This window comes from Aethalodelphis obliquidens, unplaced genomic scaffold, assembly GCF_003676395.1.
Source record: "Aethalodelphis obliquidens isolate GAN/ISIS:26980383/991018 unplaced genomic scaffold, ASM367639v1 scaffold37, whole genome shotgun sequence".
NCBI lineage: Eukaryota > Metazoa > Chordata > Mammalia > Artiodactyla > Delphinidae > Aethalodelphis > Aethalodelphis obliquidens.
The window spans coordinates 15,689,917-15,931,815 of NW_020837981.1; the positions used below are offsets into that span (position 1 = coordinate 15,689,917).

General features: G+C 39.4%; 6 protein-coding genes, 1 non-coding gene and 2 pseudogenes across 31 annotated transcripts; 7 read left to right on the forward strand and 2 right to left on the reverse strand.

The window, feature by feature from the left end:
• The first annotated feature begins 12,414 nt into the window (after window positions 1-12,414).
• Window positions 12,415-47,848, forward strand: SLC25A16 (solute carrier family 25 member 16). 5 transcript variants are annotated; one of them, XM_027130119.1, is made up of 9 exons: window positions 12,415-12,674; window positions 17,619-17,711; window positions 22,464-22,597; window positions 23,314-23,377; window positions 33,246-33,367; window positions 33,615-33,681; window positions 37,921-38,083; window positions 42,501-42,569; window positions 45,925-47,848. In XM_027130119.1, the coding sequence occupies exons 1-9, from the start codon at window positions 12,554-12,556 to the stop codon at window positions 46,025-46,027; spliced, it is 936 nt and encodes a 311-aa protein (XP_026985920.1). In that variant the 5' UTR covers window positions 12,415-12,553; the 3' UTR covers window positions 46,028-47,848. The 5 variants fall into 5 exon arrangements, with proteins under 5 accessions (XP_026985920.1, XP_026985921.1, XP_026985924.1 ...); XM_027130120.1 differs by lacking the exon at window positions 45,925-47,848 and adding an exon at window positions 45,677-45,917; XM_027130123.1 differs by lacking the exon at window positions 45,925-47,848 and adding an exon at window positions 43,903-45,576.
• Window positions 30,210-31,510, forward strand: LOC113632672 (60S ribosomal protein L31 pseudogene; annotated as a pseudogene).
• Window positions 47,849-56,253: 8,405 nt separating the features above from the next.
• DNA2 (DNA replication helicase/nuclease 2) lies at window positions 56,254-105,971 on the forward strand. The gene is made up of 21 exons (XM_027130083.1): window positions 56,254-56,501; window positions 57,947-58,132; window positions 59,297-59,480; window positions 62,015-62,160; window positions 70,632-70,763; window positions 77,748-77,967; window positions 81,783-81,900; window positions 83,411-83,576; window positions 85,018-85,212; window positions 86,748-86,978; window positions 89,985-90,101; window positions 90,185-90,294; window positions 90,952-91,061; window positions 91,701-91,925; window positions 98,264-98,457; window positions 98,550-98,639; window positions 98,722-98,926; window positions 100,420-100,509; window positions 101,112-101,294; window positions 103,948-104,094; window positions 104,822-105,971. The coding sequence occupies exons 1-21, from the start codon at window positions 56,326-56,328 to the stop codon at window positions 104,888-104,890; spliced, it is 3,294 nt and encodes a 1,097-aa protein (XP_026985884.1). The 5' UTR covers window positions 56,254-56,325; the 3' UTR covers window positions 104,891-105,971.
• On the forward strand, window positions 73,244-73,350 carry LOC113632688 (U6 spliceosomal RNA). The gene has a single exon (XR_003437926.1). It is a non-coding gene; the product is annotated as a U6 spliceosomal RNA (small nuclear RNA).
• RUFY2 (RUN and FYVE domain containing 2) lies at window positions 104,896-187,785 on the forward strand. 10 transcript variants are annotated; one of them, XM_027130102.1, is made up of 18 exons: window positions 104,896-105,013; window positions 114,715-114,888; window positions 118,734-118,851; window positions 123,958-124,059; window positions 125,756-125,879; window positions 126,073-126,134; window positions 127,195-127,260; window positions 130,166-130,235; window positions 132,230-132,331; window positions 132,435-132,551; window positions 133,392-133,559; window positions 135,531-135,628; window positions 138,055-138,174; window positions 146,355-146,484; window positions 146,792-146,886; window positions 151,277-151,325; window positions 157,361-157,438; window positions 187,641-187,785. In XM_027130102.1, the coding sequence occupies exons 1-18, from the start codon at window positions 104,923-104,925 to the stop codon at window positions 187,650-187,652; spliced, it is 1,776 nt and encodes a 591-aa protein (XP_026985903.1). In that variant the 5' UTR covers window positions 104,896-104,922; the 3' UTR covers window positions 187,653-187,785. The 10 variants fall into 10 exon arrangements, 9 of the variants coding, with proteins under 9 accessions (XP_026985903.1, XP_026985898.1, XP_026985897.1 ...); XM_027130097.1 differs by lacking the exon at window positions 187,641-187,785 and adding an exon at window positions 157,528-159,620; XM_027130100.1 differs by lacking the exons at window positions 104,896-105,013; window positions 187,641-187,785 and adding exons at window positions 112,661-112,816; window positions 157,528-159,620.
• Window positions 120,617-123,550, reverse strand: LOC113632464 (60S ribosomal protein L35a pseudogene; annotated as a pseudogene).
• Window positions 159,920-171,729, reverse strand: HNRNPH3 (heterogeneous nuclear ribonucleoprotein H3). 10 transcript variants are annotated; one of them, XM_027130115.1, is made up of 10 exons: window positions 171,615-171,637; window positions 166,019-166,153; window positions 165,352-165,490; window positions 164,660-164,844; window positions 164,116-164,202; window positions 163,713-163,828; window positions 162,548-162,683; window positions 161,717-161,812; window positions 161,550-161,642; window positions 159,920-161,171 (listed from the first exon to the last, which is right to left on the reverse strand). In XM_027130115.1, the coding sequence occupies exons 2-10, from the start codon at window positions 166,128-166,130 to the stop codon at window positions 161,095-161,097; spliced, it is 1,041 nt and encodes a 346-aa protein (XP_026985916.1). In that variant the 5' UTR covers window positions 166,131-166,153; window positions 171,615-171,637; the 3' UTR covers window positions 159,920-161,094. The 10 variants fall into 10 exon arrangements, with proteins under 10 accessions (XP_026985916.1, XP_026985908.1, XP_026985910.1 ...); XM_027130107.1 differs by lacking the exon at window positions 171,615-171,637 and adding an exon at window positions 171,574-171,593; XM_027130109.1 differs by lacking the exon at window positions 171,615-171,637 and adding an exon at window positions 171,184-171,303 and having other exon boundaries at window positions 164,705-164,844.
• Window positions 187,677-239,842, forward strand: PBLD (phenazine biosynthesis like protein domain containing). 3 transcript variants are annotated; one of them, XR_003437914.1, is made up of 11 exons: window positions 187,677-187,785; window positions 195,326-195,425; window positions 195,789-195,887; window positions 197,571-197,680; window positions 197,894-197,923; window positions 200,561-200,649; window positions 200,887-201,065; window positions 203,629-203,691; window positions 205,120-205,289; window positions 207,466-207,545; window positions 239,750-239,842. XR_003437914.1 is itself a non-coding variant. In XM_027130117.1 (9 exons), exons 1-9 carry the CDS (start codon window positions 187,702-187,704, stop codon window positions 205,230-205,232), a joined length of 867 nt encoding a protein of 288 aa, XP_026985918.1. In that variant the 5' UTR covers window positions 187,677-187,701; the 3' UTR covers window positions 205,233-205,933. The 3 variants fall into 3 exon arrangements, 1 of the variants encoding a protein (XP_026985918.1); XR_003437913.1 differs by lacking the exon at window positions 239,750-239,842 and having other exon boundaries at window positions 207,466-209,305; XM_027130117.1 differs by lacking the exons at window positions 207,466-207,545; window positions 239,750-239,842 and having other exon boundaries at window positions 205,120-205,933.
• Window positions 229,126-231,914, forward strand: ATOH7 (atonal bHLH transcription factor 7). Its single transcript, XM_027130124.1, has one exon. It carries the CDS (start codon window positions 230,248-230,250, stop codon window positions 230,704-230,706), a length of 459 nt encoding a protein of 152 aa, XP_026985925.1. The 5' UTR covers window positions 229,126-230,247; the 3' UTR covers window positions 230,707-231,914.
• Window positions 239,843-241,899: the final 2,057 nt, after the last annotated feature.

Consider the following 241,899-nt stretch of genomic DNA (forward strand, 5'->3'; position numbering starts at 1 on the left):
CCCGGGCTCAGTAGTTGTGGCATGCAGGTTTAGTTGCGGTAGGTAGGATCTTGATTCCCCAACAAGGGATCAAACCCGGGCCCCTTGCATTGAGAGTGCAGAGTTTTAACCACTGGACTACCAGGGAGGTCTCTGCATGCTACTTTATTTAAGCAGTTTTTACTACATTAATGAGCCCTTCCTTCTAGCATCTTCAGTCTCTTCTTCATTAGCGCCTTCTTCTCTGCTGTCTAGGGGTTGTCCATGTTTATCATGCCCAGGTCATGCCTTTGCTTGACCTTGCTCTCCCATCTACCTTTAGCCCTATTTCTCTCCATGACAAATTCTGTTTCTTGCTGTTTCTTGTTCCTATAACATCTGTTTATTTCTGAGTCCACTGACCTACTCTCCTGAAGTTACATTCACAACACAGCTTCATTCTCTTTTTTTTCCCCCTACATTTTGAAATTCCTCAGTCCTGGAATTCTGCGACACCTATAGGCCATCCTGGTTCTCCTCCTATAAGTCCAACCAAAATGCCTTCACCATCTTCTTTCTCTGGATGCTTCCTTCTTCAGACCCCTCTTGGCACTGCAAGCACTTCGAGACTCCTGGTCCAGCCAGAGACTTCCAAAGCTGACTCTCCACCATGAGTGAATAGGGTATTTTTTGGCTTTGTTTTGTTTTAACTTTTTGGCCTCACCCCGTGGCATGTGGGATCTTAGTGTCCCGACCAGGGATCAAACTTGTGCCCCCTGCATTGGAAGCACGGAGTCTTAACCACTGGACCACCAGGGAAGTCCCCGGCCCTGAAGGTTTTGCTCTGTAACTGCAGCCCATTATCTCTAACCCCTGAAGAACTGTGCTGTGTTCCTGACCTCTTTCATTGCATTTTTCACCTGAGACATTCTGGGACCTGCTCCGTTCTAATTCTTCCTTCTCGTTGCCTCACACATCATGACCTCTACATAGTAAGCACATTGAAAACAACTGACTGAATTATTTCTGAATGTTTTCTTCCTCCCCTCTGAGAATTCATTTAAAGCTGTCTTGATTATTTGGTGAGTCTGTTCTAACAAACATACTTTCTCCAGATCTGTGAATAGAGGGGACGAAAAAGTTGGGACAGATACAGGTCTGCCTGGAATGTCCTTCTCCTTCTGGTTCCGTCCTCTCCTTCCTCTACATTATTCTCATTCCTGCCAACCTGGCAAACTTATCTTCATCCCTAAAAACCCAGCTCACAAAACTCCTTGTCTGTGAAGCCTCATGTAATAACCCAGGCAGAATTAGGAGCTTCATAACTCTCTCCACACTGCTTCTGCAGCAGCCCCAGATCTCTGTCATAGCACTTCTCACACACTCCACTCCAGTTACCAAACTGTATGTCTCTCAAAGGACTTATCTTCCTTTTTTATATTCCCAGTGCTAGCTCAGGACTAAGCACAAAGCAGATACCCAATAGCTCAAGAAACTTTGTTAAACACCTCTCAGAGGACTTCCCTGGTGGCACAGTTGTTGAGAATCCACCTGTCAATGCAGGGGACACGGGTTCGAGCCCTGGTTCTGGAAGATCCCACATGTCGCGGAGCAACGAAGCCTGTGCACCACAACTACTGAGCCTGAGCGCCACAATGAAGAATAGCTTCCGCTCGCCACAACTAGAGAAAGCCCACGCGCAGCAACGAAGACCGAACGCAGCCAAAAATTTAAAAAATAAATAAATAAACGCCTCTCAGAGGTCCTTTTTAAACTGTGACTGCGATTATGTAATTCTATATATTTGCACAAATGAGGCTAATTTCTTTTTTTTTTTTTTTTTGCGGTACGCGGGCCTCTCACTGTCGTGGCCTCTCCTGTTACAGAGCACAGGCTCCGGACGCGCAGGCTCAGAGGCCATGGCTCACGGGCCTATCCGCTCCGCGGCATGTGGGATCTTCCCGGACCGGGGCACAAACCCATGTCCCCTGCATCGGCCGGCGGACTCTCAATCACTGCGCCACCAGGGAAGCCCGAACTTTATTAATTTGTATCACTGATTATGTAATTTTGACTCTGTTCATTAGTATTGCATGTGTCAACTTTTTTTTTTTTTGCGGTACACGGGCCTCTCACTGTTGTGGCCCCTCCCGTTGCGGAGCACAGGCTCCGGACGCGCAGGCTCCGCGGCATGTGGGATCTTCCCGGACTGGGGCACGAACCCGTATACCCTGCATCGGCATGCGGACTCTCAACCACTGCGCCACCAGGGAAGCCCGCATATGTCAACATTTTGTTCCCCCAACTACGTGAAAGCTTAAGGGTAAGGCTCATATCTTCTATTTCTTTTGTGTCTTATCTTTTACTATAATACCCTCAATAAATATTGCTGACAGGTCAAATACCGAATGACAGAAGCAATTGGATAATATCTCCAAAGTGTTTTTATCTTCTCAAAGAAAAACACTAAGTAAATCCATCAGTGTTATTATTGCTCAAGTGTGTGAATAACAATTGCTACCGTTGATTGAGTAATGTCTTTACACATTATACTATGCTTTCTAAATAAACATGGCTTTAAGTTGTAATGTAAATGCCCCAAACTTCCAAATTTATCTCTCTAGACTGAATCCCATTGCTCCAGACTTTCCTTTTTTTTGGACACGCCTGTGGGATTTTAGTTCCCTGACCAGGGACTGAACCCGTGCCCCTTGCAATGGAAGTGCGGAGTCCTAACCACTGGACAGCCAGGGAATTCCCAGAATATTTCAGCTTCGATCCTTCATAGACATCTTAAACTCAACGTTTCCAATACTACATTATTCTTAAAACACTCCATTCCATTGGCTTCTATCCTACACCCTCGCCCCCTCACCCACACACATCTCTAGCTACTCCTCTATCTCCTTTACCGCCTCATCATTCTCCAACTGGCCATTAGGTGTTGCAGTTACTCAAGGCTGAGTTCTAGGTTCTCACTCTCTCTTTAGGCTTGACTTACTAATATTATATCTTCAGCCCGGGCTGCTCCTTATATATTCTACTCTTTAATATCTCCTCTTAGATGTCTCTGAGGCCTCCGCATACTCAGTGTGTCCCAACCATGCAACTCATCTTCTCCCCTGTCCTTCCACTTTGCCCTAAAGCAACAACAAACTGACCCTCTTCCAGTGATTCCTGCCTCAGTGAGTCCATCCAGTCATGTTTTTTGTGGGTTTCTTTTTGGCCGTGCCACGTGGCTTGTGGGATCTTAGTTTCCTGACCAGGGATCGAACCCATGCCCCTTGCAGTGGAAGCACAGAGTCCTAACCACTGGACTGCCAGGGAATTCCCCATCCAGTCATGTAAACCAGGAACCTAGGAATTATCTTTATCTCCCCTTCCTCACACCCTAATTGAATCGATCACCAAGTTCTGTCCATTTCATCACTTCAGTGTGTCTCGAATCCACCTACTTCCCTCCACTCCCATGGCCTTTACTCTAGACCAATTGCCACGTCTTGCAATAGTGTACTCACGTCCACTTTTGTCCTTATTCCATTGTCCAAGCCATGAGCAGAATGATCATTTTGAAATACACACCTCACCATGTCAGCCACAGCTTAATACTGGCTTCATATTGCTTTAGGATAATGTCAAGACTCTTACACGGGCTATAAGTCTGCTAGTGGCTGTAAGACTTGACCTATTTCTCTATCTCATCTTATATCACAAACATCCTAGTTCTTCTCACTCCAGCCTCAGTGGCTTTCTTCTGTAATTACAAACCAATAATTCCACTCTTGTAAACCAGTAAGTTTCATTTGCAGAAAAGTTTCATTTTAGGCAAAGCAAGCACTTTACAGTTCTTCAGTCTAGCAGCTCCCTCTATTGTCTTACACATTTGTCAATGTGAGTGACCTGCCTGAAGCCTGGAAGGACATAGCATGGTAATGCATTCGAAGTTGTGATCGGACCCTTGAAGACACCAAACTCTTCCACCATAAGCTCTGTTTCTTTTTTCTGCTTTTTCTTTTTCCTTTCCTCAGTTAAGCCCTAGGCATTCTTCACCTTTGGGTTCAAGCATCATTTCCTTAAGGAAGGTTTCTCTAAACTGGTTTAGGTCAATCCCTGTTTTATGGTCTTTTTTTGGCCGCGCTGTGCAGCATGTGGGAACTTAGTTCCCCAAAGTACTTATTCTAGTTTAAATTTTACATAAATTTCTGTGGTTACTTGATTAAGATCTCTTTCCCACTAGAATATAAGCTCCCTGAAGTGCAGGGACCAAGTTTTTATTTACTATTGTATCTTTGATGCCTAGCACCTGTACAAGAAATACGTGATGAACAACAACAAAAATAAATTAGATCAGTTCTCTAAATAATTTCCAGTTCATTGCTATACATAATTGTAACTACACTGAGATGATGTAGTTCCTCTTCTGAAATATTCAGAAAACTCTTACTCATTTTTCAAGGCTCAGTTCAACTCTCTAGGTTTTCTTAATTCCATCCCCCAACCCCACCCCAATAGAATTGGTCTCTTCCCTCTTTGTTCCTTATAGTACTCTATGCATACCCCTAATACTAGACAAATACTGGCAAATTATACTTACTTTTTTGTAACTGCTTGCTCTCTTACAAAAGTCTTTGTAGGAATTTTATCTTATTTTCATAGCTTGACCATCTAACATAACACCTGGTGCACAGCAGGTGGATAGTAAATATGTATGGATTGGATGAATAATGATCTGTTCTGCAGGTCTAGGGGTGCACATACTGAGGAAGTGAAAGGAATATAGCACATATTATGTGTTGTGCACTGTGGTAGGTCCTTTGTCTAAATGATTTTATTTGCCTTACGAGGACCTCTCACTGTTGTGGCCTCTCTCATTGCGGAGCACAGGCTCTGGACGCGCAGGCCCAGCGGCCATGGCTCACGGGCCCAGCCACTCCGCAGCATGTGGGATCTTCCAGGACCGGGGCACGAACCCGTATCCCCTGCATCGGCAGGTGGACTCTCAACCACTGCGCCACCAGGGAAGCCCTAAATGATTTTATTTGATATCCATATCATATCTGGGGGATCAGCCATATTTTACAGGTTAGAAACTGTATATCAGGTATGTATTGTCTTTAAGATCACTTACGGGACTTCCCTGGTGGAGCAGTGGTTAAGAATCCGCCTGCCAATGCAGGGGACACGGGTTCGAGCCCTGGTCCGGGAAGATCCCACATACTGCGGAGCAACTAAGTCTGTGCTGCGCCACAACGGCTGAGCTCGCGCTCTAGAGCCCACGAGCCACAACTACTGAGCCTGTGTGCTGCAACCACTGAAGCCCGTGCACCTAGAGCCTGTGCTCCACAACAAGAGAAGCCACCACAATGAGAAGCCGGTGCACCGCAATGAAGAGTAGCCCCTGCTCACTGCAACTAGAGAAAGCCCATGTGCAGCAACGCAGGTCCAAGGCAGCCAAAAAATAAATAAAATTTAGAAAAAAAGATCACTTACCTACTAAGTAGAGAAACAGACATTCCATGTTTCTGTTCTTTTCCGCTATACTCTGTTAGAAATTTAATGTACAGCTTTGGAGGACTGTAGCAAAAGATTTGATTTAAAAATGTCACTTTTCATTTTTTGAATACCAGATTACTAATGCTGTAGTAAAAAAGAAACCTGAAGCTGTTTCCTAAAATCCCTGCTTTCCTGATTAAACTTTACCTCATGTTCACAAACTTTTTCAACTGTACACTAGTCATGGAAAGCTGACGTCACAACTTAAGCATATCTAATATTATTTCTAGAGTCAAAAATAATAAGAATCATCTTTATCTTATGCAATTTCTTAAGATCTAATTACCTAAGGTCAAAATATAACCAAAGTGTGCTTTAAAAAAAAAAATCAGGGGGCTTCCCTGGTGGCACAGTGGTTAACAATCCGCCTGCCAATGCAGGGGACACGGGTTTGAGCCCTGGTCCGGGAAGATCCCATATGCCATGGAGCAACTAAGCCCGTGCGCCACAACTACTGATCCTGCATTCTAGAGCCTGCGAGCCACAACTATGGAAAACCGCGCACCTAGAGCCAGTGCTCTGCAACAAGAGAAGCCACCGCAATGAGAAGCTCGCGCACGCAATGAAGAGTAGCCCCCGCTCGCTGCATCTAGAGAAGGCCCACGCACAGCAATGAAGACCCAATGCAGCCAAAAAATAAATAAATAAGTAAATTAAAAAAAAAAAAAGAGTAGTTAAAAAAAAAAAATCAGGGAATTTCCTGGTGGCCTACGGGTTAGGATTCCAGGCTTTCACTGCCGTGGCCCAGGTTCAATCCCTGGTTGGGAAACTGAGATCCCGCAAGATGTGCAGCTCCGCCAAAAAAAAAAAAAAAAAATCTAACCATATAAAAGAGCATACAAATGCTACTAAAGGAGCAAAGATCGTGTGTTATATATCAGATAAATTACATATGACTCCAAAATTATTTAAATTATAAGGCATCTGTGATATATGATGCTTATTCCTGGTAAATATAAGTAAATAAACATTAATGATCTGTGGTCTAAAAGAGACTACCTAGCCTAACTTAAAGATAGCTAAGGAAATTCCCTGATGGTCCAGCGGTTAGGACTCTGGGCTTCCATTACAGGGGGCACGGGCTAGATCCCTGGTCAGGAAACTAAGATCCTGCAAGCCTCACCGTGTGGCCAAAAATAAATAAATAAGTAAGTAAAATAAAGATAGCTAAGGTCCATGACAATGTTTATTAAAATGGGGCCTCCCCTGGATTTTGGGAGGCCCAGGTCAGAGTGGGGGGGTGGGGGGGAAGGTGTAAAGCCCCCCAGGCAGGGACAGCCCCTTGTCCCCGGCTGGCCTAGCCTACTCAACTCTGCGGTGATTCCAGAGTTGGGGGTCAGTGTGGCCACATTTGCCATCACCACTCTGTGGCTTGGGCCTTGTGATAATGTCTACCTGTGGTCATGTCTTAACTGCTTTGGCCTCACCTTTGAGCTCTGGGTACAGGAACTGTCAGAGTGGGGGTCCCTAGCGCAAATTGAGGCCTCTGTGTGGGAGCAGATGTCCCGCAGGGTCTCAGCCATCTTTGGGGCCATGAACTTCTGGGCCATCATCATGTACAACCTTGTAAGCCTGAGCAGCCTTGAGTTCACAGAGCTGGTCGCCCAGTGCCTGCTACTCACAGGGTTCCCCCAGACCACACTGGCCATCCTGTTTCTCATCTACTGTGGTGTCCAGCTGGTGAAAGAGTGAGAACGAACCCTGGTGCTGGAGGAGGAGAAAAAGCAGGACAAAGAGAAGCTTGAGTAGTAGGGAGGGGGACGGGCTCTTCTCAGCTATTCCTGGGCCCAGGTCTAGGCCCGGCCAGATGGGGCCTGACTAATATAATAAAAGACTTTTCTACCGCGAAAACCAATAATAATAATAATAAAAAAAGGCACATTGATTTATCCCTGTTTCATGAAACGTCGGGGTATGTGTGGGGTTGGGTGAAGCTTTCAAAGAAGGCTTTTTACATTTATTTATTTATTTAAGCTGCGCCCTACGGCATATGGAATCTTAGTTCCCCTACCAGGGATAGAACCTGTGCCCTCTGCATCAGGAGTGTGGAGTCTTAACCACTGGATTGCCAGGGAAGACCCCAAAGAAGGCTTTTTAGGTAGTTATTGCTATATCCAGTCTATATGGTATTCACGTATTGCCCATATTTAAAGAAAAACTGCCTGGGACATCCCTGGTGGTCCAGTGGTTAAGACTTCGCCTTCCACTGCAGGGGGTGCGGGTTCAATCCCTGGTCAGAGAGCTAAGATCCCACATGCCTCATGGCCAAAAAGCCAAAACATAAAACAGAAGCAGGGGCTTCCCTGGTGGCGCAGTGGTTAAGAATCCGCTTGCCAATGCAGGAGACATGGGTTCGAGCCCTGGTCTGGCAAGATCCCACATGCCACGGAGCAACTAAGGCGTGTGCCACAACTACTGAACCTGAGCTCTAGAGCCTGTGAACCTGTGTCCCCTGCACTGGCAGGTGGATTTTTAACCACTGTGCCACCAGGGAAGTCCCTTCAATACGGACTTTAAAAATGGTCCACAAAAAACAAAAACAAAAACCTTTGCCAAACCTTTGTCCTTTGGTATTCTGTATATTTTCATCTTTACAGTTTGTGCCAACATTTCCATCCCCTTTCTATGCCTTAAACCAGTCTCTCTTTCTAAATCTATCTATCTATCTACCTATCTATCTATCTATCTATTTATTTATTTATGGCTGTGTTGGGTCTTCGTTACTGCGCGCAGGCTTTCTCTGGTTGCGGTGAGCAGGGGCTACTCTTCGTTGTGGTGCGTGGGCTTCTCTTGTTGCAGAGCTCAGGCTCTAGATGCACAGGCTTCAGGAATTGTGGCGCACGGGCTTAGTTGCTCCATGGCATGTGGGATCGTCCTGGACCAGGGCTCGAACCCGTGTCCCCTGCATTTGCAGGCGGATTCTCAACCACTGTGCTACCAGGGAAGTCCCAAACCAGTCCCTCTTTCTGTTTTCCCTCTTCTGTTAATGGTCCATCAAGTCTTTTAACCACCCTAGCAAAAAACTTTGCATCAGTTTTGACTTATCCTATTCCTTGCCTTCCATATTTAATTCCTTAGCAAGCCCAGAGGTGCTATCTCCTCCATCCATTTTCTTTCTGATTATATTTTCATGCTCCCATCAACTCTCTTGCCTAGATTATTGCAAAAGCTTCCTAACTGGCTTCTTTACTGTCAGATCTGTCAGTGACTGTCTTCCCAATTATTGTATTCATCTCTCCCAGATTAATTCTTCTAAAACATAGCTGTCACCAGTTTCTTATTAGCCACTAAATTAAGTCTAAACTCTTTAGCCCAAGATTGAAACTGTTCATGATATAACCTTGACCTATTTCTCTAATGTTATTGGTCAGTGGTCTGCCATACAAGTGTTGGGGAGTCAAGGAGAGGGTGTCAAGAATCTTAAGACAGGCAAACTGGACAATTCTTTGTTCTTTGACCAAGCTGAGTTTCCTTATGTGTGTGTGTGTGTGTGTGTGTGTGTGTGTGTGTGTGTATGTGCACATGTGCATGCATGTGTATACATGTATGTGTGTTTGCCCTGGCCCATGCTTGGCTGTGTCAAAAGCCTGTTCAATTACCTCCTTCCCTGATGATCTCTGACAAACATGGTCTGTTTTCTGCATCCCTACTTTTTATTTGTGTATGTTATTTATTTAACTATTAGGTTCACATTCATTCCATGAAATAGTACATTCATTGAGGAAAGGGATTCATTTTTCTCCATTTCTTTAGCCTCTGGCCACTAGTTGCTAGATATTCTAGCAGTGAAAGACACACATAGAAAGACTTGGTCTTTAAGTAGAGGCACCATTGTATATCATCTATTCAGTGTCAAATCAAATGAACAAAACAGATAATTCCTACCTTCATGGAGCTTACATTCTAGTGGGGGAAAACTAATAATAAAAACATTTTATATATATTATAAGCACTGGTAAATTCTGTGGAAAAAATTAAAGGAGAGAAAAGAGATAGAGTTTTGGTAGGGGTGAGGGTGGAGTGGGTAGTAATTTTAAATATTACAGCCAGAAAAGGCCTCCTTGAGAAGCTTACATTTGTGTAAAACCTGAAGAAGGATATAGAAAGAGGAAGTTACATGGAATATCTAGGGGAAAAGTAGTACAGGTGGAAAGAAGAGCATGTGCAGAGGCCCTGAGGGAATCATGCCAGGTATTTATGAGGAACAAAGAAGCCAGTGTGACTGAAGGAAGTTCTAGGAGTTGAGGCCAGAGATATAACAGGAAACCAGTAGACCATTTTAAGAATTCCCCCAAGTGATATGGGAAGCCATTGAAGGGTTTGGGGATAAGGTGTGACAAGATTTGTTTTAGGTTTTAAAGAATTGCTTTGGCTGCCATATTAGGAACAGAAAGTAGGAAGCAAGAGAAAGCAGGGAGATTAATTAGGAAATTACTCAATGTTTATGGCCTGAGGTTGGAGTTGTGATTTAATGAAATGACGAAAGGTTGCAGGAGTAGCATGTTTGGGAAAGAAGATGAGGAATTTAGTTTTGGATATGATAAATAGATGCCAGTTAGGTATACAGGTGGAGATGTGGGAAATATGGATCAATAGATTTGGAGAGTGGGTGGGAAGGGCTGGAGATTAGCAGTCATCCCAATGACTACATATAAATGTATTTAAAACTCTGAGGTTGGGTAAGATCTCTGAGAGTGAGTGTAATAACATCTGTAGGTTGAGTAGCTTAGTTGTAACCAGCTGAGTAGAGAAGAAATAATTGGATGTTTAAGTCACTAGACTTGTCGGTTATCATGTATATAAACTTTCCATCCTAGGTCTGGATTGAGTTTTGGAGTTGAGGGCCATTACGTGATAAATTAAATCTGTAAGGTGCATCTCATTTGAAACGGAAATGGATTAGAAGAGATACTAGTACAGCTTACAGGACAGGGAAAAAATACCAGCTTACAGGACGGGGAAAAATACACATTAGCACTAGGAGCTGGGACAGCTTTGCTAGTTATGTAATATGAAAGCATAGACCTTTGTTTTTTTTTGTTACATTAAAAAAAACCTGGGGACTTCACTGGTGGCACAGTGGTTAAGAATCCGCCTGCCAATGCAGGGGACACAGGTTCGAGCCCTGGTCTGGTAAGATCCCACATGCCGCGGAGCAACTAAGCCCGTGTGCCACAATTATGAGCCTGTGCTCTAGAGCCTGCGAGCAACAACTACTGAGCCCACGAGCCACTACTACTGAAGCCCGTGTGCCTAGAGCCTGAGCTCTGCAACAAGAGAAGCCACCGCAACAAGAAGTCCGTGCACCACAGCAAAGAGTAGCCCCTGCTCGCCACAACTAGATAAAGCCCGTGGGCAGCAATGAAGACCCAACTCAGTCCAAAATAAACAAACAAACAAACAAACAAAAACCTTAGGGAGGGGGCTTCCCTGGTGGCGCAGTGGTTCAGAGTCCGCCTGCCGATGCAGGGGACACGGGTTCGTGCCCCGGTCCGGGAGGATCCCACGTGCCGCGGAGCAGCTGGGCCCGTGAGCCATGGCCGCTGAGCCTGCGCGTCCGGAGCCTGTGCTCCGCGGCCGGAGAGGCCACAGCAGTGAGAGGCCCGCGTATCGCAAAAAAAAGAAAAAAAAAAAAAAACCTTAGGGAGGTTTTTCTTGTACTTTTTTATTGTAATAAAACATACTTCAGGGATTCCCTGGCGGTCCAGTGGTTAGGACTCTGCACTTCCACTGCAGGGGGCACGGGTTCAATCCCTGGTCACTCCGTAAGCCGCACGGCCAAAAACAAAAAAAAATATTACTCTTTTAACCATTTTAAAGTGTACAGTTCAGTAGTATTAATTACATTCACAATGTTGTGCAACCATCCCCACTTTTGGGAGCTTTCAATTCTTCACATTAGACATGCAAATTATAAATAATGATATTATTATATGGGTCTGTATTTTCTGGTAGAAATTGAATATTGGGAGCATGGGAAAAAATAAATTTGAAATCTGGACTCACCATTAATGATAAATGTTGGCTAGAAACACCTTGCAGAGGCATATCCATAGAAAGAGAAAGTGGGGACCAGTGTCAATAATAGGGAAGATTGGAGTAAGTATTAATGAAAATTATAATAGGTAATTTCTGAAAAAGAGGATAAAAGTTCAGAACAACTTTGGTCACAAAGAATAGGTATGAATTTTGCTCCAGTTGGAGGTGATGAGGGACGCAGAGTAAGAGAATAGTGCTGGGTAAGGGGTGGTTTGAAAAAAATAGTCTTGTAATACAGCGGGGTCAGGGAGAAGAAACTGGGAGGTTCCTGAGAGTTTAGGAGTTGGTGGGGAGTAGAGCGCTGGAATTTCAGAGCTAAGCACAAAGCACAGATTCAGAAAGTCCTGGCAAGGCAGAAGTATTTGTGTAATTCGTAGCACCCCAAAGAAAGAAGAACTTGCTTTAGCAATTATTTCTTTGGCAGAGGGGTTGGGGGTGGAATAGAAGCTTAGTTGGTGGGGGGTTAGGGAGGCAGAATGTGAGGTTCAGCGAGAAGATCTGAGAAGGTATAGCTGATCAGGTGGGAGAGAGTGCAATTTCAGAAGTTCCTGGAAATAGTGAGGAACCAAAGGTTGGTTCTGGAAAGGGTTCATTTTGGGAAGGTCAGAAGGCAGCCCGATGGACGGTTACATGTCGAACAATGATCAATATGGGTTGATGGGCGGGGGAGTGCTTTCTGAGGTGGTGGGTTTTGGAAGGACCTTCTCGCTGGCCATTCTTCCCTTCTTCCGCGTGTAACAGAAGACGCCTGCACAGCGAGGCCAGAAGTAGAGATGTGGTGCGAGGCTGGTGAGAGTGGGAGGTGTCCAGCCCCGGCGACTCCCGCTTCGGGCCTTGACCCAGGCCCCGCCCCTGGCCTACGCCATCAGCCAGCGCCGCGCCGCCCGTGGTGTTCCGTCCCGCCGTGCGGCGGTCGGTGCCCTGTCACTGCCTGCTCTGGCCATGGCTAGGGCGCTTGGGTTATAAATTAGCGACCAAAGCTCCCGACGCGGCCCTGGTCCTGATGGCGGCGGCGGCGGCCCTGGCAGCAGCCGAGCCACCTCCCGCGATGCCGCAGGCGGCAGGAGCCGGAGGGCCAGCCGCCCGCAGAGATTTCTACTGGCTGCGCTCCTTCCTGGCCGGAGGTGGGTTTCCGCCGGGAGGACCTGGCCGCGCACTGAGTGGCCGGGGCGGGATCCGGGGCAGGTCGGGTGTATGCGGCCGCGATAACATTCTTGGACTCTGGCTGCTCCAATGCCCTGGCAGGTGTTTGCCCGGACCCGCTGTAACCTCTAAGAATCCCTTGACTAATGACAGCAGGATCCTGGGGAGGAAGGGTCTCGAGCTGTCGAGGAGCGGCTGGAGCCGTGGAAGGGCTGAACCAGGCACCAGTTCTTCAGGGTTGGATAGTAGGAAAAAGAGGGGAGTCCCTTAAAGGACGTCAGGGTTTCAGTACAACATGCTGGGCACTCCTTTCTTTTATAAAGACTGCACGACGGACAGTAGAATTGGATTTTGATGTTTGCTTAAAAGAAAATAAACATGGGAGGTCAGCTTTTTAAGGATGACTGGGAAATTGTGCAAAACTGTCTACAAGCAAAGCTGGTTCCGGTGATTCTAGAAAACTGTGCCACAGGTACTTGACAGGTAGCTGGTACAAAGCTACTATTTTTTTTTTTGCGGGCCTCTCACTGTTGTGGCCTCTCCTGTTGCAGAGCACAGGCTCCGGACGCGTAGGCTCAGCGGCCATGGCTCACGGGCCCAGCCGCTCCGCGGCATGTGGGATCTTCCCGGACCGGGGCACGAACCCGTGTCCCCTGCATCGGCAGGCGGACTCTCAACCACTGCGCCACCAGGGAAGCCCCAGCCCTACTATTGGTGTGACTGTCGGGCCAGAAGTTTCATATTGTCTCTCAGAAATTTCTTCTGCTTTCCCATAAAGAGGTGTTTCAGTCTCTACCCTCTCTTAGTTGACTGTCTGGGTTGTCATCATTTAATTATTTGTAAAGACTGGGAATTTTTAAAATTCCACATTATGAGGACTTGTAGAAAGATATCTGTATGCTGCAATAGTATTAAGAATTATTTTGTTCTGCTGATAAAAAGGTCATTCATTTATTTATACAAGGAATATTTCAGTGTCTGCTACATGCTCAGTGTATATAAGGGAATAAAACAAAGATCCTAGAGTTTACATTGGTTGGGGACTTGTTGTGAGAAAGGCGATAAGCAAAATGAAAAAATAAGTTATATAGTATATTAGAACATGACGAATGGAATGGGAAGAAGTAAAAAGGAGAATGGGGCAAGGAAATGTAGAGGCTACGTGGGTACAGTATTAAATAGGATAATTCGTGATGTCTCATTGGGAGGATGACACTTGAGCAAACTTGAAAACGTGAGGGAGTTTAGCAAGTTGATGTCTAAGAAGGAGCCTTCCAGGTGGGAAGAAAAGCTAAAGCAAAGTCTTCAAAGTCAGGGAGGAGCTTATCGGTTCAAAGAACAGCAGTGAGACCTACGTGGCTGGAGCCAGGTGGTGCTGATGGGGGAAGGAGGTTAGAAAGTTAAAGGGGACAGGAAATGAAGGGTCTTGTAAACCACTGTAAAGATTCTAACTTTTACTTGGAGTGAAGTAGGGAGCCATTGCAGGTCTTTAGTAGAGAAGTGACATGATATGACATGTTTCCAAAGGATTACTTGGGCTGCTCTGTGGAGAATAACTGCAGGGATGTAAATATGGAAGCAGGGAGACCCGTTTGGTGGTTATTGCAGTAATTCAGATGATAGATGATGGTGGCTTGGATGAGGTTAGTAACAGGGGAGGTGGTGAAAAATTGTGATAATCTGGATATAGATAGAATAAATGATTTTCTGACAGATTAGAGATGGGTAAAGAAGAGAAGTCAAGGGGGACTTATTTTGGTTTGAGCAGCTGAAAGGATGAAGTTGTCATTGAAATGGGAAGGAAAAAAAAAAAGTTGCTCACAGATTTTTATAACCATTATAGGCGCTCCTGGTCCAAGTGATATGAGAAAATACCATTGGGCAAGTTACTTAACCTCCCTTTGCCTCAGTTTCCCCATCCTTTAAATGGGAAAATAGAGTACCTACCTCAGAATGTAATTGTAATGATTAAATGAGAAAGGACCTGTAAAAGCCTTGGCATAGTGCCTGCAGTTGAATCTCTTAGCCTAGTACCGGGTACAAAGGAAACCATACGTGTTTTTTTTGTTGTTTTTTTTATTAATTAATTAATTTATTTTTGCTGTGTTGGGTCTTCGTTTCTGTGCGAGGGCTTTCTCTAGTGGCAAGCGGGGGCCACTCTTCATCGCAGTGCACGGGCCTCTCACTATCACGGCCTCTCTTGTTGCGGAGCAGAGGCTCCAGACGCGCAGGCTCAGTAGTTGTGGCGCACGGGCTTAGTCGCTCCGCGGCATGTGGGATCCTCCCAGACCAGGGCTCGAACCCGTGTCCCCTGCATTAGCAGGCAGACCACTGCGCCACCAGGGAAGCCCCACCATATGTGTTTTTAACCTGATTCTTTTTTTTTTTTCCCCCGGTACGTGGGCCTCTCACTGCGACGGCCTCTACCGTTGCGGAGCACAGGCTCCGGACGCGCAGGCTCAGCGGCCATGGCTCACGGGCCCCGCCGCTCCACAGCATGTGGGATCTTCCCGGACCGGGGCACGAACCCGTGCCCCCTGCATCGGCAGGCGGACTTTCAACCACTGCGCCACCAGGGAAGACCCATACATGTTTTTTATTGGTGATTAGCAGTGGTCTTTGGCAAATCTTTTTTTTTTTAAATAAATTAATTTATTTTTGGCTGTACTGGGTCTTCATTGCCGCACGCAGGCTTTCTCTAGTTGCCGTGAGCGGGGGGCTACTCTTCGTTGTGGTGCGCAGTCTTCTCATTGCCATGGCTTCTCTTGTTGAGGAGCACTGGCTCTAGGCGTACGGGCTTCAGTAGTTGCGGCATGCAGGTTCAGTAGTTGTGGCTTGTGGGCTCCAGAGCGCAGGCTCAGTAGTTGTGGCGCAGGGTCTTAGCTGCTCCGCAGCATGCAGGATATTCCCGGACCAGGGCTTGAACCCGTGTCTCGTGCATTGGCAGGCGGATTCTTAACCACTGTGCCGCCAGGGAAGTCGTCTTTGGCAAATATCTTAAGTTCAGCTGTTCAAAATGAAGATAAAGGCTACTTGACCTTACTCAGTGGACTTTTGTGATGATTAATTGAGCTATAAAGTGGTGTGATAAGCAAGTAAAGATATTGTTAAAAGAAACTACTTATTCAACAGTTTCTAAATAATTTTTATGTGGTTATTTCATAATGAATGGGAAGATAATTATATAAAAAACTATTCTGAAACCAAATATACCGAATGAAAATTATTTTTAGCTTATTCTCAATTTTGAGTAGCCATAACTGTTATTTCCATTAGTTCAGATAAGAGAAGCTTGATATAGAAACTTATATGTGGATTTAATATTTGAGTACAAATAGGCATTTTATTTTTGGGTATTTCAGAATATGCATTTTAGCATCAGTTACATGCTGAGCTATTAAGTAAATGTGTGTGGATTTTGAGTGATTTTGTCTTATATTTTTAAAAGTTTGTAAAGTAAGACTCTTCATTCATTCAGTAAACAGGTATTGAGTACCTGTTAGGTGCCAGGCCCTGAACTGGTCTCTGGGGATGCAGTAGTAAAGAGACTCACAGTATCCCAGTCCTCTTGTACCTTCCTTAACAAATATGCAATGATGAAGAGCTTAACATAACCATAAAAAAGACACCAAGGGGGCTTCCCTGGTGGCGCAGTGGTTGAGAGTCTGCCTGCCGATGCAGAGGACACGGGTTCGTGACCCAGTCCGGGAGGATCCCACATGCCGCAGAGCGGCTGGGCCCGTGAGCCATGGCCGCTGAGCCTGCGCGTCCGGAGCCTATGCTCCGCAACAGGAGAGGCCGCAACAGTGAGAGGCCCGTGTACCGCAAAAAAAAAAAAAAAAAAGACACCAAGGACATTTTTGTCCACCTTGTTATAATAGTAACAACTCATTTGGTTGAGTGCTTACTACATGTAAGGTACCTTACAGAAGTGTCTTAGATGGTTCAGGCTACTATAACAAAAATACTGTAATCTGGGTGACTTATAAACAACAAACTTCTTTCTCATAGTTCTGGAAACTGGGAAGTCCAAGGTCATGGTGCCAGCAAATATCTGGGGAGGACCTGCTTCCTCATAGCTGGTGTTTCTGCATGGTGGAAGGGGCCAGGGATCTCTCTGGGGCCTCTTTTTTTTCTTGGCCGTACAGCCTGCAGAATCCTAGTTCCCCGACCAGGGATTGAACCTGTGCCCCCCTGCAGTGGAAGCACAGAGCCTTAACCACTGGACCTCCAGGGAAGTCCCTCTGGGGCCTCTTTTATAAGGGCATTAATTCCGTTCATGAGGGTCCTAATCACCTCCTCTAATACCACCTCCACCTCTAAATACCATCACTAGGAATTAGTTTTCAACGTATGAATTTTGGGGGGACACAAACAGTCTGTAGCAAAAAATCTTTATATACTGTCACCTTAGAAGCATGCCAAGCTATTAGGGCTCACCTGGATTCTGATTTATGCTAAAGCCCATGTATGCACTTTACCGTCATCCACATGTCTGCACAGTGGCATGTGGTAGGGACCAAATACATAATTGCTGAGTGGATAAATGAATGACTGAATTTTACGGGTGAAATTTGATTATTTCAATGAGAAGTCATCCAGAAGAAGAAGATGTTATTTCAAACAGAGGCTTATAGGTGGGTAAGTCCCTCCAAGTGTCTGTCTCCATAACCACATTTAGCAAGATTCCAATGTTCATCAGGAATTAGGGGGCAGATTTACACTCTTCAAACTTATTAAGTCTGACATGCTCAATAATTAAATTGTAGAGAATGGGGGCCCATCATCTACATATCCCTGCTACTGGGCAGTTCTACCCATGGAGATCAAATTAGAGATTAGAGGGTATGCTAGCCTCTAAATAATGATTTCCATCTGGAAAGAAATGATATGGAATTTCTTCCTGATCTTTTCAAATTTTTTAGGTATTGCTGGATGCTGTGCCAAAACAACAGTTGCTCCTTTGGATCGAGTGAAGGTTTTATTACAAGCTCACAATCACCATTACAAACACTTGGGTGAGTTAATTGATGCTAAAGAGAAAAATGAAAATGTTATCCATCTGCTGTCTTCGTTTCTAGTTGTGAATTATAGTGGAAAGAGGACACAAAAGGGAGTTCAAGTTTGGGGGCAGATTTTACAAGGGATGTATCTCTTAGCTATTTTAATCATTTCATTTGCAATAATGGTTATATATGTTTATCATTTTAGGGTACTAATGTACTCTAAAATCTTTGAATCATTGAAGTAAGTACTACATATTTATTTATTGAGATTAACAAATCACATCCTTAATGGACACACATAATAGCTCAGCTTGATTTAAAAAAAAAATCCAACTAGTGATAGAGATAAGGTTTATTCCTTTAAACACTTAAGCATGTGTTATAGATATCTTAGGGCAAGCAGAATCCAATGCAATTAGTATAAACTTGCATTGTTAAAAAAATATCGAGCCCTTAGTTGTTCCTTGTAAACATAAAAACCAGCTATTATAATTAACATGGACACTCTGATATATCATTGGTGGGAGTAAGGATTTTTTATAGCCTTTTTGGAGGGCATTTTGGTGATATGCATCAAAAGTCTTGAAAAGATACATATTCTTTGGCCTTGCAATTCTAGTTCTAGGAGGTTGTTTCAAGCAAGTAATCAGAAATGTGCTCAAATATGTATATACAAGAATGAAAGCATTATTTATGTTGGTTAAAAAAAAGAAAGAGCCAACCAAAATGTTTAATAGGGAATTGGCTAAGTTAAATAAAAGTATTACTTAAATAGATAAGTCCATATTATAGACTATTTTGCAATCATAAAAAATTGTAAAAGAATATTAATTGACTAGGAAGAATGTTCATAATATATTAGTTAAATGAAAAAATGTTGCAAATGGTTTAATCATATTGCATTTTATCTAAGTAAATGTGTTTAGACAAAAGGCTAGAAGGAGAAATATGAACATTAAGTGGTTAATTTTCAGTGGTGAGATTATAGGTAATTTTTTTCCTCTAAGCTAATTTATAATACATGTTAAACATATATTAAATTTTCAATTAGAGGGAAGAAGATTTAAAAGAATAAATTTAATGTGAATAGAGACCAAGAAAGAAGTTAGGTCAAGGCAACTAACTCATACTACTCCATTGCTTTACAGTTTCATGCTTCAGTAATGGGAATGATGTGTGCTCTGCATGATCTATGCATCATTTTTAAGAAAGATAGTTAACAGAGTGAATAAGAATCAATTATTTTAACAATTGGGTTTTTAAAATGTGATTTTATATTTATCGTGTCTCATTTTCCTGTCAATATTTTTAATACAAAGTCTGTTCTTTAAATTGAAAGAAAAATTTTGCTAATATCTTTGTATCTAGAAATGAATTCTATATCTTCTCAGTGTACTGCTCATGTATAGAAAGAATAAGACCTTTGAACTTATTGAGAGATTATATAAAACTGGAAAGGAAGGAAATGATTTTCTTTTGTAGTCTAAATTGAGGGTGAAAAGGAGATGAATTATATTACCCAATATCTCGTGGTGTTTGACAGTGACCCAGCATATGAATGTCTGAGCAGTATTGTTTTATTCTTTTAAACTTCTCCCCATGCTGATGTATGTTGTTTTGTTTCCTGATTTGTAATCGTTAGTTTACATATTCACATTAGATTTCACGCTCTACAGGGCTGCATGCCACGGGTTACAGTGTACCTTACAAGGCATGCAGAATTTGAAACAGAATTCCTGTAGTGCAGCAATGAACTATTGGTGTAGTGGATGGAGTTTCATGTATCTTTAAAATATACAAGCCAAAAGAAAAGTATTAATGGCTTATTAATTTATTTTAAAAATATTGTTGGGCATTTTATTCTAGGTGCCTCCCTTTTTACATGCATAAGATAGTTTTTCAGTTTTGCTTAAATTTAAAAACATGATTTTTCACAGTCAAATTAAAGATGATAAAGGTATGCTATTGAATAAAATTTGTACTTTAGCTTCTTTTAAAAAGTGTATGGCGTTATTTCCAAGGCATCAAAAACTACTTTTTATTTTGAATCAAAATTATTGTGGCCAAATGAAAAGGAAGGGGTATAATTAGAATTTCTTCTTCCGCAATTTGCACCGAATGTAAAGAATTTTTTCCTGTGGTATATTAAAAATCTTTGACCTCCATTTAACTTTTTACAGTCAATGTGATATAAAAATAGGTAGCTGAATCATAATAGGATTCTTTAAAAATCCTTTAAATTTTGTTATTTTTACATTTTATTTATTTTTTGAATGTATAATATTTTCACAAGTTCATAATTCAAAAAGTGCAAAAGCAAACGTCTTTCTCCTTGTCCCCTCGTTAGAATCAAGCATTTACAGTTTTCTTACCTTTTCCTTCAGAGCTTATGTATATATACACAAGCATATGCTTATATTTTACCAACTGTTAATTCCTTGTAATCCTATCTTGACGAAATAAAGATACAGAAAAGGATCTAAATAACACACAAGCTTGATATAACATAGACAAGAGGACTTTGCACCCTGCAGAGAATACATATTCTTTCCAAATATGCTTGTAACACATGCAAAACTTGGTTCAGTGTTATGCCATAAAGAAAATCTCAATTTCCCAAAGTAAAAATAGTAGACTATAGGTTGAAGGAGAAAAATAACGTGATTATCTCAATGGATATTTAAATGCCATTTGAAAACATTCAACATTCAGTCTTACTCTGTCTTTCTGTGTTATTGTTTTAGGTGAGATTTTTGTGAAAAGCATTTGGTTAGGCATTGCCTTTTAACAGAATTTGAGAGTTTGGCTTTTAATAGAAGGATTTATATCTTTTTTTAAAAAATATTTTTAAGTTTTATTTATTTACTTTTCGCTGTGTCAGGTCTTAGTTGCGACATGCGGGATCTTCGTTGTGGGTTCTTTTGTTGTAGCACACGGGCATAGTTGCCCCACAGCATATGGGATCTTAGTTCCCCAACCAGGTATCAAACCCGTGTCCCCTCACTGGAAGGCAGATTCTTTACCACTGGACCACCAAGGAAGTCCCGGATTTATATCTTTTAGATTTTCTTTTCAATCATAGATTTATGTTTTCTGTTCATTGTGCTTTTCTTGTATCCTCCCCAGCCACCCTCCCCTGCTCCTTGTTTCCTGGATTTCCTTTTTTTAAAAAAAAAATTTTATTTATTTATTGGCCCCACGGCATGTGGGATCCTAGTTCCCGCCCCCCCGCCCAGGGATTGAACCTGTGCTCCCCTGCACTGGAAGCGCAGGCTTAACCACTGGACCACCACGGAAGTCCCTGGATTTCCTTTTTTTGAAATAACTTTATTTCACTTCTACTAATGATTTCTCTTTAAATATTTGTAACAATCAAAGAGTTTTAGAGAATAATATAATAAACATATGGGGAGCTGCACAGAACTTCAGAAATAAACATCATCAGTACAGTTGAAACCTCCTCTGTACTCTCTCTCATCGTTAGCCTTCCTGTTCCTGCTAGGTGGCCACTGTTCTAAGTTTGATTACCCTTAAATTATTACAAACACATTTAAATAAAATTAAACTGAGCTTATCATTACTCTTCTCTTCCAGCAAGAGGATGTCTTTGATAGAATTTTTTTTAGGGAGGGGTGAATATATTTAGTTGTATTATTCATGTATTTTGGAAGAACTTTATATTATACATATAGCTGTACGTGTGTGTGTATATATATATATATATATATATATATATATATATATTAGAATTCTATTTTTTTTCCCCCTGGCCGCGCTACGTGGCTTGCGACATCTCAGTTCCCCGACCAGGGATTGACCCCGGACCACAGCAGTGAAAGCCTGGAATCCTAACTACTAGGCCAGCAGGGAACAACCCAAATAAAATTCTTTTTAATACATTATTAGTCCACTTAGATATCTGCTTATTAAAAATGCTTTTAGAGTATATCTTTTCTTGGATGTTAGTAAGTACCTACAGTTTTGATTTCTGCGAAGGGATCAAAAGGTTACTTGAATTCTAAAATTCGAAATGAGCCCAGTGATTTACCTTCATATTTGATCTGATTTTTGTTTGAAAAATTTGGAAAGGAACCTGAATTTAAATAGTTTAATATTGGAATTTAAATAGTTTAATAATGGAATGTAGAAGTCTGTACTGCAAATAGGATTAGTGATTGACATTATTAGAATAATAAACATATCAGTATATCGGATCAGAACTCAGGCCTTTGTTTATCTCTATTCCTAATTAAAGTGTACTACTAATGAAAATTTGCCCCCCAATTTAAATAGTTTTTTAATTGGTAGGTTTTTTATTTGTTTCTTCTATTTAGCAGTTTCTTTCGTAAACAAACCACACAGGTGTCTGGGTCAGCCTGGGAAACCTTCCTTCGTCCTTCCAAATAGTCATCCACAGTGTATTATCTGGATGTTGAATATATTTCTATTAATATTCTTTTAGGTTGCTAGAGATTAATTAATTTACAATAATTATAAATATAATTTACTATAATTTGTAACTGTTCTTGCTATAGTATGTTTTATATTTTTACATGAGGAATATTTACATAATTTGGACATATGATGTATTTTACGTAGCTTTAACTGTTATACAGAAATTACTATTCATGTAATTCCTCAAGCAAAATTATATCATGAATGATGGCATAGTAATCTTTATCTGTGATTGTCATGAAAATTTGAATTTAGGTAGTTTTCTCTGTTTTAATAGTATTTTTCTTCTAAAAATCTTTCTAAAAATAGGAGTATTTTCTACATTGCGTGCTGTTCCCCAAAAGGAGGGATACCTTGGATTGTATAAAGGGAATGGTGCAATGATGATTCGAATTTTTCCTTATGGTGCAATCCAGTTTATGGCATTTGAGCATTATAAAACGGTACTTGAAACTTTATCTTGTTTTCCTCTTTTGTGTCTTTGAATATCATACTTAATTGACAAGGCATTTGCTTTGACCTTTAAAGTTACTTTGGATGAATGGATAAAGTAATGCCTTCTTGAAAGACTAAGGCTTGTGATAGTTTAAGTTTTTAAATATAACTTGGTTTTGGAGTTATCTGTTCCAGGATTGTTAGTCATTTTTTAGTAAATTGTTTATGTTTATACTTACGAAGAAGAGCCAAAGTATCCTTCAAGTAGCTAATAATAAATCCATAAAATATTAATAGCTTTTTGATATGCTTTTTGTTTCTCAGTTGTAGGAGAGGAACACTGGATTTTCTTATTAAATAAACTAGTGAGACCATATTGTGAAAGTCTGTTTTTGAGTAATGCTGTAAGTTAACAGCTTTTCCCATCATACTAAGTTTCTCTTTTCTGGCTGACTGAAAGTTTATTCTCTCAAACATCTTAACACAGAAAGGAGTTTAATGAATTAAATTTCATAGGGTATTCTAAGAATAATTTTTAAAAAATTATCATAGGGTATCTTAAAATGAAAAGTAAGCAGTATCAAGACTTCACTGTCTATAGTAGCATTTTATTCCTACTACTCCCATTCACACTTTGCGTATTTGTGGTCATCAATGTGTAATATAGTACATTTGGCAAGATTGCTTCTGTAAAAGTGCATAATTTGATGTTTTTGGTTTCTAGTTAATAACTACAAAACTGGGAGTTTCTGGTCATGTACACAGATTAATGGCTGGGTCCATGGCAGGTAAGAGGAGTGGGTAATTTTTTGTTTTTAACTGAAGTAGAGTTGATTCACAATGTTGTGCCATCTCTGTTGTACAGCAAAGTGCCTCAGTTATACACATAGAGACATTCTTTTTTTTAATATTCTTTTCCATTATGGTTTATCACAGGATATTGAATATAGTTCCCTGTGCTATACAGGAGTGGGTATATTTTATTTCTGCAAATTAATTTTCTATTAAAATACTTAATTTGCTTTAGGTAATATGTGTGACATTGATTAAGTAGCACACATTTGTTATCTTCCTATGCTCAATTATGCAAGAAATCATTAATATCCCAACTCAGAGTGTTTTACAGTAGGAGATATAAGGAGTAGTCTAAACTTACAGCTATGTGAAAATCATACATTCCCTTTGACAGTTCTCCTTCTGGAAATGTTTATTTTTTTCTTTCAAAAAATTAAAAAAATTATAATGACTACAGTAATACATATTCCTATACAATGAAAATAGTTCTGCTCCCTAGAAGCAATCACTATTAGCAGTTTCTTATGTGTGCTTTTTTCCAATACTATTCTATAGGATTAGAACTTTTATAGTTATCTTAGGACTCTCTTCTGTATCAGTACATAGATCTTTCTTAATTTTGTGAAGAACTGTGTTATATTCTACGGTAAAAATGGCCCATTATTTATTTACTCAGTCCCCTATTGATTGACGTTTGGGATAGTTAAAATTTTTGTTTTGCAAATAACACATTGTACTTGTGTGAATATATCTGTAGAATAATTTTCAGAAGGGAAATTACTTTATCAGAGGATATGTGTATTTAATTTTTTTTTTTTTGCGGTACGCAGGCCTCTCACTGTTGTGGCCTCTCCCGTTGCGGAGCACAGGCTCCGGACGCGCAAGCTCAGCGGCCATGGCTCACAGGCCCAGCCGCTCCGCGGCATGTGGGATCTTCCTGGACCGGGGCACGAACCCGTGTCCCCTGCATCAGCAGGCGGACTCTCAACCACTGCACCACCAGGGAAGCCCTGTATTTAATTTTTGATAGACCTTTGCAAACAACTGATCTCCTTAATGCTTTCAGTAGCCCTTTCCCCTACATACCATATCAACACTGGGCCTTATTAAGTTTTTAGTATTTGGCAATTAATTATGAGTAAGCTTGGTCAGCTTTTCAAATGTTTATTGACCATTTGTATTTCTTACTTTCAGCCTTGAATTGTTTCTATTCTTTGAATATTCATTTTTATGAGTTTGGGAATTAAGACATTTTTTTTTCTGTCAAATATTGCTATTATTTTATTTCCCAGTTCTAGATTTGTCTTTTAACCTTATTTGTGATTTTTTTGGAAAAATCATCCAAAAGTTCCCCCCCATATAGAAATATTACATAGCCAAATGGGTTAGTCTTTTCCTCTGTGGCTTCAAAATTTTTTGAATTGTGTTGAGAAATGCCTTCCCCATTCTAAGTTAAAAACATTTATTCATGTTTTCCACTAAAACTTTTTTTTATATTGATTTTTTTTTAAATGTTAGATTTTCATTGTTTTTTTGTTTCTCACACCAAAAGGTAATTTAAGTATGTAGCAATAGAAGAGTGGTAAAAAAAAAAAATCCATGTCAGAATTCTATACTTCCAGTACTAGATTTTTTTTGTACATTTGTAGAATTGTATTTATTGACAGAGAAGGATGTTTACATCATATGTAGAAAGGAAGTTACAAAAGAGAATGTTTAATATGCTATATCATATTTTGGTTTTTAAAAAGTAAATACATATGTAAATATTCATTAAAGAAACATCTACAAGGTTATAAACCAACACGTTAACAGTTTTTATTTCTGCTAATGGAAATAAGACCATTGGAAGGTGGTATATCAAAATCTTAACTATGTGGTTATCACAAGGTTTGTAGGATTTCAGTTGATTTTTTTGGACCTAGATTTATAATGTCCAACCTGACCTACCTTATCCAGGGTTTTGCCTTACGCAATGTTTATTTAACTCTTTTTGACTTCTGGCAGACTGACCCAAGATCAATAAGTATTAAAAGTAACCAGGAATATTATCTAAAATATTTAGCAAACCAACCGTAGAGGTACTAACAAATAGGACAGGCTCTGAAAGCCTCCAACTAACTTTTTCATGGCTGGATCAGGACACAGTATGTGGTGGTGGTGGGAGCTCTGGTTGGGGAAGAGACTACCAGAGTCATGATGTGGGAGATCTTGGAAGCTGGAGCAACAGCTATTTGTCAACTGCTATAGAAATATTTTAGTATTTTACCCTGGCATGGCAGTGCTGGTGAGTAACATTAGCTAGCATGTATTGTTCACTTGCTTTGTACCCTTCACAGACCTGAGCACTTGCCATGTAATCTTTGAGTACTTGACATGTAGTTCACAGAAAGATACTGTGAGGAAAGTGCTATGATTATCTCTCATTTTGCAGAAGGAAAATTTTAGTAAAGTTTCCAAATCTTAAAATTTATGATTTCTTACATCACTTAAAAATTTTTTTGTCTCTTAAATTTGATTTTATAAGTGACAGGTCAAATTCTTTCTTTTAGGGTTGTAGGAAAGATGAAGTAGGATTATGAATATGAGTAAAATCCTAAAGACTTTGTATTATTTCCTTTTCATGGCACTTGATTATTTCTTGACTAGCGTGTTCATATTTCTGAAATGAAAGACGTGTTAACATCAAGGTTTCAATATACACTAGAAAATAATAATAAACCAAAGGAACTTCAAGTATAAATTTTAATTTTTAAAGAAAAGAGGTTAAAAAAATTCTAGCTATTATAGATAAGACTAGTGCTTCCATTAACCAATATTTCTCTTTTTATTACCATGTTTAAGTAATTATAATTTACATTTTGCTTTTATGATTTTAAACAGTTGAAATAAATGTTCTGGTTAATTTTATTTATATCTGGTATCTTTGCTTCTGTACTTTTGGTGGTCTTTGAACATAAGTTTGGAAATTTTATATTTGCCAAAATTAAAAATGGTATGTTTTTCATGATCATTTCAACAGAGCTTATTTTAAAGCTTTTTTGAACTTCAACATTTTCCCTCATCCTACAACTACAATCCAGTACATATTGAATCTCAGTCATTCAAAAAGGAAAAACTAGAGACTGAGAATCAAGGTTTGTATATTTAAGGAAGGCCTTCTCCTTTCTTTCTGTATGTTTCACTTGTTTGAAATAAATCTTGATCTGCCAGTTCCTATGAAACTAAGAGTGACAGGATAGAGAAGAGGAAAAAGAAGGAAGTTGTCAGAAACCAGAAGCAACGAGCTGAGTTCTGCTTGTGGCCATTTCTGGTCTGCTCTAGTTTAGTGCTTGGCGTAAGGCTGGGAGGTCAGATGGACAGAACACTTACTGCCTGGGATCGTGGCTGGCCTCCATTACATACATGTCCTTTGACTATGGGCAGGTCATCTGAGCCTGCCATAATTCATTTATCCATTTGTTAAAGTAGAACTTATGATTGTTCAACTCCCTTTCTTTCTTAGTTGTTCTAAGGGTCAGAGTAAAGAATTCTGTGAAAACATTCTGAAAGATCTGAGGTCCTCCATAAGTATGGGGGAATGTTATTAAACTTTCCATGCCAGCGGCTTGTTACATTTCTTGAGCCAGCCACTTGAATTCCTTATTCCTCAGAAAATGAACGGCCCAGTCAAAAAATGGGCAGAAGACCTAAATAGACATTTCTCCAAAGAAGACATCCAGATGGCCAACAGGCAAATGAAAAGATGCTGAACATCGCTAATTATTAGAGAAGCGCAAATCAAAACCACAATGAGGTATCACCTCACACCAGTCAGAATGGCTATTATCAAAAAGTCTATAAATAATAAATTCTGGAGAGAGTGTGGAGAAAAAGGAACTTAATGGTGTGGTATTTTTAAAAAGCATTGACATAAAAAAAAAAAAAAGCATTGACATAGTCATCATGAAGTGAATCAGAACTTAGCTGGAGGGACTTTCCTGGTGGTCCAGTGGCTAAGACTCTGCACTCCCAATGCAGGGGGCCCAGGTTTGATTCCTGGTCAGAGAACTAGATCCCACATGCTGCAACTAAAGAACCCTCATGCCGCAACTAAAAGATCCCGCGTGCTGCAACTAAGACCCAGCGCAGCCAAATAAATAAATAAATAAATGTTTAAAAAAAAGAACTTAGTTGGATATGATCAAACTTACTTTACAGTGCATTATTGTTTCTCCTTTGAACAATATAAGATGTCATAATCTTTTCTGTATTTAGGGCTTTTAGACTTTTACAGCTTTTGAAAGTCTAAATCCAGCCTGTAGAGGGCTTCATAATTTTATACTTAGAGTGAAGGGTAAAATATGACTATCAGAAGAATAGTTCTCACATCCCACTTATTCCAAGGATAAATAAACATTTAAAATCTTTTTTTTAAAAGAAAACATTTAAAATCTTAAAGAGTTTTCAAGATTTATCGGAGTACAAAATTATTAAAAATCTTCTTGCTAAATTCTAAATTTTAAAATTACATTTAAATCACTGAGTTGTTTTTAGAAATAGTGAACAACAGCAACAACAAAAAACTTTGTAAGCTGGTTTTTTTTTTTTTTTTTTTTTTTTGGGTCCGGGGGCCTCCCCCTTTTGGGGCCTCCCCCGTTGGGGAGCACAGGCTCCGGATGTGCAGGCCCAGCGGCCATGGCTCACGGGCCCAGCCGCTCCGTGGCATGTGGGATCCTCCCAGACCGGGGCACGAACCCGCGTCTCCTGCATCGGCAGGCGGACTCTCAACCACTGCACCACCAGGGAAGCCCAAACTTTGAAAGTTTTAAACATCCTGGTTAAAAGGTTTTGTTTTTCTTTAGGAAGATTTGATTGCTCAAATTCAAAAGAAATATACCATATAAAAACATAGTGAAGTAAACTGGCCGAAAAATTGTAAAACTAGATCATCAGTTTAGCATTATAGTAATCATTGGCATTATTTTTACCATTCTCTGATGTACAATTAGGTTATGCCAGTTCCTCAGCCTGACTCATGGTCTTACAGCTTTTAAACTAATGCCTCCTTTACCTTTAGAAATTTCTGGATGTCCAGAAATTTCCATTTTCCATTTCCATTTTCTACCAATTTACCGTTTTGATCACTTTGTTAATTCAGTTATTTCATGTTAAGCCACTTGAAACCAGTAAGAAGACAATGAGAAGGCTTGGAGCATGTGAGAAGGAAAGAAGAAATAAATGGAGTGGGGAGAACAAATAGGAGAGGCAAGATGAAAGTGATCCAGATAGGGAGTAGAAAAAAAATATGGGAGTTGTAAAAATGTACAGAAGCATAAAAAAAAAAAATGAATAGTGATGATCTGGGCAAATCCTAGCAAAATCTGATGTTCAAATTGTGTCAGGATGATCAAGCCTTAAAATGGTCAGCCTTTTGATTCTTTTCTATATTTGTTAAACTCCTTAATATGAACCATTTTCAATAAACATGGAACTAGTTTATAGATAATCTCTCCTCATTTTATTTTGTAAAATTTTCCCTTGCAAAATATTTAGCACAAGCTGCAAAAAATTAAACCAAGCTGCGAAATATGTAGTTTTATAAATATCTGGATAATAAGGTATTTGCTCTGACTTAAATGTGATATTATTGCCAAACCTTGTCTTAGGAACATCACATTTGTACTGTATTAGTTTAGATTCAGCTTCAAAGAGGCCATTTAGAAGAGTCACTGCCTTGGCTGCCAGACATGGCTGGTTTGAATACCAATAGATAAAAAACAAGTTAAATAAAAAACAAGTTTGAAAATGAATAGCTTGAAAACAAATGGCTCAGATGTACAGCTCAAAATCAAATTGGCTGAAATGAGGGACTGACATTTCTAATCACTGAACTGATGGAATTTCTGAACTAAAAATTTAAGTTTAGAAAGTACTAACTAAATGTTTGAGAAAAGAAAATTACAGGGAAGGCAATATATGTTGTGATATGAGTCAGAAAATTTAGTCTCAAATTCTACTCTGTGATACAGAAACTGAATTTGGTCAACTCACTTAACTACTTTGAGCCTCAATTTTCTACCTTGTAGGATTGTTGGTGGTACTTGGTATTTGAGGATTAGAGGTGGTATTTGTAAGCCTGGTGGTATTTGCACGCCTGGTATGGTGTGCTTGGCACATAGTAGACAGTCTTTATTGTTATGTGCAAACTAAAAAAAGGAAGGTTTAAAATATCATTTACAGCTAAATCACAGATAAGTGAATCATAAATCAGCCTTTCTTCTATGAGTCTAACCTGTTCGGAGTACCATTAGGCTAATCTTGATACAAAGTATTCCTTGCTTTTAAAATTAAACATATTCAAACTGACTTTCGGCTCATTGTCTAAAGTAATTGAGGTCATTCTCAAGAGAGAACTAAGCGGGGGGGAAAAGAGAATGAAGGGTTGCATTTGTTTGCATTAAAGTATTAACAGTATATTAGCTGTGTAGATTTTTAGCTCAGAGATAATGTTATAATCACCCAGGTAGAGATGCCATGAGAGATACCTAGATAATAACATAAAGAACATTGTTTTCTAATCCATGTATAAGGAGTGGTGAACTGATTTAGATTTTTGGGAGAGTGGCAGAAGCTCTGAAAATTAGTATAGATTTAAGTTTGGGCTAAAAAAAATGGATGCAAGTTACAGCAGCATTTGCTAAGTAAGTGGGGTAAGGTATCTCAGGTCTATTTAAATAATATTAAACAAATATTAAAAATTTAACACTGGGACTTCCTTGGCAGTCCAGTGGTTAGGACTCAGTGCTTCCACTGCAGGGGGCACAGGTTCGATCCCTGGAGAGGGAACTAAGATCCCGCAAGCCATGTGGTACAGCCAAAATAATAATAATAATAATGATAGTAATAATAATAAAATGCCAAAAAAATTAAAACTAAAAAGTTAAATTAGGTTAAGAATACAGAAATCACTTAAATTACCACTTTTATGCCTAGTATGCTATTGTAGGCCGAAGTTGTGGCAAAAAAATTATATTTTCATTTGGTAAGACTAATAAAAAGATGAAATTATCATGTTAAAAGCCTACAGAGAAAAAGAAAGTCTTGACAATACCTCAAGCTCTTCCTTTCCAACCTGGGCCTGGCAGGATGGTTCCTGCAAAGAAGGGTGGTGAGACGAAGCGTCGATCTGCTCACCAACCAGGTCGTGACCAGGGAGTACACCACTAACATTCACAAGCACATCCCTGGAGTGGACTTCAAGTGTGTGCCCCTCAGGTACTCAAAGAGATCCAGAAATTGGCCAGCAAGGAGATGGGAACTCCCGATGTGCTCATTGACACTATGCTTAACAAAGCTGTCTGGGCCAAAGATAGGAGGAATATCCCCTACCATATCTGTGTGCAGTTGTCCAGAAAACATAATGATGATGAAGATTCACCAAACAAGCTCTATATGTTGGTTACCTATGTACCAAGGAGGTAACCACTTTCAAAAATCTGTCACCACTCTCAGAAATCTACACAGGTGATGTGGAAGGGAACTGACCACTGATTGTCAAAGAAAGTTATAAAACTGCCTGCGCCCCCCCCCCAAAAAAGAAAAAGAATGTCATATGAGAAACAAACCAAAATAACAGAGTGTTTTTTTGCCCATCCAATGTTGGAAAAATTATCTAATAATTGAATATTCTGCTTGTCTAATAATTATCTAATACTTCTGATAAGTTAGAGAAATAGGACTTATATTCTAACGGATGACATTATAAATCAGCACAATCATTCTGGAAGGCAGTTTCTGTTAAAAGCCTTATGCATTGTCCTAATAATTTTATTTTAGGAATTTAATCCATAATGAAATATTTAGTTATAAGGACATTCATCAAAGCACTGTTTACTATTACAGTATCATGTAGCAAATAATGGAGACAACCTAAATGTCTAAGAGGATTGTTTAAATAAATTATAGTACATCCAGGTAATGTTTTTCTCATGTGGAAAGATGTTCACAATATAATGTGAAGTAGGAAAAATTTACTACAAAATAGAATTACACCATTATCTTGTACTTTTTTAAAATAAATTTATTTTATTTATTTTATTTTTGGCTGCGTTGTGTCTTTGTTGCTGCACGCGGGCTTTTCTCTGGTTGCGGCGAGCGGGTGCTACTCTTCATTGTGGTGTGCAGGCTTCTCTTTATGGTGGCTTCTGTTGTTGGCAGAGCATGGACTCTAGGCATGTGGACTTCAGTAGTTGTGGCACACAGGCTCAGCAGTTGCGGTTCACGGGCTCAAGAGCGCAGGCTCAGTAGTTGTCGCGCACGGGCTTAGTTGCTCTGCAGCATGTGGGATCTTACCGGACCAGGGCTCAAACCCGTGTCCCCTGCGTTGGCAGGTGGATTCTTAACCACAGCGCCACCAGCGAAACCCATTGTCATGTTTTAAATGTGTGTATGTGTTTAGATGTGTGTAAATGCCCCTGTATAAAAGGTTTGTAATATTATATATTTAGGTGGTTATTTCTGGAGGATGAATATGTATATTTAAAAATTATTTTCTAATTTTTTTACCTTGAGCATATATTTCTTTGGTACTTTACAAAAATAGAAGATTATTTTTAATTTTAAAAATAACTGATACATAACTATACCTCAGTAAAAAAGATGCAAATAAAAATTCAGCTGGGGGACTTCCCTGTGGCGCAATGGTTGAGAATCCGCCTGCCGACGCAGGGTATACGGGTTCGTGCCCCGGTCTGGGAAGATCCCACATGCTGCGGAGCGGCTAGGCCCATGAGCCATGGCCGCTGAGCCTGCGCGTCCGGAGCCTGTGCTCCGCAACGGGAGAGACTACGACAGTGAGAGGCCCGCGTACTGCAAAAAAAAAAAAAAAAAGAAGCCAGCGCAATGAGAAGCCCGTGCACCGCCACGAAGAGTAGCCCCCGCTCACCGCAACTGGAGAAAGCCCCGCGCAGCAAGGAATACCCAACGCAGCCATAAATAAATAAATAAGTAAACAAATAAGCAAATAAATAAATACATATTTTAAAAAATTCATCTGGATATTTTATGGAATTTGAAATCATATATTGATGAAAATCTAGAACTTAATACTAAATTTGTTTATCAGGAGATTTTATTCCTAAAATAAATTGTTTCTATGACCTTGGACATTTATATTTTTATTATGTTTAGTCAGTAACAAATTTATGTAAATTTTATTTATTTATTTATCGAATTCCTGTATATTTTGTTTTTTTATTTTGGTCTAGCTGCTCTGCTGGCAGGATCTTTGTTCCCTGACCAGGGATTGAACCCAGGCCCTTGACAGTGAGAGCATGGAGTCCTAACCACTGGACCACCAGGGAATTACCCTTACCTAAATTTTAAAAAGAAAATAGTGACCATGCTTTGAATTTTTTTAAAAAATGCCTTTATTTTATTTTTAAAAGAATTCCTTAGGTAGGTTAAGCATCTCTCCATTTTAGGATTAGAGAAAATAAGGAAAAAGTCAAATATCCTGCCTAGTGCTTTGGAGATAGTCAGTTTTTCTTTTCTGATGTCTTACCTGTGAATAGACAAGTAATAGAATTTAAAAAATACTAACATGATCCACTAATACTGTACTATTTTGGTGCTAACATTATAACTTCACAATGGGAAGAACTTGAAAAGATTTTACAAACTGACCCTTTTACTTACAAGTTTTTCAGCTGATAATATTATGATATAATTCTGTCAGTAATATTACTTTGATTTCATTGGGTTTTCGTCATTACTATATAATTTGAGAGCATTACTAATGATAGTAATGGTATATATATATATATATATATACACATAATATATGATTCTTATACATTTAAGTTTCTGCTTTCTTTTCAGGTATGACAGCAGTTATCTGTACTTACCCTCTTGATATGGTTAGAGTACGCCTAGCATTCCAGGTGAAAGGGGAACATACTTATACGGGAATTATTCATGCATTCAAAACAATTTATGCAAAGGTATTTCATTTTTACTTATCTTGTCTATAACATGTCCTTTTATATTTAGGCAAATGTTTTGAATGTCATTGTTTTGAATAGTTATTGTTTTACTTATAATTACTGATACTAATCATAGTTGTGAAAACACATGTGTTTCAGTGTGGGTCCAGAATAATTTTTCCTATATAATGTATGCTTTTGTTCTTTTGCATTTATCATAATAAGCCCAGTGTAATTTCACTTCTAATTTTTCTTCACTCAAAAGGAAGGTGGTTTCCTTGGATTTTACAGAGGCTTGATGCCTACTATATTAGGAATGGCTCCATATGCAGGTATGTTTTAAATTTGGCAAAATCTTCGTTTTTCATTTTCTTGTAGGAATAATTTTAAAGTTTAGCATGTTATATTTAAGCCCCTAATCTGTCCAGAATTACTTTTTTTCCTCCCTAAGGATAGTCACTGATTAATTTCTCCTTTCCCCAGTGATCTGTAGTGCTACTTCTTAAAACAATAATAGAACGCAGTTTTATAGTAAGTCGTTTTTCTTTTTTTTTTTTTTTTTTTTGCGGTACGCGGGCCTCTCACTGTTGTGGCCTCTTCCGTTGTGGAGCACAGGCTCCGGACGCGCAGGCTCAGCGGCCATGGCTCACGGGCCCAGCCGCTCCGCGGCATGTGGGATCTTCCCAGACCGGGGCACGAGCCCGTGTCCCCTGCATCGGCAGGCGGACTCTCAACCACTGCGCCACCAGGGAAGCCCCCATGTGCATTTTAGAATCATTTTTTGATGTTGCACAAAAATCCTTGCTGGAATTCTGAATGAAATTGCATACAGATCTTGGACGTTTTTGTTAGATATATTCATAGACATCTTATAAGTTTTGTTGTGTCTTTTAGAAAATTACATTTTCAGTTTATTGCTTAATTTAATTTTTATATGATTTTATAGCTAGCCATTATTCTACTTGTTGATATGATAGCCAGCTACCATGCTACTTGTAAATGCTTTGGATTTTCTGTGTGGACCATCACATCCTGTGCAAATAACATCATTTTTCTTACTTCTGTTCAAATCCTTATTTCTTTGTCTATTTATGTTTATCTTATCTTACTGTAGCAGCTAAGGACCTACAGTGCAGTAGTCAATAAAAGTGATGATACTTGGCATTTTGGCTCGTTACTGATTTTATAAATTTATTTATTTATTTTTGGCTGCGTTGGGTCTTCATTGCTACGTGCGGGCTTTCTCTAGTTGCAGTGAGCAGGGGCTACTCTTCGTTGCGGTGTGTGGGCTTCTCATTGCGATGGCTTCTCTTGTTACAGAGCACGGGATCTAGGCGCGTGGGCTTCAGTAGTTGTGGCACGTGGGCTTCAGTAGTTGAGGCTCGTGGGCTCTAGAGCGCAGGCTCAGTAGTTGTGGCATATGGGCTTAGTTGCTCCGCAGCATGTGGGATCTTCCCAGACCAGAGCTCGAACCTGTGTCCCCTGCATTGGCAAGCGGACCCTTAACCACTGCGCCACTAGGGAAACCCAACATTCTTTTTTTTTATATATACTTTTCCATTGTGGTTTATCATAGGATACTGAATACAGTTCTCTGTGCTAGACAGTAGGACCTTGTTGTTTATCCATTCTATATATAAAAGCTTACATCTGCTCACCCCAACCTCCCATTCCATCCCTCCCCCAGCCCCCTCTTCCTTGGCAACCACCAGTCTGTTCTCTATGTTCATGATTCTGTTTCTGTTTCATAGATAGGTTCATTTGTGTCATATTTTAGATTCCACATATAAGTGATATCTTATGGTATTTGTCTTACCATTATGAAACTTTCTTAATATCATCTAGTATATTGTCATTTTTCAAATTCCCCCCATTTATAATTTTTTTTGCCCAGATCCAAGTTAATATTTGCCTGGGATATCTTTTTTCATCCTTTCATTTTCTACTTTGTCATGTTTTTGTTTTAGATATTTATTTTGTAATCATTATATATATATAGCTGGGTATTTCTTTAATCTGGTCAGTAAAATCTTTTAATTGACAGTATACTTAATGGTTATTGATATATTTGGACTTGTTTCTTTACCTTGCTATTGATTTCCACTTGTTTTTCTTTTTTTTATTCTTTTTAATAAATTTATTTGTTTTATTTATTTATTTTTGGCTGCATTGGGCCTTCGTTGCTGCACACAGGCTTTCTCTAGTTGCGGCAAGCGGGGGCTACTCTTCCTTGCGGTGTGCAGGTTTCTCATTGTGGTGGCTTCTGTTGTTGCGGAGCTCGGGCTCTAGGCACACAGGCTTCAGTAGTTGTGGCATGCACGCTCAGTAGTTGTGGTTCATGGGCTCAAGAGTGCAGGCTCAGTAGTTGTGGTGCACGGGCTTAGCTGCTCCGCAGCATGTGAGATTTTCCAGGACCAGGGCTCGAACCCGTGTCCCCTGCATTGGCAGGCGGATTCTTAACCACTGCACCACCAGGGAAGCCCTGTTTTTCTTTATACGTTTCTTTTTATTCCTTTCTTATCTTGTTTGCTTATTTTTCTGAATCCTTAGCCCCCCCCAATATTTTATAAATATATAAGTTTATTTGCTTCCTCCTATGCTTGATGGTCTTTATTTAGTTAGTTAGTTTGTTGTTTGTTTTATTTCTTGTGGCTTCTTTTGAGCGGTCTTTAATTATGAGTCCATTACTTGATCTTAACCTCTGAGTTTCTGACCCAGTGATTCCATCTTCTGTAGCCCAGTGGCAGGATCTGTTTCAATGGCTTGGCTGCTATTGCCATCAAAATGTAGAGTCACTCCAACTCTCTCATGGGCCACAATTCCCAAGTGGGCCCCATATCATATTTTTGGAAGGTGGTGCTGCTAGGGATTCTTGGAAACCTTCTCTTCCTTTTTGTAAGCCCAGCAATGGATATAGTTGTTCTGCAATGACAAAGTCCCTCAGAATACCTAGACTGCCATTATGCTGGAATCAGAACTCTTTAGTTTTTTTACTATATTTTTTTCTCTTTCTAATTTTTTTTGTTTGTTTTCAGTTTTGTTTTTGAAATACATTTTTTACATAGTTATAGTATGTATATAATTTTGTTTCTTAATTTTTTCCCATTTCCCAAATGTTTTTCATATTTCTGAATAGTATTCACATTTTTATTAATTGTGTCATATTTCAGTGAATACCATTCTGCATAATTAAGGTATTTCTGTTTTTTTTCTACTTGTGTTTAATTTGCTATGAATTTCCTTGTTGTGAGCTTTTCCTGTGGTTAAAATTTCTGTATTTAAGTCTATAGAATAGATTTCCCATATATAAAAGTGTATGGGGACTTCCCTAGTGGCGCAGTGGTTGGGAATCCGCCTGCGAATGCAAGGGACATGGGTTTGAGCCCTGCTCTGGGAGGATCTCACACGCCGCGGAGCAGCTAAGCCCATGCACCACAACTACTGAGCCTGTGCTCTAGAGCCCGCGAGCCGCAACTACTTAGCCCATGTGCCACAACTGCTGGGGGCCCGCGTGCCTAGAGCCCGTGCTCTGCAACAGGAGAAGCCACTGCAATGAGAAGCCTGTGCACCGCAACAAAGAGTAGCCCCCACTCGCTGCATCTAGAGAAGGCCCACGTGCAGCAACGAAAACCCAATGCAACCAAAAATAAATAAAATTAAAATTAAAAATTAAAAAATAAAAACCACTTCTTTAAAAAAAAAGTATATGAATATTCTAAAGTTGTATAGCATCATTATAAAATACTATAAGATCGTAAGAATTTTATACAAAGAATAAATGCATATATTGAGGTGTTATCCTAGACTGAATTTTTGTTAGTGCTTATTTGTTCTTAAGAATCAAGTATCTTTTACAGTATGTTTTTAAAATTCAGTAAATATCAAGATATCTTGAGTAATATTTAGTTGATAAGTATACTTGAGTTCTGCTAATTTTTTTAATGTATGACTTTAATCCTTTTATTATAAAATCGTGTAAATATTCAGCCAGCACCAACTGCACATTATCAATAACTTAATTCAATATTCATTAGATTCCATGCGTCTGGTGAGTCTCTCATTGTCATAACTTTTCCTGGAAGACAACATTAGACATTGAATTGAAATAACAATGCTTTATCACTTTTGAATTTCTTGCCTCTACCTTACATTATCACCATCATTGTTATTGTAAATATGTCATGTTTACGTAAGGTTACTAATCATTAATTTAACTTTTACTTATGTAAAACCTTGGAAAACTGTTCAATTCTATTCATGTATAAGGTGGCATTATACTCAACTACTACCTTTATTCAGTGAACTGAACATTATGTTAGTGTGTGAAAAACCAACGTATAATTTTTTATAGGTGGTAATTTTGTTATCTTTAGGTTATTTGTAAACATTAATTAAATCTTTTTGTCTTAGATTAAGCCAAACATTGGAAATCAGGAAATGCATAGTTAGTCCCTTGAGTTAATTGGTTGATAATAACCAATTGAGTTAATTGGTTATTATGTAAGAATGGTGTCTTCTCACAGCTCACATCTCTGTTAAGCATTGTGGTGAATTTATATTTTGTTTTTCAGGTGTTTCGTTTTTTACTTTTGGTACCTTAAAGAGTGTTGGGCTTTCCCATGCTCCTACCCTTCTTGGCAGACCTTCATCAGACAATCCTAATGTCTTAGTTTTGAAAACTCACATAAACTTACTTTGTGGTGGTGTTGCTGGAGCAATAGCACAGACAATATCGTAAGTTTGTTCATCAACTTAATTAAGTTAAATTACATTTATCCAATACTGATTTTTAGCATTGGTTAGTTGTCTTATTTTTTCTAATAGATTATTAAGACACAGGATCCCTTGCAAAATATAAATATTAATTTAATACATTTTTTCCAGTGTGCCTGCACTTTAAGCATATTATAAATAACTTCGTGCCAAATTGACCAAATTAGTTTGAACCTACTCAATTTCTGTGGATTTTAAAAGAAAGGAAAAAGAAAGCTAGAAAGAAACACTATAGTTTTCATCCATATTTCCTCATGAATTGCCTGTATGAGTTTTCTGAAATTTGAGCCATTTATTGTGTGTGTGTGTGTGTGTGTGTGTGTGTATGTGTGTAGGTACAACTTCTCTTGCACTAAATCTTGAAGACCTACTTTGTGCCAGTCAGTATGCTAGGAATTGGGAGTTTCACTGAAGGAAAAACAAAAGTATTGCCTCAAGAAGCCTATACTCTTTTCTTTTTTTTTTTTTTTTTGGCTGCCTTGGGTCTTTGTTGCTGCATGCAGGCTTTCTCTAGTTGCAGCGAGTCGGGGCTACTCTTTGTTGCAGTGCGGGGGCTTCTCATTGTGGTGGCTTCTCTTGTTGCGGAGCACAGGCACTAGGCTCGCAGGCTTCAGTAGTTGTGGCTCACGGGCTTAGTTGCTCTGCGGCATGTGGGATCTTCCCGGACCATGGTTTGAACCCGTGTCCCTGCATGGAGGATTCTCAATCACTGTGCCACCAGGGAAGTCCCAAGAAGCCTATACTCTTATTAAGACAGTAGCAATACAAGGGAGTTTTATATTAATATAAGTGTATTAGGGACATAGATAAATTAGGTGGAAAGTGTAATTGGAAAGTTGGCTGTAGAGAATTTCTGTAGACCAAGAGAGATTGGATAGATGAGATTAAAAAAGAGCTGGAATACTAAGAAGCAGGAACTTTTCAGGAACAGGAAGAAGAGAAGCTCTCTGTGACTGAGGAGTATCCTGAAAAACAGGAAGACAACAGGAAATCGTAGTGTCACAAAGGCTCAAAAAAGAGTATCCAATGGAAAAAGAAAACTCAAAGTAAGATAAGTACTGAAAAGTAAGATATTCATCGGATTTCACAATGAAGGTTACTTTTGCGAAGGCAGATTCAGTATGCTTGTGTGTGGGAGCAGATCGTACTAGACTGAAAGTAAAGGAAAAAAGGTGTAGGGACTTCCCTGGCGGTCCAGTGCCTAAGACTCCGCACTCCCAATTCAGGGGGCCCGGGTTCAATCCCTGGTCAGGGAACTAGATCCCACATGCCGCAACTAAGAGTTCACATGCCGCAACTAAAGATCCCGAAGGCCACATCTAAAAGATCCCGCACGTGGCAAGAGTGATCCCGCATGCCACAACTAAGACCTGACACAGCCAAATAAATAACTAAATATTAAAAAAAAAAAAAAGGTGTGTAGTTTACTTTTAGAAACATGGCTGCGGAACCTTGTTCATTTGCGGAGACATGATCACCTCTAGCTATTCTGATTCTCTTCTTGGTTTTACTGCCCCTTTTCTTTATTATTTATTTCCAGTTTAGATCTTTAAAATCTGTCTTCTCTTTTCCACTTACTTCATAAGCTATATTCTACACCCACTGACTCTTTTTTTAAAAATTATTTATTTATTTATTTATTTATTTATTTGGCTGCACTGGATCTTTAGTTGTGACATGCGAACTCTTAGTTGCGGCAACTTTCCCTTTTCAGGTATCTTGCTGATTCATGTCTTCCTCCTCCTACCTATCTGTGCTGATTTTTTTAAGGCCTAGCCAGACTTTGGTCCTCTGCTCTTCCCGTAAACATCCAGAACAGCTCATCTATCTTTATTGTTTCAATGGTCACCTCTGTACAGATAACTAATTCTATTTAAATCTTCATTGCTGACTCATTACTTCTCTAGCAAGCTCTTGGATGTTTATACCTGGACTTCTGTCCTCAGTTCAAGCTCTGTAATTCATATACTGCTTTCTTGTCTTTTTTTTCATGTCTGTCCTCGGCCCCCAACTTTCCTATTTGTTATCGATCACCATTAATCTTCTAGTCCTGATAATACCTTGAGATCATTTTTCACATTGTACATATCCAAGTATTTTTGTCATTTTTTTGCTTAAAAACATTACCTAGAATGTTATTTTCTTTCTTTCCCATTGTTATTTCCCTAGTTCTGATCCTTGTACTTTGTCTTCTTACTTTCTCTTTATTAATCAATTCCTTCTACCCGGACACATCTTTTCCTGCTTGGAAACTGAATCCTTCAGGTTGAGGTTTTGGTCCCTTTATTCCCCATAAAGTTTTTTCCATCTCCACCTCCCATTAAAAGATAATTCAGGACTTAACTGGTGGCGCAGTGGTTAAGAATCCGCCTGCCAAGGCAGGGGACACGGGTTCGAGCCCTGGTCTGGAAAGATCCCACATACTGCAGAGCAACTAAGCCCGTGTGCCACAACTACTGAGCCCATGTGCCACAATCACTGAAGCCCGCACGCCTAGAGCCCATGCTCCACAACAAGAGAAGCCACCACAATGAGAAGCACGCATACCACAACGAAGAGTAGCCCCCACTCGCCGCAACAGAGAAAGCCTGCGTGCAGCAACGAAGACCCAACACAGCCAAAAATAAATAAATATTTTAAAAATTTTAAAAAAGATAATTCATGGAGGGGAATTCCCTGGTGATCCAGTGGTTAGGACCCCGCACTTTCACTGCAGGGGGCATGTGTTGGATCCCTGGTTGGGGAGATAAGATCCTGCAAGCCGTGAAGCAGGGCCAAAAAAAAAAAAGATAATTCATGGAGATGCTGCTTAGATGCATAGAGCTCTTCATCTGTTAGTAATGTTATTTCTTAAGCTGTTTGGTTGGTACATGGGTGGTTTTTTTATTACAATTATTTCATAGTAAATTTAAATGTATATAAAAGTATATAATTATTTTTGTCATATATCACGTATATATTATATGTATGTATGTATGTATATATACATATGTGTGTGTATATATATATATGTGTGTATGAACCAGAGCTTTGAATAGGGAAGTAGAAAGCAGCTTTATGACATGGCAAATGTCTCTAAGACTCAATTTTCTTTTTTTTAAATAAATTTATTTATTTATTTATTTTTGTCTGTGTTGGGTCTTCGTTTCTATGCGAGGGCTTTCTCTAGTTGCGGCGAGCGGGGGCCACTCTTCATCGCGGTGCGCGGGCCTCTCACTATCTCGGCCTCTCTTGTTGCGGAGCACAGGCTCCAGATGCGCAGTCTCAGTAGTTGTGGCTCACAGGCCCAGTTGCTCCGCGGCATGTGGGATCTTCCTAGACCAGGGCTCGAACCCGTGTCCCTTGGCAGGCAGATTCTCAACCACTGCGCCACCAGGGAAGCCCTAAGACTCAATTTTCTTATCTTAATATTGAGATAACAGTACCTACTTAACACAGTTGTAAAGATGGAATGAGATAATGTACATAAATTGCTTAGCACAGGACCTAACATAAGCAGTCAACATTAGCCCCAAAAAAGTAATTTAAAAAAAAAATCACCTAGGGTCCCACTCCTAAGAGATTACTTTTGTATATTTCATTTTAGGCAATCTTTAAAATTTTTTTTAAATTGAGGTATAATTAATATACAATATTATATTAGTTTCTGGTATATAACATAATGATTTGATATTAAGTCTGGTTAACATTCATCACCATACATAGTTGCAGAATCAGGCAATCTTTTCACATAGAATTTTCTCTATCCTCTATAAGCAATTATCTGTATTGTTAATTTTAGCCCTTAAGGAGAATTTTTTGTTGGCCTACTGTATACAGGGGCACTTGCTGAATACTCTTAGGGTAGTGGTTCTTAACTGGGGTGGTTTCGTCTCTAGTGGACATTTATTAATGTCTGGAGACATTTTTCGTTGTTACAACTGGGGTTGTGCTACTGGCATCTAGTGGGTAGAAGCCAGGGATTTACCTAAACACCCTACAATGCCCAGGGCAACTCCCACAACTAAGAATTTTCCAACCCAAAATGGCAATAGTGCCAAAGTTAAGAAACCCTGTCTTAGGGTTACAACAATGGAAAGCACCCAGTCTATTTCCTCAGGAAGCGGCATTTAATTTGGTTTGGGGGAATAAATAGAACTTGATAATGGGTGATGAAAGAAGAATCATTTAACCCAAGGGAACCACTTAGGCAAAGGCAAGGAGACCTCTGTATTGTTATTTGATTTTATTCATATGCCTATATCCTGACTCCCAGATTAGACAAAACAGTAAGAAAATAGGAACACATTATTTCCTAGCATACATAGGGCTTTGTATTCAATAATTGCTGAGTAGAAAACTAAAAATCATTTTTAAGTCCTTCTTTTTCTTCTTTTAGCTACCCATTTGATGTAACACGTCGGCGAATGCAGTTAGGAACTGTTCTTCCAGAATTTGAAAAGTGCCTGTAAGTTCTTCATTTGTCATTGTTCAATTTCTTTAGGAAATGTAATGTGTATAGTAAGTAGGGAGATAGGACTGTGATCTCACTAGTAGTCTAGAGCTTTCATTTTATATCCCATAATATTCTTTGGTAAACTGAATTTAATCAGGTCCTAATCCTCCTGTTAAAATGTTCATTTTAGGTAATTCCCTGGTGGTCCAGTGGTTAGGACTCGGTGCTTTCACTGTGGGGGCCAGGGTTCGGTCCCTGATCAGGGAACTAAGATCCCACAAGCCTTGCAGCCAAAAAAAAAAAACAAAAACAAATTTAATTTTAGAGCAGCTCTGTTAAATAGAAATATGATGTGAGCCACATATGTAATTTAAAATTTTCTGGTAACCTAACCACATTAAAAAAGTATAAAAAGAAACATGAAATTGTTTTAAAGTATTTTATTTAAACGAATATATTTAAAATTTATCACTTCAACATTTCAGTATTTTACATCCTTTTAAAAAAAAACACTAAGTGTTTGAAATCCAGGGTGTATTTTACACTCACAGCACATCTCAATTTAGGACTTGCCACATTTCATGTACTCAGTAGCCACATGTGGCTAGTGGCTACCACTATTGCATAGCACACAGCTCTAGAGTTTTCTATAATCTGTAGAGATTTCGAATCATTCTGTTTGATTGGTGATGTGTTGTTCCTCAGGGGAAGAGCAGAATGTTTATTCAGGACCATGAATTGCCTTCATTCACCCAAAAGATTTTTTGAATATTTCAGTCTACATTGCATATTGAAAGAGAAAGACAAAGCCCAAAATGTTGGTTTGAAAGGAAAGAACACTGAAACAAGAAAGTCTTTATTGATGAAATCTGGAAGATAGTCCTTCAAGCTTTAGTAGCATAGAACTTGAGCAGAAACTTGAGAGTTTAAAGGGCAACTGCTCATATATCCTTTAAAAAGACTACATCAATATTTCAAATATTATTATGAAATAGTGTTGCTAGTAAATGTCACAGACATAATGCAAACAAAATATATTGTATTAATGAGCCACGGAATTCTATGCATAATGCTTGTACTTGTTTGGAATGAATTGCTCTTTTATTATGAATTTTTAGCTTGGTTTTTTTAAAAAAATTAATTAATTTATTTTTGGCTGCGTTGGCTCTTTGTTACTGTGCACGGGCTTTCTCTAGTTGTGGCGAGCAGGGGCTACTCTTTGTTGCAGTGCGCCGGCTTCGTTTTAACACTTGCCTTCCAAAAGCTACTCAAGATGGCATTTTTAGCTTCTTTTAAAAATGCTATTATGGATCCTGAAATTGTCTCTTCATGACTGGGCATAAAGGTGTCATCATTTAACCATTCTCTTTCAGTACCATGCGGGAGACTATGAAGTATGTCTATGGACACCATGGAATTCGAAAAGGATTATATCGTGGTTTATCTCTTAATTACATTCGCTGCGTTCCTTCTCAGGCAGTGGCTTTTACAACATATGAACTTATGAAGCAGTTTTTTCACCTCAATTAAAAAATATAGTTATTTCTTTTCCTTAATAAACTCTCAGAGGGAAAAATAAAATGTTAATTTAATTTGGGGAGAACATTACTTGAAGGGGGATATTTACCCTGTCACAGGAACCACTGGTATTTTAGTACTTGATTTTTCTATTCATCACAAATCAAAAGTGCTTACTATACTTTTATGCCAAAAGTTATATCTTAGAACATTGCAAAAAAATCCTAAGCTGATGCTGGCTAATCAGTAAGGTTATTTGAAACCATTTTAAAGTATTATTTGGATAGAACTAACTTAAAATGGGATTCAAAAGGTTGCCATTAGTTTTATCATGCTATTCCAAGCTTTTAATTGTAATCATGATTTTCAAAGACTCTAATGTTGGTTGCTGTTATTGTTATTATTAACAGTCTTGGTTATATTGCAGCAGAATGATGAGAGCTGAAATTTTAAGTTATATAAAACATAGGTTAGAAGCCAGTATTGAAGTATTATTCTTAATATTTCTCTTCTCATAATTCTGCTCCACTGGATAAAAGGACAAACACTTTTTCTCTTCATTTTTTGATAAATGTTGTATTCAAAAAGTAACCATGTAGAGACTCATCAGTAAGTCAAGAATTTTCAGGTATTGCTCAAATGTTATTCCCAGTTTCTGAGTGATTTAAATGTGTTTTTATAAGTCAGTGTATTTCCCAAAGGCAGTAATAGTAAATACTGAATATCTTTGCTCTCAAAACAAGTTAGCATTATAGATTTGTTAGATGATTTGATGTATACTAGAAAATTTATTTAAGTGGACTGTGAAATATCCATTAATATAGGTGTGAATGTCAAAGAATGTTTCCAAGTATTATGTTATGACACAGCAACTAGTTCTTCCACGTAAAATAATTTTAGTGCAATATAAACTTAAGTAGAAATGTAAAACATGATCTGAATTGCTATCATTTATATTAAAATGGTTTAAAATGTAAGAATTCCAGTTATTATGTTTAGAGTAGTTTTTATGTTTTATTATAAGCATGACAAAAATGGGAGGGGAACAGTTATAGTTCTGTCCTCAGAAACAGCAATTTGTAGAATTGATGTGATTTTTAAGACATTAGAAAACTAAATTGAAAGTGTTATTTCTGCTTCAATTTTTTTTTTTTTTGCATAAAAGATTTCTTGTCATAACTTGGTAAAAATTTTATGAACTGGTTTCATTTTCAAAGTCTTTATTTTAAAATAAATGTGTATCTTTGTATGATTTATAAGTGTACCCACAGGTAAAAATACATGTGTTCCTAAAACTATTTTGTATATTTTCATTTCTCGGCTACACTGTAGCTAAATACTGCTATCAAATCTCAAGATAATTTAAATTTATAAAATAAGTATCTCAGTTATGTTAACAATAAAAGAGGACTGCAAATATTTTTTTAAATAAAAATTTGCATTCTATGTCTGTTACAGAATACATAGGTTATTAAAAATAAATTTTCATATTTCAACAGTTATTCCTCTCTTTTAACTATTTACATTATTGAAGCACAAATATTAAACATAATGGAAGAATACTTAAAATAATGACTGTATTTTTATCTGATTTATTTCAGATTGATAACGCAAAGTGAATCTTGACAGATTATCTTCAATTTGAATATTGACTGTTTCTGTTTTGATCTCCATTGTAATACTTTCCTTGCCTTTTATTGGGTACAGCCCTCTGATCTATAGAATGGGGCAGTGATTTTGTTTAGGGACTGATGAGTGAGGTACCATTCCTAGCTCTTAATGGTGGTCTGTGTGGAGATGAAAAGGTTAGTGGGTATATATAATAATATCTTACAACATTTTCCTCCAGATTACTCAACATCCATTTATGCAGCACCCATTGTGTGCCACGGATTATATCAGCATTATGGGGGCATACCTTGAGAGGTCTGTTAACTGTACTTGCAGTCTGATTTGGATTCCCAATAGCATCTATCACTGGGTATTTCTCTAACAGGGTATGTACCATACTTTTTGGTTACTGCATGTTTATGTGTCCTCCCATTGGTTCCTTCATGGGCAGAGTCATACCTTCATCCCCTTTAAGGAGCACAGGGTATGGCATCATAATAGTTGCTCAGTGATGTTTACTGATGGGCAGAAGGAAGGTTTGGTTCCTGTTTTTGGAGAAAATGTTCTAGTAGAGAGAAACGAGGCACAAATAGTTTAGGGAAAGAGCAATTTAGAAAGAAAGTTATTTGTTTTTTCTTCACAGAAATGTCTTGTTGCTAATTTGAGCCAGGATGAATGGCAAATAATAATACCTACATTATGTGAGTATGCGTTGCCTTGCAGAGTTGGGCCAATGATATCTGACATACTTGTATAGCAACTGTATACTTAAACACTTACATCAATTCTTTGAATATTAGACATTGTTACAAACTAGAAATCAATGACAAATAATAAGTCATGTATATTTCCTGAGTATTTACTATGTTCCATTCCTTATTTTAAGCACATTTGATGCCTTAACTCTATAACAGTACTATAAAATAGGCACTATTAAATATTCCTTTTTTACAGTTGGGATAATTGAGACCCAGGGATATCAAGTAACTTGCCCAGGTTCACACAATAAGTGGTGGATCTAAGATTCAGCCTACAGCGTAGTCTACTAGCCATGATGCTATACTTCAACACAGTAGTATCCTTCCTATTCACGTAGAGCTCTAATATGTAATAAATACAAACCAATTAATAGAATGATTATAGATTTTGGAAAGTGCTTTAGAAAATTTTTTTGCCCCCTCCCGGCCCCCCTCCCCCCAGCAAGTGGCTTGCGGGATCTTAGTTCCCTGAATAGGGATTGAATGCAGGGCCCTCGACAGTGAAAGCACAGAGTCCTAACCCTGAGACTACCAGGAAATTACTGGAAAGTGCTTATTAAGGAAGTAAATAGATTACATGATAGAGAATAATTGTTGGGTGTAAGGATCAGAGTGCTACTTTAGAATGGTCAGGGAAAAGTTTCTTTGATGTGCTAAACTTTAAGCCTACACATGAAAAGGAAGTAGTCGTGCAAAGAGCTGTGGGGGAAGAATGGCCCAGATGAAGGGAACAGCACAGTACAAAAACTCTGAAACAGGAAAAAGTTTAGTTTGACACAGGAATTGTCAGAAGCCCAGTGTCAATGAAGCTCCCTGAGAGAGGGAGTAGCAATAAATAGGTTGGAGAAGTAGACAAAGGCATCAAAAGTGCTTAAAATAAGGAATGGAACAGGAAATATATATGACTTATTATTGCCAGGAAATATACATGACTTATTATTTGTCATTCATTTCTAGTTTGTAACACTGTCTGATATTCAAAGAATTGACATAAGTGTTTAAGTATACAGTTGCTATACAAGTATGTCAGATATCATTATTTGATGCCTTAACTCTATAACAGTACTATAAGATAGGCACTATTAAATATTCCTTTTTTACAGTTGGGATAATTGAGACCCAGGGATATCAAGTAACTTGCCCAGGTTCACACAATAAGTGGTGGATCTAAGCCCTGTGTGAATGAAGCTCCCTGAGTGAGGGAGTAGCAATAAATAGGTTGGAGAAGTAGACAAAGGGCAGATCAATGTATTTAGGGCTCTATAGGATGTAGTAATGATTTTGTCTTTTATTCTAAATGCAATGGGAAGCCTTGAAGGTTTTCAGTAGGGGAATAAAATTGCCTGATTATATTTGTACAAAGATTACTGCTTTATCAACAATTATATGCACTTAAAACAGAAATCAGGGAATTCCCTGGTGGTCCAGTGGTTGACTCTGTGCTTCCAATGCAGGGGGTGTGGGTTCGATCCCCGGGTGGGGAATTAAGATCCCACATGCTGGCACAGCCAAAACAAACAAACAAACAAAACAACAAAATAAAAAACAACAGAAATCAACAAAATTAAAAACAGATAATAGAGAAAATAACAAACCCCAAAATTGGTTTTTTGAAGAGATCAACAAAATTGGTAAGCCCCTTAGCTAGACTGATAACTAAAAAGGAATATAAATTACCAATATCAAGAATGGGGAATTCCCTGGTGGTCCAGTGGTTAGGACTCCACGCTTTCATTGCCGAAGGCCCGGGTTCAATCCCTGGCTGGGGAACTAAGATCCCACAAGCCATGTGGCGTGGCCAAAAAAAAAATAATGAAAAAGATGACATTACTATGGATCCTATGGATGTTAAAAAGATAATACGGGATTTCTAAATAACTCTTTGCTAAGGAATTTGATGACTTAGATGAAATGGACAGAGGCTTTGAAAATCACAACCAAAACTGATGTAGGTGAAACAAAATCTGCATAACCAATTAAAGAAACTGAATTTATCAAAAATCCTTCCACAAAGAAAACTCCAGGCTCAGATTGTGAATTCTGTTGGACATCTAAGAAAGAAATAATTTTACACAAACTTTCAGAAATTAGAAGACAGCACTTTTATGATGCCACTATAACCTTGATGCCCAAACCTGACCAAGTTGTTACAGAAAAATAAAATTACCAACCAGTATCCTTCAGGAACAAAGATGGAAAAATCTTTAACAGCATATTAGCAAATCAAATCCAGCAATACATAAAAAGTTTATTGTATCGTGACGAAATTGGGTTTATCCTAGGAGCGCCAAGGTGTTTCACAATCTTAAGTCAATAGTGTAATTTCCTGTAATCACAGAATAAAGGAGAAAAACACATGATTCTTCAATTTCTGCACTTCAAAAGTACAGAAAAAGCACTTGGCAAAATTCAAAATTGATACATTATAAAAATCACATTAGGGTAGACCTTCCTCAATCTGATAGAGCATTTTATCAGATTAATTTTCCAACCGTACATCTCATCTCACATGTTCTTCTCGTGTCATTGACACTCATCCCATCAAGAGGTAGAGACCATTCCCTCCCCTTACATCTGGTTGAGTGGGCTTGTGTCTACAGTAGAAGTGATGCTGTGTTACTTCTGAAGTTACGTCATAAAGCTGAAACAGCTTCCATCTGGTCTTTTGGAATGCTTGCTCTTGGAATCCTCACGACATGCTGTGAGGAAGCCAGGCAGCCCCTGTAGAGAAACTGTCAGCCAGCCTCAACTTGCCAGCCATTTGAGTAAGCCATCTTCAAAGTGGATCCTCCAGCTTCCAGCTGATGCTTCATGGACAGAGAAAAGCTTTCCTCACAGAGCCCTGCCCAAAATGAAAATTCATAAGCTAAAAAAATGATTGTTGGGGACTTCCCTGGCGGTCCAGTGGTTAGGGCTCCTTGCTTCCACTGCAGGGGGCGCAGGTTTGGTCACTGGTTCGGGAACTAAGATCCCACATGCCACAAAAATAAATTAATTAATTTAAAAAAAGATTGTTGTTTAAAGACACTAAGTTTTGGAGGTTTGTTTTTTACATAGATTAGATAACCATAGGAAATATTCATGAAAACCCTACAGCTAAGCATCATATTTAATAGTGAAATATTGAATGCTTTCCCCCTGAGATCAGTAGAAGGCAAGGATGCCCAGTGTCAGAACTTCTATTTAACCAGTGAACTTAAGAAAGTGAAATAAAAAGCATAAAGATCAGAGGGGAAGAAGTAAAACTGCCTCTATTTGTAGATGACATGATTATTTACATAGAAAGTCTTAATGAATCTACAAAACAACTACTGGCAAAGTCTCAGGATATAAAGTAAATTTTATCTATCTTATTTTTTTGGCCACACCATGCGCCATGTGGGATCTTGGTTCCCTGACTAGGGATCAAACCTGTGCCCCCTGCATTGGAAGCGTGTAATCTTAACCACTGGACCACCAGGAAAGTCCTAAGGTAAACTTTAAGGATTGTATTTTTATATACTAGCAGGAAGCAATTAAAAAACAATTTCATTTAAAATAGCATCAAAAAATATACTTAGGGCTTCCCTGGTGCTGCAGTGGTTAAGAATCCGCCTGCCAATGCAGGGGACACAGGTTCGAGCCCTAGTCCGGGAAGATCCCACATGCCGCGGAGCAGCTAAGCCTGTCTGCCACAACTACTGAGCCTGTGCTCTAGAGCCTGTGAGCCACAACTACTGAAGCCCGCGTGCCTAGAGCCTGTGCTCCGCAACAAGAGAAGCCACCACGATGAGAAGCCCGTGCACCGCAACGAAGACCCAACACAGCCAAAAAAAAAGTAAATAAATAAAATTTTAAAAAACTTATAAAAAATATATATATACTTAAATTTAACAAAATATATGCAATAGCTTTACACTGACAATTACAAAATGTTGCTGAGAGACATTAAAGAAAATCTATATAAATGGAGAGATAAACCAGGTTAATATATTAGAAGTCTCTCTATTTTAAAGAAATCAGTACTTCTCAAATTGATTTTTAGGTCTAATGTAATCTCAATCATAATTTCAACAGGCTCTTTGTAGAAATTCACAACCTGATTCTAAAATTCATATAGAAATGTGAAGGACCTAGAATACCCAAAGCAATCTTTAAAAAGAACAAAGACATATAGCATCTGTCTGTATGACTTACTATAAAGCTGTAGTAATCATGACAATGTGATACTGGCATAAGGAGTCACAAACATCAAAAGAACAGAATAGGGGCTTCCCTGGTGGCTCAGTTGTTGAGAGTCCACCTGCCGATGCAGGGGACACGGGTTCGTGCACCGGTCCGGGAAGATCCCACATGCCGCGGAGCGGCTGGGCCCGTGAGCCATGGCCGCTGAGCCTGCGCGTTCGGAGCCTGTGCTCCGTAGCGTACCGCAAAAAAAAAAAAAAAAAGAAAACAACAACAACAAAAAAACAGAATAGAGAGCCAAAATGGACCTGTACTTATGTAGTCATTTGATTTTTTTTAACAAGGTGCCAAAGCAATACCATGGGGGAAGGGTAGTCTTTTGTACAGGTGCTACTGGAAAAACTGGATATGCACATGGTTGGGGGAACGGGGAGGGGCGAACACGACTCATTCTCTACCTCATACCACACACAAAAATTAATTTTAGATGGATCATAAACCTAAATGAAAAATAAAACAATAAACTTCAAGAAGAAAACGAGAATATCTCTACTTCCTAGGGGTTGGCAAGGATTCCACAGGTCACAGAAAGCGAAAAGCATAGAAGAAAAATGGATAAATTAGACTTCATAAATATTACAATTTACTCATATCTAAAGATCTTGTTACCGAACCAAACTTGGGTCTGCTCACCACTGCAGTAAAGGTACTGACACTGGGTTGTGGTGAAGGAAAGTGCAGCATTTACTATAAGGCGCCAGTACAAGAAGGATGGAGGGCTCATGCTCTAAAATCCCCAAACTCCCCGAAGGATTTCAGCAAAGGTTTTTTATTTTTTACATCTTTATTGAAGTATAATTGCTTTACAATTGTGTGTTAGTTTCTGGTTTATAACAAAGTGAATCAGTTATACATATACATATGTTCCCATATCTCTTCCCTCTTGCGTCTCCCTGCCTCGCCAGGTGAGGGGGTGGGGTCGCAAGGTATGTGATCAGCTTGTGAGGTAACAGGGTGTGTCACAGGGGTTAACATCATCAATCAGGCTCCCTCAGGCCTGGGGGCTATGTGTTCATGATCATCAAGTAGTTAGCACCTTCCAGGGAGTTCCCTGGTGGTCTAATGGTTAGGATGCCCGGCTTTCCCTACTGTGGCCCAGGTTCAATCCCTGGTCGGGGAACTGAGATCCCACAAGCTGCATGGTGTGGCCAAAAAAAAAAAACAAACATCTTCCATTTGGTGGGGGGTTTTCACGTCTATAGAACTACTCAGGAAATGTGTATCAGATACTATTATCTAGGGACTTCAGAGAGGAGCTAAAGCAGAGGATTTGGGGAAGGCCCATAGGGTCCTGCTGGGTTACAATCTTGTTAAGAAAATGAATAGGCAAGTGACAGATGGGGAGAAAATACTCACAAAACCTATCTGACAAGTCTTTTATTAAGAATTATATAAAGGATTCCCGGGGAATTCCCTGTGGTCCAGTGGTTAGGACTTCGAGCCCTCACTGCCGAGGTCCTGAGTTCAATCCCTGGTCGGGGACCTAAGATCCCACGCTGTTTGGCACAGCCAAAAAAGAAAAAAAAATTTTTTTGTAACTCAATAATAAAAGGACAATGCAGTTAAGAAGAAAATGGGCAAAGGATTTTTGAAAAAGATTTATTTATTATTATTATTTTAAAATTTATTTTATTTATTTATTTTTGGCTGCGTTAGGTCTTTGTTGCTGTGCTCGGGCTTTCTGTAGCTGCTGCGAGCAGGGGCTACTGTTCATTGCGGTGCGCGGGCTTCTCATTGTGGTGGCTTCTCCTCTTGCGGAGCATGGGCTCCAGGCGCGTGGGCTTCAGCAGTTGTGGCTCACGGGCTGTAGAGCACAGGCTCAGTAGTTGTGGCACACGGACTTAGTTGCTCTGCGGCATGTGGGATCTTCCCGGACCAGGGCTCGAATCCGTGACCCTGCATTGGCAGGTGGATTCTCAACCACTGCGCCACCAGGGAAGCCCTATTTATTATTTATTTATTTTATTTATTTTTGGCTGTGTCGGGTCTTAGTTGCGGCACGCAGGATCTTCGTGGAGGTACGTGGGATCTTTCCTTGTGGCATGTGGACTCTTCGTTGTGGTGCTCTGGCTTCTCTTTAGTTGTGGCGTGTGGGTTTTCTCTCTCTAGTTGTGGCGCGGGCTCCAGGGCGCGTGGGCTCTGTAGTTTGCAGCACGTGGGCTCTAGTTGAGGTGCGCGAGCTCAGTAGTTGCAGCGCGTGGGCTTAGTTGCCCTAAGGCATGTGGGATCTTAGTTCCCTAACCGGGAATCAAACCTGCATCCCCTGCATTGCAAGGCGGATTCTTCACCACTGGACCACCAGGGAAGTCCCTGGGCAAAGGATCTGAACAGACATTTACAAAGGAGGATATACAAATGACTGAGCACATGATAAAATAATTTCATTAGTGATGGGGATGTGCAAATTAAGACTGAAAAGACTGATAGCATCAAATATTGTCAAGTATATGCAGAAACTGGAATTCTGAAACATCATCAGCTATAGTGTAAAATGTTACAACCATTTGCATAAAGGTCTGTCAGTTTCTTCTGTTAAACCTAAATATAAACCTACCCATGGCCCAGAAATATCACACCAAAGTATTTACTCAAGAGAAACAGAAGAACACATCCATGAAAAAATGTATACAAGAATATTTGTAGCCACTTTATTCAAGATAGCAAAATACCGTAAATAATCTAGGTGTTTGTCAACTGGAGACTGACGAAGTAGACTACTATTCAGCAATAAAAAGGAACAAACTGCTGGTTTATGTAACAAAATGGATGAATCTCAAAAACATTATACTGAGTAAAAGAAGCCAGATACAAAATAGTACATACCATGTGACTTTCATTATATGAACTTGTAGAATAGACAAATCAGATCTCTGGTGAAAAAAAATCAGTTTAGTGGTTGGGTTTCCAGTAGGGATGGATGTGGGAATTGCCTGGGAGGAGGTATGAGAGAACTTTCTGGGGGTGATGATAACATTCTGTATCTTAATAAGTATTGGTGTCAAACACATTTGTCAAAATTCATCAAATGGTACACACAAGATTTGTGCATTTCATTTTATGTAAATTCTACAATTCACATATGAAATTTACATAAAACATTTAAAGTACCACAGACAAAATATTGAACTCTAGCTAATGATGTGCATGCTAAAGTGTTCAGGGGTGAAATGCACTGATGTCTGCTATTTTGAAATGCATTTAAAAAGAAACACTTGAATTCATGGATGGATAGAGAGATGGATAGATAGATATACATTGTGATAATGAATGATAACATTTGCTAAATGTTAACAAGATAGCAAATGTTAATTGTAAAATTTAGGTGATAGGTATATGGTGTTCATGATATAATTCTTTTTTTTTTTTTGCGGTACGCGGCTCTCTCACTGTTGTGGCCTCTCCCGTTGCGGAGCACAGGCTCCGGACGCGCAGGCTCAGCGGCCGCCGCTCACGGGCCCAGCCGCTCCGCGGCATGTGGGATCTTCCCGGACCGGGGCATGAACCCGCGTCCCCTGCATCGGCAGGCGGACTCTCAACCACTGCGCCACCAGGGAAGCCCCATGATAATTCTTTTAACTTTTCTGTACATTTGAAAGTTTTTATGATAAAATATTAGGAAAGGGAAAAGAATAAATTGCAGGGAGAGAAGAATGGAAGCACATGTGAGAGATAATGATTAGGTAGTGACAGTGGAAATGGAAAGGAATGAAGAGATTTAAGATAGTTTTAGAGGCAGAATCTATGGGTCTGCCTATGGATTGGATGTGGGTAGTAACAGAAAGGAATCAAGGATGATTTCTGGGTTTCTGGCCTTATCTGCTGGGTGGTTAGTGCTATTACTGAGAAGAATAATAGGTTTGTTGGGGAAATATAAAGTTCTATTTTAGGGAATTCCCTGGAAGTCCAGTGTTTAGGCCTCTGCACTTCCACTGCAGGAGGCCTGGGTTTGGGGAACTAAGATCCCTACAAGCCTCGCGGCCAAAAAAAAAAATTTATTTTTCCATTTTGGCCATGTTAAAGAAGTTTCCCCCTTCCCTCCAAGTGTAGATGTCAAGCAGGCAGTTGGACTCTTGAATTTGGAGGAAAAGCTTTGCCTGTAAATATGAATTTGAGAATTGGCAGGATAGAGATGGTATTTAAAACGATGACAATGGGGCTTCCCTGGTGGCGCAGTGGTGGAGAATTCGCCTGCCAGTGCAGGGGACACGGGTTCGAGTCCTGGTCCGGGAAGATCCCACATGCTGCGGAGCAACTAAGCCCGTGCGCCACAACTACTGAGCCTGCGCTCTAGAGTCCGTGAGCCACAACTACTGAGCTCACACGCCTAGAGCCCGTGCTCCGCAACAGGAGAAGCCACCGCAATGAGAAGCCCGTGCACCGCAACAAGGAGTAGCCCCCGCTCACTGCAACTAGAGAAAGCCCGCGCACAGCAACGAAGACCCAACACAGCCAAAAATAAATAAGTTTATAAAAATAAATAAAGCCATGAAAATGGTTGAAATAACCTAGGGAGCTAGTAGACAAATAAAATTTTCAGAACTGAATTCTGAGGACTTTCAACATTTAGAGATTGGGCAGAAAAATGAAGAGACAGTAGAGGAGATTGAGGAGGGCCTGCGATGTTGGAGGAAAACCAGTTGATTGTGGCATCACAGGTACAAAATCTGTAACTACTACAGGCAAGGATTTTCCATTCTTGTTTTTCCAGGAAGTTGAGCATAACTTCTTCATAATTTTATATGAATAAACATGAATGTGAAAGATAACTTTTGATAAAGATTATTTTAAGTTCGGTGAAACCCTTAGGAAGTGATTTTACACATTTCTGTATTTTTAAAAATATTTATTTATTTATTTATTTTGCCTGCTCCAGGTTTTAGTTGCCACATGCGGGATCTTCGTTGCTGCATGTTTAGTTGCGGCAGTGAATAGGAGTTGAAATTGGATATAGCCTTGAAAAAAATTCTTTAAAGAAGTTTTCCTCAGGAGGGTGGCCAGGAGAGAAAAGGTTCCATCAAGGTAACATCATTTCAAGATGAGAGATACTGGGAAGCATTACAAACCAGGGAGTGATCCAGTAATGAGGGCCAGATTGAGGATAGTAGAGAATGAGGGAATAACAGAAGAAGTAATGCCCTTGAGAATGTAAGAGGCCTTGGGATCCCAAGTAGAAGTAGAGGGATTGCCCATTGATAGGAGGAACGCTCTGTCCACTGCTGAAAAAAAGTGGAAAGAGGTTATAAAATGGGGAGGAGATATTAGTGGTTTTGTAGATTTAGTCATGGCATGATGAGGAAGTTCTTTTCTGACAGCTTCCATTTTCTCAGTTGAGCCAGAAAAAAAGGAGGAGAGGTTGTTTGCCAAAGAGTGAAAAATTCCGTAAGCTAACAAGGGACGCCTTGGTTTGGGCAACTGCAGTTTTGTTCATACTAAGTGCGTGTGTTGGACATGGGTCGGCGTGTCGAGAGAGAGGGAGGGAGGGGAAGGGGGAGGGGGAGAGACAGAGAGAGACAGAGGAGCCGGAGCATTTAGTCTGGGCCAGATTACGAAGACTCCACGTTTTCCAAACTCTAAGGCAAAGGAGCAAAAGCGCCTCACGCGCAGGGCGCCGGAGGAATTGCCCGCGCAGGTCACTTGGGACCTCGGCTGGTCGGCGCATGCGCGCGGCTCCACGCGGTCTCGCGGTCCTTTTCCCCCCGTGTGTTGCTCCGGGTTCCCCTGAATTCACCTGGCGGCAGTTTGAGGTCTCTGCGGTCGGGATGGAACAGGTGGACGAACTGGAGCTGCTAATGGAGAAGAGTTTCGGAGATAACGCTGCGCAGCCGGCGGAGCTGTGAGCGGAGCGGGGGGAGGGTCTGGGAACAAAGCGGGAGATTTGAAAAGCAGGGAGCGGGAGAGGCCGCACCCGCGCCTCCGCGGACCGGGGCTGGGGCAGAGTAACCAGGCTCAAGTCCCGGGGCGCCCGACGAGCCTCCGGAACTGGGGTCTGTTTCCCAGGGTTCTCTTTGGGGCCAAGCCCGGGCCAGGGCTTGAATACTCTCCCTCACCCAGCAGTTCATTCTTAATCTTGATATCACCACTTTCCTGAATTTGGGGAGTCCTAGCCAACTTAAATGTCTTCATAAAACGAAATTGCAACTGCTAGACGCTTTTCTTCATGTTTAATTGGAGAAAGTTATCCCGGGGAGAAATCTATACCCTCAGAGCGGCTTAAATGGTCGGGGAAATTGACCCGCAAGCATAGTGTAGAATTGTCAGTAGTAATGATATTGAGGCTAATTATTGTTGACGGATCTTTGCGCTTTGAGTTGTGATCAGCAGTACCTTTTGGGAGATCCTTAAAGCGTCCCAGCTGACCTTGGGAAATTCATGGCCTGAGGCTACGTGGGTAGGTGAATGAGGAATATAACCTAGGTGGGTTACAAAGGTTGGGTGACAAAGACAGTTTTAGGGTAAAGTTTTAGGGTAATAACTGGAGAGATAATGACTTTGGACTGTCACTGATAAAGACTGCAGTCAAACTGGAAAGATTTAAGAGGGAATTAATGTTTTCTAGAGGAGAGATTAGAGTATTTTGCAGTTTTCAGGCGGCTAGGGTCAGTGGCTAAAAGAATTGTGAAATCGACTTGCCCATTATAAATAAGAAATTTCTGAGTTACTCTATGAAGGAATGGTTAAGATGACAGGTATTAATCTTGCTTTCTCTACAAAGCATAGGCTAGTTGATCCCCAATGAGGTTTTATAGAATGATTTCCTGCATTAAATAGTAGGTTGGACTAGGTGATTTCTAAGTACTCTCCTAATTGAAAGATTAATATAATAATGAAGCTCACAGTAGGACTTCCAGCAAACCACCCACACTATATTTTTCCATAACAAACATGTTTTATTTACAAAAAGATAGTGTCCTAGACATTTCCTTTCACTTGTACTTTGGGAAGGTTTGCACCAGTGGTAGGAATTTGTGTCTAATATTTTTCAATTTACCATTCGTCCTCATAATCATAGATGTCCCAAAGAGCTCCTCATAGAGCTTATATTTGGAAAAATCCATATCATAAGTATGTTTTAAATGGCATTGCTTCTGGGAAGTTTTTATAATAGGAATTCTGCTATGCCCTTGCTCTCTCTTTACCTCTTTTAGCCAATGGTCTTGTGATAAGCTTACTGGAAGAAACAAACCTAGAAAACTAGAAGGTAGGTTTGTAGATAAAAGAGATTGGATGGCTTCTTATTTAATGCTTGTGCTACAGTAGTTTTGTATGTGTATGCTTTAGATTTCAGAAGAAGAAGGTGGAAGCTTCCTTTTCTAAAGCAGTTCTGAGCCGAGGAATGGATAACCGGTACCTGGTATTAGCAGTCAATATTGTACAGAATGAAGAAGGAAACCATGAAAAGCACCTAATCATCACTGCTTCGCAGTCACTAGAATGTAAAGAACTGTGTATCCTTAGGAATGACTGGTAATTTTTGTGTGACTTTGGGCGTTCATCTGGCAGAGTCTTAAGGGTGCCGTCTTACAAACTATCACATGGGCTTGTGTGGCTGTTGCAATAATTTAGTTGTTAATAAAGAGAGTAGATATGAACCTGAATTAATTTTGCATAAGGATTGTGCCTATTACAGTAGCATCTCAAGTCCCTTTTTCCAAAACTTTTATTGTCATTTGAAAATCAAGTACAAGGGGATTTATTAAATCACTACTTCCTATTTCCCAGTGCTTTCTGGGACTGCAGCTTAAACCTCATTTAGTTCTCACTAAGAGGAAAACTAATCACAGCATAAGAACATCCTTAGGGCTTCCCTGGTGGCACAGTGGTTGAGAGTCTGCCTGCCGATGCAGGGGACACAGGTTCGTGCCCCGGTCCGGGAAGATCCCACATGCCGCGGAGCGGCTGGGCCCGTGAGCCATGGCCGCTGAGCCTGCGTGTCCGGAGCCTGTGCTCTGCAACAGGAGAGGCCACGACAGTGAGAGGCCTGTGTACTGCAAAGAACATCCTTAGACTCTAGCTGTTGCTTCTCAAGCAGTGTGTGGTATGTGAGGGGTGAAGGGGAGATGCAGAGAAGGTGGAGGTCTAACTCTGTCTAGGCTGCAAGTTGGATGGTTTGAACTCGATAAATATGATTTTGTTCTTGGTACATTGTGTTTGGCTTCATGCCTCAAGGCTTATAGAAGCTGTAGGTATAAGTCTTAAGAATGAGAGATTATTAGAACAGCCTCATCCATAATTGAAGCTATACACTGTTAATAATTTGATAGCTTTTGCAGTAGATAATGCAAGACCCAGAAATTTAGAAATACTTATTGCTTTACATAAGATATCCAGTTGTTTATTTTTAAAAAATATTTATTTATTTGGCTGCGCTGGGTCTTAGCTGCGGCACATGGGATGTTCGTTGCTGTGTGCGGGCTCTTAGTTGCGGTATGCGGGATCTAGTTCCCTGACCAGGAATCGAACCCGGGCCCCCTGCATTGGAAGCACGGAGTCTTAACCACTGGTCCACCAGAGAGGTCCCTCCAGTTATTATTTATTTATTTTTTTCCTCCAGTTATTTTTGAAGCCTCCTTAATATGTTTAAATGTAGGAATCTAAACTATGTATACTTTAATTTTGCTTTATTTTTAGGTGCTCTGTACCAGTAGAGCCAGGGGACATCATTCATTTAGAGGGAGACTGCATATCCGATACTTGGATAATAGATGAAGATTTTGGATATTTGATTCTGTATCCAGACATGCTGATTTCTGGCACAAGCATAGCCAGTAGTATTCGATGCATCAGAAGAGCTGTCCTGAGTGAAACATTTAAGGTGAACAATATTAACAGCCAGTGTTTCCACAGGGTCTTAAGAGTTCACAGACCACTTTTACACTCTTACTTAATCCTCCCAACAATCCTGTGAAGTAGATGGTATTAATCAGCTGCATTTTACTGATTGGGAAAATCAGGAAGTTAAGTGACTTGCCCAAAATTACTGTAGCTAGTAAGTGGCAGTGTTGGGATTCAAGGCCAGGTGCCCTAAGATCCTTTGAATCTTATTCAACATTTTGTCAAATAATTAATTCTAATAATAATATAAATTTCAGTGATAAAAATTTTAATTTAATATATCTGGGCATTTCCAAACTTGGCTTCATGTGATTCCCAGTGAACTAAAAGTAAATGTGAGAGTCTCTTTTAAAAACATTATTATGGAAAGTTTCAAACATATGCAAAGAGATGATTATAATAAACTCCCATGTACCCATTTTGCTGTTCCCAGACATTGTATTATTTTGCAACTAAATGAAAGCTGAGGATTTAAAAATATATATAAACACAGTATCTTTATCATACACAATAAAATGAACAGTAATTCCTTAAATTAATCTAATAGTTTTATCTCTAATGTCTTTTATCAAATTTTTTTTTATTCAGTTCGTTTGTTAGCATCAATATCCAAACAATATTATGTTTGGTTGATATGTCTCATAGTTTCTTTTAATCTAAATTCTGCCTTACACCCACTCCCTTTGTTTCAATGCCATTTCTTTTTTATTTTTTGGTTGCACTGCACGGCTTATGGGATCTTAGTTCTCTGACAAGGGATTGAACCCAGGCCCTCAGCAGTGAGAACACGGAGTCCTAACCACTGGACCGCCAGGGAATTCCCAATGCCATTTATTTTTGAAGAACGTGAGTTTTATTTGTTAAGTTTCCTCTTCCTCCCAGGGTATTCTTTTAATTATACAATTAGTCTCTGTGCCTGTAGAAAACCAAAAAACAGCTAAGGGCTTCCCTGGTGGCGCAGTGATTAGGAATCTGCCTGCCAATGCAGGGGACAGGGGTCTAGAGCCCGTGCTCCACAACAAGAGAAGCCACCACAATGAGAAGCCTGCTCACCACAATGAAGAGTAGCCCCCTCTCACTGCAACTAGAGAAATCCCGTGCATAGCAATGAAGACCCAATGCAGCCAAAAAAAAAAAAAAAAAACAAACAAATGCAGCTAAGCAAGAAGAATAAAAGAAGGAAAAATACCCAAGTAGATTTTCTAATCGTCTGTAGTTATCACTTATTTATAGTTTTTTTAAAAAAATCACCTTTTTTCTTCAATTGTGGGGATACTATTAACTTCTCTTTTAACCACATATTATAAAGCAGACCTGAATATTAATATTTTAAAAACCTTATTTTGAAATAATTTTAGACTCACATAGAACTTAACAAAAATAGTACAGAGAGTTCCCTGTAAATTAATTTTTAAAATTCCTGATGGGTGTCTTGTGGACTTTTTCTTTTTTTTTTGATAGTTTCAAGGGGATGGTCCAGGCTAATAAAAGAGTTAATTGAAAACTACTGTTTCTTTTTGAGTGGTGAGAGTTTGTCAAAAATCTCTGCTGGGGACTTCCCTCGTGGCACAGTGGTTAAGAATCCACCTGCCAATGCAAGGGACACGGGTTCGAGCCCTCGTCCGAGCGGATCCCACATGCTGCGGAGCAACTAAGCCAGTGTGTCACAACTACTGAGCCTGCGCTCTAGAGCCCGCGAGCCACAGCTTCTGAAGCCTGTGCACCTGGAGCCCGTGCTCTGCAACAAGAGAAGCCTCTGCAATGAGGAGCGCATGTACCACAACGAAGAGTAGCCCCCGCTCGCCTCAACTAGGGAAAGCCCACGCGCAGCAACGAAGACCCGACACAGCCAAAAATAGATAAATAAATTTAAAAAAATAAATTTTCAAATAAATTTGAAAAAAAAAAATCTCTGTAGAGAGTTCCCTGGCGGTCCAGTGGTTAGGACTCAGTGCTTTAACTGCTGGGGCCTGGGTTCAGTCCCTGGTTGGGGAACTAAGATCCCACAGGTGTGTGGGGCAGCCAAAAAAAAAAAAATCTCTGCTGTAAGTTTGTTTCATGTTTTGAGTATTTTACTCACATGACTTTATGATCTATGCGTTTATTGACTTTTGTATGTGGGTTCATTATAAAGTGAAATTAGAGATGAATATGTTAAATATTTGAGACCACATTGAACTTTTTCATATAAGTTGTTTTAATTTTTTTCAAAATGGAAATATACTGATTTGAAAATAATAACTTGTAAAATAATTCAGGTAATTCTAAATTGAAGAAAGTGAAAGTCACCTATAATTTCACTCACCAGAAAAATAAATTGTTTCATATTTTGGCATTTGTCTCACCAGTGTTATACTTTGGTTATACTTTGTGTACTTTGGTGGTTCAATAGGTGGTTCAATAGGTACTTTGTGTACTTTGGTGGTTCAATAGGTTAGGTAATAAATGTACGATCACATCTGTTGATACGTTGTGAAATAAGATATTTGTATGATTTTTGTGTTTCTTTGGTAGAGCTCTGATCCAGCCACACGCCAAATGCTGATTGGTACCATTCTCCATGAAGTATTTCAAAAAGCAATAAGTGATAGTTTTGCCCCAGGAAAGCTACAAGAACTTGCTTTTCAAACTGTTCAAGAAATAAGGCATCTGAAGGAAATGTAAGTAGTTACGAGAGGAACTATAGATACAGTTTTGTTATATAACTTCTTTCCTAGCATCTATAAGGTTTTTGGCTATTAGACTATTAAATATAAATCAGTATAATACTAGAATGCAGATTTCAGGGCTGTAGTATCCCACTGCAATTCTGCGAAGAGCTTCTGAAATTGCAGAACAGGAATTCTTTGGCTAAAAATACCTAAATATTCTCTATATGCATAATAGACTCCACAGCTGCACTCAGAGAGTGTGAACTTTTTGTTTTACTTCTAGAAACAGTGTGACATCCTGAAAATTGTATGGGGCTGGGAGTCAGATGAACCTCCTTTCAAATTCTAGCTTTGCCAATTTTATGATTGAACTAGTTACTGAAAGATTCTGGAAAGGGTGATAATACCTGTTTGGCAGACTTTTTGTGACAATGGAGATAATGTATGTAAACCCACAAATGGCTAGTCATTGGCGTTTTATGAGTGGCTACCTGCAGAGGGATTGGCATATTCTCTATTTCTTTCTTGACTCCTACTGCAGTCCATCTTTTTTTCACAGAAATTTTTTTATTAGTGGTGATTTTGCTTTCCAGACTAGTTGATACAAACCTACTTTTCCCAGATATAATTCTACATTTCACTGTGTAAATGAGAAAAATGTGTTCCATAATTCTACACTTATTTACTAATGACGTACAATCTATTGTCTTAAAAACATTTTAGAACCCTGCCCTATGTCAGGCACTGTGTTAAGTGCTTTGTAGCTATCTTATATAATCTGATAGCAACCTGTTATAAAGGAAGAAATGGAAGCACAGAGAAGTTGTCACTTGGTTACAACCACACACAGCATGGCTTTCAGAATATGACTAGATATAATAAAGTTTTTGCTTAAGAGTTCTACTTATTGCTTTAGTTGCCACTTTGGTTTTCAAATTAAAAAAATTTTTTGTCACACCCTAACCAGGATCTGTTGTGTACTGTATGGATCATTGCCCTGAAACAAAACACATCAAAACTTAGTGCCTTAAAATGACAAACATCTGGCCTTCCCTGGTGGCCCAGTGGTTGACAGTCTGCCTGCCGATGCAGGGGACACGGGTTCGTGCCCGGGTCCGGGAAGATCCCACATGCTGCGGAGCGGCTGGGCCCGTGAGCCATGGCCATTGGGCCTGCGCGTCCGGAGCCTGTGCTCCGCAACGGGAGGGGCCACAACAGTGAGAGGCCCGCGTACCGCAAAAAAAAAAAGAAAAAAAAAATGACAAACATCTAATCTGTTATCTCATAGTTTTTGTCAGTCAGGAATTTGGAAGTAGTTCAGCTGGGTGGCTCAGGCTCAGGGTCTCCCATGTGAGCTGCATCTGAAGGCATGACCGGGCAGGAGCATCTGCTTCCGTGATGACTCACTCACACGTCTGTTGTGGGGAGGACTCATTTCCTAGCTGGCTGTTGGCAGGAGGCCTCAGTTTCTTGCCACGTGGGCTTCTCTAGGGGGCTGGCTGATGTGTCCTGGGACACAATCTGCTTCCTTCAGATTGAAGGGTCCAAGAAAGAGAGCAGGAAGCCACAGTGCCTTTTATAACCTAGTCTCTGATTGCTATGATGTCACTTCTGCTTTTTTTATTCATTAAGTACTCATTACTAAGTCTAGCTCTCCCTTAACGGTAGGGGAATTAGGTGCCATCTTTTGAACGGGGTGTCAAAGGATTTGTGGACATATTTTAAACCACGACAGGTATTCAGGTATCAGGTAACCTGATCAGTCCAGAACCCAACGTGAATATAAGTATGAAAGAAAACAAGGATTTTGAGCAGCCTTGCTCAGAATTCATGTCCTTGTATTAAACCTTGTGCATGTTACGTAATGGAATGTCTCTTATGCCCTCAGCATCTGTTATTTTTCATTAATATCTAACAGTCTTATCTGGTTTCGAAGATGCGGGAGAAAGGTACCTTCATAGTCATTAGGAGAGCTTATAGCTTCATTACTGTATAGGAAAGGAGAAACTTTTTTTTTTTTTTTTTTTTGCGGTACGCGGGCCTCTCACCGCTGCGGCCTCTTCCGTCGCGGAGCACAGGGCCATGGCCCACGGGCCCAGCCGCTCCGCAGCACGCGGGATCCTCCTGGACCGGGGCACGAACCCGCGCCCCCTGCATTGGCAGGTGGACTCCCAACCACTGCTCCACCAGGGAAGCCCAGGAAAGGAGAAACTTTTAAAAAATATAAGAACTATGAAGATCAGAATTTTGGTTTTTTTGGTTTTGGTTTTTTTGGCCGCACAGCGCGGCTTGAGGAAACTTAGTTCCCTGACCAGGGATCGAACCCATGCCCCCTGCAGTGGAAGCACAGAGTCTTAACCACTGGACCACCAGGGAAGTCCCTTTAATTAATTTTTATTGGAGTATAGTTGCTTTACAGTGTTGTGTAAGGAATGTATTCTTAGCAGATCCTTGGGTATCACTGAATTATATGTTTTTTGAAGTATAGTTGATTTACAACGTTGTGTTAATTTCTGGTGTATAGCAAAGTGATTCAGTTATTTATACATATACATACATACATATTCTTTTTTTTTTTTTCGGTATGCGGGCCTCTCACTGTTGTGGCCTCTCCCGTTGCGGAGCACAGGCTCTGGACGCGCAGGCTCAGCGGCCATGGCTCACGGGCCCAGCCGCTCTGCGGCATGTGGGATCTTCCCGGACCGGGGCACGAACCTGTGTCCCCTGCATCGGCAGGTGGACTCTCAACCACTGCGCCACCAGGGAAGCCCCCATATATATTCTTTTTTTAAAAAAATTAATTAACTAATTAATTTTTATTTTTGGCTGCGTTGGGTCTTCCTTGCTGCACGTGGGCTTTCTCTAGTTGCAGTGAGCGGGGGCTCTAGGCACGCAGGCTTCAGTAGTTGTGGCACGTGGGCTCAGTAGTTATGGCTCACGGGCTCTAGAGTACAGGCTCAGTAGTTGTGGCACACGGGCTTAGTTGCTCTGTGGCATGTGGGATCTTCCCAGACCAGGGCTGGAACCTGTGTCCCCTGCATTGGCAGGCGGATTCTTAACCACTGAGCCACCAGGGAAGTCCCTATATATTCTTTTTCATATTCTTTTCCATTATGGTTTATTACAGGATATTGAATAGAGTTCCCTGTGCTGTACAGTAGGACCTTGTTTATCTATTTTATATATAGTAGTTTGTATCTGCTAAATCCAAACTTCTAATTTATCCCCGCCCCCCCTGCCCCCCCTTCCCCTTTGGTAGTCATAAGTTTGTTTTCTATGTTTGTCTCTGTTTTCTAAATAAGTTCATTTCTATCATATTTAGATTCCACATATAAGTGATACCATATGATAGTTGTCTCTCTCTGACTTCACTTAGTATGGTAATCTCTCTCCACCCATTTTGCTGCATTATTATTTTTTTATCATTATATCCTAAGTCATTAAGGGGAAATATGTTTCATTTCAGTTATGAAAATACTAATTCTCTCATGAATCTTGCCCAACCCTGTTCAAAAGGATACTTTTTAAAATTCCCAGAGCCTAAAAATAACAGATCCAAAGTTCTTTCCTGCCCTCTCTCATAGGCCCTTCTACTTTATTACAGATCTTAGAACAGATTTTTACCTGTTCATGCTCTGTCCTCTCATTATATCTATAAAAGTCTAGGCTTGAAGATGCCAAACCTTAAGTATCTCTATAGTCTCAGGAAAGAACAGGTGGTTACATGTCATTTTGCGGTTATTTGGCTCGAAATTAAAAAGGCAGAATTCAAATGCAGAAGACTTTAAATAACCAGTGTGGACTGGTTTGGAAACTTAGAAGAGTCCTGGTCTGTAAAAAGTAAAACACTAGGAAGAATCTGCCTAAGGAGATGGTGACAGTGAAGAATGGTTCCAGGATGGTTTGCGAAGGTTATTTACGAAAAAGATTACCCAGTTGTGCAGGTTTTGTTTTTTAATAGTAAATTATTATTTCTAAATAGCTTATAAATTCACATACAGCATGTGTTGTTGTAATAGTACAAGAGGGTATACAATGATAGTAAGTCCTTTCTACCCCTGCATCCCTGGTCAGTCACTACCTAGCTCCAGAGGCAACTTCTGTTATCAGTTTCTTGTATGTCCTTCCACAGAGATTTCAAATATTTACATGTGATTGTGTGTGTGATTATTTATGTTTATATATTATTTGTTATATAAATGGTAGCATACCATACACATTATTGTATATAAATATTAAATCTTGGGAGTTCCCTGGCGGTCCAGTGGTTAGGATTCAGTGCTTTCACTGCTATGGACTCGGGTTCAATCCCTGGTCAATGAATTAAGATTCTACAAGTTGGGCAGCGTGGCCAAAAAAAAAAACTTGGTGATTATTCCATATTAGTACTGATTGAGCTATCTCATTTTTAATTAAGAGTGGCAAAATGTTTCATTGTATGGATGTACAGTAATTTATTTAAGAGCCCCTGGCATTTCAGTCTTTGCTTTTATTAGCAACACTATAATAAATACCTTTGTACATTTTAATTTTAATAGCTGTGCAGGCATATATCTGGGCTCAATACTTAGAAGTGGAATTGTTGGACCAGAGGATATTTACATTTAAACATTTAAAAAATCTTTTTAAAAAAAATTTTTATTGAAGCATAGTTGATTTACAGTGTTGTATTATTTTCTGCTGTACAGCAGAGTGACTCAGTTATACATATATATATATATATTTATATCCTTTTCCATTATGGTTTATCACAGGATATCGAATATATGGTTTATCACAGTTGGACCTTGTTGTTTATCCTTTTTTTTTTTTTTTTTTCTTTTTTTTGCGGTACGCGGGCCTCTCCCATTGTGGAGCACAGGCTCCGGATGCGCAGGCTCAGCGGCCATGGCTCACGGGCCCAGCCGCTCGGCGGCATGTGGGATCCTCCCGGACTGGGGCACGAATCCATGTCCCCTGCATCGGCAGGCGGACTCTCAACCACTGCGCCACCAGGGAAGCCCTGTTTATCCATTTCATGAGAGCTTACGTCAACCTCCCACTCCATCCTTCCCCCAACCCGCTCCCCTTGGCAACCACAAGTCTATTCTCTATGTCTGTGAGTTTGTTTCTGTTTCGTAGATAGGTTCATTTATGTCATGATTTAGATTCCACATATAAGCGATATCATATGGCATTTTTCTTTCTCGTTCTCATTTACCTTTCTTAGAATGATAATCTCTAGTTGCATCCATGTTGCCGCAAATGGCATTATTTCATTCTTTTTTATGGCTGAGTAGTATTCCATTGTATATATGTACCACGTCTTTATCCATTCATCTGTCGATGGACATTTAGGTTGTTTTCATGTCTTGGCTATTGTGAGTAGTGCTGCTATGAGCATAGGGGTGTATCTTTTTGTTAACAAATCTTTTTATTTGAAAATAATTTTAAATTTAGAGAAAAGTTGCAAGAGTAGTACAAAGAACATCCATACACTGTTTACTCAGATTTACCTGCTGTGTGTGTTTTTCTAAACCGCTTGAGATTAAGCTGTATATGTGTTATTTTGACCTTTAAATACTTAAATGTGTATTTCCTAAGAATAAGGATTTTCTCTTATGTAACCACAGAACAGTTTTCAACTTCAGGAAATTTAACATTGTTATAATACTTGTGTCTGATCTACTGTGCACATTTCAGTTTTGTCCAGTAATGTTCTTCATAGCATTTTTTTCCCTCCAGGACAGGATCCGGTCTGGGTACATTTAAAGTTTTGATATATATTGTCAAATTGCTCTATGTAGACATTGTCCTGTTTCTTTCTTCCATTCATTGTTTTCCAGTTTTGTTGAGATATCATTGACATATAACATTGTATTAGTTTAAGGTATACAACTTAATGATTTAATATGTGTGTATATTGCAGAATTCATTTTGCATTTCTATAGGCAATATATGGGTCCTTGTTTCCCCCACGTCCTCACCTATATCATCTTTCATCCACTCTAAGTTTCCCAGATTTCAAACAGCCTTTTTCAGACAAACACCCTTTGCCTTATGTGGACTGATTGTGTTTCTGTAGGTCATTCGGGGCACTTTGGTGTCAGTAATTGCTCCCTGGTTTGAGATTCTTCAGCTTTGCCTTCAACCTGAAGTTGCTTTTGTGGTCAGGCCAAGCAATCTTGGCAGAGCTAGGATTGCTAATTTTGTCTTCCCTGCTGAACTGGCTCTCCCAGAGGACTGGTAGGGCTCTGCTTTCTTAGTTCTGGTAAGCCAGAGGTAGCAGAAACCTAGGAAAGTAGGAGCTTATTAAATTTGGTATTAGAAATGTTACAGAGTTATTATATGGTAAATTTGTAGCGTTTTGGAGTCTCAGATTTTGATGAATATGTTATTGAATATTGTGCTATCTTCAGAAGGAGAGAAAAATGGTAAGTTGTGTTTTTTGAAAGGAGTTTGCAGACTGTTGGAGGCTATACCAGTACTCAGGTGAACTCAGGCCTGCAGGGAGAAAATTATGGCAGTAAATTATTAAAACACAGTGTAGAAGGGAGCATAGGGGTTAAGAACTTAGGTTCCCAAGCTAGAGCTGTGTGTCCTTTGGAAGTAACTTCTGAGCTTCAGTTTCCTTAGCTCTAAAGTGGGGTGACAATAATAGTATCTCATAGAGATATAATGAGGGTTGAAAGTGTTCATGTTAAGCACCTAGAATAGTACCTGGCCTAGAGTCAGCATTATATGAGTATTCACTGTTATTATCTTCATACCTTATTGAGTTCTTATCATAAGCCAAGTATTAATACTTTACGTAGGCTGTTTTATTTAATCATCAAACTAACTGTGTGGTAGTTATCAACTCACCTTACAGATGAGGAAACTGAGGCTCAGCTAACAGTGAATCGCCCAAAGTTACACATCTAATAAAGAGTTAGGATTCAAACCTAGGTGTGATCTGACAGAAACACGTGTGCTCTTAACACCCCAGAGTAGTTATTAAGATTGTGATGCTTAAACATGCAGAAGGAGCTGGGAGAACTATCCTGGGAAGGGGACAGCAGGTTTCAAAATTTTTTGGTCTCAGGACCATGTTACACTAAAAAAATTATTGAGGACCCTGAGGAGCTTTTGTTTATGTGGGTTATATCTATAGATAATTACTGTACTAGAAATGAAAACTGAGACAGTTTTAAAATGTTTATTGGTTAATTTGAAAATAACAATAACAATCCATTCCATGTTAATATAAATAACAGTCTAATGAAAAATAACTGTTTCTGAAAAAAAATGTAATGATACAAGTGGCATTGTTTTACATTTTTGCAGATGTTTTAATTTTATGACTTAATACATATTGACACCTGTATATATAAAATAGATAACTAATAAGGACCTACTATACAGCACAGGGAACTCTCCTCAATACTCTGTAATGGCCTATATGGGAAAAGAATCTAGAAAGAGTGGATATATGTAAACGTGTAACTGATTCACTTTGCTGTACACCTGAGACTAACACAACATTGTAAATCAACTATACTCCAATTAAAAAAAAAGACATCTGGTTTCTTATATCTGCTTCTTCATTCTCTATATTGCTATATTGTATGTGTGTATGTGGACTCAGAAATCTCCACTGTGTACTCATGAGAAAACAAGAGCAAAAAAGGCAAATAATGTTGTAGTATTATTATGACATAGTTTTGACCTTATGGGCACCCTGAAAAACTGAGACTAGATTCTGGTAGTCTTTGCTGACTTCTGACTTAAGAAGTTAACATTCCTATAAATCGTCCTTTAATTCGGTAAGGCTGATGTGACTTTTCTGTTCCTACAGTCTTTTTTCCTCTTTTACTTTTCTACTTTCCATTGCTGGGTTTCAGGAGCAACATCTTCTACGGTTTCTTTTTTATCACAAAAGTGTAGCTGGGACCTATTAGACCTGAGATGATAGGAGTTGGAGCAGATCTGAAATTTGATGTCATGTCACTGTTATTTGGATTTTTTGTGTGTGGTAAAATACACATAGCATTAAAAATCACAATCTTAACCACTTTTAAGGGTACAGTTAAGTGGCATTAAGTACATTGACATTGTTGTGCAAACATTACCATCCTCCACCTCCAGAACTTTTTTTATCTTCCCAGACTGAAACTTTATATCCATTAAACAACTCCCCCCTTCCCTCGGTCCCTGGCAGTCACCATTCTTTCTGTCTCTATGAATTTGACTATTCTAGGTACCTCACGTAAGCGGTCATGCAGTATTTGTCCTTTTGTTGTTGGCTTATTTAGTCTAATGTCCTCAAGGTTCATTTATGTTGTAGCAAGTATCAGAATTTCCTTCCTTTCCAAGGCTGAATAATATTCCATTGTATATATCAAATTTTATTTATCCGTTCATTAGTTGATGGGCACTTGGGTTGCTTATTTGAATGTTTTTTTCCTTGTTTACTTTTTTCATATTTAAGCTTTCATATTTAATATCTCTTACTTTGGTAGGTACCGCCTAAATCTGAATCAAGATGAAATAAAACAAGAAGTAGAGGAGTATCTTCCTTCATTTTCTAAATGGGCTGGAGATTTCATGCATAAACATACTTCAACTGACTTCCCTCAGATGCAGCTCTCTCTGTAAGAAACCCATTTTGTTTATATGGTGTTCATATCTTTAGACCAGGATCTTATTCAAGATGTTGAATTAAAGCTTTTTAGAGGTCAAATTATGACTAGCCTTTTTGTTTGCTTACTTTATAAGTTACAGTCCTGAGTATAATTCTTGGACAAAAAAAATAATCTAGTGAATAGAAAATTCTATTTTCACTATAGTAAAATTTATAATTTTTGGATGTAGGTATAGTTTTTTAATAAAATCTTCAGTTTATAAATATATGGGAGGGCTGTCCTAATTTCATATATATTTCTCTGTGTTACTATCATATATGGACTGTCTCATGTGTTGATTACCATGGATTTGTGCTGTATGTTTATTTATTTTTATTTATTTTTAATAAATTTATTTATTTATTTATTTTTGGCTGTGTTGGGTCTTCGTTGCTGTGCGTGGGTTTTCTCACGTGGGTTTTGCAGTGAGCGGGGACTACTTTTCGTTGTGGTGTGTGGGCTTCTCATTGTCGTGGCTTCTCTTGTTGCAGAGCATGGGCTCTAGGCACACAGGCTTCAGTAGTTGTGGCACGTGGGCTCAGTAGTTGTGGCGCACGGGCTTAGTTGCTCCGCAGCATATGGAATCTTCCAGGGCCAGGGCTCGAACTTGTGTCTCCTGCATTGGCAGGTGGATTCTTAACCACTGAACCACCAGGGAAGCCCTGTGCTGTATGTTTAAATAGTGTGTTTAGGCATTCAATACTGTTTGGCATTTGGTTTGTTTTTTACCTTTTTTCCCCTTAAAGTAGCATTGATACAAATTTGTAGGTCATCCTTTTTTTTCCCCCCATTATTTGCCCATTCAGCAAATATTTATTAAGTGCCTAATATGTGCCAAGTAATGTTCTAGGTGCTGGGATCACAGTAGCAAAAAATAAAAAAAAAAAGCAACTGACTTTATGGTGCTTCTGTACTACTGAACAAGTAAACAGCAGGGTGCCAGATTGTGATAAGTGCAGTGTAGAACAATGGGGAGGATAAGAAAGAGGAGTTGGAGGGACATGTTATTTCCCAAGAGTGGTCATGAAAGGCCTCTGTATATAAGGTGACATTGAGCAGGAGCCTGAAGGAAGTGAAGGAGGCAGCCATGCAGCTGTTTCCAGGAAGAGCACTCAGGTAAAAGCCCTGTGGCTAACGCACTCCTACGGTGTGGGTGGAGCAGAGTGAGGTGGAACAGGAGAAGCAGCTGTCCTGGGGCCTCATAAGCCTTACAGGATATTGGCTGCCATTCTGAGTCCATGACCACGTGTAATCTGGCTACCATGGGAAGCCATTGCAGGGTTTGTACAGAGGTTTTTGATCTGATTTCTTTCTTTTTTTTTTTTTTAAACAGGCAACATTTTCTTTTTCTTTAAGTAGTCATAACTTCCTTTATATCAATATTCTTATCTTTTTCTCAATATTCTCAGTATTTTATCTTGTGACATTTTGTGATCTGAACTTGTTTTAAGATTTGTGAATCAGAAATCTTGGGAACAGTCAGGTCTTTGTGCCAGTGTGTTTTCTCAAGTTCAAAGGACACACTGAGCCTGGATGTGAATCCCAGTTTTGCCACAATTTGTCTGTGCAACTTTAGTCAAGTTCCTTATTCTCTCTGTGCTACTTTCTATATTGATCTGATTTACTTTTGAAAGAATCAATCTTTTAAGACTATGCTATATGGTAAGGGCAGAGGTAGAGACACCAATTTGGAGGTTCTTGCAGGAATCCAGGCAAGAGTTGGTGGTGGCTTAGACCAGAGTGAGGGTTGTGGAAGTGATGAGAATCAGTTGGATTACGGTCAGATTTTCAACGTAGTGCTGATAGGTTTTGGTGCAGGGTGTGAGGGAAAAAAAAGTCAGTGGTGATTTCAGGGGAGAAAATGTGATGAGAATGGAGTCAAGAGAGAATGGTAGAGGAGGATTTGGAGGCAGGGAATGTAGACTACTATATTGACAGGTTGTTCTATGAAAGGGTATGTAGAAATGGAATGGCTTATGTGGGGTTAAGAGAGCTTTGTTGTTGTTTTGAAGATGGGAGGTATAACATGTTTATATGCCAGTGAGAAGAATTCCATAGAGACGGTAACATTAACACTTGGAAGAGATGGGAGGAGTCTTAGAGCTGTGTCATTGAGTAAAAGAGAGGGATTAGAGTACACAAGTGGAGGGGTGGACCTTACGGGGACAGTTATTTCTGTGCATTAAAACCTCATAACTGGACTACTTCATCCAAGGTACTTGGAAAATTTACAACCTTTTGCATATTGCTAGAATTCTTTGAGAATTTTTTAAGTCATTTTAGAAAGTTGCTAGCAATGTTTAAATGTCCTGTGTCTGCCGGTAAGATTTTATTTATTTTATTATTATAATTATTTATAATTGAGTATATTCGTAGAGTTGTACAACCATCACCACAATCAGTTTGCCAATAGGACTCTGATATATCTATTTTTAAAATACTTAGTGGTTGTGCTCGTTGTGGCAGCACATGCAGTAAAATTGGAACGATACAGAGAAGATTAGCATGGCCCCTGCACAAAGATGACACACAAATTCGTGAAGCGTTCCATATTTTTAAAAAGAATACATATATATCTATAAGTATATCACTTTGCTGTACACCTGAAACTTACACAACACTGTAAATCAACTATACTTCAATAAAAAAAAAACTTAGTGGTTAAAAAAAACCAAAGCTTATCTTGCTGTTAGAATTGGGTTTATTTATCATATTTTTTACTTCTGTTGTGGTCATAAATTTACCACCAGGTCCTTACTCTAAAAAAATGCTAGAGTAAATTGGTTAAAGTTTCTTGTAGTGTTTTTTAAATAAATTTATAAGTGCTTTGTTCTTTGTTATTTCTTTGGAGCAGATTGCTATGTCTGGTATAGGGGGTGGATCTTGGTGCATTAGTTGTCATTGTGATAATCTGCTAACTGTTTATTAAGTAGTCATTCTTTTCCTGGTTCCTTGCTTTGTTTTATAATATTTCTGTCATTCTGGTCTCTTGATTTTCTGTAATAATAACAAACTGAATTTTGTTTTCCATTGTTCCTAATTCTTTCTTTTTTTTAACATTTTGCTTAGCAATATTCTTTATATATATATATATATATGAGTTAATTAATTTATTTGTTTTTGGCTGTGTTGGGTCTTTGTTCTTGAGTGCAGGCTTTCTCTAGTTGCGGTGAGCAGGGGCTACTCTTCATTGCGGCGCGTGGGCTTCTCATTGTCATGGCTTCTTTTGTTGTGGAGCACGGGCTCTAGGCGCACAGGTTACTGTAGTTGTGGCACGTGGGCTCAGTAGTTGTGGCTTTTGGGCTCTAGAGCTCAGGCTCAGTAGTTGTGGCTCACGGGCTTAGTTGCTCCGCGGCATGTGGGATCCTCCCGGACCAGGGCTCGACCGTGTACCCTGCAGTGGCAGGTGGATTCTAACCACTGCGCCACCAGGGAAGTCCCCCTAATTATTTCTTTATCCTTGTTTACCTTCCCTCCCTACCTTTCTTTCCTCCCTTATTATTTCTTTTGGTCATTTAAATTTGCTTGAGATTTAAAATTGTGGTGGATATCCATTTCTGTGGTTGTTTTATCTTTTTTTTTTTTTTTGTCTTGCCCATGGCTTGTGGGATCTTAGTTCCCCAACCAGGGATTGAACCCAGGGCCATAGCAATGAATGCGCCAAGTCCTTACCACTGGACCGCCAGGGAATTCCTTATGGTTGTTTTAGATACTAGCTTTTCTTTCACTGTTGTTTTAGCATTTCGTTTGCATGTTTTTTTCTTTTGGCTAAAATTTGCTTATTGTTTTTGCAGAGTTAATAAGCTGCCATATTCTCACAGACTTATGGACTTATCTATTCAGCAAAATGTATTACATGCTGCATCTGTGCCCAGGATTGTTCTAGGTGTTACAGGGAGACTAAAACCCTCCAGGAACTCGGTGTATTGGTGGTAGTTGAAAATGTAGAAGTGGAGGGGATTGCTGAGAGAGAATAGCAATCTGCTGAGGGCAGCAGAAGAGGCATAGAACCCTGGGAGGTTACCTTGTATAAGGACAGAGGGAGAGAGTGGAATCCGTCGAAGGAGGCTTGGAGTGGACCAGCAAGGGATTTGGTAGCTTGGAAGAAGTTATCATGGAAGCCTAGGAGAGTTTGGGATTCAGAATCATCTTTGACCTGAAGGGGATTTTTGAGATTTCAGTCTTAGATTTCCAGTAAGGAAATTGAGGTCCAGTGAGGTGGTGTGACTTGTCCAGGTTTTATGTGAAAAACCGGTGGTCAAGCAGAGTCTAGAACAAGGAATTTCTTGATTCTCAGCTTGGTGTTCTCACCTCCGTAGCTTGGTGTAAGACTCTTCTTTGTTTCAGTTATTTCTGATGGGGTTTTATGTGTCTGTCTGTGAAGGAGGCGCTTCTCTGTACTTTACTTTGCATCATTTCCCCAGCAGTCTATAGCTAGTCTTTAAAAGAAACAACAAAACTTTAGACTTTAGAGCAGAGAATGAGACCTTTAAAAGCCATTTCAAGACAGAACCTTTCTTACCCATAAGTAGTAAATGTGTATTTTCTTAATCTTCATGACCTCTTATATTCTCTATCAGGTGACTCTCAAAGGAGTTTTATAGCATTATGTTGATGAAAAGCATAGAAGTTAAATTGAAGTACCTGTCATTTGTTCTACAGATCTAAGACTAAAACCACATTACTTCTTTTTCTAGGGGAAAGAATAGTAATAGTAATAGTAAAAGTTTCATTACCTATCTTCTAAGTATACATGTGACATATTTAATAAAGTTTGCTTTATTTCATATACGTATATTTACATACATGTCATGATCAGATAACATCCATCAGAGAAAACAGATTAATATTTAAGAAATTTCTGATAAGTTGTGGCTTCCCTGAATTCCTCTATTGTCCTCTTCAAAGATTGCAGAAAGGACTTCCCTGGTGGCGCAGTGGTTGAGAGTCCGCCTGCCGATGCAGGGGACACAGGTTCGTGCCCTGGTCCGGGAGGATCCCGCATGCCGCGGAGCGGCTGGGCCTGTGGGCTGTGGCCGCTGGGCCTGCGCGTCTGGAGCCTGTGCTCCGCAACAGGAGAGGCCACAACAGTGAGAGGCCCGCGTACCGCAAAAAAAAAAAAAACAAGATTGCAGAAGTATACGTATATTCCTGGAGATTATATTTGAAGCATCCTGAAAAGGTTTTTAAAAAATTACCAAAGATAGCATTCTTCCTCTTAGAAAATATTCTCATTTGTTAAGAAATAGATGCTGATCTAAATAACATGAAATTAGCAAAACAAGTCAACTAAATCATGTATTCTGACAGCCAGAATTCTTATACTTTTTGAATCTTGATTTTTAAATGATATAAAATGTTTTATTACTAGAAAATTTATCCTTTTCATTTAAGATTTACATTACATTTAGTATTTTATATGGCTTTGAGTATAAAATAGGATTAATAAATAAAAGACTGTTCCTATCTGACCTTTCTTCTGCAGAATAACTTACTGCTTTGAAAATGAGTAAATCTTAGATAAGAGAAGTGCAAGAGGCTTTAAAAGTTATTTTCATCTCTTCTAATTCCTTTGACATTCATAAATTCCTTTTTTCCTCCTTCCTGTGCTCTTGGCTTATTTAACAGGTAAGATACTAAAATCAGAACCTCTTTTGTAATATAAAACAACAATGTTGAGTACTTAGTGTTAAATATTGATAGTGGCAGAGCTGGATTCATTTAATGATTAAGTAAAGGATATAATGAGTAAGTGCAGGAGCACCTGAGCTTCTCTGAGGGCTGTCGTGGGGTTGAGGGTAGGGATGAAGCGCTGGGTGATCAGGGCCCACACAGCATAGATGGTGGGGAGAGACAGCTCGTTCTTACTCAGGTTAATATGGTGTTACATGGAAAAACACATCCCTTGTTACTGAGGGTGCAACCACGTGCAAGCCATTATATGTTAATCTGTGTAATAATTGTACATCAGAATGTTCAGACTGTCATAGTGGCTCCAGCAGTCCAAGGAGTGAGACTTTTGCGTTGTAATATAGATAGACTTGAGGAAATAAAGGCCTGAGTTAGGAAGATTATTGTGGGAATGAACTGAAAGCGACAGACGATAAATATTAAGAAAATTTAAATTATATGAGTTAGCAGCCACAAAAAGGAATGAAATTGGGTCATTTGTAGAGACGTGGATGGACCTAGAAAGTGTCATACAGAGTGAAGTAAGAGAAAAACAAATGTCGTATAGTAACGCATATATGTGGAATCTAGAAAAATGGTACAGATGATCTTATATGCAAAGCATAAATAGAGACACAGACGTAGAGAACAAATGTATGGACACCAAGGGGGAAAGGGGTGGGGTGGGAGGAATTGGGAGACTGGGATTAACACATATACAGTATTGATACTATGTATAAAATAGACAACTGATGGGAACATACTGTATAGCACAGGGAACTCCACCTAATGCACTGTGGTAGCCTAAATGGGAAGGAAGTCCAAAAGGGAGGGGATATCTCTCTGTATGTATATGGCTGATTTATTTTGTTGTGCAGTGGAGGCTAACACAGAATTGTAAAGCAACGATACTCCAATAAAAATAATAAATAAATAAATGATGAGTTAGAACTGATAGGATTCAAACTTGCCTGTGCATCAGAATCACTTGGAGAGTTTGTTAAACAAATTCTGGGCCTCACCTGTTGGTCTGGAATGGGGCCTGAGAATTTGCATTTATGACACATTCCCTGGGTGGTGCTGATGCTACTCATCCAGGAAGCATACTTTGAGAATCACTGCCATAAATGTCTGTAGACTCCTTCCCATCCCCACATTCCGTGCATGCAGTAGAGAGTCAATGCCAGCATATAAGAAATGAGCTAAGTGTTCTAATTCCATTCAATTAAATATTTTAGTTAAATATTTCTAATTAATTAAATATCTTTGTGTTTTGTTTTTTAGGCCAAGTGATGGTAGTGATGGTAATTCAACATGTAATATCGAAGTTATAAACTCACTGGATATTGAAGAAAGCATTTGGTCTCCTAGGTTTGGATTGAAGGGCAAAATAGATGTTACAGTTGGCGTGAAGATACATAGAGGATGTAAAACGAAATATAAGATAATGCCACTGGAACTTAAAACTGGCAAAGAATCAAATTCTATTGAACACCGTAGTCAGGTATAAATATTAATAAGAAAATTATGAGTGTGTAATATATTTAAATTTTTTGAATATGTTTGAAAAGTAGTCGCTTTATATATTTTGATTCAATTCAGGTGATTTTTAATTTAACCCAGCATTTCCTAAACCTAATTTACCACAGAGCTAGTGTTTTCATGTAACATCTACATAGGATACTCTTTAGGAAACAGCAGTGTCAATTTATTCTTTTACTTCTGACCTTTAATCCAATGATGTTGATTTTTTTAAAAAAAAATGTCCCATTGTTCTTTTACAATTTTATTTTATTTTATTTTTTTGCGGTACGCAGGCCTCTCACTGTTTTGGCCTCTCCCGTTGCGGAGCACAGGCTCCGGACGCACGGGGTCAGCGGCCATGGCTCACGGGCCCAGCCGCTCCATGGCATGTGGGATCTTCCCGGACCGGGGCATGGATCCGTGTCCCCTGCATCGGCAGGTGGACCCTCAACCACTGCGCCACCAGGGAAGCCCCATTGTTCTTTTTTTAAAAAAAATATTTATTTATTTATTTTGGCTGCGCCGGGTCTTAGTTGCGGCAGGTGGGATCTTCGTTACAGCATGTTTAGTTGCGGCATGAGGGCTTCCTAGTTGTGGCATGTACGTGGCATCTAGTTCCCCGACCAGGGATTGAACCTGGGCCCCCTTTGTTGGGAGCGCGGAGTCTTGCCCATTGGACCACCAGGGAAGTCCCAATATATTGATTTTTATTTAAAATGAAATATAGAACTGTATCTTACCATTAAGTTAAATTCAAGTTTTCTTAATCATCTTCTCCTTGGTAAATATGTCTTCTGTTGTCCTTCAAAATGACCTGAAATTTATATTAATTATAGTGAGTTAACAAATCAAAGTAACTAACATAAAGTTCTATTTTTTCTAATTATTTCCATTCCCTCTGCCAACCTCCACATTGGCAGTCTATGGTATGTTCTAGACACTTTTTTTTTTTAATTTATTTTATTTTATTTTGGCTGTACTTGTGGCACATGGGATCTTAGTTCCCCCACCAGGGATCGAACCCGAGCCCCCTGCAGTGGAAGCGTGGAGTCTCAACCACTGGACCACAAGGGAAGTCCCCTAGACACTTTTAAATAAGCAAAGATAAAACTAAAAGTAGTAACATTATTGTATTTTTATGGTATAATAAGTATTAAAGGAACAAATAATATAACAAATAACATAGCATTTGTAATATAACTTAAACTTCCTTTTGCCCATGGAATTTTCACATTTTATTTCAGCAGATTTTATGTAAAATAGGTTCAGATTCAAAGTACTGAATTGTATAATCAGGGATTAACAAGATCTTCCCTTATTAAATCTTTCTTGCTATTCTTAATTGTGTACCAAGCACCAAAGGTTCTCACAAAAGCTTTTCCATTTGGGAATGAAAAATAGGGTAACCTTGTTGTTTCACCTATCATTGGGTTTTACAGATACTGGAGGTAGAGGAAAAATTAGGCTTCCCCTATCAGAAGACTTGAATTTTTCACTTTGGTAAAACAGAAATGGCTGAAATTATGAACAAAGACTTGGCTAGATTAAAGCCTTCTTGTGAAAGGAAAATCATGTCTAGATAGAAGAAAAGCTATTTTTAAAAAATTTTTATTTATTTTTTAAATTTATTTATTTTTGGCTGTGTTGGGTCTTCGTTGCTGCACGTGGGCCTTCTCTAGTTGCATCGACGGGCTTCTCATTGTGGTGGCTTCTCTTGTTGTGGAGCACGGGCTCTAGGCGCGCAGGCTTCAGTAATTGTGGTGCATGGGCTCAATAGCTGTGGCTCGCGGGCCCTAGAGTGCAGGCTCAGTAGTTGTAGGGCCCGGGCTTAGTTGCTCTGCAGCATGTGGGATCTTCCCGGACCAGGGCTCGAACCTGTGTCGCCTGCATTGGCAGGTGGATTCTTAACCTCTGCACCACCAGGGAAGCCCAAGAAAAGCTATTTTGAAGTCAAAGATTTGAAGAAATGTGTTTTGTGTACGTGAGGCTGAAAATTTTTACTTGTGTTTTTAAGGACAAGTTTGTTTGAAATCACTTCTGAATGTTAAAAGGAAGAGAAATACAAAAGCATTTCAGCATCTAAAGTGGTCTAGATTTAAAGACCTTTCTTCTAAGGCCACTGCTCTAAATTGTAGTGCCTTCAAGGCAAAGAATATTACTGTATTTAATTTTGTTCAGTTGGAACTTTTATCTTTGCAAGAATAGAAGCTGGAAGAAGAACTTTTAAGAATACAGTGGTGTTTATCATATTTAAAAACAGGAAAAATGATTTGGACAAGGCTCAAACAAATATATTAAAGTGCATATTGCATATTCATTGAGTAAGAAACAAAGAGACATTGAAAGAATAATTATAGTAATTCATTGAGATATATACATAGATAGATAGGTAAATAGATAGATAGATATTGTGGATGAGGAAAGACATAGATCTCCCCTTTTAGGAATTTTTTTTTTCTTCAAATTAAAACTTTAATGAATATAATTACTAGTGCATAAGCAAAAGAATATTAAATCCAGGTATAATTTTTCATTAAAGGTTTTAAATCACTTCCTTTTTTGTTATGTATATATATATTTTTTAACATCTTTATTGGAGTATAATTGCTTTACATTGTTGTGTTAGTTTCTGCTGTATAACAAAGTGAATCAGCTATATGTATACATATACCTTTTAGGAGATTTGACTTCTCACTTTGGTAATACAGAAAAAGTTTATGTTATAAACTAACTTTAGTTAAGGAAGATCTTTATTTTATAAATGGATTGTATTCTAAAAATTCATTTCTAAGTCAGTAATGTGACATTAGAAACATTTTCTTGTTTTTTTTTTTTTTGGCCGTGCTGCACGGCATGTGGGATCTGTGTTCCCTGATCAGGGATCAAACCGGTGCTCCTTGCATTGGGAGTGTGGAGTCTTAACCAGTGGACCACCAGGGAAGTCCCCCTGAAACACATTTTCTAAAGGAAAAATATTATATGGAGCTGTGATCTCTAAACCAGCTCACAGAAACCTATTTCACTTGTGATATAGTTGGATTATAACAGTGTTGTAAAATTGCAGTCCGGCTTCCTTTTATCATAATATGAAGGGAATTTCATTTCAGATATTTTTTCCTTTTAATAAGTCCCAGAAGCAGAATCCTCTTCCTTCTGCCTCAGTTCCCGTGAAGGGAAAAACTTAACATAGATGGACCATTAGTTTGGGTTGACTCCCTTGGTCCACAGCCCCAAGGCTTCACCCTGTCATTTATGAGTTCATTTTAATTTTTAAAAGTTTTATTTGGTTACTTATGCTGTATCAGGCAACACAAATGGAGTGCTTATAAGAAGACATCCCAAAACATGCTACATAGGCTCAAATGTTGCTGCTAAGGTGTTTCCATGAACTAAAGGAGCTATTTCTAACTTGTCTTAGATGGTTTCTCTGAAGAGCGCCACATAAACTTAAAGCACTTAATGCTCCCTCCTGCTCTGGAAAAAAACCCAGTAAACTGTTAGTAGAGTTAGTCTCATTTAGTTGTCACAGTAACTATGACATAAATAATATGCATTTTAGTGTTTAATCCACTCATTTTAAACAGGGAAAATACTGTCTGAAGACAACTTCAAAATGGAAAACATAGCTTGATTAATTGTATTACCTTTACTAAATTTGGATCATGTTATTTTCAAAATGGAAATAGCTTGATTCACCTTTTGATTTTAAAATTACAATATGTATTGATTGTAAAACATGTATGTAAATATAGAAAGTTAAAGTTTTATTTGATGAAATATACCATGTTTTCACAGCTTGTTCTGTACACACTGCTAAGCCAAGAGAGGAGAGCTGATCCAGAGGCTGGCCTGCTCCTCTACCTGAAGACCGGCCAGATGTACCCTGTACCTGCCAACCATCTCGATAAAAGAGGTAGAGCTGTTTTCTCTCAATTTTACTTCTCTGGGTTTTGTTGGTTGGTTTTTTCCTTCAATTTTTGGTGACACACGTTTATACCTGACAATCACTCACTGCCATCGCTAGGCCTAAAACAGGTTGTAATTGGTAAGTTGTGGTGCTTTTTTAAAAAAAAGAATTTTAGGGAACTCCCTGGTGATCTAGTGGTTAGAACTCCCCGCTTGCACTGCTGAGGGCCTGGGTTCCATCCCTCGTCGGGGAACTGGGATCCTGCAAGCCGTGCGGCGTGGCCAAAAAAAAAAAAAAAAAAAAAAGAATTTGAACAATATACTGTATAGTTGAAAACACTATTAACCTTTTTACTATATAAGTTCATTTAGGTCATATTTTAGATTCCACAATAAGTGATATCATACGGTATTGGTCTTTCTTTGTCTGACTCACTTCACTTAGTATGATAACTTCTAGGTCCATCCATGTTGCTGCAAATGGCATTATTTCATTCTTTTTTTACGGCTGAGTAGTATTCGATGGATGTGTGTGTGTGTGTGTGTGTGTGTGTGTGTGTGTGTGTGTATGTGTGTGTATGTATCACATCTTCTTTAATTTTATTTATTTTTGGCTGTGTTGGGTCTCCGTTGCTGTGTGCGGGCTTTCTCTAGTTGCGGCGAGCGGGGGCTACTGTTTGTTGTGGTGTGCGGGCTTCTCATTGCGGTGGCTTCTCTTGTTGTGGAGCATGGGCTCTAGGCACGCGGGCTTCAGTAGTTGTGGCACACAGGCTCAGTAGTTGTTGCTTGTGGGCTCTAGAGTGCAGGCTCAGTAGTTGTGGTGCACGGGCTTAGTTGCTCCGCAGCATGTGGGATCTTCCCGGACCAGGGTGTCCCATGTATTGGCAGGCGGATTCTTAACCACTGCGCCACCAGGGAAGCCCCACATCTTCTTTATGTAGTCATCTGTCAATGGACGTTTAGTTTGGGATTAGCAGATGCAAAGTATTATATATAGAATGGATAAACAATAAGGTCCTACTGTATGGCACGTGGAACTATATTCAGTATCCTGTGGTAAACCATAATGGAAAAGAATATGAAAAAGAATGTATATATATGTATAACTGAATCATTTTGCTGTACAGTGGAAATTAACACAACATTGTAAATCAACTATACATTAAAAAATAAATTAAAAATATTTTACTATATAAAACTTTATTTTAAACTTGCTGTCTTACATTCAAGACACTCTAGATAGCTGTATTTGTCCTTAGCATTCAGCCAGTAAAACACCAGCTTCACAATATTTACTACTTATGAGATTCATGGTTATTCAAAGAACTTATCAAGTGAACAAAAATTGAAGGAAATATACCAAAATGTTATCAGTGGTTATTTTAGTATAGTGGGAAATATGAATGTTGTTCTTTCCTTTTTTATGTTTTTTAATCTGAAAGTTATATATAATGGAAAAGATGTATAATAAACTTTACTTAATTCTTAAAAAACACCCATCCTTTTTTCCCTCATAGAATTATTAAGGCTAAGAAACCAGATGGCATTCTCTTTGTTTCATCGTATTAACAAATCTGCTACTGGAGAGGAGAAGACAAAGCTTGCTCCTTTGCCACAAATAATTGAGGAACAGCAAACCTGTAAATATTGCTCACAGATGGGCAACTGTGCTCTTTATAGCAGGTAAACACACTGTCTTCCAAAAGTATTAATTCCAGTTAAGTAAGTATTCAACTCAGAATGATTTTACATTGTTGTCTGGTCTGGCATTGATGGTTTCATTTTGGTTATTTAAAACAAAGGGAATAGAAAAAAAAAAAACCAAGCACAGCTAGTTCATATTATATAACAAGCCTCTTTCCTTGGAGAGGTAGAATGCTTTTAAAACTTTTTCTAAAAGTGAATATTTTAATCTTGCTGCATATAGTTCCTGGGGAAATGAAATAATTGTAGAACTTATGGAACCTATTTAAGAAAGATGTAGTATAGGCATTGTTAATACAGCTTTTCTTAAATGATATTTCAAGAAATCTTCCCTTTCTTAGTTGATATTTTAATTTCAAACCTTTTGTAGCTCAAAATAGGGAAATTTGTTCTTCCAGACACTTTGATATGATTCAGTAGACTTGTCTTACTTATATATGTCTGTTTTTCTACATATGGGAAGTTTATTAGCTGTCTTGTGAGCAATCATATGTATTGACACCTTCATAGCCAGTGAGAGTTTTGGAGGAAACAAGAAGGTAGTTAGATGTAATTCAGACTAGGAAACAAGATCAAATCAGAACCAAAGTTCTAAATCAGCCTGAAAATTCACATAAAGGAGTTTTAAAAGTACAGTTGACCCTTGAACAACACTGGGGTTGGGGGTGGCAACCCTCCCTGCAGTTGAAAATCTTAGTATAACTTATAGATGGCCCTTCATATTACGAGATTCTTCCACATTCCTGTATTTAGCCAACCTCAGATCATTTAGTACTGTAGTATTTACTATTGAAAAAAGTCCACGTATAAGTGGACCCATAGAGTTCAGTCCCATGTTATTCAAGGGTCAACTGTATTGTATCAAAAGATCTCTTAATGGCAGAGACTGTGAACCATGGGAAATCTGGGCCTATAGTACAAGCACATATTTTTGAACTCTTAAGTTTTACTCTCCATGTTTTGTATGCTATCCTATAATGTATTTGTTTCTATATAAAAATTCAAAATTAATATTGAGCAAAATTGATACTCCACATGGTTCTCCATGTTTTTATGTTGACTTTCTTAATGGCACAGAGCTGGATGTACAAATACTGTGATTTTGAGAAATGCAATCCTACAAAAAGCCGAAACTTGCTATATATAGGAATGAAGACTGGGCTATAATGAAACTTCAGCACTTGTTAGGGGAACAGTCATTCAAGGCAAAATAATGCAGTATTGAGTTTCTAGGGCATTTTGTTTTGTAAAAAGCCATTTGGCTTATGAAATGTTGAAATGACTTTAAAAGAAAATTAGGGGCTGTGGTTATAAGTTATGATGATCATCATATATGTGTATTTATTTTAGAAATGCCTCATTTCATAACCAGCCAGTGAAATGTTTCATACGCATCTCTGACTTGGAACTTTATCTTTAGAGCGGTTGAACAACAGATGGATGACAGTTCAGTCCCGACCAGCATGCAGCCCAAAATAAAAGAAGAAACCCAGCATCTAAAACTTACACACTTAGAGTATTTCAGCCTTTGGTGTCTTATGTTAACCCTGGAGTCACAGTCAAAGCATAATAAAAAAAATTACCAAACCATATGGTTAACGCCTGCTTCAGATATGTAAGTGGTCCATTTAATACAGTAAAACTTCAGTAATTTGGATTAGCCAGTGGTATGAAATTTGTAATTCATGACAAATACAGGCTATGTAGCATGTTAAAGCCATGCAGTTTCGTATATTCATGCCAACTCCAGATGGCTGTCAGTGAATTGTTTCTAAGTAGAGCACCATTGTTATTTTCAGTAGATTAAATATACCTTGAGACTTCTCTGGCGGTCCAGTGGTTAAGACTCCTCGCTTCCACTCCTTAGGGTGTGGGGCGGGCGGACGACTAAGATCCCGCATGCCATGTGGCACGGCCAGAATAGATAAATGTACAAATACGTAAATAAATAAACCTCAAGAAATCTTACTTAAAAAATTACTGGTGAAATTAAATCCTTTTTCATCAGTGAGAAGATTATAAACTTGAGTATATCATAAGGTGAATTTTAGCATATTGGTACAGTGGAAATTAATGAAGTTTTACTTAATATTTTAAATACTAGCATTTTGAAAGTCTTTATTTTTGTAAGTTTTGATAGAGATTCACATTTTCTAAAGTGGGTCAATATTGTATTTTGTGAGATCCGTTCTTTTACAAGTTACTTGTAACGTTATAACTTTCTATGTCTTTGCATAGTATATTTCTTTATGTCATATTTAGTTGCTTTTGATCCATTTCTTTCTTTCCAGAATGAATATTGATAATAATGTGACTTTAGACCTTAGATTTTTATTTCCTTAATACTAGACTTTAACACAAGGCACCATTACAGTGGACAAAGTTTAAGTCATTTTCAACAGACTACATAAGTACAGTAAATACGTCCAGTGTACGCGCCAGCAAGCTTCTCTAGTATAATAGTAATGCCTGAGAGTTTGTAAATGCTTAATGCTTACTTCTAAGAGGCAGTGGACTTATCACTTTGCTTGCCATTGTTTTAGTAACAATAATTATAAATTCTCTTATAAACAGTAAAGAAATAACGTTACTACTTTCTTCACTTCAGGTTCAGAGTCAGGTTACTACGATTTGTCTTCTGTAGTGTTATATGTGTATCAGCACAGGAGGTGGGGTGTCAGTCAAGAATCAAAGTGCTGATATGCAAGTTGTTCAGAAATCTCAGGGACTTCCCTGGTGGTCCAGTGGTTAAGAATTCGCCTTCCAATGCAGGGGATTTGGGTTCAATCCCTGGTCTGGGAACTAAGATCCCACATGCCTCAGGAAAACTAAGCCCGAGCACTCTAGAGCCCACGTGCCACAACTAAGACCTGATGCAGCCAAATAAATAAATAAATATTTAACAAAAACAAATCCCAGACTGTGGGTGCAACAAGGGAGGTGCTCCCTAGCACCTTTCTAGAGATCTGGTGATGAGAGATTTTCTTTTTTTTTTTGGCCTTGTCGCATGCATGCAGGATCTTAGTTCCCCGACCAGGGATCAAACCTGTGCCCCCTGCAGTGGAAGCATGAGTCTTAACCACTGGACTGCCAGGGAAGTCCTGAGAGATTATTTTAAAACTAATTTCTCTTTTTCTTTCTCTCTCATAGGGAGGAGAGTGGCAGCTGCATTGGGAACCTGATTAGAACAGAACATGTAAAGACAGTTTGTGATGGACAATATTTACACAATTTCCAACATAAAAATGGTGTCATGCCTGTCACAAATCTAATGGCAGGTGACAGAATTATTTTAAGTGGAGAAGAGAGAACATTGTTTGCTTTGTCTAGGGGGTACGTGAAGGAGATTAACATGACAACTGTAACCTGTTTATTAGACAGGTAATGAAATGTTCCCTTTTTGGGTGGGGGGGATAAAGCTTTATTGATATGTAAACATATACCATATGGTTCATCCATTTAAAGTGTATAATTCAGTGATGTTTAGTATATTCACAGAGCTGTGCAGTCAGCACTAAAATCAATTTTAGACCATATTCATCACCCGCAAAAGACTCCCTGTATCCTGTAGTCACTCCCCCTGCCCTAGGCAACCACAAGTTCCCTTTCTATCTTTATAGATTTGCCTCTTCTGAACATTTCACATAAATGGGATCATACAATATGTGGTCTTTTGTGACTGGCTTTTTTCACTTAGCGTACTGTTTTTGAGGATCATCTTCATGTAGTGGCATGTACCAGTACTCCATGCCTTTAAAAAAAATTTAGATAAAATTCACATAACATAAAATTAACCATTAACCACTTTAAATGTAGAGTTCAGTGGCATTTAGCAATTATCCAACTGCTAAACTTTTGTTTAATACATTACATTCCATAGTGCTAATGTGGATGTAATCTTATCAGATTCTCACAACCATGTGTACAGCAGGCAGGACAGATGCCCTGTGTTGACTGTAAAGCTTATTTCTCCTTCTTAGCACTCTGGGCACTCACCGTTTCATTCTCTCCTTTTTTTAAAATATTTTATTTTTATAATTTTATTATTGTTATTATTTTTTGTCTGCGTTGGGTCTTTGTTGCTGCGTGTGGGCTTTCTCTAGTTGCGGCGTGTGGGCTTCTCATTGCGGTAGCTTCTCTTGTGGCGAAGCACGGGCTCTAGGTGCGTGGGCTTCAGTAGTTGTGGCACGCGGGCTCTAGAGCGCAGGCTCAGTAATTGTGGAGCACGGGCTTAGTTGCTTCGTGGCATGTGGGATCTTCCCAGATCAGGGATTGAACCCGTGTCCCCTGCGTTGGCAGGTGGATTCTTAACCACTGTACCACCAGGGAAGCCCTCATTTTTTTAAAGATGATGCTTTTTTCCATTTAGAGTTGTAAATACTTTATATTTATAAAGTATAAGTTAAAACAAAGTGAGTTAATTTAATAATATTAATTAAATAGAAAAGTCGGTATGAAAATTTGTGGTAGAAACTAATATCCATATTTGTTAATATCCATATTCCCGGGCTTCCCTGGTGGTGCAGTGGTTGAGAGTCCGCCTGCCGATGCAGGGGACACAGGTTCGTGCCTCGGTCTGGTAAGATCCCACATGCCGCGGAATGGCTGGGCCCGTGAGCCATGGCCGCCGAGCCTGTGCGTCCGGAGCCTGTGCTCCGCAACGGGAGAGGCCACAACAGTGAGAGGCCCGCGTACCGCAAAAAAAAAAAAAAAAAAATCCATATTCCCTTCTTCCTGGACCCCCAGCCTTTCTTGCATTTAAGTGCCGGCATGCGTCACATTTCTTAGTGGATGGAGATCAGTAATTGGGATGCAGTGGAAATGTCCAGGCTTGCTCTCTGCTAATCAGTAATCCTAGTTAAGCCATAACCAGTCCTAGCCTAGCTTTCATGATATCGGAGTATCAGCTGTGATATTTCTGTTGTTTCTTAGGAATCCCTGCAGTCAGTCCTTTGAGGTATTTATTTGGCACCTAACATGTATTACGTGCTTTGTAAACCCTTGAGGAACTCATAGTCTTGTGGGTAACAAATAAATAAATATGTTTTTGGTCTAATATGACAAGTGTTTGGATTGATGGGAACACAGAGGAGAGGCATTTAACCCAGTTTTAGGAGGCTCAGGGAAGGCTTTGTGGAAAAGGTCATTCCAGATCTTCACCCTGTGGGTGAATAAATTAGCCTGATGAAGCAGTGTGAGAGGAGTATATCAAACAGAGGGAACAGGGTGTGGAAAGACCTGATGGTATGAAGTGGAGTGTTCAGGAAAGTACAGGTAATAATTAGTTTCTGGAATGTAAAAGATAAAGAAGGGAATGATTGGAGAGGTCAGGTCATAGAAGGTCTTATATACCATATTAAGAAGTTCTGACTTTACTTTTTCAGATGTACTGAAGAGTTTTAAACAGAAGAATGATAATAATCAGATTTGCATTTTTCTTTGGATGCACTGTGGAGAATAGAGTTAATTAATGGAGGCAAAACTGAAAGCCGAAAAGTCAGGCATCTGTTGTAGTGGCCCAGGCTTGAGGTGATTGAGGGCAGGGTAGTTTTGACAGAGAAGGTGGAATGACTTTGAGAAGTATTTAGAAAGTAAAACTGTCTGACATGGGATCCTGATCGAGTGTGCAGGGTTGGAAGAGAGTGAGGAAGAGGGAAGGATCAAGACAGCTGTGTGGATGCAAGAGCCATTAATTGAGGTCAGGACCACAGAAGAAGGATCGGGTTCAGCTGGAATAAAGAGTTGTTCAGTTTTGAAAAATTGAACTTTCATAGCCTGGGTTTTAACTAAGTGGAAATAAATATCTTGCTGTTTGCTGGATATCCAAACCTGAAGCTTGGGTGAGAAACAGGGTGGGAGAGGAATGTGAGGTCAGGCCTGAAGATGTAGAGTTGGGATTTAGACCCACATAGGGGCATGGGACCAGAGGAAAAATGACAAGAAAGAAGAGTACACAGGACCAGGGAGGGGACCTAGGGAACATCATGGTTTAGGGGCTGATAGAGGAGTGGGAGAAGCTGTCGGGAAAGAGACCTGTACTCCAGGCTGGAGGAGGGAGGAGCCGTATGCTTAGGATCCTTCTGGGGTGGTGAGCCCAGGCTGAATTGCCCAGGTCGAACTTGCCCAGGTCCAAGTGAGTTGTTAGCAAATGTTGTAGGTTCCCGATTATTAACTGCTTTGACTTTGGTGCCTTCCCCTTCTCCCTTTTCCCACCAATCCAGGGCCTCATCCTGTCTCTGGTTGGCAAGTATGTATTAGGGGCTGGTAGCCATTTTAATAGCAATTCTGGCTCATTTACTCTTTCAGCAGACAGCAGCATATTTCTTATACAGACCCACTGACTATGTTAAATGAAAAACATTCATGTACATCTGTTTTCTGTTTTAGGAACTTGTCAGGACTCCCAGAATCAACTTTGTTCAGATTGGACCAGGAAGAAAAACATTGTAATATAGATACCCCATTAGGAAATCTTTCTAAACTGATGGAAAATACTTCTGTCAGGTTTGTAACAATAAATGAATCTGAATTTTGCTCCACTTTCCTAAGGAACGTGGAGTAAAAAAAAGCTTTTTTTTTCTTTTCAGTCAAAAACTTCGAGATTTAATCATTGACTTTCGTGAACCGCAGTTTATATCCTACCTCAGTTCTGTTCTTCCACATGATGCAAAGGACACAGTTGCCTGCATTCTAAAAGGTATGTTATAATCAGCGTGTCTGCATCCATTAATTTTTCTTGGTTCTATTTATAATTTAATCTATATTATAGTCTAGCATTTTAATACTTAAAAAAAAATAAATTTATTTATTTATTTTTGGCTGAGTTGGGTCTATTGTTGCTGTGCACGGGCTTTCTCTAGCTGCGGCTAGCTGGGGGCTACTCTTTGTTGCGGTGCGTGGGCTTCTCATTGCTGTGTCTTCTCTTGTTGCGGAGCATGGGCTCTAGGCGCCCGGGCTTCAGTAGTTGTGGCACACGGGCTCAGTAGTTGTGGCTCGTGAGCTCTAGAGCACAGGCTCAGTAGCTGTGGCGCATGGGCTTAGTTGCTCCGCGTCATGTGGGATCTTCCCGGACCAGGGCTTGAACCTGTGTCCCCTGCATTGGCAGGCGGATTCTTAACCACTGGGCCACCAGGGAAGTCCTTTAATAATTTATAAACTTGTAATTACAACTTTTAGACAGCATCTCTTTGGAATTAGTTTACCTGTGACCTTTACTGTCACCATGATATTTCCTTACTTTGAAAAGATGTATTGAAGAACAGACTAGAATAGAGTCAGCTTTTCTTGTAAAATAGTTAAGGTGCTCAGTGAAATTCAACACTCTTTTTCCTGTTATTTTTAAATTTAAATGTAGGTTTGAATAAGCCTCAAAGGCAAGCCATGAAAAAGGTACTTCTTTCAAAAGACTACACCCTCATCGTGGGTATGCCTGGAACAGGAAAAACAACTACAATATGTACTCTTGTAAGGTTATTATTCTTTTGCTTAGAAACTGAATATTTAAATCAGCTTCTCCTTGGTTCAGAGAATGTGATATTGGATATAAAAAGGGCTGAATTTTAAGTCAAAATGCCTTTATTTCAAACTAAAAGCGACATGAGAAATAGAAAACCTAAATTACCAATAGTTGTGATCACCTTGTAGATATCTTGCATGTAAGATTGTCTAAAATCTCTTTGTGTTGTTGTTATATGTATGTTTTCCTTCCCTTTAAAAAATGATAAGTTGTACAGAGGCGGTTGAAATAGAGTTTTCTTGAATTTTTTTTTCATGTCAGTAAATTACTGAGCAGTCTTAGAATAATCATAATGACGGCAGCAAATATTTATTGACTGATACTGTGTGCCAGGCACTAGTCAAAGTGTATTTGTATTCAGTTTTATTATGACATAATATATTATTAACATATCATTAATAACATGATAATAATGCTGTGTTTTTTTCATAAAACATTTTGGCTATATAGTTTTTTAAAAAGTTACTTGGCTCAGCTCTTAGATATGCTTTCTATTAAGCTTTCTAATTCTATTCAAAAAATATAAATGTTAAAAATTACCAGGAGTTAAAAGTAATGCTGTTTTCCTTCCTTTTATTCATTATTAGGTAAGAATTCTCTATGCCTGTGGTTTTAGTGTTTTGTTGACCAGCTATACACACTCGGCTGTTGACAATATTCTTTTGAAGTTAGCAAAGTTTAAAATTGGATTTTTGCGCTTGGGTCAGACTCAGAAGGTACATCCAGATATCCAGAAATTTACAGAGGAGGATATTTGCAGATCAAAATCCATTAGATCCTTAGCTCTTCTAGAAGAACTCTACAATAGTCAAGTAAGTACAATTATTGTATAATAATACTGACAGTAATTTTTGTAGCCAGAATGAGGGGAGAAATGGTACGTTGGGAAATTTAATTGCATTGACCAAATTTGCACGTGATTAATTTATATAAACCACAGGACCAGTTTATGAGTTTATAGTTTGTTCTTTGCTTCTGAACTGAAATACGGTTTCTGGTTTATTATTCAGGGCTCCCATCTTCTAGTTTAAAATATCCTAGTAAAAGAAAACTCTGTTTCTGTCTACTCACACTTCTGACACTGACTACGTGGAGTTAGTGCAGACTCCACAGGTTAAGGACTCAGTCCCACAAGACTGCCCCCTACTTCAGTTCTCAATTGCGAGTTCAAGCCTCCTGTGCCCAGCTTGAGGGTTCCTGTGTCCTCCTCCTTGGATTCTATAATTTGCTAGAATGGCTCACAGAACTCAAGAAAGTCAGCTCATTAGCATAAACTCAGGTATGATTAAAAGGGACTTATGAATAACGAAAGATGTTCCCCTCACCCCAGCAATCAGGGAATTCCATGGGTTTTAGGAGCTCTGAGTCAAGAACCAGAAGGAAGACCAAATGTGTATTTCTTATTATATTATAGTGTCACACCTAGAAAACTAATAATCAGGATTTTTTAGTGAGTTTGAATTAGAAGTAATGGTATATGAATAGTCTTGTGATAGGTATTTTTAGGCTTTGATATAGAACCTAATTTTTATTTAATGTCTGTATGTATTTTTACTGGGAAGTCTTAACTGATATTTTTGTCTTAAAAATTATCTAAAATAGATTTTAATAGACTCTTCTTAACAACTCTTTTGTCTAATATCTATCCCAATTATTGAAAAATTTTGAAGTGGCTAAGATGTATATCTGATTTACTTTTTTAAATTAAAAGTTTTTATTTTGAGATAATTATAGATTCACATACAGTAGACAGAAATAATACAGGGAGATTATGTATACCCTTTGCCCAGTAGTAACATTTTGCAAAACTAAAGTAAAATATCACAAGGATATTGACAGTGATACAGTCTACATACAGAATAGTTCCATTACCACAAGGATCACTCTCGTTGTACTTTTTTTTTTTTTTTTTTTTTTTTTTTTTTTTTTTTTTGCGGTACGCGGGCCTCTCACCGTTGTGGCCTCTCCCGTTGCGGAGCACAGGCTCCGGACGCGCAGGCCCAGCAGCCATGGCTCACGGGCCCAGCCGCTCCGCGGCATGTGGGATCTTCCCGGACCGGGGCACGAACCCGTGTCCCCTGCATTGGCAGGCGGACTCTCAACCACTGCACCACCAGGGAAGCCCTCGTTGTACTTTTATAACTATGCCCACTTCTTTCCTGCCTACTCATTCCTTGACCCCTGATAACCACTTTTCTGTTTTCCATTTCTACAGTTTTGTTGTTTCAAGAATGTTATATAAGTGGAAATATATGTTATCAAACAAAAGTTCGTGTGCCGGACACACAGTGAGGTCAAACAAACTGAAACGTCAGAGTTTGGAGCAGAGAAATGTTTATTGCGGGGCCAAGCAAGGAGACCAGGCAGCTCGTGCTCAAAAACCTCAAACTCTTTTCAGGGAGAAGTTTTTATAGGCAAAATTTGGGGTGAGGGCTGCAGGGTGTGTATCTTTCTTCTGGTTGGTTGGTGGTGAGGTAACAGGGTGGTGCTCCAGGAATCTTGTGCTCAGCCTGAAGTTACTATCCTCCACCTGGGTGCCGGCCTTATTTCCTGCAGAAGACCTCAAGGGAGCGGGGGAGGGATAAATTGGGAGATGGGATTGACATATACATACTACTATATATAAAATTGGTGACTAATAAGGACCTACTGTATAGCCCAGGGAACCCAATACTCTGTAATGGCCTATATGGGAAAAGAATCTAAAAAACAGTGGATATATGTATAACTGATTCACTTTGCTGTACAGCAGAAACGAACACAACATTGTAAATCAATTATACTGCACTAAAAATTAAAAAAAAAAAAAAAGGAACTCAAAGATATTTGTAACCTATATTCCTTGAGGAAGAACCAGGATCCTTCTTTAATCCCTGCACTATAGTTTCTTGATTGTTCCTCCTTTGTTTCTGCATCCCCTATTTCCCTGATTAGTAGCTGTTTGAATATGCCCTTTGGAACTCTGGGAAGATCGAGGAGACTGAAGCCTTTATCCTTCAAATAAGAAATGGGGGACCCGGAAAGGCTTTTGTTCCTAGGAGGGCCCCACAAGGTCCTGCTTGGTTTCACATACAGTATGTAATCTTTTGGGATTGGTGTTTTTCACTTAGCCTAATGCTCTGTAGATTCAGATTGTTACATGTATCAATCAGTACTTTGCTCCTTTTTATTGGTGAGTATTGTTCCACAGTATGGATGCGCCACAATTTGTTTAACCATTCACCCATTGGAAAACATCTGGATTGTTTGCAGTTTTGGGCTATTACGAATAAAGCTGCTATAGACATTCATGTATAGGGTTTTGTGTGAATGTAAGTCTTCATATCTCTGGGATCAATGCTCAGGGGTCCAGTGTCTGAGTCATTTGGTAGTTGCATGTTTAGTTTTAAAAAAATCTACCAAACTGTTTTCTAAAGAAGCTATAACATTTTACATTCCCACCAGCAGAGTGTGAGTGATCCTCGTCAGCATTTGGTGGTGTTAACTATTTTTCATCTTGGCCATTCTGATAGGTGGATAGTGATATACAAAGTGAGAATGTCTCAACTTCCCTTCATTCCTGAAGGGTAGTTTTGCTAGTTATAGGATTCTGGGTAAATATGTAATTCTTTTATACTGGGAAAATATTCTGCCATTTTCTTCTGGCTTCTGTGGTTTCTGATGAGAAATAGGCTGACCTTTGAATTGGAATGTTTTTCCTTGTAGCAAGGTGGTGTTTACCTGGGCTCCTTTTCAGAATTTTTTCTTTTCTTTAGTTTTTAGAATTTTAATTATGATATGTCTTGTAGTGGATTTTTTTCTATCATGTTTGGAGTTTTCCCAGCTTATTGAATCTATAGATTTAATGTCTCTTGCCAAACTTAGGACATTTTTAGCCATGATTTCTTCTAGTGCTTTTTCAGCCCCTCCCTCTTTCTTTTCTGCTAGGACTGTGAAGACATGAATGGTGGATCCTTTATGTCCTGCAGGTCCATGAGGCTCTGTGTAGTTTTTGTTTTTTCAGTCTATTTCTGTCTGTTATTCAGACTATATAATTTCTACTTTTCTATGTCTTTGTTCACTGATTCTTTTCTCTGTCCCTTGCTGTTGAGTCTATTCCATGATTTTAAAATTCTAATTATTCTAGTTTCAGTTCTAAAATTTCCGTTTGGTTCTTCTTTTTACCTTCTGTTTCTTTGCCAAGACTTTTATTTTCTTGAGATTTTATATCTTTTTCTTTTCATTCAAGTGTGTTCATAATTGTTCATTGAAACATTCTTATCATGGCTGCTTTAAAATCTTTGTCATGTAATTCTAACATCACTGTCATCTATTGATTGTCTTATATTCATTCAGTTTGAGATATTTCTGGTTCTATATATAATGAGTGATTTTTGATGAAATCTGAACATTTTTGTATTGTATTATTTAAAACTGCTGTTTTAGCTCTAACACTACCCTGGTAGGGCAAGAGTGTATGCCACCTCATTATTGCCAGCTGGGAGCTGAAGTCCAGGATCTCTACTTGGCCTCTTTTAATGCAGAAGGTGACAGGCTTCTCATTACTGTTGGATAGGGGTGGAAGGAAGTCTAGGCTCCTCACGCAGTCTCCACTACATTGCCAGGTGAGGGTTACTACCAGCCAAGAGGGATGAAAATCCTGACTTGACCTCTCTGACACCACCCTGGCAAGGTATTGGGGTGCCTTATTCCAGCCTCAGGCAGGTGGAAGTCTAGGATCCCCCCTTGACCTTTGCTGGCATTGGTAGGGGGGCAAGGCCATAATTTTTTGTTTTTGTTTTTTTAGAGTTTCTAAAATCTTTATTAGATTGAACATGTGTTTTTTTTTTTCTTTTCCTTTATGGTTTATTACAGGATGTTGTATATAGATCCCTGTGCATACAGTAGGACCTTGTTATTTCTCTGTTTTATATATAGTAGTGCGTATCTGTTAATCCTACGCTCCTAATTTATCCCTCCAGCCACCCTTTCCCCTTTGGTAACCGTAAGTTTGTTTTCTATGTCTGTGAGTCTGTTTCTGTTTTGTAAATAATTTCATTTGTATCATTTTTTTAGATTCTACGTGTAAATGATATCATATGATATTTGTCTTTCTCTCTTTCTGGCTTATTTCACTTAGTATGAAATCTAGATCCATCCATGTTGCTGCAGATGGCATTATTTCATTTTTTATGGCTGAGTAATATTCCATTGTATACATATACCACATCTTTATCCATTCATCTGTCGATGGATATTTAGGTTGTTTCCATGTCTTGGTTATTGTAAATAGCGCTGCGATGAACATAGGGGTACATGTATGTTTTCAAATTAGAGTTTTCTCCAGATATATGCTCAGGAGTGGGATTGCTGGATCATATGGTGACTCTATTTTTAGTTTTTAAAGGAACCTCCATACTATTCTCCACAGTGGCTGCACCAATTTACATTCCTACCAACGGTGTGTGTGTGGGGTTCCTTTTCTCCACACCCTCGCTAGCATTTATTATTTATTATTTGTAGACTTTTTAATGATGTCTATTCTGATCTGTGTGAGGTGGTACTTCGTTGTAGTTTTGATTTGTGTTTCTCTAATAGCGATGTTGAGCATCTTTTCATGTGCCTGTTGGCCATCTGTATGTCTTCTTTAGAGAAATGTCTATTTAGGTCTTCTGCCCACTTTTTTTTTTTTTTAATAAAGGAGTTTTGTTTTTTTTTTTTTTTTTTTTTTTTTTTTTTTTTTTTGCGTTATGTGGGCCTCTCACTGTCGTGGCCTCTCCCGTTGCGGAGCACAGGCTCCGGAAATGCCGGCTCAGCGGCCATGGCTTATGGGCCTAGCCGCTCTGCGGCATGTGGGATCCTCCCGGACCAGGGCACGAACCCGTGTCCCCTGCATCGGCAGGTGGACTCTCAACCACTGCGCCACCAGGGAAGCCCTGTAGTTCTTTTTTTAAAAAAATTAAATTAATTAGTTTATTTATTTATATTTAGCTGTGTCAGGTCTTAGTTGTGACATGCAGGATCTTCGTTGCAGTGTGCGGGATCTTTCGTTGTGGCGCACAGGCTCTTCGTTGTGGTGTGCGGGCTTCTCTCTAGTTGCCGCGCTCGGTCTTCTTTCTAGTTGTGGCACGCAGGCTCTCAAGTTGAGGCACGTGGGCTCAGTAGTTGTAGCGTGCGGGCTTAGTTGCCCCTCAGCATGTGGGATCTTAGTTCCCTGACCCGGGATCAATGTGGTGTCCCCTGCATTGTAAGGCGGATTCTTTACCACTGGACCACCAGGGAAGTCCCTTCTGCCCAGTTTTTGATTGGGTTGTTTGTTTTTTTGTTATTGAGTTGTATAAGCTGTTTGTATATTTTGGAAATTAAGCCCTTGTTGTTCGCATCATTTGCAGATATTTTCTCCCCGTCTGTAGGTTGTCTTTTTGTTTTATTTATGGTTTTCTGTGCTGTGAAAAAGCTTATAAATTTGATTAGGTCCCATTTATTTTTGTTTTTTTATTTCTATTGAGGCCATAGTTTTTTATGTGGTGTTTGGCTAGAGTTGAGTGATTATTGTATAAGTTTTCTGTCTGCTAGGCTATCCCTTTCCTGTTCTTTTGGCTTTTGTTGGAACTTCTTTTGGTCTGCATACATTGGCATTCCTGTGTTCCTAGTCTTATCACCTCCAAATCTGGGATATGTGAGGCAAAAGGAAAACCCAGGGAACTGTGGTGTTCCTCGTGTCCCAAGGTTCCTAGCTGGTCTACCTTTTCTCCGCCTTTCAGTCTTTATGTTTATAGTTTTATATTTATATAATGTCCAGGGTTTTTCATTGTACTTTGTGGGAGGAGTAGGGAAAAGTATTCCATCTTCCCAGAAGTAAAGTCCTGGTTGACGTTAAACAAATAAATTCATTAACTTACTGCCTCTTGAATGTTTCTGATTTCCATTTTGAAATATCGAAATTTGAGCATTGTTATAGTGTCTGGAAAATTAACTTGATTTTAAAAAATTTATAGTAAAAAATTAAAATTTTTTGTATGCTATATGTGTTTCTGCGATCATATTGGGGGATTCCTGTTTTGGGGGACAAAGAGTTCTTTTTTGATCTTTTAATTTCAAAACTGGGAAAAACAAGGTATATTTCTTGGACATATTAAGTAACTGATCTATTTTCCTTATTTGTTTTTAGCTTATAGTTGCAACAACATGTATGGGAGTAAACCATCCCATATTTTCTCGTAAAACTTTTGATTTTTGTATAGTGGATGAAGCCTCTCAAATTAGCCAACCAGTTTGCCTAGGGCCACTTTTTTTTTCACGGAGATTTGTGTTGGTGGGGGATCATCAGCAGCTTCCTCCCCTGGTACTAAACTGCGAAGCAAGGTAAGCAGACGTTGAGGTTTCAATTTTAAACTAGATTCTTTTTAAGGGACAGTTTCAGTACACTGATAAGCCTGAACTGGATTTGTTGACAGAGCTCTTGGCATGAGTGAAAGCTTATTCAAGAGGCTGGAACAGAATAAGAATGCTGTCGTACAGTTAACCGTGCAGTACAGAATGAACAGGTATTTGTAACAGTGTCAGCTACGAGTGATTTTTGTATTTGTGTTCATCACTAAAACTAAAATTATTTTGTAATTCCCTTAGTAAAATTATGTCCTTAAGTAATAAACTGACATACGAAGGAAAGCTGGAGTGTGGATCAGACAAAGTGGCCAATGCAGTGATAAACCTACCTAACTTTAAAGATGTAAAGCTGGAACTGGAGTTTTATGCTGATTATTCTGAAAATCCTTGGCTGGTTGAAGTTTTCGAGCCAAAAAGTCCTGTTTGTTTCCTTAACACAGACAAGGTAAAAAACAAACATTTTCTTTAGTTTTTCTCCTTTTGCTCTGTTATTTGAATTCCTCAGTTTTCAGTAGCGATTGCTTCCTTAGAGCTTATCAGTTAAAACTAGTGTACTTCTTGTACTTTAACACAAAAGAATCTTTTCTTTCTATAGACTCACTGTCTTTGGGAGGTTTATTCTGGTGATTGATAGATGTCAAAATTGACTTTTGAAGTCAGAAAGGTAGAAAGTGAACTCAACTGTATAATTACATTTCCGATAAAAGGAATTGGCATTGATATTGTCAAAGGTCTGGGTTTACAAATGGACAGCAGATACGATAAATTGATGTCCTTTTGATGACCTTTTTTAAAAAAACAGACTTTATTTTCTAGAGCAGTTTTAGGTCCACAGCAAAACTGAGCTAAAAGTACAGAGATTTCCCATATATCTCCTCCCCCCACCGTATGCATCTAAAGATCTCTTTGCAAATCTGTCATCAAACAAAAAATCTGCACAAGGACTTTAAATGACTTGAGTCTTATTTCTGAGAACTAAGAACAAAGTTTTGACCCTGTGTTCCTAGTTTGTTTTATATAGTGCTTCTCATTATTGATTTGGAAGTCTATGTAAGTTCAAATAAAAATATAATGACCAATTATATGTATGCATGTTATTCTAAAATAGGTGTATCTCTTGTTATTAAGATGGGTGGAGCCAGCTGGTTGTTAAAAATAGGGCCTTACCATGTGTGTACCATGGTGGGATTTTCATTCTCTTGGACATTGCCTTAGTGTTTCAGGATGAAGAATTAACACCTAGGGGCAGGCAGGCTCTGGGATATTTAGTCACATAAACTGATCTCACAAATGACTGCTTTTATAAACCACTTATAATTTACCATTTTTTAACCTCACCAGTGATATTTCAGAGTCTTTTTTGCTACTCACATTTCCTCTTTCTTGGCATCAGGATTCCAAATAAGTTGTATTAAAATTAATCAAGGTTACTAAGGAATGATGTAGGAGCAAAACAATCCTTTGAAAGTTCTACTAGGTATGGTAGAAACTGGGGAACCTTATCGCTCCATTATCTGTATGAAAATCAACAAGAAAATGGAAAGGGCACAGATATTAGAGCCAGATCTAAGTTTGAATCCTAGTGCCATGATTTATTGTGAGGCTTGGGCAGGCTACTCATCTCTTCTGACCTTTGATTCCTATAAAATGGGGGATAACACAGTAAAGTTTGTGAAGGCCAGTGTATGGTCGGCTTTCATAGAGATTTTAGTCTGAACTCTATGTAGCATGTTTAAGATGGGTTGCCTCTGGGTGGCTTTCTGAAAGTGACTAATATCATTCATTTTTGTTAATTCTTTTACCTTCAACTTTAAGATGAAGATATTTTTCATCTGTTTCCACATGTGGTAGTACCGTCTCTATGGCCACCTGTGTACTGACAGTACTCTTAACTTCAGAGATTGTTTTGCAAGCAGGATGCGTATTTTTTCTATTTAGGTTCCAGCACCAGAACAAGTTGAAAAGGGAGGTGTCAGTAATATAACAGAAGCCAAACTCGTTGTTTTCCTGACCTCAATTTTTATTAAGGTAACATAGAATTTAATTTTGAGGGCTAATTAATATTAAGGTGCAGTGTAATAGAATATTAGAATGCCAGGAACTTTAGATCTAAAGTTAACTTTTGTTTATTAAGATAAAGAGGAATGAAGCCTGATTGTTTTTATTTTGAGAACATTTATCTAAGACATGTAATTTTTTATACAGTAATGGCATTTTGAGTTTCCATTTAGGATAACTTTGTAACATCAGATAATTCTGATTGTTTCAATTTAGTGCTGAAGTCAGTATGATTGGCAATTGGAAACCTCTGGTGTAAGGGATAGCAGAAAGTAAAATGTATTTCTTTGTACTTTTTTTGGTATGGCAACACTGTTTTGGTGGCATACAAACCATTATACTGCCATGAACTTCTAAATAACAAGGGAACAATGTTTGAGGAAATTATTTCATTTCAGGAAATGTGGATATAGCCTTAGAGTGAACTCAATAATTGTATTTACTCCTTGTGATAGGAACATGTATTATAAACATCAATTGGGCACATTATGTAAACATTTAATAAATTTAGTAAAGCTTAAATAACAAAAGTCAGGATTTTTTCACTTTAAATTGTGTTCTTTTCTGTTTAGGCTGGTTGTAATCCCTCTGATATTGGTATCATTGCACCATACCGGCAACAGTTAAAAGTCATCAATGATTTATTGGCACATTCTTCTCTTGGGATGGTCGAAGTTAATACAGTAGACAAATACCAAGGAAGAGACAAAAGTATCATTCTAGTATCTTTTGTTAGAAGTAATGAAGATGGAACTGTGAGTTAATTGTATTTTCTGCTTTGTTGTCTGATTTGTATTTTATATTTGTTTGGGACATTATTTACCTCTCTTTTTTTATTTTCCTCTCTCTTTTGTAATTGTGGTAAAAAACACATAACATAAAAATTACCTTCTTAACTATTTTTTAATGTACAATTCACAAGTATTAAGTATATTTACAGTGTATGCAACACATCTCCAGAACGTTTTCATTTTGCAAAACAAATTCTATACCCATGAGCAATTCCCTAATTCCCACTCTCTCCTTTCCCTGGCAATCACTTTCTGTCTCTGTGAATTTGACAGAATTTTATGAATTCTGTGAATTTTCCATATAAGTGGAATCATACGGTATTTGTCCTTTTGTAAGTGGCTTATTTCACTTATCATAATGTCCTCAGGGTTCATCCGTGTTGTAGCATGTGTCAGAATTTCCTTCCTTTTTTTTTTTTTAATTTTTTATTTTTTTTATTTTTAAGTAATTTATTCCAATAGAAATATTTCAGAAAACTGTACTTAAATTCATTTTAAGTTAGATTATGCAAACACACTGAAGATCTCACACTCACATTTGCATATTAAACAGAAACAAAAAGTGAGAGAGGAACCAAGCTGCACGTCACTCCAGGAGGTCATAGTGCAAATGAGTACTTCATCTTTGTACCTCAAGTTAACCGGGATGAAGGAGAATAAAAATGGCTTGTGTTTTCCTGTATATTATCATCATTGGATAGAATTTCCTTCCTTTTAAAGGCTGAATATTATTCCACTGCATGTATATACCACATTTTGTTTATCCATTTATCCATCAGTGGACATTTGGGTTGCTTCTACCTCTTGGTTATCGTGTTTGGAGCATTTTTAAACATATAGGCTTCCCTAGATATACTTTCAAATTTATAGATAATTCCAGGCTTTGTTTTGTTTTTTTGCATTTTTATCTCTCCTTGACTCATTTTTCTTGACTATGCGATAGCTTCATATGGTTTTTTTTTTTTTTTATGGTGTGCGGGCCTCTCACTGTTGTGGCCTCTCCCGTTGCGGAGCACAGGCTCCGGACGCCCAGGCTCAGCGGCCATGGCGCACGGGCCAAGCCGCTCCGCGGCATGTGGGATCCTCCCGGACCGGGGCACGAACCCTTGTCCCCTGCATCGGCAGGTGGACTCTCAACCACTGCGCCACCAGGGAAGCCCTCATATGGTTTTTAAGATACATGTAGTAGAGGGACTTGCCTCGTTATCCAGTGGTTAAGACTCCACACTTCCAATGCAGGGGCTGCGGGTTTGATCCCTGGTCAGCGAACTAAGATCCCACATGCCACGCTGTGCAGCCAAAAATAAATAAATGAAATAAAATACACATAGTATAAAGTCTCCCTTCTTCCCGGTTCCTCTACTTAGTTCTTACCCTCACAGATAATCACATGTTTGGTTTTTTGTTTTTGTTTTGTTTTTGTTTTTTTGGTAACCTTCTACGTTTCTTTAAACATATGCTTAAAGATATGAATCAGTATTCATATTCCCCTCCTTTTTTGCACAAAAGGTAATATATACACTATTCTGGACTTTGCTTTTTCCTCTTAACAGCTTGGAGATCTTTCCACGTCATTACACAGAGATTTCATTCTGTTCTTACAGAGGCATAGTTTTCTACTGTATATATGGGTCACGGTATATTTAACCACTCCTCTGAGTCTTCTACTATGACGAGTTTCTATTACTGTTAAAAAACAATGCTACACTGGGGCTTCCCTGGTGGCATGGTGGTTAAGAATCCGCCTGCCAATGCAGGGGACCACGGGTTCGAGCCCTGGTCTGGGAAGATCCCACATGCCATGGAGCAACTAAGCCCATGTGCCACAACTACTGAGCCTGTGCTCTAGAGCCCGTGAGCCACAACTACTGAAGCCCGTGTGCCACAACTACTGAAGCCTGCGCGCCTAGAGCCTGTGCTCCACAACAAGAGAAGCCACCACAATGGGAAGCCCTCACACCGCAACAAAGAGTAGCCCTGCTCGCCACAACTAGAGAAAGCCTGTGCACAGGAAAGGAAGACTCAACGCAGCCAATAAATAAATAAAATCTATTAAAAAAAATTTTTTTTAAAAAGAAACAGAGAGCTTGTTTCATAGATATTTAAAAAAAACAATGCTACACTGAGTGGAGATAACTTCAATTCTTTTTTTTTTTTAAATATTTATTTATTTGGCGGTGCTGGGTCTTAGTTGCGGCACTTGGGATCTTCATTGCTGGGTGCAGGATCTTTAGTTGCGGCATGTGGGCTCCTAGTTGTGGTATGCGGGATCTAGTTCCCCGACCAGGGATCGAACCCGGGCCCCCTGCATTGGGAGCACGGAGTCTTAACCACTGGTCCACCAGGGAAGTCCTAACTTCAATTCTGTATTATATATATTTAATATTTAAAAATTTTTAGTATATTTTTATTATATGTATTTAATAATTTAAAATTATGGCTAAGATATCATACCCACAATAAAATACTTGAAGTTGGCACTGTGGGCAAGTTTTTCCAACTGTCTGGATTTTAAATGTGTTGATGAATCTTTTTTGCAGTATATGTTTTTGAAAACTGCTCAAAAAACTCAAATAAATAAGAAAACTCAAAGAATGAAAATTACAATTTCTTTCAGCTTGGTGAACTATTGAAAGATTGGCGGCGTCTTAATGTTGCTATAACCAGAGCCAAACATAAGCTGATTCTCCTGGGATGTGTGCCCTCACTAAACCGCTATCCTCCTTTGGGGAAGCTACTTTATCATCTAAACTCAGAAAAATTAATATCCTTTTTGTTTTATATATGGTCACATTTTTTTTTAATTTAAAAAAAAATTTTTTTTTATGGTCACATTTGATTGTGCTATTGTGAGTACTTCATTTATGTATTTGTATAAACTAAAACTCGGTGTCTCGTGTTTTCCATGGGCATATTTCAAAAGATCTGATTCTGCAAAGGAAAGAGAGAAAACAATTCACAGGAAGTAATTTTTTTTGTTTGTTTTTTTTTGTTTTTTTTTTCACAGGAAGTAATTTTAAGCAAAAAGTGAAATAATGAACGTGGTGGTGAAGGATAGTTTGTGAAATGAGAAGCTGGAAAAAAAGGGACTTGATTTTTTGCCTTAGGAACAGGGTGCATGTTTCCTAGAATACATCTAGGAAAACTGGTTATCCCTTCTGGTTCCTCTCCCCTCAATTTATAACCTTTTTTAAAAAAAATCTAGGACAAAGTATTATATTTAAAAATGGAGATTATTACTTGTCATATTGTATTAATAGATTATTTTAAAAATAGGTCATCTCTTTAAAAAATTATATGTAGGTCTCAGGCTAATAAGATATGTAAACCATATTGCTTAAGTATATTATTATCCATAGAATGCCATAAAAATTTTTACAATTTTTTTAGCATCCCTGTAAACCAAATTACAGAATGTTAGATAATAATGTCATATATGTTTTTATGTAATTCCACATTGTGTTAAATATATCTTCCTTAATTTATTTTACATCATGGATCTTCCATCAGGAGAACATGAAAGTCTTTGTCATATATTGGGTGATTTTCAAAGAAGATAAAGCACTGTTTTCCTTGCTTTTTCCAAACCATCATGATCTTCTCTAACTGTTGCCTATTTATAATTCGGATATGCTGTAAAATCAGTGCCTGGTTACACTGTGAAGATAACTTTTATCCCAAGGGTAAGAAATGATGTAAATATACTCTTTCAGAGTTCCAGTTTTTTTGTTTTATTTATTTTTTGGTATAACCTTGTTAAACATAAAGTTCTATTACCATACAAAATTTAACATAGTATTTTTTTAGTACAGGTGAACCAAAACTGAGAAGTCTAAATTTATAGGTATTATAAATGTGGTTTTGTATGATCTAGAGTTTGATAAATTTCTACCACCTTTTAAAGCTGGGATGAATTTTTCAATCTGAGGCTTAAACCTTTAAGTCTAAATTTTCAAGATTAATTTGATCTTTTAGATTTTTAATCATATTTTGTTTATTTGAAAGATTAGGTAAGAAAATTGATTGCTTTTGTCATTTAAGGACAATCTTGTGATGATGAGAACATAAGTAAGACGTTTTTCTGTATTTTGAGGTCCCTGATTCAAAGGCCATTCTGCTGGTTTTTTTCCTGACTTTTGCTTTCTCCTATCAGAGATGTTTTCACTTTAAACCTAGTCTTTTAAATTATCACTGATAAATGTATTATTTCCAGTTAATTTCTGATTCTCCTTACTCTCCCACTTGTTATTTTTACTTTTCAGTATTCTAGTGAAATAAAATAATTCCTACTGTTCTTTTGAGAAGAAATTTTGTTTGCTGAATTGATGACAAATTAAAAAGGTGTATTCCTATTTTCACTTATTCATGTTCATATGCCCCTTAGTTTTAGGGCATTTCTGAATTTTCTCTTTTGGTATAAAAATGTTTTGTAAAATAGTTACCTCAAAGTGCTTGATTACTTATATTGTGACCAATTTTAACCTTAGTGTATCCATCTTTGGCAGGGAGATCTCTCACTTCTCTCAAATGTTTTCTTTTTAATGAATGTTAAGTATGTTAAAAATTGCTGCCTCTACCTCACATGTTTTAAAAAAATTATTACTTGAAGATTTTATTAAATAAATTGTTCTCTTACTGTTAGATCTTACAGTGTCAATTATTAATACTAAATAATAATTAAGTTCAGGGTTGTCCACAATTTTTTCCAGTGTTGAGAACTGAAATATTGATAATGCTCTAAAGCTGAAACCAAGGAGTGTTGACATTATAAAGAGATTTATGAAGGACACACAGGATGGAGTTGATCATGGAGATACTATGGATTAGACAGGAAAAACTAGGAAGTTTACAGAGATAAGGCTTAAATATTGGTTAGATATTCCTGGGAGTGAGATGAATAATGTAAATTCTTTTGGTTCAATCAGTGGTTGCTTTACAGATTTGTATGGCCTGCAAAGCCCTGTGGAAGGAGAGCCCTGGGAGGGGTTCCATGTTTCTTGTCATTTGGGATTCTGTCCTTTTTTTTTTTTTTTTTTTTTGCGGTACGCGGGCTTCTCACTGTTGTGGCCTCTCCCGTTGCAGAGCACAGGCTCCGGACGCGCAGGCCCAGCGACCATGGCTCACGGGCCCAGCCACTCCAAAGCATGTGGGATCTTCCCGGACCGGGGCACGAACCCATGTCCCCTGCATCGGCAGGCGGACTCTCAACCACTGCGCCACCAGGGAAGCCCTGGGACTCTGTCTTGATTACAAGAGTCTAGCCACTTAGTTGAAAGAGTTAAGGATTCGTCTTTTATATATAAGATGCTGTGAGTTGGAGACTTGGGGTGAGCTGTAAGTTAAACCCAGACTGGGCCATCAAATTGCTAATAGTGCAGTTTAAGTATGACATCCACGCCAAGGACTAAGACAGCAGTGGCTACCAGTCTCTAATGTTATTGGGCAGTCACTTTGTGCAGGTCCAGATCAAAAGCATCATTAGCCTAGACAAGGTCTTCCTTATAGTGTAAAGCCAGGATGTGATGACAGTGTAGCCATTCCAGTGGCCCCATTCCTGAAAATCAGTTCAGAGTTCTGCCTCCTTACCTCTCTTGCTGCCTCCTCTTATTCCTTTCTTTTCTTCCTCGTCTCTCACTCTCTAGAGACGGGTCTTTCCCAGAGCTCTATGTTTGGTCTGGTCCTGTTCTCTCTCCTTGGACAGTCACTGCCTCCAACCATGACCTATGTAGCTGTTTACCAAATCTGTATACCCCGCCATGCTTCTGAATTCTAGTTATATCTGTGTTTCAGCTCCTGCCTTCAGAGTCTTCTGTGAGCACTTCTGAGTCAGCACATACAAAATGTAAATTTCCGTCTTCATCTAATGCCTTCCTCTGTAATCTCTATTTCTGTCAAGGACACCATCTACCTCACATTTTCTGAGTTCAAAAGTCTTGGCATAATTTTCTTTCTTTAAATTTTTTTTTTCTAATTATAGAGTAGTACATGATTTTAGTGAGAATTTCAAACACTACAAATTTTAGAAAATTCAATTTCTTTGTAATCTTATCATTTAGTTATAACTACTGGTAGTTTGGTGTATGATAATCTGGACTGGTGCTTAAGAGTAAAAATTGCCAGAACCCACAACAAGAAACACATTTTGCATCATGACTCAGCATGAACATATGTATGTGCGTGCACCTTAAACAGTACTTTAACAAAATATTTACCCTTTTTATATGTGATATACCCTAATATTTTCCACTATTCCATTAAAAGCAAAGCTGGTTGCAGGGCTTCCCTGGTGGCGCAGTGGTTAAGAATTTGCCTGCCAGTGCAGGGGACACGGGTTTGAGCCCAGGTCCGGGAAGATCCCACATGCCACGGAGCAACTAAGCCCGTGCACCACAACTACTGAGCCTGCGCTCTAGAGCCCGCAAGCCACAACTACTGAGCCCATGCGCCACAACTACTGAGTCTGTGCTCTATAGAGCCCGTGTGCCACAACTACTGAATCCTGCGCACCTAGAGCCCGTGCTCCGCAGCAAGAGAAGCCACCGCAATGAAGAAGCTCGCGCGCCACAACAAAGAGTAGCCCCCGCTCGCCACAACTAGAGAAAGCCCGTGCGCAGCAACGAAAATCCAAAGCAGCCAAAAATAATTAATTTAAAAAAACAAAGCTGGTTGCAACCTACTAACATTCTTTCATATCCCACTAATAGGTTGGAACGTGTGGTATGTAATGGAGGTCATTCTCCATTATTTCTTTGCATATTTGTTCTAATGTACTTTTTTTTTCTGGCCGCACTGCATAGCTTGTGGGATCCTAATTCCCTGACCAGGGATCTAGCCTGGGCCCATGGCAGTGAAAGTGCAGAGTCCTAAGCACTGAACTGCCAGAGAATTCCCTAATATACTATTTTTGCTCTTCCCTATACATGTCTTTTTTCTTGTTTGTTGTATCCTCTATCTATATTTGTCTGTTTCTCCAATACCATTTATGCAACTACACCCAGGCTGAAAGACTAGTATGCTACCTTCTCCAGAAAGCCTTTTCTGATTTTTTTCCTTCCAGAAAGAATTACTTCCATCTTTATATGTAGCTTTATACCACTTACTGCTTTTTTAGCAGCGGTAATAATATGTAATATGCTTTATAATTTTCATAGATATTCTCTCAATTGAATTAAACCCTACAGAGTACCTAGCATAGATATTTCATGTTAGCATATGGCTCTGGGCAAGTCATTGCTAGAACCCAGATGTTCTGATTAGTAATTCAGCAATTTTCCCAGGTACTATGTGTTTCCCATTCAGTATTGCGTACATTTTCCAGGTGCTATACAAATGTTTAGAAGCATTACAATTGTTGGGAATTCCCTGGCAGTCCAGTGGTTAGGACTCCGCGCTTTCACTGCCAAGGGCTGGGGTTCAATCCCTAGTCAGGGAACAAAGATCCCACAAGCCGCACAGTGCAGCCAAAAAGAAAAAAAAAGCATTACAATGGTTAGTGTAAGCAAATCACATCTCAGGCCAGCTGGAAACCTTGGGGCATGATTTGACCAGCTGGTCTGTGTAGATTCAGTGGACAGCTTTGCTCATTAAAAAGACTGCTTGTAGCTAAGAGGATAGGCCCATCCAACCTCACTCAAGTCACCACTGACCCTCGGCTGATTGGGACTCATGATCCTGGAAAGTATGAACCAAGATGGACCCAGGGGGTGAAGTCTGCCTTTCCTGACTCTCGGCTCTTGTATAGATACTGCTTTGGCTTATTATGAAAGATTTTTACATAAAAATTATTTTTAAGGCTTTAACTAGCTTTCTTTTCATGATGAGCTTTAGAACATTATTATAAAACCTTTAAAAACACACACAAAAGTAGTATAATGAACTTCTATATACCCATCACCCATATTCAACAGTTAGATTTTGCAGGAATTGTTTTCAACCTTTTTTTCCTTGCTGACATGTTTTAAAGCAAATTTTAGACATCATTCAATTTCATCCCTATATTTCAGTATGTGATGAGTTTTTAAAAAACAGTATTTTGTTACATGATTATATCTGTACGTTTAAAAACCTAGATTCTTAGTTTTAGTACATCAAGAGCTCAGAACAGATTCATATTCTAGTTTAAACCTATTAAGTGTAATACGTTTTAAACATACACCCTAATTCCAATTCTGTTCAATACAAGGTGGCTAGAGTATCCAGCAAATATGTATTTTGGAGTTTAAGAACATCTTCCTCAAAGGAAGAAATATTTTTTGCTTTAAATAAAGGTGGTCTGTTACTGAACTAAATTTCTTTCCTACATGTTACCTATAAAGTCACTGGAGGGAAAGCAATCCAGAAAATAAAGCTCTTTTCCTTTGTTCTCATGGTTTTATAAAATAAATAAATATATACTTAACATTATTTGCTTTTCTAAACGTACTTGGAACACAAATCCCTCCCTTTTTGCTCATCATTTGGAGAAGAGAAAAATGAACAATTCAGTCATTTCAATGTTTAACAGCAAGATGGTGGAAGGGGTTAGACTTGTCATCAGTTTTAGGCTCCTTCAAACACTGTAAAAACCACAGATGTATTTTGACATTATGAAAATGGAGGCTAGTTTTGTACTGGTTCAGATTCTGGCTCTGTTCGTTAATAGTACTGTGACTTTGGGCAAGTTATTTAATCTTTGAGGTTAGTTTCATCTGTAAAAGAGGTAAATAATTTATTCCTCATGGGGTGGTTCTGAAGATCAAATGAGGTTTTGGCCTAGGAACTGACCTTCACATACATGCTCATTGACCTTCACTTCCACGCTCATGGGCATGGAAGATGAACGGTGAAAGGGTGATGGGATAGTTGAGGAAATGAAATTTGACCCTATCTCACATCATCACTGAAATTAATTCTGGGTGCACTAACAGGCCTAAATATTAAAGGCAAAACTATGTAATTCTTTTTTTTTTAAATATTTATTTATTTGGCTGCATCGGGTCCTCGTTGTGGCATGTGGGATCTCTTGTTGTGGCGCTTGTTTGGTCGCGTGGGCTTCTCCCTAGTTGTGGTGTGCGGGTTTTCTCTTCTCTTGTTGTGGCATGCAGGCTCCAGGGTGTGTGGGCTCCAGAGCACATGGGCTCTGTAGTTTGTGGCACGCAGGCTCTCTAGTTGAGGCGTGCAAGCTCAGTAGTTGTGGTGCATGGGCTTAGTTGCCCCGCGGCATGTGGGATCTTAGTTTCCCAACCGGGGATCGAACCTGCGTCCCCTGCATTGGAAGGCAGATTCTTTACCACTGGACCACCAGGGAAGTTCCAAAACTATGTAATTCTTAAAAGAGAGTATCTTCATGACCTTGGAATAAGGAGGATTTCTTAAGACACTAAGGCAAAAACTATAAATTCACTACAAGAAAATTAAGAACTTATATTTAATCAACGGTTGCCATAAGGAGAGAAAAAAAATTAGCCAGAAGATAGTGGCAACACATAACTGACATCAAATTAGTATGTAGAATATTAAGTACTTGCACAAGCCAATAAGAAAAAGGTAAGTCAATAGAAAAACAGGCACCATTTCTTTGCAAAAGTGAAATTCCAAATAGTAAACATAGGTAAAGTGCTCAATGTCATCAGTAATGAGATAAATAAAAAACAAACCTGCCATGCAATCACCTACCCACAAGACGCAAAAAGTGAAAAAATCCTCAAAATTCTAAGCATTAGAATGGACACAGCAACAGAAAAACAACCCTGCTGATAGGAGTGTAAATTATGAGAAATTTTGAAAACAGTTTGGCATTATCTAGTAAATTTAAAGAAAGGCATACCTGATTTCTAGTAATTGTATTCTTATTTACATGCCCTAGAGGCTCTCCTGCATATAGGGACCAGGAAGTATGTAAACCTGAAAACACCCTAACCTGGAAACTCCTCATGGACATGGACGATGTTGAACAAAAGAAACAAGTAATGTTCGTAATGTTATTCCACTTGTGAAAAGTTTGTAAACAGGCAAAAATAAACTATATTGATTAGGGGCACATACTTACGTGGTAGTAACATGCAGAACAGCAAGGAAACAATTGTCATAGAAGTCAGAATCGTATTTATTAATACTTCTAGGGGGATTGTGGCTAAAGGCCTTTCCCCCAGGGAAGATGACTCTCCTGTTCTATGCTCTCTTGATCTGGTGGTGTTTTCCCAGCTGTTCACTTTATGATTCTTTAAATGTATATATGCTTTATAAATTTATATCCATGTATGATTATCTCACAATAAAGAAAATTAAAAACCAAAAGAAGTAAAGAAACAGAACTGTATGCTGACCAATGTGATGAAGAGATAAACATCGCTCCATTTCCTCGAAATATCAGTCTATTTCTAACTCGGATACTGTTTTAATAATTGCTGGGCTTCCCTGGTGGCGCAGTGGTTAAGAATCCGCCTGCCAATGCAGGGGACACAGGTTCAAGCCCTGGTCTGGGAAGATCCCACATGCCACGGAGCAACTAAGCCTGTGAGCCACAACTACTGAGCCTGCACTCTAGAGCCCGCACGCCACAACTACTGAAGCCCACGCGCCACAACTACTGAAGCCCACATGCCTAGAGCTCGTGCTCCGCAACAAGAGAAGCCACTGCAATAAGAAGCCCGTGCACCACAACGAAGAGTAGCCCCCGCTCGCCGCAACTAGAGAAAGCCCGCGTGCAGCAACGAAGACCCAACACAGCCAAAAATAAAATAAATTTTAAAAATATATTCTTAAAAAAAAACAAAAAACAATTGCCGATCTAACTAGGTAATAGCTCAGTTTCCCCAAATTGATATAACTTAAACCTAGTGTCATCTGACCACGAGAGTGTTTACTCCCTGAAATGAGAAAACGCTGGCTTTATCTCTGCACCTTTCCCTCGATTACTGAGACCATTCCTTGTTGCTTTTTATAAACCAGTGGATTCACTGGTGGTCCCCTGCGAGTTAGTTGGTGAAGAAGGGAAGCGGTCAGGTGTGTTCGAATAAACCCAGCCGGACCCAGGAGATGAAAACGTTTGCACGTGACTCGCATCCCCTTGGAAATGCAGCCCTAGCGCTCCGGCGAGGCCCCCAGGGTGAGAGACCAGGGTCCGCCCCCCTGCTCCTCAACGGGAGGTCCTCCTCAACGCGAGGTCCTCCTCTCAACGCGAGGTCCTCCTCTCAACGCGAGGTCCTCCTCAACGCGAGGTCCTCCTCACGCTCCTTTTCCTTCTCCTTCCGCTCCGGCTGGATCCGAAGTGGCTCAGAGAGGGTGGATTTCTCCGCTGCCGGCTTCAGGCTCCGCGGCCCCCCGCCCCACTCGGGCGCCGCGGGACCGCCCGGCTGTCCTCCCGCCGCCGGGAGCGCTGTGGGCCGCAGCGGGCCTGGTCGCAGACGCCGTGGCGGTCGCCGCTCGCCTGAAGGGAGCTGCTGGCGGGGCCCAGGGAGTCCCCGCCCGAGACCGCGTCGCCGCCGCCGCCGCCGCCGCCGCCATGGGTAAGCGGAGCAGGCCGAGAGCGGACGCCCGGCCCTCCGTGCTGGGCCGAGGGCTCGGCCGGGCCAGTTGGATTGGTGGTGTGGTCATGGAGGCCTCGGGGTCGGGACTGGGGTTCGAAACCGGGTTTGGGCCTGGGCGGAGGCAGCCGGGGACGCAGGGGCGCCCGCGGTCGCCATGGCAACGCGCGGCCGCCCCTCGTTGCCCCTCGCCCCCTTCCCCGTTCAGGGGCCTAATGGCAGAGGTTTGGTGGTCCGTCGGCTTACAGAGAGCGAGGACAGGGCCGGCCGGGGTGCAGCTCCCGGGTCGGGGGAAATAGTCGGGGACGGGCGATGACTTTTCAGGTTTGGGGGTGGCGGAGGGAAGCGTCTCAGGTTTGGGCTTGGGTTCCAGACGCAGTGGGCGGGAGAGGGGCAGCGATGCCGCGCAGGACCCCGGGTGAGCATTCCGTGAGGCTGTTGGGGCGCCCCGAGCCCTTGGGCAGCCTTGCTGGCTGGCAGGCAGGGAGGCAGGGAAGGGGTTCTACAGGCAAGATGCGGGAACCGGCCTTTGGGCGCGTGTGGGGGCCGCAGCCCGGGTGGGGCGCGGCTGGGGTGCAAACGCTCCTTTACTCGGGAGCTGCCGGCGCCCACCAGGACCTACCTTCGAGTAGTTATAAAGGCGTCCTTTGTCTGGTTGTCGCATCGTACATTACGGATTGTGATGGGCACTGTTAAGAAAAATGAGAATTGCTGCAGATTATGAAACATCGACTGGTTTCGTCCCCGAAAAAAGAGGGAGTCATACCACGATGCATATTTGAAGCAATGATGTCTTGTGTGGAGATTCTTCACCAGCTAGCTTGGTCGTAGCAGTTGTGACTGTTTGCATTTTAAGTTGCTTAGGATTCAGTGTCACGCTTCACGCCTGGCTATCTGTGGTCAGAAGTAAAATACTAGATCATTGGGAACCCTGGACTTTTTATCCAGTGAAGGAAAAACGGACATTTGGTTTACTTGGACTAGTAAATTTGTCAGGGATTATGAGACAGTATACTAAGTGCTTTATTTTTTTACACTTCATTTTGGCATCTGTGTTTGCTGAAAATATTTCTGCCAGTCACAACAGTGATGAGAGTATGGGGAAGCATCTGAATTTATAAGAAAACTGAGAATAAAATTTGTGGGAAAGAAAAATTTTTGTGAATTGAAAGTATCAGGTAAAATCAGTTTTAAACAAATGCATCGATTACCTTGATATTCAACTGGATCAGCTGTGTGGAAGGTCAGGAAACCTTAAGGTGAAACTGGACCCTGCTTTTATTTCCTCTGGGAAAATAAAGGAGTCCTGCAATACAGAACTACAATTGCAATGAAAAGAGACAAGATAGAAAGAGGGTTAAAATGAGTGAGAGTTGAATGGCTTCTCTTGTGGCCCCCTATTTTATTTACCTGTCATGTTTGTTATGGGTGAAATTGGAATCTTAGAATTTTAACTACCTTTTATTGTATTGCCAGTTTATTCTGAACATTTTTTTGCTTTTGGATTCATCTGTGATGGTTCCTGCTGTCTGCCTTTGCATGAACCCTTAAACATGTTGTCTGTTACTCTTATCTCCAGAGAAAGATTTAAAAAAACTCATTCTCCCTGAAGAGGTACCACAAAAGTAAAATAAATACCCTAGAATAGCCAATTTGCAGGATCTTGAGAATAATTCATAAACTTTGGCTGGAGTGAGCATTGTTCTATGGTATGCATGAGAGACATAAAAAGAAGTTAACTAGGGTGTATGTTAGGAAGACTTACTTGTCCACCAAGGAAAAACAAACCACTGTTGGTTTTACAGGGGAAGGAAAGGGTTTGTATAGTTTACAATGTCAGTTGTTGCAAGTGATGTTGGACTCCTTTCTTGTGCTTTCAGCTACAAAAGATCCTACAGCTGTAGAGAGAGCAAACTTGTTAAACATGGCTAAACTCAGTATTAAAGGACTCATTGAATCTGCTCTAAGCTTTGGCCGCACTTTGGATTCTGATTACCCCCCCTTGCAGCAGTTCTTCGTTGTTATGGAGCATTGTCTGAAACATGGTCTTAAAGGTATTGTGAGATTTTTTTTAAAAAACCAACTATAGAACCTCCCCCCTCCCATCTTAAATATCCTTGAAAATGTGATTTTTTTTGAGGCCATAATTACTGTTACTTTAAAAATACTGGGTGGGTTGGTTTTAGGAGAAAATACCCTACTACTTTATGTTTTCTAATGGGTGGTCTTCAGAAAATCCCTTAGTTGTTACTGTTTTGTAAAAATGTATTTGTATACTCTTTTGTTTTAAAAAAAACAAATTATTTATTTATTTGGCTGCATCGGGTCTTAGTTGCAGCATGCCGGCTCTTTGTTGCGGCACATAGGCTTCTCTAGTTGCGGCGCGCGGGCTCCAGAACACTCAGGCTCAGTAGTCGCGGCACGCCGGCTTAGTTGCCCTGTGGCATGTGGGATCTTAGCTCCCTGACCAGGGATTGAGCCCACGTCCCCTGCATTGGAAGGTGGATTCTTAACCACTAGACAACCAGGGAAGTCCCTGTAAAAAGTGTATTTGATTTAAAAATGTTTTCAACATACTCTGAGCTGATTTCCATTTTCTAGGACAACTATATAGAGTTATATAGAAAATCTTAAGCTTGGTGATTCTGGTATGAACTATAATTACTAGTTTGAGCTCTCTTGAATAAATACATTAAAATAGTTGATTGTTGAAATATGAACCTCCTTAGTGCATGGAAACATATCTAGAAAAATTGTCTTCTGGACTGGGTTATTGTAGAAATGTGAGTGCTCCCTGAAAATGATGATAACTGGATATTGTATTCATCTATACATTTCACATTGAATTATTTTTATGTGTTTGTATTATATTACTGTTCTTTTACTTATAGTAACTACTTTGATCTCTGGTTCATATGATCAGAGCTGTGTAGAGGGCTATGTAAGAGATGTGTACTAAGGTGACTATTAAAAAAGAAGAGAAGCTTGCTTTTATGTTGGTATACCAGAAGCCTGGGTAAGTTGGAAAGTTCTTTTTTTAAAAAAATTTTAATTGAAATATAGTTGATTTACAATATTGTGTTAGTTTCAGGTGTACAGCAAAGTGATTCAGTTTTATATATATGTATATTTTATATATCTATATTCTTCTTTAGATTCTTTTCCATTATAGGTTATTACAAGATATTGAGTATAGTTCCCTGTGCTATACAGTAGGTCCTTATTGCTTATCTATTTTATGTATAGTACTGTGTATATTTTAATCCCAAACTCCTAATTTATCCCCCCCTCCTTTCCCCTTTGGTACATAAATTTGTTTTCTATGTCTCTGAGTCTATTTCCCTTTTGTAAGTAAGTTCATTTGTATAATTTTCTTAGATTCCACATAAAAGTGGTATCATATGATACTTGTCTTTCTCTGACTGACTACTTCACTTATTATGATGATTTCTAGGTCCATCCGTGTTGCTGCAAATGGTATTATTCCATTCTTTTTTATGGCTAATATTCCATTGTGTATATATACCACATCTTCTTTATCCATTCATCTGCTGATGCACACTTAGGGGGAGTTTCTGACTATGGCACATGAGAGTAGGGGTAAATGTGAAAAGCAAAAGAGGAGATTTACCTAAACATGGTTTTAATAAAATGTACTTTAAACTGAGAAGGAGCCTTGGCATCAAAATTTGAGAAACCCTATATGTGATGTTATTAATGTATTCATTTTTAAATTAAAATTTGTTTATATTTATTGAGATATAATTGACATATAACGTATTAGTTTAATGGGTACAACACGATTCAGTATTTTTATATATTGTGAAATGATCACCACAATAAACCCAGTTAACATCCATTACCACACATAGTTACAAGATTTTTTTTCTTGTGATGAGAACTTTTAAGATTTACTCTTAGCAGCTTTCAGATATACAATACAATCTACAATACAGTAACTGTAGTCATTATGTACATTACGTCCCCAGGACTTCTTTTATAACTAGAAGTTTGTACCTTTTGACCATCTTTACCCATTTCATCTATTCCCACTCTCCAACCCTGGCAACCACCAATCTGGAACGTGTATCTATGAGTTTGGTTTTGTTGTTTTTGTTTCTTCAGATTCCACTTTTTCTTTAATGAGAGTTAAAATAATTTTAAAAATTATATATAATAGTGAAATACGTTCTTTTTGTACATGAATCAAACAACATAGAAGCACATGGAGCAAAAACATAATTTCCCTTCATTCTCTTCCATTCATCTCTCTAAAGGAATCTTTGTCACTCTTCCAGCTCTTTTCTGTTTTTCTTTCTTTCTTTTTTAAATTGAATTACAGGTGATTTTTTCTTTTACTCTAAATAAAATCATGCTGTATTATTCTGTGACTTTCTTTTTTTCCCTATTTAAAAAAAAGAAAAACTTAATGGTATGGTTTGGAGATTTTGCCATTTACAGAGTCTTTATCACATTTTTAATGGCTGTAAAATATTTCATAGTATATGTATACCATGACTTATTTAACTACTTTCCTCTTAATGTACACTTAGGTGTTTCCAGTTTTTTATCATTAAAATTATGCTGTAAGGACATATTTGGATATATATGTTTGTACACACGTGCTAAGATTTCTTTAGGATTCTTAGGAGTAGAATTATTGGGTCAAAGGATATAGGCAACTGATGTCTGTAAAGCCTTCACTGATTAATCAAACAACAGTGAATGTGTTTGTTTCCCCACATTTTTGCCTACTCTTGATATTCTCAGTCTCTGAATACTTCTTTTAATACATCAGGAAGTCAACAGTCTTATCTCAGGCCTTGAGTTTTAATTTGCTTTTTGAAAAACTTCCTTTTTATTAAAAAAAAAATAACAGTGACATAGGTCTTTATTTTCCCCCAGACTGCTGAAATGGAATTGCCAAATGATGGCCACGATAGTTACGTTTTAGACTCTTTTCTGAATATATTTTCCTTTACTTCCCAAAATATCATGAGGCATATCCTAACAGTCAAATGCCTATCTTGATCAACCATTATAAAGCTACTTTGTGCTGATTGATTTTTCTCCCCCAGGGAAAATTGCCTATCTTGCTGGCTTTTGGGTGGTGCATATGATAGGCACACTGGATCTACAGGAGATCTGGTCAGTATTAGAAGGAAACATAGTGATTTCATGGTTTTATATTACCCGAATCTCACATTCAAATAAAAGGAAAAGTAAAGTCACAATTTTTTGTGTTTAGAAGTAAAATAACTATTTGTCCTTGGTTTATTGAATAAACTGGTAAAGATCAGCCTGCTAGGGCCACCAGTCTTATTTTTGTACTGGTAAAGAATGAGCCTATGGGACTTCCCTAGTAGTCCAGTGGTTAAGAATTGGTCTTGCAATGCAGGGGACGCCGGTTCAATCCGTGGTCGGGGAGCTAAGATCCCACGTGCCGCAGGGAAACTAAGCCCATACACTGCAACTGCTGAGCCTGCACACCACAACTAGAGAGCCCGTGTGCTCTGGAGCCCTCACGCCACCAACTACAGAGCCCATGCACTGCAACTACTGAGCCTGTGCGCCACAGCTATCGAGAAGCCTGCGCAAAATAAAATAAATATCTATTAAAAAAAGAAAGTTAAAAAAAAAAGAATGAGCCTAGTTGTTCTTCTACTTTAATTACCTACTTGCATATTTCTGATATGGAAAAATGACCAAGGTGCATATTTCTGATAGGGAGAATATCAGAATCAACAGGCTTCTGATCAACAGGGCTGTGTAGTGATAAGAGAGGAAAGGTCTGTGAATAATCGTATGTTAAGTTAGAAATGTTGAAACTAAGTATTTAACATGAGGTTACTACAGTTTTGTAAGTTGAAGTTACATGCATTATATTTTCTTTTTAAAGTAAGAAAATCATTTTTGAGTTATAACAAAACTATATGGGGCCCTTTGGAACTGGTGGAGAAGCTGTACCCAGAAGCAGAGGAAATAGGAGCTAGTGTCCGGGATTTACCTGGTCTTAAGTAAGTAATCTTATTACTTGTTCCTCCTTCACTGTAGAAGTATATTTACTATTCCTTAAAAGTACCTCACAGTCTAGTTTATTATCTTCTCGCAGCCTTATGTAACCTTCTTGCATTCTCTTCTAATAAAATTCTGTTTATTCTTTATGGCTCAGCTCAAATTTCATTTCCTTTATGAAATTTTTCTTAGCCCCTTCAATAAGAATTAAGTGCTGTTTCTTTTATACTGCTATCATTATAGTCACTCTTATATCACTTACTTAAATTCTGCATTGTATTGCAGGAAATAGGCAAGTTCTTTTAAGATAGGATGTATCAATTATGCATTTCCGTTTCCTGAGTATTAAGCTGGTTTGCAGTAGTAGGCAGTTGTACTATTTGAAGACTGATTTAAGCTAAATCCAGGGCAAAGGCTCAGGAGATTTGAGTTCTCTGATAAGCCATTTTTGTACCACAGGACTTGTGCAAATTACTTTTTTTGATTCTTAAAATTGGGATCTATATTGTCATCTGCCTGTTTGACTAGATGAAGGTGCAGCTGGCCCTCGATATCTGTGGGTTTTGCATCTGCAGGTACAACCAACTTTGGATCAAAAATATTCAAAAAAATTTTTTTCAGAAGGTTTCAAAAAGCAAAACTTGAATTTGCCACACCCTGGCAACTATTTACATAGTATTTACTTTATTTTAGGTATTATAAGTAATCTAGAGGTGATTTAAAGTATATGGGAGGATGCGCATAGGTTATATGCAAAATACTATGCCATTTTATATAAGGGGCTTGAGTATCCATGGATTTTGGTATCTAAGGGGGTCCTGGAACCAGTCCCCCACAAATACTGAGGAAAAACTGTATATGAAATGTCCTAAAAGCTGAATGTTCTAGCTAGTGACTCATGAGTGTTGAAAATTTTTTGCAGGTGTTTTGCTGTTAAGGCTAAGGTTTTATGTTCTTCAGGGTGTGATTAAGATAGAAGAGCTTACTTTAGTTTATCTTAATTCTTGTGAATGAGATAACTTTTTTTTTTATGCTTAACCATTTTTTGTCAGATTATCAGTTTGCTTTCTCTTAGCTTTACAATTTAGGGTTTTGTATGTTATAGGGAATATGGTAGTGTTTTCTGTTATCACAACATCCAAATTTGCAAGTTGTACTTAATTGAGTGATAAAAGTAAATAGCTATTCATTGAGTACTGTATCAGGGTAACAGGATAATTGTTTTACATGACTTATCTCATTTAGCGCTTAAATCAACCTTAGGGTAGAGATTATTATCATGATAATTGTATAGATGTGAAAAGTAAAGATCAAAGAAGTTACAGTTAACAAGTGGCAGAGCCAGGATTTAAACCCAGTTTTTAGAATTAAATAGCAAGTGATGTTCACACTTCATATTTCTTACAATGGTATATAAGGTGTAGCAATTTTTAACAAAGAGAGGAAAAGGGGAATTTAACTCTCAAAAAGAGAAATATAAGATTTGGCTTCACTTTAATATGAAGATACATGTTCATATTGTTTTTAAAAAGCCAAACAATAAATAAAATAAAATGCTAAGCCATAAGAAAGTTGTTAGCTGTTTGAAGTGAAGATTAAGTTTCCTCCCACATTACCTGCTAAAATGTTCTCTGCATAAGAAAACATAAAAGTGTGAATGATGTATTTCTCTTTAAAAAAGTCATACATGTTCTGTAAAACTTGGTTTTATTTTTACTAAATGATAAGAATTTGGATAAGAGAGATACGAGATTAAATTTTTTTTAGCAAGAGAACAAATCCACACTTTTATTTATTTACTTTTCAATAAGTTTAAATCCTTGAGGGGTATAGCATCACACCGATTCTGTGTCCTATGACCTTAGCAGGAAGGTTGCTTCAGAATTTGGTGCAAACCATTCCACTGTTACCATGAGCACAGGTTACCTTCCCCTAGATGGCTGGTTTTGTTCAGTTTGCCACAAGGAGTTACTGTGTTGTTTTTTGCTTTGTACACATCACATCTCTTGCCTAGATAGAATTAGTTTTCATCTTGAGCACAAACGCCGTCAGTTTTTTTTTTTACATCTTTATTAGAGTATAAATGCTTTACAATGTTGTGTTAGTGTCTGCTGTACAACAAAGTGAATCAGCTATATGTATACATATATCCACATATCCCCTCCCTCTTGAGCTTCCCTCCTACCCTCCTCCCTATCCCACCACTCTTGGTGATCACAAAGCATCCAGCTGATCTCCCTGTGCTATGCAGCAACTTCCCACTAGCCATCCATTTTACATTTGGGAGTGTATATATGTCAGTGGTACTCTCTCACTTTGTCCCAGCTTCCCCTTCCCCTCCGTGCCCTCAAGTCTGTTCTCTACATCTGCATCTTTATTCCTGCCCTGCCACTAGGTTCATCCATACTGCTATTTAAAATTCCATATACATGCATTAGCATTCGGTGTTTGTTTTTCTCTTTCTGACTTACTTCACTCTGTATGACAAATTCTAGGTCCATCCACCTCACTACAAAAACTCAATTTCGTTCCTTTTTATGGCTGAGTAATATTCCATTGTCTATATGTGCCACATCTTCTTTATCCATTCATCTGTCAGTGGACATTTAGGTTGCTTCTGTGTCCTGGCTGTTGTAAATAGTGCTGCAGTGAACATTGTGGTACATGACTCTTTTTGAATTCTGGTTTTCTCAGGGTATATGCCCAATAGTGGGATTGCTGGGTCGTATGGTAGTTCTATTTTTAGTTTTTTAAGGAACCTTCATACTGTTCTCCATAGTGGCTGTAGCAATTTACATTCCCACCAACAGTGCAAGAGGGTTCCCTTTTCTCCACACCCTCTCCAGCATTTATTGTTTGTAGATTTTTTGATGATGACCATTCTGACCTGTGTGAGGTAGTAGCTCATTATGGTTTTGATTTGCATTTTTCTCCTGATCAGTGATGTTGAGCATCTTTTCATGTATTTGCTGGCCATCTGTATATCTTCTTTGGAGAAATGTCTAGTTAGGTCTTCTGCCCATTTTTGGATTGGGTTGTTTGTTTTTTTGATATTGAGCTGCATGAGCTGCTTGTATATTTTGGAGATTAATCCTTTGTCAGTTACTTTGTTTGCAAATATTTTCTCCCATTCTGAGGGTTGTCTTTTCATCTTGTTTATGGTTTCCTTTGCTGTCTAAAAGCTTTTAAGTTTCATTAGGTCCCATTTGTTTATTTTTGTTTTTATTTCCCTTACTCTAGGAGGTGGGTCAAAAAGGATCTTGCTGTGATGTATGTCACAGAGTGTTCTGCCTATGTTTTCCTCTAAGTTTGATAGTTTCTGGCCTTACATTTAGTTCTTTAATCCATTTTGAGTTTATTTTTGCATATGGTGTGTTCCAATTTCATTCTTTTACATGTATCTATCCGTTTTTACCAGCACCACTTATTGAAGAGGCTGTCCTTTCTCCATTGTACATTCTTCCCTCCTTTGTCAAAGATAAGGTAACCATATGTGCATGGGTTTATCTCTGGGCTTTCTATCCTATTCCATTGATCTATATTTCTGTTTTTGTGCCAGTACCATACTGTCTTGATTACTGTAGCTTCAGTAAATAAACTACTACTTTAAATAAACTACTAGTTTATTTACTTCAGTAAATAAACTACTAGACTACTAGTCTGAAGTCAGGGAGCTTGATTCCTCCAGCTCCATTTTTCTTTCTCAAGATTGCTTTGGCTATTCGGGGTCTTTTGTGTTTCCATACAAGTTGTAAAATTTTTTGTTCTAGTTCTGTGAAAAATGCCATTGGTAATTTGATAGGGATTGCATTGAACCTGTAGATTGCTTTGGGTGGTATAGTCATTTTCACAATATTGATTCTTCCAATCTAGCAGAATGGTATATCTCTCCATCTGTTTATGTTATCTTTGTTTTCTTTCATCAGTGTTTTATAGTTTTCTGAGTACAGGTCTTTTGCCTCCTTAGGTAGGTTTATTCCTAGGTATTTTATTCTCTTATTGTTTTCTTAATTTCTCTTTCTGACCTTTTGTTGTTAACCATAAGATCATCTCAATAGATGCAGAAAAAGCTTCTGACAGAATTCAACACCCATTTATGATAAAAACGCTCCAGAAAGTGGGCATAGAGGGAACCTACCTCAACATAATAAAAACCATATACGACAAACCCACAGTAAACATCATTCTCAGTGGTGAAAAGCTGAAAGCATTTCCTCTAAGATCAGTAACAAGACAAGGATGTCCACTCTCACCACTATTATTCAATGTAGTATTGGAAGTCCTAGCCACAGCAATCAGAGAAGGAAAAGATATAAAAGGAATACAAATGGAAAAGAAGAAGTAAAACTGTCACTGTTTGCTGATGACATGATACTATACATAGAAAATCCTAAAGATGCCACGAGAAAACTACTAGAACTAATCAACGTATTTGGTAAGGTTGCAGGATACCTTCAGTTTTAAGAAGAGCTGTGTGCTCCCTCTGTCCCAGAGACACTGCTTATAGCCAGCAAAAATGGCCTGGTCCACAGCCTTTCAGACAAATTTGTTGTTTTAAAAGTTCTGTTCCCATCAGGCCTCCACGTTAAAGAGGAGATTTAATGTTTTAAACGACAACTGGATAAAAGAAACATTTGAAAAATAGCAAGCAGTGATTCTTTCTAATTAATTAGCATCTAGATACCTTCTTAGCTTTGTCATGATTTTTAAAATTCAGATATAATATCAGTTATTTTTTGAGAGCATTATATTGCCTTTATTGATTCATTTTGCATAATCATATTTAGAGGGCTAAGCCTATTCTGATAAAATATTTCTTGTGGAATTATCCTCACTATTTAGAGAGTCATTTTTTCCAAGACGTAAAATGGTACCTAGATGTCCTGTAGGTGCAGATTTATCTTAGAGACTTAAAAAGCTCCCGGGGATTGGTTTGCATGCTCAAAGAGCTGACTTGAAACTAAGTCAGCTTGAAACTCTAGAAACTAAGATAAAACCATGATAAATTGCTTTTTTCTTTATTAATATGTACTTCAACAAAGATAGAAGATGTAGTCTATAATCTTTGGGCTGGGGCTCTTTTCTGACTATTGGGTTTTGCTTTTCAGGACCCCCCTGGGTCGTGCAAGAGCGTGGCTTCGATTAGCCCTCATGCAAAAAAAAATGGCTGACTACCTGCGTTGCTTAATTATTCAAAGGGATCTCTTGAGGTACTACCATTAAATCATGTTCATATTCATTTTTTATTTCATTTATATCCTGTTTCCCAAAAATGGTTGAAGATATAGTATGAAAGGATATGTAAAATACATTACGATGGCATAAAATAAAAGGAGGAGCAAAATGAGATAGAGAAGCATAGTGGAGACATAACATGGATCAAGAACTAGCCTAAAAAATGAATACTGTAAGATTTTTATTGGCTGACAAGGTAGAAATTTATATGTCATATTTCTAAGTTTTAATTTTTTCCTAAATTAGTTAATTCTATGAATAAAAATTTGTATTGGAATTTGGGGCTTTAATTCAGGAGGTTTCTCTTTAGATCTTGAATGTCCAAACTACTGCTTTGATTGTATTGTGGGCACTTTTTAAACTGTCAGTTTAAATTGAAGGCCAAATGTTTAAGACAGACTTTCAAAGCAAGGATATCAGTTCTCAAAGGGAGTGGGCCCATGGCAGCCCCTCTCTTCGCCCTTGTTCTCTTAGAGTGCCTCTGTGATATTTTGGAGAATCTGGTCTTTTTTTTTTTAATGTTTTCTTCTTTTAAATTTATTTTTATTTTTGGTTCCATCGGGTCTTCGTTGTGGAATGAAGGATCTTTTTTATTGCGGTGCTAAGGCTATTCGTTGCAAGGTGCGGGCTTCTTTCTAGTTGTGGCGTGTGGGTTTTCTCTCTGTAGTTATGGCACGTGGGCTCTGTAGTTGTGGTGTGCAGGCTCCAGAGCACGTGGGCTGTGTAGTTTGCAGCACGTGGGCTCTCTAGTTGAGGCACATGGGCTTAGTAGTTGTGGCTTGTGGGCTTAGTTGCCCCTCGGCACGTGGGATCTTAGTTCCGCAACCAGGGATCAAACCCTCATCCCCTGCACTGGAAGGTGGATTCTTTACCACTGGACCACCAGGGAAGTCCCTGGTCGTTTTTTATTTTACTTGTGACTCCAGTTGTACGTCTTGGTTTTCCCATTTGTTAAATGAGAATGACCATGCTTTAAACGCCTTCAATTTCTCAAGGATATTCTGAAGGTTAATTAAGGTGATTAAGTAATATACATGGGACTTCTTGAGGAAGGCATGAGACAGTGATAAATAGTTTTCTGAGTATTAGTTGTCAAGTCTTAGTTTTTAGGCTGTCCTATTTCTTTCACAAGTCTCGTTTGAACATTTTTTGGGATCTAGATATCCATAAATATCTTTAATGCTTATCTATTAAGAGCACTTGCAATAGATATACCAAATGCATTGACTAGAAAATGGACTTGAAATGTTTCTTATGTTCGTTTCCCCACATTAGTCTTTATCCTAAGCGTCTTAATAAGTCCTGGGATGAAAATTCAGCTGTACTAAAAAGTATCGTAATCAGATCAGCAGCAGTCACTGTATCTTTCGAGAGTCACAAACATTCCAGGGCTCAATGCTGCTCCCTTTTTTTTTTTAAATCTCTGTTTGCTTCTCTTTTCTCTCTCTCAAAATTCCTTTTCCTCTTTTATCTCCTTCAGTCCGTTTCTTTTACGTTTTCTTTATAGACATTTAAATCTCAAAAATTTGAAGTTATTTGCATATAGAAAGGCTAATTTCAAGTTACCTAATTTATATTGGTTCCATTCTTGTAATAAGGTATTGAGATTTTAAAATTTAGTTTTCAAAATAAATTTGTAATGTAAGATTTTTATTATTTTAATTTTCACAGTGAATTCTATGAGTATCATGCACTAATGATGGAAGAAGAAGGAGCAGTAATTGTTGGGCTGCTGGTTGGCCTGAATGTGATAGACGCTAATCTATGTGTAAAGGGAGAGGATTTAGACTCACAAGTAAGTGAGAATGACTAGTGCCAAATGCAGAGTGTTTTCAGTTTGTACTGTTCCTCTTTGATCCAGGTATTACTCTAAGTTGTAAACAGTGCTGTTAAACACTAGAAAAAAATTAGGGATGAAAGTCAGTTGTATGTTAAAGGTACTTCTAGAATTTCCACCCTCTAAATAAGAATAACTTTATTTACTTTAGGTTGGAGTGATTGATTTTTCCATGTATTTAAAGAACGAAGAAGATATTGGAAATAAAGAAAGGTATGATTTTCATAAGTTATTTCACATGTTGTAATTTATATGTAGCTCTTTACAAATCAGTATGAGGTCCATCTATTTGCAATGTGGTTTTTATTTCCTTTTTTTCTGTGTAGTTCCTGCTTTGTTTTGTTTTCACTTCCATTTACTAGGTTTACAAAGCAAAAATCACTTAGAAGGAGGTTTTAATCTGAAGTATGACTTTTGGTCATACCAGTAGTTCAGAGACCCATTTTCTTTTTTCTTTCTTTATTTTTTGGTTGTGCTGCACGGCTTATGGGATTTTAGTTCCCCGACCAGGGATCGAACCTGGGCCCTTGTTACTGAGAGCATGGAGTCCTAACCACTGGACTGCCAGGGAATTCCCCGGAGACCCATTTTAATGGTCAGCTCTGTTTCTGTGATAAAAAGAAATGAAAGCTTATTATTCATAAGCTTACAAATGCTGGTTTATTTTAAGACATAACGGTAATAATCATTTCACAATATTAAATGTATCATATTAACATGTTGTACACCTTAAATTTACACAATGTTATATGTCAAATATATTTCTTAAAAAAATAAATGGGACTTCCCTGGTGGCACAGTGGTTGAGAGTCCGCCTGCTGATGCAGGGGACACGGGTTCGTGCCCCGGTCTGGGAAGATCCCACATGCCGCGGAGCGGCTAGGCCCGTGAGCCATGGCCACTGAGCCTGCGCGTCCGGAGCCTGTGCTCCGCAGCGGGAGAGGCCACAACAGTGAGAGGCCCGCGTACCGCAAAAAAAAAAAATTAATTAATTAAATAAATAAATGCAAAAGTATTTAAAAACAGACTAATGGTATTGTTTAATATTAGCAAGTAATTTATTTAACAAAAGTTGTAGTTATTTAGTACACAGCTTGCTGCTATATGATTATAAAGATTCTTGAATTTTATTTTAAAGGCAAGATAACGTTGTTTTACCATTATGGTTTAACACAATTTTAGATAATTTAGATCTTTTGTGGGGGTTTTTTTTTTTGGTCACCCAGTAAATACCTTTCCAGTTAGCACAAAGCTGCTTTTTCCCCTCCTCTAGGAATGTTCAAATTGCTGCCATATTAGACCAGAAGAATTATGTTGAAGAATTAAATAGACAGCTGAAGTAAGTATTATGGACACATGGATACTTAGTACATTTTGGATGTTGTCTTAGGTTTTTTTTTTCCCCCTTCAGGTCATCTTAACCCTATTCCTTTTTTCTAAGCATCTTTGAAAAGGGGTTGAGGGGATAGAGAGTGAATGGAAATTGAGAATACAGAGAATTATTGGAAATAACTGATTTTCAGCAGAAAATGAGAGTCATATTTTTAAATAGAATCTTCAGAGACATTTAAAAATAGAATTTCAGACTTATTCCTGTACCCTTGAGAAAAAAAGGCTAGATAGGGTGAAAGTTTATATCATTTTGGTGGTTCAAAAATTCATTTTTCTGGGCTTCCCTGGTGGCGCAGTGGTTGAGAGTCCGCCTGCCGATGCAGGGGACACGGGTTCGTGCCCCGGTCTGGGAAGATCCCACATGCCGTGGAGCGGCTGGGCCCGTGAGCCATGGCCGCTGAGCCTGTGCGTCCGGAGCCTGTGCTCCGCAATGGGAGAGGCCACAACAGTGAGAGACCCACACACCGCAAAAAAAAAAAAAAAAAAAAAATTCATTTTTCCTACTTCAAAGGACTCACGTGTCAGTGTGACTGTCATCTTCCATGGTGGAAGTTTTCTCCTTCCAATGTCACCTGGTCATTGAAGCTGTTAGTGAATACTCTATCAGGGTAGAATTTCTGAGATCTTGTGTGTAAAATAGTGTAGTATAGTTCTGTCTAGTAGAAATACAATGTGAGTCACAAAGGTAATTTAAAATATCTAGTAACCACATTAAAAAAATAAAAAAGAAACATGAAATATGAGATATTTTATATATTTTGTTGTACTGTTTTCAAAATTCAATGTGCATTTTACACTTACAGCACATTTCAATTCAGAGAAGCCACATGTGGCTTATGGCTGCCATACCAGATAGCACAGGTATAGTGAATAATATTTACTACATTGTTAGAAACAGACTGTTCTCATTAACTAAGATGAATAATTCAAAAATGGCTATCTCTGGGTGATATTATGAATAATTGTTAAATTTCTTTATACTTTTATGTATTTTCTGAGTTTCACTCAATAAACATGCATTACAATCCGAAAATACAGTTAAACATTTTCCCATTTTAGAAAAAGAAACTAATAAGTTGTAACTCTTGCTTTCTCTCTGAAGTTGGAGAGAGAAGAAAGATCTTATATCAGTGTCTTTTCTTTTTTCATCATGGAGTTTTAATAATTGATATAGGAAATATATGCATATATATATGTATTTTGTAATTTGTATTTCTGAGATTGTATATCTGAATGCAACCTTGTACTGCTTATTTATTTACTTTTAAATTTTTACTCACTATTTGGGAATAGGTAATATATTCACATGGTTCGAACTTCAGAAGGAACATAAAATGAAAAATTTCCCTCTTCCCTGATCTCCAACCATCTGGTTTCCCTCTTTGGGAGTAATTAATACACTAGGTTCTTGTGTATGCCTCCAGGGATACATAGGGTAGCATACTTTTTACACTAGTCTGTACTTTACTATTCTTACTCAACTGTTTATCTTTAGAGTTTATTTCATTCAGTTCAGAAGAGCTTTCTCATTCCCTTTTCAATTATGTGTATTATTCACTTACAGCAATATTGGTACCTTACTTTTGTATATTTTATGTATTAATTTTTTTATTGTTTGTCTCTTTAGAAAGTAGTTCTTGTACATTTAGAATATTTCAAAAGTATAGAAAATAGAAAAAATAGAACTCACTTATTATCCTTCACTTAAAGAAAAAAACTGTTGAGGGTTTATTGTTTTTACAAGTGCTTTTTGATTATTATCTTACTGATTCTCACATAAAAGTAGGGCACATATCATTGTCTGATTTTATAGATAAGGAAACTGAAGCTCAGAAAGGTTTTACAACTTTGAAGGTGACACAATTACAAAGTAGAAAAGCAGGGACTATAAACTTGGTCTTCCATCTCCTAGTCCTGTACTTATTACATATCACCATCAGGATACCCTTGTGCTGTTTGTGAAAAATTCAAGTTGTTTACCTAAGAATGATTGTATTTTAAAAATGATTTAATATGAGTAGAAAAACATTTTTCTTGTTTCATCAGTTAAACTAATATGCCATTACTTATTTCTGAAGCTAGTGTAAAATTTGTTGAATCTATTATAGATTTTACTGCAACGTATACAGCATATTTCATTTTATTAGAGAAAGTTTGAGATGGTAGAATCAAGCAGGCCTTGAAAAATGACTCAGTAAAATGTACAATAATGTCCAATCTTGATCGATTTAAGTAAAAATGCACAGAACAAATTTGTTCATATACTGTAACCTGACTTTTGACTCTATCCTTGAAAGATGGGTGATTGCTTAGCTGCAGGCTGATTGGATACCTGATGCTGGGTGTCTCATATTCACATTTCCCAAACCATGGGTGAGTTTGGAGGTCTTTAAGTTATTATGAAAGTGGAGAGGGTGAACAGATGGAGCTTGTGTTGAAGACCACTATTTACAAGCTTCATTAAGCCACTTAATTATAAAGTGGACATTTAAAATTCATCCTAAATTTAAAATAATTTTGAATTTAGTTTTAACAATATTTAGTAATCTTTGTGTGGAATTTTAATTCCTAAATGTTATAAGTTAAATGTAAGAAGGACCCTAAGAAGACAGCAAAATATAATGAGCAGCACCAAATGGAATTTTAATGGAAAATTTTATTCTTTTGCTACAGATTTTATTGCTCTGTTAGTCAGATCAAGTTCTCCAACTTAATGAAATTTCCCAAAATCAAAAATTCAGACAGGGCAGTTGGGGCATGTCAGTCAACATGATGAGTCCAGGATAACATACTTTTTCTTGCCTTTGTGAGTTTGTGTGATTCTGAATGAGTTTTTTCTTTATTAATTTCAGCAGCACAGTCAGCAGTCTCCATTCAAGAGTTGACTCTTTAGAAAAGTCAAATACTAAGCTGATTGAAGAGGTATTGTCACCTAGCCATGGATAATTGCCTTTCATGGACCTAGTATTGGTGATCCTTTTCCATTTTAAGTATGAATGCATTAAGCGTGCACACACACAAAAACACATTTTCATCATTATGATGGAATACTTATAGTGTAGTTGTAATTGATGATCATAAGTTCTAAAGAAACCATGTATTCTCCGGCAAATTCTTAGGTGAATCTGTGAATTGTTTGAGATACTCAGCTTCTAGAAATGAGCCCTAAAGATGAAATGCATACAACTCTTCTATAAATAAGCCATGAGTCTCATTTTTTAATCTGGATGACCTGTACCACCTATAGTTAGGAATTACCATTAAAATGATCCTGTCCCTCGTGTTCTCCTATTCAGATTACTTTTCCTTACAAGCATCAGTCCATGATCATGTACGCCCTTTCTCCACACTCCCATGTGTAAAACTCATCCCATGTGCTCTGGTTTCCTGCATTGTCGAAGTAGTTGTCTGGTGGTTGCAGAACCAGAAATTTACCCCAGCTCTCTTTTTTTAAAAAATTTTTTTAAAAACTTCAAAAAAAATATTTTGGCCATGCCGCACAGCTTGTGGGATCTCAGTTCCCCAGCCAGGGATCGAACCCGGGCCACAGCCGTGACAGTGCCAAATCCTAACCTCTAGGCCACCAGGGAACTCCCTCAGATCTCTTTTTAATACTATTTATAAAGTTGCTTTTGAGATAAGTTGTGGGGTTTTTTTGTTTGTTTTGTTTTTTTTTAATCTATCTAACCATAGAATTATTGCTTTCCGGACTTCCTTGGTGGCTCATTGGTTAAGAATCTGCCTGCCATGCAGGGGACACGGGGTCAAGCCCTGGTCCAGGAAAATCCCACATGCTGCAGAGCAACTAAGCCCGTGCGCCACAACTACTGAGCCTGTGCTCTAGAGCCCATGAGCCTAGAGCCCGTCCTCTGCATCAAGAGAAGCCACAGCAGTGAGAAGCCCGCGCACCGCAACAAAGAGTAGCCCCCACTCGCAACTAGAGAAAGCCCGCGCAGCAATGAAGACCCAATGCAGCCAAAAATAAATAATAAAAATAAAATAAATAAATTAATTAAAAAGAATTATTGCTTTCCATTTTCAGAATTATTTAGGCTAGAGGAAGAAATCTGTTATTAGTGCTATGAACCCTACTTTACATGTTAATTAAAATTCATATTTCTTTTAGAATTGGCCTAATTTTCCCAAACCAGGAAACACATGACTGTTTGCATGACTGCATTTTCATTTTGATAGTTGAGGACCATTTGATAGTTTGATAGATTGGGACCATTAGAGAGAGCTCCTCACTAGTTTGTGCCTCTTGACCATAATAGGCGCACTGTGAAGTTCGAGTTGCCTTTCTGACCAAGTGTTCAGAAATTTATTTGCAAGCCAACATTGGGGAGTAGTTCCTGCTTTCCTTTCCTAGGATCCCTCTTTTCATTCTAGGCTTCAGAGCCAAGTCACTTAGTCATTCATATTTAACTCTGAGGGTGAGAGCTGTCTCATATTTGTGATCGTCAGTCACTCAGCATGCCCAGATTTCACAAGGGTGTCCTATTTGATTATCATGAATGTCTGTGTTACATTTTCAGTAATAGCGGAACTTCCCTTATAGATGTTTTTGCCTTTACACAAGTCTTTACAGTCTTACTGTTTACCATATAATTCTTCATAAGCTTACTCATGCACTTTGTATTCAGGACATATTATAAATCAGATAAGCAATATGTTTCTACTAACATACGATTTGACTGGTTAACAAAAGGAAATAGAAATAAGAGTATAATTCCTTTAATTGGTATCTTGGGATAATAGGAGCACATTTTTCTTACGAAAATTTCTGTAGATGTGAGAGATATTTTACAAGTTTTCGAATTTTATTTTCTATTGTTATAGTCATGAACATAACCTGTAAAGCAAGTATAAATACAGATGTTTAAAATCTTTTTTTCTTGCCCCTGTTTTATTTTTAGTTAGCAATAGCAAAGAATAATATCATTAAACTCCAAGAAGAAAATCATCAATTACGAAGTGAAAATAAATTGATTTTAATGAAAACACAGCAGCACCTAGAAGTAAGTATAGATTGATTTTGGGGACTTTTGCATAGACTGGATATATCTGTGCTGTATTAATAGTAGTGATTATAGAATTAAAAGTTTTATGTTTTCTTCCTAGGTTACCAAAGTAGATGTGGAAACTGAGCTTCAAACATATAAGCATTCTAGGCAGGGGCTAGATGAAATGTACAATGAAGCCAGAAGGCAGCTTCGAGATGAATCTCAGTTAAGACAAGTAGGTTACATTACAGTTACGTTAGAAAAAATGATAGTTTACCCTTAAGCACCACCTAAAATCTCTATCAGCCTTATCTTCCTTGGTGTAGGATAGCAATCTGATCCCCTTAGTCCCTTCAAATTCTTTAAAATCCCATTGTGTCAGTGTTTTTTAAACAGTGTTTTTAAACTATGTTACAGTCTGTGTTTGTGAAATGAGTATATTGTGACCAGCATTACAAAAAATAGAATGATGTATTCAGATATCAATATTCAAATAGTAAAGTCATATTTAAAATTAACTTATTTTTTAACCTTCCTAAATTATGAAATACTGACAGAAAAATACAAATATGTAGCTTGATGGATTATAACATAAATACCTGTGTAACCAACCCAGGTCAAGAAGAGAGTATTGCCAGCCTTTCCATCCCTTTTGCTCTTTGTCTTTAATGTTAGGATCCTTCTGATGTAAAATTCTTGAAGAGAAGAAATTAAAACTGTTTGTGAAATGGGATTTTTGATTTATCTTTGGCCTTTACTGATATGGACTATTTCATTTCTTTGTTTAAGGAAAATTAATACTGAGTTTATGAGGCATAAGAATACATAATTCTCTAGCCATTAAAATAGTGATAATTAATACAATGTGGAAAATGCTTTCATTTAACAAAACGTGCATTTGAAAATGCTTAGAATGTTCTTATAGGGCCTAGTTGATTCCCTATAGTGGGGCTTATAACTCAAAAGGAGTAGTCTGCATAATAAATAGTAACTGTTTTTTGTTGTCATTACTTGTTGTGTATCTGACTTTGACATCCTGAAGCAGTGTGTGAATTGAGGCTGTATTGAATTGCAGGATGTGGAGAATGAGCTCGCGGTACAAGTTAGTATGAAACATGAGATTGAACTTGCCATGAAGTTGTTGGAGAAAGATATCCATGAGAAACAAGATACTCTGATAGGCCTTCGACAACAACTAGAGGAAGTTAAAGCAATTAACATAGAGATGTATCAAAAGTTGCAGGTAAGGAATGTTCTTAAATTCTTGGAACTTCTTGTTATATAAATTGAAAATGAGGGACTTCCCTGGTGGTCTAGTGGTAAAGAATCCACCTTCCAATGCAGGGGATGCGGTTCCGTCCCTGGTCGGGGACTAGGTTCCCACATGCAGTGGGGCAGCTAAGCCCTCGCGCCACAAATACTGGACTTAACGCGCCTCAACTAGAGAGCCTGCGTGCTGCAAACTACAGAGCCCATGCACCCTGGAGCCTGCGCATCACAGCTAGAGAAGAGAAAACCTGTACCCCACAACTAGAGAGAAGCCCATGCGCTGCAACGAAAGATCCCGTGTGCCGCAACGAAAGATCCCGTGTGCCACAACTAAGACCTGATGCAGCCAAAAAATAAATAAATAAAAAATAAATTGAAAATGAATGTTTGTATGAAAGATTCGGTTTTTAAGAGATGAGCGTTTTTTTTTTTTTTTTTTTGCGGTACGCGGGCCTCCCACTGCTGTGGCCTCTCCCGTTGTGGAGCACAGGCTCTGGACGCGCAGGCTCAGCGGCCATGGCTCACGGGCCCAGCCGCTCCGTGGCATGTGGGATCCTCCCGGACCGGGGCACAAACCCGCGTCCCCCGCACCGGCAGGCGGACCCCCAACCACTGCGCCACCAGGGAAGCCCTATGAGCCCATTTTAATTGTGCCATGTCTGTAGTAAAAGCCAGTGACTTCCTAAATGGAAGCTGAAGAAATGTAGCAATGTCAAAGAACAAACAAAAAAATTACCTGAGTTTGTTTCTTAATGCTGACAGATTAACAGATGAAGCTTAAATCTTTTGGGAAAATTCAGTCAAAATGTGCAAGACATTTTTGTAAACTTCTTTACACAGTATAGTCCTAAGAGATTTAATTTTGATTGAAAGCTTTACTGTAATTGTTACAAATTTTCTAATAAAGTGACATTGCTGTTAAGTAGACTTGTTGCCAAAAGCCCTTTACAATTTAATTTGAAAAAATAGCATATTTTACACGAGTTTATTCTGTCATCTTCTGAAAATATTGAAGGTTGAGGGTTTTTTTCCTTTATTACTTTTTTTTTTTTTTTTGACCTTGCTGCACAGCTTGTGGGAGCTTAGTTTCCCGACCAGGACTGAACCAGCACCCTCGACAGTGAAAGCTCAGAGTCTTAACTACTGGACCACCAGGGAATTCTCCCTTTATTACATTTTAAATGAAGACTAGTTGTAGTAGTACTGCTTTATATCTAGGAGTATTTTATTTTATTTTTAATTTATTTTTTATTGAAGTATAGTTGATTTACAATGTTGTGTTAATTTCTGCTGTATAGCAAAGTGACTCAGTTATACACACATATACATTCTTTTTTATATTTTTTTCATTATGGTTTATCCCAGGATATTGAACATAGTTCCCTGTGCTATACAGTAGGACCTTGTTGTTTATCCATTCTGTATGTTACATGTTGCATCTACTAACCCCAAACTCCCAGTCTATCCCTCCCCCACTCCCCCTCCCCCTCGGCAGCAACAGGTCTGTTCTCTGTATGTGAGTCTGTTTTTGTCTCGTAGATAGTTTCATTTGTGTCATATTTTATATGCCACATATAAGCGATATAATATGGTATTTCTCTTTCTCTTTCTGACTTACTTCACTTAGTATGATAATCTCTGGTTGCATCCATGTTGCTGCAAATGGCATTCTTTCTTTTTTATGGCTGAGTAGTATTCCATTGTATATATGTACCACATATTCCTTATCCATTCATCTGTTGATGGACATTTAGGTTGTTTCCATGTCTTGGCTATTGTGAATAGTGCTGCTATGAACATAGGGGTGCATCTAGGAGTATTTTAATCAACAAATAAACTCTGCTCATTTCAAAGTAACAATCCCATAGCAAAATGATATACAAAGCTTATAGATATTCAGGTTTAAAAATCAAAACCACTGTAGCTTTTATGTTTTTCTAAATAGGGTTCTGAAGCTGATTTGAAAGAAAAAAATGAAATAATTGCCCGACTAGAAGAAAAAACCAATAAAATTACTGCAGCCATGAGGCAGCTGGAACAAAGGTACAGCATTTCCAGTTTTAGTTTCTTTTTTCCTTTCTTTACCCCCCTTTTCTTTATTCAACTCTGACACCTGCCACAAAGACCATTAGGAAAATTTAGATTAGGAATTTTTTTTAAAGCCCAGCAGAATTTTGCCTTTTTTGTTTTGGTTGTTGCATGGAATCAAGTTGCTTTATATTAGCCTGATTCATTTGAACTTGCCATTTTGTAGATTTTTTAGAAAGGCCTAATATCGGCAGTTTCATTTGGTTCAATGTATTACATAAAACAAATACACAAACAAAAACCTCGAAAAAGTGAAAAACGAACAAAATCCATGGTGGAATTATCCCTGATTGATTTCCATGCATATTGATTGTCATATCCCTTGTCATTCACCATCCCTTTATGTGAAATCAAGCTTTCTGAGTTGGCAGTTTAGTTGTGTTTCTTTGAGCTAGGACCCTCAGCCTAACCCAGGAAATAATTTTGTTTAAATTGAATTGTTTTATATTGGCATTTTTCACTTTTATTGTTGGAAAGTGTAATGTATTTCCATTGACCTGTCATGTTGGTGTCAACATATGTCTTATCATTGCTTTCTTTGAATCTACTTATGAAAAACATAACTATTAATGCTTTATTGACATGAATATTCTTTTATTGACATCCTCTTTCTTCTTTTTTCTTTTTTGTTTTCTTTATCCCCATTTTTACATTTTGGACATCTTTATTACCTTTTTCTGTTTTTGATTTCTGTCCATTCCATTATGAAGTGACAATGATTTGTTAACTCAAACTAGAACAATTGCAATGTCATTGGTGAAATGTGCCAGCAGTGACACTCAGGACCAGTACAAGCTGGTCAAAGATATATCTTTCTGAAAACCACTTGTATTCAAACAGACTAAAAGAGAACCAACAATTTTATAATATATTAAATTGAAAAAGAATTTATGCTATTATGTATTGTGAAAGGGTATTAGGAACCCTGTACACTTATTGATCAGCTGCTGTGGTAATACACTGCCATAAAGCAGAGTGGGTGCACTTGGATTTCCAAAAATTCCTCATACCTTGTGCACAAGGGCTTATTTGAGTATTGACCCTTTGAAGGTCAGAATTTTCGAATGCAGTTTTATCTTTTTAGCTACTTTTTGATGGAAAATATAAAAATTGTTTAATAATAAGTTAATCTTTGGTTTCACAATGTGTTGGCACAGACTTTTTTCCCCATTGGCCCACTCTTTGCCTACTAGCTCCTTTACTGATTTTTTACTATGTTTTAAAATAGTTTATAACCCAGATTGGCCATCATCTTATGCTTTAGCTCCTTGATTTTCCAGTTCCCCTTAGCCCTCTTCTGTGATAGCACAACTTCAAGGCCTACCTCACTCTGACTTTTATTTTCATTTCTGTACCCTTAGAGAAAAGCTTGGGTCTCCCATCTCTCCATCTTAATATTTTAAATTTAAATTTAGAGATAACTTGAATGTTACACTTAACTCTCTTTTTTTGGAAGTGGCCTTTATACTTTTGAAATGTGTGAGGGTTGCGCCATTGGCATGGTTTTAAGGAAGAAAAGAAGAGGTAATTTTTTTGGTTAGTTGAATAGAAATTTCTCTTTTGATCCCCTACAAGGACTTAATGTCCCTTGAATACTTGGGAGATGTTTTCTTATAAAAGTAGTGACGTTAAATCTAAGAAATCCTAGATGGCCATAGGAGGCAGGGAGTGGAGCTAAGCACAGGGAGAAGCAATGACTTACAAATAAAAGCAGAAAAAAAGAAATACACATTTTAAGCTAATTTTAAAAATTCAGTGATGAGGAACAAAAATGATCTCTAGAGAATGTTGCCAACTAGTAATAAATTCTTTTGAATCTTAAAACACATATACACACACAAAAAAAACATTGGCATAATTTAGTAAATGTATAAAGATTCTATAGGGAAGACTTGGCTGTCATTTGAAGTAATTGCAGGTCTTTGCTCTTGGCCTTGTAGCACACTTGATTCCTAGCATACACATCCTAGCATAATATATAACAATGTGGCTTCTTCACCTAGTGTAGACATAAGTACTATACTTTCATGGTTTTGTAAAAAGGCAGTAACACACGTATTATACTTTGAAAGTTAACACATTATGCTTTACATAAGTGGTAAAGGCTATATTGCTTTGCATTGTTAATTATGAACAAGAAATAAAGCACATTTGAAGATAGTATTCTGGGTATATTATGTGTTATATTGAAAAAAAAATCACAAAACAATTTCTAGACATTGTGTGGCTCTTTCACGTTTGAGTTTGTGAGTTTTCCCCCAAATTTTGTTTTCATTTAGAAATGTTTCTATTTCCCCATTTTTCTTTTATTTGTCTTCTTCACCCTTTTACACCCTAGTTCTAGCCTCAGTTTTACCCAAAGTTGATTTGAATTACACCAGATTGCAGCAAGCAGAGAAGGCGCAAATGGACACTGAAGATGAGGACAAGAAATATCTACAAGAATGCCAGAGTAAATTCGACGGTCTGCAGAAACAAATCTCCCAAAAGGAGAAACAGCTGTGAGTATATTTGGAAATAAATACTTGTATTAACATAATTTCCCCCTCTTCCCCCCCCATTTTTTTGCACATAATGGTAGACAACCTATATTTTTATTTATTTAATGATGCTGGCTAGGTTGTGGAGTTCTCCTTCCAAAAAAGAAAACAGAAAAAAAAAACTAGAAAGCATAATTGTGATAAAACTTATGTTTTTGCTCCCTTTATTGTTTATAGAGTACTTTCAATTGTCTTGCTGTCTTCTTGCTCAAGGAGACTTTTATTCTTTTTGCTGTTGTTCAGCATTAATCTGACAGCCATTATGTTTCTAGATACTGAGTATAATAGGCCTTTGTAACTCAAAGGAGCTTACGTTATGAAAGAAAGTGATATTTTCTGAAAACATTTTTATTAGTACTTCATATGATAGATCTATATATTACCAGCTAGGAAAGATGTCAGTATATGTCACTGAGTTGAAAAAAATAAGTTGCAGACAGTATGCTAAGTATTATCCCATTTTTTATAAAATTAAAACTGTGTATGTGTGTATTTACATATACATAGAAAAGAGTTTAAAGAATACAGATTCTGGAAAATGGTTATCTCAAGGGAGTGATGGTAAATTGACAGGGGTATTTTACTTTTTACTTTATAAACATCAGTATTTTTTCCCCAATAAATATGTATCACTTTGTTATTAAAGAAAACAGCAAAACAACAATAGAAAATAAAGAGTTATATATTGGGTTGGCCAAAAAATTCATTCGTGTTTTTCCATAAGATGTTCCAGAAAACCCCGAACGAACTTTTTGGCCAACCCAATATTATGTTTAACAGATCATTAACAAGATCACATACCATGTATGATGTGTAACTTGCTAAGCTACCTTTAAATCCATTGAGATGTTTTTAAGTTCTTTTCTATTCTTGATGATTTTCTGTCTAGTAGTTCTATCAGTTATCAAGAGAGTATTTGTTGAACTATCCCAACTATAATTGTGGATATGTATATTTCTACTTTTAGTTCTATCAGTTTTTGCTTCTTGTATTCTGAGTTCTGTTGTTTGGTGCCTACACATTTAGGATTGCTGTGTCTTCTTGGTGAATTGACCTTTTTATCATTATATAATGTGCCTTTTGTCTCTGGTAGTTTTATTTGCTCTGAAGTCTATTTTATCTCATATTAACATAGCCACTCCTGCTTTCTTCTGATTAATGTTTTCATGTAGTAAACAAAAGATTAATGTTTACATTTTCTGTCTTTTTAATTTCAGCCTAATGTGTATCATTATATTTGAAGTAAGTTTCCTATAGTGCATGTTTTTTATCCATTCTGCCAATCTCTCTTTTAAGGATGTATTTAGCCTATTTACATTTAGTATAATTGTTGATATGTTAGAGCTTAAATCTGCTGTTTTGTGTATTTTCATTCCTCTATTCGATTTTTCGTGTCTTCTCATGGGTTACTTGAACATTATTTAGAATTCCCTTTTGATTTATCTGTAGTATTTTTTAGTGTATCTCTTTGTATAGATTTTTTAAAGTGTTTACTCTAGACATTGTACCATATATCTGCAACTTTTCACCACTGGTATCAACATTTTACTATATCGGGGGAAGTGTGGAAGCCTTACCTCCACTTAGGTCTTTTTACGTTCTCTTTTTTACAATATAATTTGCTTAAATATTTCCTCTATGTAATATTGAGAACCACATCAGACAATGATATAGTTTCTGCTTCAACCATTAAACATAATTTAGAAAACTCTCTATTGTTCTTTCTTCATTCCTGATGCTCCAAGTTTCCTTCTTTGTGTCTGAAGAACTTCATTTAGCCATTCTTCTAAGGTAGGTCTGTTGGCAACAAATTCCCTTAGTTCTCTTTCATCTGAGAATGTCTTGATTTCACCTTATTTCTGAAGGATATTTTCAGAATATCCTTAAAATTCTGAGTTGACAGTTCTTTTCTTTCAGCATTTGAAAAGTGTTGTGCCATTTTCTTTTGGTCTTCGTAGTTTTTTTTTTTTGCGGTACGCAGGCCTCTCACTGTTGTGGCCTCTCCTGTTGTGGAACACAGGCTCTGGATGCGCAGGCTCAGCGGCCATGGCTCACGGGCCCAGCCGCTCCGCGGCATGTGGGATCTTCCCAGACCGGGGCACGAACCCGTGTCCCCTGCATCGGCAGGCGGACTCTCAACCACTGTGCCACCAGGGAAGCCCTGGTCTTCGTAGTTTCTGATGAAAGGTAGACTGTCATTTGAATCATTGTTCCTGTAGTTACCCTCCAGATTCTTTCTTTGGATTTATCCTTTTTTGCCTTTGGTCAGCTTCTTGGGTCATTAGGCTTATCTTTGCCAAATTTGAAAAAATTTCAGCTATTATTTCTTCAGATATTTTTTTTTTCAGTTCCACCTGCTTTCTCCTCTTCTTCTGGGACTCTGATATCATGAATGTTAGGTCTTTTTTTTTTAGTAGTCCCATAGGACCCTGACACTATATATTTTTTTTTCGGTCAGTTTTCTTTCTGTTGTTCAGATCGGGCAGTCTCTGTTGTTCTGTTTTGAAATTCATTCATTCTTTCCTCATCATCTTCATTCTCCTATTGAGACCATACAGTGAGATTATTTTATTTTTCAGTTCTAAGATTTCCGTTTGACTCTTCTTCCCTTCCAAAATTTCCTTTCTTCCTTTCAAAACTTCCTATTCATGAATTTGTTTCAAGCATATTCTTTTTTTTTCAGAGGAGTTAAAATATAAACTGTATTTTAAATGATACCCAAGAGTCTAAGTCACTATCTGGGCAGGAGAGGGAATTTCCAGGTAGAGGAAATGACATTTTGGGAGTTTTTTGTTTTGTTGTTTTAGTTGAACTATAGGTGATTTACAATATTGTGTTAGTTTCAGGGGTTCAGCAAAGTGATTCAGTTATATGTACATCTATATATTTTTTCAGATTATTTTCCCTTATAGGTTATTATAGGTAATTACAAAATATTGAGTATACTTCCCTGTGCTAGGCAGTGGGACCTGTTGGTTATCTATTTTATATATAGTAGTGTGTATATGTTAATCCCAAACTCCCCCCTTTCCCCTCTGGTAACCGTAAGTTTGTTTTCTATGTCTGTGGCTCTATTTCTGTTTTGTAAATAAGTTCATTTATCTAATTTTTTTTTAGATTCTACATGTAAGTGATATCATATGATATTTGTCTTTCTCTGTGTGACTTACTTCACTTACTATGATAATCTCTAAGTCCGTCTGTGTTGCTGCAAATGGCATTTTATGGCTGATTGATATTCCATTGTATAAATATAACACATCTGTATTTAGTCATCTGTCGATGAACATTTAGGTTGCTTCCATGTCTTGGCTACTGTAAATAGTGCTGCTGTAAATTGGGGTGCATGTATCTTTTCCAATTACTGTTTTCTGCAGGTATATGCCCAGGAGTGGGATTGCAGGATCATATGGTAGCTCTATTTTTAGGTTTTTTTTGTTTTTTTGTTTTTTTTGCGGTACGCGGGCCTCTCACTGTTGTGGCCTCTCCCGTTGCGGAGCACAGGCTCCGGACGCGCAGGCTCAGCGGCCATGGCTCACGGGCCTAGCCACTCTGCGGCATGTGAGATCTTCCCAGACCGGGGCACGAACCCGTGTCCCCTGCATCGGCAGGCGGACTCTCAACCACTGCGCCACCAGGGAAACCCTATTTTTAGTTTTTAAAGGAACCTCCATACTGTTCTCCGTAGTGGTTTTACCAATTTACATACCCACCAACAGTGTAGGAGGGTTCCTCAAGCATATTCTTAGTTGGTCATGGGAACATTTTTATGGTGGCTGCTTTAAAATTCTTATTAGTTAAATCCAACATCTTGAATTATCTGACATGTTGCCATCTGTATTTTTCCTGGGATCTGTTGATTTTTCCTGGGTCTTGGTATGACAGGTATTCTTCAACTGCATTCTGGACATTTTGGGAACTATGTTATGAGACTGCATCTTACTTAAATCTTATGTTTTAGCAGTCCTCTACTGAAACCACACCAGCAGGGGAACGTGGACACTGACTCTTCATACCAAGTGGGGGTAGAAGCCCAGGACCATCCTGGATGGAATGGAGAAGGGTGCCTAACTAGTGGGCAGGGCTTGAAATCTGTGCTTTCCACTCAGTCTCCACTGTGGAGAGGGAGAGTGGTGCCTTGTTACCATCAAGTGGTAGTGGAGTCCATGCTTCCCTCTTGGTCTCTGCTGACACGACCCTGGAGGGGAGTGAGAGAGGTACTTCACCAACCCCAGGCCAGGGTAGAAATCTAGGCTCCCCACTTGGCCTTTGCTGACACTGTGGAGAGGGTGAGAAAAGCCTTGTTACTGATGCATAAGAATAAAGGTCCACGCTCTCCATGTGACTTCCACTAATACCGTAGAGGTGGATGGGGAGAGATACCTCATTACTGCTGGGTGGTGGTAAAAAAGTCCAGGCTCCGCACTTGGCTCTTTCTCTGATACTACAACAGTGGGAATTGGGAGGGATGCCTCATTATTGCCGGGTGAGGGTAGAAACTAGGCTCCCCATTTGGCTTTTGCTGATAGTGGTTGGGGTGGGCATGGTTTTTTCCTCTGGTGTTTTTTTTTTGGAATAGGGCATTTATCGTTGAAAAGGTTTCTATCACGCTAGGCTGCTTCTTCCTAGCTCTTTGGCAGGAGAGAGTAGGCTTTTCTTGGGGCTTTTTTTGTCTGTGCCCATTGCTGTTTGTGGGTTGTGGGCTTCTACATCCAGTCAGAGCTATAAGGAAGGCAAAAAGAAGCCTCAGGGAACTCATCACCATGTTATTCCTTGAATTCTGGCTGGTCTGCTTTCTTCTCTCCCCATTTCAAGATATTCTTATGTTTGTTTATATATAATGTCTAGGGATTTTAACTGTACTTAGTTGGAGGGATAGGTAGAAATGTGTTTACTCCACCTTGTTCAGAACCGAATTAAGTTCCTTTTAAATCTACCACAAAAATAACATTTTGAGAAATTGGTATATAGAATAAGGCTTTAGGCCAGGGGGTATTACCTTGGTTGGAAACTTACATCATTTGTAAATTGTGAAACTAAAACTCACATGCGCCCCCCGCCCCCCCCCCCAAAAAAAAACACCACTCGGCAAACGAACATTTTCTCTTAATTTTAAGACTTTCACAAAAGCACTTTCAGGACTCCCTTGGCAACAGAAATCACAAAGAACATTTAAGTCATCAAGTTTATTAATGGTGCCAAGGGTTTTGTTGTTTAAGTCCCTGTACCCTGCCAAATGGAAAAATGTGAAAAGTAAGACTGGGACACTTTGCCAGTCAATAGAATACAATCTTGAAACTTCACTACTCTGTGTTACTGAATGACTTTTCTAGAGTTTGACAAAAGGGTAGGTAAGACAAGTCTGATATTAATTCTACAGTGATGCCTCTATTTGATCCCTGCCCAAAGAATGACCCAAATAATGCTCCAGGGACCTGGTCCTTCCCTGTAGGGCTAACCTACTCAATAGGTCTTGGGTACAGCTGTGGAGAGAAGATGTTTGTCCCTGCTGAAACTGTGAAAGTAATTTCATTTCTCATTGGGTGCCATTTTGGTAGAGCATAAACATGTTAACAATTTGGAGATCAAGGGGATCCCTCAGAAAAATTGGAACTGTTTCTGTAGAAATAGGCAGTTGGGACTTTGTCCAGGAAAAACAAATTCCATTTTTTCACCTAAAATGGAAATAACTTTTTTTGGTTTCTGATTATGAAAATATTACATGCTGTTGACCAAATGTAAGAAAATATGGAAAAAAGTGAAGAAAATAAAAATGGGATATACCTTTATTTTTCTGGCTGCGCTTGTGGCATGAGGGAACCTTAGTTCCCAACCAGGGATCAAACCCAAGCCCCCTGTAGTGGAAGTGTGGTGTCCTAACCACTGGACCGCCAGGGAGTTCCCTGGATATACCTTTTTCTAGCATTTTGATGAACATTCTTTTTGGGTATGCATACATATTTTTTGCTTTTTATCAATAGAAAGAGGATCATGCTACATGCTCTTTAGTATCTTGTTTATTGTATTTACTACATTATGGACATTGTATCATATCAGTTACTATAGGTCTACACTATCGTATCTCAGTTAACCTAAAGGAATCATTTAGCCTGAAAAATTGTGCTTTATTGTTTGAATTTGCATATCTTTGATTACTAGTAATAGCCTTTTGTATTTCTTTATTTTGTGAATTGCCAGTTCATAGCATCTAGTTTTTCCTCTGTGGTGTTCAGCTTTTTAATATTTATTTATATAAGAAAGAGCTCTTTATGTGTTTATTGTGGGTTTTTCACATACAATGAAAATGTTTTCTAAGTTTATAGTTTTTTTGTGTGTGTTTTTAAAAAATTAATTTATTTTTGGCTGCATTGGGTCTTAGTTGCTGCTCACGGGCTTTCTCTAGTTGTGGCTAGTGGGGGCTACTCCTCTTTGCGGTGCGGGGTCTTCTCATTGCGGTGGCTTCTCTTGTTGCGGAGCACGGGCTATAGGCATGCAGGCTTCAGTAGTTGTGGCTCGTGGGGTCTAGAGCACAGGCTCAGTAGTTGTGGCATACGGGCTTAGTTGCTCCGCAGCATGTGGGATCTTCCCGGACCGGGGCACGAACCCGTGTCCCCTGCATCGACAGGTGGACTCTCAACCACTGCACCACCAGGGAAGCCCCTATAGTTTGTTTGTTTGTTTATTTATTTATATCTTTTTTTTGCGGTACGCGGGCCTCTCACTGTTGTGGCCTCTCCCGTTGCGGAGCACAGGCTCCAGACGCACAGGCTCAGCGGCCATGGCTCACGGGCCCAGCCGCTCCACGGCCCATGGGATCTTCCTGGACCGGGGCACGAACACATGTCCCCTGCATCGGCAGGCGGACTCTCAACCACTGTGCCACCAGGGAAGCCCTATTTTTAAACCTTGTTTATAGTGGTTTTTTTCATTTAGACGTTTTACATTTTTATATAGTTCTATTTTCCCTTTTTTTTTCCCTTTATGGTTTCTGCCCTTCGTGGTCAACATGTGTTTTGACAATATATTTTAAATAACTTAAAAACAAAATTTTTCCTTTGCTTTTTCTCTCAGTTTTTTCTGACTCTGGATGATGCGGCCACTCAACAATGCACTCACTCTGTACTTTGCTTACTTCAGTGTTAGTAGCATATACCTGTCCCTCTGTATCCCTTTTAAATTTGTGGTGAAATGGTATTTTTCAACAATTTGTAAATTCCATTTTGAGGTATCTTGTCTCTTCAACCTTAATTATAAAATCTAAAATTGCTTCACTGAAAATAATTTGGCTGTAGATGGAAATGCTAACTTTATGAGGAAACAAAAGTAATTATATTAACACAAAAATATAATATAATGTAATACGGTGATATTCTCGATATTATGACATAACATTATAATTTAAAATGTATAGTATTAGGAACTATGGCATTATTAGTATACACCTCACCTGTTACAACTACTTATGAGCAATAATTATTGGAATTATTTTGGGGGGTTTCCTAAAATGTAAGAATTTGACTACTTTTGTTTTTCCAGCTAGCACCTGTTGTTTGAATGATGAAATAGAGCTTTCAAATGTGAACTGGCATTTTCAGACAGTGTGAATTTTCCTCTAGTGTCTCCCTGGTCTTAGCTCTGTACTGTAATGGGTCAGCTTCCAACAGTAATCTGCAAAGTAGCACTTGGCACCAGGGCTGATTTTTCTGTTTCTGATGTTGAATTGATTTTGTGGTTGCTGTAATCCTTATATCAGAATAATACTTTTCATTAGTTTGTGGTAAAAATTTTCTCATGGCCCAGAACATGGTTCCATTTCTAAGATATAACCAGTCTTTATAGTATGGTGTGCCCTTCCAGGCATTTTCCATGCTTATACAGCATTTATGTATACAGAGTTAATAAATGACAAATTGTCATTTAGCAGGAGGTTTTTGTGACTGACAAATTAACTGAGACTTTGAGATCTGAAAACCCTGTGCTACTGAACTTGTTTTCTAAAAAATATTTGTGAAAGAAACTACCTGAAGAATTGCATTACAAAGGTGAAAGTAATCAACCAAAGAGATGCTGTTAATGAAGAATACATACAACCGTCATGTGAGAAACAACACTGAACTTCTCTGTATTATTTGTCATTCAAGGGTGCAACTGGAAACCGATCTGAAGATTGAGAAGGAATGGAGGCAAACTTTGCAAGAAGATCTTCAAAAGGAGAAAGACACCTTATCTCATCTTAGAAATGAGACCCAACAAATCCTTAGTCTTAAAAAAGTAAATAATGGTGGTAAAACTTAAAAAATTCTATCTTGATGACAGTTAAGTTATTTAAAAAGAGGATCAAATAATAATTTACTTTTATACCAAGGAAACAGAGTATACTGGTCATCTTTAAAAATATCAGTAAGGAGATTAAATGAATGGAAAATAGCTGATAGTTGATAGAGCAGCTTTTTTTTTTTTTTAGAGCAGCTATTTTTTATGAAAAGCTGAAGGATACATTCCTATCCTTTAATTGTATGTATGCAGTGTCTAGTTTATTTCTTTTAAATTGCATTTTCTGTCTTTTATTGTTTTGAAGGAGTTCCTTCACCTCCAGGATGAAAATCACCAGTTGAAGAAAATATATCACGAACAGGAGCAAGCTCTTCAAGAACTTGGCAACAAACTTAGCGAGTAATTTCTCTTTTTTCCTCCAACTAAGTAGTCATTGACCCTTATTAAGTTATGAGTGTGCCAAACCAAGTAGACAGAAGAGTTTAAATATAAAATAGAAAGATATGAACTATTAAAAACAAAGCCAAACAGCAACTTTAAAGATTAACAAATAAGGGTGTAGATTGGAGAGATTTTTTTAAAAGTTCATTTTAGTAAGTGTTAGCTCTAAACATTTTCCAGTAGATGAAATCTAAGACTCTTGTTTAATTTCTTCCAATCAGAGAATTCAGAAGTTCATTTAATATATTTTTCTCAGAACAAAAGTCAAATTTTCAAAATATATGGAGAGAACTTTTTCAGACTGTTCTGAGAAGGAGCCAGCATTTTGAAAAGTGAATGGTATTTGATGTTGTCTGGAGTTGAGGCTTGACTTCATGCATTGTGGTTGGTTCTGTCACAATGAAGTGTTCCTGGGTTTATATGAAGACAAGAAGGAGAAATGGCGTTCTGTCTTTCTCACATTTTCCTCCTTATTCCACATGGTCTGTGTTTTGGATTAGCTTCATCTTTGTGCCCTGATTGAACATATTGTCAGCTATCTAGGGTAAACTCTGGAGTGTTTAATTTAGTATTGAATGTACCACTGTCACATTAAAAAAAAATAGTGTCATTTTTTTTTAATACAAAAAAGTAAAAGAAAGCCACAATGACCCATAAGCCTATCACCTATATAAATCCCTTTGATGTCTTATATGGTTAGAAAATTCAGAGAGCACCAAAAGGGGACTTCCCTGGCGGTCCAGTGGTTAAGACGCTGCGCTTCCACTGCAGGGCACGTGGGTTCCATCCCTGGTCAGGGAATTAAGATCCCTCATGCCATGCGCAGCGCGGCCAAAAAAAGACAAAGAGCACCAAAAGGTATAAAATAAACAGTTGCCTCCCTCCTCCCAAGTATCAATCCCCAAAATTAGCTAACCTCAGAACAAATCCATATATGAGGATTTCATTATATATATGGATATGATTAGCTATATATATATGTCATATATATCTTTTGTAATCATTAAACTGAATAGAAATCATACTGGAATGGAGACTTAATTGCTAAAGTTGGGATTCCATTAGGAAGTCTTGAGAACGATTACCAAGGGCATAGTAAAGAGTAGTTCCCTGGGACTTCCCTGGTAGTCCAGTGGTTAAGATTCTGTGCTTCCAATGCAGGGGACGCCAGTACGATCCCTGGTCAGGGAACTAATATCCCACATGCTATGAGGCTCAGCCAAGAAAAGAGTAGTTCCCTAAAACCACAAAAGGAAATACCAGCTCTCAAAAAGATAAAGATGTTTTTGTTTCTACAAAGAACAATTTGCATTATGATTTCAATAAGCAAGATTTTTATTCTAATCTGGCATCCATTCATTGATCATTTTGAGCCAGACCAGGTGCTGATTTTCCATGTATTCATCCGACACATACTATGTGCCAGGCACTATTCTAAGTGCTAGGGACTCAACAGTGAACAATCCCCACAACAAAAAATATATTTACATTTATTTAAGATCATAAAGGTTTAATATGAAAACAGGTTAGAATAGTAAAACAAGGAATGTGTATTACTTTTCACCCATCTCCCACTCAATACTAGAGACTTTATAGTTGTATTAAAGGCATGATCACTTAGATGTCCAGATAGCTGAATTCAGAATTTCGTTGTTTTCCTTTTTCCTTTTATTCTGGTTCATTGATTCTCAAATTATAGTTTTTTGTTTGTTTGTTTTTTTGCTGTACGCGGGCCTCTCACGGCCGCAGCCCCTCCCGCTGCGGACGCGCAGGCCCAGCGGCCACAGCCCATGGGCCCGGCCTCTCTGCAGCATGCGGGATCCCCCTGGACCGGGGCACAAACCCGCGTCCCCCGCATCGGCAGGCGGACTCCCAACCACTGCGCCACCAGGGAAGCCCCTCAAGGGTTTTTTTGACTACTAAATTTTTCCCTTGTATACTGACTTCATACCTAATCCCTGTGTAACGGCACTGTATGCATGTTCTTTTGAAGTTTGCTGGTTTGTGTGTGGGAGGGGGGGTAGGATTTTTTTGTTTTTTGTTTTTTTTTTTACTTAAGAATATGAGTTAAAAAAAAAGAATGGGGCTTCCCTGGTGGCGCAGTGGTTGGGAGTCCGCCTGCCTATGCAGGTGACGCGGGTTCGTGCACCGGTCCGGGAAGATCCCACGTGCCACGGAGCGGCTAGGCCCGTGAGCCATGGCCGCTGAGCCTGCGCGTCCGGAGCCTGTGCTCCGCGGCGGGAGGGGCCGCGGCGGTGGGAGGCCCGCGTACCGCACACACACAAAAAAGAAAGAATAAAAAAGAAATTACCAGGACTCTTCCAAATGTAGTATTCTGTAAATGCTATTCTTTCCATATAAAGAAACTTAAAGATTTTTTTTCCTCAAAGGAGGGGTTTCAGGATTATCAGAGGCTTGTACAATTTATGGATGTTTTCCTATAGTGTCATAATTGTATCACATTTATTACATTCTCATGTTTTATTTTGACCCTTCTCTATGCTGTTTTCATTCTGTGGAAATATTTTCACAAATACATATTTCTAAATAGAATTTAATTAAAATTAATAATATAGACATCTGTTCCTTGTCTGGGACAAGGAAAAGTTGTTCTTGTACATTGTGTTTAGTGGAACTGTAACTGATACTCTTTAGGTACTTTGGCAATTCTTATCAGAAGGGGGCAAGCTTTTTAGAGTCCATATTTATGAATAGAGGCATTTTAACCAGAAATATATCAATACCAGTAAATTTTCATATAGAAAGTATTTCTGTAGTGAATGCCATTAAGTAAGCTCTTTTATTCCATACTTAGTTTTTCTATATAGCAGTTACTGTTTTGGCCAAAATTCCCACCAGCATCAATTTTCCTTGGATACATTTTGTAGATGTGAATTCAGCCAAGAAAATTTGATTAGTCTGTTAATATTTTTATACTGTGTAATTTTACATTGATTATTCCCACTGTAAGAGTCATTATGCACCAGATAAAAGACTAACACTTTGTTTTTATGTCTTGGAACAGAGCATTTGTAGGGCAAAGCAAGTTTCCTAATGTTCTGCTTCAGTAGCAGAGACTTTAGTATTTTATGTACCTTTTGATCCAGTAATTACATTTCTAAGTTGTTATCCTAAGAAAAATAATACAAATGTTTTGGTCATTTCAACTTTAATGAACAATTTTGTGGCAAAAAAACTTGAAACAAGTTGAAAGTTCAGCACTGGATAATTATATAAACTACATACTTCATATTCTTTTTCATGGTATACCATGTAACCATTTAATATAATGATGTGGCAGATAGTTAATAACAAGTCAGTAGCTCTAAGCCTTTCAGGATATATTGTTAAGTCATGTGGGAAACTGTGTAAATAATTTTTCCATTTGAAATACACATACTCATTGATATTTAGAGATTATCATCTCTGGGTAGTGGGATCACAGATAATTATTGTTATTTATAGCCTGTATGTTAATATGTATTTTCAAAAGGTGAAAAACTATCACAATTACATCTTCCTTAATATTTCCACTCTCACTTACCACTCTTTTGCATCTGCTAGGGAAATAGTGTTCATAATGGTTAACCTGTCGGCTTTGGGTTCTCAGAGGACCAGGGTTTGAATTGTGGCTTCCCCAGTTACCACCTAAACTTCAGCAGGCCTCACTTTTTTCATCTTGATAAGTGTTTTTGAAGACTAAATGACATTATGCATGCAAAGTTTATAGCATAGTGTCTGGTACATCATAAGCCTACAGTAAATAATAGCTGTCATTAGTAGTCATAACCACATGAAAACACCAATATGCTTTTTTTTTTTTAATTTATAAATTTATTTATTTATTTTTGGCTGCATTGGGTCTTCGTTGCTGTGTGCAGGCTTTCTCTAGTTGTGGTGAGCAGGGGCTACTCTTTGTTGCGGTGCCCAGGCTTCTCGTTGCGGTGGCTTCTCTTGTTGCGGAGCACAGGCTCTAGGTGTGCAGGCTCAGTAGTTGTGGCTCACGGGCTTAGTTGCTCCGCGGCATGTGGGATCTTCCCGGACCAGGGCTCAAACCCATGTCCCCTGCATTGGCAGGCGGATTCTTAACCACTACGCCACCAGGGAAGCCCAATATTGTTTCTTTAAAAAAGCAAATTTTAAATCTCAAAACTATTTTTGCTTTAGGACATTTTGGAAATATAGGAAAATATTAAATATAATCCCACTAGCCAAAGAAGGTCATTAGAATAATATAGTATATACAATTTTATATCCTATGAAAATTCAATACCTTTCTAATGAATTACTAGATGGTCTATATTTTAAAATGTGTACTGAAATTTGGACCTATTTATAATCTTTTTAGATCAAAACTTAAAATAGAAGATATAAAAGAAGCCAACAAAGCATTGCAGGTGAGTGTAAGTATTTTCCTCAAGTAGTAAGGTATGGATATATGTGAAAGTCTCCAGTAAAGGTAAGGCCCTGTGTACTATTATTGAATCCTGGGATATATAGAAGCAGAAGCAGTGAATGGGGAGCTTGTAGGATGGGGTTCATCTCTTCCCTATACCTCTAGAACACATTATTAAAATTCCTCATGTTGGAAATGACCTTGGAAATAATTTTCTCCACTTTCCTACAAAGTGTGGCAAGATAGAGTGAAATTGCATTTGAATTTGATAATCCTTAAATTCCTGTGCTAGTCTATTACTTACTAGTTTTTGACCTTCATCAAGTAAATATCCCCATGGAGTCTCAGTTTTCTCTTCTGAAATTGGCTTATGATTTTGCATAGGGTTGCTTTGAATATTGAGTAAGTTAATGTATGTGATAGTGATTTGGTACAATTTATTAGTATATGGTTCTGAATGTATCTGGATGCAAGAATCTCTTTACAACACAGGAGAAAATACAGTCCCTGTGCGAGTACTTCAGTGGCAGATAGCTTCCTACTACACAAGCTACCCATTTGGTTTATCAAAGTGTTACATGAAAGTAATTTAAAAAGTCCAATTGTACAAGGAAAACTTAAAAAACAAAACGGAAGCAGTCTCTTGTTTTCACCCTCTTGTCCCTTATCCACCCCAGCTCCTGCCACCAGAAGGAGGCTACTTTTAATTCCTTTAGTTGTTTCTTCTGGTATTTATTCCCCTATTTCTTAAGTACTATTTAGACCTATCTATTGCCTCATTAGCATGGTGGATGAGGAGTTTTGTTCAGTCTCACCCTGGTCTGTCTTCTCTTCACTGCCCTCCCAGTATAATTAAGTAAAAGTTTTTGTGACATTTATTTACTGTGTATTCTTCATTATGACTATTTAAATATTGTTCCTTGCCGGACCAGGTAATATATTGCAATTATATTTTCTTTCTTGAACTACTTTTTATTTCCTCTGGAGTTAGTATTTACTCTCCCCCTACCCGCCCCTTTAAGTTTTGTTATATTTGAGCATCAGAGTTTTCTTATACTTTCAAACAATCTGTAAAGTGCTTCTTGATAAAAGGTTTTCACGTAGTAAAATGAATCGGGTAACTGGTTAGTTTTCTTTTTCCGTCGGAGTCATCCCTTCTGGAGTCTTTTCTTTACTGCTCCTGTCTGGTCTGGTCACTCTTTTTCTTTTTTTTTTTTTAATAAATTTATTTTATTTATTTATTTTTGGCTGCTTTTGGTCTTCGTTGCTACGCGTGGGCTTTCTCTAGTTGCGGCTAGTGGGGGCTACTCTGTTGCGGTGCGTAGGCTTCTTTTTGCTGTGGCTTCTCTTGTGGAGCACGGGCTCTAGGCGTGCAGGCTTCAGTAGTTGTGGCACACAGGCTTAGTTGTTCCGCGGCATGTGGGATCTTCCCGGACCAGGGATTGAACCCGTGTCCCCTGAATTGGCAGACAAATTCTTAACCACTGTGCCACTAAGGAAGTCCCTGGTCTGGTCACTCTTGTCTTGGCATTTCCCTTTGCTGCCATTCGTTCTTTCAACTGTTTTGGGGTTTTTTTTTTTGGCCACATCACTCGGCTTGTGGGATTTTAGTTCCCTGACCAGGGATTGAACCCTGGCCCTCTGCAGTGAGAGTGTGGAGTCCTAACCACTGGACTGCCAGGGAATCCCCACTGGGCAGTGCTTCCTTTAGTAGCCTCCTAGGAAATGGTGAATGAAGATAAAGATTTTATGAATCTGTATGCCTTTATTCTGCTTTCACACTTTTTTTAGGAGATATGTAGGGATGTCTGCCCAACTGTCACTTTTTAAACTCTGTAAAATTTTTTCACTGTTAAATATATATCATATATGCAAAAGAGGACACATATAGTATAACTTAAAAACACTGGCACAGGGCTTCCCTGGTGGCGCAGTGGTTGAGAGTCTGCCTGCCGATGCAGGGGACACGGGTTTGTGCCCCAGTCCGGGAAGATCCCACATGCTGCGGAGCGCCTGGGCCCATGAGCCATGGCCGCTGAGCCTGCGCGTCCGGAGCCTGTGCTCTGCAACGGGAGAGGCCACAACAGTGAGAGGCCCGCGTACCGCAACAAAAAAAAACACTGGCATACTCTGTTTTAGCTTATAATAGAACATGTGTGCTCCCTGATTGCATTCCCTTCCCTGTAGTAACAGTCCTCTACGTTTTGTTAATCATTATGTTGTTTTTCTTATAGTTTTATCATTCATGTCTAGCTTTAACAAAATATTATCCAGATTTCCCTGTTTTTATATGTATGAAAATGGATTTATATGTGACTTTGTCTTTTTTTTTTTTTTGGTCCTTGCTATTGTCCAGTTGATGAGTCTGGAACAGCTGTCCTACAGTTTCTCACATTTCAGATTTTATCTGATTGCTTGTTCATAGTAGTCTTAAATTTGTTACTCTATCCCCTTATTTAAGCCTGTAAACTGGAAATTAAATCTAAAGGCTTGGTTGGATTCAGGTTCAGCCTTCTGTGAGACGTTTTTTATTTCTGCTATCATATTTTTAATATTCAGCAGGCTCTTTTTTTAAATTAATTTATTTTTGGCTCTGTTGGGTCTTTGTTGCTGTGTGCGGGCTTTCTCTAGTTGCAGCGAGCGGGGGCTACTCTTAGTTGTGGTGCGCAGGCTTATTATGGTGGCTTGTCTTGTTGCAGAGCACGGGCTCTAGGCGCACACGGGCTTCAGTAGCTGTGGCTCGCGGGCTCTAGAGTGCAGGCTCAGTAGTTGTGGCACACAGGCTTAGTTGCTCCGCAGCATGTGGGATCTTCCCGGACCAGGGATCGAACCCGTGTCTCCTGCATTGGTAGGTGGACTGTTAACCACTGTGCCACCAGGGAAGTCCCTCAGCAGGCTTTTATTCGCTCATTTTTCCTTTTTAAAATAGCATCCTGTTATTTTATCTCTGAGGATATTCATTATAGTTTCTTTAAAGTTTTATTTTGCTACTTCCATTCTGTTTCTTCTGAATTCCATTCTTGGGTTTGTTCTTTGGTTGGAGTACCTCATGCCCCAATCTTTCCTCAAATGTTGGATAATCTCCCAATTTCAATAAAAGGCACAAAAAAAAAATCTTGAAAGCCCTGTGTTGGTTAGGTGGATGGGGGTGGGTTGTAATAGACTGGTAGGCCTCAAGCATAGAAAAATCTGTTAACTACCGAACTGATGGGTATCCTTTCTCAATGTTAGTACCTACAAGACTTCTCTCTGGGGCAGTTGACTTTCTCTAGAGAAGGATCCTCTAATATCCTGTTAGGAGGGTTTAAGCTGTGTGGCTGACATTCTGGAACTGGGCAGAGAAAAATAGCCATTTGTTTGCCGAGCAGTAGCTTTCTCCCTTCTAGTTTTGGCTCTGCTTGTAAACAGCTTTGTTTCGTTGAGGAAGCTACTTCAGCTGTCTGGGTGTCAAGTTTTCTTATTTGTAAAATGAAAGCTTGAAGGTGCTGATCTCTGAGGTCCCTTCCAGCTAATACACTAGGCTTACCGTACAGTGTACAGCTTTTCTCTTTGGGAGAGGGGCAGGGTAAGTTCAGTCAAATTAAAATAAGTCTGGAAATAAAGTTGGAAGCTCAACCCTGATGTCAGAAGGTTACTTCTGAACCAAATGATACTGCTTGGAAATCTGCTTCACATCAGGCTCTCCATCCCTTACAAATATAGCTGGGCAGGAAGCAAAGTTGCTTCCACTAGGTGGCTTTGGGACATTTGGCAAATCACTTTCCTTTTTATGGTGTTCTTCAAGTTGGATTGAATTATCTTTACGGCCCCATCTTGCTTTAAAAGAAAATTCCACGATTCAAGTCATATGACTCTGCTGGTGTGTCTGATATAAGCTGTCTAGGCTTTCCCTTTTCTTTTCTTTCTTTTTTTTAAAACCTTCACTTCTTACAATCCTGTGTTCGAAGGAGCCTTAGACTGCCTGAAGTGCAGTAACCCAACACCGTTTGTCTTACCTCTGCTATATCAGATAATAGCTGCTGGTTAAGACTGTGAAATAAAAACAGCTGATATTAACCTTGTGACCTTGATCTGTGAATACTTAGTCCTTGTCTCACTTTCTTCAGAGAACTCTGTCAGGTAGAAAAGGCTTTCAAGACAACTCAGGCTTTTGAGAAATATGTCTGTGGGCTCTTCTGCTTGGAAGACTTTTCTCTCATTAGCTGGTAAAGGTCTTATGCCTTAGAGGTACACTGTTGTAGGTGGCACTTGTTCCATCTCCCAAGTGGTAATCAGATATACTTGGTTCTTTAGAAGCAGTGGCAATGTAGCTTAGCCTGGGCTGTTTCTGAAAGGGAGATGTGATGAGATTAATCAGAAGCAGAGGACTCATCTTTCACTTAGGTCTTCTTGAAATAAAATGGGCACCACCTAACAAAGTTGCTTTCATAGGGGAAAAACAAATGCTTTTTCTAGCCAAGAGCTTGGTTAGTTAAGAATGGGTCAAAATTTTCCCTCCAAATTCTTCAATAATTGTTTTCAATTTAAATCAACGACGACAACAACAAAGAAAGAATGGGTCAAGTTAGAAATTTTAGGTATCAAGTTAACTTCCACCTGTTCGACACTACTTATATTTGCCACTAAAGTTTACATAGTAACTTAAATTTGTGAGTTACAGAAGGTGAGGGAAATTAATAGCAGTGTAGAACTGAATTTAAGGTGAAGTCTTACCTAAAATAACGAAATCAATCATCTGATTTCCAAAATCTCTTCAAATTTTGTGGATTTGCTGTATATAAGGTATATATACATAATGCCAGACTCATGCATTTCACATAATGAAAATTTATCCTTAAGTGTTTCTGGACTGGATATTCTTTAGGGTTCTTTCCTTTTTTTGTTGTTTTTTAAGTGTAAAGGGGTTTTTTTTTTAAATTATGTGTAACACAAAGTTAAGTCAATAAATTTTTAAGGAATTTCACATGTTCTGATTCTTTCCACTGCCAATTACCTTAGTTCGTCCAAACTCATAATCTTCAAGATAAAACAGCCCTTTCAAAAATAAGTTATCATGTGAGTCAGCCCACAATTCTTTTAGTTAGGCTTGTTTGATCTCCAATGAAATATGGACACACTTCGGGCTTCCTGGTGGCGCAGTGGTTGAGAGTCTGCCTGCCGATGCAGGAGACACGGGTTCGTGCCCCGGTCCGGAGGATCTCACATGCTGCAGAGCGGCTGGGCCCGTGAGCCATGGCTGCTGGGCCTGCGCGTCCGGAGCCTGTGATCTGCAACGGGAGAGGCCACGGCAGTGAGAGGCCCACGTACCACAAAAAAAAAAAAAAAAAAAAGACACACTTCAAAATTCCCCTCCTGTAATCTTTGGGATCCAATTTCCTCAAGCGATTTACTTTAGGACCATGTTTAGTGTCAGGAGATGGATCTTCCTGGTTCTGAATTTGACACCCTCTAAAAATGTATTAGGTTCAAATCATATTCACTCCTAAGCCATCACACCCTAGAACAGTACAGATCATTGGGATATGCCAATACCTAAGATAAAAAGTTTGACTGTTACGTTTTTCATAGTTTACTTGGCAGCTCTGTTTTGTAGTTCTTTCCCACAGATGTAACAGGTAGTTCTATGAGTAAAGGAAACCACAGTTAATCTATGAGGCATTTCCAACGATGTAGGTTTACTAGGGTTCTTTCCTTAAAGAGAATTACTTTCCACAATAGATTTTTGTTAAAAACATGTCATGTTAATGTTCAAATATTCTGTTGTAAAGAGAATAAAATGAACCATGACCCAGTTTCACTATTTATCAATATATGGCCAACCTTGCTTTGTTTATATTCAACCCACATCCCTTCTTCCTCACCCAGATTATTTTGAAGCAAATTCCACACTCGTTAAATCTACAACTATTTCAAAGAAGAGGACTCATTTTTGGTTAATCTACGTATCTATTCCTATAAAATGCTCTTAGTTGAAAATATTTTCACATGTAACTTTGTTACCAACTTGAGCATTAATATTTGTATTTTTCCTACTAGGGACTGGTTTGGTTGAAAGACAAAGAAGCAACACATTGTAAACTTTGTGAAAAGGAATTCTCACTCTCTAAGAGAAAGGTAAGGGAGATAGGAAGTGAGTCCAAAAGTTATGTTGCAAATATGGCTAATTTTACTCAATTTTTTTCTCTGATTTTTCCATTTAATAGCACCACTGTAGAAACTGTGGGGAAATTTTCTGTAATGCTTGCTCTGACAACGAACTGCCTTTGCCTTCTTCACCAAAGCCAGTACGGGTTTGTGATTCCTGTCACGCATTACTGATTCAAAGATGCTCATCTAACTTGCCATAATACTCCAGAACTAAATTCTTATGTATGAAAAGTACCTACGATGAATGTTATGTATGAACGTGTATACAGCGTATTAAGACAGTCCCTCTTAAGCAGCTTTCAGACAGCATTGGTACCAGTTTTACTGTACCCATATTCAACTCACGGGAATTATAAATTGTATAATTTGACATTTCCTCCCCCACTGTAATTCAGAAAGAATTTGATAGGGCATGCTTTATAGTAACTTTATCCTAATTCCTGATGTAGTAATCATGTTAACTCTTTTCTTAATGCCATTGAGAGGTCAGATAGCATAGCTAACACATTTGCCTTATTTTGTAAAGACCTTAAAAATAGGGCTGAATTCAGATTGTTTGATTCTCCAGATTGTCAAACTGATATTTGATGGTGCCTGTAATTTTCTTAATGCACTTTAAAGCTTCACAGTTCTGAAAAATTGGAAATGCACATTTTAGAAGCATTTATATTTCAACACATTTTTCATTACCTTGGTAAGATTTCACAATATTTATTTGCTCTGCCTTCCTCTGCCCATTTTGCATTAGAAAAGGCCTTCCTTCTCTAAAAAGTCAATGTGACATTTGCTGATAACTTTCAGATAACAGTGCGTTACAGAGGTATTATTTTGCCTGAAAACTTTTTATTTTGAAAGTAAGTTAAAATTCCATATGCATTTCTTAGGGAGGACTCACACCCCCTTTGAAAGTCAAAACATAAACCCTTCCCCAGAAAAAAATGTAGTAGCAGGGATTACAGGCTTATTTGATTCTCCCCTAAGCATTTAAGAAGTCTAAAGTGCAATAAAACTTTGCTTTTGATGACAGTCTTGAGTAAAAAAATTCTGTATTGTTTCCATTCCAGTAACTTTTAGGAAGCATTACACTGTAGCAGTCTACTACTACAGTATATGTACAGAATAAAATATTTACCATTTACTGAGCACCTCCCAAGCCAGGGCCTAGGGTAAAGATGTAGTTTCAGCCCTGCCATTAAATTCATATTTGAACTATTTCAAGCATGAACGTCAATAAACACTAATCCTTGCCATAGCAAGAATTTAATCCAGTTACCCTTGTATAATTAACCATTTGAACAGCCTCAGCACTTGGGGTTCTACTTTTAAGCCTAATTTAAATCATGCACTTTAAGTCTGAGAACCTTTTAAACATGTCATAGGTATCCACATTACTCCTAAGAGCACTAATGAATCATGGCTACCTCCCTCCCCGCTAGGATATGGTTGCTTATTCTATAGAATTGTTTCCTCAGAGTACATTCTTCCATTGAAGTTTAAAATTATTTAACTTTCTAAATTGCCAAAGTATGAAACCATTGTTTTACTTTCGGATTTATCTTCTCCCTAATCCAGTTTTCAGTGTTCAGTTAGAACTGACATACTGATTTATAGGTGGTCCTTAATGCTCTGATAGGAATATTTGAGACATGAATTATATTCTTGGAACTATTTTGTACTGATGGGATTGGATTAACATTTTTATGATTGCTGAAAATGAGAATAAGCAAAAATGAAAAGTTTCAAATACTGCTTTTTATAACTGCTTAAATTTAAAATGTGATTTTCTTAAATTCCAAGGCTGGTTTCATTCAACAAATACACCATGATTTTTAGTCCCCCTTTAAATTCTTTGCCACTCAAAACTCATGTCATCACCATTGATTTGGGCTTTTTGTAGGCAGGCTTTTATGACAGTAATACAAGTTGCTCCATTTTGTTTTGACTTTTATCTAGAAACCATTCTACTAATTTTGGATTTTATGTTACAGAACTGTCAATTTGTACTTTGTGAACTTCACATACCATTCCCTCATCTAGGAGTACTACCACAGTAATGCTATCATGGTGCCAAGGAATTGTGGTTGTAATTCTTCTATCCACAGTTTTAAAATGTGAATTTTATATAACAAATAAAAGATTTGAAAAATTAGCCCACTTTAGAAGGCGTATGTTTTAATAGGGTAATCCTGGGGAAATAAAAGCACGTCATCTTTTTAAAAAAAGTGGTATGAGCCTAGTACTTAAATAGGTAATTAAGGGAGTACAGGCAATAAGATGAATCACTACTCCAGTTGATAGGCTCCACTTACGTTATCAAGCTGCCTTCTCTAACAAGGAGAAATCATTCCTTAGTCACTCTGTCTAATCTTCAATTAGACATAGTACCTTCTACCAATTTGATTTATAATCAGTAACTGACACAAAGCATTCTAGGACAGACGCCATTACTCTTATCTCCCACAATGATATTTATTACATTAATAACATTTCTAGCAAAAACAAGTAACAAGTTCAATAACTGAATTCACATTGACAGGTTTCATTTTGATCCATTAGCCAATTTGGAAAAAAGCCATATTGATCAAAGGGATTAAAAGTAAAAAAGCACCTTTTCCTTGCTACATATAATTTTTTAACACAATGGCTCTAAAACTCCAAACATATCATCAGATGCAAAATCCAATCTCAAGACTCTCAAGACATGGACTTGTGTCTTACATTTTTTTTTTTTAAAGTAGTCATCTATACAGTTGTTATTAAAAAACCATATGCTTTAACTACTGGGCTGGAAACTGAAAATACATCTGTGAGAATTAATTATACTCCATGGTAAATATCTTTGTACTTGCACTGAATGCTCATGTCACTGAGAACCTTAACTTAGTCTAAGACATTTTGAGAACTTACAACTATCACTTTTGGGTAACATTTTTTTGGTACGTCAGTCAGGTGCTGAGGGGATTTATTCTAAAATCTAGTGCTAGAATTTAAACTTTAAACACTCCCATCTGCAGGTAACACAATTATGAATATTCATATAGCCAGATACCTCTTAGATCATTAACATTTCAGAGCTATGCCTGATAAATGACTTTTGAAAAAGAATAATATAGAATTAGCTGAATTTATACTCCTGAAGCCACCTAAATTCATCTTTAAGGTTTTATATTTACAGTATTGTCAAGGAGAAATTATTAAAGAGTTACACTAATTATTTTCCAAGCTCTATTCTAGATGTCTGCTTATTAAGACTTGTAGTTTATGCAGAGGTGAACCACTGTCCTCTAAGATTACACTAAACTACTTCTTGTACAGCTAATAGTAAAATACATCAACCCAAATCTTATGAAAGCAGCACATCCTCAGGAATAGCTAGTATATAAAAAGTATCAACATCAGTGGTTTGAATATAAAAATTTATTTTTTTAAGTCAAAGTATGCAACAAATAAAACCTACAGAAAACAGATTTTCCCATCACAATCTGTTGCTTTACCAAATAATAGTTTGAAAACACATTCCTTCAGTCATTATAAAGTTCTTAAAATACAAAAGAAATTAAATCTGTAAGAAAGTCTAGTAGACCAGATGCTGTTGTCAGGACTTTTATATCGGTGGTTATGCTTCAGTACATCCCACGCCATCCACCTCCACTCATGCCACCTTGCCCATAGTAACCGCCACTGCCTCCACCACCACGGCCTTAGGGAAAAAAAGACATTAAGAACCGTTTAGAAGATATAAATGCATAAGATATTAAAAATATATACAACATTGTAAATACTCCAATTAAAAAAGAAAACAACAAAAAAAAGGGACTTCACTGGTGGCACAGTAAGACTCCACGCTCCCAATAGAGGGGGCCCAGGTTCAATCCCTGGTCAGGGAACTAGATCCCACAAGCATGCTGCAATTAAGGAGCCAGTGAACCACAACTAAGGAGCCCGCCTGCTGCAACTAATAAGGCCCAGCGCAACCAAATAAGTAAATATTTTTTTAAAAAAGAACAATAAATGAACTTTAACTCTGCACCACATAAGGGGACTAACACAAACTGAACCAAAGTAATCAGACACTTACCATAACCACCCAGGCCATCCGGAGTACCATATCCTCCACTGTAATTGTTCCCCATTCCCATTCTTCCCACAGATCCATAGCCTCCCTGATTATCTTTAAAAAAAGAAAAAAAGTTTGAGACTGATTGCTAAGTGTCTAAGTCAGCTTATTTTAAAAACTTTACATACCCATTCCATCTCTGCCATAGGCTCCCATTCCAGAACCTCCCATTCCAGAGCCGCCTCCAGGAGTTGAATTCAAGAAGAGTTCAATGTATCGATGTTCTTTAGGGGAAAAAAAGTAATATGGAAGAAAGGAATGATGGATCAAATTTATCAGCAGAAGTGTGAAAAGGTTGAATGGCTGATATTAACTTGAAAAAGTATGCTTGCAAATTCCTAGTGGAGTGACAAAGTGAAGGCCAGATAGGACTAAAATCTAAGTTTTGTTCAAACTGTTCAAGCTTGAACAAGTAACAAGTGTTTGACACCTCAGTTTCCTTATCTATAAAAGGGCTGACATTATTTTAGAACCTGCTGGTATACGTCTTAAAAATATATTCCAGGCCCATTCATAATACTGAATTAGAATATTGAGGGTAGCTTGAGGGTAGGGTCTGGAACAACTTATTAAGTATCAAGTGACTGATGTGTGGCCAGATTTGGGAATCACTAGTGGAGTTTAAAATTGAATGGCTTAAAAACAGATTTGATGACATGCAGGAATAACTTACCCCAGTTATCAACGAATACGTTAAGAAACAATTTGCAAATGGCACAGAAACTCGGGCAAGTACAAAAAACATACTTATTTTTTTCTCTTTAGTAACTTAAACTCTAATAATCTGTCAAGTATTAAGAGTCTGAGTAAACTTCAATAAAAAGCCCCCTAGAAAGCCACTGAAGTCTGAACTTATTAGAGGCCACATGGTTTCAGGCCCCAGACTGCTAAGAGTTACCTACAGATCCCAGAACCTCTTACATTTGAGGAATTACAAATAAGAAAGTTATACCACTTACGCATGTTATTCTTATCTTTAGACATGGCAGCTACTGCATCTTCATGTGTCACAAACTCTACATCTGCTTCTCCTGTTGCTCTGCCATCAGCTCCAATATCAATATGCACTCGGATTGGATTTAGTGGTGAGAAGAACTAAAGAAAACACTTATTTTACTTTTCTATTTAGATTACTGAAAGCCAATTACCACACACTTTGGTTTTAAGTATATTAAAACAAATGAAAAGAAGAGATCTCTTTTAAAATAAGCCAGGGGATATTAAATTTAAAAAACATTTCTAAGTTAGAGAACAGTTTACCTTAAACAAATGAAAAAGCCATATTTTCCTTACTATACTGAGAGGGAGAAGAGTAAGCTCCCCTAGCCCACTCCCAAGAAAGGTATTTCAAAATTGTTTGAAAAAAGTCACCTGAGACTGACATATGCAGAGAAATTGGGTGTTAAATGACTCAGAACAATGGAGTTTGATAAACCTACCCACTGTATATGCAGAGCTCCCAAAATACATCATTTAGTTCTAATCACAAGTTAACCAGATTTAAGTGACCCCAAAAGGCACCTGGAACTTAGTCCAATTGGTTCTCAGTAAGATCAACAGCAAAATTTTTCTTTAAGTGCTAGCTGATAAATAAATACCCTCAGCTTTGTAGGCCACTGGGTCTCTATCACAACTACTCAGTGACTGACTTGGCCCCATGGGCCGAAATTTGCTGATTCTCTAACCAATTTGAAACAAACCAGTTTCAAATCAGTAATAGCAGCATCTACTACCATTATTTTCAGTTCAATTTCTGATTATCACATAAGCCTAGAAAGCTAAACCACACCACTAAAACTTACTGACTTATCACATATTTACAACACTTTCAAGACCTGACACAAGGAAAATCTTCCAGTCATCACCACTCTGCTCGTCAGTCTTTCACGAAATTATTAACTGGACTTTATAAATGTAGCTTTTAACTTGCTTGAATCTTATGTAGGCTGGCACACAACGGACACACATTCATCAACTAGTGAAGGTAAGGACATATGTATTTTCCTATTAAAGGGATTTTTGACATTAAAACTAAAAAGACAAAGATGAGTACATTAAAGAGTTTTAAAATTTAGAGACTGTGATTATGCATAAAGTCACTAATAAATTACTAAAGTTACTCACATTAGCAATGTCATTTTCAGTTGCACGGAAAGGTAATCCCCTCATATGTACAAAATGACCACCATGAAAACCTGAGCTTGCATCACCAGCTCCACCATAGCCATGTCCTCCCATACCTAGAGAATAAGATTTCCAAAGATTATTTCTTCCCTATACACACCTTTTCCTATTTACACCCCTTTTTTTGACAATCCCAAGAAATCTTAATACTTATAGTTGTTCTAAATATCAAATGGAGAATTTTCCTGTAAGTATACATCTGTATTAAAGCCCTATGCAGGAATGCACTGAAATATGCCTGAGTTGACTTTTGTATACAAGTCACCTATATTACCACTAAGTGCATGTAAAGCAAATACTGAAATTCACCTAAAAATGACTATGTCTTTAATATATATTTTACCTCTTCCATCTCTCATTCTGTCATCGAAGCCATCATTTCCATAGCCATAATTATTATAGCCACCATAGTCATCAAAACCTCCATAACCTATGTAATTTAAGGAGAAATACACGAATAAGCTTTGAAGAGACAAATTCTATAATCCAGTTTACAAAAGCATGTTTTGTGGCAAGCAGTCTGGCAACTCTGCCCTCCCACAAAGTTTGCAACTTCCAACTTAGTGCATATGAAAAAATCAGTTAACACTTAGTGGAAATTAAAAATATGAAAAGGATCCATTTAGCCATCAAAATTAATTTTCACCCTGATGCCAAACAGAAAATGTCAGAACGTAACAATCTTTAAAAAATTTTTGTGTTAAGTAAACCAGGTGCCAATATGTGCATCAATCAAGTCCCATAGCTGGCCATGGGAATCCATCTTTTCATGAACAGGTTTTAAAACCTAGTAGGTACTGAATTACTGCCATTTCTGTATTTCTTGACAAAGTGTCAGGAACATTAAGAAAATGACAACAGAACCTTTGTTCATTAGATACACATACCACCATCATATCCATCACCTCCTCGTCGCATTCTGTCATACATACTTCCACGCCCAGCTCCATAATAACCCCCTCTTCCTCCTATTGGTCTATCATATGGTCCCGGTCGCTGGCCCAGCAATCTTCTTGGTGGATCATAAAATCCTTTGATTTCACTCCTGCTACTTCTGAAGATCTCAATATACCTATTTGAAAATGGTTTAGGGTACAGGTTTCAGCATAAACGTACTAGAGTAAATAAAATATTGGGCAAAATGCAGTAAGTTTTTCTACATCTAGATATAACCCAATTTAAATTGCCTAAATACACCAAAAGTTAACATTTTTTACACCTACAAACTTAAATAATTAATATTTAAGTTTTACATACAAATCATTTGAAAACAATTCACAAAATATAATTTTAAGCTTGTTTCCTTTAGTATGTAATAGGTGTTTAGAGAAAAGTTGATTATACAAAAGCATTTATCAACATCCTACAAAAAATGGAAACAATCTAATTTTAATTTAAGCAAACTATTATAGCATTAATTCCCCACCCAAATCTGTAGTTTCCAAGTTAAATTTAGATAATTATCAATTCTTTTAAACTACCCCAGAAAAATGTTACTGTTACCCCCCCATTTAAGCAATAGTGACCCACAACCCCCAAAAATAAAAATTTAACACCATCCCAAACTCTCCATCCCCACCTGTGCCCTATTCTTTCCTTGTGTTTCCCCAGAGCATTTTCTGCTATCTCCTTTGAAGCAAACTGCACGAAGGCCTCCCCTGTGCTTCTCCCCTGGTAGTCCATCGTCAATGTTATCCCATTTGGCACGATTTCCAACCCTTTAACCCAAGGACAAATAACCCCATCAAGGGGAACAGTGTTAAAGGCTGAAACATTCCCATCTGAATCAAATATTTAAAACAAGTCTAAACAAAACAAAACAAAAAAGCTTAGTTTTCCCATCACCCCATAATATAAAAGGAAGATTTTTTTCAAATATTATTGGATTACATAAAAATTTCTCTGCGACCAATGTCTTTTAAAATTACACACACACTCTAAAAGCCCACCTAATATTACATGGAAAAAAAAAATCAAACTTAACTATGCTCCATATGCTAATTCATGATTCATTTCATCACACATAATTACTCTCAATTAAGTTTATTGCGTATTAGTTAGGTTTTATATATTTTTACACATTCTGTATTGAATATTAACTGGAGCACATTTCGTAACTTAATACATTAACCCAGATATACTCAAATCAAAAAGTCCCCCAAACAAATGGGTTTTACAAATTAAAAACTGAGTAATAGAAATATAAAATTAAAATACTACTAAACTTTGACTAATACTAGAGGTACCTTGAAAGAACTGAACTATTTCCTCTTTGCTGCAACCAAATGGCAGTCCACGAAGTCGTACTGTCCCATCACTAGCGTCATTTGGACCATTATGTTTCATAACCCAATCCATCTCAATACCGTTTGATTTAAATGCTATAAAAAATAAACAAGCACATAAAGCAGTCAATCAAAATACACTCTTGCCAGAGGTACTGAAGAAACACCTCTCAGTGGGTGCACAACAGGAAATGTTAACTATGGTTCAGTGACTTCAGTGACAGCATCACGATACAACGGTACAACACCTTCTATTTGGGGGTAGACAAAAAGACTGCGAAAAGGCAGTGAAACCTGAACCCCCCCCCCACCAAAGTACTGAATTTCTAAGTATCAAATATTATATATTAACCAATTTTAAGAAAACTTACATAATTCCACCATCAGTCTTCAAACTCTATTTCTTCACCCTGTCATCTTAATGTCAACTCTAGCCTCTTCCTCACATCTCAAATTTTCCAGGTTTTATTATTCACTTGAATAGTTATGCAAATTCTTTAAAACTTAATTACCCAAAAGTTGTACATAGTACCATCATTCATTCACAGTAAGAGCCTAAGTCACAAGTACAATGAGTATTCTCCTTTGATGTTGGAAAAATGGTATTAAAAGTCTCAACTTAATAGATGCACTATAATTCTGAACACACCAAATTGTTTTCGAAGGGGGAAAAATTCCTATCTGTGTTTAAACCTGATTTAAACACTCCCCAAAAGCAAGTTTTACAATTACTGAGTTAATTAGGCTGACTTTTAAAACTGAGATAAAAGGGCACTCAAAAGTGAATGGCTTTCAGTTTTTTGAAGCCACCTGTTTAGAAATTATTGAAGACAGTAATATTAAAAACCAGTTTACTCACTACTTTAGACAGAACTTTTTAAAAAGTAATGCAATCACATTCAAAAAGTATTAAAAACGGTACCAGACACCCTCCTTCCCCCCCAAAAAAAGAACCCATCCACCAAATTCCCTTCCCAAGAGACAATCATCCTTTCTTTTAAAATTCCCCAACATTTTAAAGAGGTTAATGCAGAAGTCCTTCAGCTGCAGAAACTTACCACATCTTATAAATTTCACTATGCAGCTGTAGGAATCCTACTCACCTGAATATTTCAAACCTTTCCCTCACCACCTCCTCCCCTGTAAACAAAACAATTTGTTCACTTGACTCCTTTAAGCTTGAGGATTATATTTCATATAAACAGTATTCACTAATATTTAATTTCACACAATCTAATTATCAGTGCAACTGTTAGGGGTAGCATCTCAAGAGAGTAAAATTTTTTCCCTAGAATCCACACATTTAAAACAAGCTAATGTAGAAATTATCCAAATGTGGTTATTAAGCAAATACCTCTGGCATATGAATCACATGAATCACATTTGGTACTTGTTTCACTGTTTTTTTTGAACGCTAAGTGCCACTCTAGACACAGATGTTCAAAATAGGAATGCAAATTTTTATCTGACATTACAACTAATTATTATGCACAAAAATAACTGGGAAGAACTTTTAAGAGAAAGGAAACCCTGGGTTTGAATCCCTAGTCTGCCACTCACTGGCTACTTAACTTAAGCAAACTACTTAACCTCTGCATTTAACTGTAAAGTGCAGCAGTGGTACTTACACCTCACTGGACTGGTAAGGAATTCGTGCTTTGTCTGCAACATGGTAATCATTCAATGGTGGCCATTGTTATTGGATTTTAAGGGGCCCTGTAAAACTAATGAAATAACCCACAAACAAAATAACTGAACCTTAAAGGATAGGAAACCATCCTGAATCTTGAAAGGAAATAAGGACTGTTACAAGTCTTTTTCAAAGTCAACAAAGGCTTAAGTTTTCAAGTGTCCTTAGGAACTGTCTAAAGCAGAGAGAAAGAGGAAAAAAAGGGGTCTCTGGAAATGTTTACTAGGATATGTGATTAGCTAGACAATTAAAAAACTAGCTCTAGAGTCACCCTGAAAGTAGGCTTTGAGGAAAAAATTGAGACATTTTGGAGATCTTTATCATTTTCTTAACAAAAACTGTCAGCAACCTAAAAACTGTTTTCTACAAAGGGGAATTTAAGAACAGAATAGGAAAAAATAGGGAGGCTCTAACCTCAAATATTAACTTCCTCATGAAAAACTTAAGAACTTTGCAAAGCCAATCTAATCTGTTGTGAAAAGACCGTAGATATGGTGGTTTTATCTCATTTAGAACATTCCTTTTTTTCAATGTAAAGGTACTGTTTCAGGAACAAATACCAAAAACAAAAACAAAAACTGACGTATCTTTACTATAAATCTTATTAGCACTTTCCAAGAAATACTAGGCAAACTAGTTCTGATTTTTGGATCAGCCTATATCAATGAGACCTATATAAAAACAACAAACATAGCCTATAAAAAAATACCAAGCTGTTAACACAATTCTAAATCAGGATAAATTAAGCAGATTCGGAAGACAAACTATTTTATAGGGTGACTCTCCATCCCATGTTTATGAAGAGTACACAATAAAGAAAGCCATACTCTACTATCTCTTCAAAACTCAAAATTTGAACCTAGAATTCTATTTACAAAACAAAACCAAGACGAACTCTAAACACATAAAAAAAGACAATCTGCTCTAATACCTTAATAAAGCTGTCTCGGCAACTACCTAAATGGCATTTCCTAATTATTCAGGATAATCCACCTCAACCTTTCTTCGCAACAGTGTCATGGCTAATCACAATGCTTTTTAAAGAATTCCTAGTGTTAGCACCAATTAAAATACCAGCAGTTGAAATACTAAAATAACTTCAGTCAGTTCTATATGAGATTTTAAATATAATTTCCTAAACATTATGCTAAGTGAAAAAAGCCAGTCACAAAAGACCACATGTTGTGTGATTTTAAATGGGTGAAGTCTATGGTATGTGAACTGTATCCCAAAGCTGTTAAAAGCATCTAACAGAGACCAAGAGATAAAATTCCTTTATAACATAGAGGCATATACTATTTTCCTAAGTATAATACACACAGTAAGAATTTGATGCATTAATAACTTTCTAAATGGTAGTCCACTGCTGCTAAAAAAATGAGAAGGAACTTCAATATTTGGTCAATAAGTGGTGATGAAATGCTTAACATGGTAATTTTACATCATTTCCCTTTCACTGTGCTTGCTCCTTAATTGAACTTTTAATTTTTTTTGGCCACACCATGAGGCATGTAGGATCTTAGTTCCCCGACCAGGGATGGAACCCGTGCCCCCTGCATTAGGAGCGCGGCGTCTTAACCACTGGACCGCCAGGGAAGTCCCATCATTACTTTTAAATAAAAACAAAATTAGAGACACCTCTAGTACCTAAAGGTGGTGAGGTCTCTAAAATGATCAAGTTCTTCTCTAAAACAATGCTACCAGCCACTGCAGTTCAGCCAAGAACACCAGAACAGTTATTAAAAATATAAAGGCAATTAGATGGATTTCCAGATTATGATGCAGATGAAAAAGAGGGCAGAAAAAAAGGTTTCTAGAGTAATCCAAGCAGGGAAACTGTTACATCACATACTAGGAAACTAGTATAGAAAACTCTGGGCTTTCTTTTCAAAGTCCACAAGAATCATAAAACATCTTCAACAACAGGAAGAGTTTTTTGTTTTTAAAGCTGGAAAAATAGCCTGCCTGTCCCTTTTGTATGGTCTTCAGTGAAAATTACAGAACCAGTTCTCCGACTGTTCTAAGGACCGAAAATCATCACAGCATCACATGACTGAACTTGCAGTTTGCCTTTCTGTTGAGCAGGCTTATTTTCTTGGTCAAAACGTTACTACAGCCCTACACCAAATAGAAAACATGCTTAGCTACCAAAAGAAAATAAACCCTAACTGTATTTTGAAGTATCTTACTTCTACAGCCTTAATCCCCAAACAATCTCTGCAGAAAATCCAACCCTTGGAGATTTAATCATTCAATTCCTATACACAGTTTTGCCATCACTGGTTGTGTTTTAACAACCGTTTCCCCAAAATAAAACTCCTACTTAAATTCTAACCCAATCAATATTTACCAAACTACACAAAACCACTGCTAAACCATCCCACCCCCGCCCACAGGTTCCAAAAGCCTAGTTCCACAGTTCACTGGATCCAGACGACCTATTTGAAATAAGTCCATTTCACATTCCTATCTGGTAAGTCACCCGCTTTTCTGCTTACAAAACAATTACCCACAAAGTCTTTCGATACGTTTAAGAGAAGCGTGGAAAAAAAAAACCCTTTGGAAAATGAGTACGTACTCTTTTCGAAGTTCCAAATCTGGACTATAAGGGCCGGCTAAGCGTCCTTTATTCCGCCCCGGAGACTTTTCGTTTATCTAGCTGCCCTAGAGACCAAAGAGCTAGGGAGAGTACGCCCCTTCCCCCCCTCCCCGCCCGGCAGCCAAGCCTGGCTTAAAAACCTTCGCCACCGGGCGGCGGAATTACAAAGGAGGCCGTCTGGCTCCTTTGTCCTGGATTTGGGAGTTGAGCGCCTTCGTCGCCATTGGCTTTCCTCCCCCAGCTCCAGCCTCTCTCATCTTGGGAATCTGCGTCAGAAGTCACTCGCAGTCCCGCCGGCCCAGGTAGCCCAGCCGAGACTGCGGAGGAAGGGAGGCCGCGGTGGGAGGCCAGGCCCATCTGGCGCCATTTCCATCGGGAGCGCGCCCGACGGCCCAGATCCTCCCGCCACCCAAGTGCCCAGCCTTTTCCTGCTCGCTTCCTTCCCCACCCTCATCCCTTCCACGGACCTTTAACCACCCCACGGACTTATAAATCAGTTTTCGGAAGCTGATGGGCAAAAAACAGAAAGAGATGAGAAGGGCGGGAAGCTGAGCTGGCCGCGCCGCCGTACCCAAAATGGCGGAGGCCAAACCAGCAGGGAAAGGAGAAGTGCTGGATGACCCCCACTTCGGGGCTCGGTTTCGTTCACTGAATTCCACCTGAGTAAATCCTCCCCCCGGCAGGCCGCCCTCCTTGAAGTGGGAGATCGCCTGGGAGGCGCAGCCTGGCCGCCTCCGAGCGGCGACCTCCACACTTCCCCCCCGCAGCCCCACCCCCTCCCAGTCGCTCTTTCGTCCTTCTCCCGACTCCGCTCTCGAAACCACCAGCCCAACCTACCCCCTTTTACTTCAGATACCCTGTCGGGCGACAGTAGCACCGACTCCGGTGCTCAGGGGGTCCGGTCGTGAGCAGGGAGAAGTCGCCCGCCTCGTGCAGCGCTCCCACAACGGTTCTTCCAACCGTCTCCGGCGGCGGCAACCGCTAAGGGAGCTGCGCAGCAGAGCGACTGGCTTGGGGGGATGGGAGAGAGCGAGCGAGGAGGAGGGGGTGGAGCGAGAGCGAGGAAGACCGGCAGGCCCCACTCACGCGAGACAAGAGAGTCAGCCCAGCCTTGGAGCGGACGGCAGGAAGTGCGCTTGCGCGGTGGTGAGAAGCCCGGTTGTTGTGGGGAGAGGTGGAGAGGAGCCCGGAGGTAGTCCAGTTAAAGAAAGAGGTTGCGAACTCCACCTTTTTGCTTCCCATAAAACTATCAGCTCCTCAGAGGTCACCTTTCTGCTCTCTCGGGGAGGATGTGAAGAGGCAATAGTGGTCCTGTGTTGCAGGAACCGTGGCGTCGGGGTGTGGAAAAGTTCTCTGCTGCTCTGCCGCACCAAGAACAAGTTCGGTAAAGGCCCCGCCCCTACCTCAGCGTCACCTGCGTGGAAAGGGAGCCACGTGGTTCGGCTGCCAAACGCGGGGAGGGCATTTCTTGTCCACCATGTTTGCATTATGCGGTAAAAATAGTAGGGCTTCTCAGCTGGGAAGATACAAGAGTGTCCACCAGGCCCTGATTTAGGTTCTTGGGCTGGGGCTCCTTCCCCCGGCTTTGACACTGCCGGCCCAGCCGCCCCATCGTTGGGGGCGAGGGGGAGGATGTTCATGATTGAAGTTTCCCTGCAGATCACTCCTCGCTTCCTCTTCTCGCTTTCGCATTCTCTCTCACCTGTAATGTCTCCCATTTTGTAATCTCAGTGACCCATCAGCCGCTTGAGGCACCCGATTTCGGGTTTTCTGAATAGTGCTTTGCATTCTTGAAAATTGCACGAACAAGTGACGCCTAAAAAATAATTTTTGGTTGTGCAGACTCGCATACCACCGAGGTTCCTAGTGACAGCTTTTAGGGAAAAACAAAAACAAAACCCAAAAAACAAGCAAGCCTAATTTCTGTAAGAGTGGAGGGCAGTCCTGGTACCGAGATCAATGCAAGTTAAAGTGCAAGCGAAGGAACGTATGTCAAATGCGAGGGAGAGAAGGAAATGAGTTCGAGTACAGGAATGTTCCCGAAGGTTGCAAATGTGGACGAACCTAAGTTGTACACCTTCAGTATCCAAAGACTTTGTACTTTGTACTACAGGCACTAGGAAGCCCGTCGAGAGTGGGATGAGGGGGCGCAAGGGGTATTAGCAGTGGAGAAGCTTGAATAATTTTTCCTTCATGAGGTTTGCAGTGTGTAGGGTGGAGACAGGAGGCCAGTCACCGTCATATAATGGAAACTTCCATTTCGTGGCTTTAATTCATTCTCAAACCTGCGTAAGACAAGTGTGCGACAGTAAGAATTGTCTGGGTCATAATGCCCTACTGTCTTTCTTGAGACCACTCCCTCAAAATAACCCTTAGAGAAAGGGAGAAGGGGCAATGTCATCATTTACAAGAGATAGAAAAACGAAACTGGATAATGTAATAAGGATAGCTCACAATTATTGAGAGCTTGCTTGAGCTAGATGCTGTGCTCAATTCACTGACTCTTTATAACCCTGAAAAATAATTATTTTTATCCCCATTTTACAGATGGTATGCCTGAGTTCTAGAGAAATGTAAAAAGTTGCCCAAGGTCATACACCTAGTGGCAGAAGCTAGGAATTAAACCCAAGTGGTTTTTACTCCAGGGGCTTAGGGTCTTAAAGCACTATGTACCTACCTGGAGATGTAAATAACCTTTGAGGGAACAAACATCATTTTAGGCAAATTGAAGTTACTTCTTTTTTTTAAGAAGTGGACCTTTTTTTTTTTTTTTCCCCGTTACGTGGCCACTCTTGTGGCCTCTCCCGTTGCGGAGCACAGGCTCCGGACGCACAGGCTCAGCGGCCATGGCTCACGGGACTAGCCGCTCCGCGGCATGTGGGATCTTCCTGGGCCGGTGCACGAACCCGTGTTCCCTGCATCGGCAGGCGGACTCTCAACCACTGCGCCACCAGGGAAGCCCGATGTGGGCCATTTTTAAAGTATTGAATTTGTTACAATATTGCTTCTGTTTTATGTTTTGGTTTTTTGGCCCCAGGTCATGTGGGATCTTAGCTCCCTGACCAGGGATCGAACCCGCACCCCCTGTATTGGAAGGCGAAGTCTTAACCACTGGACTGCCAGGGAAGTCCCCAAATTGAAGTTATTTCTAACTAACACTGCAGTTAGCATCTCTGGAGACCTGCAGTTAACGGTTTATTGGCTGGAGACTTTTGAACAGGACTGAAACTTGGTATCTTGGTGTCTGACACTGTGAGGGTGTCGGGGGAGCTTTCTTTTCTCTCTCTAATGATTGCTTTATTAGTAAGACTCCAAGCTCCCGCTTCAGGTGGAGTTCTTCCCTGGATTCAAATTACATCACTACTTTATCCTTTCTGTCTTTCAATCTGATTTGGTAGATGGAATTCTGTAATCCCTTTTACCCCTTGCGTGAATTCAAACAATCTGTTTACTGCCTGAATGAGTTTGCCATTCTCTCCACATATTTTTATTGTTACGGGCCATAATCCTAAAATCATTCTTAAGACTTTTCAGCACCAAACTGCAATGCTTGCTTTGTTTTTTTGGCCACATTTCGTTGTATTGGGCATTCTGCTGTTTGCCAGTGTGAATGCTTGGGAAGGACTTGAAATTAGCACATGCATGCCTTTGACTTTTTTATTATTACAGCAAGTAGGAAGTTTTGAGTTTAAAAAAAAGTATGTTATATAGGGGTAAACTTAATTTTTATTTGGCTTCCTATTTTATTACTTTTCTCAAAAAAAAAAAGTCTATCAACTGTTCTCATTTGCAAGTTGAGTCCTGTAAGGCTTGGTGAGATTGGCTCACCATTGCTCCAGTGGTCCGTACTGAATTGTTTCCAGATTGGTCTCTGTGGAATTGTTTCCATAGAGATGGTTAGAACTAAGGACTCCCAGCTGCTTTTTTTTTTCTCTCTCTTTGTCTTCCTTTTCGTCATTTCAGTGCTTTCCTATTAGTACAGAGATTAGAGGGACCCTGCAGAGGGTCTTGTTAGAGGCCAAAATGAGAGAAGAGATGAAAAAGGAGAAGGAAATAGAAGTACCCACACGGCCCAGAGGAAAACAAGACAGCTAACACGTGATCCTGATTATACCACCAGGATGAAGGAAACAGGAAAATTCCATGCAGAGCCTGAAAAAGAAAGAAAGAGAAATTGAAAGAGACTGTACTCTTTTGGGGGAGGGAAGGCATATTAACTAAAAATTGGCTAAGATAGTTGTTCACATACCCCCACTGGCATTCTGAAATAATGTAAAAACTGGATTACAATATTTTTATCTACAGGAAAATCAAATAAGCTAAAAACGTAACAAACCCACAAATAAGTTTCTAGGAGTGTGTCTAATTAAGGTGGTTAATGCCTTTTGAACACTAAATCTGTCTTACTAAGGTTTTGTGAAATGCTTGTTCTTTGATTTATATCATATATATCTACTCTCTTTAGAAAGCAGTAGTCTTCTCCATCATAATTCAAAATTATTTCTCAAGGCAAGACTTAATTACAGTTTACATTCTTGATACTTGTTTGTATCTTCAAGTCACCCTAGTGTTCATTCTGGGATTAGGGAAGCCAAAAGGTCTCATCCAATTGGAATAATTACTAAGTAAACAAATTGCAACTTAAAAGGAAAAAAGCACCCAGCACACTTTCTCTAATTTTTGAAAATAATTAAAAGTGTTGAACATTATTTCTGTCCCAGTGGATTGCTGTGAAGAACAGGGAAAGCAGCTACAAAAGATAGCTACTTAAGGAATTTAAGTCAAACTATTGTACTGCTTTTCATATTTTATAAGCACATTGATAACTTAGAAAACACTGTACCGTTAAGAGTAACACACCATTCCCCTCTCCCCTCACACATGATTTTAAGCTTCTGAGTGGTAGATAAAAATATGTTTCTTCATATATGTACCTATGCCTCTTAGTGTATAAATAACTATGGTTATATTGGGGGTGGAGGCACTTATTTAAGTAACTAATTTTCACCACAGTCTAGCAAAGAAGGTCCAGCAGAGATGATGAGCTCTTAAATTAGAACAATGGTACTGGGATAGATATAAGAGGATGTCTTTGAGATATTTAGGAGCCATTATCAGCAGGATTTAGTGATTGATTAGAGAAGCTGTGGATGGATAGTAAAAAGTCAAGGATGAGTTATTTTTGGTTTAGGGTTTGATGGTGGGTAGTAACTGACATAGGGAATATAGGACTTGAGTATACTGATTTTGAGGTGCCATATACAATCCAAGTGGATGTGTCTAGTAGGAAATTAATATGTGCTAGTATATATAGCTGGCGATCACCAACGTATATTTTGCTTTTACATTCTGATAGTTTAGGGAGATAGGCTCAGGCTAGGTAAATTTGGTCTAGAATCTCTTGTAAAAACTGGAATGAGAACAGATTAACTTACAATGAGGAATAATGAGAAATATAATTCAAACAGATTGACTGCATCTTGTCCCTATGTTTTGCAGTGGCTGCTTCTGAATATTATATATAAAAAATTATACTTTACAAGTAAGTACTAGGGTTGTAATATACAGCATGATGACTATAATTAACACTACTATATGATGTATGAAAGTTGTTAAGAGAGTAAATCCTAAAAGTTCTCATTACAAGGAAACATTTTTCTTATTTTGCTTTCTCTTTTTATTGTGTTTATAAGAGGTGATGGATGCTAACTAAACTTCAGTAATCATCTCAGAATATATGTAAGTCAAACTATTATGCTATATACCGTAAACTTACACAGTAATGTGTAACAATTGTATCTCAGTAAAACTGGGGAAAAAAAGAAATCATACTGTATTACTTAGTATTGCTGTTAACAAATTACTCTAAAACTTAGCAGCTTAAAACAGCAGACTTTTATTATTTCATTGTTTCTGTGGGTCTGAAACCTGAAGGCAGCTTAGATGGGTGCCTCTGGCTCAGGGTCTCTTATAAAGCTGCAATCAAAAGTGTCAACAGGGGGCTTCCCTGGTGGCGCAGTGGTTAAGAATCTGCCTGCCAATGCAGGGGATACGGGTTTGAGCCCTGGTCTGGGAAGATCCCACATGCCGCAGAACAACTAAGCCCGTGAGCCACAACTACTGAGCCCGTGTGCCACAACTACTGAAGCCTGCGTGCCTAGAGCCCATGCTCTGCAACAAGAGAAGCCACCGCAATGAGAAGCCCATGCACTGCAACGAAGAGTAGCCCCCGCTCACCACGACTAGAGAAAGCCCATGTGCAGCAATGAAGACCCAACGTGGCCAAAGATAATAAATAAATAAATAAATAAAATTTTTTAAAAAAAAGTGTCAGCTGGGCCTGCAGTTACTCAAGGCTCAACTGATGGAAGATCTGCTTCCAAGCGCCCTTACATGGTTATTGGCAGGCCTCAGTTTTGTTTTTTTTAATTATTTAAAAATTTTAGAATAGTTGTAGGTTTACAAAAAAGTTGCCAAGATAGTACGAAGAGTTCCTGTATACCTCTCACTCAGTTTCCTTTGTTGTTAACATCTTACATTCTATGGTATGTTTGTCACAAGTAATGAACCAGCATTGGTCCATTGCTATTAACTAAACGCTGCACTTCATTTGGGGTTCACTTGTTTTTCTGTAACATCCTTTTTGTGTTCCAGTATCTGATCTGGGATGCTAAATTACATTAGTCAACATTTTCCTTAGCATCCTCTAGTCAAGTACTTTGTAGAATATCCTTCAGTTGGAATTTCTCTGATGTCTTTGGCATAATTAGACAAGAGTAATGTGTTCTTGGGAAGAAGACTACAGAAGTAAAGTGCCATTCCCATCACACCATATCAAAAGTATATGCTGTCAACATGACTTATCACTGATGGTGTTACCTTTAATCACCTGGGTGAGGTAGTGTTTGCCAGATTTCTCCACTGTGAAGTTGCTTTTTATCCTCTTCCTATGGTCTACTCTTTTGGAAACAAGTCACTGAGTGCACCCATACTCAAGGGGTATTTAAACTCCATCTCCTGGAAGCCACCGCAAGGAGAAGTCCGCACACGTTGACGAAGAGTAGCCCCCACTCTCTGCAACTAGAGAAAGCCCGCGCGCAGCAGCGAAGACCCAACGCAACCAAAAATATAAATAAATAAATAAATTTATATAAATAAATAAACTCCATCTCCTGGAAGAGAGAGTAGCTAGATAAATTATTTCATATTATTCTGTAAGGTTTTTCTTTCTTTCATTCTTTCATCTTTTATATATGTCAGTACAGACTCGTGGATATTCATTTTTGTACTTTGGGTTATAATCTACTACTACATTACTAATTTTGTTGCTCAAATTGTTCTTGCTTAGGCCACTGGGAGCACTTTCAGGTTGGCTTCTATATCCCTTTGACATGCCCCTATCCTTTTTATTTTTTGAGACTGCCTTACTTTCTGGTACTAGAAGATGCTGCAGGCTCATCTGGTATTTTCTTTACCCTGGCCCTAGAATCGGCCATTTCTCCGGGGAGCTTCACTTTTATTATTGGGGAATGGTGTTTAGTTTCCACATTTCCCAAATTTCCTTTTTGTTTTGTTATTAAAATGTAATTTTATACTATTGTGGTTGAAGGACACACTTTGTATGATTCCAGGCCTTTAAATTTATTGAGACTTGTTTTATGGGCTACCTAACATATGGTCTATTCTGAAGAATGCTTCATGTGCACTTGAGAAGGATGTGCTGTTTACTGCTATTGTGGGGTGTACTAGAGATGTCTGATAGGTCTAGTTGGTTTACAGTGTTGTTAAATCTTGTTGATCTTCTGTCTAGTTGTTCTATCCATTATTGAAACTAGGCAATTGAAGTCTCCAACTATTATTGTTGATTTGTCTATTTCTTCTATTCTGTCAGTTTTTGCTTCATGTGTTTTGGGGTTCTGTTGTTAGGTGCATATTTATAACTGTCATATGTTCCAGATAGATTGATACTTTTATCATTATAAAATGTCATTCTTGGGCTTCGCTGGTGGCGCAGTGGTTGAGAGTCCGCCGGCCGAAGCAGGGGACACGGGTTCGTGCCCTGGTCTGGGAAGATCCCACATGCTGCGGAGCGGCTAGGCCCATGAGCCATGGCCGCTGAGCCTGCGCGTCCGGAGCCTGTGCTCCGCAACGGGAGAGGCCACGACAGTGAGAGGCCGCACTGCGTACCGAAAAAAAAAAAAAAAAAAAAAGTCATTCTTTGTCTGTAGTAACAAATATTGTCTTAAAGTCTATTTTGTTTGTTATTAGTATAGTCACTCCAGCTCTCTTTTGGTTATACTTTGCATGGCATATCTTTTCCCCATTTTTTTGCTTTCAATCTATTTGTGTCTTTGAATTTAAAGTTTGTCTCTTATAGAAAGCATATAGTTAGATCATGTCTTTTAAAAAAAATCCCTTTGATGTGAATTTAGCCATTTACATTTAATGTAATTAAGGTGGGGTTTAAGTCTGCCATTTTGCTATTTGTTTTCTATATGTCATGTCTTTATTGTTTCTCTATTCCTCCATTACTGCTTGCTTTTGTATTAACTAGATATTATATATATGAATATGAATATCTATAAAGAACATATGTATATGGCTATTATGAAAAAGAATACAAATAACAAATGTTGGCAAGGATGTGGAGAAAAGGGAACCCTCATACACTGTTGGTGGGAATGTAAATTGGTGCAGCCACTGTGGGAAACAGTATGGAGGTTTCTCAAAAAACTAGAAATAGAACTACCATATGACTCAGCAATTCAACTTCTGGGTATGTATCTGAAAAAAACCAAAAATACTAATTTGAAAAGATACATGCACCTCAGTGTTCATAGAAGCATTATTTACAATTGGCAAAATATGGAAGCAACCTAAGGGTCCATCAACAGATGAATGGATAAAGAAGATGTGGTATATTTATACAATGGAATACTACTCAGTCATAAAAAAGAATGAAGTTTTGCCATTTGCAACTATGTGGGTGGACTTGGAGGGTATTATGCTAAGTGAAATAAGTCAGACAAAGGCAAATACTGTATGTTATCGTTTATATGTGGAATCTAAAAAATACAACAAACTAGTGAATATAACAAAAAAGAAACGGACTCACAAATATAGAGAACAAACTAGTGGCTACCAGTGGGGAGAGGAAGCGGGGGACAATAATTTGGTTGATAAATGGTAAGTCATGACGATAAGATGAGAACTGTAAACTTTAACAGAAAAGTGAAAAATTTCCATCCAAAACAGTGGGTATTCAAACATAAATGTAGTTGAGGAAATCAGAACGAGTCTAAAAATATTTGAACAAAGGAAGTGTTTCAGAGCTTCTATTAAGTATAGGAAATATGGGTAAAAGTAAACACAAAGTAGTTGAATGCCATATATATGTGTATGTGTGTGCGTGTGTGTGTGTGTATATATATATATATATATATATATATATATATATGGTCTTAGTAGCTAAATGAAACTAATTTAAAAATAGACTTTCTTCCAAATTTTTATTTAAAAACTTATTTTACTTATAATTTGTAATTCTTTTTTATACTCATTTTCTTTTCACCAGCAAGTAGACTGTGTTCAAGTACACTTTGAATGCCAGTCAGTGCTCTATTAGTAAGTATTTACATTTTCAAAGAACTAAACTGGCATTTATTAATGAGTATCCTTGTTTTGAGGCAGTAGTCATAAGCAAAAGCTAAGTGGATTCTTTTATGCTAACAGGTACAGAATAACAGAAATCAACTTTCTGTTGTCTGTAGCCACAGGAGACTGTAAACAAGCTAAGACAGTTAGTTACAGAGGGACAAATAAGCCTCAGTGTTCCCAGGCATACCCATGGGCAGGTTTAATGACTAAGCTATTTGAACAAGGGAGGTTTATGATTTCCCTACATTTCCATGGTAAATGGAACCAAGATTAGAATTCAGGAAGGTGTCTACTGTGTTCTCAAAAACAAACCCAGTGGAACTCCGGGGAAGGTAGTGGGACAGGGAATTGTCAAATGGGATTTTAGTTTTTTCCGTACTATTTTATTGTTTATAAAAGGATTATATTCATATACTAATTTGATTATTAAAAACTAAAGAGTTATAAAAGATAAATATGAGTAGTTGAGAAGTCATATGAATTTATAAATTTATTTTATGTATTTATTTTTGGCTGCGTTGGGTCTTCGTTGCTGCGCGCAGGGTTTCTCTAGTGGCGGCGAGTGGGGGCTACTCTTCGTTGCGGTGCGCAGGCTTCTCATTGCGGTGGCTTCTCTGTTGTGGAGCACAGGCTCTAGGCACGCGAGCTTCAGTGGTTGTGGCTCACGGGCTCTAGAGCCCGGGCTCTAGAGCGCAGGCTCAGTAATTCTGGTGCATGGGATGCTCCACAGCATGTGGGATCTTCCCTGGCCCGGGATCGACACCGTGTCCCCAGCATTGGCAAGCAGATTCTTAACCACTGCGCCACCAGGGAAGTTCTGAAATCATATGAATTTAGATTTATGAGCTTGTACCCTCTGGGGGTAATTTATTTCTTTTTAAACAGCATATTTGCTTGGCATTATTGAGGGACATGTAAAGCCACTCTAGGTGTCCAAACGGAATGTCAGTGAAACTAGAGAAGGATAATTTAAATTATTTGGATCATTTGAAAAACACTGTGCTGGATAGTTGCTCAGAGCCCTGCCTGATAGCTGCACCTGAGGACCAGCCATTTGACTGGATGCCAAAATTTGTGCAAGCCCATTTACTGGGTAAATAAAAGCAAGTTGCTTAAACTTTACCTGCCTCAAATTTTCTCTCAGCAATTCAGGGGGATGTTAATCCTGCCTTTTCCTTATAGGAATGAAACCAAAACTAATTTTAAGGAGAGAGAGAGAGGAAAAAAAAAAAGACATCTTCAAAAGTAAATTCTAGATTAGATCCTCAGGGTAGAGGTGTATGGCTCATTCATGAGATTCTCTTCTCTCCCTGGTGCCTAGTATTGGAGTCTGCCTGCCACACAGTAGCTGTTGAACTGAACTTTGGATTTCTGAACCCACAAAGATAAAGAAGAAATCATGAACATTGGCTCCAGCAGATCTTTACAGCCTTAACTCCACCCTCTCCTATCCTCTTGCCACATCTATTTCCATATTGAATTGTTTACCCTGGGATTAATCCATGCACTCTGCCCAAGATGCCTGTTCCCCCCTTATGGAACTGCTGGACATTTTTTTGTATATGTTTTTGGACCCATTCAAATGTCACCTCATCTCTGGAGCTCCCTCTGACTGTCTCCTGGGCAGAGTTATTGCTCTCTCCTTGTGTTCATAAGCATTGTATCTTTATCTTTTTATTTTATATTTTATAATTTTTACATTGGTCTCCTCACTGACTGAGAATACCTTGACAGAGAGTTAGTGACTTGTTCATCATTTTATCCCCCAAATCTAGCATGTGCCTGGTGTTTAGGAAATACACAGTAATTTTTGAAAATTAAATTGTTAATGTGAACCCTATGTTAAGCATAACTGGTTACCATAGAGCACAAACAGGAATATTAATCAAATTAAATGAATAAAAATACTTTTTCTCCCCTTTGAGAATAAAAATTAAATTTATAAAATACATTTTAGAAAGATAGTTTTAATACATTTATGGTGTTAGAAACTTCATGCTCTTTTTGTAGTGAGTCTCTAAGTACGGCATCAGCATCACTTGGGAACTTGTTAGAAATGTAAATTCTTGACTTATGAAATAAAAAATTCTGGGCATGGAGTCCAGCAATTTGTGTTTTAATACAACTTATGAAATAAAAAATTCTGGGCATGGAGTCCAGCAATTTGTGTTTTAATACATCCCCACAGGTGATTCTGATGAATGCTAAAATCTGAAAAGCACTGTTCTAGAACAAATAAAAATGCTTAAGAAACTTTCACACTTGACCAAGAGCTCTTTTTACTTAATCAGAAATCTTGTTTAGTTTTCATACATAGTACAATTATTTAGTGTTTCTTGTACCAGGGTCCTTTGTATTCTTGAGTGTCTGCAAATTCTAAGAGAATTTTTAAACTCTTGAGTTTTCATTTCATTTCAAAGATGTTAAAGTATTTTAACACTTAAGACAAAATTTCTCTTATGCAGTGGTAGTTTACAATTTCACGGAACTAAGATTTTAGTTCCTTAAGTAAGAGTTCCTCAAATTCTGGTCCTGGGATATATTCTAAGGCACGGTGGTTAACAACATGGACTCTTCAATTAGACTATTTGGGTTCAAATTTAGGCATTGCCTAAATATGTGACCTTGGGCAAGTTACTTAAAATTTCTGAGCCTCTGTTTATTCACCTGTAAAATGGAAATGGAGATTATAATAAGGATCTATCTCATGAGATGCTCTGAGGATTAAATGCTCTTAGAACCATGTCTAGCACATAATAAGTGCTCAGTAAGTATTTATTATTATTGTTCTTGGAAATTTGTGCAGCAGTTAGGATTTTGCTGGGCTGCAAGTAACAGAATACTGGATTGTGTTCATTTCCTGTTGCTGCTATAACAAATTATCACAAATTTAGTGAGTAACAATAACACAAATTTATTATTTTATAGTTCTGAAGGTCACAAATCCAAAATAGGTCTCACTGGGATAAAATCAATCTTGATCTGGGACTTCCCAGCCTCAAGATTGTGAGAAAAGAAATTCTGTTGTTTAAGCCACACAGTCTATGGTTTGTTATGGCATCCTCAACTGACTAATCCAGATTTGTTCCTTCTAGAGGTTCTAGGGGAGAATTTGTTTCCTTGCCTTGTTCAATTTTTTTTGTTTGTTTTGGCCATGCTCCATGGCATGGGGTCGAGGAACTTCCCTGACCAGGGATCAAACCCATGCCCTCTACATTGGGAGCACGGATTCTTAACCACTGGACCACCAGGGAAGTCCCACCTTATTCAATTTCTAGAGGCTATCTATATTTCTTGGCTTGTGTCTCCTTCCTCTGTCTTTAACCCAGCAGCACAGCATGTTCAAATCACTGCCTTGAACTTTTCTGCCTCCCTCTTCCACTTTTAATGACCCCTGTGACATTTAGTCCACTGGGATAATCCAAAATAATCTTATTTTAAGGTCAGTTGGAACTTCCCTGGTGGTGCAGTGGTTAAGAATCCACCTGCCAATACAGGGGACACGGGTTTGATCCCTGGTCTGGGAAGATCCCACATGCTGCGGGGCAACTAAGCCCATGTGCCACAACTACTGAGCCTGTGCTCTAGATCCCACAAGCCACAACTACTGAGGCTGGGTGCCACAACTACCGAACCCGCTTGCTGCAACCACTGAAGCCTGTGCACCTAGAGCCCATGCTCTGCAACAAGAGAAGCCACCACAATGAGAAGCCCGCGCACCGCAACGAAGAGTAGCCCCCACTCACCACAACTAGAGAAAACCCACGCGTAACAAGGAAGACCCAATGCAGCCAAAGATAAAAATAAAATTTTTTTTAAAAGTCCTGCCTTCAAATGTTGAAAAAAAAAAATCAGTTGATTAGCAACCTTAATCCCATATGCAACCTTAATTCCCTGCTGCCATGCAACATAGCACATTAACAAGTTCTTGGAATTAGAATGTGGACACCTTTGGCTACTTCGGCCATTATTTTGGCTACTCCATGGATTGACAATAGTTTGAACCTTAAGGATATTTGCTGTTTACTTAAGAAGTCTGGAAGTAGGAGGATCTAACATTGATTTAGCAGGTTAACTACATTGTAAAGAACCTATACTATTTCTTCCTTACCTAGTTTGTTAGCTTTTTCTCTTCATATTTGTCACCTCATGGTCAAAAGATGATCGTTGCATTTCCAGGCATCAGCAAGACAGGAAAAAGAGGAGGGGGAAAAAGAGGCTGTCCATTTTCCTTTCCCATCTGCCCCTTTTATCAGAAAGCCAAAGATTGTCCCTAGAATCTCTCCAGCAATCTTGCTCTAAATGGGTCCTATGGCCATCTCTAGCTGCAAGAGGATCTGGAAGAGGGAGCATCTGGCACAGGAGAATGAAATCATACAGATTGGCTTAGACCATTTATGATACATTGATGGGGCCGGGCGCATTGCCTCCCCAAACAAAATCAGAGTTCTTTTAGAAAAAGAGAAGTGCAAGTGTGTGTGTGGGAGGGGTGGGGTGGAGAGGAGTTGTTGTCAAACAGGCAAATGACATTGGATATTAGAGTCTTGGAGGATTTTTCCCTTTAAAGAAATGTTCTCACTTGAGAAGCAATGCAGTATTTCTAGAAGCCTGATAAAGTACTTAGTTGTAGAATTTTATTTTTCTGTACCAAATTAGAGCAAGAAAACAAGACTATCTAAAGAAACATTTTAAAAACATAAACATGTAATTTATGATCTCTGTAGAAAAGTTATACAGTCTTTTCAATATAGATTTTCTCATCCAATTGAACACATAGCTGATGGCTGAGACCAACGGGGCTGTAGTTCAATGAGGCTAAAAACTTGCTCCTTTTGGCATACCTATGATTTCTGTAACAGTGTCAATTCTATTTATGAAAACTATGCTTCATTGTCAGAACTTTAATTTGTTTCTGGTCTCTATTCAATTTTTCTAAAATAATAAAGGCAATCTGTAATAAAATTTCCAAATAATTACATCAACAAACTGCAGTGTACTGTCAGTAATGGTGATGCTACTGAAACTGAAATGTTGGCTGGCAGATGATACCATGTTGAGAAGCCCTAAGTATTTGCCAGTCAATGTATGAAAGTTCAGTTGTGATGCATGCTCAGTATATTATTTACTTAATTCAATAAACATTTATTGTGTCAGGCACTGTTCTAGAAACTGAGATTTTAGTAGCAAAGAAAAACAAGAAGAGGTTCTGACTTTATGCTCTTTGCAGTCTGGTTAGAATAATCCAAGAAACACAAATGAAAGTTCAAGGTATTTTAAAATCTATCAGATCACCAATGGTGGGGCATTCTCATATGCTAAGTTGATACACTCTCTGAAGATAAATTTTAAACAATTATTCGTTTATTTATTTTTGGCTGCGTTGGGTCTTCATTGCTGTGCGCAGGCTTTCTCTGGTTGCTGCGAGCGGGGGCTACTCTTCGTTGCGGTGTGTGGGCTTCTCATTGCGGTGGCTTTTCTTGTTGCAGAGCACGGGCTTTAGGCACGTGGGCTTCAGTAGTTGTGGCACATGGGCTCAGTAGTTGTGGCTCGCGGGCTCTAGAGCGCAGGCTCAATAGTTGTGGCGCACAGGCTAAGTTGCTCCGTGGCATGTGGGATCTTCCCGGACCAGGGCTTGAACCCGTGTCCCCTGCATTGGTAGGCGGATTCTTAACCACTGCACCACGAGGGAAGCCCTGAAGATAAATTTAACTGTATGTGTAAGTTAAGATGTCTGTACACTTTGACCCAGGGATTTGGTTTTTGGGAATCTATTATAATTAAAGAATCAGAAATGCAGACCAAGATTTACAGTCAAAAAATTTGATCACTACATTATCTTTACAAGTGAAAAATTAGAAATAAATACTCACCAAAGGGGAAATAGTTAAATAATTTATAGCATATGCATGAACCTATTGTAAATCTATTAAAATGATGTTTTTGAAGCATTTATACTCATGCTATACTGTTAAAAGGGTAAAAATTATGATTAAAAACTGTATATCTAAAATATTAATAATGTTATTGCTTGGAGGTCAGAAGGTGCAACCTTACTGAAGTTATTGAAGGGGGTCAAAAGGTACAAACTTACAGTTGTAAAATAAATAAGTCCCGGGAATGTCATGTACAGCATGGTGACTATAGTTAGCAATAATGTATTGCATATTTGAAAGCTGCTAAGAGAGTAGATCTTCAAAATTTCATCACACACAAAAAAAACCCTTTTTTTGTAACTTTGTATGGTGATGGATTAACTAGGTAGTTAATGATTGTGGTAGATCATTTCCCAATATATAAAAATATCGGATCAGTATGTTGTACACCTGAAAGTAATACATCAGTTATACCTAAAAAAAAAAAGGCAGAAAAACGTAGGCATTTGGCAAGAAAGTTAAGCAAAACACTTGTATAATAAATTACACACAAAGAAAAGAAAAAGAAACCTGTAGGCCTGGGAGCTGCCAGTGGGCTGGTGCCAGGTGTGGCCGCCAGCAAGGCGTCCCACTGTTATTTATCTTAATGTTGAGAACAAGAAATACATGTTAGGATAGGTTAATTTCTTTTAGATTTAAACAAAGCACCTTCTAATTTGCTGAATATTTTAAAAGTTCTATAACTTTGGGAGGGAAGAATCCCTCCATGCCTATGACAAAACCCATGCTTTCTAGTAAAGCAAAAGAAACACTGAGAATGTTTAACAGAATTTCTCTCTGTAGGGCATGAGAATACAGGAGATCCCCTCCCCACCCTGCTTTTCTATATTTTACAGGTTTTCAGTAAAGAGAAAGTGTTATTCTTATAATGAAAAGCTTTATTTTAACAAATCTATATCATGAGTTAAAAAGTCTCCATCTGCAGATTTATAAAATAACACAAAATTAAAGCATGAGGCTCCTTTGATTATGTTAAGTCCAAAAAAAAAAGTTATTGCTGATTTACATGGTTATGAGTCACTTTTTGATTTTCCAAGTTTTTTTTATAATGGGCATTGTAAAAAAATATAAATTTATTTATTTTTGGCTGCGTTGGGTCTTTGTTGCTGCGCGTGGGCTTTCTCCAGCTGCGGCGAGCGGGGGCTACTCTTCTTTGCAGTGCGTGGGTTTCTCTTCATGCAGAGCACAGGCTCCAGGTGCACGGGCTTCAGTAGTTGTGGCTCATGGGCTCCAGAGTGCAGGCTCAGTAGTTGTAGCACACGGGCTTAGTTGCTCCGCGGCATGTGGGATCTTCCTGGACCACGGCTTGAACCTGTGTCCCCTGCATTGGCAGGAGGATTCTCAACCACAGCGCCACTAAGGAAGCGATAATGGGCATACTTTTATAATTAGAAAAAATGCATTATTTTAAAAGGGCAGTAATATTCATTGGGAAACTATAAGCAACATATATGCCCCTTGAAAATTTCATGCACTTCATTAAAAGCATAGCCTAATGTAGTTTTGGCTACTCTAGGAATATGATTATGTTGTTAAGTATGTGTACACTATGAAAAAATATTAATCCAGTAATTTAAAACAAATTCAATTTAGAGGCTTAAAATCAGAGGATCACTTTAAATGTGTGTTAGGTGTGTTAGAATAATTGCTTGACTTTGTACCTGGAAAATGCTAGTAAATCATTAACTTTTTGATTTTTTGCAGCAACAAGCATGAAAGCAGGCTACTAGCAATTTTGAGAGCTTGCAGAAACATTGCAAGGAAAATGAAGTTCCCTATTTTCATAGCAGATGCATTCACAGCAAAAGCATTTCGTGGGAATCCTGCTGCTGTTTGCCTCCTAGAAAATGTAAGTAGTATTTTGTTTTGAAGTGCAGTGCCTCAAATCCTAGATTCCTGTAGAACCAAGTATTTCCTAAAAAAAAAAAAAAAAAAAAAATCAGACCCACCTATTTGTGTACCTCTCTGGTTTGTTTTCTTTGTCAAATGATATCAGCAATGTTCATGTCTGCAAGTTGATATTGACCAAATCTTATGATGAGACTGCTTACACCTAGATGCAGGTGTAAGAGAAATGAAGATTCATGTAAAGAAGAACTAGAGCCAATTAAAAAAAAAAGTGTGTGGGGGATTTCCCTGGTGGTTTGGTAGTTGAGACCCCCGCCCCCGCCCCCCCAAAAAAGAGCTCGAGCTCCTTGTAGCCTCTGTGTTTTCATTTAGTTAGCACCAAATGGGGAGGAGAATGAAATTAGATGAGTTTTATGTGACTGGACATGGCTGATACTACATTTAGCTTAAAAGATTCTAGCTGGATATTTTTAACCTTACCTATAGTTCAGACAATTAGAAATTCTTTTCAGGACCAAAGATGAGACGTACTTAAGTTTTGCAAGGACTTAAGTAATGTAGTAGATAGAAGGAATTAAGCTCTAACATAGAGAGAACTCAGCTTACTGAAAGTCTCATTTTAAAAATGGCTCTTTGATTGGATAAGTTTTAACAGAATAGTCAAAGTTTCTTTGACCTTAGATGCTTTGTGTTGTTACCTGGGTGTTAGGAAACAAGCCAAGGTACGCTTCTACTCAGAGCAGTTAGTACAAGAGTAGATTTTCTGAAAATTACTTCAGGAACACAGTAAGCAGCTGATGATCTTAAAGGGCAGAAATAGAAAGGCAGAGGTAGAGAACACGGTGGGGAGTGGGGGGAAGGGGAGGGTGGGATGAATTGGGAGATTAAGTGTGACATAAATACACTACCATGAGTAAAATAGATAGCTAGTGGGAACCTGCTGTATAGCACAAGGAGCTCAGCTCTGTGCTCTGTGATGACCTAGATGGGTGGGATGTGGGGTGGGGGAGGGCATATATGTATACCTATACCTGGCTCACTTCACTGTACAGCAGAAACTAACACAACATTGTAAAGCAGTTATACTCCAATAAAAAAATAACACATTAAAAAAAGTCTTATTAAGTTGGGGCCTTTGAGTGCAAACATCAAGCTGACTGCAGATTAAAATCACCTGAGGTGCTTTAAAAATTCCTATGCTCAGCCAATCACAATAGAATCTCTGGGGGTGGGACCCAAGCAGCACTGTTTTTTAAAGCTCCCCGGGTGATTCTAGTGTAAATCAAGATGGAGAATGGCTGAGGTTTTACTGAGACAGGTGAATATTGTTAATTGAGTCTTTGGTATACTTATTTTCTCCGTCAAATGGAGCAGCAAAATGGTGATCAAGAGTCCTCATCTTACCTTGGGCTTCCCTGGTAGCGCAGTGGTTAAGAATCTGCCTGCCAATGCGGGGACACCGGTTTGAGCCCTGCTCCGGGAAGATCCCACGTGCCATGGAGCAACTAAGCTCCTGCGCCACAGCTACTGAGCCTGCGCTCTGGAGCCCACCTACCACAACTACTGAGCTCACACGCCACAACTACTGAAGCCCCCGCGCCTAGAACCCATGCTCCGCAACGAGAAGACCCCACAAGAAGCCCACACACCGCAAAGAAGAGTAGCCCCCACTCACTGCAACTAGAGAAAGCCCGCCCGTAGCAACGAAGACCCAACGCAGCCAAAAATAAGTAAATAAATAAAACAAAACAAAACAAAGAGTCCTCATCTTACTTTGATGATGCATTCATCATGCAACCTTGCAGTTGGCATTTTCCAACCACAAAGTGCAGAGAGTAATAAAGTTAATAGGCTTTGTCAAGTAACACAAGAGCTTAGGAGTATTAGTGAGAGAATAACAGCCGGATTCTAAAATGTGAACTTTGTTTAGAAACAATATGGCAAACATAGCTTCACGTCAAGGACTTGTGAAATTGACTAAATCTGCTTGTCAAGAGTTTTAATGTAGGTGCTTCCCTGGTGGCTCAGTGGTTAAGAATCCGCCTGCCAATGCAGGGGACACAGGTTCGAGCCCTGGTCTGGGAAGATCCCACATGCCGTGGAGCAACTAAGCCCGTGTGCCACAACTACTGAGCCTGCACTCTGGAGCCCATGAGCCACAACTACTGAAGCCCGTGCACCTGGAGCCTGTGCTCTGCAACAAGAGAAGCCACGGCAATGAGAAGCCCGAGCACCGCAACGAAGAACAGCCCCCGCTTGCCGCAACTAGAGAAAGCCCCCAGTTGAAAACCATTGTTTCAGAAGATACCTTCTCTAAAGAGAGGCTTATTCTGGAGTTTTCCTGTTTAAATTATCCATAAAAACAACTTTGTTGTGTGCCCAGTATATTTATTTATCCCGATTCAGCTGGCCTTTACTGGCTGTCTACCATAAGCTGGACACTGTGCTAGGATCAAATGTAATATTCATATATGTGTGTTTCTATTCTTTTAAACACTACTAATCATTTCCAGTGACAGCAAGGAGGATCAGCTTCACACTTTTTTTTTTTAAGTTTTTATTGAGTCTGTTACAATATTGCTTCTGTTTTGTTTTGGTTTTTCGGGCCCTGAGGCATGTGGGAATCTTAGCTCCCCAACCAGGGATCGAACCTGCACCCCCTGCTTTGGAAAGTGACCTCTTAACCACTGGACCGCCAGGGAAGTCCCTGGCTTCACACTTTTAAAGACGAATGCTTAGTTTTAGTTCCTAAAGTACTTGCTGTTCTGGTTTTTCTGGTTAAATTTAGGGACAACCAAAAGCCCGTTTTACAGGTTGGTGGGTTATATATTTAAAGAAAAACAGGTGTATAGCAATGCTGTGTTCAATCCATGCTTTAACTCATGTGCAGTGGCCATTTCCAAACTTGCTGCCCTTCCTTAGAGAGAGGATCACTGGCTCAGTGTGACCACACTGGGTCAGAGGCTCCTGGGGTTTCTAGAGGGTTACAACCTCATATCTCATTTTTATGCCCAGAAAAATGATGCAAAGTGCAGAGAAGATTCTTCTAGGACATTGAAGTGTTTTCCTTTGCCAAGTATTTGAGGGAAGAGAGCAACGCAAAGGAAGAGGAAATGTTAATGTGGGAATTGCTGCTTCCCAAGTATCCTCACTGGCTTCTAGAACATAACTCTCAGCTTTGAGGGCAGTGACTTCAGGCAAGTTCAGCCAGATACATACTGTGCTAATTTCTTTTCATATATTATTTCATTTCACCCTCACAACCACTCTATGAGTAGGTCTTATTATTATTATCCCCATTTTACAGATGAGAAAATGGAGGCAGAAGAAGGTTAAATGGCTGACTTCAGAATCCCACCCCAGGTCTGCCTGACTGCAGGGCCCATGCTTTTAACCCACTGTACTCAATACTAGACTAAGATATCTTCCTCTTTTATGTGCTCCCACGGCACCCTTTCCCAGTTGATAACATGCATCACTCTTGTTGTAATTCATTCAATGCCTGTCTCTCTCACTACTGTACATTCCATGAGATCTTAATCTATTCTGACTTGTTCCAACACACAAGGCCTAGCACATGGGAGGCACTAAATAGATATCTGTTGAGTGAAAGTGAAAATATTATAATCAGTGATACTATGGCAAAATCTCCTTCTAAGAGTTCTAGTTAGCCAACAGTTATTCATCTTTTGTTCTCATTGGTAGGGAGGGGTGGGCAGGGTATGCAAAGTGAGTATGTTCTTTGGGTTCTGTGATGGAGCTGGAGACACTAAGCATCTATAAGATCCATTAGAAGCAACTGAAGATGGCCTGAAGTTTGAGTGCTGCATTGTATGGGCATAACTTTACAATCGGAAATCCAAGTGCCTCGAAAGGAATCTCCCATTCCTAGATGATTTAGAACTTTCTACATCCAAGTGCTTTAACGTCGCTGGAAGGAAAGCAGAGGGACAAAGGAACAGAGCAGGACTGTCCTGTTTAGGCTGTCATATTTCTAAACTGCCACAAGGTGGGAGTATTTTAAAACTTTACTCTGATTTTCTGATCATTAATCTTTTGTGGGCCATATAGTGATGGAACCTCAGTGTCCCAAGGCAGTACATTGGAAGGCAGAAAAACAAACATGGCTCTAATTTTGCTGCTGGAAGCTTGACTCATGTGAAATTGGCAAAAGGAAATGGATATTAAAGCAAGAGAACTAACAGTTATCGGTTTGGTTTGAAACTATTATGTTACGTTTAAAAATAAGCTTGTAGTGTAAAATGGAAACATTATTGGAACCAAAATTCAGTATTTTGAATGAATGTAGTCTCATTCTTTTTTTCCTAAAGCTCTCCAAGTTGAAGCAATATTAATCTTCTCATGATTCACCATTATTTTGATCTTTGGTTCCAGTGTAGAAATTCAGCCACATGTGGTGCACATTGAGGGCTGCTACTATCATACTTTCTACATTGTCTCTGGCCCCTCAGGCAAATAGCAGGTGCATTTTCAGTGTTCTGGGGCAGAAATTGCACTTATAGAAATTCAAATTGTAATTGGTGAAATATACCAAAGCAGAGAAGATTAAAGAGTTGATGGTCTGTGAAGTGTGTGTTTTAGCTGATGTGCAAAAAAGCCCATTTGCAAAGGAATCTATTACCAATAGATGGTGAGCTTGGCTACAATGCGAAATGCTTTAATACTTTTAGAGGCTCTGGTCCTAAAGATCACGGGAAGCAATAGGCAAAGAAAGGAAGGACAAGGATAGGGAGTTTGGCCAGATCAGATACAGGAGGGACTGGCAGGCACAGCAGGTTCCTTTAGTCAAGGAGGCAAATCCAGGCTTTTCTTCATTAACCCTTCAATCACCTTTGAGACCTGTGACTGCAGACTCAGCACTGGGGAATTAAATGGCTCTGAGTTTCTCTCAGGTGTTACATGCACGGGCAGGTGGGCCAGTTTCCATGGAGAACATTCAACAGGCCACTGCAAAGCGCTTGAGTTCACTTCTGAACATTGTTGCCTTGTTGGCCTCAGCAGCACCCAACCCCCTCCTCTACTCAGGTGGGACTTCTCACTCCCCAGGCCCACAGGTGCCCAGAGGTGTGACATGTGCTCATTCCACTTCATTCCTACCATCCTAATTCTCCTTACCTTAGCTTACAGAATCCTAGAGTGTCAAAGATTTAACAGAAGGAGAAAGAAGTGAGGTCAAGTGATTTGCCCAAGAAGCGTCCCCAATACAAAGCTTTTTGCCCACATTTTCCTGTTGAACTCAACAAAATCTTCCCTTTTTCCAGGTCCACATCAAGTCCTCACCTTTAAAGTCCTAGAGTACTTAATGTCAAAATCCATTGCTGATTTCTGTATCTATCTTGACTTCTCAACTGAGAGGCTCAGGCCCTTGACCAGAGGACCATACCTTACACACTAGGGCTCCCCAGACTTTAATGTGCTCACAGATCACCTGGTTTCTGGTTAAGATGGAGATTCTGATCCAGAAGGTCTGGGGCAGGGCCTGAGACTCTCCATTTCTAACACATTCCCTTGGGAATGGTGCTGATGCTGGTGGCCTAGCGTGGCACTCAGTGATTGATTCTGCTTGCAGGAGTCCATTTTATCTGATAGACATTGGTTTTCTTGCCTGCAGCCTGTTAAAGGGATAATAATAATTTCCTTGTTATGGGGAGGCAGTGCGGCGTGGCAGGTTAAAGCACTGGCTTTGAACCACTTAAAAAGGTAACGTTTATCAAGTACTTACTATGCATCAGGCACTGTGATGAGCACTTTATATGCATTATTGGATTAAATCTTTTGAAAGAAAAACATTAAGTAAAAAACAAACAGAAAAACCCGTTGTGTTATTTTTTTCAGAAAATAAGTATCTATTTCTTAAGTGATTTCTCTTTCTGTAGGACTACAGAGCCTCTACAGATTTTTAATACAGAGCTCCTTTAAGAAAAGCTTAGTAAGTCCCCTGTTAGGATTTTTACATCAGCTGATATTTTAAAAATCATGACTGATTTTTCACAACTGCTGTTTTATGCCTTTTTTTTCAATACAGAAACTTTAATAGGTAAACATATCTGTAATGTTATATGAGTATACAGAAAGTGTTTCAAAAGAATTTGAATCAACTAAAAGACAAGGGTGTTTAACTTGCATAACTCAGATAAGTGAATTATGAATTTATTAGAATAAAGCATAATTCTTATTTCTGGGTTTCAGGAGCTCAAGAATAGTAAGTTTTGCCAAAGCAAAAATGCATTTGTCTTGAGATTTCTTTTTTTTAAAATAAATTTTTATTGGAGTATAGTTAATGTCTTGAGATTTCTTTAGAATTCAAAATCTAAGTAGTGATCATTTTGTTGATTAAAAAAATTGCTTTTCATTCTCAAAAAGAAAATTCATGCTTCAGCCCATTTTTTCCCTTGAGTTAAGAGGAATGTGTATATGTGTGTTTATGCATGTATATGTATGTAGGTGTCTTCACAATAACCCTTCGACCTAAGTACTATTATTCCCACTTTAAAGGCATAGAAGCTGAGGCTCCAGGAGGTGAAATGACTTGCCCACTCTTGCACTGTTTCTAGGAGCTGACCCAGGTTACAAATCCAATTATGTATGTTTCCAAAGCCTACTTTAAAAAAATTGTTTTATTTTGAAAAATTAAAAAACTTAAGAAAAATTTCAAGAATGAACATCTACATACTTTTCCTCTAGATTCACTGGTTCTTACCATTTGCAAAACCCACATTCTTAATCAGTCTACCATTTATTAGACGTATTGTGTTTTTAGGATATTACATAAACTTTCTGTGTTTAATTTGTTTATCTGTAAGTGGATAAAAATATCTATATTGAGGGTGTTTAAAATGAAGGTTAACTGGATAATTATTCTCTTAGCAAATATTTATTGACCTCCTTCCATCCCAGGATGAATAAAAGCATTGTTCTAAATCAGGACAAAGCAAAGTAGCACAGTTGGTGCTCTCATAGAGCCAGAGTCAGAGGTGGGGGGAACAGACATTAAAAGGACATAGCAACTAATTTCAGGTGGTCTCTGCACTGGGGAAGAGACAGAGCAGTCCGGAAGGCTTTCTGGAGGAGGTGACCTCTGGCCTGAGGCCTGACTCATGAAAGGGAGTGAACTGTGCATAAATGGGGGCAGAGTGGTCCAGCCTGCTCAGAGTGGGCACCTGACATCTCTTCATCCAACAGGAAAGAGAGATTGTGGAGTTTCCATTTGCAGAAATTATTTTTAGAAGAGAACACATGCTCTCAGATAGACTAGATAATAATCTGACAAAGGATAGCCCAGGCCGGTAGGTTTTCAGAATCTGTTCTAGCTTTTAACCTCCACAGCTCTTCACATGGTTGCATGCATGGATTTCTGAAAAACCATCTTTATAAAAGTGCCTTGAATTCCTTGGTGATTATTTCCTTTTAGGCATATAACTTTTAATATTAATAAACTGTTATTTACTAGTGGCAGTTGCTGTCCAAGGAAGTCAGATTTTTGTTTCTGGAGTCTCAATAACCTTTTGTTTCTAATTTAGAAATTGGATGAAGACATGCATCAAAAAATTGCAAAGGAAATGAATCTCTCTGAAACTGCTTTTATCCAAAAACTACACCCAACTGACAACTTTACACAAAGTAAATACGCTTTTTTTTTAACCATTCCTGAATGGCACAAGAAGCTGCTTTTCCAGTGGGGGAATGATAGTTAAGGGAAATGTCCATTTACTATTTGCATGCAGATAGGAGAGAGCGGGGGAGCTTCTAATCTGGTTTACATTTCATCTGGGGGAGCAGGTATTGGTGAATTTGAGTGTTTCAGCTCCAGATCTAGCACTGGGGGGCCCTAGGAGGCTTGCCTAGACTTTGCTCCTCCTTTCACAACACGTTTCAGTGATGAATCATGCTAATGAAATATTTAGAAAAGAATAAGAAAATGAAAAGTTTACGACCCCCTTGTATGGGAATGATCTCATCTCTCTGGTTTTTTCTCCTCTGAAGGTTCCTGCTTTGGATTAAGGTGGTTTACACCAGTGAGTGAGGTTCCTCTCTGTGGCCACGCTACCCTGGCTTCTGCAGCTGTGCTGTTTCACAAAATAAGTAACGTGATTTTCTTTTATGAACTTACCATTTAGCAAATAGCAAATATTTTAAAAAACTCTCACACATTCTTTCCTGTGAACCAAAGTGACTGGTATAAAGACACTGCAAAGTTTATTTCATGCGATTTATTATGCAGAAACAAAAACAGCAAGCTTCTATAACACTTTGATATTTCAGAGTATGTACCATGCATGTTGGAAAGCCATGGTCATTGTTTCCTGGAATGCCATTTTCTTCTAAATAGGAGCTCTCTGGTCTCTTCGACAAACACAGGAGCAGAGTTTGCAAGGCAGAATAGTTGTCTAACATGATATGATACTGGGGAACCAAAAGACATAACTTTGCCCCGAATATGTCCCCACCCACATTGAAATTCATTTCACAATAAGAGCTTTTTTACTCTGAATTTTAAATATTAATGAGCCCCCGCTGTATACATTTACCCTGTGAAGAGAGGATGCAGCACCTTAATCCTACCTGTGTTCATCTCAGCTACACTTAGTATAATAGATAAAGATCAGGGCTTTGTGGGAATGGGGCAGAGAGATGCCTGGAAATGTCCTAATAGTGGAGATGGAAGCAGCCATGAATAAGTGTAGACCACAAACAGAAAGTTAAACAAGGAAATAAACAGGTCAGGTTTGCCCAGAAAGCAGACTCTGAGACACACTGGCATGCCAGAAGAATTGGGGGCAGTGTTCTTGAGATCAGTATTGTTAAGGGAGTAAAAGAAAGCAGAACTGAACACAGGGAGAAGTTGAACTGCAAAGTGGTAGCACCAAAGAAAGACCTGATAGTCCTCCACAGGGTGGGCCTGAGGTTCCATGAGAAAATGCTTGGTAAATAATGATGTCTTACACCAATTATAATGAGAAGAATTAAACTTTGGGTTTCAGAATGTAAATTTTATTCTGTGAAAGTTAATCAGCGGTGCTGAATTTTCTCACCTTTGAGATATGGTTAAGTATTACAGAAATATTAGGGAAGAGAAAAGAATTAAGTCACAAATCTTTGTTTTCACTAAAAATGTTACCCACACTGAGATAAGTGGCCTAAGTTGTATCAGTAACATGAAGGGATATTATATCAGGTTTGGTGATCTAATCTTTAAATCAAGATTTTATGTATAGTTTGGTTTGTTTATGGTAAGCTTGGTTTGTTCATCTCAGACTGTTGTACATGACCTGTATGTTCTATTTGTCATCCCCTTGGCTTATCTTAAACCAGTAGAGTTTATAACTCTATAGTATTATAGGGGGATAGTTAAAAATCTGCATTAGAAAACATTATAGCATCCCTATGAGCTATGTTTAATTATTACCCCCAATTTACTGGTAAAATGAAATTAGTATAGTTTTAGTTATTACCCCATTTTATTAATGAGGAAATTGAGGTTTAAGGAGATTAAATAATTTTTTCAAGGGCACAGCATGATGTCAAGTCCAATCAGTTATGTTCTTGGTTCTCAAGTTAGAATCCAGTGAGAGTTTTCTCCACTTGACCCAAGTAACCCAAACCTGGGACCCCTTTACTGGAAAGAACAACACTGCCAGAGAATCTAAGACTACATAACAGTGATCAAAACAGACATGCAACTATATAACAATGTTTATTTTCCTATTTCTTGATTCCTTTCAAAAAGTTTCCTAGTTGACAAAATAGAATTCTTTTTTTGGCCAGAAAACATGAATAGCACCCTAACGTTTGTCACTCTGAGTGGGGAACTAAAGGCCAGAAGAGAAGAGGATGGTATCGTCCTGGACCTGCCTCTTTATCCAGCCCATCCCCAGGTCAGCTCTTTTTAATTTTTTTTTTTCTTTTGGCTGCCCTGCACGGCTTATGGGATCTTAGGTCCCTGACCAGGGATTGAACCAGGCCCTCGGCAGTGAGAGCATGGAATCCTAACCACTGGACCGCCAGGGAATTCCCAGCTCTTTTTAATTATTGCCGTAAACTGACAGCTTTCCTGTTTTACAGTAGTTTTGTCTTTTTTCCCAATCTAGGACTTCCATGAAGTGGAGGATTTGATAAAGGTTGGTGAAAAGAATCAAACCTGAGCCGTGTGATACGATCATCTGTTATCATTTGAACAAAGATTCGGTACTATTTGATCTCAACAGATAGGCCTTCTACCAGTACAAGTGTTCCATTCTAAGCTTGGTTGAATACTGCACCGTGCATTTGAGATTTGAATTTTAATATTGAATCTAGGGACTTCCCTGGTGGTCCAATGGTAAAGAATCCACCTTACAATGCAGGGGATGGGTGTTTGATCCCTGGTTAGGGAACAAAGACCCCACATGCCTTGGGGCAACTAAGCCCGTGCGCCTCAACGATAGAGCTGTCGTGCGCAAACTACAGACCCCGAGAGCCACAACTAGAGAGAAGCTCGTGTGCCACAACTAGAGAGAGGCCCTTGTGCTGCAACAAAGACCCTACACAGCCAGAAGAAAAAAAAGAAAAATAATATTAAATCTATTTAGTGAGAAGGTTGACCAGTTTTCCCTGACTCTTCATTATCCAATTAGCCTCCATGGAAAGGTGGGGGAGGGGAGACTGTCGTGTGGCAGGCTGAGAGTGAAAGGAAAGAGTGGAAACTGCCTGGCAGCTGTCGGAGTCCTGATGTCTTTAGCGGAGAATACGCCTGAGATGACAGGGCTGTGCTTTGATGGAAGAGAGCAGGAAAGCATGGGAACCTCGATAGAGAAGACAAGATACATAGACCGGCCTCCTCAAGGAGTCTGTGTGGGAATGGGGCTTGATGATGATGGTTATGATGACGATGATGACAATGAACATTTTTGAGAGTCTCCCCTGTGCAGTGCCACGCACTAAGTGGTTTTTTTTTTTTTTTTTTTTTTTTTGCGGTACGCGGGCCTCTCACTGCCGTGGCCTCTCCCGTTGCGGAGCACAGGCTCCGGACGCGCAGGCTCAGCGGCCATGGCTCACGGGCCCAGCCGCTCCGCGGCATGTGGGATCTTTCCGGACCGGGACACGAACCTGTGTCCCCTGCATCGGCAGGCGGACTCTCAACCACTGCGCCACCAGGGAAGCCCTAAGTGTTTTAATGTATTATCTCATTTAATTCTCACTGCCACCCAGTACAGCAGGCACTACAGTTGTCTCCCAGAGATTCCAGAAGGCCAGAGCAGCCCTGGTTGGCCAGGTGCTTAGTTTGTAGAGCAGGAAGGGCCCAGGTCAGGACCAGGCCAAGGGCAGCCATGAGAAAAAATTATTCTGTAAAATGGCGTATTGTGGTATTTCTCAGTGAATTTTCAACTCAGGATTTATAATCTCTTTAGTGTTTTGCTTTAAGTTTTCAGAGTATAAGCAAGTATCATGGATTCTGATTTTACACTCAGCTCTACCTATGGCTTGAGTTTTGGGAGACAAGCCGAATTCATAAATGAACTACTTTAAACATATTGGCAAGAAAATGGAAAATATTCACAGTGCTAGACCTTGTTCATGGTAGAAAGAGCTTAACCTGATCTCTCTAAGCCTCAGGGTCGGCATTTGTAAAATGAGGATGATGAAGGATTATTTATTGTGAGTATTGTCATTTTGTGTTCCTAGAAACTGGCAATAAGATTCTCAGCTGAGAATTAAACTTTCAAATTGACATAAGAATCCATGCAGAGAATGACCCTTCAGAGAGACTGAGAGGCCCCGGAGAGCAGATGGGATCGGGCTGTAGGCGTTCCCATTTCTGGGGGGGGTCGGGAACGTTGGTCAGCAGTGGTCACAGAGGCAGCATTCCAGGCATCACCCATGGCAGAGGGAGTCTTGGCGATAGGACCTAGAACACCTCAGTCCCTAAAGAAGATTAGAGAACCTGAAGCCACCTAGTGACAACCAGACAACTACTGTGTAACTCTTGTCTGTTCTGAAGGCAGCTGGTGGTGGTGCCACAGGATGACTCGGAGGGGCACAAGACACATACAGTGTCTTGGATATGAGCGAGGCTATGTGCAGCCCAGTAAAGGGTGAATCAGGGTATCTCTAGAAAATGTTGAAAATGTTGCTACGTTCTTGATCTGTAGCATAAAGTCTACGTGAGAACAGCGAGCTTGCCAAGCAGAGCAGCCTTGAGACAAGTGCCCTAGTCCCCACTTCCAATCAGACTGCTGGCCCTGAGTCCTTCCCATGTGGAAGCTTCTAGTTACTGCTGCAGGAACTCCACATATTATTTCACTTAATCCTCACAACAACTCCAAGAGGCAGGCATGAAGCCCGCACCTCTACAGATAGTAGACAGTAGTAATTCAGAGCTTTGACTCCAGGGCCCCTCAGACCTGGGTCAAGGTGTGTGTGTGTGTGTGTGTGTGTGTGTGTGTGTGTGTGTGTGTGACCTTGGGCCTCTCTGAATCTTCTTATCTGTGGGGAAAATACCCACCTGAAGGAGTTGTGTGTTGAGGGACGTAGTAACATGTGTGAACAATGCCTATCTCTGGCTAAACTCAGAGGGTAAACTCAACCCTCATCAAGGTCTCTGGCTGCCAGGAAACTGGCCTTCTTGAGCAATACCTTGAGTCCCGAAACTGACCTGAAACTCCTGGGATTGGAGATGTTGGGTGTGCCTGGCACAGAGCAGACACTCGTGAGAGGTTGCTCTCCAAACATGGGTCAAATTCATAAATTCCTGAGGAGGTTTTGGTCTGTCTCCATAGACTGCCATAGGTGACACACTGGTTCAGGACATCCGCTATTCCCCAGATACCCGAAAGCTCCTGGTCCGGCTCAGTGATACTTACAACAGGTAAACAAGATTTTTGGCTTCGTCAGCACCCTGGGGATGGCCGAGCACCCAGATTTATGGCTCTGGCTTGGTCTGGCTGTGCCATGTTCTGTCAAACCATGATTTACACAGCCAGAGAGTTTTGTTCCCCTCCTGGTGAGCCATTTGGCAAGCTGCATCCTGGCCTGCTTTACAGAGTGTGGGCAGTGGGTAGTCTATTGAATGGCTTTGTCCTGATCCACCCCATTTCTGAACAAGGTCATTTCTGGAGAGCCTGAAAGTGAACACACAGAATCTGCCGCAAGTGGAAAACACGGGGAAGGTGAAAGGACTCATTCTCACCATCAAGGGAGAGCCTGATGGGCAGACTCAAGCGTTTGACTTTTACTCCAGATATTTCACTCCATGGTTTGGTGTGGCCGAAGACCCTGTAACAGGTACTTTTTGACTTGAGTCCTGAAGAGGGCTAAACAGTGGAGAGGGAGGAGGATAACAAGTAGCTGTTGCTGTGCCCTCCACGTGACCTTTCAGGTTGTTTGGTTTTTGAGCTGCCTTTGTTTCCCTACCTACCCCTCCCCCACCCCTTTGCTGAAGTCTTATGTGAAAAACAGAGTTAAGGAGGCAGTATAGCAGGGTTAAACTAGGGTCAGACAGGCTGGGTTTGCATCTTAGCTTCCTAGCTGTTGACCTTGGGCAAATGACTTAACATTTTTTTTTTAGATTTTTTTTTGATGTGGACCATTTTTTAAAAAGTCTTTATTGAATTTGTTACAATATTGCTTCGATTTTTATGTTTTGGAGTTTGTTTGTTTTTGTTTTTGGCCGCGAGGCCTGTGGGATCTTAGCTCCTCGACCAGGGATTGAACCCACACACCCTGCACTGGAAGGCGAAGTCTGAACCACTGGACCACCAGGGAAGTCCCTGACTTAACTTTTTAAAGCTTTTGTTCCCTGGCTATAAAATATGGATAATACCTCATAGGTTATGTAAACACAACGCATGTTAAGTGGTCAACACAGTGCCTGGCACATGGTAAGTGCCCAATAGCTATTAGGTATTTTAATAATAACAACAGGGCTTCCCTGGTGGCGCAGTGGTTGAGAGTCCGCCTGCCGATGCAGGGGACACGGGTTCGTGCCCCGGTCTGGGAAGATTCCACATGCCGTGGAGCGGCTGGGCCCATGAGCCATGGCCGCTGAGCCTGCGTGTCCAGAGCCTATGCTCCGCAATGGGAGAGGCCACAACAGTGAGAGGCCCGCACACTGCAAAAAAAAAAAAAACAGAAAACAAAAAAAAACTGGCTCCCTGAGCCAACACTTCTAGAGCTGCCATTTGCAAAATCTAGTGGCCAATGTCCACTACATTCCCAAAGCCTTTTTTCCTTTTCAGTGACCAGCCTGCACGATCATTGATCTAGATAAGATTTGGTTTTTGAAGGATCAAGCCCTGGACTGCTGGTGGGAAATTGGGACAGGCATAGTGGTTTTGTTTTTTCCTCCCTTCCTCATTTCCCTGACCTGCCCACAAAGTGGGTGGGATGGGTTCAGGAACGTGGGTATTCAGGATCTTCTACCAGACAGAAGCAGAGGGATGAAGTCAAAGATGGGCAAAAATGTGAAGCCTCGTACTTTCATCCTCCTGGAGAAGAATGGCCTGAGCCACAAAAGGGGGGATGCTGGATGGAGGAGACTGGTGGATGGGATAGTGGCCAGGGTAAAAGGAGGCTGAGCAGAGACTGTGAGCCTCCTGTTCTGGTCAGATGGCAGGGGCTGGGATGGTTTCAGGGCCTTGACTTAGTTACTCTGAGGAACAAAATATGTGAAATTCAAAGCTCAGCAAGCAAGCACTTTTAAAGACTCAGGAAAATGCCCAGCGACTGTTGGTCCAACTCAACCCTCCCCAATAGAAAAGAAGTTCTGAGTGGACTTACACTTGCACAGCTGCTTCCCAAAGATGTTAATTACCACAGAGGGCAAGTTTTTTCCCCCTGTAATGATGCTTTTCTAGAGTGGGAAGGGCAGCGATGACCAACCATTTCAGTTTGCTTGAGACTGAGGGACTTCTCAGCATACAGGATCTTCAGTTCTAAAACCAGGACAGTCTCAGGCATACTGGGATGCTCGGGCACCCTATGTGGACCTCCCATAACATTAGTAAGTTTTCCTGAAGGAGAGACCTTTTCCAAACCATCCTTTTTTCTCCCAAAGACTTTTCTGTCAGTTATTACTTTACATTTTGTTTCTTCATTTTATTTTATTTTATTTATTTATTTATTTTTTTGCGGTACGCGGGCCTCTCACTGTTGTGGCCTCTCCCGTTGCGGAGCACAGGCTCCGGACGCGCAGGCTCAGCGGCCGTGGCTCAAGGGCCCAGCCGCTCCACGGCAATGTGGGATCTTCCCGCACCGGGGCACGAACCCGTGTCCCCTGCATTGGCAGGCAGACTCTCAACCACTGCGCCACCAGGGAAGCCCTGTTTCTTCATTTTAATATCTATTCTCTGATCGAAACCTAGGGCACAATCATATGAAAAAATACCTCACTAAAAGAAAGTTCTTCTGGCACCGAAAACCTGTGAATGCTGACTTGGTGGGAAATATAGCCTTTTGTCAGAGTTCCCACCTTTTCTTTCATGTGTGTCCTAAGAAGAAGGAGATATTTTTCCCTTGAAAGATGTAGACAGATTTATGTGAAGACCTTGATTCTACCATGGGCTGACAATGAACTGGTAGACAAGACAAGAATTAAAACCTACAGTTTAATTCAGCCTTCAGAAAGTATAAGACACAGCAGATACATCCTTTGGAGGAGTTATCCGTAAATTCTATGTCTTCCTTTCTATTTCCATCCTTAATTCCACACTTGGCTGTGGCCACGGCCAACATAATGACTACGTCATCTAAGGTTTAGTCAAACTGGATAGTTGATTGTTTATGAACTTAGCACAGAGTTGCCCCTGTTTTCTTTGGGATTGTACCATGACTTTTCACTTCTTTTAAGGGTCTGCACATACTGTTCTCAGCAGCTACTGGTCCCAGCAACTGGGGAAGAAAGTCATGCACGGTAGGACAGCTTGTTTTCAAATTTTAAAAAATTTGCTTAACTTGAAAGCTAGTATTTCTTCTCATATGTACTATCCACTTGAAGATGTAATAAAATGTTAACTATCACCCACGTGAAAACGAGAGGTTTCGAATTCCTTCCCCCTGAACCTTCTACTCAAAACATCCTCCACCCCAAACATCTTCCACCTCTGTCTCTCCCAACACAAGGACACACTTCTAATACAGTAAGTACCCAATAAATGTTTGTTGAATAAAGTTAACTAGCTGTATAACTTTGACCCAGAAAGGTTGTTTATAATGTGACAAGTTGAGACTGGATGATTACCAAGGTTCCTTACTGCCATTGCTAGTTATGAGATTAAATCAAACAAACTGCTTTGGAACCAAGTCTCCTGGTGATTTACATATTGCCTGAGGCAGAGAAAATAAATGGCAGCCAGTGGAATTTACACAGCTAGTACTAGGTAGCTAGTAGTCTGTATGTGGTACAGGCTACACAATCAAAGTAGGAGTTTGACTTTAAAGGATGGAGGTTCTTACTCAGTGGGATGGTTAAGCCTCTGTGACCCTGACTTGGGAACAGCACGGTGACTGTTCTCTTTCTTTGGTGAGCCTAATGACTCCTCTGACCTTAGGAAGCCTCAGGCTGTGCCTCATGGTTGCCTGACAAGTGTGGTTGCTTGCTAACCACAATGAGTAAAGCACTCCCTTTATCCTATTCAGACCGGGGAAGGTGGGGCCTTTTCAGAAGGGCAAGAGCACCCCTCTTTATCTTCTTAGACTTTTAGTCCTAGCCTCTGTCTTTTCACATGTGCTTGCCTTCTAGACAGAGCCAGGGAGGATGCTATATGGGCGGGGTATGTCTGGGGCATTACAGGAAGTAATAGAGGAAGTGGCTCAGAAAGCGAAGCTGTAGAGCTGTGTATTTTGTGGATCAAATTGCATCTGTGGTCTCAGTCCTCAGGAGAATGGGGTGGGCTGGGCAATACCATGCACAGATGAAGGAATGCATTCTATTTAAAAAATTTTTTTAAGATTAATTGATTTTTATTAAGGTAACATTGATTTATAACATCATATAAGTTTCACATGTACATTGTATTCCTGCTTCTATATACCCTACAACGTGCTTACCACCAAAAATTTATTTTCCATCTTTCACCGTACAGTTGATCCCCTTTACCCATTTTGATCTCCCCGCCCCTCCCTGACCCTTCGCCTCTGGCAACCACCCTCTGTTCTCTGTGTCTATGTATTTGTGTTTCGTTTGTTCATTTATTTTGTTTTTGTTTGTTTGAAGGAATGTGTTCTTTAAACTGACCTGGGAGGATTCTAGAGCTTGTAATACGTGGTCTGTCACTATGCCCTGTTAATTAAAAAGGGTGAAAATGATCTTAATTTGTGACTCGTTTTATGTTTTCTTTAGCCTTTCAGTGTTCCAGCCGGGGAGGAGAATTGAAGATTTCCCTGCGTCCTGATGGACGAGTTGACATCAAGGGACGTGCTGCTCTTGTTTTAGAGGGCACGCTGACGGCCTAGACGCGCTTGTGCGCGATGCTGCGATCTTGACTTACTATTTTCCACGTAGAAAGAAATGTAAGGGGCTGCTTTGAATAAAGTTTGCATAGTAGTCTACTTAATCCTCACCTTAGACATAGAACAACAAAGACATATTAATGGAAATTTAATAATGCTTCCTGACTAATTAACTAATGGAGTTTTGGCTCTACCTGTGAGTATATTTGAAATGTAAGTAACTAATAACGAAGAATAATGTTGTCACCTTTGATTATGAGCCCCAATCACAAAATGAGGAACAAATTTATGAGGAGTAAGATCAAACCATTTAAACTTAGGTGTGAATACCAGATAGACTATTTTGTAGCCATTGAAAAGACCCAATAACTATGAGGAAATATTAAAAAAAATTTCATGATACAATACCAAGAAAGAAAATCACAGTAGAGTATAGCGACGTTAGCGACGTTATGCTGTGTCTGTGGAGAATACGAATTTATATGGACAGAGATGGATCATGAAGATAGAAAAGTGAAAAGAGTTCACGTGTGGAGGGTAAGATTGGAGTAATTTTAATGTACCTAAAAAGTTATTTTCTTCATTGGAACACACTCATGTTTAATAACTAAAAATCAGGACACGTAGCTAAATAACTAAAAAGCCCAGAATTTTTTTAAATGTATGTGTGATAGAGTGGTAGTAAAATTAAACATGAAAAGTAATATCTTGCCTCTTTCCAAGTTCTTTTTGGGGTGGGAATCCCCCTTGCTGTGGCTCCCATGTATTCTGCAAGTTAGGTGCCCAGCTGGGATCTGAATTCCCAGCCCATGTGTCAGATCTACTGCTCAGCAATCTGACGTGGTTGGTAAAAAGCAATTTGCTGTCTCCTGTGTATAAGACACTGGGCTAGAAGCTGGTGGGGTGGAGAGCTGGGGGCCAGGCTGCAAAGGAGATTAGAGGGGAAGCTTATAGAGCTCTCAAGGGAATCTAACTGCGAAAACCAGGCTCATCCTTTCATGAAAAGATAATGAGCACTTGCACTGGTCTGTGATTAGGGTCTACATATGGCAGACACTGAATGCTATGGCGTAGTCTGGGGAGTGTTGAAGGACAGGGCTTCAAAAGACTGGGGCATGAGCAAGACTTCAGAGATGAATGCACATGGCATGTCTGGGTTTTGTCTAGAGTTTCTACATCTTGAAAGTAGTTAGGTTCTATGGGGGCTGAGAGAAATAAAAGAAAGTAATTATTAAACTTACAATCCAGTTGAAGAGATAGCATGTAAACACAAGGATAGATAAATAATACTGTAAGCTATTTTTATTGTTGTTTTTTAAACTATTAAAACCTATAGAAAGGACATAGGAATCATGGCGGTTGTGAGTCATCCCCAGGGTATGAGAAAGGGAGAACTATGGTTCTCCAGGTGTGGTCCCTGGACAAGCAGCATCTGTACCACCTGGGAGCTTGTTAGAAAAGCAAATTCTCAGGCCCCATCCCAGACCCACTGAATCAGAAGCTGTGGAGATAGAAACCAGAAATCTGGTTTTTAACAAGCCCTCCAGGTGATCCTGGTGTATACTTAGGTTTGAGAATCTCTAGTATTCAGCCACTGTTTTCTTCCCTCCCAAGTGACAATTGCCTATGTAGCTCAATAACTTTAAATGTGCATTATCTCAAAATCTCCTTGACCATACCAATATACTTGCTGCTTAGTGCAGTTTTGGAGGAGCTGGGTTTTTTTTTTTTCCTCTTAGTTTCCAGTTCTGTTCAGCATAGAAAAACTAGCTGTGCTCAGGTGGGAGCTGTTCAGTAAAATGTTGGTAATATACAGATTAATCAGCCATGATTTATTAATGTTGAATTAATTACACCTGATTGTGCAGTTCTGCTAGCTAAATGGAGCTTTAAAGGAGTTATTTTATTAATCATCATGGTGCTAATTGCAGACACTTACAGAAGGATCACTAATTAAACATGCAACCATATGCAAAACAAGTTGGGCTGCTGAGACCTGCAAGAATAAGAAACCCTGATTTTTAGGGGAGCCAAAACATTTTATTTTATGCAATATTAGGGAGTTGGCTTGGCGATGTTAATCATTCACTGCAAGTTAATATTGTAATCTTTCCCAGCAGGGATTGATCCCTATATCAAAAAGTGTATAGCACTCTAGTGAGATTCTAGTAAAGGGGAAGATCATTCAAGCCTATTTTCTCTTTTATACACATGCAAAATGGCTTTTGCTGAACAGAGACCATTGATTGATGGGATGGGACATACAGCAGAGACAGTCAAAACCACAAACCGGTCCTTCGTGTCAGAGAGCATCAGGTGAGTGCGAGACTGAACTCTTGGAGACCATGAACACCCTGTGTATTGAATCACAATAAGAGGAGTCACAGCCTTGTACTATTGGAGCAGAGAAAGAAATGAGACTGTCCAGCTGAAGGGGCATCAGGTAAACTCAAGGATAGCTAAAGAATGGGAAAATTGTTTTCAATTTTTAGCTCAAGATAGATTAAATCTGTTTCCTGACTTTTTGTTGTTATGATGATTTGTTTGGAGTTATGCAGCATCATTGTGAATAGTCAAGGAGGTACTGGCCAGCTTCCTCCAAGGAAGCCAAGGTGGCAAGGTGCTACCTCTCTCTGCACTTCAGGGGGCAGGCATGCTACTCGGGCTCCACCAAATCAGAAACCATCTCCTGGGAATGTGGATCCTGAACAAGGGAAGCAGTACTGTAGAGGTGGCTAGAGACCTATACTATAGAGATCCATACTATAGCTCATTCTAGCTTGTTCTAACATTATTAGCTGTTCCACCATTTAATCAATCCCCTCAGTCTCCTACTTTTTTTTTTTTTTATTTTTGGCTATGCCTCGCGGCATGCAACATCTTATTTCCCTGACCAGGGATCAAACCCGTGCCCCCTGCAGTGGAATCACGGAGTCTTAACCACTGGACCGCCAGGGAATTCCCCCCTCAGTCTCCTATTGAAGACCTTTGATTTTGTTTCCTGATGCTTTACCATTAGAAGCTGTACTGCAGAGAGCAACTTTATTTTATTTTCTATGTCCTGGTACTTTTATTTCTTTAGGATAGACTTGAGAGAGAGAGATTTCTGGTTTGAATAATGTGTGTATTTTGGGGGACTTCCCTGGTAGTCCAGTGGTTAAGACTCCACGCTTCCAATGCAGGCGGCATGGGTTCGATCCCTGGTGGGGGAAATAAGATCTCACATGCAAAAAAAAGAGGAATGTGTGTGTTTTTCATTTTAGTAGCTATTGTCAGATACCCTTCCAAAAGAGACTGTAGCTGTTCATGTTGCCAGAGCACTGTATCCTTTTCACCACAACCCACCAGCAGAATTTTGCTAATCTGATAAGTGATAGCTTAGTATTACTTACTTTGCATTTACCTGATTAGGAAAGTTAAACATCTTTTGTTACAGTAACTTGCTACTTATATTTTATCTTCTCTGAACTCTCTATTCATGTATTTTGCTTATTTTCTATTGCATTTTGTTACCAGTTTCTTTATTATGAACTTTTATCTGTCATAGGTGTGGAAATTTTCTCCCCAATGTTTTGATGTATATTAAGGCAGTCATTATTATCCTTGTTTTATAGATGAGGAAAGTAATGCTCAGAAAGGAAATTGACTTGCTTAAGTTTACTCTGCTAGTGAGATGGTTAGATCTGGATTCAAAACCAGGCTATGTGATGACAAATCTAGTGCCCTTGCTATACTTCAAGGAATATCCCTAGAGGGTTGCTTTGGTTACTGTCCTGTATAATGTTACCCCCAAATTTACAGGTGTGCTCGGAGATTCTGTGGGTCCCCAGGAATTTGCACAGGACATATTGGGAAGGCTTGTTTCTACTCCACCTGGTGTCAGCCAGGGTGGTTCAAAGGCAGGGCTGGGATCATCAAAGGCTTGTTTACACACGTTTGGAGCCTGAGTTGAGGACACTGAAACAGCTGAGAGTTGAAACAGCTGAGAGCTGGAACAGGAAGGCCTCCTTTTTTTTTTTTAAATTTAATTTAATTTATTTATTTGGTTGTGCCGGGTCTTAGTTGCGGCTGGCAGGCTCCTTAGCTGCGGCACATATGCTCCTTAGTTGTGGCATGCAAACTCTTAGTTGCAGCAGGCATGTGGGATCTAGTTCCTTGATCGGGCCCCCTGCATGGGGAGTGTGGAATCTTTTTTTTTTCGGTACCCGGGCCTCTCACTGCTGTGGCCTCTCCCGTTGCGGAGCACAGGCTCCGGACGCGCAGGCTCAGCGGCCATGGCTCACGGGCCCAGCCGCTCTGCGGCACGTGGGATCCTCCCGGACCAGGGCACAAACCCGTGTCCCCTGTATCAGCAGGCGGACCCTCAACCACTGCACCACCAGGGAAGCCCGGAGTGTGGAATCTTAACCACTGCGCCACCAGGGAAGTCCCCAGTTGGGCCTCCTTGAACACCTTTATCTCTACATAATCTCTCCACGTGATGTTTCCAGCATGGCGGGTTTAGGAGAGCTGGACTTCCTCCATGTAGGCTTGGCTCCCAAGGCCCCAAAAAAACCAAGTGGAAGCTGTCTCACCTTTTATGACTATACCAGGAAGTAACATGATTTTACTTCTGCCGCATTCTATTGGTTGAGGCATTTATGAAGGTCTGTCCAGGCTCATGGGGCAGGGACACAAAGCCCACCTCTTAATGGAGGATGGTTAATGTCACATTGTAATAAGAGCATATGAGATGGGGTATATTTGACTGCAGCAATCTTTGGAAAAATACGATCTACCACAAGAGTGTTTTGGGGAATTTCCCATATTCTCGGGAAATTGGAGACATAAATGGTTAGCAAGGACAAGAAATACCTCCATTTAAAAGAAGAAAACTTGGTGTTAACCCTGAATCATTTTTTTTTTAATGGAGGAACAACAACTATAGTCATTGAGCCATCATCAACAAACATATGGATGTGTTTATAGATCATCATCAAAAACTTATGAAAATGTTCTTAGCCTACTGGAGATACTTTCAAGGAACCAGAAACATTTAAGTGTCAGGTTTTATGGACTTTGTGGGCTCTCAAGCCTACTCTGCAAAGGAGATGGACCAGACTGGATCTGTTCCACACTCAGAGTGAAACAGTGTTCCTTGGCTTAGTCTTTACCTTCATCTGTTTGGGCTGCTATAACAAAAATACCATAGACTAGGTGGCTTATAAACAATAAACATTTATTTCTCATGATTCTGGAAGGTAGCAGTCCAAGATCAAGGCAGTGGCAGATTTGATGTCTGGTGAGAGCCTGCTTCCTGGTTCATAGATGGCAATCTTCTTGTTGTGTCTTTTTTTTATAAGGGCACTAATCTGATTCATGAGGGCTCCACCCTCGTGACCTAAGCACTTTCCAAAGGCCCCACCTCCACGTACCATCACACTGGGGATTCAGTTTCAACATATGAATTTTGGGGACACACAAACTTTCAGTCTATGGCAGCCATTCTGGGGCAATGGCGGCCATTCTGGGGCAATGCCTTGTAGTTACTGTTTTCTGATGCTGCCAAATTCTTCCAGAGAGGCCAGAGTGGCCATTGTCGGGGATGAGTGTTTTGGTTCTTTTTTAATATTTATATATGTGTCTGCACCGGGTCTTAGTGGCCACACGTGGGATCTTCGTTTTGGCGTGCGGGATCTTTTTAGTTGCGGTATGCAGGCTCTTAGTTGCGGCATGTGGGATCTAGTTCCCTGACCAGGGATCAAGCCCAGGCCCCCTGCATTGGGAGCACGGAGTCTTAACCACTGGACCACCAGGGAAGTCCTGGGATGAGTGGTTTATGACTTTGTGCAAGAACGGTTGAGGTTATCACAATACCTTTGGGCCAGGCTATTTTAAGTTACAATAGACCGTTTGTGAATTTCATCAACCAACTGGAGGCTCTTGTAGCTAAAGTCATGATTTCAGCAATAAAGAAAAGAAGAGGTAAGTTAAAAGTGAACACCTGTTCTTCTAAAATTGCTCTACTGCAGGTACCAGCCCTAGAGAATTGGCAGATGGTTTTGTGTTTCTAAGCCTGACCTTAGCAGCCCTTCATCAATCTTAAGCTGATTGATTCTCAAGAAAGAGGAGATTCTGGTTTCCCAGGGTACCCAAGACACCTTTGATTTAGTTACTACCTGAAGACCAATTAATTAGTCCACACTGGTTCTCTCAAGTTTTCCTAACAAAGCTAGGAAATCCTGGGCACAGCCTGACTGGGGAGGCTTTTTACTAGCTCATTAATTACTGTCACCCTAGACATGGATAATTCTAAAAGAAAGAAAAAACATCATTCTGCACTGGGGAAGATAGGTGATTTCCAAGGCCTGCAGCTATCTTGCATTGTGATTCCTGTAGCCAAGGGGCTCCCGTCTTTAAAAAACCTCCACCCATAGGACTGAAACTACCAACTTCTTTTCCCATTGCATCTTAACTCATGGCTGCCAGGGGAGCTTGTCAAACATGAGAGAATCTGCCCCTTGAATTTAGCAGTGTTTACTTAAGTTATTTTTTATTTTTTTGCGGTACGCGGGCCTCTCACTGTCTTGGCTTCTCCCGTTGCGGAGCACAGGCTCTGGACGCGCAGATTCAGCGGCCATGGCTCACGGGCCCAGGCGCTCCGCGACATGTGGGATCCTCCCGGACCGGGGCACGAACCCATGTACCCTGCATCGGCAGGCGGACTCTCAACCACTGCGCCACCAGGGAAGCCCTACTTAAGTTATTTTTAAGTCAAATGGGATTGTACTGGGTTTTTATGACTGTATGCTTAGGCCACCTAGGCCACTCAAGGTGTCTGTTCTCTTGCTCTCTGTTCATCCCCTCGACCAGTGCCCGCTTCATCTATACCTACTCCCATGACTGACCTTCCTATGTATGTACTTGCCCCAGACTCCAGCTAGTAATTGTTCTAATCTTTAGATCTAAACATCTTCACCTGATAGCTTCTCAAAAGGGCGGTGAGGGGCGTGCCCTTCTGCTAGTTTCCCCGGTAACCAATGAGCCAACCTGATCTCCCTTCCTGCCCCCCCGCCCCGCCCCCCAGAAGCCAAGACTGCTGCCATTTTGCCCGCCAGCCACCGCACACTGTGCGGTCTTGCTCCACGACCTTGCTTCAGACATGTAAGCTCCGCCATCCATCAACCCATAGATGTCTCTGCTGCTGACTCCAGGCTTTCTTGAAGCTGGGCAAGTACAGGGCTTGCAAGCCTGCAGGGTGCAGCCCAACAACGACATAGAATTAATTCATAATCAACTCTCAGTTATCCTCTGGATGGATACCTGGGGATCTCACTCTTCTCACCCTCTCAGCTGGTTTCCCCTCTTCTGTCTCTTACCTGGACCCATTTCTCTCCTGGTCTCTCCTCAGTCTTTGCTCTTCATTCCAAGCTGGGGCCTTACTGGGAAGAGTCAGGGTGGGATGTGGGGGGGTGTTGTTGATGTAATAAGAAGTAATAGAACAGCATACTCATATATTAACCAGTAGATGCTCTATGACTCTCCTTCTTTAAGAGGATAACCATAAGTTGACTTTTGCTACTAAGAACTTCCTCCTCATGGTCAATATTATTTCTTGGTAGTGTTAAAAGATAAACTGGGGGCTCCCCTGGTGACGCAGTGGTTAAGAATCCGCCTGCCAATGCAGGGGACATGGGTTTGAGCCCTGGTCCGGGAAGATCCCACATGCCACGGAGCAACTAAGCCCGTGCACCACAACTACTAAGCCTGTGCTCTAGAGCCCGCGAGCCACAACTACTGAGCCCGTGTGCCACAACTACTGAAGCCTGTGTGCCTAGAGCCCGTGCTCCGCAACAAGAGAAGCCACGGCAATGAGGAGCCCGCGCACTGCAAGGAAGAGTAGCCCCCACTCGCCACAACTAGAGAAAGCCCACGTTCAGAAAAGAAGACCCAATGCAGCCAAAAATAAATATATAGATTTATTTTTTAAAAAAAGATAAACTGGGGCATATTTTAAAAATTTAAGAGTTTATTTGAGCAATCATCTATTCCAATCAGGGAGTGCCAAACCAGAAGTGGTTAGGAGCACTTCACTGACAGGGCCTTGGGGCAAGACTTTATTATCGAGAAGACTTTGAAGCAGAGCAAGGAAATTATTTGATTGGCTAAGCTCAAACATCGTTTGGGAAAGCCTAGTTGGCTGTCTGTGATTGGTTGTCCTTAGGTTTTGACTTTTTACCCTTGAGGCATTTATGGGCTTAGGTTTTGGTTTGCTTATGTAGCTAAGTATGAGAACAACCTGAGTCTAACGACCTCCTTGTTTATTTTTTTTTTGTTTATTTTGAAAGGCCTCCTTGTTTAATTAACAGTATTGTACACATTAAAAAAATTGTTTTTATTGTGGACAATTTCAAGCATGCACAAAAACAAAGCAAATATTGATACTATAGTTACTACTCCTGGCTTTCTTCCCTGCTGCTCCCCACCCCTTGCACCCATCATGCAGCTTCAACGTTTATCAACTCATAACCAATTAATTCTGTTTCATAGTTGACCCCCAAACCCAGGTGTTCTGTGCTCCGTGTTTGGGGTCACCTGAAACCCCATTTTCTCAGCTGAACATACCCAGGAGGCAACCCTGGGTACAGCAGACTCCTGCCTGTCTGTGTCTTCCACTCCATCCTGTGGACTGAGGCTTGAGAACACCTCGAGTGTCACATTCTATTATATTGATGGGGAAACTCGAGGAGTCCTGGTGGCAGGCTGGACAAAAGGACAGCTGTGCTGGGCTGCCCACAAATTAGGGCATCTTTGGAGGCTGTCCTCCAATTCCCAGTTAATTTTTAGGAGAGCTTTAATTATGCCATCAACAGTCCTCACTTAAACAATCACACGCGCTCTGGCTGGGGGAGAAATGAGTGACTGACTAGATTTACATAACCATTTACCCTAATTAGAATGTCAAAAGTTGGTGGCAAAGAGGCCAAGTTGTGCTGTGACTTAGTATCATTTTAATTTAGTCCAATTTCCTATTATTGCAACTGTCTTCCTCTTTGCATCTCAGATCCTCTTCTAAACCATTTGTAGCAAAAACAGAATGGAAAGCAGAACAACTAATAATAACTCACTTGAGGGCTGAACTCCTGAAAAACTCTAAAGGTTTCTTTCCTTAATCCAAACCATGATTTTAGTTTTCATCTAAACTTATATAATTGCATGAACATTTAGATTTAGGTAATTTAGGCAGACACTTAGCTTTGAATCCAGAAGCCTCCGCTTTACGTGTTTGTGTGTGTGTGTGTGGTATAAAGTATTAGAATCATCTGCAGGTTGTCCCATGAGAAAAAATATTGTCTTTGAATAGTTACTTTTATTCCAATGTTTTAACACAAGGATTGGTATGTAATAATAATAATTGTAAGATACACTCATTAATAGGTAATATTATTTTAAGTAATGTGTAAAGCTTCTATGACACACGTTTTGAACTATAAGATTTGAAAACTAGAAACTATACAGAACGCCAGGTCTCAGGCATAGAACCACCCTGACCCATTAGAGACTGTTTAGGCACGCATCGGTGGTTTCTGGGTCTGGCTGTTTTTCCGCCCTCATTCCCTTTTAGCATCAGGAGGCCACCTATTTAATTAGTTAGGGGTGGGAGCGCCTGTAATCTCTTGGGGCTGGCTTTAGCCCCAGAGTTGGATAAGAGGGTGAATCCATCCTGGGGCGTGGCTGGCCTCTCCCCTGCAACATATGGGGAGCCCGCCACGCCTACAGCCCAAGTTCCAGCAGCAAGCAGGAGTGCAGTGGCCTTCCCTGCTGGGAACACTCCCTCCAAAGCCAAGGGCAGGTGGCGTCACTAGTAGAGGTCAAGCAATTCTTAGACCAAACAGCATCTGCTGAACTATGCCAATTGGAAATCAATGTCCCCTCCCTGGGTGGGTTTAATTTTCTGGTTGTTTGCACAAACTTACAGCTCCTAATGGGCAGGGCAGAGCTCAGAGCATCCTCCCAGGATTGCTCCAATGGAGTCTGACGTCTTCACTGCCCATCGATAAGCTAAATTAAAGAGTCTGTTTACTAGAGGCTAGTGTTGGAGCCTGGCTGTCAGGCCACTATTTATCCAAGACCTGGAGGTCTTCTGACAGGAAGGGGGAATCCTTCCAGGGCCCAAGAGTGGGCTACTGTCTAACACTCCAAAATGAATTGTCCAAGGAGACACGTGTGCTGACAACGAGAGACCTTATTGGGAAGGGGCGCCTGGGCAGAGAGCAGCAGGGTAAGGGAACCCAGGAGAACTGCTCTGCCACATGGCTCACAGTCTCAGGGTTTATGGTAATGGGGTTAGTTTCCGGGTTGTCTCTGGCCAATCATCTTGCTTGGCCCATAGTCTTTTGACTCAGGGTCCTTCCTAGTGGCACGAGCATCTCTCAGCCAAGATGGGCTCCAGAGCAAAGGACTCTGGGAGGTTGGTCTTCTCCTCCCTCTTTTGGCTCCTCCCGAATTCTTCCGGTTAGCTTTCGAGGCAGAACCACGTTCCTTATCAGGACTTCCTGATGTGAGACAACTCAGGCAAGTGGGCCTGGCCAAGGCAGGTGGTTTCGGTCAACAGTTCCCTAAAGGTCTGACCACAAATGCAGTACATGTAAACCCCCAAAGCTTTACCACAGCCTGAGGGAGACATGTGGGTTCCTCTGCCTGTAGCAATATTGAATCATTATCAATGTTCCGACTCCGATTTTATGGTGGTTAAGAGGTCATGTTCTGCAGTCAGACAAATCCAATTTCCACCACTCACCAGCAGAAGGACCTTGGGGCAAGTTTCTTAACCTCTCTGGGCCTCACATTCCTCATCTGTAAAATGGGGATAATAATTGTACCCACCTCACTGGGCTGCTGAGAGGATGGAATAAGATAATATGGTGAAAGTGTTTAGTATAGTGTCTGGTACATGGATGTACTTTTAATACATCTTGGGTATTAAAAATGACAATAAGGATAATGATAATCCCGGCCAAATATGAACAAGATAGGCATGTTAAAATAGGCAGGAACAGAAGACTTGAGTGAGCAGTGCTGGTTTTAAAATCTTAAATTTTAACATTTTACCATCAAACTCCACAGTCTTAAAGTTATATGTGAATTATTTAACTTGCTCATTTCTCCCTTGTTCTCATTCATGAGTCTTTCTTATTTGTCAACAAAGAGATAAAGATCCAGGCATAACACCGTATTTTGATTCACCCTGTGATGAATGGGTTGTTGCTTTAGAAGCGCTTCATGCCAGTCCCCAGTCCTGTTAGAACCAGAACTCCAGGGAACCTAGCAACAGCCATGGCAAGGACTTCTGTTGTGTTTCTCAGGTGGATCATTCCCAGGAGACAGTTAGATAAGATTCCCAGGAGAGATGTGGAGAGCTCAAGATCAAGTGCTTACTCACATGGGAGAAAAACTTTTGTGTAGCTGAGGATGGGGTTGCATTCTTCAGGGCCAGACACTCTGATGGTGCATGGGCCTGCCTGGCCACATGTACTCCAAGCTCTCCTGGGGAGAGCAGGGTGAGGAGCCCTGCTTCTGAGTGGAGCTGGATGAGGAGAACAGAGGAGAGGAAGGGCCGTTTCTCCCAGATGAAGAGACAGCAGTGGTTGGCTGAGAACTGTGTTATAGCCAGCATCTCAGTTTCCATGAGATGCCTGATTACTTTTTTTCTTTATCTACAGTTTCTGCTGGATCCCCATCATTGGGGCAGGATGAAAGGGTCCCCCTTTCTCTAACAGACACAAACTGCAGTGGCTTCTAGCTCACAACCAGCCCCCAGTGACCATGTTACTGTTTCCTAGCCATAGCTAGAGATGCCTGACAAGCTGGCCAGTCCATTTCTCTCTCCCCGGTATTTGAAAACTTGACTGGAATAGACAAGCAAGTTGGAGCAGAGTCATCTCATGGTAATGCTCCAGGGCCAAGAGCAATGGCTGCTAAGGTCCCAGGTCACCTCCATTCACGTCCTGCCAGAGAATGGGTCGTTTGTTTCCTTTGATTTAGTGAGCTACTCCTCATATCGTTCCATATCTCCTTTTTGCTTAAAGACTGGTTCCATTTTCTTTTTTTCTTCTGCAAGAACCTTAAGTGATGTTACCTACTGAAAACTTAAAAAAAAAAAGCAGAGAGGGATAAGTTTTGTACAGTAAGTTTGTGATGTTTGCAAGTGGTTTAATCCAAAATCTTTGGGTTCTCCAACCTTGAGAATATCATCATAACGTAAAATTTCCCCCACAAAAGGCATCTTCAGCCACAAGAGCTATAAGGCTGCATGGAGATGCATGTGCCAGATGGTTAGCCAGCTGGATCTGTTCTTTGGCTAAGCGATTTACATCTATGTCTGGTAACCTGGGATTTAAATTTGTGCCTACACAAAATAACCAGGTGCACTTCCTCAAGTATATAGGTGACACTGTAGCGTTAATTTTGCAAGTGCTAAAATCTGTGGAAAAAAGGCCCCGGGCTCATCTAAGCTGCACAAACTTGTACAGCTAAGTACATTTTAAAACAATGAGTTATAACATTACCTTCAGTGATGAACTGAAACAGCCTCGGCTGTCCCAGTCATCCAGTGAAGCAAGCCATGGGTTTCTTACAGTTATTACTGGAAATGGCTTCCTCCATAGGATCCATGCTTCTAATCCACATTCGGGCACTGATTCAGACTAGGAAGGCTCGGGTCTCATCTTCTGCAAAGGGCTTCCTCTGAGGATCCAAATGTGAGGTTGGGTCCATTTGTCAGTGACATCTTTGAAGCTGGGCAAAATCCCTGAGGAAGAGAACAAAGTCTCCCTCCTAGCTCCCTCAAATAGGGAGATTTTCATACGATGTCACCAAGCGGTGGGTAACTTTGTAACAGAGCTAAAGACATGAATCCCTGTTAGGGCCAGTTCAATTCCTGCGCTTTTCTAGCCATGGAGTGCATCCTCCCCCTATGGAAATGACCAGCCTCCACCCAGATAGCTGCCCTCAGCACAACCCATCCTCACTTCTGCAAGAGCCACTTGGAGTATCAGTGGTCTTGCTTTAGCTTATTAGACTTCACATAATTCACCAAAACTTCTGCCAGCTTCCCAGAATTTTCATGTTTCCACGTCATAAGTTAGCGGTTAGAGCCTTCTCTTACTGAGCTTCCTGCTTGAGGACTCCAGTGCTTTCCATTTGTCTCTCTAAGTCTCCCACTCTTCCTCTCCTCCCCACATGGTAAACGGACTGGGATCAGATCAGGGGGAAGCAGTTAGGTGTATCTCCAGGCAGGTCTTGGATAAAACCAGAAAAGAGTTGGATCAGCTTCAGAAGCAGACTTGGTGGTTTGATTGAACTGGGTCACCTCCTTGACCCCAAGGCACTGATGCTGTCCACCAGCACCTGAAACCTGAAGACACACACTGCTACTGTTACGAGTTATGTCCCCATTTCTTTTTTTTTTTTTTTGGCCCCCAGGGTGGCATGCGGGATTTTAGTTCCCAGACCAGGTATCGAACCTGTGCCCCATGCAGTGGAAGTGCTGAGTCCTAACCACTGGACCTCCAGGGAATTCCTGAATCATGTCCCCATTTCCAGGCCAGTTATAATGAACCACAATATCTCTGTCACTCAGCTTCAACAACTATTAACTCATAGGCAATTTTGTTTTACCTATACGTCCACCCATTTCCCTTTGCCCTAGATTATTTTGAAGCAAATCCCACACATTATATAATTTCATTTGTGACTATTTCAGTATGTATCTCTAAAATATAAGGACTTGCGTCTTCCCTGGTGGTCCAGCAGTTAAGACTCCATGCTCCCAATGCAGGGGACCCAGGTTCCATCCCTGGTCAGGGAACTAAGATCCTGCATGCCGCAGCTAAGACCCAGCGCAGCCAAAGAAATAAATATTAAAGAAAAAAATATATATAAGGACTTAATGTAACCATGATATTTTTATTACACTGAAAATAATTAACAATAATTCCTTATCAAATGTGCAGTGTCCAAATTTCCCTCATTGTCTCATAAATATTTTTAGAGTTGGTTTGAGTCAGGATTCAAACAAGATCCACACATTGTACTTGGTTGATATGGTTCTAGCCTCTTGTTCTAATTTCCTAGGTTCCCTCTTCACTTTCTTCATGCAGGATACTTGTTATCAATGTGTCAGTTGTCCTACTGAGATTCTCAGTTCTGGATTTTGCTGATTGTGCCCGCCCCACCCCCCTCCACATGGTATCTCTTAACATGTTTCTCTGTGCCCTGGAGGTCATGCAAATTGCTTGTTGGAGGTGGAGGCCTAATAAGATTCAGGTTCAACTTTTTAGTTGATACACCAGGTGCTGTGTTTTTCCATCAGGAGGCATACAATGTCTGATTCTGTCTGTTTCTATCTCTTTTTAGTTGATTAACTGGACAATAGTTAGAAACATTCAAATAACAGTGGTAGGTTATTCACAGACATGTGTTACCACCAGGCCTTGGGCAATAAACTGTGGGTTAGGCTGGAGTTTGCATCTTACCCTGCCACCGATGCCCTTCTCTCTGTTGGCACTTCCTTTCCTGGGTCCCTTTATGTACAGTCACATTCTGGGCTGGCTGCCAGCTGAGCAGTGATCTCTGACCATCCTGTTCACCAGCCAGTTTTTTGCCCTGAAAGTTTTCTCAGCCCCAACAGTCTTCTCCCAGCACAGCCACCTCACCCTCAGCACTACCTGGAGTGTTTGCATGCTCCCAAGTCACTTTATAAGAGAAATCTTCAGGACTCAAAAGAATGACTAGAATGTCAAAGAGAAGAGGTTGGTTCCTTCATTTCAAAATAGCAAGTTAAACTTTTGAGTGTAAAGATATACAGATTAAAAAAAAAAAACACAGATATTTTTAAGATGGCCTTTTCCTTAATGTAGGAGTGTGGACTCAGGTTGCATTTTCCAAAAATGTTTCTGTGGGTACTGCTCTCTGGATATCCTCTGAGATGAACAGTTTCCATGGCCACATAATTTAGGAAACTCTGCATTTCCCATTCTGAGAAGGACCATGATCATAGTAAAGCCTGTACACCTTTGTTTAAGCCAGAATTTCCTTTTCTTTATTGAAGGGTAAGAGTTTCAGGGCACACTTTGGGAAACATACTTTGGGGGAACAAATAAAGCTGATCTTCTGGGTGAAGTGAGGCATGGGAGAAAGGGGGCACTGAAGGTTGGAAACAGCACTCTGGAATTTCTCTGACCTGTTTGAGGATGGAGACACTTGGGAGATCAAATTGGTAAAAGGTTCTTATAGTGGGCTTCTGCAGAAAACTTGTGCTCCAGGGTGTTTCTTGGCCTAAAGTCATCAAGTAGTTAAGTAAACTTTTGGCTTCCATCCGAGATGACTTACCTGCATCCTGCATGACACGGGGGAGCATGGAGGCCTGAACCAGTGTAACCTGGGTCCCAATCCCCTGTTCATCAGTTAGTAGCAAAGCAAACTTGCTAGGGTGAATCAAGTTACCTAGATGACCTAGAGTGACAGATTATATGGCAACCGGGCATTAGCCACTGGGGAACAGGACAAGTGAGCTGAAAGGAAGGGGTTGTGGGCATTACTTGTATTCTGAGCACTGCAGTCAGCAGTGGTTTTATGACTGGCAAAGCGTCAGGTGCTTAGTTGTCGGGTCCACTGAAGCCTCAAGAGCAGGCAGTGGCGGGGAGGTGAACATGCAAGCAGTGGAAGGCTGGAGTTGGAAGAGCCGACTCAGTGGTGAAACTGGCCCAGGAGGAGGATGGTCAGGAGCCCAGTGTCAGAGGGGTATTGCAAACTTAGGCTCCCTCTCCTTTGGTACTGACTTCTGAGGATCTGAGACTGTGTGAAGAGATGCAGAAGCAGGAGGCTTTATGTTTGGCGAAATGTGGAAATGATCAAGTGGTGGGTCCTGGGGCTCCAGAAGAATGTGTAGGATGAAGCAGGCCCCTTGTCCTCTTCTGAGAGAAGAGCAAGTGACCAGTTCTTGGGAGAAGAGAGCTCATGGTAAATGAGGGACCCCAGTAACCAGACTGAGGGTCGTACAGGCTGCAGGAACCTAAGGAGGAGGGCATACAGTGACACAGTGGGAGACAGGAAGTGGAGGGTGAGGGTGTTGCAGAAGGGTCCAAAGAGGAAGGCTGAGGTCAATGAATCCTTAGAAGCTTCTGATCCACCCCCAGGCACATCAGACTCCAAGCTCAGCACTAGGTACTAATTCTATACCAGTAGTGGGAGATGGTGCTCCAAGGAAACCTCAGACTTGGTTCGCAGAAATAGTCTAATCGTGCCTGCCAATAACCCACCCCACTGCCTACTGTTTAGCAGGGCTGAGACTTGCTGGGACTGACACAGTGCTGTGAACATGTCACAGCACTTTAATGAGGATCTACTATGTGCCAGGCATCATTCTAGGCACTGGGGGCCCAGTGATGAATAAGTCTCTTTCTCTGACATCAAAGCTCTTCTAGACAAGACTCAGTGCAGCATGGCGCATGGATTCTAGGAAGAAAGAGAACTGGGTTTCACATCTAGTCGCTGGCTGTGTAGCTTAGTTTAACCAGAGCCCTCAATTTTCTTGGCCACAAGATGAAGATTGTAACAGTCCCTACTCAAAAGATATGATGAGGCTAGGAGCTAAGACCTGGTAAGTTTGGTGTTTCCTGTAGGTGTTAATTTATTTATGGTGATGATATTGGTTTCCTTTGCTTAAGATCAGCCTGAGTAAGACCTTCAGTTAACAACAACAGCAAATATGTATTCACTGAACACTCTAGACCCAGATATCTAAAATTTGCCCCTTCCCTCAAAAAAACTTATAACCTATCTGGAGAAACAGAAAATAAATTCATCAGAATATAGCAACAATACCAAGTTTTAAATATCCATGAGGGTGGAGATTTTTGCAGTGTAGTCAACACTATTTCTAGGGCTTCCAACAGTACCCAGCACATAGTATGTGCAATACATATTTGTTGAATAAACGAATGAAAATTAGTTTGAAACAAATTGGTATATGGTTGCCAAATGAATAGAAAAGAGTATATACTCCTATGACTACCAATGTCAGACTCCACTTAGAGCCTAGGAATCTGATGGGTACAGATATCTGGTCAGCTAGGCATGATTTCTTTTTGCTCCCCACTCAGGGGAAGTCAGTAGGAGGCAGGAAAGTAAGACTCAAACACGATGGTGAGGAGGGACAGGGACACAACCTCAGAATTAAAAGACCTGGGTGTTTGGACATTTAGAATAACTTGTGCAGCCAAGCTGCTGAAACTGCACAAGGAAACAAAAAAGCAACACCAGCTCAAATCAACAGAAAACCGCTTCCCCTTGGGGCAGGGAGCTGGCATCAGCGACTGGCCTGGGCCGACGAGGCCTCTGGGCTTTTACTCTGCGCTGACTCAGGTACTGCCTGAAACCTGGATTGTAATGAGAGCCACCCTTTGGGGGAGTAAGCCACCTGCTCACTGTGAAGCAGCAGATATCACAATTTCAGAGCAGAAACAAAAGTAGCAGGCCTGTGGTCCCTGCCTTTGGAGGGTGCAGTTTCCCCCCAAAGAATTCTATTAGCAGGAGGAAAAAGAGCTGTGTTACTAAGGGGGACAGTTTCTACTCTCCCTTTGTGTGTGGGGTCCCTTCATCTCCCTTTTTCTCCTCCCTTCTTCCTTCGTTCCTTCAACCAGTATTTCTTGAGCATCTATTATGTACTAGACACAATTCTAGATACTGGAGATATAGCTAGGAACAGTACAGAGGAAGCCCCTGACTTCCTGGAGTTCCTAAACAAACAACTAAGGACATAAGCATCTGATAGAGCAGGAGCTGAATGATACAACAGAGCCAGCCAGGGAAGATCTGGGAAAATGGCATTTGAGGCTGGGGGAGCAACCAGTGAAGAAGCCCAAAGGTGTGGGTGAATGTGGGCAGTGGGGGAGGAGTAGCCTTTTGAGCGGGCAGCAGTAAGAGAGGTAGCCGAAATCCTTCCTCCAGAGTACAGTGAAATCTCCTTACTCTGAGCTCCTAACTGTACTAACCACACACTGCCTCATGCCTAGGACAGTGGTCCCAACTTTTCTGCTCATGTGCTCCTATCAGTTAAAAAAAACAAAAAGCACTGGTATATACTCACATATAAATATATGTATTTATATTTTGTACACTATAAAACATACCCTGAGACAGAAATTAAAAGAATGAGATAAAATAAATCAGCAAAATTTCTAATCATTTCGCATACTCTAATGGACTATCTAGTGCACCTCTTGGGGGCCATGACCCTGGTTTACTACTCAGGCTAGTCTTTTTTTTTTTTTTTCTTTTCTTTTTCTTTAAAGCTTTTCTTTATTATTATTATTTTATTTATTTATTTATTTTTTTGGCTGCACTGCAAGGCTTGCTGGATCCCGAGCCGCCAGGAATTTCCCTCAGGCAACTTTTTTGATGTGTCTTGGATCTTATCTCCACAACTAGATGGTGATTCCATTAGGCTAAATGCTGTCTTATCCCTGCTGTTGCCTGGCACAGGGCTGAACAGATGGAAATAGTAATTACTGTCCAAGAGACAAGGCTCTAATTCTGGCGGGCACATAGACCACGGGGCACCAGTGTGGAGGGTCTCTGTGCAGGGATAGGTCCTGTGGCCTTTCTGTGGCCAGGTGAAAGATTCCTTGTATCAGTCAGGGTTCAACCAGGGAAGCAGAGCCACTGTGAGTCTTATAGAAGAAGGAATTTATTATAAGGATGAGTCCTTACACAATTGGGGAAGGAGCTAGGGACATAAAGTTCCAAAAAGGGTTCTTGAAGGATGAGAGAACAGTCGCTAAGCAGCCCTGGCTGGGCTGAACGAGTCAGAGCTTGCAGGGGAGTCTGGAAGCCAAGCATGTCCAGCTGCAGGAGTAAGACTGGGTGGGGGCATTGGTGCAGAAGTCCGCTTCTTTGAGGCCACCACCTCTGTGAGTTCACGTGAAGCATCTGATGGTGGGCCTGGGGCCGCTGTTGGTCAGCAGGGCTGGCGGTTGGGAGGGAGCACTGGATGCAGCATGGGGAGGAGCAAGGACAAACTGGGATCTACCAGCACCTCTGCATCTGTCTCTCACGGCCTCTAATCTACACTGATCTTCAGACCATGGTGGCTTCACTTCTGCCTCCCAAGCTCATGCAGCTTCACTTTTGCCTAACTCAAACCCAGAAGCACACAGGGAAGGGCATTCTAAAAAACATAGCTCCCAGCCCAAATTTACCATAGAACAGTCCAGCACACCCCTGAGACTGATTCCCTTTGTTATGCATCTATCTACGTTCATGAAAAGACGTCATGATTATTACTTTTTTTTTAAAAAATGTATTTATTTAGGCTGTACCGGGCCTTAGTTGCAGCACGGACTTCTTAGTTGCAGCATGCATGTGGGATCTAGTTCCCCATCCAGGGATCAAACCCAGGCCCCCTGCATTGGGAGTGCAGAGTCTTGCCCACCCTGTACCGCCAGGGACGTCTGAGAAACATCATGATTATTGATTCATCTTCTCAGATACCTACCTCAGTTCTAGGAAGGGAAGGACCCTGGATGGTGAGTGCAAACATTTCAGTCACTGGAAAAGTGGAGCATCTCCTGAAAATTAATGCTTTAAAATATGTGTCTGTCATTGTGAGATTGAACCTCTAACTACAATGAAAACACCAAATCTGCTACCCAGTAAGGCCCTGAGCTGCGTTTTTTTAGCCTCTGATATGTCAAACTTAGATTGCTCCAGTATCAAAGGCAGAAGGAGCTCCTTTGAATTTAACCTCATCTCCCTGTCCCTATTCACTCTGTGGGTCAAGCACTGAAGAGAAAGGAAATAAAAATGATCTGGATAATTGCAACAGGTCATTTTGTTTATCTAAACAAGCACCTGTATTGCATTTAATTGTATGCCAGGCATAGGTCTAAGTGCTTTACAAAGAGGAACTAACTCAATCCTCATATCAGTTCTATAAGATCTATTATTAACCCTCCTTACAGATAAGGTAAGAGGCTTAGAGAGGTTAGGTAAATTGCTCAAGGTCACACAACTGGAATTCACATCATGCTTAACTGTAGCTTTTTTTTTTAATTGGAATATCGTTGATTACAATGTTGTTAGTTTCAGGTGTACAGCAAAGTGAATCAATTATACATGTACATATATCTACTCTTTTTTAGACTCTTTTCCCATATAGGCCATTGCAGAGTATTGAGTCGAGTTCCCTGTGCTATACAGTAGGTTCTTATTAGTTATCTATTTTATATATAGTAGCATGTATATTGTCAGTCCTAATCTCCCAGTTTATCCCTTCCCCCTTAACTGTAGCTTTATGTGTAAAAGGTTCAAAAATTATTCATTAAAGTCAAAAGCTGCAGAAACTGATGATGAAATATCATTTTCATTATCACTTGTAAAGTATTAGATGTCATTTAAAGAGTGACTTTCTTAGGGACCTGGCAGAGGTCTTTATTTAATAAAACCTCATTTAATGCTCACTACTGGCCTGTGAGGTATGTGTTATGATTCCACTTTGCAGATGGAGAAATCAGAGAAGTGATTTGTGCAAGAGTACACAGCTAGCTGAAAGGAGATCCAGGATTCAAAACTGACTTCAAAGATGCTGCTCAGCCCAGACACTAAGAGGAGGCTAAGATCTACCACCCAGAGTCCAAACCCTACAAGTCATTCTGGCTCTTGGCACTAGAAGCTAAATCAGACTCCCAAGCCGGAATTCTCAAGCAGCATGTGCTGGGGGTTGGAGAATCAGCTGGGGCCCTTTAGTGAGCCCGTATTTTCTGGAGGTGAGAGATCATTTCTGGGGCCTAGGACAGGGCCTCCCATCTTTTTCATCTCTCTCTTGGCCCCATTGTTAGTCTCTGTCGCTTCTTAGTTTCCTCCCTCCACTGGGTTTTCTCTTCCCTGGATCATTGAGGGGCAGGCAACAGAGATGCCAGACTTTGCCTCTCCCTTCCTTTCTCTAAACACTTAAATCCTTTTGCAGTTTTTTCCCCACTTGGTAACTACGTAGCACGTTATAAAATCACAAGAATGTTTAAGACCTTGCACTTCTGGTCTTTAATGAAATATAAGTGGAACTCAGCTTCATTGTTCCTTTGTCTTTTGCTGGCTCACCTCTGATGTCTTTCAGGTACTCAGAGTCCCCCAGTTGCCATGCTCTCCAGAAGCAAACCTCATTCCTCATATTCCATATTATTTTTGCAAATTCAGAATGAACAAGTGTTCTCCTCTCTTTTAATTGTGTGTTTCTTTGGAGAGTTTTTATTTAGAAAATTATAGTTTTGGATAATTAAGATGTTTACCCTTTAACCTAGTCTATCCATTTAATGTAGTAATTTCCAGCCATTGATCTTTTACCACTAAAATAATGTTTCTCCTACTTTTCTGCTCCTACAGGTGTAAGCTCTTTCTATCTTCCACTCTCTCCCATCTCCATCTGCCAGTTTTGATTTCTGGCCAACCCTAGACATATAGTAACTGCCAATTCACCTGGTAGGATCATGCCCTCAGTATAGAAACATGGTAGAAATTAGTCTGACATGCAAATTCTTATGGCTCAAATGGCTATAGTTGTGTTTCTTGATAAGAAAGGATCAATTCTGCATTCAAAATGTGGATCTAATGTGTGTTCTTTACAAAGTGAGGGAATGTAAATTATTTGTAAAGGTTATTCACTGGCAACACACGCATTCTGATTGGCATTTATCTATCATTTACGTAACATTTTTTTCAGCCACTCAGGCTGGGTTGTTTATTATTTATTATTTTCTATGCACTGTGCTAGACACTAGGGTTATGAAATAAATGACACTGTCCTTTAAGCACAAAATTTCTGATTCTATTCCTGAAACTTTTACTAGTGATTCTGCTGACTTTGGGAAGTCATTAGTGGATCTCAGCTGCCCCAGTATAAACTGAGGGGCTTGTATTAAGTGATCTCAATTTTAAAACTTCTAAAATTAGAGGCTACAGGAGATTTGACTTCTTAATTCAGTCACTAAGTTGCTCAGTGCCTTTGAATCTAATGTTTAGTCTCTGGATCTCAGTCTCCTCCTCTATAAAATAAATGGAAGGTATTAGAGCAGGTTTGGAAACGTGTATTCCAAGGAACTTTGTTAAAAGACCTTTCTAGGAAGAAAGGGTTCTGTGTTCGAGAAGGTCTAGGAAACTCTGGAGTCAGAAGGTTTCTTTACTCCAGGACTTCTCAGAAACTTTACTATACCAATTTTGCTTCATGACTCTAAGTAGGAGATAGCAGATGTGCTTCCCAAATTTACTTGACAGTGGAATCCTTTTCCCCCAGAAGCATCTTTGTAGTACTAATAAATTGTCCTTCAGAATACATCTGGGCAATGAATTACTATATACCTTCTAAGGCCCTTTATTGCAGCAATACTGTCTATCCTTGGATCAATTTCATGTCACAGATATCTGCTAGTTTGTTCTAATATAGCTGTGTGGTGTGCACACTGCTGGGCTTCCTTTTTCTCTTCAAGTTGTGTTTACAATTCTCTTGGTGCACAGGCTATAATCTCACCAACCCTGAATACATGGTCTGCAAAATCATGCATCTCATTAGCACTTTGGTCAATAGTGTCCAGAACAGTATGTTTTTTAGGGAAACATTCCAAAGGGTAGCACAGAGGAGGCTCCTTGGGAGAAACAGATGAGATAAATGAACATGAGAAATAATAGCATTAGTAGGGCTGATTTCCATGAAAACTCACAAAAATGTATTTGACATTTTGATGACTAAACATAGTCTCTCCTGTCACAAGACTGCTGTTCCTGACCAAGGCTGTTAAGAATCAGAGTAATAGAGCTGAGTGTCTCCATGCAAAATTCTGTGTTCAACATCTGTCATGCTGGAGATCATTAACGTCCAATTGCATTCTATTGTCTTCATGTTACTCAACTTCATTTCATTGTCATTGCTTCAGCTGGGGATTAATCAACTATTTATGGGAAGACAGGACTTGGAGTCAGGGCAGTCACAATGGGGTTTTAGTCTCAAGCAATGGTGAGGGAAGTAAGACACAGTTAAAAGCCTCCTGATTTGTGGGAGCTTGTTGATAATTTAATTAAACAAAAATATCTGAGAATAATGCCTACATAATCCATATTTCAAAAGGAGAAAGAACAAACTTGGTCTTAGTAAAGAATCCAGAAATGATTCTGGCTTGAATCTATTTGGAACTGGTTTCTTTGCCACCTTACTCTTCCTTAAGAGCTAGAAAGAAGCTGAGATAAGAGAATCAAGTTAATGGTTTCTCTATAAATCAGCACATCACTATCAATAGTGGAAATCATGCTTCATTATTGTTCCTGAGGACAGCTGACACAACTGAAACATCCAAGTAGTATGACATATTTATAGCTTTATGAGGTGGGGGAAAAGTCTTCCATTAGGAATTATTTTCTAAAACCTCACAAATCACTTAGATATTTCCATTTTGCACATGTATGCACATTATGATTAGTTTTATTAGATTTAAAAGTCAAATTAAATAATTAAGTGATTATCATCTCAATATATGTCCCAAAAACATTTATAAACCGGTGTCAGGGGGAATTTAGTATAAATTCTGAATTTGCCTGAGTATCCAAGCTCACGCAATCCAATTATATAGTAGGATAATATACATCTTTTACATCCACATTAATATCTTTTTCAAACCATTTTTAAAATTGAACTATAGTTAATTTACAATGTTGTGTTAGTTTCAGGTGTACAGCAAAGTGATTCAGTTTATATATACATTCTTTTTCAGATTTTTTTCCATTATAGGTTACTACAAAATATTGAATATAGTTCCCTGTGCTATACAGTAGGTCCTTGTTTATCTATTTTATATTATAGGAGTGTGTATATGTTAATCCAAAACTCCTAATTTATTCCCCACCCGATCCCCTTTGGTAACCATAAGTTTGTTTTCTATGTCTGTGAGCATATCAATATCTTTTAATATGCTGTAATAAATTATTCTGCAGAAAACAGCCAAATTATTTGCACAGTAAAATTTCAGGTCTGAAATAATATTAGGACCTGCTAGTTTGTCCCAACTTGCTTAATAGCTAAAATAAAATGAATATACTCAGTTGAATACATTCAATCAGCATTGTGCAAAATTGCCACACATCTTGACAAAGCGAAATTTTCTGACACTAAACGTCTAAATATCTTAAATTTTCAAGACCAACATATTCACACAAGTGATTTCTAGTAATTTAAAAACCTTGGTTCAGTTTTTGGTAATGTAAGCTGCTCGCTGATATGGGAAAGGATGAACCAAGCCATCCGCCCACCCCCACCTTGTTATTCTTTTGGGGACAGCCCGGCCACTCCAGATGGTGTGTTAGTGTTGGACATAGCTTTGGAGAAACTTCCAACAGACGAAGGCTGTAATGTCAGGATTTTGCCGTGCGTCGTCCCCCTTCCCCCCTGCAGTTCCCAGGGTAGGAAGGTGCTGAGATGGAAGCCGAGGGACGCCCGCCCACCTGCCACCACCTGTTTGCCTCCTTCAGCCCTCTGCTATAAATTCTCCTCCTTCAAAGATTCATCCAGCACTCTCCGACAGCTACTGCAGAAGAAGCGCTCCTTTCCTCTCTGAGCTTGGGGAAAGATTTTTGTCTTCCAGAAAAGAAGTCTCGGGCTTTCCCAGAGGACTTGAAAGACATTACCCGAACCAGCGACACCAATTCTGCTGCAGGAAAGTTCCCTTCTCTTTTTCAACTTCACGTTGGGAAAATGACTTCCTCTTCCACATCTCAGTTTCCCCTAAACTTTGGCAAGTGAAGAGACATCAATCTGGTTATCCAATAGGACAGAGGGCGGGGCCCCGCACTCCCACTACAAACTTCGATTCCACACGGTTGCTTTGTGCATGACTTATTTGCTACGAAGAGCCAAGTTGCAGAGCGGCTCCATACACCAGCCCACGCACAGGTCCTGAGCAGACCAGAGAGCTCGGCGCCTCCCTCTGTCCAGCGGGGGATGAAGTCCTGCAAGCCCAGCAACCCGGCGGCTGGAGCGCGTGCCGCGCCCCCGTGCGTGGGCGGCGCCGAGTGCGCGGGTACGTGCGCCGGGGAGGGGCGGCTGGAGAGCGCGGCGCGCAGGCGCCTAGCGGCCAACGCGCGCGAGCGGCGCCGCATGCAGGGGCTCAACACGGCTTTTGACCGTCTGCGCAGGGTGGTACCCCAATGGGGCCAGGATAAAAAGCTGTCCAAGTACGAGACCCTGCAGATGGCGCTGAGCTACATCATGGCTCTGACCCGCATCCTGGCCGAGGCAGAGCGATTCGGCTCCGAGCGGGACTGGGTCAATCTCCACTGTGAGCACTTCGGCCGAGACCACTACCTTCCGTTCGCGGGCGCGAAGCTGCCGGGCGAGAGCGAGCCCTACGGCCAAAGGCTCTTCGGCTTCCAGCCCGAGCCCTTCCAGATGGCCAGTTAGGACGCGCGACCCTGCCGGAATGAGACGCCCAGTGATCCGCGCTCTGGAGCCGTAACCTTCCCCCAAGTAGCTGGTCGGGTTATCGGTGGCGTAGGATGCATTCTTAGAATAAAATTAGCAAATTTCCAAGTTACTTTTATTCGCATCCCCAGTCCTAGGGACGCAATGACTTTATTGCTTTTCTTTTATTCCTCCTTAGTATGTTGTAGATTTCATTAATGGATCTTGGAATGGTTTTGATTGCTGAAAGTAATGCCCCCTCCCCCTTTTCTGGACTACCTTGAGAGAAAACAATCTTAAGAAAAATAGGATTAGGTTATACTGCAGGTTTAGCCCTTACTTTCTTAAACTTTGTAAGTTTGTCCTGTTAGGGTGAAGTTACAGTATCTGTTACTTGTGTATACTTAATAGAGAGCTGCCTTCCTGTCTTGTAAATGCAGTTATGCTTAGTGCATTGTGTGTGCATGCATGAAGTAGTAGAAAGTTTTCTTCTTTTTTTTGGTAGAGTACATGGACGTGAGTGCTCTGTATTTTTAAAACTGTGTATACATTATTAAAATATAGATTTTGTAAAATATAATTAAAAACGTGGGTTTGTTTTTCATGCCAAGTGCCCTGCTAGTTTCCTGATGGCACTAAAGGCCTGTTTGTTTGGGGGGGTGATGATATTGAGTGCTTATCTGAGTAAAGATGTGGAGTGTTTAAATCTAATCCCACCAATTGGCAAAGTGCTGTTTTGTAATACTTCATCAAAAAAAAGACAAGCTGATGAGAGTACAAGTAATTAATTTGAAAGTTTTCTCTATCAACTTGGAAGTATAGATATATTTTTCATGGTTTTTAAAAAGATTAAATTAACTGAAATAATGTTTAGCTTTTAAGAAACTAGATTTACAGTTCCTTAATATTTTATTTTCCTTATTAAACCAATTACTAACTACTAATTCCTTACAAGTACCCAAATATATTTGCATATATACATTTGTGTGTATATATATATATGGCTTTTGGAAGTGATTTTCTTTTAATCAGTACCAGTTGAGCAATAAGGGCTTCACTACCATCAAGGCTAATCAAAAAAGGAGCAATATAATACACATGGTATTGGTTTGAATTACTTTTATAAATTTGCTTAACCATTGGATGAATAAACCAAGTCCTTAATGTAAAGAACGACTTGGTCAACAGCACTGCACGCTTTTGGGAGAATGTCTTGCTAATAATTGGAAAAAGCAAGGCTCTGTGCATTTGGAACTTGTCACAAGTCAACAAAAACAGCATTTCCCAAACCCTTTTATTATGTGTTCCAACAACTAACATCAAGGCACAGCCACCTATTTGCAGTTTATCTACAAAGTCTTCATCAAAATTTTTACTTTCTTAGTTATCCCTGATTATCAAAATCCTTTTGGTTTGTAATGAGCAGAAGTATCTTCCCCATAAACTAAAACTTACAAAATCACAAGTGTATCACTAGAAATCCATTGAGAGACTAATGATGAATTTCCCTTTCCTTCTGATATCTGTTAATAAGAAACTGAGGTGTCCTCAGGACTTTCCTTCCTCGGTGCAAATTAGAAAATAAAATGTTTAACCTCTTGACTTCAGCAGCTCTTAGAAGACATTATAGTTCCAGCAGACAACACGGCTCTAGAAGTGATGATGCCCAGACCACTTTCTGGTCCTACTCCACTCTGCAGTGGGTACTGGGGCTATGGCAACCCTAAGGGCACCTGCCTTCCTCACTATTTGGGCACAATACTCTACTTATTTATACTTAAAATGCTTCATTAGTAGCCCCAGTAAGTTTCTGGAGTTTGTAGAATGAAATAAAATCAGTGTTAAAATAGAATGTGTTAATCAGAGAGGATCTCACAGATGTATTCAGATGGTTAGTCCTTTTTTTAGGTAGGGTGCACATTCCTCTCTCTGGACGGTAAATACCCTGCAAAAGAGAACCATACAGGGATAAACATGCAATATATACATTTGCTTATCACCTTAACAGCAGTTTCTTTTTTTTAAGTTAATCTTTATTGGGGTATTGTTATTTTACAACGTTGTGTTAGTTTTTACTGTACAGCAAAACGAATCAGCTATACATATACATATACCCCCTCTTTTTTGGATTTCTTTCCCATTTAGGTCATCACAGTGCATTAAGTAGAGTTCCCTGTAAGTAGAGGGAACTAAGAGGGAACATTAAGTAGAGAACATGCTATACAGAATGTTCTCATTAGTTATCTATTTTATACCTAGTATCAATGGTATATATGTGTCAATCCCAATCTCCTAATTCCTCCCACCGCCCCCTTTCCCCCTTGGTATCCATACATTTGTTCTCTACATCTGTGTCTACTTCTTAATGAAATCAAACAATTTAATTAAAATGATGCTATTCTAATCCTATGCCTCTTCTCCCCCATCCCCATTCCCCCCAAAGAGTGGGAATCTGTTAACTGTTATGCTTTTAGTTGCCCATTTCTGTGGTTTGGAAATCTCTGGAAGCAACTTAACTCTTACCAAATTCCTAAGCTTTCCACCCCACTTGATGTACTATTTTTTTCCTGAAAGATATTTGAGGGAAAAGTAAATGGGTCTCAGTGATCAAACCCAATCTATGATAAAACTCCTCAAACTGTATGTTGGGGAATCCATCATGGTTTATGGATTAGGAGCTTAGATAAAACAAATGTAAAATATTTGTGGAGTTAAGGTTCATTTATTACTATACATAACAGAATTTAGATTACCAAGCAATCTAAAAGTTGCTACAATATACTATATTGTCTCGCCTTTGAAAATCTGTTCTTTCTAGTTTCATAACACATTGAACACATTGAAATTCAAAAATATTCTTTTATTCGGGCTTCCTTTTCTTAAGAAATCAACAAATGTTATCAAGCATCTACCCATACCCTGCCTTCTTCAACATCATCCTTGTCCTTGTGTAGGCAGCCAAGAAGAATACACATGTACTAATCAGTAAGCCGCCCTGAACAGTGCAGCTGAATGCTTCAACTGTAGAGTATTGGGAATATGTACCATAAGAGCTCCTAAGAGATATTAAGTAACAAAAGAAGACCCACTCCCAGGCAGGGTTTGAGTCCCATTAGTTATTATATGTGGGCTCTCCCTAGGTGCCAGCTGCAGGTAGAGGCCAAACCCCAGGGTCAGAAGTCTTGAAGAACCCTATACAAGTGAATGGGGCTATGAAGATGGGAAAGGCCATCTAAGCTAGTGGTTCTCAACCCAGACTGCTCATTAGAATCTCAGGTAGGGAGTCTTGAAAAACTTACCAAATCTGGGGCCCCCCGTTCAAGAATTGATTTAACTGCTCTGAGGTGAGGCCTAGGCATAGATATTTTTTCAGGACTCTCCGGGTGATGCTAACTGGCTGATGGGGTTGAGAACTGCTTAATTAAACAATATCTACTATGACACCATTAACCTTGTTACCAAAAACTGACTATATTGTTGTCACAGTCTTTGTATTTGCAGATCTTAAGAAGGATTAGGCTATCTTTCTTAACATCCAGTTACACCCAATTTCTTAATTAATGAGGTGACCATTATATTAATGAAGATCTAACATTTCTGCTGGATATGAGCCAGATGGAATGTATTTGGGTTGTGGGTAACAGCGCTACAGGATTCAACAGTTAAGGCTCAGTTCACTACTTAAATTTTGCCATCTTAGAGTAAAAGCAAAGTGTTATTTTGGACTGAATTTTGCTCTGCTCTCTGCTTAGGTTTCACTAAAGATATCTCTTTTTGCTGCCTGTGGGTGACAGAGATTTCAAAGCACTTATAAGACCATAAATATATGACCAACCTTTTCACATGTATACCCATTCCTTGCTCTGATCATGAATATACTAGAGGGTGCAAGCTTTAACGAGTGTTTTATTGAATTAACACAGGACTTTTGGATGGCTGTTTCAAACTGGTAGTGTACCCCCAAAATACCCAAGCCGAAAAAAAACTACTGAGAGCAAGAACTTACCCATCTCACATAACAAAGTCTGGGACCAAAACACAAAACAAACCCAGTAACTAACTGAGAATAAATAAAATTTTATTTAATGAATAAAGAAACAGTCCATCACATCCTCTAAACTGCTTTTTAAAACATCCAGGTTGAATTAAATACTGGTTCTTAATTTTTCTTTTTCTAATTGCAAAGTTTCCAAACAAAACACAACCTCCAATAAATCTTTAAGAAAACACAACTAGGAAACAGCAATGGGTGTCATGGAGATGATGTGGGCTACTGGAATACAATGCCATATACTTCCTGGAGAAAGACACAGTAAATGCTCACAAATATTTTGGCTTAAGCGATCATTGGTTTTCATTTCCAAAGAATATCTAACATGCACGATGCAGAGGAAAGGAATAAAAGCCAAGATCCATTCATTGCTTTCTAGTAATAGAGACGAAATATACAGTTTATATAGTTCACACATTTCAAAATGGTTACTAAAATAGTTTTTCCATTAGGATTTCAATAACCAAAAAGGTACTTTAGAAAATAAGTTGACTCTAGCTTCCTGAGATGGAAGCATATCATGTTTGTAAGCCTTCTGGGGCCTGGTGTGTTTTCAAGTGGAAAGAACTCATGCAGGAAGAGAAAGGAAAAGCATAAGATGTGTCCCTTGACCATGATTGAACTGTTAGCTATGGGTGTGTGTGTGTGTTGGTGTGTGTGTGTGTTGGTGTGTGTGTGCACATGCCTTCGGACACAAGAACTTTGTCAGTTCTCATGGCTGAAATGAATCATGGAGTTTAAATTCAGACTTGATGTAGCTAAGAATTTGAAAACAGAGACCAAAGGATATGTTCATTTTTGAGGGTCCGTATCCATCTGTTATCCTAAGGTTGATTCATTTCAACATAAGGCTAATGACATGCTAGTACAGAATATTTCTTCATTAGAGCCTAGAGAAGTACAATGGAGTTGTCCTGAACTGCGTAATCCAGAAAGGAATACAGGGACTCTCTTCCTATTTCTCTGTGCATTGCGGAGTCATTATTTCCACTAGCTTTGATCATAGATGCAGGACTCTGAGTTCCCTTAGGCTATTCTGCCTATGTTGAAATAAATTTCCCTGGAATCTGCCTGTAGAAAGCAGATAGGATATTTCTTGAATTTATTTAATTTTTCTCCAGATTTTTTTCAACCACATAGCATCTTTTTTTTTTTTTTTTACATCTTTATTGGAGTATAATTGCTTTACAGTGGTGTGTTAGTTTCTGCTTTATAACAAAGTGAATCAGTTATACGTATACATATGTTCCCATATCTCTTCCCTCTTGCGTCTCCCTCCCTCCCACCCTCCCCATCCCACTCCCCTAGGTGGTCACAAAGCACCGAGCTGATCTCCCTGTGCTATGCGGCTGCTTCCCACTAGCTATCTATTTTACGTTTGGTAGTGTATATATGTCCATGCCACTCTCTCACCCCGTCACAGCTCACCCCTCCCCCTCCCCATATCCTCAAGTCCATTCTCTAGTAGGTCTGTGTCTTTATTCCCGTCTTACCCCTAGGTTCTTCACACATAGCATCTTGGAAGAAGAAATTCCCCCACTGTGTACTACCCTTCTCAGGAAATACAAAGTAGTGGGACCGGGAAGAAATGTGAACTTGTTAAACAAATTAACTACTTACTTTGGAGAAAAATATTTTTACCATTTTCTTTGGATTGAAAAAACCCCTGCTATCACTTTTTTTAAAGGGTCTCTACAGTAAACTTCATAAGTATTTATTTATCCTACCCTCCATCCTGGGAAAGTCTCAGATATTTTGTTTATTTCACAGATAAAGAAACAGAGACTCCAGAGTTATAACAAAATTAGAGAACGTATCTGAAATTCATCTGAATGATTAAAATTCCTATTGGAATTCACCTGAGAATTCCTAGACATAAGGAGCTCTCCGAATGCTATTAAATGTTTTATAGATTTTTATCTTGACAGGAAGATAATGAGAGAGAAGAGTAGGTCATGAAACTTAATGCTAAAGCTTGAAAAAATAAGTGAAATTTAATCAGAAAAGAGGATATGGTACCTCTGAAATCAAAATACTGAGAAAGTAAAAGTTAATTAACCAGTGTGCATTAAAAAATACAGTTGCACTCAAATTATCTCATTTGAATTATTTCAGGGTTTTACCTCTCCTTAAAATACACAGTAAAACGGGACTTCCCTGGTGGCACAGTGGTTAGGAATCCGCCTGACAATTCAGGGGACACGGGTTCAAGCCCTGGTCTGGGAAGATCCCACATGCTGCAGAGCAACTTAGCCCGTGCGCCACAACTACTGAGCTTGCGCTCTAGAGCCCGTGAGCCACAGGTACTGAGCCTGCATGCTGTAACTACTGAAGCCTGTGCTTCTAGAGCCCGTGCTCTGCAACCACAATGAGAAGCCCGCGCACCACAATGAGGAGTAGCCCCTGCTCGCCACAACTAGAGAAAGCCCGCGCGCAGCAACGAAGACCCAACGCAGCCAAAAAAAAAACCCCAAACGGTAAAACTGTTTATACTGTGTGCACATACATTTAGTAATCTTTTGGTAATGACTGCTGTGGTCAATACTAGAATGTAGTTAGTTCACTGGATTCTTGCCCCACTAATTGTGGGGAAATTATAGGAATCTGTCTCCAGTTTGCAGATAACTCACTGAATATGTGTAGAAACATCAGGTTCTTTGGAATTTTGGAACATTGAGCAATTCATTCTTACCACATTATATGAAAATCATTCATGTTTCCTAGTGTGTATTAAAGTACTTCTTATTTTAAGAAAACTATACTGGTAACTCCATTCATTTCCAATCGAAACTGGTCAAGCATCCCCCACCCTGCCACCCCCATCTTTCCCATCTTTAAGTTTCATTTTAATGTGTCCCTGTTTTCAGTTAGGAGGTAGAACGAATTTTTATCTTAGAAAGTAAAAAACATTCTATGAGAAGTTTACTGGACTTGCTGGATATTTTAGGAAGACTAAAACCCAGTTATCTTTCTGTTCCTCTAGAGATATCTGACCAGGTTATAACGTATGTGGTAATTTTTACAATTTGAATAATTTAAAAAATCTCTTTTAAGTATCGAATATATGTATTTGTACATTAAAAAATCAGTTCAATCATCATCAAAAAAAACCAATCTTTAAACCTGGAAACTAGCACTGTTTTCTGCATTTTAAAGAAAAATGCCCATTTATGTCAACTGTCAAATATTTATTGTCAAATAATGTTGAAATATTTTAGTTTTTACTATTAGGGAAACATTTTCTACTCACTTGTATGTTAAATCTTTTAGCAAATTAGTATATATGCCTCTACAGTACAGCAATTTTCTTTATTGCTTACACTCAGCATTTATGGCACAATTCTCAGAGGATTGAAAAGTGTGTTCTTTCTCTATTTCTTGCAATTTCAAGGCTATTGCTCTTCGGAGTTTGAAGTGGCCATTACTTAAATACGAACAAAAAACAGCCTGTTTATGGTTCTATAGCACCAAGTATGCTAACTAATATAATTAGGCAGAAAAAGGAGGCAAACATATTTTTAACAAATATGCATTTTTTTTGCATCGCACAGATTTTTTAAAAAACATGGTAGTAGCAACTTTTTTTTAGCATACTGATGACCACTGCATTGTCAAAGTTTAGAAGATGCTTGGCATTCTTCAAGCAATGCTTCAGTAATTAACTTTCTGAAATATTGATCCACTTAAAACAAGAAAAGACAATCAGTGGTGAAAAGGACTTCAACAAGCTCTATTGCAATCTAAGTATCTGTTCATCTTCCTGGTGAGGCCCAGTGATTTTCAACTCGACCGTAAGTGGAAATACTTTGAGTCCAGGTTACCCCTGAAGGGACCTTGAATAAAGGTCATTATGAGTAAATTTGCCTTTGAGTTTACAACCAACTTATAAATAGCCCATATACAAACAGACTCAGGCCAGGATCTCAGCTTGGAAGGTTCTTTGGGAGTGTGTAGGGAGGAAGAGGACAGGAGGAGGCTGTGATCAACCAGAATAACTTGGATGTCTGACTCAGTTTTCTAGACCTCCCCTCCCGGCCTGATTTTTTTTTTTTTTTTCCTTTTGCCAGCAGTTCCATCTATTAGAAGTTGATGGAAGTAAGGAAGCAACTGCTTTTAAAAGCTCAGCTCCTCTGTGAAGTTAGACTCTCAGGCATTCAGGATTTGTTCGATTGGACTGCTTTCTTCTGACCCCTAAGCCAAGATGCATGGAACAGGAGTTAGGTCATTTTGGAGCATGAGGCATGTTGGCAGGTTGTGGGGAAGCGGTGAGGGGATGGGTTACAGCATGGGGTGGGGGGGGTTACAGAACATGGGGCACAGGGCATCTCAGAGAAAAACACGGAATGGGGATAGAAGCAGAAAGGACCTCAGACACTGTAGCTTGGACATGTAGACACAAAAAAGGAGGAAGTAGTCTTTCTTCTATTAGCAGCTTGGCGGTTTGGTTTTTTTTTTTAAATTAATTAATTAATTTATCTTTGGCTGCATTGGGTCTTCGTTTTGGTGTGCAGGCTTCTCATTGCGGTGGCTTCTCTTGTGGCGGAGCATGGGCTCTAGGCACGCCAGCTTCAGTAGTTGTGGCGCACGGGCTTAGTCGCTCCATGGCATGTGGGATCTTCCTGGACCAGGGCTCGAACCCGTGTCCCTGCATTGGCAGGCATATTCTTAAGCACTGTGCCACCAGGGAAGTCCGGCGGTTTGGTTTTAATGCTGCATTTTCTTTCCCCATTTTCCCTCTGATCCCCATTTCCATGATTAAACAAGTTATGAAAAGCCCTTCACTTGTTTGGAAAGAAGGGTGCTTATGAGGTCTGCATAGCTTTTTGAAAAAAGGGCCAGAAGGATTGTACCAACTTTCCCTCTTTCCCTGGGCCATTTTTGCAGTTTTGGAGATTTCTCCGAGGGCTTCATGAATGCTGCATGTCCAACAAGTGTAGTGCAAAATAGTAGGGTCTAATAAGACCAAAGTGCATGTTTATTTCTACTTTCCAGACATGCATTGCACGTGCAACAAGGAGGAAGTACATTCTTCACTGACGCCGACGCTACAGCCTATGCTATCTGCAGCCCTTCGGACCTTTTAGGGTAAGTTCTGTGATCAAATCATGGTAATAAAATGATTCTTCTCAATCTCACTTGCTCGTTGGAATCACCTGGGAAGCTTTAAAAATACTGATGCCTATGCCAGAACCCCAGAACTTATGACAGTGATTTGGGGTTGTGGCATGGCTATTGGGATTTTTAAAAGTTCCCCAGGAGATTCTAGTGTGCCAAGGTTAAAAACCACTGCTCTAGACTCAATTCATTTTATATGGAAACATACTGACTTACATAGAATTTTAAAGTCCAATTTAGGTCAATAAATATTTATTGAGTGCCTCCTCTGTATAAGGCAAACTTTTGACACAGTCCTTACTAACAAATAGCTAAAATCTAGTGCAGGCAAGACTGGGCTAGTGCAAGGGGAGAGTCAGGCAGGTATATAGAGGCTGTGTTTTATATAAAATACTATACAAATTCATCTTCTCTTTTTCCAGACTCGAGAAATTTGCTATAAGATTTCAAAAAAAGTAGAATTATATTTTATTAGGGTCTGGGGGGGGGGTCAGAAAATATTTCATAGAGGCAGTAAAGTAGCATTTGAGATGTTTAAGGAACAGGTAAGATTTCTGTAGGTGGGGATTGGGGAGAAAGCCTTCCAGCTGGAGGCAAAAAAGAGCCATGTGGCTGGAAAGCTGAGGCCTGTGTTAACTTTGCTGGTGCACTGGGTGTGTTTTCTGAGTAATGGATGAAAAGCTTTGGGATCATATTGAAGCAAGGCTTGAGTAGCACAGGACAGAACAGCTGGCCTGGGTTGGCTCCAAGGAGCCACTGGGGGTTCGAAAATTGGGGAATGATATGATTGGAGCAGTACTTCAGGAAGAATGATCTGATGCTGAGATCTCAGCTAGATTTGAGTGGGAGAAAAAGCAGGACTAGAGGCAGGAAGGCCAATTAGAAGTCTCTTATTATGGTTGAAGTCAGAAGAATTGAGGGAAATTAAGAGAGTAATGAAAGTCTGAACTGGGGAACCACGGGGGGACAGAAAGAAGGCCTGAATATAAAAGAAATAATCGAGTTAGAATTAACATGATTTGTCAGTTGATTAGAGGAAGCAAAAAATGACTTGGATACTCTTTATTTGGATTACTAGGACTGTGATGGTGCCATTAATAGAAATCATTAAACTAGGATGATGAATGGTTTATGAAAGGGAAGATGATGAATCTGATTTTGGATATGTTGAGTCCACACATATCCAGCAGAACTAAAATTTCTTATATAAGTATTCCTCGTTGTAATTGAATTCCAATAGAATTTGGATTTGTTCAACACAGTAGTTCTCAACAAAGGGGATCCTGCCTCCCGGGGAATATATGGCAATGTCTGGGGACATTTCGGGTGGCCACAACTTGGGGAGGGGTTGCTCTGCTATTGGCATCCAGTGAGTAGAAGCCAAGGATGCTGCTAAACATCCTCCAGCGTGCAGGATAGTCCCTCACAACAACGAATTATCCAGCCCCAAATGTCAAGAGTGCTGAGGTTGAGAAACTTTCCTGTAACATAATCCGGAAGTTCAAATTCGACGAATTTTGAAGCTTGTTATATTTTAGGTTCGACAGTGCCATCTAGTGGCCAAATGTAGTATTTATCGTAGTTCACTGTTGAACACTGTAAAACAACAAATAAAAAAGATTCAGAAAAAAAAATTCAGAAAGCGAATACATAGAGAGATGAAGAATATCCTCTCATAGGAGACTGTCTAGAGTTTACATTAATAGATGTGATGAGGAGGTTGGGTGTCCAACTGTGGAGAAGCAATCCTGGAGTTAGAAAATGCTCTTTGGTCATAAAGAGATTTGATGATAGAAGCCAATATAGAAACAGAATATTTTACAGGGTGCATTCTGTATGGAATGCATTCAATTTCATTACAGTTGCCTATACTTTTACTATTGTTCCTGCATACATAAGAAAGGAAAAAGTCTAATAATTCTGCTAAATAATTGGCTGAAATCTTTATTTCTTAAGGATGTAACTTATGGTTTTTTATTTAATTAAGAAATAAAGATTGAAAATAATTAAGATGATTTTAGAGTCAG

Coding starts and splice junctions, on each gene's coding strand:
- DNA2 (XM_027130083.1), top strand. CDS start 56,326: ATGCGCGCGGCTCCACGCGGTCTCGCGGTCCTTTTCCCCCCGTGTGTT. Junction 91,062..91,700: donor CAACTACAATATGTACTCTT/GTAAGGTTATTA, acceptor ATTCATTATTAG/GTAAGAATTCTCTATGCCTG. Junction 98,640..98,721: donor GTGCAGTACAGAATGAACAG/GTATTTGTAACA, acceptor TAATTCCCTTAG/TAAAATTATGTCCTTAAGTA.
- ATOH7 (XM_027130124.1), top strand. CDS start 230,248: ATGAAGTCCTGCAAGCCCAGCAACCCGGCGGCTGGAGCGCGTGCCGCG.
- PBLD (XM_027130117.1), top strand. CDS start 187,702: ATGAAGTTCCCTATTTTCATAGCAGATGCATTCACAGCAAAAGCATTT. Junction 197,924..200,560: donor AAGTGGAGGATTTGATAAAG/GTTGGTGAAAAG, acceptor CTGTCTCCATAG/ACTGCCATAGGTGACACACT. Junction 201,066..203,628: donor GGCCGAAGACCCTGTAACAG/GTACTTTTTGAC, acceptor ACTTCTTTTAAG/GGTCTGCACATACTGTTCTC.
- SLC25A16 (XM_027130118.1), top strand. CDS start 12,554: ATGGCGGCGGCGGCGGCCCTGGCAGCAGCCGAGCCACCTCCCGCGATG. Junction 17,712..22,463: donor TCACCATTACAAACACTTGG/GTGAGTTAATTG, acceptor TTCTAAAAATAG/GAGTATTTTCTACATTGCGT. Junction 22,598..23,313: donor CATTTGAGCATTATAAAACG/GTACTTGAAACT, acceptor TTTGGTTTCTAG/TTAATAACTACAAAACTGGG.
- RUFY2 (XM_027130096.1), top strand. CDS start 104,923: ATGATCTTCTCTAACTGTTGCCTATTTATAATTCGGATATGCTGTAAA. Junction 126,135..127,194: donor GATATTGGAAATAAAGAAAG/GTATGATTTTCA, acceptor CCCCTCCTCTAG/GAATGTTCAAATTGCTGCCA. Junction 146,887..151,276: donor CTTGGCAACAAACTTAGCGA/GTAATTTCTCTT, acceptor TAATCTTTTTAG/ATCAAAACTTAAAATAGAAG.
- HNRNPH3 (XM_027130115.1), bottom strand. CDS start 166,130: ATGGATTGGGTTATGAAACATAATGGTCCAAATGACGCTAGTGATGGG. Junction 165,491..166,018: donor AATAGTTCAGTTCTTTCAAG/GTACCTCTAGTA, acceptor CTTGGGTTAAAG/GGTTGGAAATCGTGCCAAAT. Junction 161,813..162,547: donor TAAAGATAAGAATAACATGC/GTAAGTGGTATA, acceptor TTTCCCCTAAAG/AACATCGATACATTGAACTC.